Here is a 268,766-nt window from a genome sequence, read left to right on the forward strand (position 1 = left end):
GGCGAAAGGAAGTGTTAAAAACCCGCCGCTGGAAACTGCGCGGTGCTATCCAGTGGGTAGCTGCTTTCCTTCAACGGGCCATAAAAATCCCATTTGGAAATGCAATTGCCTCGCTCCCCTCCTGCATCACGCTGCTATTTCAAGGGGGCCTGTCTAGCACATTAAAACACAGGCGAATAGGACCAGAATCTGCTGAACCTTAAAACAATTATTATTTTTCGCAAGCCGCGCTCCTTCCAACACTAACATTATTCTAAGATGCAGGTAACATGTGACACGTTTTCTTTTTCTCTCCAAAGTACAACACCCTTCCCTTCTTCTATCCCTCCTTCCCAAATATCAATCATCAGCAAAGACAAGGCAAATGAACTTTTAATCAATAACAGCTACTGTTTCTTGTACCGGGACTGTTTATGATTTAAAAGGGGAAAAAAAATTAAATCAATCCTGATGTGAACATTTTCCCACTTGGAAAAACAGCCCAATCCTATATCAAAAGGTTGTGTTTTTTTATATGTTTTTAAAAGGTTTAAAAGCTAAATTAATTTTAAATTGTTTTTACATATCTTGCCTATAGACAGAACCACATCACATGACGAGGAAGGGTGGTCCACGGTTTATTAATGTTCCCAGTAAGTGCTTTAGCACCAGTCTGTCTGCTTTACGCACATTTAATACTGTTGCCATCTAAACATCAAGACTACCCTAACCGCAAGCGGCGTGGCGTGTCCGTCCCGGCGCTCGAGCTGGCAGTCTGTCCCCTTTCCGCCCAGCCCAGGTACAGAGCAGCACGCTTGTGGTATGTCTGCAGGCAGGCTCCCCTGTTCTAACGCCGGCGGGCAGTGTACAGGGAGGATCTGAGCCTCAGCCACGTTTTTTTGTCAAGAAAGGACCAAGAAAGGGCCTGGTCCCCCTTGCTGGGTGTGCCCCAGCTGGGACAGAGCTGAATAAATGTCCTAAACCAGCAAACGAAGAAGCAGGAGCTCGGACCTGGACCTGGACCAAGAGAAGTGGATTTCCAACACCTTGGTACCTAAAAAGAGGGGAAGGCTGCAAGCAAGGGCTCCTAACTTAATGTATTTTTCTCCCAAAGGCTTGAAGAACCAGGAGGCCGGGACTTCATTTTCACCTTCATACACCACGGCATTCGGAGTAGCTCCAATGGCAATGCTGGGCTCCAGCTCAGGTTTATATGACCTTGAGAAATGAACCCAGGTGGTACATGCAAAGGCACCCACCAAATTTTATACAGACCTCAGGTGGGTTCGTTCGGTTTGTCCTGCTGGCAAGTTCTTCTGACTTATTTGTGGATCAGCAGAAGCGGCTCCCTCCCTGCTGCCTCACCTTCCCCAGTACACACCAGTGCCTGACAGCTGTGGGGGTCCCATTGCTTCTCGCCTTAAAGTGTTGAGGTCTCGGATATCCCGTGGCCTTGTGCAGCTTGCTGTTTGTCCCCCGTCCGGTCCCACGAGTGACACACCACTGTGACTGCCCCCCCAGAGCTGCCAGGTCCGGGCGCAGCCTTGCAAGGCCAGCAGCCAGCAGATGCCACGTGCATGGCCTCGCTGGGGGCAGTGGCAGGCTTTGGCCTCTCGAGGGTGACTCGCAGGGGGAGGACGTTCCCCAGATGGCCAAGGGGAAGCGGCTCAGACACGCATTCCTCTGAGTCACTGGCCAGGGACGTCCCAGATGGAGAAGGCAGGACGTGGCCAGGCTGGCCCCAGGCAGGAGCGGTCCCAACGGTGTCAGGCTCACGTCCCTCCCTGCTGACTCCTCACCGGGGTGTCCAGCAGGATGCAGGGACGGATATCCCAGCAGGAAAAGTGGTTTCCATCTCCCTGCGAACACATTTCCCCCTGCCTTTACCAAGCATCTCCCCTCTGCCACCACCCTCACTCAGCGTGCCATCCCCACGCTCCCTTCTTCAAGCACCGGGGGACGGGGCATGTAAATTGTGACATTTCCCTTGCTACCATGGGATCAATGGCTGAACCAGAGCCTGGACTCTGTTTCCTCGTCTCCTTTTTCCATGAGGTTTCTGTCCCCCAGTGAACATCTCATGCTCTTCTGTCCACCATGGCTGTTGTATCACCATCCCCGTGACAAATGCAATCACCTTCCAGTCATGCAGCGAGGTGAGTGTTCACCTCGGACCTCTTTTCCCAGAGAAGAGGAAACATCAGGCGGCTTTTTAGGATCAGAACAGAAGAGAATAGAATAGATGTTTCTCCACTTACAATTTTGCCAGACTTTAACTGGGCTCCAATTTTCCATGCTGGGTTTCTGCCTCCGGCTGTGTTTTGTTTTGTATTTGTCAAAAATTTCCATGACTCCATTTCCACCAGCCCTTTGAACAAGGTTTTGGGGAGGTCTTGTCTCTTTTTTTTTTCATTTTTTTTTTTCTTTTGCCCATGTTAAAACATTATTACAACCACTTTACTGAGAAGCAGTGCTGCCTCCGGGCTTGGCAAGAAGCGTCCCTTGAGCGAGAAGACAGGCCTTTCTCCATCCTTGTGACAGCGCCCGAAGCCGGTCAGATCACGAGCCTCCGAAATAGCGGAGGCTGGCTGGAGTTTGGCACGCTGACAGGGGAAAAAGTCCATCTGCACTGAGTACCCTCCATCTTCTAACAGGCTTCAATCAACGGTTTCACAACACCACATCAGCCAAATGCGTAAACACAGGGTGCTGCTTAAATATAGCCCTCGCCTTGAGGAACAATCAGTGCTGAAAGAGAAGAGCATCTTACACAAATAAACAGAGGTCCCGCAGAGCTCGAGCGTTTGGACCAAGGTCAACGGAGGGAATTTGTGATAGGGCAAAATTATTGAACCTAAAACCGCGCGCAAGCTTTCAGATATGGATTTCGTCTGCTGGGAAGTACTAATTCAAGTGGACTGGACCCATCTGTGGCTTTGGGTTGAATTCAGCAGATCCTAAATCCAAGCAGTCGCAACAGGAGAACAGAGGAGGAGACAGGGAAGTGAGGAAGGCCAAACCAAAACGCTTCGTTTGGGGCAGATCGATTAACCTGAAACCCCTTTTTGTTCGCTTCGCTGGGAAGATGGATGGGTTCTGCTGACTTGGCAGGACCTTTTCATCTTCAGTGCTTTGGCTCCGCTGGTAGAACAAAAAATCTCTGTGGTTACTCAGGCGGCTGCAGCTGATGTGAGATCCAGGTAGCCTCAGCTCCTGCAGCAACTGCGGGGCCCCACCAGAGCCCCAGCCACATCTTGCACCCGAGGTCCATCAGCTTTCTACAGAGCACCAGTTAGAGTCACACGAGCCCCGACCAGTTTGGTTGCAGGAGCTGGTCTTGCCAGGACCTGGGATGAGAATTGCCAGATGAGGTGAAACAAAGAGGAAGAAAAAGGCAAAGGCAGCAACAGCAGACAAAACAACACCCCAAAACCTGGTTTGGGGCTCCAGGAAAATCAAATGGGAGGAAAAATACTTGCCTTGAGGGAAAGGGGTTGGGGGCTGAGCTCAACTTCACGGGGCTGGTGTTGGTCTGGACACCTAGCTGCTGCTGTACGCAGGAAATCCTGCTGAAGTTGGTTTTGACAGCCAGTGTGCAGGCAGAAATACATCTCTGCTCTGCTGGAGAGGTTGCGAGGTGACCAGAGAATAGGAAAAACCAATGGGTAAAGCAGCTGCAGCTGTACAGCATGCAGGAACGGGGTCACGTCTTGCCTTTGGAGCAGATTAAATTTAAGACCTGTCAACCTCAACAGTGTCTAGGTCGATTTTCTTCCTCTGCATTGATGGGGAACAAATTTGAAGCCCTGAGGTGTCATTCCTGCATGTCATGCTTTGAGTTGTTCCCTTCCTTTAGCCTGATAGACCTGTTCCCTTCCTGAGGATGATCATTTTTCAGCCAAACATGTGGCTGTTAGCATTCCTGAGTGATGGAGTACGCAGCTTGTAAGGGAAAGGGAATTTTCCATCGTATCCTGCTGACCCCATAGACCTGTATGTTCATGGCCATCCCACCAACCCACACAAATGAAACTGCTCTGGGTGAAGCCATTGCCTGTGGAGATGCTGCTGTGCTGGGCTGGTCACATTCTGCCTACCCACCTCTCCACGTGCGTTTGCTTCTCAGATGCATCCCAGCCACATGTGGAGTGGTGTTTCTATGAAGTCAAGTGGCTGAAAGCTCCTGGGCTAAAAGACATCGTGTAAAACCTGAGCTACTTCCTACTTGTACCTCCTCCAGGCTCTGCAGGGTCAGGAATTCCCTTTTTTTAATCCAGGGACTTGTGGGCAGTGCCCCACCAGCTTGTCAAGATACTGCAAGCTATTCCTACAATGAACAAGGAAAGAAGGTTCCTACGTGCTCAGCAGTTATCTACAGATTAAAATTTTCTAAAGGGGTTCTTCAATGTTTAAGGAAAAGATTTAGGACTCCATTGAGCACATTAGGTTGAAAACAGCATACCTAGGATGACTGGGTTCTCAGCTGCCATGAGCATTCATCCCAGCACTTCAGCATAGACTTCTGGGTGCAAGCATCTGACTGTAAATACCGCTGTTGTGGAAACTTGGCTGAAGGGAATAGACAGACTGTCACACACACTGAAACTGAGATGATCATTATCACGACTTGAAAGAATAAACGGGCATGATTGGGAACAGCTGCTTTTGAATTTATATGCATGTGGGGCAGCTCTGGGAAGGAAAACAGCACTTGCTATCACATGCACCTTGGAGCTGGCTGGAACATCCCATTTCTCACAAGCCCACAAGAGCTTATAGGAGCTGTGTTGTTCTGAGGACCTGAACTGGCTTGTTGTGGTGCCTGGTGGTCAGATCTTCAAGCTGTAGAAGACCCTGCATGCAGCTGGGTTAAAACATGCACTGCAGAGGGGAGCCCGCCTGGCCAAGGGACCCAAGCTGTGTCTAGATGAGGTTATCCCAGAATGCTTCCCAAATCTTAGATCTGGAGGCATGCTTTGGCTGCGTCCCAGCTCCGGGTTGGGTATGTACCAGCAACCCCAGAGCATCGGTTTGCACACAGAGGAAACCCAGATGGGAGTGCTGGCGCATCGTAGCAGCTCCCTGCTCTGCAGCCTCTGGAGACCAGGACACAAGGTCTGGCGTAGACAGAGCTCAAGTGACCTGTCCATGGAGAGGTTTGTCTCTCTCCTGATCACCCATTTTTCCAGCACAGGTCAATCCACCTTATGCAGCCCCCAGAAGGTCCTGTGAGGAACAACCCCACCAGACATAATCTTCGAGTTTACAGTCAACCCAGTAAAACCAATCCCAGCTGAACCACTTTTGTACTGGAACGATTATTTTCTTTCTTATTTTTTATAAAAATGCGGATGCAAGCCAAGCACCATGCAAAAACCTAAGCGCGTTATGCCACCTTGTCAGTTAGGGTTGCTATCCCATCACAAACAATAGAAAGGATCTATTTTCTGTAAACCGCAGCTGATTGACATTAATTAGGAGACACACTGTGTCTCTGTATGGACTGTGTTCCACAAGGACGTTTCTTAAGATCAGTCTTTCTGGATCCACGTCTTGCCAAACACGGCTTGTTTTCGTGGGTCCTCTTGTTTACTGCTGTATTAGTTTGGTGTTAGACTTTTTTTTCCAGTCGTCTGGAACTTCCCCAGAGTTCCCAGATTTGTTTAAAAATCAACACTAATGGTTCAGAGAGCTCTCGGGCCAATTTGTTTATCCTTTGATGCAAGTTATCTGATCCTGCAGAATGTCTAACTTTAATCACTGCTGTTTAACACACGGCTTCATCGCTGATAGAATATAAAGTATTTCATTATCTCCGTAAAGTATGAGTGTGTCATCCTACTTCTTTCCAAAGAGAAAATGAACGTTGAACAAATAACTTTGTCTGTTCTACAGGCAGGCTGAATATTTTCCCATTATTGTCTGGGATCTCATTGTAGGATTTGGCTTTTCTTTGTACATTTAAAAAAAATCTTATTATCATTAACCCTAGCAGCCACAGATTTTCCAATCCTGCCTTTAGGTCACTTTCCCAGGTGTCTGCGTATTCTCACTGATTTCCACTCACTGCTATCAGATTCCCCACTTTTTATTTACCATTAACATGCATGCACATCAGTGCCACATACATATGCCCATACTTATCTTAGCAGATGCATATGTTAAACCTCCAGTAATGCTGTTTCCACCTTCTCTCTTAGCTGGGACTTGTTTATGTAAGACAGTGCTGAGGCTCCCAGAATAGCAGTTCAGTTATCTTAGAGCATCTCACAAAATAGTCTTAAACACTTCCCAATTATCAGCCATTCAATTATTTTTTGTTTGTTTAAACAATTCCTTCCACTCCTAATTTTGATCCTGACTATTTTCAGCCCCAAGCAGTTGTTCTTTTTCCAGAACCAGGGCCTAGAGCTGGGTACCTCTGTGCTTTTAAAACTCTGGTCCCTCATCGCATATAAATAGCATTGGTCAGAGTTCTTCTGTGCTTGCACATGCTGTCATGCTCACTGGCACAGTGACAGCCTGGGGATAGGTTTTGGAGTCCCTGCCCATCACGAGACAGGAGAGCTGCAGACCTAAAAGGCAGAGGGAGCTGGGTTTGGGTGATCTGGGGGGGATGTATGCCTCCTCTGCTCCCAGGCTCAAGGAGAGGGGGAAAAGCCACTGGGGACCGAAGACAGCTTTCATCAATTGAGATGTTTTATTTTGTGTTGGCTTTTTTTTTTTTTCTTAAACATCCTTTGTTTTCTAACAATAAATCATATCCCGAGGCAAAAGGCTTTAAAAGGACTGGGCATGGAGTCTGCTTCCCTTCCCGGGCTGGTGAGGCGGGCCAGCAGCTGACAGCAGCCATCAATCTGCAGCTCTGCCATCGATCCATCTTTATCTGTCAGCACGGGACGACCCTGCGCTGGCCCAGCCTGCCATCCCCTCCGGACACCCAGCCCTATCCGTGCCCCGGCAGGCAGCGGTACCAAAGCTGTAATGCTACAGAAGGCAACCGCATCTTTTCCAAGCAGAAGGCGCTGGTAAATCCAACAGCCCACTTGTGGTTGCACCTTCTCATGAGATTTCAGAAATACCAAGTCACTTTTATTATTATTTTTCCTCCATCGGTGGCTATTTCTACCTCCCGTTGTTTACTGCCCAGGCTTCTAGGTTTGCTATTAACATTCGCGCTGCCAGGAGCCAGTAGTTTATGGTGGCGCCTACGTCTTCTGTTTACCTTCTTTAATATTGTTCCCCAAAGATGCTCCATTAAAGCCCTCTTAACTGCTCTACCTTGTTTGTTACCCGGAATATTGGTTGCTCTCCCAAGGAGATGGAGGTGGTCCAACTCATATGCTCCCTCTGAAAGCAGAGCTGATGCTCCACGAGTTGCAACACCTCTGCTTCACCTCCGCTTTACACCTTTTGCCACTTGGTGGTCTCTCTCCCCTGTCTGCTTTTGCTTCCAAGGCATGCGGGCCCTCGCAGCCGATCGTTTGAACTTTCCTCTCCTTCTGCTCCCTCCTGAGGTCCCTCAAGTTCTTGCTGATCTGAGAAGTATTTTATGAGGCAATTTCATTCATGCCAAATGTGTCATAACCGATGGATCCCTGCCTACAGCCAGCAGAGCCCCGTTCAGCCGTGCAGTGATGTGAGCTGTGCTGGAGCCAAGGAGACCGCACACAGGCCCGTCATCTTGCTGTCCCCTCTGCTGCGCCTTGCCAGGCTGAAGGTTTGCCTGTGGCCACGCACGTTGGCTCCGTTGGCCACCACTCGCTCTCCTTCTCCCCTTGAGAGAGGGCATCAGGCTCAAAATGGGCCATCGGAGACTGTTTAGGTGTTTTTGGTGCTAATTCAAGGTCAAAAGCCATGCTCCGGTGCCTCACACCTTTGCCACAGACACAGGCCCATGCCCTCTGCCCGCAGGTTTCCACACAGCATGGGGGACGTGGTTGTCCCTGGGTTGGGGTCTCTGCTGGGGGACAAGGCCTCAGCCCCCTGGGGCACACTCTACTCAAAAATGGCAGCCAGACACATTTCCTAGGATGTCATGGGTGACCAAAGAGGGGACTGTCCCCAGGCAGGGCCACAGCACATGGTCCCCAATGCTACCATGGTCTGCCCCATCCCATAGCCCGAGGAGGACGGGGCCACCACACGTCTCCACTCCCTGAGGTGGGGACGTCCCTCAGCAGGGCTGGCTTCCTATGGGGCCGGGGGTGATTTTGGTGTCATGAGAGCACCAGGCCAGGGCAGCCATTTCATGGAGGGGAGGCACGGGGATGGGAGGAGGTGGGGGTTTCTTGAGGAAAGGGAGAAACCTCCAGCCTGGAAACCCCTTTGTTCCTAATTGCACAGTTCTGCACAGGCAGCGGGGCAGGAAAGGGGGACGGCGCGCTGGGGTCTTGACACGGAGCCGCCTGCAGTTGTCCCGGCCCCTCTTAAAATGTCCTAGAGCGCTTGGCTTTGCCTCAGATTAAGTCCAGTTGCCCGGGCTGGCGTGTACCCGTACACAGGCTAAATGAGAACCACCCGTCCCACTGCCGTCCGCCCAGCCCTCCTCCTCCTCCTCCTCTCCCGCACAGGTTCATTAAGGCCTTCCCCAGTGAAAACAGGCTGCGTTTTGGGGGGACTGCCGAAGCGTTTGATATTTTCCACTCTGCGTGTCAAGGGCATTTACAGTCGGCGTCAGGCTGTTCCGTCAGTCTGAGGGAAGCACTTTGAAGTGTTTGTGGTAGAGGCCACATGTGCAGTCAAGATGTGCTCCCCAGCCTCTCGCTCCGTTTGCATTCCCAGCACCATGTGACAATGAACAACACGGCTTAACCCTTTCGTGCTGCTCGCAGCCTGCGTTTCACTTCTTGGCAGCATCCACCAGGGAGCAAGAAGAGGCAGCACAGCTTGGACAGGCACGGCATGGGGCACGGCCCCACTGAAGAAGGTGATCTGGTGGAGGTAAAAGGTCTCAAATCTTCTGGCAAATCTGATGCTAGTCCCCATACATGCCCGAAGGGCTGCCAGAGGTCCCACTCGGATGATGGAAGTAGCATTGCTTGTCACGAGCATCGCTGGAGCTGGCTTCCACCCTCTCCAGTCCTTGCAACAGGCCCCAAGTTTTACCCGAGAAGCCGCATGGAATGAGTCCCAGCGGCGGTGACACACCAGGAATGCCCACAATGACATTGCTGCCTGTCCTCCGGCATGACGGATGGCACACGATGAAATGTCAGCCGTCTCCTCCTGAGCAGTGCATGGGGCGAGCAACTGCAGCAAGTTCGCCGTGGGGGCTGTGGTGTGAGCCCAGCAGTGTTTTGAGGAGCTCTCCATGGGGCAGTGGTCAGGGATGACTCCAATTTGTTTGTGTAGGGCTCGCACAGTAGTTGTGTAGCTCTCTGCCATAGCTGCGGGCTTTACATTATTTTCACATGTCCAGAGAGCGCCCTGGAGAGGGGCTGCCTTTAAAACGAAGCAGGAGGACCAGCAAGCAAAGCAGAACAGCAGCGCCCAGGCCATATGCCTCTGCTCAGCTCCCTAAAAAGACTGCTGGGACAGAGTGAGGAAATTTGAGAAACGTGGCATCAAGCGATGCTTCCCTGGTGCCTGAGGGGCACCTTCACCCCTGGCTCTCCACAGCCCCCGGGCAGGAGGTGGGGGCTTCTCCAGAAGTGGACATTGGTCCTGGTGGGTGGATTGTCCATGTTCTGTCAAGCACCTGGCTGGTTATTAGGAATGGGATTTGGCTCGCACCTCTGGAAGTCCCACGAGATATAAACTCAACCTTCACCATCACGCAAGCCTGTCTGTGCCGGGGGCTGAGCTGCAACCCCCACGGGGTGGTTTTAATTCTGAGCAGATTCCCAGTTTGATCTGCGCAGCCTGGACCCACTGCAGTGATAAAAAGGACGTGGCAGGCAACAGCGGAGGAAAGAGAGCGGTGGGAAAGGCAGGGGCCTTTCTGTGCAAGCGCAGAGCTCAGCAGCTATGAGCTAAGGGGTCAGAGACGTGAGCTGCAGAGATGCAGGTCCCACCCTTTGCTGCTGCCTCGAGCACGGCAGTGGTTTTTGGGAGCCAGCACTCGATCCAACCCCAGCACTCGACTGCTCGCTCGCCCCTGCGTTCCCGGGGCAGTTGGCAGAGCCGTGGCTGCCGGGGCAGCACAGATCCGGCATGGGAAGGCTGCTCCAGCAGCTGCAGCGTTAACGCGTGGCACACAACAGCATCATCTTCCTTCTCCATTACTGCATTACAGAGGGTGGGGGCCTGGGGGAAGGGTGTCACTGTGCTGGCTCTCACTTGGCAGGGAAAAAAAGTCTTCTGGGCCGCAGCTTCCTAGAAAAGCTGAAGGCAAGGCATTATGCAGGGGAACTGACCTGTCCTCCTTCCATGAAAGCCCCCTCCGTGCAATCAGTTTGAGTCCTGGAAACTCCTGCCTCTTGCCAAAACAGGGCAGGTGGAAGGGGGCTGGATGGCCAGTTTTCAGGCCAGTTCCCAAGAAAACAACACCGATGTGCTAACCCTCTATGCCATGCTCCCTTATCAGTTTTGAAGTGGTTGGCAACTTTTGAAACCCATTTGGTCAAAATGGCAGACTTCTCAGAAGCAGTATGCTAATGACAATAAAATACATGTTCAGAGGAGACAGATCCAACCTGGGGGCCCAAGTGAAGGGAAGATGAATAAGTTCACTTTTATTAGACATCAGGAGGCAGACACAGGAAAGCTGGCTTCATTGATTTCACAGACCCTCTTGCTTTTATAGCTCTGTTTCAGAGCAAAGGGGAGGCCTAGTTTCAAAACCAAATTCAGTGGGTGAGGATTAGGTATGTTAGGCCAATCTCCTTCCACCCCACAACCTGCTTTCCTAAGATCTAAATGTGCCTCAGGCATCAGCTGTCCGTCACCCATCCCAAGATTCATCCCCGGTGGTGTGCTGTGCCAAGCCTCAATGCCAAGGACATGTGAGATAATTTTGGCTCGGGTCATGGCCGGGGAATGAAGGCAGCTTCCCTTTTTTGTGCTCATGACACATTGTACCCGTTTACAGCCCAAAAGGCGCGTACAGCTGCGGTCTGACCTTCTGGTCCCCGGCACAAGGTGTATTAGGGGCTACATTTCACCCTTGTATAAACCCTTTAATCAGAGGATAATAAAGTGCTTTGCAAAAGTTTGCTTATTAATCCTCACCACGGTCCTGGAAAGAAATAAGAGACACAGGGGAATCACCTCATTTGCTACGGAGACGGGGCACTTTCTGGGGTGAAATAGAGGCATTCAACAGATGAGAACAGCGCTGCTCAACATAACACACCGGCCAGAAAAGAAATGAAAGGAATTAAAATCGTGGTGAACGAGGGGAGATTTAGGCAGGCACAGTGTGATTAATCACACTGAAACTTGGCTAAGACAACGGGGAAAGGTGCCATGTGATTTTTATCAGGCTCTGTTAATGCTTCACTCATGCCCCAGTGTGACAGGTAACACAGCACCCCATGAGAAGGGGCTGGGGCAGCAGGATTGGGACACGGCTCGGGAGGGAAAGAGCTGGGCAAAAATTCCAAAAGCCCCAGGTGGGCTGGGGCTGTTGGACACGACCCCCTGCTGCGAACCAGCCTCGGGTGGGTGCCTGAGAACAGCACTTACAGCGACCCATTGGCCATGAAGTTCTTGCTCCCTGTGACTGTAGGGACTCAGCCCATAACCCAAGGACACCGTTGTTACCCACGGCTTATAAATCATGCACACTTCTACCCCTGCACCCAGGTGCTTTTTGTCGTTCCCACTGCTGAACTGCCATTGCTGCAAGCAAACAAAACGAAGGCACGCCTGGTTGTTTCCCTGCAGCTTTATCTTCTCATGCAGCCTCTGCGCCTTGGACTGCTTGTGTCTCTTCAAACATAACTTTCCTTGAAGCGTCTTCAGCTCAGCCATGCCCTCCAGTAAGCTGTACGCACAGATAATTTGCAGAAAATCAGAGGCAAGACACAGCCGAGTAATCTTCGTCACCAGTGAACCCCAAGGTAGTTTACAAACAACCCAGAAACTACTCTTCAAAATGGGATACTCTGAAAAGCAAACACTGCACAGTGCAAGATGTACACTGCCTGGTCCTCAAAACAGAAACGTCCCAGATGACAATGCTGGCAAAGAAAAAAAGGTCAGTTCGAGCTAGTTTTTGCTCCAAGATTTCACGAGACACAACCGTGCCAATCCTTCGATGCTAACAAGACTCATTTCAGAGCAGATTATCCAAGATCGAAGGATACTACCAGGGACTGGGCACACCGTGTAACTATGTGTTGTTTTGCAAAGGCTGACAAATCAGATGGCAGTGCTTCTCACAAACCTGCACGGCTCTATACGATGGCAGGAGGGAGAGGGTGAGATTATACAACTTGAATAAGGCAAAAGCCCACAGACTTTCTTTTTTGGGCACAGATAACTCCAGAAATTATCAGTGCCGGCTCTGCCAGCCCTGTGCCTCTGTCCAGGCCACATACCACTCTTTTGTATCCTCACTGCAGTGAAGGATTTTATCCCACTAGGGTTTATTATTCTTTTATAGACTGAAGGGCTTCAGCCTAATCTTTCAACAAACAAAAGGAATCTTTCAACATTTCAATGCTGTTGTAATTGGCTCCAAAAATAGCACCCTCAGAGCCACATTTCTTCATCTTCTCAAGTCCAAGGATTAACCTTTTTTCAGAAAAAAAAAATCCAAAGACCAACTTGTATATTTTTAACATAGTAATTCAAATAAACAAAAGACTACAATTTGAAAGTTAATCTATAGTAGCTTTTATTTTCTCCCATTTAACTTGTGTGCTTGTTTCTGTGGCCACTGGAGGGGAGGAGAGAGGGTTCACTATTGTTTCATGAGCCACCACTGGATGTTTTATGGACCACCGAAGGCCCATGGATCACAGCCTGCAAAACATTGCTATAGAGATAAAAAGGCTCGTTACAGGAGGCCCTTGCTCTCTGCTCCGCTTTATGGCTGGTGGTGCAGCAAACTGCCACATTTTGTCTTTAACTCCTTTAGGCTGCCCACTGAAGGGCACTGGTCGTCTCTCCAGGTGCTCTGTGTTGCTCGCTTCGTGCTGTCCTTGCAATACCTGTGCACTCAGATTATATCCCTGGATCCATGCCATGCTCCCGTGTACTCCAACCAGGTCAGCTCCAGGACAAAGTACCATTGCCCAAGGGATGCAGAATAATGCCGGCTTGTTCTGACTCTTAAAAAAAAGACAGTATGTAATCAACACCTCCACCCAACCATCCTTGGACAGGGTGACTTGTCTCTACTGCTCCTCAGTCACCTGAAGTGGAGCAAAACCTGCCTTGGTGCAGCCCTCTGTACAGCCCCCCCAGCTCTCTCCCAACCTTGCAAGCAGACACCTTGGCACCGCCAGCTGCCTTCGGACTCTGTTAGTGTTGGCTGGCTGGAACTGATAGTTTCCCTCTTCTTTCTCCTTGTTTCATTAACTGTCACGTTGGAGGTTTTGATCTTCCCTGGAGCCAAGCCCTGCCAAAAGATTTACTCTATTGCAGTGCTCCGTTTAACATAATTGCCAGAGAAAGCTGTGCAGTTGGTAACGACCAAGGTAAGGAAACACACTAGATGCACTCAGGATATAGCATTCACATATTGTACTTTCATAAAGGTATAGCAATGGAAACATTCCCTATTTTGATTGTCCCAAAGCCACAGGAAAAAGGGAATTAAGGGAATTGATATGTCTGGGACAGATGCCAGCTCTGATTTACTCACATTTTTACCCTGATCTGAAATTCCTTGGTTAGAGATGGAAAACTTCTACGGAATATGTGAACCAAATCAGGCCGTGTAAGTGCTGGGATCCAGCTAAGAGCTATCTCGGCTGGTACACTCTGAGAAACATGAAAACAAACAAACTGACAATCGACTGGCCAACAACAGCTCTATAAGAAACTTCTCTTCCTACAGAGGGTTTGGACATTCCAGCATCACCACGGCTAATACCCGCATTTGCAGTCTGCCTTCTGACCACAAAGTGCCTAAGGTACCAGAACACCAGTGAGTTAGGATGTAGGGGTTGGCTTGGCTCCTGGAAAGAGGATGTGCTTTATCATCAAATCCCAGCATGATTTGGGATGGAGAGGCACAGAGCGGTCAAGCCAGAGTGGTGAGCCCAAAACAGGGTTGCCTTTGGAAGCAGTATAAAAAGAAAATATCCTTGCTAACATAACCTCGCCTTCTAGTTTAACCACCACGTTCCCTCAGAGAGTGCAAACATGCCTGCACATATTTTAGGCAGAGCAACCCACTTAGGAAGACTTAGATGCAGCGTAAGTCCAATTAAAGCAAAATGGAATGAAAGTCCCAAATTGTTTCAATGTGTCAGAGTGAGGAGTTTGCAAACCCACTGGTTATTGCGAAGTTGTTCTGGGAAAAACAATTTCTGTACAGATTCCATACCACTTTGCTGAACTCCATGGGAGATTTGCCATCAGCTTCAGTGGGAGAAGGACCAACGCATATAAGTAAGATTTAATCATGCATTAATTAATTGTGCTTCAGGCTAAATGTACTTGCTCTTATGCTCCAAACCTGCAATGAATTTTCTACAGAAAGGTCTCTGTCCCTGCAGTGGTGTCCACGGAGCTCATACCAGCAAGGTGGAATTACAAGATCCCATGCCAGTGTGCAGAAACACAAGAACATCTGTCTATGTGAATCTTGCTGAGATTAACATGAGTTCAATCAGGAGCAGAGTTTGATGAAAATGCCTCATTAGATATCAAGCAGAAGTGTAGATCAAAGCTTTTCTTTAGCTCACTAATAAAATAAAATAAAACGGAAATAGCCCTGCAGAGGAAGGAGCTTGCTTGTTTGTGATGGCTCTGTTTTTTGGGAAGGTGAGTACAGAAACCACAACATTATTATTGCTAAAATAACCAAAACAAAACACAAAATTAGGCAAATCCTTAATGCAAGATAACATCCATAATTCTTTCTATTGTTTAAATTCCCAAACATCAGGCAGTGTGGTTGAAGTGTTCTGCCCACACCACCGACCTCCAACCTTTGTTGAAAACAAGGTAAAATAGTGAAGGCTCTTTCTTGATTTATGAAGTAAGGTTTCTTTTGTGTGCAATCCAATATTAACAGGACCCCAAAATTCAGGTAGGGTAAGCTTGATTTACACCAGATCAGATGCATCATCTATGGTTCCTCCAAGGCTGTGCTCTGCTCTCTAGCTCAGCTCTTTAAGGCTTTCTTACACAGAATTACTAAGGGGCAGATACTGGCATAGTTTTGTTATGGCTTAACCCCTGCAGGCAACTGACACCTTTAAACTCGCTAGAAAGCCATTTGCTCCCTATGTAATTAATGTCCTTCAGCTAGAAAGTTTGCTTTCAGTACAAAATAAGCTCTTTTTAATCACCTCTGTTAAGTCTTTCTACTTCATCTCATTTGGTTCCTATAGAAATCGTAAGTCTTCCAGAACTGCAAATTCTGTTTTCCAGCCAATGTTAGGAAAACTGATTTTTCCACTACCTTCTGAGATAATATTTGCATATAAATACTGTTCCGATCTCTGAAAATATAGCTGAAATTATTCTTATTCATTATACTGGAGACCTTCCATGTTTCCACAAGCAGCTGCTTCATTTTTTCTTCCTTTCCACGTAAGCAAAAAAAGACCTCCTCTTTGCTTCTTCGTTAATCCTCAGCTCCTTTTTACATGCAGCTCTTCAGCAGAACTCTTTGTTTTTCAAAAATCAAAGAGAAAATAATGAGATTCTGATTTGAAATCAGCACCTTCCTGGCCAAACCAGCACTCCTCACCCTTGACCCATTATGGTTGGTAAAGTTATAAAAGTTTGTAGCTAGTCTGGAGAACTAACTCTTCGCAAAGACTCTCTATTCAAAGCTGAACAATAAAAGTGTAAGGGCTCCAAAAGACATAAAGAAGGCTGTCAGGGATCTTCACCATGGTTTGGGAACCTCTGCATTAAGGAAGAGAGAAAGCGCATGGAGTTGCATGTCTTTTCTATGTGTGAAAAGCTCCAGTGAGCTGAACAAAAAGTGACGAAGTTCCTCAGCAGGGTGAACATCTCACACATTAAAAGCAGATAAAAGAGACCTACTGTGCAAGTCAGCCAGAACCAGCAAAGCTGCTTTTTGCTACATATTACACATTTCACCCCATTTCAGAAGGACACACTAACAGTATTGCTCATGCATTCACTGAACTTCCTAGGCCTGTTTCTGGCACTTTTTTCTACCTCCTTTCTCTGCTCTCCTCTCCACTTCTGGGGCTGTACCTCACTGCTGTGTACACACGTAGGATAGGACTTGGAGGTGCAAAACAAGACTGAAACATAGGAAGGGACCACACTACCCATTAGGCAGCACAACAGCAGGGCATGACTACAGATAGGTAACAGAACTATCAGCATTGTTGATGTGCAAGTCCTTATCTCTGTTTCAAAGTGTTGTGTAGAAACAACTTTCATTTGTACTTGGGAAGGGCACTCAGAAAGGGAGGTGCAGTTAGAGCAAGCTGTTTAGATGGGGCAGAAGGGGAAAAGAGGAATCTTCTTACTCTCCCCTATACAGATCACTTCTGAAAATCCCACTTGTTTTGAACACCATCCCAGGCAAGAATCAGACAGAACAGAGCACTAGATGAGAGCCACATGGTGAGATCAACTGGTAAAAACTTTTTTGTGTTTTTGCATCTCTGCTGCAGAGCACCCAAATACCAGAGATTCATGAGCATTTGCAAAGGATTTACGTTTTCAGCATATCATTCCTGAGATTAGCATAGAAACTTAACAACAACATAAACTTCAGCTGTCCCCTTGTTACCTCCTTGCACAACTTGTTTTCTTCAAGATCTTCTCAGTTGTTGACAAAGAGGCTCTCCTCATTTAGAAGAGCAGAAAACCATTGTTACTGTTCTCATCAGGCTGTGAGATACAAAGAATTCCTGAGATCATCCTCTCTATCCCTATATTGCAGCTATAGCACTAGCCAGGAGCCTGTGTCTTTTCATCTGCCTACGTAGCTATTTTTTTGAAATTTTCAGGCCTTGTGCAGCTGGAAGATGGCTAAAACAGTGCAAAGAAGGGCCATGGGGCTCTGGGTTTTGCAGCCTCAGCACCCATGGAAAGAAGACCTGATACAGATGCTGGCAATCCTGGGTGAACCTTCTTTCAGAGGAAATGGAGACGCGCTGGGAACCTCCCAAGAGAGCAAAAGAATGCTTCCAGACAGTCAGGTGGAGCAGCCTGCTGGCTCCATCAACCTGAGGGACTTGGCAGCCTCCGCTGCTCCAGCTGGCCAGGATCCTGGAGTCTGCAAAGCTGAAGGCAGAATTACTGAATTATTGGGAGAAAACAGATCACTGCATGCGCTTATAAGCAGTGATACCTACATACATATATACATATACACACATACATTTATACACATCATGGAGTCAGCAGCACCTAGTAGACTTGCAGGATATATGGACTTCTAGCAGGACTTAGACCCCTCTGTCTTATTCTGTAATGACTAAGCTAGTCTCTGTGTTGGGCATGTTAACTCCACAGAAGAGTTCTGACATCTTCCTGGAAAAGATTTAAAGATGTATTTTTATTGGGTTTTGTAGAAGAAACACTGACTAAATGCTCCTATCTGAAGCTTGCCCAGCAGCCTCGCATTCCCTGGGTTCCTCTAAGTCTGAATCCTCAAAGTCTTTCTGTAGCAGAGGCCAAATCCCACTTCCAGCCCCAGTCTGGGCGCCAGGCTTGCTTGCTAGGCTCTAGACTTCTTCAGCCCAGAGCAGAGTTCCTGCTTACGTCAGTAGTAGTTGGCCAAGAGAAAAAGAGAACAATACAGCCTTTATAGATTAACAATATTTCAATTTACTGTAATTTATGCGGTATATAACATGGTTCAGAGGAAGAATCTGTCCTCTGGGATCCTTGCTTTTTCTATCTTTTCTTTCTCTTCCATCTCTACCTTTCCCTTCCCTCATCTCCTTCCTTCCATTTCTATCTTTTTACCTCATTTTATCTCTCCTTTCTGCATCTCATCCCTTCCAACAGTTCCCACTGTTGCTCTGATGGCTCCACTCCCATACCTACTGCTACCTTATCTGCTAAAATCACCACCAACAGAACATCTAGAGGAAACGTATTCCAGAGTCCTGGAAGGTGATGCATGGAACAAGGAGAGCAGGACTTGAATGGCAGGAGGACTGGGATATGCAAGAGAAGTTACAGGCTGCAATGGCCTGGTGTACATGCATTGTTACAGGCAAGGGAGAGAGATCACTCCCAGCAGTAGCTGAAAGAATTCTCTGCAGCATTTCTGCCCAGAAAAAAATATATTTCAAAGTCAGAAGGAGAAAAATAAATAGAAAAATGTTTCATCTTTGGAGTGTTGGATATTTGATCTTATCTGGAAAGAACGTGCGTGTACATGGGTGCATACATCACTGTTGTTATTTTATGAAAGAGTGTTGTTATGAAACTTCCCTTCCCATTTTGCATAAATATCATTTTTCAGACATGTGGTCACTGGTTTAGGGAATATTTACTGCTACATGCCTCAGTTTTTGCAGACCCAACTTTTCTTGGTTTCATTCTCAGGACTATTCAGTATAACCAGAGCCTTTGCCACAGATGTCCCAGACACTGCTCTTAAAGAAATAATCCTGACCAAAATTGGTGCTTTGGCCTGTGTGAACTGCTAAACATCATCACAAAGCAGCAATTAGGCTGTAAGTTCCTTACAATCTTTGCCTCTTCAAACCTTATTAGTTAAGTCACATGGACGAGTGTAGCTATGGACACAAAAGCAGCACTGACAGGTTCTGACGTTTGTTCAAACTCATATCTGGTTCTCTTCCAAAAGCCAACCACCCAGCTGACATCTGATGTGCTGCCTGCCTTACCTGGATGCAAGCTCAAGGAAGGGGAAATCCCTTCTCCACCACAAGTACAGCCATTACCAACACTGAGAAGCTGCTTCTCCCACACCAGTACCTAGAAGCTACTGTGCAACCTAACAAAAATCCCTTGAGCTCATCACTCCTGGTCTAGCCAGCCCATATTTCCCTTCACCCTTTCCCAGCCACCCAGGACAAGAGTTATCCACCCGTCATTACACATAAGGACATGCTTCCAGGTCCCAGAGACAAGTACAAACGTACACTGACTTCCTAGTATTCAAGGTATTCTGCAGTTCATGGAAAATCCTCCATCAACCTTCAGGAGAGTTAGATGAGGTAATAATAGGCAAGATGAAACAGGGGGCTGGAATTGTCACGGCCCCAAGAGCACCAAAAAGCTGTGCAGCTTTTTCCCCCTCTTTGGCGTCTAGCTCTCAGTTGTAGAGACCAGCTCTGATACAGTACAACTGAGAGCTGGAATCAGACTGCTGTGAAAACGGTGTGAAAAAGCTATGAGAAGCCTCTGCAGGGCACTTTCCCCACTGCACTTGGGAGCTACCTTGAAACTCAGGCCCTTGCCTTTGGTCTTTACCTCAGCAATCACATCCAGGAGCTGGTACCCAAGCCCTCCTTTCTGCTGTGCGCTTACCAAACACTAGAATAGACAATTTAAGCAGCCACACTGGTCCCCCTCACAAGTGGGTGATGATCCTGTCGTTCAAGACATCTTCTCAGACTGAAATTGACCCCAGGCAGATCTGTTCATGACACAAGCCACCTTATGTCTTCTCCAGGACACGAGCAGGCTGAAGCTCAGACCTCTGCCTTTAAACAAACAAACAAACAAGGAATAAACCATCTTAAAATAAATTCATAGGGAACTATGACCCTCATTCTTCCTAAAATCACTGGGCTCTTTGTGCTAACATTATATTTTGACATTACCTTTCCTTATTTTAAAGTCTTCTGGTCAGCATAAAATGATACAAGAGCACAGAAAGCCATTCCGTTTTCAGGATAATGAGGATCAGAGATAGTGAAAGCTCTTCTGGATCATCTGTTTCAGAGCAGGTCTCTATCCCCCACTTTTCACTTGCTGGAAAGTTACCCGGCCATATGTTTGCAATTAAAGTCTCAGTTCCTCACAGGCTCATGGCAAATAGTTTGCTTCACCTGGGTCACATCTCTAAAGGGAATTCCCCCAGACAGGATTTGCAGGACATATTCGGTGGCAGCTCTGACATCGGTATTAGCCATAATGGAATCCATGTCAATTATGAGTTCATCCATTCGTTTTTCTATCCAGGCCTCCCACTCAAATTTCAGAGATCCCCTTCTAAAATGCAATTTGACCCATTTTGGAAGGGAGAGAGTTCCTTAGTCACTCCATTTGAGACCAATTAGGCTGTTTGATTTGGGATCCTTTATCCCATAGCGCTCTCAGCCTGTCTGTTCCAATAAATGTTGCAGAAAATCCTAGTGTCTGCAATCCCTGCAAGCTTCATGGACCCTATTTCATATCCAGTAACTGCACTCCCTTTACTCCTCTTTCACCATCCTGAGTCAATCACAGACTTTGGGGTTACTCTGTGTGTGCCAGCTCCATCTCCCTGAACTGCCCTTCAACTTCTTGCCCGGGAAAGCTAGCAGGATGAGGAGGCATGACTGACTTGTCATGCTTTTTCCTGGCTTAAGAGCTTGAAGTGAACTCTTTTGTGGCTAACACGCCCCGCAATGCATATGTGTTCTCAGAATTCACTTTTAATTGACTCCACTGATTTGCTTGAAATATCAATTAAATCATAATGATGTTCTCCACCTGACTGATGGAGAGAAACTTTTTGCTCAGGCAGATAATGACAGGACAATGGGGAATAGTCTTAAAATAAAAGAGGGGAGATTTAGATTAGATTTTAGGAGGAAACTCTTCACTCAGAAGGTGGTGAGGCACTGGCACAGGTTGCCCAGAGAAGCTGTGGATGCCCCATCCCTGGAGATGTTCAAGACCAGGTTGGATGGGGCTTTGGGCAACCTAGTCTGGTGGGTGGCATCCCTGCCCATGGCAGGAGGCTGGAACTAGATGGCCTTTAAGGTCCCTTCCAGCCCAAGTCATTCTATGATTCTTCTCCAACCATCTGATGGATAATCCAATCATCCCATGACTAATTCTCCCCAGTGGGGAGATTTTCAAAGCAAGGAGCAATCACAGATTTGCAGTGAGTATCAGAGTTCAAGGCCTTTGTTTTACGTTTCATTCACAGATGTTTCCAGCACCCCAGAGCCCTGTCGAACAAATCAATGGGTGTGGACTCAAGGCTGATAATGGAAACAAGGTCACAGGTTGTGACAGGACACCTACCTGCTTTAATTCCGCGGTCTTCAGAAGTTCCCCACATGTTCCAAACCAGAATAACTTGCAGTTTGTGAATTCAGAGTACTCCCACAGTACAGAAATAATCTAAACTTACTACAATACAAACCTTTGATTGAAGAACGAGCACATATTTAACTGTCATCACAAAGAAGACGGCTTTCCTCATTAGGGGCTCAGATGAATTGTTACGGTAAGACCAAACCTTGTTAGAGGAGAAGGGCTGGAATCGGTGCTTCCCCTTCCGAGCCTCCGTGAGTGACCCTGAACTTTGGGTGAGGGAGGTTGGTTTCAGAATGCAAACCTGAACCTGACTCTGAAGTTGGCAGCTTGCCCCCTCTTTCAGGCAGCAGACCTAAACTAGCTGAAGATCTGCAAGGCCTTGTGCTGCAGGGAGCTAAAAATCCAGATCTGGATTTTGCAGCCTGGGATCATCTCCGAGTCTCCCGGCTTGAGAACCGCAGTTCCATTTGCTTTACGTCACTCGCCTGTTTGCTTTGTAGAAAAAAATATATTAAAAAAAATATAAATCAGTAACAATCCAAAAGACAGCAATGCTGTCCCAGCAGCTTTCCTCCTCACAGAGCAAGGAAGAAGTCAATTAAGCCCAGCAGTACCCACATCCGTAGCCCTTTGGGCCTCACAGCATCTTTTCCCTCTTTTCTCTGTCTTTGTTTTGTTGGTTTTTGTTTGTTTGTTTCAATTTTTATCACTTTAGCTTGTGCAGCCTGAGAGGCAGGGGACCTTGGTGGTGTCCTTGGAGTGTTCACTCGGTTGGAGCACACCCAAGAGGTGGTTTTGAAGGCCCCTGAAAGCCTCCGAGACCCCATGCTGTGTGCATGTTTTGCAGAAGGGGGGTGGCTGCATCTGGCTCTGCACGATTTGCCCTTGGGGACAGGTTTGCCTGCCAGCCAGAATGGTGCTGGGAGTAAGGCACTGCCATCTTCATCCTCCTCCTCTGTCAGCCCTGCTCTGCTTTTTGGCCATGGAGAAAGTAGTTGTGCTGCTAGCCAGGCTCTGCCCCTCTTCCGGATATCTCCAGGCTCCCAGCGGTGCACAGAAGCAGTGTTCTTTAAGTTTCCTGAGCCTGCAGCGCTGCCGCCTTTGGTGGCCTTCCCTGCACATCTTGAACCCAGGCACTCTGCCACCACCCCATGGAAACCAGACCTCCAGGCCTCTCTGCCCTGTGCGCCCTCGTAATCAAAGCACACATCTCCACTCTGCAGCCTTACAGGAGCTCTAAGTTAGGGCTCATCTCTTCAGGGACACCTGACGGTCAGAGCCCGTGACACGAGGGCTCTGCAAAGTTTTTTAGCATTGTTACTTTTTACAGTAAGTTCTCATTAGGTTGCATAAACCTTATAGATAGATCCAAACAAAGCAATGCAGTGTTCAATGCATCCAAATCCTCCTTTCCATCACTATTCCTGCACAGCCTGTTGAGCTTGGGTCAAGTCCCATGGATAATCCAGGGTCCTCCTCCTGTGCAGGATTTCTCCATACCTGTGAATCTACCCTGCAAGCTCCTTCATTCTGCTTTTTCTCCATTTTTAACCTTGGTGGTTCTTCATTGAACCCCTGTTTCCTTGCTAAGGTCTTTTCCTTGTGTTTCTCTTCATTGTTGACCTTCTTCTTTCTCTTCAGCTCATGAACTTTTCCACGATTTTGAATTCCTTTGCTGTTCCAATGTGGGTAAAAACATTTTATATTGGAGATAAGGTAATTCATTGAAAATATAGTCAGTCATACTACATTGATACATGAACACCCATGTATTTCATTTGGACGCTTCTTTCCTGAAACATTCAAAAAATATAACCAAATACATTTCATATTGGAAAATATGAAATTTCAGAACACTCAAAAACTGTAGGAACAGAGCTTTCTGGCATTATAAAAATGTTTCATTTTGTGAAAGACTGGGTTTTCTTTTCTTTTCTCCAAAAAATATTCAAAACAGGTACTTTTTAATGTTTGCATGAAAAATACATCTTGTTTAAAAATTTTCCAATGAAAAATGTCCACTAGGTCCCAGAGCCAGGTTCATTCCATGGTCACAATCCCTACTGACAGTGGTGAGATTAGTTACGCTTGGTAAGAGATACAGTGAAGAACTAACAAACATCCTTGCTGTTCTGTGCTTGTCCTAGCTTCTCTCTGCTGCAGGCACCCCCATGTGCTCTGATCTCTTGGTAGGAGGGAACACAGCATTTGTTATTGGTTTAGCACCAACCATGGAGCTCCATTTCTTACACAGCCTCCCAGGACAATCCTGAGTTCTTATGTGCAAATGAAATATGGCTCTGTTCGTGCATGCTGACGGGCCCTCTCCATGGGCAGCTTGCAAGGAAACTCACCCGTGGCATTCTGGCACCATCCTGAGCCCATTACCTCTGCTCCTGCTGCTTCTGCTTCCTTTGGCATTTTCAGCGATATCGTGGAATGAGGAGTGAGCCCCAGAAGAGATGCATACCTATAAACATGGTACTTGTCCCGCTGCTGCTAATAACTACTGACACTTGGTTTTCCACACCTCCATATAGGTGAATTAAGCTTTGTTGTGCAGAGCTCAAAACCAATCACCAGGCTGAATGGAAACCAGATTCTGATGATATTTGGATCCAAGGCAGGAGCTGCGCTTTTGATATTGCAGCTTAAACCTGACTGCACAAACAATCTTGGCTCTCCTCCCGTTGTAGTTTTCTATGCTGCCAAGCCTCAGTATTAAAAAGTCAGGAGGCAGGCATGAAAAGGAAGAGAAGAAAGGAAAAGAGAGAAAAGAACAAGAAATGTGACACACTTTCACTCGTGTTCTAGGTTTCTTTAGGCTTTCGGATACAGTTGTCTTGTGCTAGAAATGTTTCCATAATCAGAAGGACTAGGAATATAACCTTGAAGAACAGAAAACATGAGAGGTTTGAAAAATTACACACCACCAATGACTACTGCCTCATCATAAGCCCCAAACCTGACAGTGAATCTACAGTTAGCAACATCAAGACCTGTAACACTTCCCCATCTCATCAGTGAAAAATGTTTCCTGTTCGCAAAGCAAACTTTTATCCCTGAGGTAAGAAGCACATTGTAATGCAAAGGTTGTGAAGTATTTGTCATCAACCTCCCTTTTAAATAGAAATCAGCACGTTGCAGCAAAGGCCATGACCACGTTGCTGAAAACCAAAGTGATTAATGACACTAGTACGTAATAATTAAAAAATACTCACTGAAGTGGATCGTGAGCCATTCTTGACTTGGGTAGAGTATTGGCCAGTTGGATTGGAAATCTCTGGGACATTCTTTAGGGACGTGGCAAAGCACAGGGGGGTCCTGGCCTTTGAACGAGACTCTATGACTGTCCTGTAATAACGAAACATCACAGAAATAATCACATCTCAGCAAGAGCTCCAGTTTTCTGGCCAGAAACGTTAAAAATCCTCAGCGCTGAGGGTCAAATTTCCACAGTCACCTTGCATCAGCTTGACTCTGCTCCCACTGCAAAATCAGTCACTGGCGGTAGGAAGAACAGCCTGTGCTTCTGAAAATCCCTCTCAGACTGCTATAAAATGTTTCTTCAATTCCTACATCAGCCTAAACATTTATTCTTCAGAAGTGGCTTTGTTCTCCATTCAAATTTTGCTTCCCAGCAATCTGAGACAGAGGAGCAAAGTAGCTTTTGCCCATCCAGCCAAAAGCTTGGTTCAGAGCAGATCCCTTACTCCACCACGAGGCCCAAGCAATGCCAGCTAACACCGTGCCCAAGCTCCTGTCTCACCAAGGCTGCTGGGGCAAGTCACTGGGAGTCCACTGCTTTATTTGGGGCTGGGATTTCATTCGTATTTAGGCTACCACTGAGTTCAAAGGTCACTCCTCTCAATGTCAGGACTATAGCCCTCCTAAAGAAGGCATTAGCTACACTAAGAAAACGCAGAAATCCCAGCCTTTGCGAAACTAGTGCAGGAATTTTCCCTTAGTAACAAACCCCTTAGCATCTTTTGTTTTGGAAAACATGAAAATGTTTCCATATAAATTTTTCCAAAATGCAGCCCTCAGGATTCTCACGTTGCCCCGACGCTGAGAAATCCCTCTGCTCACCCCAGAAAAAGAAAAAAAGGACGGCCCGTGGAGCGTCTGAAAGATGGCAGCATCCTCAAGCATCCCTAGCCTTGGGGTAGAAATCTAATCCTCGTTATCCCTGTTTTGATCCCAGGTTCCCAGGGCTTCATGCCAGGTTGTTGGGGGTCTGGCATCTCTGGGGGGGTTTGTAGGGATTCTGGAGCAATGCTCAGGGTGTCTGTGGGCTTCCCGTCCCACAGCAGGACTGAAGGCAGCACAGGGGCCCCAAGCCCTGCACAACGAGGCAGCCGGCTGGCAGGGGAGCAGGCTGCGCTCCCGCAGGCTCGTGTCTGGGGCTGGGCAGCAGCTCACCAAAACAGAACCACTTTGAGAAGGATTTCAGCAATGACGAAGGACGATTTCCTGACGATGAGGAAAGCTTTCCATTAGAAATGTCCCAGACAGTCCCGACCCGGAGGCAGCAAGGCGCTCCAGCGAGGTAGAAATGTCCCCAGTGCAGCCTAGCAGTGATGTGGTGAAAGCACAAGGCTCAGGAACTCGCCCCGAGCCTCTCCGCAGCGTGGGCAGGCTGGGACCCTTTCCAGGCAGCTTACCACCCACCCTGGCACTAGCTGTTGAGTTATCCCGGGCTCCCTCCATACCTCTCTGCAGAGATGCTCGCTCCCTCCTTACAGAGGGGCTGAGAAACCCTCCGGAGATGCCAGTCCCTGCGTTGACTTGGCCAGAAGGAGATGGCAAGCATCTCCCAACACCAAGTGTCTTAACCAGGGGCTGTGCATGGGTGGCAGGCTCGTGCCACGCCGAGCTTTGCTGGGCTTTGCAGACTGCAGGGTGCCCGGCCCATCCAGCCCCCGTTGTAACAGCTTTTTCCCCCTCGGGCTCTTTCACACCTCCCCGTTTGCCTGCACCTCAGCGTGTGCTCGCACATAAACAGCACGGAGGCGGTGGGTCCCCCACTTACCACCAGGGCCAGGCTCACAGCTTGAGCTCACAGATGGCCTCCACGTTCTCCCTCCTAACAACAAGGAGAGCACATGGGCAGCAGCCACCACACAGGGAAAGGAGCTTGCTTCCCAAAACCCATAACTGTCCAATAACAAAAAAAAAAAAAAAAAAGACAGGCCAGGAACCCCTCCAGGCATCTCGGGTGGCTTTTTAATGCAACATGCGGGCAGAATCTCTGTTCCAGGTTTTGCTTTGAGCTGATTTCTTAAGCACATACACATCCAAGCCTGGGCCTCCAGCCCCCTGGCTTGTGCAAGAGCTCTTTTGTATGTAAAGTCCTGATGTCCATGTCACAGATCTCGTCTGCACCACACAGCGGGCTCTGCACAACACCGAGCAGAAAGAAATGGCACAAAATCTCTTGATAGATCATCTGTGGAAGGCCTGAACTCCAGCCAAGACAGATAAAAATAAAATAAATTAAAATAGTTGTGTGTGTGTGTGTGTGTGTGTTTTATGAAGGGAACATTTATATTTTTAAACTAGGAGTAATTGTATTCTGTATCTGAAATGGCATCTGAAAGTGATTTAGTGGAACAATGTGGTTTCTGATTGGTGCTTGAACTAGTTCCAGAACATTTTTTATAATAAGCATCATAAAGATCCCAATTATCTGATCCTTTTCCCTAACATGGTCAGAGAGGATGTTTCCAAAGAAAGGGCTTTTGGGTTGTTTTTTATTATTATTATTTTTTTCGTTTGTGGCACTGATCCTGCAAACATTTACATACATGCTTAATCTTGTGAGTAGCCCCAGAGAAGTGAACCAAGGCAGCCCTCAGCAGCAAAGCTAATCGGAGAGTAAACTACTAATGTTCACATTTGCTAATCAGGACAATCCATAGACTTTCAGGGAAAGGTCTGCTTGTTATTCTGAGAGCTGTTCAGGATGCATTTACGATTCCATAAAGGAGGCCCCAGCATTACCAAAATAATTACTTACTCAAACAAGCCTGTAAAACTCAAGGACTGCCCCAAATAAAATGAGGCTTCCCCCCCTCCGGTTTAATAACATAAATCTAGTGAAATGCATCTTGCTGCCATAAAATCAGTTCTACATGCCTTAGAAGCCCTTGATTTACTAAGTGGGCAGGGAGGTCAGATCCTGCTAGGGACTCAGAGGGCTGAACACACGGAGAATGGTTTCAAACCTGAAAGTTTTGTCCACCCACGGAAACAGAAAGCAGCTCATATCTTACCCTGTAACTTCGCTCTCCAAAGAGAGACGCATAAAAGCAACAGGCAATGCTACAAATTAAAATGGAGCCATTTGGGTGATTACTCAGTGAAGAGAATAAATAGCAACCCTAAAACCCACTGCCTGTCCCAGGGGGGATTGGCCCTGCAGAACTGGCTTTAGAAGCAGCACCCGCCTTGCGCTGGGAGCCTGCAGGGGAGCTGGCTGCCGCATCCTGCCCCTTGCCTTTCCCAGGCAGCCCTCACCGGGCTGCAGGCACGGCTCCAACACGTGGGGCACGGCACATCTCCTGCCACCGGCACTGCAGAGCGAGGCCAGGCATGGCTCGGGGTGGCAGGAATTACCCAGGCTGCTAGGATTAGCATCAGGGCCTGCTACGGGACAGATGATTTCTGTCTCTGCCTTCTTAGAAACATCTCTTCCACTTCTCACCCCCTTTCCTTCCCGAACTAACTGGCTTTGGCTGGGTCCTTCCTGCCACATGCCACAACACAGGAACCACAGGTCATCCTGGACACCAGGTCTGTTTTCCTTTCAAGCATCACTTCAGTTTCCCTCTGTTTTGACCAACGGAGGCTTTAATGTGCTGCAGAGGATCGTGACTGGGCACCTGCAGAGGTTCTTGTGTTAAAAAAGGCTGTGTGTGAGATCCCCCTCGGGGTCCTCTTTTCATAGAACCTTTTCCCACTTTCTTCTCGTCTGGGAGAAAGAAACTGTCGTCTGTACAGCAAAGAGGAAATGTCCGAGAGGAGGGCAAGGGAAACTGCCCAGCAGTTGTCCTTGTTCAGACTAGCTACAGCTCTGGGAAGGTGTGAGGGATTAAGCAGCCTGCTTAGCCTCCCGCAGCGGGACAGCCAGAGCTCCAGCAGTGGGTTTGCATTTGTAGTCAAGAGGAATAGGGAAACAGCTTTACAAAATGCCAACTGTCTGTTTGTGGGTAATGAGCTGATCGAGACCATAAACCATTCCTCGCAACACTGTGCCACGCTCTCTGCAAACCCACACTGAAGCCTACTGTGGTAATGCAGTGCTTTGCCCCTATCCCAAACCAAACTTCCCTATAAGGTGTTGTCAGGCTGATCCTGGGAGGTTCTCGGCCCATGTAGCCCCCAGCACTATGCAGGAGCAATTAGCCTGAGTGTTTGGGTGGACCTGGAATTGTCACCTAACTACAGCAGCCACCTCACTATCAGGCTGCTCCTGGTCACTTGGATCATATTCTGATGATGTGTGAACACAGAGGTGGCCAAAAATAAATAATATAAGACGCCGCACTCCCCTGAGTGTTGAGGTTCTCATGCCAAGAAATATTCTCTCTTCTTGCTGCCTCTTTTTGTGGTGGTTTCCTGAGACTGAAAACGTTCCTCCACTGCAGAAGATGCGAAAAAATTCCTGCTGACCTCAGCATTGAGTTTCATCTTTTTGAAGCTTTGTTGCGCCTCTAAGATAATTTATGAGGTGTCAGGATTTTCCGACCACAAATGTCTTGGACGAAAACCGTTTTTACACTACAGATGCCATGAAAGAGAAGCAATTTCAGTCTGTTTTTTCTACAGCACTGTCTGTGTCCACAATGAAGCACGGGTTCAGAGCTCCCGGAGATTATTTGTGTAAGAGTTGTCCGGGCCAGCGCTCCGCTGAGACTCAGGCTGGGTCTGATTCCCCACCTTTGCCTCATTGCCCTGATCTTCTCTGTTGGGAGGGGAACTCCCATTTCCTGGTGCTGTGCCACGAAAACACGAGCTTGCCAAGTTATTCTCTGTATGTGTGTATGTGCGCGTGTGTGTTCAACAAGCCAGAAGTACCAGAAGTAAAAAGATCCATTAACAAACCACATTTTGCAACATCCATAAGGATCCCCAGATTTCTCGTCTGTGGATTTCTCTTCCCCGTGCTTTAGATTTTCGAGGGGAAAAAGAAACCAGCAAAAAAACCCCAAGAACCCAGCTTAGCCGTTTCTAATCCAGTATGCACCTCAGTCTCCATGAAAGTGTTCTTGGGACGAGAGCAGTATTTCCCTTGGCTGGGATGCCCAGCCTCCTGGCTCCTCCGGAGCTGCAGAGCTGTAGACATTCCGCTGAGTAGTTTGCAACCCTGCCTGCCAGGAAAACCCAATGTCTCCATGGAGAAATCTCAGCGGAGGAGTTTGATACTCAATCAGGGATGGAAAAGAAGGGAGTTTATGCCTCCTTGAGACCAATCCCTTCCCTAAAAATAATTTAAAAAGCAAGAGGAAAAAAAGAAAAAGCAAAGCGGCTGTATTCTTACAAGCATGGGCCCAGACAGCCCGGCAGTTTTGGTGGATGGTGTTTTGCCTTGTGTCAGGACTGGCCCAAGTCACAGAGGCTCAGTCCAAGTGACTGTTTAGGTCAGCAGGAGCCTGTTTAGGTCAGCGGGAGTCTATCAACTTTGGATCAGACCTAATGTTTGGATCCAGAGCTGAACTTCCAAAAGTCTGGGCACGCTTGTATCTTCTGGTAAGGGGGGCTTGGTTTGGCCCAGCTTTGAGATAGGAACCAGCTGCAAATGCAGGCCTCCAAACATGTTCTAGGAAAGAGGTTATAAAAGAGCCCCTTCTTGCTCAACACATTTATTCCCCGTGGGCCAGATTCCGACATCTTCATTAACACGGAGTAGAACCTTGCTCCAAGAGCAGTCACATTGATTTGAATGGGGCTATTCAGAGAGTCAGCAAGTACCTAATGTCAGCAAGGGTAGCACCATCTAAGGTCACATCTGTTTGCTTCATTGACACAAATTATTTTCTCTCCTTCCTGCTATTAGCACATACAGCTACAGAAAAAGCACATTGGGTTCCCTTCTTCCTGGCACTTCTTCAGCAAAATGCTGGTTGCAGACTCTTCCTTACTGGTAAAGAGGTAAGAAGCAAAAAGAGCAGGAGCTCAATTTGTAGCTCCGACAGCTAAAAAAATCCTTCTGTGATAAAAGGAAGCAAGGAAGCTGTGGTAAGGTCAAAGTTCCTTCCTGAGCATTGCTGTAATCTCTTTTTTTCTGCTTTCCCTCCCAGACTGAAAAATAGTGCCCACATGTGAAAGCACTACTGCCTACCTTGACCTTTTTGTAGCCATGTCTTCCTAGAGGTCATCCTCCTTTGAGCCATCATCACACTTAGTCACTGAAATACTGAATCTTCGCTGTTCTGGACCACATTGACAGAATCAGGTAAGGGACCACTCCTGTGGCTGCTGATAGGGGCAACAGGACTTCTGACACAGTGCCTGTGATGGGCAGGATGTGTCATACCCACAAATTTCCTATCTTGCACACTGACTTGTGAGAGATCTCCAAAAACTAGCTTCGAGCCTTGACTATTAGCTGAAAGAACCTGAATTTAGACAATCGGGAGTGCCTGATTCACATTACTTGGAAGTTGTGCTCTTAATTCACATTCACACAACCCCCAACACCTGCATGTCTAATTTTCTTCCTTCCAGGACATTGACCAGCTCTCGGCCCTACCTGTCACAGGAAAGACTAATTGCAAAACAGCAAAGCAAAACAAAATGCATTCCCTTTAGATTCTCACAACACTTTCTCCGTGACTGCATCAGAATAAGCTCCCTGTCACATAACTAAGGTTTGTCAGAGGTAGATTTTCTTTTCCTTCTCCTTTATCCAGGAAGATAAGGGTATTTGCACTGTGAGGTTTAGATTAATCATCGAAACTATTTGCCAAACACTTCCCAATAAAAAAGGATGCTTAACCAGAATGTCTGTAAGGACAGGCCAGTGCTAGTCTCTTTCCAGTTTTTAAGAATGCTGAATGTGTAGCTCCCCCAGGATAGGTGATTGCAGAATAAATGCACATGATTTTGCTAGTGCCAACAGTGATCTGGGACTTGACAGTTGCGTGCAGTGCTGCGGTAAGCCATTTTCTCCTTACTGAAAAGGAGGGAAAAGTCTCCCCGCTTATGACATTGTTGGCTTTCCCCACCACTTCCAGCAGTTAGCATGACTTTTAACTCATTTTGCATAAAACCCCTTCTTTTCTCCCATTCTTTCTTGGACTCAGTTCTATATGGTATTGTTAGATATTACTAACAGGTATCCAAGAGTCTGCTGCTTTTCCAGCAAGCCCTTCAGGATTTTATGTGGGTAGCAAATTCTCTGTTTCCCTGGTCTCTCACAGAAGTGTAATGAGAATAAGTGAAAGGCTGTTGTTTGTCAAGAAGGACCTTCTGGGCGAGGTTAGGAAGAGGATAACCTCTGCTCTTCTCGCTTACTCTAAATGGTCAGATGAGCAGAAAACAATTGCCAGTCCATGGAAGCACAGGGTCTGAAAGGGAACAGCTGAGTTCTGGAGAACTGCTGGCAGTAAAAATGGATTTATAGGTCATTTATATGGTGGGAGGGAACATAGTGGCAAGACATGGACGTTGGTGCAAGTGTTTGTATACATTTCATGTGCAGAAATGATTTTTATAGGAGCAAAATATCCTCGGGAGATGGTTCCTGCTTGAGACTTGAGATCTGTCCCCTCTTAAGAGGGATGCAGAGGGACGGGATTCTGCTGTTAAGACCTGGCCTGATGCTCCCACAGCCCAAAGGCTCCGCAACTCAAGTTCCACATGGGGCTGGAGACTAATATATGTAAACACAGGCAGTGCTGAAGCACTTTTTTGGACATGGAGAGCAGGTTAAGCTGTTTTGTAAGATACAGCTAATGAAAGACCATTGTTGCCCTGAGGAAAGAGGAGGGGAATTGCATTATTTATGCATTACAAACGCAGGCGTTAAGGCATAAACAAAGCAACTTGCACAAAAACAGACAAAGGAGGTTGCAGCAGTCAGCAGTTTCAACCCAGGTTTCCTCTGTCCCAAACTAGCACTTTAATCATCTTCCTTCTCTGTAAGGGAGAAACGAGTATCAGGGAACGGAGTGAGCCTCCACATTTTTCTAGCCCAAGACAGAACTGTGTCCATTGTTGGGACTAGCCCCCTAGGAGGAATTATTTCTATTCAATTTGTGTGTGTCACAGCCAGATAATGCACTGGGTGGTATTTCCCTCTCTTCCCCCAATCTTTCTCTTTTATGACCACATGACTTCACCCCCTCGTGTGAGTGACAGTACCCATTAGACTAGACTCTGATGCAAAACAGCTGTGTGGAGAGAAGGGGAGGAAGGGAGTGGGGAACAGCAATTTAGAAAACAATTAAGAACATCAATTCCAATTCATTTGCTTGGCCAGGATAAGTAATTTCTAAGAGGTAACTTGATCTGCAGCGGACCGAGATTAAAGGCGAACTCCATTATCTCTAGTTTACAGTCTGGAGGAATTTGTTTTAACTGGTTACCAAGGAGGCTTCATAAAAAAAAAGAAAAAAAGAAAGAAAAAAAAAAAGAAAAAAGAACCTTTGCCTAAAAATGTCCAAAAAACCATCCTGATTTCTTCTTTTAAAGAGCATGCATGAATTTATTAACTCTCTGAGAATGTGGTTCCATTGTGTTGCAGGAGGAATAGCTCAGTTCTTGAAAACAGAATCACTGCCTACAAGAGCTTAGAGATGTATTTTCCCAAAGTTAATTATGCCCGTTTTAAACTAGTGTTAAGATTTTGGTGTAAAGATGAAACATGAGACACTGGGTTCAGAAGCAAACTCAGCATTCTCTGGAGGAGGCAGTGGCGTCTGGAGGAAAATACAATGCATTGAGCACCAGGCAGTCCTCAGTCGTCTTCTGGCTCGGACACTGCCTAGCTGTCTGGCTGTGAAAAGCGATTCTCCTCTCGGCTTTAACACTGCTGAGTGAAACAATGGTAATGTACTTGGACACCTCTCAGAGGTGCTGTGAGACTCCATGAGTAAATACCCTAACGTCACTTTGAATGCTGAGAGTCTAAAGCCAGGCAGAGGGGCTATGACCCAGCAGACACCGAGCTTCCTCCTGTACTCATGCTAGTGCATGGAATGACACCAAAAACGAGTATGTGAGTCGGAGAGTCACTGATTTTCTACTGTGGAAGCCTCACGCTTTAGGACTTCCACCTTCCTCAGCTATCAGCACTTTACTTTGCCACAACCCTGTCTCCCAGTCTTTGCCTCAACTTCTGCAGGCCTTGACTCTTCACCCTTGTTTTACAAAATACAGTGTTGTCAAGTAGTAGGAGATGCCCTGCCGCTCCAGACCGTTAAAATGCTGCTCAGACCATTTATTACTCAGAAGGTCCAAGTACCTTTCCTGGGCATTTCTCCTGGGAACCCAGAAACAGCAGCCCACGTGCGTACAGGGACACAGAGGCCACGTGTGTCTCTGGATCTGATGTGAGGAGCTCAAGGGTGGGGTAAAAGCAGACATGGAAAAAAACATCCGTGAGCTGGCTCAGAATTCAGCGTTGGCCTTGGATCTGCATTTCTCTGGCTGGACCCAGACTTCTACCTCTCCTGCGGAACTTTGTTTGTCTTAGGGACAAACTGCATTGCTGCCATCATGAGTCGGCCAGCCTGCGCTTTATACAGCTGCGTCCCTGTTCTCTAGCTAAGACTCCAGGGTGATGTAATTGCCTCAGTGGAAATAGGAGCTGGAGAATGTGATGTGACGAATTTCCCTGGACCACCAAATAAATTAAAAAGTAGGCTCCCGGCCCAGAAAGGTTACCCTCCCAAATAAACATGTCCCAGCCTCCCTTCCTCACACACACTTACCTTCTTCCACACCAGGAAGCTGAGCTCCTCACAGGCTCCATTACAGATCCAGAATGAACAGGTTCTTCCAGCCAGTCAGCATCTCCCGTACAGTAATTGCTTTGGTATGGGCATCTGAGTACAAGACAGAACTGTATATACTAGAAATATTCTCTTTGCATAAACTTCTCAGTAGACTTACTTTTGTCTTGTTGCCAGGAAATGTATTTGGGGCCTCTTGCTAACTTCACATTTCTTTGATTAGAGGGGCACAGGCAGTTTGTTCCGATAGTTACAGGGGAAACAGCAGCCAGAGGACCTGAGAAACTGGAAAACCCTTTCTAAGCACAACAGCTCTGCAACTGCATGAGACCACCTTGCTCTGCCACCTTTTGTGACAACCACGCTTTCATAGGTTGGGAAGAAAGAAAGGGGGAGAAAAACCCATCTTGCAAACATGCTTTTTCACAAACTTACAGCCTGAGACCATTGAAACAACACAATGCAGCAAGCTCCAGGGTGAAAAACGGGCCAGTCCATAACCAACAGCAACAAGTGGTTGTAGGAATCAGCACACAGTCAAACCTGGTTGGTCGGGTGGGGCAGGAATTTAAGAAAGCAACAATATGGTCAGCCAAATTGGAGCATGGCCAGGAAACAAGAGTTAACACCTCTCCTCTGCCAAAGAACACCACTTGGCCTGTAACAACAGTGAATGGCCAGGGCCCTGGCTTCACAATCTGCCCCAAAAAACTGCAAGGTGGGACATGCAGATTCCGTGCCCAGTTCTGGTCAAGATTACTTTATGGCATGGGGCAAAGCACTTTGCCTCTCTCAGCCCCATCTTGTCTGTGTGCACAGCTCTCTGGGTTTCCGCCTCCCTCCTGAGGCTCAGCAGCAGTTTGTTAAATGCCTCTTTCTCCTAAGAGGCAAGGTGATCCAGAGAGTGCAAAGTACTTTATTTTTGTCCTGGAGAAGCCAGCTTCCTTCAAAGCTTCACTCATTAAGACAGCAGCCGTTGTAACTCAAGCCCCTTTGATGGAAGGAGTAAGTGGGGAAATTGCCAAAGGGAGGATTAGCTGATGGATGGCTTGAGCTGCAAGGGTGTCTCATATGGATTTGTGCTGGATTTTCACCTCAGCTGTCCTGGCTGGAACTTCTGTCCTCCCGTACTGAGACACTCTCCTTGCAGACCCTGCTCTGCCTCAGCAGCAGTGAGGCCCTGGCTGAGGACTGGTTGTTCTGTCATTCCCAGCTCCCTTGTGAACAGAAAGCAAATGTCATGCCAAAGAAAACCAATATCCAGCCTGTGAAAAACATACCTGTTGTACTTGCAGTGAAGTGGCTGCTTTGACCAAAAATACAATTGATTCAGGTGTGGTTCCCAACTTGGCTACTCAGTGATACAATGCTCTGGGCTGCTGCTTCCCCTTCTACAGTAAGGATTACCATGTGCTCCTTTCTGTACTGCAAATCCTTTGAGACCTAGGAATGAAAGTGCTGCAAACTGCTTTGTGCTTTTAGGCCTAATTTTGTGTAAAGGCATTTAGAAGGCACACTCCCAACACAAATTCCCAGACTACATGATAGGCAGCAAGTTTCTTGCTATCCCCCATTCAAAAGGATTAGCACAGTCCACGTTCTTCACCTATTACATCGTGTCCTTACTTATCTGTCTAGATCTTTGATTTCTGCCACTGTGATTCCATGGATTGAAGGTAACAGGAATGGCATCAGAGAATTTGTGTGCACTCATTGCTATGGGACAGAGAGGAAGGATGCAATCTGCAAAGCCAGGTTAGACCCACTTCTACATCCTCTAGTTATGTGAGAACTTTGATTTTGAAAGAACAATTTTCTAACCTTTCACAATTCAGTTAAGCCTTGACAGGTGTAAACTACAAATGCAAGATTATAATTTCCTAAAACGTCATTATCTGAAAGTCATTTGGGGGCACTGAGGATGAAAATACTCCAACCTGTCAAGTCTCCTGCTTTCTATGCCAAACATCTCTCTCCTCACCAGCCACCATCTTAGCAACTCACACATGCCCAACATAAGGTCACAGTTTCTTTCTAGCTCCTGATGCCAGGTGCTACATGCTGCACTGTCTGCTTGTGTGACAAGTAGGGCATGATGCTGGAAGGGAGTGAGGTACTCTATGACATTCTCTGCATGTTGCCAGCTGCCCTAGAGCTTCTTTGTCACAGGATTATAAACCCATCCATGGGTGAGTGTCCATTTGTCTGCCACACGACCCAGTGGAGGGGGGTATGTGTGATACTGCTTGTAATGTTACTGTGAAGAGGTTCCCTTGGGTTGTTTTCAGCAGAAATTTGAGTTGTTTGTTTTCCAGAAGAGAATCAGTTACAAAAATAACACCAAGCAGAAAGGCTTTTTGAGAGCGAGGGTTGTGTTTACCATGCTCATTTCGGGGAAAGTTATTTGGGAGGAGAGAGGAAGTAGTTAAATCCTTGTTTACGAAGCTGGAAACCAAAATTCCCTCAGTTTACATAAATAAGAGAGAAAATGGCTTAGTGGTATGAGCACATGGCTGCAACTAAGGAGAGTTGGGTTCTGTTCTCTGCTCTAATGCATAAAACTCTTTAGGTCCCCCTCCCCTCAACGTGAGATTCAGCTCGTTAACATTATTTTGTGTATGGCAAATCAGTAGTCAGCAGAGGCAGGAACTTCCTAATGCCAGATTTGTCCACCAGCATTGGAAGGTGCCTTGCAGAGGTACTGGCCTTGCTTCCCTGATTACTAGGCAGCTGTAAGAATCAGTTGGACTAAACAGCTAAGTAAAAAGAGATGAATGTAGCTCTGTTTTCTGGGGTTCCCGTACACACAACGAAGCTAACTAGTTATTCCCTATCTGACTGTGGTGGAAAGGACTAAGGTACTGCTTATTATAAAATGCTCTGATGATGAGATGCTGGAGGCCATATAATCCTGACTATAAAGAGACCTGTCTGCCTGAGAAGGCAACCAAGGAAAGGAGTCCACTGATTCCTAAATCTTTTTGTTCAATATGTGTACCTGTCTTGGATGTTGCATGGCTGGTTCAGATCACAGCAATGATGTGCTCAGACATCTTTTGTGAGATGGTATTTCTCTCCTTTGTGTGGGGAATGAAGTCTGCTGGGGGACACAGGACAAAACTGCCTGCACTGAAAGAGTCCAGAAGAAGAGAGAATTAATTACTAATCTCAATTACATTAGGGAAAAGGCAGGGTGTACTCTGCCCACTGCAATCATAATCACTGCATGTTGCAAAGTGAAGGTGGTATCAGACACCACTTTGGGGATCTGCAAGATAGAGAACAGAAAGACAGGGACTGAATCCTACCCGAGCAGTGAAAAAAAACACACGTAGTGGAGGGTGAGAAAGTGCTCGCTTGCTCAGGGCCCCTCTGCCTTGGCATCCAGAGAGGTAGGGAGGATATATAGCCTAACCCCAGGGCAGAGAGCAAGTCTGACAGCAGTGACTCTACAGACACCATCCAAACAGGAGCCTCTCCAATGGCCTATGCCTATGTTTTGCCTTTGGTAACAAATTAGGGCTGCCTCTCACCAAACCAAGGCAGCCCCAAAATGGTTCCTCTGGGAACATTAATGTTTTACTGAATCACTTAGACTCCCTTGATGATTGCTGCTTCAGAGTCTCAGTTGCCGAATCCCAGTGGGGATTTTGTTGATGGGGGTTTATTGACTTCTTGTTACATTGAAGTTGCTGCAGTGGCAAGAGTCACAGGTAACTCCTGGAGTCTGTTTATTTTATGGGTTGGAGTTTTAAGAGTTTAGCAATGGTAACCTGATTTTAGGAGAAGCCACTTGTTTATTTAGCAATGCACACGCATACTGATCCATAAATAAAACTAGTGTGTTATCTAGATGGGAAAATTTCAGACAACCTTCACTTTCGTTCTCAGTAGAAGCTTGTAAGATTATACTGCTGGGGCTGCAGATCTAAGTTGTGCATCTGTGGGAGAAAGCAGACTTGAATGTACTGGCGACTGGTCTCACAGTGGAGTCCATGGATTTACACTTGAGCTGGAATTCATCTGATGTCACTTAAACATCTCAGAGTGACTTGTCTGAACCTACAACAGCCCTGTAGGCTCCTTCTGAAATTGAAAATATGGAACAACCATTGCAGGAGTGAAGAAGCTTTCTGGGAGGAGCTGATCTCTCCCCAGTGACTCTAACAGGAAGTCTTGACAATTACCTTAACTTCAGAAAACTGTCTCTTAGATGACCCAAATGAGGTGAGATACATCTCACCCTCAGTGTAATACTGGGGATCCAGATTACACAGTGGTCGTCGTTCCTCTGCAGTTGATGACCCATTAAAAGCTGACAAGCCACATATATTTCAAGGACCACAGGTCACCTTGGCTGATACAAGCTCTGTATTCATGTATGCATATGCATCTTCCAAACAAAGATTTTAATGCTAGATCTGTGATTTTGACCTTCTGGAGTTGACAGTGCTGAATGTTTGTTATTCTGTTATTGGAAGAGTGTGGGAGGATTCCCACACTGCAGTATTGCCCCAGAAGCAGTGGCAGTGGGAATTGAAGCTGCTACCAGCAGTGTCAGGCTGCGTGTGCAGAGAAGGCTGTTCAGAAAGTGCTGGGTACCACTTTCCAGAGGCTTGGCACCATGTGTGCCATGTGTGTCATTATTTGGGAATCTCTGCTACAGATCTGGAAGAAGCCACCTGTGCATCAGGACTGTACATTCACATTGTCAGAGCTTAGGGAGAGGGGAAAAATCAGGCATAATGTACGTACAAATCAGTTTGAGTCATTGTAAAACTTAGTTTTGTGTAAAGCTTAGGTTCCTACAAGACAAATCTTCAGACTTACAGAAATCCAGAGACACCAACAGGTGTCTGTTAAGTGCGTTTGTAGGACTTCCTCAAATGTCTCAAAACCTTAGTCTCAGGAGCCTGAAAATACCAGAACAGATTAAAATGCCTTCAAATTCAACATTTTTGGAAGAGAGAGACAGGGAAGAGAGACTTCCCACCAATCTTCTGTCTTTATTTTTGCTGCGGTCATACACCAGGTTGTTCTACTAAAGCTCTGAAATGAACAGAAGCTGTGTATGTTCATGAGCACAATGTCCAGCCTGAGCCCTCTCTTTGCAGGACATATCAGGTTGGCCTAATAAGCAGGCTAACCACAACCACATTGTTTCAATCTGCTCCAAGCGCAAGCAGAATAAGTTTATGTCTGCCTGCAAAACACTCTGTAGATCCTGTAGTGGCCTGATTTGTGGAGGTGTTAATCACTCACAGCTCCCACTTAGATAAAGCTGTAATGCAGCCCAGATCACCCTTCTGTGCCTCAGTTTCCTCATCCAGAACACAATGATAGTACACACTTCAAGGTCTAGGGATGTGTATTGTTGTACAAATATTGTTATTTATGGTGATGATGAGAATGTGAGCTTTGTTTGGTACAAAGGTCTGGGAGTGCCTACTTGACATCAATTGAAAGGGAAGGGTATTAACCTGCATGTTTGAAATACAGCCTGTTGTTATTGCTCTCAGATAAACAGAATTACCTCCTCTTAAAATCAAAGGTAATCTGCTTTACTTCAATGAGATGTGGTGATGTCCACAGAGAACAAATCACTTTTGGCAAGTGGAGGAGGGATTTTCTTGGCAAGTTAGAAGAAGCATCAAAGGAATAGAGGAGGAGTGGGATGCAATGCAACTGGTTTTAATCACACGTAACAGTCAAGTTCCTCTGGACAGGCCTACTGTCTGATATGCCATCGTAAACACTCTGGGGAGCCTGGATTAAGAGAATGGAAAACAAACGAGAATGGCATAAAGGTATTCAGGGCACTCTGAGGCATAACTGACAAATCTTTTATCAATTGGTGTTATGCCAGCTGATTATGGCAATATGATATATTCCTCCCATTAATGCTGTGCCCCAGTGCCATGACTTTGATTTTTAATTGGATATCCAAGTCCATGCCCTTTTCTGGTTTCAACAGTCACAGCTCCTCAGATCACGCTGCGCTTCTGTTTACCATTCATAATGCAGATATTAAATTGGTTATAACAAGGATGTATTTTCATTCTGACTGTACAGCCAGTGGAGAGAAGGGATATTCTCTTATGTCAAGCCAGTTCAGCTCTGAGGTGGTCTGAACTGCTCTACAGATGCCAGTTTCTTCCTCCTGCCTGTCAATGAGCCTGAAGTGGCTACTCCTTAGGCCAGGCACACTGCAAGATGCCAGAACTCATGTGATACATCTAGAGAAAAACAGCTTGGGTAAATACTTCTTGACAGGACTGTTCCTCTTGAAATGACTTTCCTCTGGAAATTGTTGACTTGTTTCACTAACTTTGGGGGCAGGGAAAGTACAGATTTTATTAGAGTATTCTATAGGAAACTAATGTTTTACTTCAACTGTTATAATACTGTGTAATGTATTATTTAAGATATCATCTCACATAACATGTAAGTTTAGATTAGATTATATATACATCCAAACAAAAAAGTCAAACTAAAAATTTTGATATGATCATTTCAATATTTCTGAAACAAAATATTTTAGAACATCCATTCAGCATTATGCTTCGAAATGATGGCTCTCTATTCCAATTAGGAATGAAAAGACATTTGTAATGTCTGAGTCACCTTCTGAACATGAACGGCTTGAGCTTGACGGTTGCTGGAGCTGCACAGTTGGAATTGCTGTTCAGACTGCTGATATGATTGCTTCCATACATTTTGTTTGGGTTGCAGTAGCACTTAGGGGCTACCATCAGAGCCTGAGGATCTGTTTTGCAAGGAATCTCACATTTATACATTACAGATAACACTTGGCCTTCTGTCACACAGAAAATAAGCATTGGACCTGATATGGGAAAACCAGGCATTATCAAGAGCTTTGCTGGTGACATGGCAGAAGTAGGCTTTCGTGTGCTTTGGCTAACTGACTGCTTAAGTACTCGTTGCCTCAGACTAACATTGACTACCTAGGACTAATTGGGTAGTTCATTAATTACCTGTCAGTGGTGAACGATGGTTTGAGCTTTCGGGATGCTAAATGTTCTGTGAAACCTGCCCCAGCAGGGGTCTTGATATTGGATTAAATTCCTGGTAATGTTGAGATTGGGAACAAGTGCTTACATGAACACCAGACAAATGGGATTCAAGCTCCCACTGCAAACTGGTAAGCCAAAGACTTCTTTAAATGCATGATTTAAATAACCTGGAAGCTGAGGCAGAGCAACTGAGTTGATTATCCAGTCTTTGAACAACAAAGAAAAACTGATGCATAGATGGTTTCTAAGCAAGATCTTCTGTTTGAAATTAGTGATTTATTATTATTACTACATATTATGGTAAAGACCAGAGAGGCCAGAACTTTAAAGCCAAGAATGGCCTTTACCCAAATTCATGAACTTTTAAGGGTGGCCTGCAGTGGTTAACTTGGAGTTCTTGAATTAAAATGTACTTGGAAAAGGAGGAAACCAAAATATTATTGAATCTGCTGCAATCCCATGCATCTATGCCCCTGGAGAGCTTGTGTTTCTTTACTCTTGAGGTTCATTATGTCACCAGAAAAGCTTTAATATTTTACTGTGGAAGCAACATAGCCATGAAACATTAATTTTCAGGAATGTGGGAACCATGAAATATGTTTTTTTCTACTAAATTAAGATTTTACTTGTTTCCATTCTCACATAGTTAAGGGAACCAATTTTCATGAAATATTTGTGAATATATAGTCTGGAAATTCAAATAGGAAAGGTACAAAATATGGGAAGAACATTTTTACCTCAAAAAATCTATTTCACTGATACTGATACCAGACATTTATATTCTACCTTTCATCCTAAACCACTTTTCATCCTGCATCCACCTTGGAAGAGCATCTCTCATTACTGAACTGCACCCACTCTGGTGTGGAAGTGAACAGCTGACTTATTCGATACAATGAGATGTGATGTGGCAGCTGCTTAGATATTTATAAAATTGTTTACCTCCCTATTTCCACAATGCCGTTCTCTTGCCATTGTAGCAACCAACACCATTCAGATATGCATGGCACAGACATGATTGTATTAGGTGCTCCAGCAGCCTCCAAGTACTCTGCACCATGGCAGATGTCTCTGACAGGAAATAAAAATGGTGAAGAACAAATTAATTTGTAATCTGTATCTAGATCCTTTAAATATTTGTCTGTTAGTGCTAATCGGTGTTGCTAACTATAGGGCTGATGCCTCTTTCCTATAAAACAAGAGACTGGCTTTCCTTCAAATTTCTGCACATATTCACCCAATCACTGCACCAGCTTTTAGCAGTTTTGGTAGACTGAAAACATTGTAGTGGCTTAAAGGGAATTAGAAGCACTTAGTTTGGGGGACAATTCCAGAACAAAGTATTCACCTAGGGTTTTTAACATTATATGCTAAATTTATGCACATTACCAGTTGATTAGAATGGAAAAATTAGCCAAAACATTCCAGAAGCATCTGTGTCATGGGAACCATAGGTTTCTAGGTTATATGACACGCCAGAATATTCAACAAATCACCAGGGTTGTTTTCCTTAATGCTACAATTAGTAATGGCACATTAAGAGAACAATTACTGGATAAGATTTGACTGCAGGAAGCCCTATGCCATAAATTGGAAATTCTCAACATATGCAACCATATTGCTAGAGAAGATGAGCTATGCAATTAAAACAAAACTGGAGATTTGTTATCAAAGGATAGCAAACAGTACTAAAATCCAGCTGAGAGGTTCCCTGATCTTGTTATCTTCAGGCTTCTATGTGAGTTAATCTAACACAGATGACAATATTTCACAAAGACAATTGTGCATACAGTCATGTGGAGGATGCTTTATAGAACCCCTTTCCAGTAGAACATGCCGGTTTGTCGTAAAGCAACTCTTTAAAAAGTCTGGTAAGTTTTGCCAAAACTACATTCCAAGGGAATAAAACAAGAAAAAAATACTGACAGAGTCAGAACAGTCCATTCTAATATTAGGTTTCCTTTCTAAAATTTTGAACATGCCATATTTCATTTACTTTTTGCTGCGTTATAATAACAAACTTTTTAAATGCAAATTGTTTTAAAAGTTGAACTCAAAAGAAACATTTGATTTTGTCCAAATGAAAAATTTTAATCAGCTTGGAAAGGTCTGTAGTTGTGTGGTTTTCCTTTCCAGAGAATTTCAAAATTGTCTCTTCTTGTACTCATTCATATTGAAGAATTTCATATTCTGAAAATCTTTGCAAAATGAACTCTGTCCTCCCACAGCACTATCTGTGCCTATATGAAGGGGACAAGAAGCTCAATGTGTAATTTCTGTGAGCCCTAAGGAGATGGTATGTGTGTTAGTATTGTCAAATCCAGGCTTATACAGCTGCTGTTTGAATATAAATCATAGATGCTTTTGGGTTACACTAACACACTCTGCAGTTTCGTACAGTTGTTAATTAATACAATACTGTATTAGTTCTTCTTACAGTCTTACTATTAACACTCCATGAAATCCCATTAGCTCTGCATATGGTGCCAGACTTGTTCTGAATGTGGGAAAGAAAGAAATTTACAGTGGTATGAATAATAAAGAGATGCTTTCAAGTGGTTTCCACTGCGAACATTTTGAAAAAATATTTTCCAGAAAGTGGATTGTGGGACAATCTTTTCACAAAATTTCAATGCAAACATGCATATATGTCATCTACATTTTTCCCTGGAGTGTGAAAACCCTTATGCACCACTATTGTTCTATTGCAGAAACAGAAGGAAGATAAAGTAGTCATTAAAAAGGAAAGGAAAGAAAAATTACCAGGTTGTCTCATTGTCCTAACTGACTGAAAAGCAAAAAAAATAAAAAATAAAAATTTGCATAGCTGATGCCAATGAATGGGTAGAACTTCCCTTACATTTTAGATATAAATATTTTTAAAGTACAGATGATAGTGATGACAGTCAAAAGTTGGGTTAGGTTTTCCAGCAGTTGTTATTATGAATATCCTGCTTCTGACAGATCCTTCTTAACTTCCAAGAAAATTTAAGTGCCATAGTAAAAAACAGGCTTATTTCTTAACCCCTCATAGAGAGCACTCTAAAATGTATTAGCCACTACAGAAACATCAGACCTAATTATTTTCTATTAGTTGAGTTTTGTCATAGCGTTGACTCTTTAATGAAAGAGAAATCTCACAAGGAGCTGTTAGAAAGGCTTTTAAAAACAGAGGCTATGATGAAACAGGCAGGATTTAGAAGCAGACTATTCCCTGGAGAAGCTGGCTCAATTTTAATTCTCCCCTGATCCTGCCCTACAGTTACAGTAGTAGCAGTACATGGTTAGTAGGATCCCAGCAGATGCTTTTCTTCCCCTTTCTCCTCCCCAGTCCTGTAGTTCATTCATAGTCCAGTATCTGCCGTCACATTATGCAGTCAGGAATGGCCAGGGCTTTTCTGCATGGCCAGCATCCAGACAGGGACACACTGCTCAGGGAATCCCTCCTGCCTCTCCTCTCGTAGGATGGTGAGTCCACTCATTTCAATGAGGCTGTGGAGGATGTTGAGGTCTCGGATCACACTACTATCCAGACAATCCAGGATACAGCCCTCCCTGGCTACATTGTCCTTGAGAATGATAACACCATTATCCTTCAAGCCGTTCTGGCACCGGATGAGAAACTTCAGGAGATCTTTATCTGTCAGATAGCCTACAGATGAAAAGATGGAAAACAGATCACTATTAACCATTCCAGCAGACTCCCCCTGTGCACATCAGAATGGTGCCTAGATCTGATTCTTCATGTCCCAATTACTGATCTTTAGGAAAAGATCTAGATCTACCAGGTTTCATTGTGAAAACCTGGGCAAATCAATGAGATCAACAGTTACAAGCTCAAATCGGTATTTATGATCCATATTAGTAGTAGCAACAGATGTGGACAGAAGTCAGTGGCAATAGTGGAGAAAATACTGGGTGCTGAAGGGTTCTTTAATCTGGTGGTTAAAGTCATAATAAGAATCAGTGGCAGGAAGCTGGAGCCAAACAAATTCAAATTGGAAATAAGTGACAACTGTTTTAACAGTGTAAGTAATTACCAATTGGAAACTACCAACAGAAGTGGTGGATTTACCACCTCTTGAAGTCCTCAAATCAAGCGTGGTTGACTTTCTCAAGATATGTTTTAATTGAACACAAACTACTCGCTCAGTACAAGGGTAAAGCAATGAAATATAACAGCTTGTAATATAGAATAGGTCAAATTAGATAATCTAACAGTCCCTTCTGGCTTTTTGTGCTACAAATCTCTGTAACTTCATGTAACATTACGTGCCCATCAAAGAAGCTCTGGATTAAAGATCCAATGAGGAATGCAAGACCTAACAAACTGTCAAATAAACTCTTCATATTGCTCCATACTGTTGTGATTTCTGCATATACCATATGTGTTTAAAAACAGGAATTTTTTAATATGTTATTGAGATTGTGTTTTGCATTTCCGTTCTCAAAGATCACTTCTGTTGAGATCAGTAGAGTGGGGCTCAGAGAAGAGCAAAATGAGAACCTCACATGTGAAACCTATCTAAAATGAATTAACAAGGGCAGGTGGTCAGAAACTGAATTAAAAACTTGAAAAAGTTGATTGTATTTTCTAGTCAAAATATTTAGTTTTCTTCATGGTAGATCTAAACGTTTATAAATGGAAGTTGTCATTTCAAAACCACGTTTTGATATAGAATGTCATTTTTTTTAAACTACTTCACTCTCCCCAAAAAAAGAGAAAGAAAAAAGACACAAAGCCCAAAGCTGAATACCTTCAAAGCTGAAGGAAAATGGTAATTTCAGTACGAAATGTAAACTTACATTTGTATTTCTTCATAAAGTAACAGCCAGGGCTCATATAGTTATGTATATGTAAGACAAATCAAGATTGCATAGGCAAGATTCATTGAAGCATTTGGCCACCTAATTTGGAATTTAATGTTCTCTTAACTTAGCTTTTAGCCTAGCTTCCCTCCAAAATGAGGTCTTCATTGTGTTGCTATCTGCCAGTCTGTCCTGCCCCGCTACCCCAAAAAGTGTGGAGCTTGTTGGCATATTTCAGCCAAATTCAAGATAGTGGTGGAAGCTTGATTAATACTGAAGATCGCTATATAGTTAATTGCAATTTATGGCTGAAGGGAGGAAGGAGAATCAGCCCTCCATTTCTACAAAAGAAGAGGCATACGCTGCCTTTGTCAGCAGCCACCCAGCTGATCAGCACAGCCCCAACAAGTCTTCACTCATTCTGTCTCATGTTGACTGGGATTTGTTCAAGAGATGAGACAGGAGCTAGGTTTACTCTAATGGTTGATTGATTATTCAAAAAGAATAGAAATGCAAAGGAAAATTAAGTTGTTCTCAAGCAATTTGTTTGTATAGCAATAGAGGAAAGACCTGTTCTAAGACCAGTTTCACTACTGTTTAAGACTACATGTAGAGGACAAGTTAAGTGCTCCTGAATAAAACCATCTCCTGTGCTGATCTCTCTGCCTTTGTCTTTTGCCTAACAAGAAACTATTTCTGGGGTTTTGGTGAGGAGAAGTTGTTCAGGACTCCTATTGTGCTTTAGAATAACGAATCCTGCCAGCTGAAATTGCACAAGGGACACTTAGGTCCAACGATGAGGAGAAAACCTTTCTAGAAGGACTGCTAGGCACTGCAGCAGGTTTTCCAGAAAAATTAAGAACTCTTCAGCAGTAAAGGTTTTAAGGAACAGCTTGGGAAAAAACCTGCCAAAAATGGTATTTCTGACTGATTGGGACAGGAGAATAAAAAGTTGACTTTTCAGGTCACCTTCAATTCACTTCTGTAGTTGCATGGCTATTCCGTTTGCTTATGGGCTTACAACACTTTTCATTCAAGGATCTCTGCACACTTTACAAAAGTAATTAATTCCCATATCATTGCTGTAAGTAGGAGGGAAAAAAAAAAAAAAGAATCTTTTCTGGGGGGAGGTGAGGAGCATAGCCCACACTGTCTAACTGCCTCTTTGCTGCTATTAATGCTCCAGTGCATTCACTGGGGTGGCTGCAGGAGAAGTAGCAGGTATTTGTTAAATGGGGTGGTGGTGCTGGATGACACAGCTAACTGAACCTGTTGGATAAGCATCAGTGCATGTAAAAGATACCATCATATGGTTTATAGCTTTCGATGATTTCACCATGGTGTGGTTTTTTTTTAATTATTTTTTTATTTTTTCAGGTTATTTCCTGAAATAAACCCCAGGTCTCAATAAACAATCATCAGATTCAGAAATCCCTCCGAGAACACCAGCAGGAAGGAGAGATTTCCACTGGCAGAGGCTAAGAAAGGACCAAAGGGGATATCCCTGAAGGGCCACTTAGCCTAACGAGTTCTGTGTGTGAGGGGTATCATGCCAGTGTTTCCCACAAGATCTTTGCTGGAAACCATCCCACAGGATGCCAAAACATGATGCAGAAGTGGTAAAACCTGTGTGGAAAATGCCTTTCTGCAAAGAACCAAAGGAAACCATCGTTAAATGAAGGCCGTATCAATCTTGTAAGCACAGAAACCCAACAACCTGTCCTACCTTCAAATGCTTTCACTGCCCCACCCACAAAACAGGTGAGATCTCTCGAAAAGGCTCATGTTTCTTGTTAAATTGCACGGCAGAAGGTGAGAAATCATTAAGGGTATCTCCCTGGCAGTCTGCAGTACCCAATGGCCCATGAAAAACACATGGGCAAAAGGGTGTCCAAAATCTGCCAAGATTCAAGACACCAACAATGAGGTCTCACATGCTGTATATCCTCACAGCCAAGCTTGATCCTTACACATTGGTACTGCCACAGTGCTAGTCTTTCTCCCACCACATGCCAGATGTGGAGGTGTTGACAGACCACTTCTCACATATGAGGCCAACACTCTGTATCTGTCTGCAGCAGTAGTAGCTAAGAAGGAGGATTCCTGCTCAATATATAAGGCCTATCTATAAGGCCTACTCCGCAGCTGCACCTTAGCACGCAAGCTGCTCCCAGGTATTTGTACCTTCCTCCACTATCTGACATGAAAAAAGCAACTTGATCTGTACCCACTGTTCATGTGGCTAGGGAGAACTCTCAGAAGTCTCTTGTGAGATTTTAAAGGAAGCAGGACTGTTCCTGGGATGGCAGGGTACTGTGGCAAGCTTTAGGAGATACGGACTGCGAGGACTGCCTGACTCCACAGGAAGGCTACAGGAGTGCAGCAATTTCAGATGTATTTATTTATTTTCCTATTTGCTTGTCCTGGCTGCTATGGGACCAGGTACTGGAACTGACTGAGTGCAAAACTAGCCCTGTGCCTCCAGCACTGGTCAGTTCTGGCCTGGCGTTATCAAGGACTTGAGAACCTCCTTTTACAGCTGCACCACTCTTTTAACATTAATTTTAGCACAGGCTGTGTAGTTCTCTGAGATGCTGAGCTGGATGAATCATGCTGAACTAACCTGAAACCCACTGAATCCAGATGACATCATATCTTTGTGGGGCTGGAGTGAATTCCTGGAGGCTTTTGCAATAATACATCTCTACTCTGTCCTCCTTGCCCTGCAGGTAGTTCGGGACCTCAGCCAGGAAATTCTCCATCATATCCACCAGTTCCACGCTCTTGAAAACTGGTAGCAGGACATGCTTGCTGATCCGACCTATCCCAGAGCCGCAGTCCAGGGCGCGGTTGGTGCCAGCTTTCCCCACCCCCTGTGGAACACAAGAAAATCATTTGAAATCTGAAAACTGAAAGATCATAGCAACCGTGTTACCAGCTATGGCCTTTTGTCCTAGTGTCTTGTCTTCTTATTTGTTCAGGACTTTTGCAAGATTGATAAAAACCTGCATTAGTATCAATACACCTCTGGGTGGCTATGGGGCTGCTACATTTCCAGAGAATGTCTTGATGCATTTTTCCTCCATAATCATTTCCCCAGCTGAGAGCAAAGCCCAGAGACATACAGAACCTCAGACTGAGTGTCCACCCCAGTAGAAGGAGGAAGTGAAGACAGACCTCCCCTTGTGCTCACCTGGATTCCCTCCCTGCCCGACTCCTATGAGCCAACACTGTCTGCACCAGGTTCTCCTCCCCAGCATCCAACACCCCAGATCTCCAGCAGCCACTGCTCATTTGGAGCTGCAAAACATGAAGGCTGCATTTGATGGGACTTCTTCATTGCAGCTCTGCATTTAGTGCTGTACAGTAGGTTTTTGCTTGGTGTATGAAGAGACATAATCTTTCACAAGTTCCTAGCTTTCTCAGAAGATCCACTGGTCTCTGTAAAGTTTTTTGCAACGTCATTTGTCATGTATTTGTATGTCACAGCCAACTACATCACTAGGTAAGTCTCATTATATTCTGAGCCCAGTGAAGGCCTAATGAAAAAACCAAGAATATACCAAATACTGCATGCAAGAAGTAACTTCTGGAGCACAGAATGCCAAAGGTGTCCATTGACATCTCTGCAGATGCAGAGTGTCCTTGAGATCCAAGTGTGTTTTTCAAAATAAGTTTGATCTGACCAAAGATCATGGAGTTGTAGGTAATTTATCACAACACAAAAGTTTGGACTGGATCATATACAGAATTTCTTTCTTTTTTTTAGACAAAGAAACAAGCAAGATGATTGAGTAGCTTCTGCTTAAGTATTCCTTTTTTTCTTCCTAAATATCGTCTCTGGATAGAGATCAGACAAGAAAAATTGTTGCACAGAGAATATGTCTTTGAGAAAATAATGAGTCACTGTAAAAGGACCTTTATAATGAAAGCTGTATTTTACCCCTGAAGCTTCCATTCTAGCTATAAAAAGGCTCTTAAGAGCCTGCTGCTGTTCTGTAAAACAGAAATTTTAAGTCTGTACAGGCACCGACTGTGGGACTGGAACTCCCCTGGCCAAAGTTATCTGTTAAACAAATATATTAAAAACAAATGTAAACACCTTTTCCCTGTCTCTGGAACTGAGCATTGAAGCAAAAGCTATGGGCCAAAGTCCCTGCTGCACCTTTGCTGCTGTTATAGGAAATAAGCCCAGGAAGAGTCCAGCTCTTCCTGCTTATTTGGGAGACCCCCTCTGTAATGACCAAGCATAAATCACATAACTCACTGTTTTTCTGGCCTTGCTTCAGTGGGTAATTCAGTAGATTATTAAGGTCAAAGGACAGTACCGTCAATGACATGACTATGAATAGCCCAACTCAGCATCTGGTTCCACAGAGTAACTGTAGAAAGAGCACAAGGACCTCAATCTCACTGGTCTCTGGGGCTGCTGGTCCCAATTTGTATACCTAGGAAGATTAGGAAGATTAATCTCCCGATGTGTGCAGGAGTCCACAAGCCTTCCACCCTATCGGACTCTGGAGGATACCTGTTTGTAGTTAGCCAGAAAATGTGAGCTATTCTTCATTCCCAGGCTGGGCTTAGGAGCATGTGGCTTTTACTGAGGACCAGACTGAGCTGTAACAAGCAGTTCATGAAAGGAGAAGGAACTATGCATTAGATCTTCACAAGGTGGGTTTCTGTACTCTTTGCTGGCAGGTACATACAGGCTTACGCTGATGAGATTAAGTAAAATGCCTGAAGAGAGCTGGTGAGAAAACAGGGATCATTTACCAAAAAGCTAACAGAATTAGATAAAAAGCCATTCAACTTCTTTGACTTTGTATTTCAGAGAACCTACAGTCACAGTACCTTACTAAAAACAGGGAATTCATTTCCCATGATGTGTCACAGCAAGGACCTCTGATGTCACATCTCCATTTGCCATCAAGAAAAGGGAAAGGAAACACTCATGGGAGATGAAGCTTGACCCCATGCTTCACTGACAGGGAGCAAGAGCACCAGGCAGTCAGATGAGAAGCCCTGCAAAGCACCACAGCTCCATTTATAATGAAAATGTTGACATAATTCCATGTTCAGCTAATATATTTTCAGTTTGGGAGTGCTCAGATCTTTGACAGGGTATTAACATTTTCTTTGGAAGGCAAGCATTTTCCCAAAAGCCTAATTGAGTTGAAAACTGGACTTCTTATTTAAAATAATAGTGTATGTGAAAATTTTAAGCCAGAGCAGGCTTCAGATTGACTGCTTCTCTTTTTACTTGCTTCCCATTACTCAGAATCACTATCACTGAGGTCATGTACACACCCAGAAGTTCTGCTGTAAAGCTGAATAGGGCACTCACAAAGCTCCTTAGAAATAAAGAGTTGTGGCATATGTTCATGACGCTACTACTTCAGGTGTTGAAAGGGCAGGAAGGCAGTCTAGATATGTAGGGGAAACAAAAGAAATCAGAGTTCAAGAAATAGTTAAAAAACACAGTGGCTTTCTTTCTAAGTAAATAAAAAACCTTTTTCAATCAAATATCTTCCATCTCCCTGATCAAACAGAAGAAAAATCACTTTCCAGAAGCTTTTCATTCAGAAAGTCCCTCATAAGGCAGCTGAACTTAGGGCAAGACAGGGCAGCAAGGAACAAAGGGTTTGGGGGCAGAAGGGGAGCTATAAGAACAATATAATCCCCATCTGTACTGCCTCACACACCTAAGCTCTCAATTTTTCCTTTATTAATGGTTTATTTGTTTTCTTTGTTTCCTTTTTAAGAGATTACCTCTGGATTAGGGTCTGGAAAACACAGTGTCTGTGTGGACATCAAGGCTTGAACTGGTGTGAATACATTGCTGTAAATACGTGTTGGTATAGCTCTGCTGATAACCTTTCAAGTATGACTGTACCTAAGACAACCTATAGCTTGTCGGTATAGCACTGTTGGCTCAAGTTCTCGCTCAGATGTTGCTCTTGGTTTGAGTTCTGCCCACACACACATAAAACCTCTTAACTTGAGCACAGTGGCACTTTTAACTCAGTTTGACTTGCCTGGGCTGGAGACAGGTTAAAATATAAGTGAAGTCCTTAGTTTTCTGTTGCCTTGTTGTAATTCCTTCCATGTGCCCAGTCAAGATAAATTCTCCCATGGTAAAGAAATCTGTAGCTCAGTTTACAGTGGTGCTAAGAATCATGCTAAGAAATGCCATACATGAAGGTATGCAACATCAGTCATGGAAGAGAAATGTCACTGTGTGGCATTTCCACAGCAGCCAAACTAACTCAGGAAGGGTAATTTGAGTGGAACTGGGCAACCGTTTTTTAAGGAGCACTAGTTTTGCCAGAAAATAAAGTTTTGGAAGAATAAAACTCTCTGTGAAATTGATACTTCAAATCTAGAGAATAGTTCTAGCCAAAAAAACATGGGAAAGAATGTTGAAAATGTCAAGATACTTCTTTTTGACGACTTTCAAGGAAAAAAAATAACTTGTCAACTTTTCATTTCTAAACAGCATTTTTCATTTTGGAACTGACTTATATCTTGAAAACAAAGGGAAAAGTTTTTTCAGAGGGTAAAACAATCAAAAAATAAATGAAATACATTCTGTTGATCTGAAACTAATTTTCCTATTTTCTGTTTCTGTTAAATTTCTCTGTAAAAAAAAACAAAGCGTAGTTTATCTTAGGGTGAAGCAAATTGGTTTTTTTTCTACTTTGATTGCCTTATTGGAAAAAAAAATATTCATGGAGCCATAAACTTGGGAAGACATAGCTCAAATTAGCTGTAGAGTAAGGTCACTACTACAGAAAGCCAGTAAATATCTGTATCTGCTTGAGTAGGATTCAAATTGCAGTAGTAAGAAAGGAAAATAAACCATAAGTAAATAACCAATTGACTGTATCTCAACAGAGGACAGGCTTTAAGAAACTAAATCAGAACTAGCAAAACATGCAGATTCCTTTCTCTTCCTTTTTTTTTTTTTCTTGTTTGATCTTGGCCATTCAGAGTATCCTTTCTATCCCTGGCTAATAATAGGAGCAGGAACTCTGCTCTGGAGTATTTTGTACCTGTCATCACACCTGATGCATTGGGTATGAGTTCTCTTTGGCCTGCGAAACTCTGCTACAGACTGTACTTCTTTCCTTTTTGGGTCCTGGAGATGAGAAAGTTTTAACAGTGTGGTGCAAACTGTCTGTTCAGGAAACTGAATCTATATGATGTCTAGCAAGCATGAAATCTTTCCCTGAACACAGGCTTATGCATCACTTGAATTCCACAGATGTCCTTAAAACAAGACTTAAGTAACATGTAAGGGATATGCCTTGGGCTGGCTCTGGGCTCACAAGTTGCATTTCTTTTTTTTTTTTTTTTCCTGAAAATGCCATGTTACTATCAGGTTCATCTGCCTTTCTGAATTTACTTTACATTTTCTTATTTTGTAAAAAGCCTAATAGAGCGAGACCTTCAAATGTTGTTAAACCATTAATACAAAACACTGTCATTAGAAATAACGTATTTTTTCACTTAGGTAATCGCAGTTTGCAATTACCTGAAAACGCACTGCCCCCAAAGCCTCTGTCAGGTACAGTAAACTTTTTCATCAGCTGCCCTTCACTGCTATATAGGATGTTTATCTATTGTTAAACCACACTCATTTTCCATCCCACTTCATTTAAACTGTGCCCTTTTGAAACACAACATCTAATTAACTTATTGATTTTTTTTTCCACAATAGATCATTAAGGCTAAAGAAAAGGTCATCTGGCTATGCCAAGTTTGTACATTTGAGTAGAAAATGAAGGATCTGTGGTAGTGTTATATAGAACTAGTAATTTTGTGAGCAGGACAATTTAGGAAATTTGGTTCCCTGTAGGTTTGTGAGTTCTTTAGCATCTAATACTGTTGTTGAGCTAATTTAGCAGGCTTTTTATCCCCGGGAAGGGCAAGAGGCAGTCAGAAAACCATTGGACCACACTTTAAAAAAATGTACAGATTCCTAAAGATACATTTAGGCATCAGTGGGATTTTCTGAAACCCAAGTGCCAGTGATACTGCTATTGTACGTGCTTTTAAAATCCTACTTGGCATCTCTTTGCATCTCAGGTCAAACCAGACCTCTAAGATCTTTACAGACCTTTAGAGATCTGCCTACAAAGTCCACAGTGATACTACAATGGTCAAGAATAATATATTTTTCCTAACGGGTAGCTTGTTCTATATACTGCTAACACTGGGAGGGGAAGGAGGGTTGGTTTTTCTTGCAGCATTCACAGAAAAAAAAAAATCTATAAATAGGCAAAACAGAAACTTGGCATTTAGTCTCAGTTACTTTCCCAAACAGACTGCAGGAATTTGCACAGACGATCATGAAAAGTCCCAGTCCTACACTGAAAATTAATCTCCCACCCAAGCTATAGGAAGTCCTTGCACAATCCTCTTTGCAAGCTTCAGAGTGTGAGAAAGGGATGCAGAACAGGTAAATAATGACATACAGCCAGGCAAAATGTGTATTCACGATGATGCATGATCTGGCAGGATGCATGTAAATTATATGTTCCTAGCCCCCATCACAGTCAGTTACGACGTGCGCTTCATGCATATCAAATACGACATATGGTGCCATTTACAATAGCTGTGACTGGGCACACTGCATGTCATTTATGACACACACCACCACTGTCTCTCGCAGAAGATGGGATTAAATGACTCACCCCAACAAACTTCCTGAGAAATTCCCTGGAGGATTCAACGTCTATATTGGAGAGCTCAATGTAGTCTCCCATCATGCCCTCTTCTGTGGCTGGTACCTCCTGGTAGAAGTGTTTGGCCCTGGCGTAGAACTGCATCTCCCCATTGATAACTTGACTTGTTAAAGCGTAAAGTTTCACTGTAGGCAGATAAATCATTGTTTTATTGTTAATGACAGATATTTCTGGGTTAGTTTTATTGTTCTGGAGGCATGGTGGTGAAGAGCTATCAATCTAGTTGAGCCTCCATATCAGCAAACCTCTGTTTCAAAAGCAAAGGTAGAAGGAAGGGTGTTGGATTTAATCCTGCAAGGCTTTGAAAGGACACAGCACCTCTTGGGCATATTCAGTGCCTCCCAGGCTCAGACCTCGTTTGTCATTACACAGCACAATTTCCCATCAGTGAAAAATCATTTCAGTTTGAAGATGAACATTCATGCCAAAGAGAGAAATGGGGTTGGTTTTCTCCCAGAATTGCTGTGGGCAGAGTTTATTGCTGTACAGAATCCACACTTCTGCTGTCACAAACCTAACTGCTCCTTACGGCCTGCACATTTCCATATACGCTTTCTAGCCATTGACAGCTGTGCAGAGAGAGTATCACAAGAGTGCAGATGAATGAGACACTTGCTCTCGTTTATTTTTAGTGATACTGTACAGTCTGGGGCACTGCAAGTAAACTGAACCCAAGAGCAGATGGTACTCTCAGGCCTAGAAGACTATACAGGGAGGAAGATAACTTAGAAGAGAGAGTCCTAGATTTTCTTCTGTCATAGATCAAGGAGCAAAATAATAAAGCTCCTGTGTGCAGAGGCTTGGATATTTCTTTTCAGTGCTTGGCTATTTGCTGGTAATAAACAGCAACCATATATTTGAGGCTGTTTTATTAGAACCTGTGAGTTCTGTTGGGTAAAGGCTTATTTTCCCCCATTGTCTGAAGAACTGAGATCTATGTGCTGCATCTGTTTCTCTTCTATACTTGTTGTGTATTGCATATCAAATGTAGTTATGTTTCATGGCTCAAAAGTTGGGACGCAGGCAGGCCAGAAACAGTTTGGAAACCAGCAACTCTTGCTGTCCCCCCCACATACAGGTGCACGGGCATTTTCCTGCGTGTACGACAAGGAGCTGTTCCCAGCCAGGCCTTCCAACAAAATCACGACTACAAGCCTGGGGTGAAAGCCAAGCAATAAGGAGGGATGGAGTCACGCTGGGAACGTCTTCGTGAGCACCACTTTGCAGTGTGAACCCAGCCCTGCTGCAGATTACAGCGTGCTCAAGGAACTGGAAGCAAGCAAGCAGCAAACACGTTTCTGTTAAGGGCAGTGGGAAGGGAGACCTCCCTTTAGGCTGAGCAAACAGGACAAGGGAGCAGGACTTAGTTGCTGCTCAACATTTGCCTTCTGTGGGCTGAATCTTTAAAACTGCTGCTGTTAACGCTGGCAAGGCTCTGAACAGGCCATGCCTTGCTTGCCCCGCTGGGAGCAGGAACTATGCCCTCCACTCAGAGGATGAGAGTTAGGCCAGAGACCCCGAACATAAGCCTGGAATGTATTTATTGAGGGCAAGCAAGCTCAGCAGGGAATGATAAGTGTGTGCCTGCCCATCCTCAGCAGGAGAATGACATTTTGGAGGCAAATGAGGGGGGACAAAGGAAGTAGGACGGAGAATAATTACCACCAAGGACCACTCAGAACAGAATAGTGCTATTGGGTTACACACCAGCAGCATGCCCGGCATATCCTTCATCCAACAAAAGCAGCATTACCAGCCCCTCTTGTCATCACCTGCTTAAGTCAACTGCCGAACGGATACTATTAAAGCTTTAATCCATTACACATTTATGTTATGCCTGAGAAATTTATACCACAAGAAGCACTGAGCCCAGCAAGGGTCAAACCTGGGAGTTTTACACACTCCGCTGATTATATTCACATTCTCAGAAGAAACCATTTAGCTGCAGAAATTAATATGAAAGGGGCAGCAGCCAATCCCCAGCACAACTTGGCCAGGGTGGCTCCCAGAGCCTGGGAAATAAAGGCTCCATTGGTGGTAGGGATTCTTCCAGTAAATGATCTCCATCCTCCCCCGGGAGCAGCACCAGCTTGTTTTCTCTGGGTCTTTTTTTCTCCATTTCAGATGCCAGCCTGTCTGGTGAACAGAACTGAATCCCTGGATGCTGCTTTACAAGATCTTCCCTATGAGAGCCCAGTGATGATTTCTAGGGTTTGTTTAATGGAACTATCAAGGGACTGTGATTTATCCCGTTCCGCTAGACTGAAGGGAAATGCATTTACAGGCTGTCTGCACACTAGGACAGGGTGTTGCAGGCAGCTGGCAGCACGAATGACAAATATTCAGGGTCCTTCTACTCAATACATGAGCCTGACCCGAGGCAACACATGGAGACGATATGCTGCTCAGGATATCAGATCTGTAGTGTGCGCTCTCAGATTTCTCACTCAGAACCAGTGTCAGACTCGCAGAATGCCTGCCGGGACTCGCATGCATACACCAGCTGACTTCAGCTCCTCCCTGGCCAGCTGGGGCCCCAGAGCCCTGCCTTATGTGCTGGCATCTGAAACCACCTCTGGCCTGAACATCCACAGGGTTTTCTCTACCCAGCGAACTTTGCAAAGATCTTTTTGTGCAAGTGTCCCCTCTGAGGGCATGCAAGGACACCGGCTAAAAGGGTGGCACTGTACCCAAAGCCTCCTCCTGCAGGGCCACAGAATCTCGCTCCCGGCGTGTGCAATCTACACAGATGATTTCCACCTCTCGCTCCCTCGGTGTTTCTCCTCCCTCTCATGAATTTGCATCGCTGCCAACTCTCCCAACCCACAACCCAATTTTCCAGACACAACCAATCAACCTCACCTCTGATCTGCCTCGCAGCTGTGCCTGGCATGCAGGCTCGAGCAGCAGGAGCAGAGGGAGCAGGGGGTTTGCCAGCTTGCAGGAATCTACCGCAAAAGAGAAGTGTGAGGAGACACATGTCCTTGGTGGCAGTTAGTGTTGCAGCTCTGCTCCAGCACGCCTCCCCCTCATCACAGGACCTGTCTAGCCAGAGGCATCTTCCCATTCCGCGACCCACGTGGGACTATCTCCTGCATCAGGAAATGAAATACTTGTGAGGTCTGTTACTGACACACAGCCTGATTTCAATGTGCTCTGCAAAGCAGGGCACAGGCAGGACAGGATGATGGAGCCTGTAAGTCTCACACAGACTGGGGGGGGAGAGGCAGCTTTCACAAAGTTTGCAGTGTTAACTTAGGTGCCTTGTAATATTTCGTGTTAGGAATGTGTTTCTACTAAAGCGAGAAGAAACTTTTTATCATGGCATACAGCCTCTCAGCTGAACCTGCTGGCAAGACCCTCGAGCAGCGAAGGCTAAAATGAACCCACTGGAAAGGAGGCTGAGAGCAGAAACCGGCTCCCAAAGGTCACCCGCAGGCATGAGGTGTTAGCAATTTTCAGTTGCTGCAGACGTGGTCTGGATGCTGAGTGGTGACCTAGTTCTGAATGCCAGCCCCTGGACTAGACAGAGAACATCTACCTAAGCCCTTTTTCCCTGTCAAGTCCAAAAATGCTATCTCCATTTTTTTTGATGGATCAGCTCAAAATTTTGTTTCCCTTTTCTGCTCTCAAGCTCTAGAGAAATGGAACCCCATAATACACAGGATTGGGCACAATCCCAACCTGCAGTACGGGTTCTTGGTTGCAGGGTTTGCTCAGCTAAATTTCCCTGGCAGAAGTAAATGTTGCAAATAATTTTTTTGAAGTTTTTATTTGTGAACATTATTTTGTGGCTCCAACTGCTTTCTGCAAGATATTGAACTAATTCCAGTTTGGCTGGGTATTCCCTTTTAAATGCAACATCTGCCTTGTGCATCAGCTGAAAAATAGTTAGTTACTCTGGGTGCAGAGTAGAATTCACCTCTCTACTATGGTCCGAGAACCACTTAAACTCTGTTTTATAGAGGATGAACATCAGCCCACCCCCAAAGCAGATTTTACTTAGACACGTGCCTCACATACTGAAATATTTGGCTCTGTGGACTGATCATCTGAGTTTTCCACTGCAGATCTCACCCCACTGGCACCAAGTCCCACAGCCCACGTAAACACATGCACTATTTCCAAAATCTGAGTAGCTTCATTAAAGTCCACTGGGCTTAGGGGCATTCACACACATTTAAGTACGCTGTTGGATCAGGGCCTAAAGTTACTCATGTCTTTTATTTATAAATGTTACCCCAGCCTGTAAAAATGACATGTTTCTCTTAACAGGCTGTGATACCAGGTATGCTCAGCTCATAGGTAAACATGCCTAAGTGCTCCCCCACTGAACCTAGGGACAGAGGGGTGGGGGAGTGTGGAGTTTGCATGGCTTGAAGTAAACTTTGTACCTTGCCGCCTCTTGGTTGCAAGGAAAGTTTCAATGTGAGGCCTGATTTCAGTGTAATTATTCATGCGTAGGGTTAAGCACACGCATAAGTACCCTGCTAGGTCAGAGTCTTGGTGTTGTAGTAGTGGTTTAATTCTGTTTACACAGAGATATCTGGATCTAGCCCTGAAGTTCAGTTCATTTCTGGTCAGTTCCTCTCTGAACTGAACTGGAAAATGACATTCTGCAGAGATGTTCGGACCTGCCACATTCTTTCCTCTCCATCACAGAGAGCACAGGATCACAGGATAGTCTGGATTGGAAGGTTCCTAAAGAGGTCGCTAGTCCAAACTTCTGCTCAAAGCAGGGACAGAAATGAGGTTGGATGAGGTTCCTCTGGACTTTATTCAGCTCAGTCTTGAAAGCCTGCAGTGATGCAGAATTGTATGACCTCCCCGGGCAACCTTTTCCAAGGCCTGACTGTCCACACACAAAGATTTTTCCTTATAGCCAGTCTCAACTTCTCTAGTTTCAATTTACGCCCACTGTCTCTTGTCCTCCACCTCATACCACTGTGAAGAGCTTGGCTATTCAGGTCACTGATAAAGATGTTAAATAGGACAGTTCCCCATGAATTCCACTGACCTCGAGATTGAATATGACATATTGCCATGACTTTCTGAGCCCAACCACCCGACCATTTCTTACCCATCTGATTGTCCACCCATCCAGACCATGACATGCGTACTGTGGACTCACAGTACATTTTCCATGGGGTCCAACTGATTTGGGTATGCTGGCAATAAAGTGGAAAACTTTAGAGAAGCTCTAATAATGACTCAGAGCATGAAAAACCTGGCAGAGGGACTCTTCAGTCTGTCAGGTAAACATTTTGCAAAGTTTGTTGGCTAGGAATGGAAATTCAAATAAAATTCAGACCAAAAATGAAATATAGTTTTAAAAGAGTGAAGTAATTAGGCCTGGTAACAGCTTAATTATGTACTGATGAATTCTCAGTCATTTGCAGCTCTTAAACCAAGTTATTTTTGTCTTCATAAATATATACTGTAAGCCAGTCATAAGTTATAAGCATGATCCAGGAACTTTTATGTGAAATTCAAAGCTAGATGTTCATAACAGTACCTTCTAGTCATAAAATGATCTACCAGTACTTACACTAGCAGTTACATTGTAGGAAATCCTGCTCAGTTTCTAATATGTTGTGTTTATTTTCAAAACAAATGAAAGAATAACATTGTCATAGACTTCTTGAGATTACATCGACCTATAATTAACTTTCCTGCCTTTCCATCTTTCCTTCCTTTCCATCGTTCATAGCTACCTACCACCAGGGACAGGAGTATTTACCTTCCACATTTCATTTTAGATAGCTGAAGATACTGCTGTATGTGAAAAGCCACATCAAAATACTATGAAAACATGGAAATAATTCTTCTCTTTACAGACTCATGAATTCTAGCACCTTGAGCAGAGTTCTTACTGGGGTCTGTACAATCTTACAGACTTGGGTAATCTGCTTGCCTACATGGATCTTTCAATCAGGAAGGAACCCTCAAGAATTCACTCTGAAGCACAGTTTAGTAGGTCGGACAGACACAGCCCTTCCGTCTTAAATTACTACAGTTCTAACACTGAGAGGAAGCCAAATAATTCTGCTTAAAAAGTAACATGGTAACATAATAAAGCTTCAAGTCAAATCTACTTTTTAGGTATACTGTCCTGGGAAAATTCTGGTTCTTATTCAGGGTCAAAGTTTCATAAGAAATTAACATTCTTTTCCTGCATGTAAAAAAAAAATCTTGGCATCCTGTACTTTTCACTGAAATTAGGCTATAAACAAATGTTTTCGAAGCATATTCCTCCCAGGTAACTGGGCTAGACAGCCTGCTGCAGAGATCTGGATTACAGCCTCTTGATAAAAAAACTTAAAAAGCATTACCTTGCAAGCACTTGTCCAAAGCAATCCATATGACAAAGCTAAGGACACACCAAGAAACAACGCAACAGGTATCGGGCAACAGAAAGTACGGCCTGTCAGCTCTGCTACTCCGGGATTTGTCCTTCCAAGTCCCGAATAGGTCAATTCATGTTTTACTTAAATGGTGAGAAGAAAGGGTGCCACCACCCAGAAACTAAACTTTCCTTCACTCTTGTTTTTTTCCTTGCCCTTCTTTATGAATCTGTGGAGTATTCAGGTTAAACAACAGGGTACTGAATTAAAGGGAGAGAGAGAGTAACAAATAGTGTAGCTAGTACTACAGACTCCCTAGCAGGGCTTCTCAAGACTACTATTTTTGTCATTAGCATGTCTGCACCCTGCCATCTAACATGACACGTCCTTCCGGACGTGGTCACACACGCACACATGCTCCTGCCCACGTTACTCACCCAGGGGAAGCTTTTCCAGCAGATAAAGGTAACTCTGAAAGAAGTCATTCTGGATTGCCTTATGCAAGTCAAAGGACATGCTGTGGCGACAGAGTTCTTCATCTGTTTTGTGCCAGCGTGACTTGAAAGCCAAATGTGCTCCTTTATATGCCATGATGAAGACGTTTTTCGCAACGCAGACGGTTGTTGTGCCTGGTGCTTCCTGAAGGACCTGTCCTTCCAAAGAGACAGAGGCAGCGTCATTTAAACTGTGGCACTGTGCTGTCATTCTATATTGGGGTGTGTGTCTAGAGCAGTGCAGGGGGCGGAGGCGGGCGAGAGGGGATTGAGAAACGCTGGCTGTTGGCACTTCCTCAGAGTAATCTCTGGAGTGTCGCCCTCTGAAACAAGCAGGTGCTGGAAAGCGATAAAAAACTCAACCAGGAAATTGCTTAGCCAGGGTAAAAGTATATCTACTCCAAAAAAGAGTGGCTTTAATTCAGTTACGTTTTTCTTTCCCTAATCTATTCAGCCTTCACTTCAAAGCAACTGAGATACTATCCAGGGTCTCCCATCTCCCTCTTTAATCTCACAGGGCAATTTTGTTTCTCTGTCTCTCCCTCAGTATTTGTTTTTCAGTCTGGGGGTGCGGGGCAAGAGGAAGGCCAGAAGACCAGAACATGGGCATACCTTTATACAAATTGTGTGCCCTAGTAAATTGTGATAATTGCAAGCAATGAGAAAACAATAGGTTCAACTTCATGCTTTGCCGCTGCGTATGGCAAGACAAGCTCTTCTCTACACACTGTAGGGTCTGCCCGGGGTTATTTAAGCTGTTTAAATGGTACAGAGTATCTCATCTGCAGAGGCTGGCTGGAAGAAATTGCTGTCTGGGAGCAGCCAGGGAAGGGTAAGAGCTTTTGTTTTAGCTAACAAAATGCATGGAAGAACAAAAGGAGATAAACTGCCTATTAATAAACTTGGAAAAATACATTAGCTGGAGAAGAGGGGGAGGTTCAGGCTATTACAACAGCAAAATTCTGGAAGAGAGGGAGTAAGGTCAAAAGCTGAAATGCTTTTAGGATGGAGAATGGTAAGCTGCTTAGGGGAGCTGTGTGCTGTAAGTACATCACATCCCAGAGCAGGATCAGACCCTCAGCAAGCGACAAGGACAGAAACGTACTGCTTCAAAATCTTTTTCGTCACTCAGCAGCTCGGGCACTCGCTGTGGTACAGATTCACATCTGCTGAGCTGCAAAGGTACCTGGCAAGGTACCTCTGGGGGCTTTGTGCTGATGGCACTGACCTCCACACGTTGTGCCTGGGAGTCTGACCTGCCTGGTCAGCGCTGTGAACCGACTCCGTTGCCAGAAATGTGCAAGAAGGGAGGCAGAAACATGCAGCTGAGGATGGGGTGGGGAGAGTGGAATCATGGCAGGGGTTAGAACAGCTCTGGGGCCACTGCACCAAAGCCTGAGACCTCCATTGAACAGAGAGCTGCATTCTTCGCCCCTCCTTAGAAACTTCATCCATTCCTTGAAATAACTCAGACTCAATTTTTCTTCCGTGCTATAATCTAGCAGAGAAGCATAAGGCTCTCTCCAACTGTTTTTGATATATCTGGGCCCAGACACAATCCTGGTTTATCTCCTGGTTTTCTCACAAATCTGGCCCTTTCTCTTTGCTTATCTATTTCCAGCCACTTGCCAGTTAGTGCGCCAGGAACTGATGTCTCAAGACAGCATGTGAATGCTTCGGAAAGACGTTGCACAAGCTCACTTTGTCACCGACAAAAGACAACCCTAGGAACTCACGGCCCACCTGCTCCGCATTTGACATCATGCTTCACATTTGTCAAGGCTCTGGTTTTGGCAATGTCCATTGTGTAGCACAGTGACCTCTCTGCTTAGAGACAGAAAAGACTCCAAGCATGAAACCTAAGCCGTGGTGTCTCCTAGTGGAGTCGAGTGCTAGGACAGCACGGTTGAGCGTGCTGGGACCACAGCCTCAGGGCTCCTCATAGCTTTGATACTCACAGGGTCACTGAACGTGGTTCACTGGATTGCTTCTTTACACAGAGTGTTGGTTTTAACTGTTTTTGTCCCACTCAGAAAGAGTGAAGATCCATGGAAGGTTGCATAAACACTCATTATATTCATTCTATTTGCATGTAATCAAGACTAAATCCCTGTTCAAAATAGCTTTATAATCTAAGAATTACTAATGGAAGCACACCGAGTCCTCAGATGCTAGGGCAGCTGAGTAGGTGAATCACAACAGCACCAGGACTTTTAAAGCACTTTCAAAGCACTTCCTATTGCTGTCAAAGGTTAGACAGAAACAGATTATGCCCAGAAGTGGCCTATGAAAAAGGCCACAGAAGTTTTTTTTTTTTTCAAAAAGTGGATGCCGTATTTTCTGCCTATTTGTCTGCAGCAGCATCTCAATGTCTCCTGCTAAGAACTACTCACAACTCTGCTTGCTTCACACTGCCTCCTAACTCCTCGTTTTCAGCAGGATTGGTACTGATCTACCTAGAAGCTGCAAACAGTTCGTGCACTAATATATAGCCTATATCTCCATTAACAAGAACAGTGGGGATTGAGTATGGGTACAGTGGCACCCATACTACTTGTAGCGTCACTGCTGAAATGTGAGTTAGCCCACTTCCCAACTTCAACTTCCCTTCCCAAATGGCCATTTGACTCTTTCTGAAGTTTTCTGAGGCAGACAAGCCTACCTTTTTTTTGGTAGTTGAGACTCTCGAAGAGTCTGGACTTCTGGGTGAACTGAAGTCCTACACTAAAATAACAGTAGACACAGCCATAATGCATGACAGTCATTGCCTTAAACAGCTTCTCATCTAAAATAAGAATGTGTTTGTATTTAAGAGAGTAAACAAATAGTTCCTCCATCTGTCTTCTTCCTCCTCCCTGTGAGATCAGGCAGCCCAAGGACATCAGGTTTATCACAGACTAAAATGAAGGATCAGCTAGAGTGGCTCCTAGCTAGAGTTAAAATACCTGCGGCTGATCTCTGCCTGAGGGTAGCAGGTTTAAAGTAAGGTATCAGATGGCTTATGATGAGTCACTGCAAGATCCAAAGCAGATCTGCTTGTTGGAGCATCAGGGAGAGCTTGAACTTACTTTTATACTAGTAGGCAACTGCCTCTGCAGATCTGAGCTATGCTTGCTACTTCTGAAACATATCAGCTGCACAGAAGAGAAAAAGGGAAACATGTGCACTAGCTCCACATATCATGCAGGTCACAAAGGGTCAATTTGGCCTTTAAATTACTGTGTTCTGCTTACAAAACACCTGGTATGCAATGTGATTTCCACACGGACAGGCCATCAGGATTGCTGTAAGATGTCTCTTTATCTTAAAAAGGCATCTATATTAATTCTTCTCCCTTGTGCTCACGCCTGGCATACGATGTCAGCAATAAATGCGGTTAAAGCGAGTAATTTTTGTTTTATCTTTGACAACAAGTTTTTAAAAGTTCCTGAAAACCACAGGATCATGTTGATAGAAGAGGCAGAGGCAGAGAGCACACGTGCAGCTATGAGGGCAGTGAAGAACAGCTGCAGGTTGGACGGCAGGTGGTAACCTTTATAACCGACTTCGCTGCAGCCAGAAAAGCAACTGCCTGTATTGTTCTGACTGCAGCTCCAGCCGCTTATTCAGTGCAACAGTGGATGCCAGCGCCTGGGTGCCGAGCTGGGAAATAGCAATATGACAATGAATGAACTAATTGTCTGACTTGTTAAAGTCCAGAACTCTTAGTCACAATCCTCACCCACCTAAACTCCACTCATGGGTCCAATTAGACTCAGCGATCTTCAGACGTATTGCTGTGAAAATAATTAGTTTTTCAGTTGAGTGCAGAATTGAGAAAAAACAGCGTTTTGGGTAGATGAGAAACTGAAATATTTCTCGTCTCAGACGAATAAAAAAATTCTGTGTCAGGCCAAACAAAATGTTTTGTTTTATTTGCAGGGTTACTTCCCTTCTACTTCTTTGTTTATTTGTAATTAAATTTAGGTAAATGTGGTTTCAGTGTACCATTTACAAGTGCAAACAATAATGTTGTTGTCACCAGTAGACCAGTCAGTCTCGCAAAATCACTCTGTGGCAAAAGGACACAAGGAAATACAGAGCAAAACAGGTCCTTGGGCAAAGACCCAATCCCTGGGATAAGACTTCGGATCTCTCATGAGAAATCCTCTCTTTGAAGCACATTTCCAAAGCAGAGTTCACTGCCTGTAGGTCAGGATGACTCACGCCCTTCGGGGCATATCCTGCACAATTCCCGTGCCCTTTCGCGGGTACAGTCACAGCAGCAATCTGTTATCATTTATGCAATTGGAATTTAGCAATCTGGAATTCCATCTAAAGCAACAAAACGCAGCATGTGAGCCCTATGGGTAAAGACATTATAATTCATGTAAATGAAATTGGCCAGAGCTTTATCCCTATGGAGGGAATACACGGTTCTTGCCTTCAAATCCTTCTAGCTCTGGAGCCAACACTAAATTACGTTTTTAAGGGAGCGAGTGAAGCCAGTCTTAGGTAGGAGTGGGAGCCTGCCTCATGATGTCTCAAGCACAGCGACAGTCACAGTGGGGCCCTGATTTGGAGATCCATAAACAGTATGCTAACGCAAATAGCGATATTTGGGGAGGACTCCTGCATGCTTTGGCTGGGAGGATTTTATTTGGTTCTGGTTAGGGACTCTCAGTAGTGCTGGGGCTGGAGGGAAGGAAGGGCAGGGTTCCTGACGAAACTGCAGCGGGGGCTGCTCTGTTGTTCTTGATAAGAAGCATGACAGCTGTGCCCACAACATCTGGTTTTTATTGAACCCTAGTGAGAGTTCCTTGCTGAGTCTCTTCCACCCCATATGTGGTGGTTTAATTGATGGAGCCTGAGAAGGTTTTAGGTCCAGCGTGGAATGCCGCCTTTCACTGTGATATGTGACTCCAGATACAGTAAGGGCTGGGCTGCTTAGAGTCATCTTTTAAAAGCATTTCTTCTCAATATTGTATTTTGTATATATTGCCCTCTGTTGGCTCGAGTGCATGATAAAGCTCCTTCTCTAGGTGAAAGCTAACAAAAACCTCCTTCTGGGTGAGTGGCAGGGCTTGTGGGTTTGGAAAATGCAGGATCAAGTTAGCTGCAGCCCTGTGTGTGCGTGCGTGCACAGCTCACATCCCCCATGGCTCTGCGTTTAAGAATGCAGGCACAGCTCTTTAACCAAGGAGGAAGGAGGTCTGGAGACTGGCTGTCTCGGCCACTGTGGACTGCACATGAGAAGGGAGTTTTAAGGAGTGACCGGAGGGTATAGTGGTTTGGTAAGCCAGGATAAAAAGGATGTTGCACGCTCAGGAAACAGTACAAAAATCAACAGAGACAAGCCTGTGGGAGAACTGGGCAAGTGGGAGATAAGCTAGACAATTTCTATCAGCGCTGGCACATAACTGCCAGAAACACTTCAGTGAAAGGTCTCTCAGAGAGGCTTTATTTTCAATTCCTAAGCAAAAGAAAGATGGCAAACCACACCATCAAAGCTCCTCCTGCACACAGCACTGCCAGAAAAACATGCCTCTCCCACTTCCTTCTCAGTTGGATCCTTCCGACCTAAGGCTTAACACTGACCCATCTGCTCAGACCAAAAAGCATCTCGCCTGGTTAGCTTGTCTCAAATGCCAAATGGCCGCAATGTCTAGGGAAGCAGTCTAAATCCACTACCTGATAAATGTGCTTCGGCTGATCAAGCTGCTTCCTCACAGCCAGACTGCATTTTTGTGAACCCCTAAAAAACCCAGGCATGAAAGCTCCTATCCTGGGCATACCAAAACACACACTAGTGATGTGATGGGACATGACGGTGGTGATGCCAGGAGGGGACAGCCCTTCTCTGGAGTGTGAACATAATAAAAATACAGAAACTCCAACCTGAGGAAGTAAAGGGTGCAATTGATAACAACAGATCTGTAGAAAGAAGTGATGTGGGCAGGCCATGGGTTAGGCAGGTCATTTAACCTTCTGCAATTTGCCAGAGAGGGAGCAGGCTTATCAGAGAGGCTGAGGTATAAAGATCCAGGCTTTCAGATCTGGAGTTTTGTGGATCCCTCCCTGCTGTTGTCTAGGAGTGCAAATGTCAGATTGGCATTCCCCTGATCTGGTAGGGCAGCACACTTCATAGCACCAGTGGAGAACATCCTTCTTGTTAGGACAGTTAAAGCTAGACTGGAAAATGTGTTGTTCTGTGAGCTGTAGAGCCACACGATGCTTCTGTCTTACTGCTTCTACCTGAAATAACCTCCATGCCTCCCCTCATTTGCCACCTATTGTGAAAGACGGATCATGGACAAGAGACTGCCTGTGCTGCGGCCAGCATGGAGCTGCTCTGAGACAGCCTGGCCAGCCCATTCATCTGTGTTGTCTGGCTGGCTAGTGTGCAGAGTGACTGACCCCTCGCTGCTGCCAAACAGCTGAACTCCGCTTCGCTCTCCCTCAGCGGAGTTTCTGTCATGGGGTCTCTCTCATCTACCTGGCAGCTGGATTGCACGGACCTCAAGAAATTTAATTAAATTTCAGACGCTGTGCACATCTTTCAATGGTGACTGCACTTGGCCAAAATGTCAAGTATTAGCCGGAGGAAGAAGAGACCCGATGAATGCAGGGATAGGTAACACAGGATAAAACTCATTTCCTGAGGAAGCCAAAGGAAAACAAGCTGAAAGGGAAAAAGAAAAGTTGATTGTAGGAAATGAGTCTGACAAGTGACCTTGAAAGGCGTCTTCCACCTCTAGCTCCTGAGAAGGTATGGTTTGGCAGAAGCCACAGGGTGCAGTTCCAGGGAACTGGAAATTAGAGGGCAGCAGGAGCTGTAAGCAGCATTTTTACTGGATCAGTAGAAGCATCACGAGTACACTAGCCCCTGCGTTTCAGATAGAATGTATCTGTGACATTGCTGGCTGGGTTAACCTTCATCCTTAACTCGTCTTTGAGTTGCATGGAATTTCACAATAGTAGGAACTATGCAGTTAAATCCTGAGCATGCCTTGGAACATTAAACGCAGTTTCTGAAGACTAAGTGGTACTTATCAAGGGGAAAAAAACTAGATTAAGCCCTACTCCTGGGCAGCATAAACTCTAAGGAACATGGATTGCAGGGACTATAAATACAGCTCTTACCAAGAGGAGTGGCGGCAAAAGACACCTTCATTCAGAATTGAAAGTAGAAACACAAATGATGAAGACTGGAAACTATTTGCTTTGCACGAACACTTTCTGTCTGAGCTTGTAGACTAGAAACATTCAAAAGCCAAACGGGTGTGTGTTGTCCCTTGGAACTGAAAAATAATCAAGACATGAAAAGTTCGAGATGGTTAATGCTTCCTCCAGAGGATGGGGATTAGAAGTCTGGGCAAGTAGCAGAGGAGGAAAAAAAGAATAAAATAAAAGAAGAAACTCTTAAGTGACCTGACAAGGGAAACTTAAATCTTATTTTTAAAGGGTTAGGTTGTACTAAAGCTTGAAAAATTAAATCCACAGCTGTCTCCAGAGTACTATATCTCACTAAGAAAGCTTCAAGTAAGTTTATCATGTATCCAACACCTAGACATTGGACCTCAGGGACCACTAGGATAATATTTCCTCTGGATTAGCAAGAAAGCTAGAAAGTGACATATGTATGAGACTAAGTTTAAGGGGTTTTCTTATTATAAAATGATAAATGAAGAACGAGCTTACTGGGAAGGAAAGCTCTTACAGTTTGTAAATCTAACACATCCCTACTTTTTCTTTAAAAAATGCACTGTTATCTCCTAAATTAATTTTACTTGGTGACATCAGTAATTTGATGTTTCTAAATCTATCATCTTCCCAGTGAGGATCAACAAGTTCTTTATGAGCAATAGTTTTAATCTTGTAATCCCCTTTATGAGGAATGCTTTTAATTTCAGAGATCATGAGCACTGGCATCGAGACAATATAATATATATGAAAAAATTCAAGAAAGAAACTATAGGAAACACAGGATGGATCTGGCACAATTACAGTGCTTTCCTTCTTCTGGGATTCTTCAGTATTAGCCAATAAAGGCCAGGATATGTTGGAATGCTAGTAATTAACTCACCTCGCTGTGCCTTGCCATGACAACTGATATGCCCCTGGGTTCCAGGGAAATCTTGTGAATCATATCAGATGCAATACTTAGCCTGAGCTGGGTGAACTAAGGACAAGCTTATTATGCTAACTTTGAAATCTGAAATCCAACAGCAAATTGAGTTTTGTACAAAAATGAAACTCAGACACCTATACAAAAGCCAATGTTGGAGTTTCATTAGATAAAGATCTTTTTATTTATTTTGCACTTTCTGTGTTTGTCTAAAGCCTGCTGGTGTTAAAAACAGACCACAGGTCCACAAAGCAAAATGACTACAGTCTGTGGATGGGCTACAGTAATCTGGCATTACCCCAGATCATCAGCATCAGTGACAATTGTGTTTTCCAGCACTACTGAAAATCCTCCGAGTTACACACCTACGTGCTACTCTTTGCCCATACAGACGCACATGCAGGAGGTGTAATGAAGAAAAGGCATACGTAGCAAAATTAAACAGTGAAAGCTAAACAAGGGGAATTACCTAAACAGCTCACAGATGGTAAGTAAATTACTTGAAAGCTGAAGGATTGTTTTTTCAACACACAGCTCAACAGCACTGTAAAACTTCCATTATTGTAACCCAGAAGCTCATGAGAAATAGTCATTACCAGAGCTCAACTCCTGGGCTCTCATATTTTCTTACCCATGGCTGTCTGGAGCAGGGCCTGATCCCCCTTCCTTCAGTGCTTTCCAGTCTCCTGGAAACTGCAGCTGTGATGCTGAAGCCCTGACCCTGTGTTCCCTTCCTCCTCTCCTGCCTTCTGTTGCTCCTCATATGCCTTGTTTTTAACACAATCACCACCCTCTTCTGACACAAGCAGTCTCTTCCAGGCTCCCCATACACTCTACTGCTCTTCCCTCACTAGGTTTCACAGTCTGCTGCTTCTGTGCTCAGCTGACAAGGACAGCACCTGGAACAAAAAAATGCTCCAGAGCTCAAGTTGCTGGCAAATAATATCCACTATTGTCACAGACATTTTGGGAAGCTCCACAGGAAAAAGATTTCAGGTCACTCTGCCTACTGACATCATTCTGCCCAGAGCTGATGGCATAGATAAGAGTACAAGGTGGGATGTAGGCAGCAAGCAAATACAGACTTAAGGCTCTCCTAAGTCTGAGGGAGATGCAGCCCCATGATGAGCCTTCACTCCTTGCCATCATCTCCCAGCTGACTGTCACGTAAGTTACATTTGTTTTTACAAGTGGCTTTGTTGCGTACATTTTTCCAGTTTCCACTCCAGCCTCGCTGCCATAAATGCTTCTGGGAAGAGCAAGTAGGGTGAAGGGGCAACTGCACTAAAAGAGAGAGAAGTACAGCATCGATGTGGGCTCCTGGTGAGTCTAAAACTGACCCGTCATCGTCCTCCCCAGTAGACTACTTCATCTGTTATCATCAACCACTATACAGATCAAACAAGTTAGTGTAAGAAAAGAAGCCTGGAAGGAATTTACTGTATACTCATCATCCACGTTTTCTTTTCTACATTTGAAACCAGAAGGGACTTTCATGACCATCTAGTTGGCCCTTCGGTATTAATACACATCCAGTGATACCTGCATCAAGACCAGCATACCAGTACCAAGCAGCAGGAATACTTCATGCCCTTAACAACATGAAGTCATCTTTCTTATCTATTCTTACCTTCAGCTGAAGCATTGGAAATTGAAGATAATGGAAAAGATTTTACCTGTAAAGTGCTTTGCAAAATCTTTGCTTTTTTCTAAGAAAACAGACATTGTCTGAGACATTTTTAGTATACAGTTTCTCTTTTGAATATGTTTGAATGAGTAACTTCTTTCAAGTCAAATGACACTTAAGCAACACCACTTCAGCTAAAGTACCTATTCCTTGCTCTTCCTTTGCCTTTTTTTTTTTTGAAAGGCATTTTTTTGTGCAAAGAATTTGATGATCACATGCGGAATCCTTTCCTTTTGGAGGGGAGGGATGAGGAAGAGGGGGAATTCCTGATTTATGATCAAACATAGGCTTGTTCAAGTGTAAAGGAGACCCCTTCTTGCAAACACTTAAGCTGGCACTTAACTTTATTACTGTGGCAAAATTAAGCATGTGCTTGAGTGGTTGCAGAGTCAGAACCATAAAATGTCATGGCCTTTATAGCTCTGAGTCTGCTTTCTGCCTGCTGCATCTAATAAACGTTAAGAGGTGAAATTCTGTCCCCATTGGGGTCAATGGTAAAATTCTCCTTGATTTTATTGGAACCATGATTTTGCATAAGAAATCTGCACCACTGTCACCAAGGTCCCCAAGATGGTATCAGCAGAGAGAGGCAATCTGCTCATTACTATGTGGTCTATTTTATATTTTATCTTTTTGTGTTTTCCTCAGTCTAATTAAAATGAACCCAAACTGAAAGCACATCACTGGCTCTTTGGATAGGGCTACTGCATTTCAAGGATTTAAGAAAACAAGCATAAATGAGATACACGATTTCTAGTGTACCATTTAGAGAATATACTGAAAATACACAACTCACTGTTCTGTTTTGTGTGCCTCGCAGAAAGATTCCCTCTTAAAGGGTTGATCCACTAAGGGAAAAAAAGGTAATGTAGCATCATTGTGGTACATTTTATATATATCAACAATTCTTAGGTCAGCCTTACTTAGGACCTGAGTAAACTGGTATTTTTTCCATAAGTAGCAACCCTCACATTTCAAGTCAGGCACTGAAAGTCTACGTAGATGGTTGCTATTCCACATCATCAGCTGTGGCTGAACTTAGGTACTGCATTCCTGCCTTGCAGGCTTGCGGAGGTGTGCACACAGAGTTTATAACACTCCTGCTGCTGAGGAGCATTGAGGCACAAGATGGCTGAGGTCAGTTTACGACCAGCTGGATATACTTGCTCAGCCAAGTGAGCAAGAGTGCAAGGCCACCAAATGAAGTCGCTTTCACGGAAGTGAGCAATTCTGATTTGAATAAACTAAGGGAGAAAACAGCATACCCTTTGACCTGTAGTGTCTAGTTAAAAGAAAGCTCTGCTTCTCTATGAAGAGATCTGTTTCTTTTCACATGTTTAAAATTTTCTTTTTACATCTAAAACAATGAAAATCTACAGCTAATTTCCCCCACTGGCTAAGTTAGCCGCAAATTGATGCACTTACTTAGGTCAGTGTCAAATTAGATATTGTAAAAAATACAAATCAAGCTCTCCAGAGACCCTTGTTCTCATTTCAGTCAAGTCTCACTTTCAAGGATAACAAGAGCACCTAGTATTTACCAGCATGATCATGTACTTTATTGAAAATGCCCTTCTCTTGTGTAGATGGTCCTGTCACTGCTGATCAAAAAGCCACTTGAGAATCATCTTGATCTATGTCCCAAGATCCATTCAATCAAGAAGAGTTAAGCCAGACTTTCTCTTTGCATATCAAATTTTACTTTGCCTCATCTCATTTCTTCCTTTTAATATAAACTTTAAGCCCAAGGCTCATTACCTTCATGCCTCAATCACTTACTATGTGACAGCACATCAGATCAACATCATCTCTATCCCCCACTGAGTTACATAGCCTAATCACTTAAAATATTTACTCTGAAAGTCATCCTTTCAGATTGCTGTACTTTATTTCTGCTTATAAAAGGTATTACAGAAGTTTACACATAGTTCATTTTTACAAGGCCTAGGAAAATGTCCTGTATTCACCATTTTCCCCTTGAAACCCGTGTACATTCTTTTACCTAAGAGGATGATACAGTCTTTCAGGGAGAGAGTACAAACCTCAGGGTAGGTTTCTTAATTTCTCAAGAGAAAAACTAATCTATTATATTTTAATAATTTTTCTATACAAAAGCAATGTTGGTTCTTTTTCATGATGATGTTGAGAAGTGCTTGGACTGTGCACTTAGTTATATGGTCTGAATTTTTGGGTAGACCCATGTGGAGCCAGGAGTTAGACTCGATGATCCTTATGGGTCCCTTCCAACTCGAGATATTCTATGATTCTATGAAATAACTGGACAGGATTCAATGAAACTTTAAAGCAATTAGAACCCAAGGCATTCTCTGTATGCGGCCTTGTTATAACAAAGGCCCATATAAAGCTCATTGAAGACAATGGAAACATCTTTGTTAACTTCAAAATCAGCCTTAGTATCAATCTGGCTTAGCACCATGATGAATTTATTTAAACTAAGAGAACAAGTAGGAAAAAACAAAACAAACCTACCATGAGACAGGACAGGTGTTGTTCCTACAGCAGGTGTTGCTTCTATGTCACAGTGTATGTTCTGTATATCTGGTTACATCTGGCCGCATCTTGAGAAAAATAAAAAAATCTCAGTTACACTTTCCACAGAGTCCCATCCAGGGTGGCCTGGGGCACTTCCAGGGATGGGGCATTCACAGCTTCTCCGGGCAACCTGTTCTAGTGCCTCACCACCCTCTGAGTGATTATTTGTGTGTACAAGCATACATATTTATGTAATTATGTATATGGTGGTATGGAGCAATGGAGTAACATCGCAATAGCAGCGGCATCACCCTGCAAGGGCATGCTTTCTGCTTGACTCCCTCACTGTTTGAGGATCTGCGCTCTAACAAAGTGGCTGGAAAGCTGTGCAGAGGAAAAGGATCTGGGGGTGTTGGTCAATGCTCACCTGAACATGAGCCGGCAGTGTGCCCAGGTGGCCAGGAAGGCCACCGGCGTCCTGGCTTGTGTCAGGAACAGTGTAGCCAGCAGGACCAGGGAATTGGTAGTTCCCTTGTACTCAGCTCTGGTGAGGCCGCACCTCGAATGCTGTGTTCAGTTTTGGGCCCCTCACTACGAGAAGCACATCAAGGCCCTGGAGTGTGTCCAGAGGAGGGCTATGAAGCTGGTGAAGGGCCTGGAACACAAGTCCTGTGAGGGGTGGCTGAGGGAACTGGGGGTGTTCGGTCTGGAGGGGGCTCAGGGAGACCTCATTGCTCTCTACAACTCCCTGAAAGGAAGGTGTGGGGAGCTGGGGATCCACCTCTTCTCGCAGATAACTAGCGATAGGACTAGAGGGAATGGCCTCAAGTTGCGCCAGGAGAGCTTCAGGTTGGAAATCAGGAGAAGTTTCTTCTCAGAAGAGAACAGTCAGGCATTGGGACGGGTTGCCCAGGGAGGTGGTGGATTCACTGTCCTTGTGTGTGTTTAAGGAAAGGTTGGATATGGTGCTTAGGGACATGGTTTAGTGGGGGATAGTGGTGGTAAGGTGATGGTTAACCAGCTGATCTTGAAGGTCTTTTCCAACCTTAATGATTCCGTAATTCTATGATTCTCACCCCACCAGGCCACTGGCACCGCACTTCTCCTCAAGGCGCCATCTTGTCAGCCCCTCGAGGGGACTAACCCTGAGGCAGCAAGCGGGCAGCTAACAGCTGGGAGCACCCCGAGCGGGGTGGAAGGAACCAGGCACACATTGCCACTGCACCCTGAGGGGACAGAGGGGGACACACGGACCATCCCCGAGCAACGCAGGGAGCCAGCACCCATCTCCCGCCCTCAGGGGGGCTCCGCGCCCGCCCCACAGGCGCAGCCGGGGCCCCGCCGCCCGCATGCGCGTTCGGCCGCCCCGGGCTGAGGCGGCGGCGCCTGCGCGCTGAGGGGCGGCGGGGCGGGGCTGGCGCTCACCCTGGTAACAGCACCGCTGAGGGGCCGCGCCCGGCCCCGGCCTCCCCCCCGCCGCCATGCAGGGCGAGGACGCCCGGTACCTCAAGAGGTAACCGGGACGGGGACGGGGACACCGGCACCGGGGGGTGGAGGCTGAGGGGAGCGGGGTGCGGCGGGGAGGGGGCGGCTGAGGCGCGGCCGGAGGGCTGAGGCGCTGCGGGTTGGGCTCTGGGGGTTGACCTGGTGTCCCCTGAGGTGGGATGGAGGTCGTGGGGTGGGGAGGCGCGAGAAGGGGCTGAGGCGTGGGGTTTTGGTGAGGGGTGAAGCTGTGGAGGTTGAAATTGGGTTTTGGCGGGGGGGGTGGGAGCTAGGAAAAGGGTCGGGGGCTGCTGTGGGTGAGAATGAGGGAAGGGGCGTTGTGTGTGGGGAGGGGAGCGGTTTGGGAGGGGAGGTTTTTGGGATTGAGGAGGTTTGGGAGGTGGTTGGAGGTTGTGGGGTGGGGAGGAAGACGGGCAGGAGGCTTTGGGGTGATGGGGGTGGGTGAATATTTTGGGAAGGGGAGCTGGGGGCTTTGGGGCAAGCTGAGGGGTGATGCCTGGTAGGCAGGGGCTTGGTGGCGGCTGGCTGGGGGGGAGTGAAGGTTGGGAGCTGGGTTTGGGATGGGCGGCATGCTGGTGGCAACTGGCAGGAGGAAGGCTGTATTTTGGAGAGATGCCCTGCTTCAGGATGACCGTGGTGGCACTGTGGTGTGTGTTTGGGTTGAAGCAAGCACAGAGATGAGCGGATGCTATTAGGAGATGAGCGGGGAGGTTTGTAGGGGCTGGGATGGGGCAGGTGATTATGGTGGGGAATGGTGGATGCAGGCTGGGGGGAGATGTTGGGCAGCAAGGGCACATTCAGGTTGCAACAGGGAGCTAAACTGGTTTGGAGGGGATGTTAGAGCACGGCATGGTAGATTGAGGTAATACTAATATCAGGTAATAAGGGGGAAAACAAGTGTTTTGGGATGGTAAACTGAGGGTGGGAAGATGATTGTTGTGAGAAGTGAGCTGTGGTACAAGTCCATGTAGAAGCAGATTGGGAGGAAAGGATGGGGTGACAAGGTGAGGGATAAAAGGGTGAGATGGGGGATTGTTGGAGGGGGTGCGAGCGGGTGGCATTGGTTGTGGGGTAGGTTCTGTCTGGAGGAGGGGAAGTGGAGTGTGAGTTGAGGCTTGAAGAGGGCAAAGTGACAGAACGGGAAGAGACAGTAAGGAATAGCTAGGGATGGGTCATGGATGGGGAGGAAGGCTCGATGGGGGCAGCATGGCTAAGAAAGGAGAGTGTTTCCACCCACTCTGAGGGGTCCCGATGATCTGATGATCCTGAGGGGTCACCATGGCATATACAGCGGGTGATCTGCACTTGATGTTAGGGATGTGATGGATGAATGGTGCCTTCGTCTATTTGGCAGTGAGGCTAGTCAGCCGACAAATTAGGCGTCCGATTAGGCAAACGTTAGATCTCTATCAGTTGTTTCAGAGCAAAAGCACTAGCTAGCAACCCCACAAGGTGTCAGGCCACGAAAGCCTCTTTTAGACTTGATGTGTGAACAGTGTCACTTTCTCTCACCATGTGGGTGATTTTACCCATCACACCTTGAATTCTGTGGAGTTCCTGAAATCTTCCCTTTCCTTCCCATGGTATTCAGTAGCATTTGTAGAAGTTGCTGTTAGGCTGTCTGGGTTTTGCTTTTTTCCCCAGTATGCCACGTATTAAGATCTTTAATCGAAAATGGTGGAAAAAACTCCTGATATTTTTTGATGAGCATTAGATGATGTTACATGACATTCTGGCATATAAATGTGATAACAGGTAAAATTCCAAGGGCTGCCTGTACGGAAATAGCTGCAGTGTCACAACAGTACCCATTTCTAGCCTTGCATATTCTGTTTGTGCCATCTTATGTGACCTTGCACGAATCTTCTTTATGTAATTATCACTGCGACAAGCATCGTTATTTTTCTTTTTAGAGAGCAACCCAAAAAACAGCTGAAGTGCTGTTTAAGATGACTAGGCTCGTGTGCAAGTCTGGAGTTTCTCTGGTCTCTGTTTCCCTTTGTCGTCCTCCATGAGCAGCCCCCCTTCCACCATCAGACTCGCTAGGATTTGTTATTGGATTTTCAGCCTTATCCACGTGCGCGATTTGTGCCACTTTTAATTAGGATAGCTTGGTTTTGCTTTTTCCCCCTGAAGGAATTAGTCGATAAAGGGCATTCACACACCGGCTTTGGCTGTGTGAGCTCAGCTGGCACAGCTTTTGTCTGTAGCAAAGGCCTTCCTCTTTTAAACCTTTAATAGAGTGGGATTCTTGTTGACAAAGCAGGCAGTGAAGGGGGAGGACAGGCAGATGTGTGCAGGAGTTCCCCAGTGCATTGCTGCTTCCACCAGCTGCGAGGATGTCTGTATGTTTAAATGTTTTATGAAATTACTGGATGCTTACAAACTGAAGATGGATAGAAAAATCGGTAAAGTAGATGTTTGTTGATTGGGGGAGTTCTTTAAATCAGGATTTTTTTTAATTTTTTTTTTGGATGGTGCTGGCAGTCTGAATGCAGTGATCTCCAAACAGAACACAGATTTAGTGGCAGCGTGGTGCACTTCAGCGTAGGTCTCCAGGCAGTTCACAAGATAAGGTTTTTCAGAGGGGGGAGGTTAGATGTGAATTGATTTGTGAATCACTTAGCCAGGAAGTAGCTCAGACAGCGAGGGTGGTTATCAGGACGAGAGGACAGAAAATCTCTGCAGCTGTAAGTTCACCAGCTTACCCATCTGTCCCTCGTAAGAGGAAAAAATACAGGAAATGCTAAAACTGTTTAAGCAGTCTTAGGCCGAGGTTCTGCTGTTGCTAAGCTCATCAGTGGTTTACTGCTGCCAAAAGGAGGTCTCAAGGCTTCCTTTTTATCCCTGCTCATAGCTAGGAAGTGTTATTCCCTTTCTACAGAGCACTTCAGTAGAGTAAAAGTGGAAAAACTCCCTCTGCCCCAAACATAACGAGTTTTCTGTTGGATTGCTGCAAGTGGCTGTGGAAGGGTTTGATGATCACTCATGCTGAACCAAGGTGTCTGCCAGGAGCAGGGAAACGATGGGAAGATCAAATCCTTTTCAGTGATGAGTTGTTAGTTCAGCTTAGTTCTTGTAAAACTATACCCAACTCCTTCAGGCCTGTCTTCCACCGATCCCTTTCTTTTATCTAAAAATGATGAAGGACTTAATAGGGGTTTGACTGTCAAGAGGAGTGTTTTGTGGCTAGGATCTCCTGGTAGGTGTAAATATGGGGGAAATATTTTTGGCTGTGAGGAGAGAAAGCTGCTTTCTTTTGAAATAGATTTCCCATAAGCTGTCTGCCTTGCAAGGCTGGACCTCTTGAGGCTTTTGTATGAAAACAGAGAACAGACTGACATGAAGCATCCGCTTCAGAGTACAGTTAAAGGAAAAAAAAAAAGTCTCGTCAAAAATGTTAAGTGATAATTGTAGTTTTGCTATGGTCTCATCAAGGAGGATGTTGCTCTTTAGCAGCGAGCTATATTTGTTTGCCCTGTAGTTTTAAGTCTTTAAGGCTTGTAGTTGAACTAGGCTCTCTGTTTCCCAGTCCTTTCCGTGGTTTGTGGGGTTATTTGGGCAGCTGTTAATCTTAAGAAAAAGGTATTTTTTGCAGTTGCATCTCTGCAGAAGGGAAAACAGACACCATAGCAGCTGAGTGGATGGAGGCATGCATTCCAAACATTTTGTACAGAGAGTGGTTACACCAAAGGCTGCATCCAGATTTACTAACTTTTCTAAGCCTCTGTGAGGCTTACGAGGTTTCCTTTGATCATCGACCCTGTGCCACAGCTGGCTGACACCTCTCTTATGATGATACTTGTGAAGACAGCCACCTGTAAATCTCTTTACTGACATGATCTGATGTAAAAACAAAACCCAAACACGTTAGGATTTTTTGTTTTACCTGCAGTGTTTTAGCAGCTTGGTTTGTGGTGTAGTTGTACGTACTCTAGTGGCAGTACCAAGGGGGAAAGGCAAGTGTCGGGTTAAAGACAGACATGTAACTGTTTTTTCCGGGTGAGGTTCTGCCATCAGTTGAAAACATGGCCAAACGTAGCCCTTGTAGCTGTGTGACCAGAGTTGCTGGCACAAAGAAGCAAGCAGGACAGGCGCTTTTGGCAGTGACAAACCCAGCTGGCTTTTCCCAACTGCCTGTAGCTGTAGTAAAGCAGCTACCCGTGCTTGATTTATACCTATTGATGCCAGCTGCTGATCTGGTAATTGCCTAAACCTGGCAACAAGCACAGCGAGGTGAAGATGTCTATGCTTCGGGAGAGAATAGTGAATTTGGAATTAAAAATCAATTACAAATAAGTAGAACTGTCAAGATTTAGCTATGCCTACCAAGACAGTCTTTGGGCAAAAATTCTCCTTCGTAAGCGGCAGTACTTGTCCCACTAGGTCGATGCCATTAGCGGAAGATTTTGAAATACTGGTGAGGGAATCAGCTGGGTAATTCACCTTCCCTGTGAAGTACATCTTTTTCCTTATCGTGGTTCCTTAAGAGAGCTGTGAGACTTAATTAAAGATTAATCCTCTTTCTTCCGTGTTTGACTTCCATGACTAAGAATGGCCAATGATTTGGGTGTTTCTGTACATACTAGAGGCAGTGCTTGAGAACTATGGTACAGCTGTCTGAAATGAAGAAATGTGGTACAGAAGGAGAGCAATGCTTGCGTTAAGGATATGAATAGAACTGGAAATGGGTCGTTGTTAGTGATCTATATTCCGGCATGTTTTTTGAGGCTTTCAATTGATCAGTAATTCATTTTTTTTTCCTCTTTGTGGCAGGAAGGTAAAAGGAGGCAACATAGATGTGCATCCATCTGAGAAAGCCCTCATTGTTCACTATGAAGTGGAAGCAACGATTCTGGGAGAGATGGGAGACCCCATGCTGGGGGAGCGCAAAGAATGCCAGAAAATGTAAGGTCATAAGTTCTGATAACTTATCTGGTTTTACAAGCCATAAATTCAGTAACTCAGAGTATCACCAGCCTGTAAGAAATAATAGGTTTTAATCTTTGTACAACTTAGCACTAGATTAACAGAGGGTTTAGAAGGCGTGAAGTAATGTGCCTAGGAGAGCTGACATCTAAAACATGTTGTAAACTGGTTTTTATCTGTGTACTTTAAGGTGTTTTGTAAATAAAAGTGATTATTCCCGTTCTACATGCTGGAAACATGAGGCACAGAAAAGTGAAATGTTTGGCTCCTACTCAAGTGATGGCTAACGTTGGAGCATGCAGTACTGTTGAACCTTCTGGCAGCCTTATACTCTAGCTGTTAGCCTGCATATCTCCTGTTCTTTCAGTCCATCTACTGCTACTGATTTTGCTGTGGCATCTACATTTTAGATTTGGTGTTTTTCTTCTGAGTGTTAAAATATTCCCTATTGAAAAAATCCAGAGAACTATTGTAATATTTATTTCTAAGCTGCAAGTGTTGCTGTTTGTCAGCTGATGGACATTTGTGCTCTGTCAAATCTGGTTGACAGTTACCTACCCTTTAGGACTGTAGAGAACCGCTGCTTTCACGTTACCCGTGTAAGCCACGGCACAGACATTGGGGATATCTGGATTATTTCTGCCTCAACAAATTCCTGATTGTGTAAGCTTAAATCAAAGGACTCAGGACACAAATATCTTAAAACTGAGAAGAGACCTGTCTGACTCTGTTGCAGCATTCGGCTAAAGAGTCTTAATGCAAACACAGACATTGCTTCCCTGGCTCGAAAGGTGGTTGAAGAATGCAAGCTCATTCACCCCTCCAAGCTTGCAGAAGTAGAACAGCTGTTGTACTATTTACAGAATCGCAGAGATGCCTCAGCTGGAAAAGGTAAATAACTCAAGAACAAAGTAGCTTGGGACTGGGTTGCTTCAATATGGAAAACAGCAGCGTGAGGCTTTCCTTAGCTGACATCTTGATGTACAAGCTCTCCAGAGATGAGAATGGGGAAGATTTCTAGTTATACCACGCTTGGAAACAATGACAGTCGTGGAGTGAGGTCTGTGTGTGGGAAACTGTCATGTTACCAACCAAAATATCTTTTTTGGTTAAGCTTAGTATTGGTATTTATTGCTGGCTGCCCTGTGCTTTAGCAAGACTTGAGAGGTACAAATTCCACTGTTCGGTGCAGCCTCTTCATGTTGCATCTGCCCTTGCAATGACATCAAAGACCGTTAGGAGGATCTTCCTAAAAAGATCTCAGTCATCACCTGGTGCAAGGCAGGGATAGTGTTCCTTGGCAGAATTCACACTGTCTGTAAAGGTGGGGTGAGGAGTTTTACAGCCTGACGAGCTTTGGTACAGTGTAGCAGCTTGGGGTAATACTCGTGTCTGAACTTCTTAAGTTCCTGGTGAACAAGTTACTGAGTACAATAATTCTCTGCTCTGATGCCGAGGCATCTTGATGGTCATCCTGAGTGTCTTAAGTTTAAGATAAACGTTCTGCTCAAGGGATGATTTCATGCTTAGCATCTGATTGTGCGTTATCTCAGCCATGGGTGGCAAGGTTTCTTGCAGTCATGAAATGGTAAGCTCTGTTCTCAAGTAGAATTTGAGAACTTTCAAATACATGGAATGAGTTGAAAACAAAGATTAATGTTACTTACATGCTTTGTGATTGCTTCAGGTGTTTTGCCCTCTTTTATTCTATGTATGCTTGTCATGGTGTATCACAGGGCAGCTTTGCCACAGTGTGCAAGCAGAATCAAAGCTGTTAAGGTATCTCAGTATGGAAGTGAGTTCAGTTGCTCTGAACTTGCAGTAGGGCTTATTGCCCTCTCTCTGCCCAGCTAACTGGGCTGTAACTGGTCCTTTAGGCTGAGGAGTCGAAGGCATATGAGGATTTATCTCGTTCTCTGCGGGCTGGTTAGTTTCAGAAACCTGGCATACCCAGCAGTGTTGGTCTGACAGGTCGGCTGGACGCAAGAGAACTTTGACCTTGATTTTACCAGAATGTAGACCGTAGAAATAGTATATTTTGGTCTGTGAATATGTCTAAGTTAACTGCAACTGTGTCTTTTCATTGTAGAAAAGAAAGAGAAATCCAGTAAGCCAAAAGATCCGCCCCCATTTGAAGGCATGGAGGTAAATATTGGTGTTAGATGAGAAATGAAGAAAACACTTACTAACAAAATAAGTGGTTATATAAGTGGGGAGGAGAAAAGTTTAATGCTGGTTTTTTTTTTTCGTTTTTTAAACAAAGAACTTGGTTTAGAAATATTGCACAATGGAATAAAAATCGTCTCCATAAAGGGTAAAATATTTGACTTGCCTACTTCCCCCTCCAACTATAGCACGCAGCAGGACAGCAAGTGAGGTCTGGAACATAGGACAGGATGCAGGGAGTCATGTCTGAGCATCCTTTGTTTTTTTGTAATTAAATCTTCTCAGATTTCCTGGTGTTCATTGGCAGTGATTCTGGATCTGTTTTTTTTTTCTCGTTTTATTTTTTCCAAACATCTTAACTCAAAGCTGTGTGCTCTTTTGTCTTGTGACCGAAACACATTGTGATCAATCGTGTTGAATTGATATCTCTTTATCTGCAAAACCGTTGCTTATGACTGCTTTCAGATTGATGAAGTTGCCAATATCAATGACATGGATGAGTACATTGAGTTACTGTATGAGGACATTCCTGACAAGGTGCGCGGCTCTGCCCTCATCTTGCAGCTTGCTAGGAATCCTGATAATCTGGAAGAACTGCTTATCAACGGTAACAAGGGATTTAAACTTTTCTTAATGCTGTGCTGTTTTTGTGGAGCTTTCTTGAGGGAAAAGCAGTTCACCTTTCATTTAAGATTTTCTGTAGTTCGCTATATACTGTAGTTATGCTTTATGCTTGTCCTCAGTAATATGCTAGACTGATTTTAATTTCATAATAAAAACTGGCCGTCAAACTTCAGTTAGATCTCTGTACAAATGGATGCATTTTAGGTTGTTCTTAGGTGGCTCTAGACCAGAAATCCTCCAAGTCTCAATAGGTGTCATCTGTTTTTTCTGATCCTACTTTTTTTAATCCTAAGTTGGCACTGGTGCTGGAAACAACAAAAAAAAGTACCCTGAAGATCAGACTGTAGATGAAATGTTTTGAAAATGAGATCTGCAGTCTGACATAATTATAGCTGTTGAGTTTCCAAAAGAATTAATAAACTGAATGTGGATGCATCACCCACTTATTTCACTGTTTAGCATACTCCTCTTGTTTAAGATGGATCCATTTTAAAATCGTATTAGAATTTATAAGACATTGACATTAGTGTCATTATGTCTGCATATGTATTCCACACTGAAGTAGCTCTCAAAATGTGCCTGGTAGAACACCTAATGTGTGTTTGTAAATACATGTGTACCTGTGCATACACACATTTCCTGTTGCCTCCTTTCCACAGAGGTATGAAAAAAAGCCCTTGTAATGTGAAAAAGAAAGTCAAGCAAACAAAAAACAAACACAACCCAAAACAGACTTCCAAAGGGAGGGTGTCTTGTTAATATAGTCCTTTTTTTTCCTTGCATCCTTTATATATTTTATTGATCCTTCTGCCTCCTCGTTCCTCAAGTTTGTGATGACTTCAGCATGTGCTTTACCCGTTCTGCAATGTCTGCAAGTAAGATTATTCCAAGAATTGGAATGGGAGTACATAAACAGAAAGTAATGGATGAAAAAATTGTAGTCATAGATTTAGGTGGAATTTAAGGGGAATTTGGAAGTGAATGTGTTGATGTTGTCAATAGGGGCCACAGTGTAATATGTAACATGGGTGGCAGAGGCGATGGCATCTTAGGGTCAGTAGCAGGTTTAAGATGACTAATGTTTGGTTGCAGTATCCTTGCGTGTCACCTCCTCTTAGGGTTTGTATCTGGATGGCTGCTCAGGGTACTCTTTATGTTAGTACCACCTGCAAACAGAATTTTTGAACAGTGTTACACATTAAAGTGAGATAGATCTGAAAATCATCCATTAAAAATGATAGATGTAGAATAAAGTGTATTCAAATTCTGTCTTACGAGATAAAAGGAGGGAGGTGAAATGCTAATGCTCATCCCAATCTCGTTTTCCTTCAGAAACTGCCCTGGGTGCACTGGCTAGAGTGCTGAGGGAAGACTGGAAACAAAGCGTGGAACTTGCTACCAATATAATTTATATTTTCTTCTGTTTTTCAAGGTAAGTTCAGGGCCCTGTGTGTAGGAACATCAGGAACTTTTCTGTGCTTGGTGGCTTTTCATTTGTTCTTTGCACTGCATTACAACACCTCACTGAAACAGGGTAAAATTTTTTTGAGTTTGGAACACACGTTTTAAATGACAGAACTGAGGCACAGAAAGAATCTCCTTGGCAAGGCAGTGTGTGGTAGAGCTGGGAAGAAAGTAGTAAGAATTTTGACCTATAGGTAAGAGGCTGCGTTGCTATCTTGTATTTTCTTCAGCATTCCTACAGGGAAGAAGCAGCATTCAAAACTGAAGTGAGTGTTTGTTCTTAATGAGATATGCCAGCATTTCAGCATACCCTGACTAGAAAATAATTCAAATGGAATTTGCATTGTGACTTGATTTTAGATCTCAATTATATTTTTTGAGAGTAGAGGGTCCTCTGAAGTGCTTCAGATATAGAAAAAAGGGCTGACTGGAAAACATTCTCCTGTATGCGTGAAATTTGTTTTTATTTTGACTTGGAACAACACTTGGAGATGTTGGAGTTTTCATCCCATTAGAAGGAAGAAAAAGTTTCCATTTGGGTCCATAATATTAAATCAAAAAGGCAAAACATTTATTTCTGTATTTCCTTTTAAATTCATGTTATTAAGCATTATCACTATAAGAACTATATTTCCTCTTGAAAATTGTTTTGCTTTGACAACTCTATTGTGAAAACGCTTGCTTGCACTTCTGAAAACTTGAAAAAATATTCATGTTTTGGGGAGTTGTTTGTTTTGAAATAATTTTCCTATAAAAGCATGCTATAAGAGGGCAGAGAAGTAAATACCTGCTTGTTTTTTTATGATAATTAGGTGATGGTGTTGGGACTTTGCCACCCTAGATGCCAAAACAGTTTTGAGGTTGTTTGCATATATTTTTTACTCAGAGGTGTTTTTTCTTCAATGTAGTTTTTCTCAGTTTCATGGAATAATCACACACTACAAAATCGGAGCTCTGTGTATGAATATCATAGACCATGAGCTGAAGAGACATGAGCTTTGGCAGGAAGAACTTGCTAAAAAGAAGAAAGCTGATATCCTTTTGGTATGCTGGGGCAGCTTGAGGGCTTTTGACTTCTCTTGATGGCTGTTGTCGAGTTACACAAGATCAGCATAGAGCAACTTCAGTGGAAGCAGTGGAAATATAATTGTTGGTACAAAAAAATCAGACGTGGGAAGTTTGAATCTGTTGAAGAGATTATTTGAAGGCTATGAGAACAACACAAGAAAAACGATTTATTGTTTTGTGTAGTGTATTGTATAGTGTACTATTGTATAAGCAGTATGTCTTAGAAACTTTTTTTTTGACTATTAAGATGTAATACATCCAAGACTTGGGGAGTATAGGGGGGTGAATCAGTGTTGATTAGAGGTGTAGCAAGGTGTGGCTGAGGTGGTGTCTTTCCACTGGCTGAATAACGCATCTGAGGACAATGGTCATCCAGGCTATGTAACTTCTATCTGAACTCCTTAACTTCTGTAATTTACTTGATGAAGATCCTGAAAACCAAACCCTGAAAAAGGACTATGAGAAAACTTATAAGAAATACCAAGGGCTGGTTGTCAAGCAGGAACAGCTACTCAGAGGTATGGAATCCAAATAGCAAAGTATTTCTTTATTGGTTAGTGTGGGTAGAGGGTTTTATTCAGATGATTGTTATAACCATGACAACTTAAACATACTGAATGTGTATATGAATGTGGAATATCTTGCCAAGGAATAGGGAGAAGACGAGTACTTAATTAGATTGACAGTATGCTAACAATTCTCCATGTGATCTGTCAGTCTTAGAGAAAACAGCAAAAGCGATCAGCTTAACTTTTCTTTGCTAGTGATGTTGGGGGTGGTGGTGGTGGTTTTTTGATTGTTTTGGTCTGTTTGAGTTATTTATTTTTAAGTTGGCCTTCATCTGACTCAGGTTGAATACCTTCTACCCTGTCTCAGTTTTTGTATTCAAATATACTTAATGTCAGACTGATATGGTCTGAGTGGCAGAGCTTTCCTGGGAAAACTTTCTAATGGCTCCCATTGGAATTGAAAGAAAAAAAAAGCTTCTAGTGATCATAGTCTACGATTTTATTTTTTTACAAAACCACTGTTAGAACTAATTTTTTTAATGCTTTCTAAACAGGAATAAAAAGCGTTCATGATCAATTTTGTTTAAAATGCATTGGGAAGTGAGTGGAATGCTTCTGAAAGTCTTGTCTTAAGCACTTAATGTGTATGTGGAGACCCACTTAGTTCGATTGTCTTTGACCTGTTGGTATGATTTATGTTGGACTCTGTTAGTTGCACTTTACCTGCTCCTGAATCTCGCGGAGGATACTCGCACTGAGCTGAAGATGCGAAACAAGAACATTGTCCATATGTTAGTGAAAGCACTGGACCGTGATAATTTTGAGCTGCTTATCCTGGTTGTATCTTTCTTGAAGAAACTCAGCATTTTTATGGAGAACAAAAACGATATGGTAAGGCTTGTAGTACTCCAGTGCAGTGTTCGAAAACTGTATGCAGTCTCTGAAAACATTGTGTGGGTGGAAGGAAGAGGGAGATACGTCTTTTGCCACCCTGATTCTGTAGCCCTGATTATCTTCTCTCCTTATGAGAAAATTAGTAAAAAGAAATACAACATGCTGCAAAAATTTCTGAAGGGCTGTTATCCCAGACAGACTGAAGCTAACTCAAAATATGATATATGGAGTTCCAAATTTTTAACTTAGCACCCCAAAATTTTATCATATGCATGCTTCTAGAGATGTCCATGATCCTTTCCCTAAACTTGACTTTTCTGACAACATATTGTTTCTGCTATGTGTTGTCTTGGAAAAACAGTGAACCTTTTGTGGTTTGCTAGACTAGTCTACTACGTTCCTAAGTTATCTTTGTCTTCTAAGAAGGAAGGTGCCTTTAACTTTTGTAGATGAAATCTCAAACTTCTGAAACTGTAGACTTTTTTCTTCCTGAAAAAACGTCCTTAAGTTCTAGCCAAGTATTTGATTTACTGAATTCCCAGTGGATTTTAGTAGATACGCACCTTCATTTCTATGCCTTTATGACAGTTATTTAAATAAAAATGATAGATTTTCCTTATCCAAGAGGTAATCTGAGATTAATGTTATATTTAGGAGATTAAAAGATTTATGTAATAGAAAATTAATTGCAACTTTGTAACTGGAACTATCACACACGTGCATATGCATTGAACACGGTAGACAACATGTATCCCACCTATTTATATGGGAATATCCTGTTTCTTAACAAAAATAAGATGCAAAGTATCTGTGTTGGAGGAATATAGACTATTTATCAGGTGTTTGGTCTTAGATTTCTTTTATAGCTGTGTAGTGCCCTGAAGGACTTTATTAGGAAAATAAGGATAAGCTCTACAGCCTACTTATTTGTTGGCATGCTTTACACATTCCATCCGATTCCATGGAAAGACAAATGAAACAAAATTGTTGAGTTTACTTTATTGCATAGTGTTTGAAATGTTTTGAAAAGGCTTTTAAAAAGGTTTGTATGCTACAAGTCGGCTGTCTGTTTGATAAAAGATGCATGCTTTTTTTTCCTCCAAAGCATTATTAAGGAAGGTACCTATGAAGGAGATGTTCTAATACGTTTATTAGGCTATAACACACAAATATTGAAGGCAAAAATGAGCTAAGACTAGCTGTGCAATGTCTGTTTCTAAGTAAAACTAAATAATCTGCTTATTTATAGCACATTCTTTCCTTTGGTATTCAAGTGCTGTATTAAATTCAAAGCAGTGAAGTAGGAGTTCTTGGTATCTGATTGTTTTTGATCAAAGGTATCCAGTTGTTTGATTATTGTCCTATGCCACGTGAGGAGAACTGTAGTTTCTTTTTTTAGAATTAATTCTCTGTGTATTTGTAACTGGAGGGCCAGTTACATCCATATATAAGTTTGAAGAATACTAAATAATTTTATGTTGCTCCTTCTCGCCAAAGAAGGTTCTGGGAGACAAAGAATGCTTTTAAAAGATTTTTATCAAATAAAAGCAGAGAAATGATGTTTAAAAGATGATAAAAAGCTTTCTGAAGTCTTGCCAGTCAATGCTCAGATGTCTTTTCTGGCTGGTAATGTGAACATGATCTCAGGATCTGATACCACTTCTCAGTTCCTGGATTCCACTTTTTAATTTGGAAGTGATACATGTTTCAAGATGACTTTCATACTTCTATTAAATTAACATACAGGAAGGCTCATGTCTTTTCTGAGAGCACATGCAAAGCTCTGGCTAGGGGTTCATTTCAAATTCATAAGGAAAGGTCTCAAGCTCCTTTTGGATGCCAATTCTGGCTTTTTTGGTGGGGTATCTTTTACTTTAATATCAGTTGCTCCAGGGTTGCTCCCACTTAAATTGGTTCACCACTCTCCATGTATGCCTGCCTTCCACCCCTATCTAGTCTTGCAAGTGATTTCTTCAGATGACATTCTTACAGTATTCTAATCATGGAGAATATTTCCAAGGCATCTGAACCGTTTGGCTGATTTTTTTTTGAATCAACATGACACAGCAAACCAATCTAGAATACTTCAAGCACGAAGATGTATGTGAAGCTGCTTGAGATGAAAATGTATTGATGGTTACTGTTGCGGGTACAAATTGCATGTCCACGTGTGCATGGTTGCATGTGAATCTGTAGCACACTGAGAGGGCTTTTACCTTGAAGACAAAGCTAAGTTTGGATGGATTATGGGTTTTTCTTTTTCTTGATATACAGGTAGAAATGGATATTGTTGAAAAACTTGTGAAAATGGTACCTTGTGAACATGAAGACCTGTTGAACATCACTCTTCGGCTCTTACTAAATCTCTCGTTTGACACAGGCCTGAGAAATAAAATGGTGCAAGTTGGTCTGCTCCCCAAACTCACTGCGCTCCTAGGTATGTTTTGTTCCAACACAGACATTTCAGCAGGGATAGCAAAGCTGTTTGCATCATGATGTAGTGTGCCTAAAAATTGCTGGGTCGCTTCTCTCTTTGCCAAGGAACTCTCACCACACCCAACTTTTTATCATTCAAATCATCTTTCCAGATGCAGGTTTAGATGGAAGTCTAAAATAATGCAGTTGCCAGTAGATTTATTCCTAGGTTCTCTTAAGCTCTTGAATGAGTCTTCTGGTCTTTAAAAATAGCTTTGATTGCTAACTGAGAATCATTTGAGCTGACACATGGATGATGCTTGTAATATTAGAGGAACACCTAGGAAAAATAGCCAACCACTTCAGGGAGCTTAGCTGATGAAGCTACCAGCTACCTCTGGTTTTTATGAAGCTGGTTATATGTTCTGCCTCACGTTACCATAGTGGTCTAAATAAAAAGATTAGAAGCTTCCAGGCATTGTCAGCCTCAACTCTAGACAGTACTGATTTTTAGACTTCCAGCTTGACGGTCTAATTTATGTTACGATCACGTGCATACTTCTGATGCAAGCAAAACTTTTTGTTGCCTATAGGGGAAATCTATGGAGACAATAAGGTGGCCAGAAAAAGCAGAGGATTATCTGATCACTGTTGTGTATTGGAGCTCTCGAGACGGAGCTTTTATTACTCCCTGTATGTTCTTTGGCTGATGCTATCTAGAAGCTGCTCTGGTAGATTTACAAAAAGGTTTAGTATGATTTGGCTGTAAGGATTGCTGAGTGCTCATTTTTAAGTGGGAGTTGAGGATCTTGTATTGTGGAGCCCTAAATGCATAAAACACTGCAAGACATCGTTTAAGTTTTCTGTGATATGTTGGGTTTGGGATATATTCAGTCCAACACAGCTGGTGTATCCAGATGTAATGGAACAAGTGGAATGCAACAGTGAAACTGAGCTTTCTCTTCTACCTTTGTGTAGTCTCTAGGGATTATTTGCTTTCTCAATTTTACAATCAGCCTCAGCACGGCCTTATTGCTGTTTAGTATGCAAGTTAATACCATGAAAACTTACACTGATTTGGAAACCCTAATCCTGTCAGTGATTAATGTAGTGGCTATCTGATATATTCTGAAGTTCCTTAGATCTTTCTATTCCTTCTGCCTCACAATCATGCTTTTACTTAATATCCTCCCCTGGGCTGAGCTAGGAAGAAGAAAAATGGCATTTGGAATCCCTCTGTACTTTTTTTCCTTATCCTGGCGACAGTGACAGTTCTCAGAAAAGTAGACTGAGAAGTGGAAGCTGGTCAGAAAATATATTCTCTCATTTGAGAGGGGTCTTGCTAGGTAGTCTGGTTCGGCTTGGATGATGGCTTCTGGGTACCAGTCACCCCAGGCAATGGCATAACTCATATCACCGAAGTCCCTGCTCCCAAGAATCCCCCATTTGATACTAGAGTCAGACTAAACTCAGCAGTTAGATATCTGCTCTCTAGTGTCTGATTCTAATGTGGAGAGGAGAATTTATCTTCAAATGCCATTCACTTGGACTTGAGCATAGGCCTCTTCAGAAGATCTGGCTGCGAAAATCAGAGTCTGTTCCTGAAGTGGCTGTTAAGGTGATCTATGGCAAGTTTTGCTAGCACAGACAGTGAAGCTTCTGGAAGTACTTGACTCCGTGGACAGTCCTTCTTCCCTTGAGTTGGAAGATTTCAACCCATTTTTTTGTGGTTGGAGGCAAGTGCAGTCTGACCTATCTCCCCCCCGTAGAATCATTTGATACTTATTTTGTGGTGTGCTAATTAGAAAATGTAGGTGGAAATATTGTCAATTACTTTGTTTTTTAAGTCAGCTCTGTGATTCGCGAGACCTGTCTTGATATGGTGATTCATATAATTCTCCAACTCATCACTTTGTGTATCCTGGCTCAAGGAAGGCTGTAACCTTAATAATAAAATAATCGTGTGCTAGGTGCCCCTTTTATGCAGGTTACTTGGGCATTAAACACACATTATTCAAGTCAGTACCCTTCAGCTTACATTTGCAGGTCACCTTAAAGTGCTAACACATCTCAGCAGCTGTTGACAAGTTACCATACAGATCCTAATGCCAAGAGGTCAAGTTTGTTGACTCAGCCTACTGAAATTTAACATTTGTGCATGCTGTGCCTTTCAGTCTTTAGCTCTGGGTTTGAGATGAGTATAAATTAAGTGTAGTAGGTGTTTCAGGGGAGAGCTGAGATTGCAAGGAAGGAAAGGACAGGATTTGTCAAGCAGAAGTTTAGGACGGAGCACTGAGATGACTTTCTTTGACAGTCTGCGGTCCTGGAGGATGTGCAGCTTTGCCAAGCGACTTGTGGTGGCTTGGGAGCAGGAGGGCTACAAACGTAGTTTGAGTCTGAAAGTGGAAGAGGTGGAATGGCTTCAACTGAGCTAGCAAAGGAATGGACCAAGTATGGCATGGATATATCAGAGAAGGACCATCATCTTTGCCCCTCTTTCCAGCATGTTGAGGCTGCTGTTGAAAGCACAGACATGAGAAATTCTGCTTAGTTTTGTTTCCATTTTAATTAGCCTTTTCTTTTTAATAGTGCCAGTGCCTGCTTCCCCATTTAGCTTTGCCAGTCAACACTACTTGCTAGTTTTCGCGGCTTCTCTTCACAAGTCTGAAGTATTGTATGTGACAAAACTCCTCTTGTTCCCTCCAGGCACCCAAGTTAATCAACTACAGCTGATCTTTGTTATGCTCAATCTCAAAGAACTGGGTGCAGTTGAGGGAAATCTGGCTTCAGACTTGCTGATCAGAAGCTGGAGCAGAGCTGTGGAGGCCTGTGGGATATAGCCTGTTGTATTCAGGTTTTTCCATACACGAGCTACTTGAAGAGGTATGGAAAGAGATTTTGTTAATTGTGTGACTTCACTTCTTTAATAAAATCTTGTACTTGGTGGTCACCAGGGTCTTGCTGAGAACTTTGTGATGATGGCCTTGCTTAAGTACTTAAAAATCGTTTTTAGTGATCTTTCTTTTTTATACATTTACCATGTGATTGTTTTATGTGCCAGAAGTGTAATTTCAGTGGACTAAGGTGAGAATTTGGGTAAATTCAACAAGTGGTTAAACTACTTGCTTTCCCGAGATGTGAAATTTCCCGAGATGTGAAAAACCCAGATTCAGTGCCTCTAATCATCACCTTGGAAAGAGAAACCAAAGCTGTACACAACAGAATATTGTGTGGAAGCTTGCTTTGCTCTTGCACTGCTCTCATTTTGCTCCGCATGGCATAATTCATGCGGAGCGTATGAGTGACTTGCTCCAAGTACAGTAGAGTTTGATGGCTAGTCTATTTGCTTGTGGAAAGTATTGTCATTGAAAGGGTGAAGTGTAGAGCTGAACTTTTAAAGAAAGGATCTGAATTTGTTTTCTTAATCCCTGTGAGCATTCTTCCAGTGTTGGACAAAAGGGAAATGTTACCGTTTTTCATAATCCTAGCCTTGTGTGATTGGTTTCTAAAGTAAATGCCCTGGCAGCAAACAGGAGAAAAACATTGTCTACAAGGAAGAATAAAATAACTTCTTGTCTGGACCAAATCCACTTTGTTTTTCAGTTAACGGGCCAAACCAAATGCAAAATTTTTAGTACGGCTCTTAAATACATGCACAGCTTGTGATTCACATTCTTCTAATGAGGCTGCTCTTTTGTGTTGTGTCTGAGTGGTTTCTTAGCGTTTGTGAAGTGAGACAAATAGTTCTCCATTCTCCATGAGAACAGCAGGCAGCTTGTACAACAGAACCAGTTGAGTGCTGCTGTTTGTGTGATGGCAGGCTGCAATCTCTTCTTGGTGGACTCCTGTTCAGAAGAAGCTCCTGGCAGTAGGTGTGGCAAGCACTACTGGGGTTTGTGTGTCCTCCTGTGTGAGGTGTTCCTCTCCAAATGATAGAAATGCTAGGGAATGGTGTGGAAGCTCTTACAGTGGGAGCTGTGCTGCTGCTCAGGAGGTAAAATGAGCAGGGAAGATTTCCTTGAAAGAGTAGCTCTGGCTGCATGCAGGGAGCAAAAATTTTACGTGCATTTGTCCCTTTGAGCTGCTGGACAGTTCTTAGGGGTACTGAATGCTTATTGTCTTGAAATGCCGCTCTGTTTTCATTCACTTCACTTCCCAGCGCAAGCCGTGTTTAAAAAATGAAAACCCAATATGCTTGGAAGTCAGACTAAAGGATCTCATCATGGTTGCTCAGAATTATAAGCTGTTTTTGAAAATTAAGATCTGATGGAACACAGAGATTGGTGAGCTGAAAAATGGGTGGGTTGCAAAACACTGCCAGTTACAGATCCATCTCAGATGGGACATGGAGTGTAGAAGGGTTATTCATGGGGTTGTGTTACACAGTGCCAAGGTGTTCCCTCTCAAAAAGATTTCAGATTGTGAACATCTCGGGTTATGTTTTCCAGTACAGATTACCATAACTGAAAGAAAATTGCCTTTGTGGATTTCTCTTTAGCCAAGAAGTGTTTGTTATACATTGCTCTGAAATACAGTGTGATCAGTCCTAAGTAGCAATAGTAGAGTTTTGCTGGTCACAGCATGTACTGGGCCTGGATATTTTTATTAATGTGAGGGTCCTGACCTGATGCTCTTCAAGTCTTGAAACACCAAGAAATTATGTCAGCATAGTGGAAGTAATAGCCACCTGATCTTAGGTAGAAATCTAAGGGTTGTGCAACAGTTTGCAAACTCCAAAGTAGGTCAGACTTTCCCTGTGTGTGAGTTCTTTATTTGAGCTGAAGGTAGCCAGAGCAGGGTGTGACTTTGTCAGTCTGAGATTTACTGAAGAGTGTTTTCACTGGATTCACTGACAAATTTTTTAAGAGTTTTATTTTCTGATTTTCTGGAAACTGCTGAAATTCCTCTGATATTTTTCTGTTCTTTATGAGTTAAGTTTAATGAGCAATCAAAGAATTACCAAATGGTTGTATGTTGGTTTCTTAACAATCAGGTCTTGATAATGGTATGCAGCCAAGGCGTGTTGTATGTTGACTGCTGTTTAAAAACCCAAGAAGTAGTTTGCTTTCTAATTAACGGAGTTCTGTGGTTTTTTTAATGTTTGATTCCTTTTATGAAAGTTTCTTTTAAGAAGGCTTAAAGTAGATGTGTTCTCTTTATGAGTTCACTTGGCCTTTTTGTAATGAACTTATTATGGAGCTTCACACATCTGTTGGAAAATGGAGCTTCTTATAGGCTACTGCAGTGTTTTTTCTGATTTTAATAGGCCTCGTTTATCCTGTAAAGAAACATACATTTTCTTACCTGATCAAGTGAGCAAACAATAGGGGTCAGATGTGGCAAAGACCCTAACAAAAAGCACATGTCCAGCCATCAGGGTGAGGTAAAGTCATATCGGGATTGCTTGAAGTTATTAATGGCAGTAAAATTTATGCTTCCTCCTGTTTTCCCAATTAAATTGAGAAACCTTTTTTTTTTCTAAGGTGGCTCTGTAGCAGCTGGTTCCAATCCTTGTTGTGTGAATATTGCCTGGGGTGTCTCCATTCCTTTATAGTGGAGGCTGGCTGTAGCACATTAAGTAACAGTTCAGCTACAGGGACCAGTCTGTTGGAAAGCAGTAATTATTTAGGGATTTATTTTAATGGTTGCTTTTTTTATCATTTGTGGTAAGTATGGCCATCATTTTTAAAACAAACAAACTAACAAAACAAACAAAAACAACAGAAAAACCCTCTTTAGCATTCAACTTCTAATTTCCTATTAGATGTCCAAATAAAAGTAGCATGTCTAACTGGCTTAAGGAGAGTGGGTGATTTAGATGGGCAACTTTAGTATTACTAAAGAAGAACTAGCTTCAGACATGGAGGAATATAAAATGAAGTAGAGATTCTTCAGTATCAGTACTGTGTTTGAAGCAGAAATAGAATCCCAACTAACTCTATTTTTATGCTAAAAGCTTTCCCTATATCCCTACTTGACACTACTGGCAGATTGTAGTGATTTATCAGGAAGGAATAACTGAAATTTATACCGTTTCTGTATTTGCTTGCAAGTTTTTAAGAACTATTGTCTAAGACTTTTGACTATTTTAGTACTGTTGAGTTAGAAACAAAGTATATTGCAATTTTATAGCTCTTACAGGTGGAACATTGCTAATCTTAATACTAAGCCTTAATACTTCAGGTGAGTGGAAGAAGAAACAAACTTCATGGGAGGTGACTGAAAAATAGAAATGCTTATGGCAGGAGCAAGGGCAGGAGTGGAGAGATGGCAGCAGTCTAAAGATGAGGAGGCTGAGTTTTTGGAAATTTGCAAATCTAATGAATGCAAAGGAGATCCCCTGAGCCTGTATTTCTACTGTGGAGCTTACAATATGTGACTGCTTAATTAAGTGAATTATTTTAGTTGTTTCTTTGCGTAATTTCAAGAGCAAGTTAATAGTTCTCACTAGAAAGTAACCTAGTCTTCTACATGAACTGTTTACATCTGAAAGCTTTAGAGGGCACAACTTGGATGCCTAAAGCATGACAGAACAGAACCAACCAACTCTAGTTTCCTGGAGAATCTCCCTAAGGTTTGGACGCTTCTACTCTTAGAATCAAAAATCATTTAGGTTGGAGAAGACCCTTAAGATCATCAAGGCCAACCATCTACCTAGCACTACCAAGTCCACCGCTAAACCATGTCTGTAAGCACCACATCCACACGTTTCTTAAATAACCCCAGGAATGGGGACTCGACCACTTCCCCGGGCAGCCTGTTCCAATGCCTAGCCAATGTTTCCATAAAGATGTTCTTTCTGATATCCAATTTAAACCTCAAGCAAGGTAAGTTTCAATAAAGGATAATCTAAATTTAGCAGCATATAGTGTACTACTCAGTGGCTGTGCTTTTTCTCCTTATCTAAGTAGCAATGCTATGGGTGAGGAGCTTACTGGGTATTTTTCAGTCTGTTTTGTGGAGAGTTCAAAGCAAAGAAATTGAGTCTAGTGCTCCAGATGTGCAGCTTCATTTTTGTCTGTAGCTGTAACATTAAATAACTCAACCAAAATTAGTCGTTTATTAGTTCATTGGCTTAGAAATTACTGTTATAGTTCCTTGTTTCCTAGAAAAAAAGTGTATCCATATTTCAGATGTGGCATGTGCTTAGCTCTTTGGGGAGGGATGGGGGAAGGGAGGACACAGAAATCTGGATTTTAAGGTAGGCTTATGGTAGGAAACCAGTTTCAAACACAAAGGTGGCACAAGAAGGGTTATTAGTTGGTAATTAATATCATAGCATTATTTACATAGCCTAGTCTTTTTGAGTATGAGCAGACTTGCAATTTCTTTCAGGTTCTCTTGATAAAACAAACTGATATATCCAATATGATTTATATTTACATATGTAAATCAAACCAATGTGTGTCTAAACCACACGTGGAGCAACTTAGCACAACTGTTGCAGAGTTGGTTGCAAGGAATTGTACCGGACAGAAAAATTGAGTTACCTTTTTATCACTTCCCCCCAAATCACTTTCCTCCCCAAGATCCCTATTAATTATGATCCATATGAATGAATGAACTCTTAACTTCAATGTAAATAAAGTTTTGACAGCAGTGTGAGACAGTGTATGGATAAGATGTTCAGTTTGTTACATTTCCATCCGCCTACATTTATTATTTGCCTACTGTTGTAACAGCTTTGACTTAAGACTATCAGAATTTGAAGCTGAAACAAAGATTCACTCTGCCATTTTAAGAGGTAATTCTTTTAGGTTCTGGTTTTGATTTAGTGTAGTTAATGTTTTGCACGTGAGTTGGACAGGGTATATTTCATATCTGAAGTGGAGACATTGATGATTCCATTAGAAATGATGGCTACTTGAATTACTGATACTCTTACATTTGAATAATTTAATCCATAATTTATATCCTCATTGTTACTTTAGCATTTGAAAGCTGAATGCTGCTGCTGAAACTCAAATTGGCATTTCAGTTTTACAGCTTCAGGGTTTCTCTTTTGTTATTGTGGAGCGAACAGAGGATCTCTTCATTTTAAGCTCACAAACTCAACTGTAATGTTAGGACCAGATCTTGTTATCAAGAAATCATTTTTTCTTTAGCTTCTGCTACTGGTACCATTCGATCTTTAACCTCAGTAAGAATGAAACATAGGATTCAGGCGCTGGTCCACAGAACTGGCACATGGCTTCTTAATAATGTTCAAAGGCTAAAAATCTGAAGCCATTTTGAACTCAGAACCCATCGTGTATTTATTTCCCTCTCTAATTTGCAGAAAACTAGTTGTGAAAACAGCCCGAGGGACCTGATATTTTTCCATCCCAGCTGCTCCAGCTGAACTACAGCTGCAAAAAAAATCTAAGTATTGTTTCTATAAACTGTTGAGTGTATTTTATAACACAATAATTCCCACAAAATCAGTAACTGCAGTTAATGACCGGTTTGTTAAGGCATTAACTGCACTCAGCTGGGAATGACCAATTTCTCTGGAATGGCTGTATAAGAACTAAGGATAATTCAGTAACACTTTCAAATAATTATTTGGTTAATTAATGGTAAATTCTTTTGGAAATCCTATCAAAGTACTTGTGACCCCCACATTTAATATCCAATGAGTTCATTATGATTCATGTTTTATTGCCATAAATACCAGAAGAATCCATAATGACTAGGCCATTATTTTCCAGGGCTGCCCTTACTGCTTTAGGCCATTTGGCTATTCCACCTTCAGTCATAAAATGCTTGATGCTCAAAACTACTAGCGTTTGTAGGCCACAACTTTCTGGCACCCCACCAAAACTTTGGTGATTTTTATGAACGCATTTGGCAAAGACCTTTTTTCTTTTCTTTCTCTTGCTTTTTCTGGTTAGGGGAATAATCGATGCCTACTGTACCAACCCATAAGGAAGTCTTTCTTGCAGTGTCTGCATTTTCATGTGTGGCCTTCAGCCATGGTTACAAATAGCAAAAAAGGTGTCACTTCTGTGCTTTGGAAAGTTGTTCTTTGGCCAGGTACTAGGCAGGGTTTGAAATTTTTGCAGCCGTGTATCTAAGTAATGACTGACCTATGGCTTTATTCATCATCATTCAGATGAGAGTAAAACAAAAAGGTGATTTTGGTACTGGCAGGTTCAAGTCATAGTCAGTAGCTGGCAGTTTATATTTTTGGGAATCAAGTCCCAATGTAACAGGATGGCATTTGGCTTATTGGTGGATTTTTTCAGACAGACTGTCACTTCCTACCTTTTTACACCATCTTTAGCCTGCAAGATGATGCTTAGTGTTCATAGCATTGTAGCTGTTGAATCTGTTCTCTTCCTAATTTTAGACAAAGTAGTTATGCACAGTTTCCAGTCAACTTTCCGATAGGCTCTATGCTTCCTAATTAAGCATGATATTAACAATTTGCTTTAAATCATTGTGACTGTTCTGAAGAACAAGCCCCTCTTGATTTTCCTGAAGCGTTTGAGTCTTTGGATCATGAGTTGCCACAGTTTTACATAAGAACTGATAGAAGTGGGAGGTTTCTGTTTTTTTTCCACTAAAGTGCTTCCACAGGGAAATTTACGACAGAAACTTCTGGAAATCAGCCTGAAATTCTGTCCTTTCTGTGAAATTAAAAGGGAAACAAAACTTAAAGAAAATGCCTATACCATTAAATCCTTAAGAGCTGGTTTAGCTGCACACTGTTTTCTTTAAAGTTTAGTTCTATAGTTTATTTTCATCTCCAAGTTAGTAGAATTAATTTTTTTTCCTGTTTATTCACTTGAAAAGGACTTTATTGCTGTGCCTGTGAGCATCCCAAACCCCCTCCCTGTTCCCTGAGTTGCCGGGAGGACAAGGGAATTTGGGATGATGGGTCAGTTAACTGCGGAGCAAGAAAATTTAAATTTGGCTCTTCTTTTTGAAACTATAGCTGTCTTTTCCTTCTGTGTGTCATGAAATCTGCCATATGGAACATGCTTTCGGAGACTGGTTTAAGCGTTGGTGACTGACTTCATTCAGACAAAATAAACTGATTTGAGTTTTAGGTATTTTTCCCACTTCAGGTTGAGTGCCTAGGTCTTTTTGATTGTTTTTGGCAATCTAGAAACAGAAGCAATGCTGTCACTGTCTGATAGCTACGATATTCTTTGGGCATCTGAAATGATACTGTAACACACTGGACCTATGAAAAAAGGGGAAAGAAAGAAGAGTGCATATTGTCTTTCCCCAAAAACAGAAGGCTTTGGCTGCTACTGTGGCTGTCTTATTTTCAAATAAGCTAGTAGTATTAACAAATACCAGGAAATAAACTATGGTTGCTACAGAATGTAAGGATTTATCTTAACTGATGCTTTATCTTAGCACAAATGAAATTTGCAAAAGTAAGGAGGGGGGAAAAAAAACATGAAGGGTAGAGGTTAAGCAAGTATAAAGTAGCATCATTCTCGTTGGCTGCCTGCCAGTTCATACCCACTGAAGATCTGGCCCAACTTCCCTCTAGTCTGTTTTCCGTGTTACTGGGGAGCCAACTTTCCTCCCTTATTCTGGTTTACCTTTTACTTCACGTAGTGTTTCCTGCACTACCCAGTGAAGTGTAATTGTAATTTGAGTCTTAAATTTGAGTCTTGATGTTTGAGTCTTAAATGGAGGCATGGAAAGAAGTGTTAAGAGCAGTGTAAACAGCTTTTCCCTAGCCCCATGAAATTTGAGGGCATAATTTACTCTTTAAATTTTTATATTTGCTTAGGAGAAGCCTTTAGCTGTACGCATAGTAAAGCGTTTTTCTTTTTCCCCATGCAATTGTTGGATTTACAATGTCACTACAAGTTGATAGGTAGGTAAGATGACCAGTCACCTGAGAAGCACAAAAGACAGTAAACACTTCATATTGTTTGCTTAAAACAGAATTCATATGCTTTAGCATATGCTTTAGTATGGTCTTTGCTTTTATTTTAATAATAGCCTGATCAGCTTTCAAAGTTGGTCGTTATCCTTTCCCTAGCTGATAAATTTGTGGAAGGTTGAGATAAAAGTTGTGGGGTTTTTTTGTTACCTCTCCCTATCCCCTCAGTAGGTGATACGCCAGAAAGATCCAAAAGGTCAGCTATGTTTTTAGGAAAAGAATACTTCAGGAAAGAATACTTCACTGTGGTATAGCAACTGCCAGAAGGGTTTCATGGTTTTTTCTGGTAATTCAATTTTGAAAAAAGACACAAAATGTGCATTCTCAGGATAAAGGCATCGTATCCTTGCTGCTTAAAGGAAATTCCAGTTCCCAATGATGTATGCAGATGAAAAATTTAACTGGGTTTGTTGCTGTTTGAGATCTTGATGCTTTGCCAAAGCATGAGAGAGAAGGTCCAACTTAAGTGTAAGTGGGAGGTAAGATATTTCTGAGCTGTATGAGACCTGTGAATTAATTCTGAGTTGGTGACCTTATTACATACTGGCCTAACTAATATAAACATTCAGTTGTATGTGTTATCCCATATATAGCCAGTATCCTCCTAATGCGGGGCTAGAGAAGAGCTCAAGACGGTGCTCAGTCCAAATTTCAGCAGAGAGTCAGGACCAGGCGTATCTATGTTTTTCTTAGCAAGCATTTATGCATTTGTCTAAGCTGTTTTTATAGTCTTCCTGTTAAATACTTCATAGCCTACTCATGTAAGTTGCTTTTTTTTCTTTAGAATCTTTGGTAAGCATTAATGTGCAAATAAAATATACTATTTTCTTTGAAATGTATGAAACACAAGGCACCCACAGTTTAGGATAATAAAACAATCAGTGTGTGATTTATGTGAAAGGCACTGGTTTCCTTCTACAACACTTTTTAGAGCAGTAGTTCTTATTTATCTCTGTGACATTGATGCGTTCTTTGGTATTTCACTTTGAGACAAGCTTATCATTTCAACAGGAATATCCACAGCTAAATCAGCATTACATTTGGTATTTAATTTCCTAGCTGGGATGTGATGAAGGCTTTCTCTGGATGGTCCATCATTAATAAGTGTTCCTTTCAGAAAATATATTTCTTGCAAAGTGGTACTAAGGAGATGTTTTGAGGTGCTGGGAAGAGGAGAAGTAGTTGGCATTGCCTTTGTTCCCTCTCTGTGCAAAGATGTTGTTCACTTGGACGTGCCAGACAAGACCTTCTCATAAATGTTGCATTTTTGTTTTAGATTTTCCCTCCCTTAATTAGGGTTTTCCTGCTTTTCATTCCTCCCCTTAAATGTTTATAGTACTTAAAATGCAAATCTTGTTAATATGGATTTTTTTTTCCTTCTAGCAAATGAAAACTACAAACAAGTAGCCATGTGCATTCTGTATCACATAAGCATGGACGATCGCTTTAAATCGATGTTTGCCTACACAGACTGTATCCCGCAGGTATGTGCTTTATGTCTGATGAGGTGTCAAGATGCATCTTTCTATGTGCGCATCTTTTCCTCACTTATAGCAGAGCTCGCACTGACACCCACAGGTGAGAATGGGAACAGGCGTGATGCTGCTGAGTCAGTAGTGAGCCACCTACTCTTCAGGCAGTCTGACTGTTCTTGCTGTGTTTTGATGGTCCCAAGAAAAAGGTCGGGTGACAGATATTCTTTGTCAGTACTGCTGAGCCTTGATCTACGTCGAATTGGTGAAAAATACAGGGGACCTGATAAATTTCTGTGGAAGATTGGGAATACTTGAAAGAGATGAAAACTTGTGCGTAGTAAATCCTTAGGGAACCTCATGGAAAGTATTTCCTTTACTGTTTTAGAAGCTATTCTTTTCTGATCCCATTGGGTATCAAAATTTCAGTGTCTCATGTGTTACAGGATATGAACTGGAAACCAGCCAAGCAGTGTTGCATTGCTGCATGACAATTCCTTTTCCAAGTGCAGGCGTGTACAACAGTTGGAGACATGAGGGCTATAGAGGGCTCTTCACAGATCCTTCAGACTACACTTTTTCATAACTTTGTCTCCAGCCATATTCTCTGACCCATGCACAGACACTGTTTCATGCTTTTAGGGAGGTATTTTATGTGTACTTTCTTGATTTTAGGTTGTAGCATGTTTTTTAACAAACGTCGAATACTCTCTAACCAATCTCTCGGTCCTGATGAGGCTTGGAGTCGAGAAAGCCTGCGTTGCGTAAATGTAGAAAGCTCTCTGGTAGCTCTTTCAGAATTGCACCACGGTATCTTCTTTCCTGCCAAACATGTTTTTAACATCAAATACATCTAGAATGGGAAGTTGCCATGGAAAAAATTCAGAATGTTTCTGGTCATTATTTCATGACAAAAATTGCGATGTTTTTCCAAATACAGGAGGGTTTTGGAGAAAAGGGAGGGGAGAACTGGTGGGAATAATTAGTGTATGTTACCAAACGTTCTTGCAAACATCCTACTGGCCACGTTTTCTGTCACAGAAGTAACTTTGCTAAGACATTTGCATGATACAAGGGACCTGCTTTGTTCTCAACAGTCACCTGCCAAACAAATTCACTGTGTTTCAGGGCTCACTTATGATGTGCTTTTAGGGAATTTTGGCTTGCATCTTAGGTCCCCAGTGTCAAACATAAGGAGGTGTGGATCTTCAGTGAAATCATACACTGAGCTTTAGTAAACATCATTGTTCTGATGGGCAGTGGCTGCTCAAAGTAGTGTTTGTAGGGCTTTATCCAGAGCCTACTGGAACAGGAAACAAATCCACTGCCTTAATTGGACTTTGGATAAAACTGCAAAATTTGAAAAATACCTATGGCTATTGATTCTTTAGTGGCTGATGTAAGTTTATACAGATGATATCTGCAGGCTGTTCAAAAAAGACAAGCTGGATAAACAGATTTTATTCATGAACATTGAAAATTAGGACAATTATTAAGGAAGACAGAGGAAACAGAAAATATGGGGAAGTAGATATTGCATCAAGAGAAGAAAACGACCTTTTAAAAGGACTCCCTGCCATCTGATTCTACCCTGGAAAACTGAATTCTCTCTTCAATAATAGTGCGTGCCCTTCAGTGGCTTTGTCTCCTTTTGAGGAAAGGTGTACATCTAAACTGGCAAATGCTCGATAACGAATTTTTAGCTGTTGTAGAAAATCCATCCCCTGTTGTCATTTTGAACATGTGAGGTGCTTGAGGAGGGCTTTCGCATGCTGTCCCAGGTAAACATCCTTCTTGTGGATTGTAGGAGTTAGTGGGTGCTATTCTAGTAACAGTTAAAAGTGAGTATTAACAGTTCATTCTTGTTTAGACCTCAGCAATGCGTGTTTTGTTTAAATAGGTGCAAATGCCATCCAGATGCTTATAAAAGCATTTATTGGTAATAACCTGGCCAATCAAAGGGCATGGTTAGGCAGTGATGTCATGGTGATATTTAATATTTTACCGCAGAGCAGTGTGCAAGGTTCTCTGCAGCTACCCACATGTTTTCCACCACAGTTGTCCTGTTTGGCCCCTCTTTGATCTATAAGCTTCTTTTCAGCTTAATGCTGGTAAACGTCCTCTCTTGACAGCACCCTTTGCTCCTGTCCGCCATTATCTGCTGAAGTTCAGAAACCAGAGCATCACTTCAAACAGCAGAGTTAGGGAGTAGCCGGTCAGAAGAGATTCCTGAGGCATGCAGTTCTGGCATAATCATTCAAAGATGTTTGAGCTGGGCTCGGGGAGGGGGTTGGACAGAGGTGTATGTGAGCAGAGAACTGTGGGGGTTGGCCTCTGGTCACTGGTAAATAAGTGAAGGCAGGTGCCAGAGAGTCTAGACACAGTGATTTCAGTCCTGGTCTGTGGTATCTGATACTCAATATGGGACTTGTCTGATTGAACACTACTGCCTCTTCATTGCACATGCTGCAGTCTTTTTACTGCCTTCCTGTTAAATCAGTAAAAGATGACAATGGACATAGTAAAAGCAGAACAAATTTAATTTTAATATTTCCTATTTGGCAGCAATTACTCTTCCTTTTGAAGTGGCACAAGAAGCAATCAAATTAAATGAAGACATAATGGGAAACATGGAGCTCGTACGAAACTATTATTTTAAAATTTGAACAGCTTTAATTGAAACTGGATATATTTTTCCTTTTTATAGAGAAGTAGCTCAGTAATTAACAGTGTAATCCCTTGTTAAACATCTAACTTCCACAGATTTTGTATTGTGTAAGTAATGAGAATGTTTCCCTTCAAATTGTTTGAAGGGCTTTAAAAATCTATTTTTAAAGGTTTTGTAACAGAAGAGTTGCAGGGGGTGATTTCTGAATGCTCATGTTCTACGTGTTAAGTAGCAACTTTCTTCTCTGGTTAATTCGGTCTTATGTGATTGTCAGGCTTACGGATTTAATAAACTAGAGGTTTTATAAGTTCTTTAAACAGCACAAGGAAATCTGATTCTACCTTCTTAAGAAAGAGAGGAAGAAATCAGTGATGGTGTTTAAATCAGTACGTGGAAGTCTCGGGGAAAAAAAGATTAACTGTTGTAACCGAAATATGTATGGCTTTACTTGGGGTCTGTTTGGAATGTGACAGCTTGCTATCTGGTGATACGTAAACATACTGAATTGCTGCATAAAAATACTTGGGAGTGAAATTCCTGCGATCCTATTGTTCCTGTTTTTATTTTTTTCTCTAAATAGGTTGTTTACCCACTTTCTCTAGTGTTTAATGCGTTACAAACTGTCTTGCCACCAGGGGGCAAGCACGCAAATACTTAATGATTAGTTGCGTTTTTCTTCCTGCGCCCCTATTTGAGAAAAGCTGAGCTAAATATATTTTATTTTGTCTCACTTATCTTTAGGTTCAGTTGTTTCTACTTCTAGTAATCTCAGTCTTGTCATCACACTGCTATGCATTGTAAACTTGACGTGTCTTATGAACTGAGCAGGTTTTTAGGAGCAAGCAGGGTGATATCCTACAGCCCCTCAGTAGGGAAGCAGTGCAACTTGCCTGCTCTGCGGTTGGAAACAAAGAAAGGAGACGGATGTAGAGTCATGTTCATATATTCAATATGCCATTTCAAAAAATGCTCATATTGAACAAAACAATTCTAGATAGCCTGAGATGTAACGGACAATACAGGCTCCAGGTGTATAAAATGATGACAATCTATAGGTTATTTGGCTGAGGAATCATCTGGGAATTCGCAGTCAGAACAGTACTATAGGCAATTGTCTATTTATGTTAACCTAGGTCGTTTCTTCCTGTTACCAAAAAAACCCACAGGATTACTGGTGAGAAGTCTTCGATATATGGCAATGTTCTGCTATAGGAATTAAAGGTGCAGAGGTACAGCGTGTTGTTTCAGATGCAACACGTTTTACCTATAAACAGAGTAATTTGAAAGCAAAATAGAAGTAGAATTATTCTGCGATTAAGTATCTGTTTAGAGTCATAATTTTATTGAACAATCAGGTATTATTCTCAATTTATGTGGAACTAACTTCTCTGTATTAAATCTACCTAACCTTTGAAAACAAATTTATCCATTCACAAGTTTAAATAACACTGAAAATTAAAAAAAAAGGACAAACAAAAAACCCTCAGTGGAAGCAATAAAATGTAACTAATCCAAGTTATTTTAAGGTGATGAGTGACTGCCATTTTTGGCACTCTGTATGTGCATTGTTATCCCCAAATAATGGAACCATACGTCTTGTGCCCTTGACTTTTATAACTTCACTGTGCCTGTAGAAATGCTGAATATTTAAAAATAAATAAATACTGTACTTGACATCATAATACTGTTCTTCTAAAGCTTTGGATAGATTAATGGCTTAAATGTGCTTGTGTTTCTTGGCAGTTAATGAAGATGCTCTTTGAGTGTCCTGATGAGCGAGTTGACCTGGAACTTATTTCTTTCTGTATTAATCTTGCTGCTAACAAAAGAAATGTGCAACTTATCTGTGAAGGTAAACATACTCAGATTTTACTGGTTTTTGTGCGTATATATGTGTATAAAACAAATATATAGCTGTTTATAAATTCATATATATTTTCTAAAAAATGAAACTGTTTCGGGTAAGATTGCGAACAAATGACTACCTCCTCCCCAAAATTGGTCTTGGTGGCAGGAGTGAAACCAAGTAGCCACATATGCCTATGTCTCATGCATGCATGAAGTTCTCTAAAATATACTGATGACATTACTCTAGGAGAATATGGATGTATGAAGAGATCAAGGTTTCGTTCATCCTGATGCCTAAAATCCACCTCCAGCTAATCAGTGTTTAATCTGCCACTACCATCTTTCCATTATTTTTTTAATTGAGCTTCTCTGACGTTCTGGTATTTTGTTATGTGGCATAGATAGATGTCTGCATTTTGTTCAGTAGCTCTCTATCTTGCTCATTAGGTTTCATTATTTTCATTCTAGCAGCTTTAAGTGGCATATTATTATTTAGTAGCTCTAATTTTAGTTTGTGCTCAAAATTTTCACTGTGGACTTACTGTGAATAATTTATTAGACTTTAAAAGGGAAAATTGAACCAATGGATTTTGAGGTTAGTAATCCAACTTCAGAGTTCTCTGCGTAGCTCTGTAGAAGGGGAAATCCAATTTTTTTATTAAAGGAAAAAAAATCAAGTTGTAGCAGTTACTAGATGGGCAAGGTGATCTTCTGGAAACATAATTTTAACAATGCAACTTGCCCTGTGCAATCACGTACTGCAGATCTGCGTGTCTATATGTGCATTCCCACACACCGTTCTACGTGACTGGTAAATAATCTTGCAAAACCATAATAACACATTTTATTCTAGGGTGGAAAGAGAGGTCTCTGAGCTAGTACCAACGGTTGTGCTGCATCTCCACTGACAGTAGAATAATAGTTCAGATCTAGAACCTTGGTTTGAATAAGTGACTAGAAATACCTGAAGCATTTATTTATTTATCTGACTTTTTAGCAGTGTCCCATCAGTACACACAGTTGTTTTAGAGAGGCTGTAGAACTTACACAGAGCAGTTTTTCCTTTTCTTAAACTTGGAAGAAGTAGTAGTTCTTGTCTAGTTTCTTCACTTTTTCTTTTTTAAACATTTGGGGTTTTGCTCTTCTTCTGCTTCAATAGCCACTACATTTCTCATTTTTATTTGGAGGACTTCCTAAGTGTTTTTCTTTTCAGGAAATGGTTTGAAAATGCTAATGAAACGGGCTTTGAAATTTAAGGACCCACTGTTAATGAAGATGATCAGGAATATTTCACAACATGATGGGCCAACTAAAAACCTGTTTATTGTAAGTATTATCTGTTCCATAATGTGATCTCTGATTCTTCCTATTGGAAAAGTCTGGCTTTGGAGAGCTGCTGTATTATGGCTTTGCAGATGCCCAATTTGATTTTTCTTGGCTGTTATGGGCTGATTAGTATTTGTTTTGTTTTAGGAGGGTATCTCAGTTGATAGATCAGGATTTGTTTTTTTTTTTACTACAGGGAAAACGCATCCTAAGCTCTATCCAATAAAACCCTGTTCCAAAAGGAACAAAAAGCAAAACAACTGCTGGGGTGCATGTCGTAACATTTAATGGTTGTTCTAAATATCTGGTTTTAGAGTTAGAAGGCAAAATAAGTTTTTTTTTTCACTAGGCTAAGTGGTTTATATGATTGGATATTCGAACAATTTTGAGTTCTTATTATTCAGTTAATCATGTAAAGCTGCCTTTTCAAAAAAAAAAAGGGGGGGCATCATTGTTATTGTGGAAATTAAGTGTTAAAATAAGAATTCAATATCAAATTGTCTTAAAGCTGTATGGAATTAAGTGAAATGTATGACTCTTCTCTGTTTGAAAACCTTGTAGTCATTTCTTTAAAATCTTTGGGGAAGATGGCATTGTTGTCACTAACAAAGTATGGTGTTCACATTCTTCATTCCTTTATTTTCTAATAGTTTTCTCAAACTTTGTTAGTGTGTGCAGTAGTAGCTTCTTTTGGAACACCTGAACAAATGATTCACATCTCCTGAAAGTGAAAGGACTGAGAGGAAGAACGCTGACATGCTTGGATTGTGATTTTCAACTGAAAGTGAATCTTTTATTAGCCCTTGCTTCAAGAGAAGAGTCTCCTTTAGCTTTCTTTGGCGAACTAGTTTTGATTTGACCAAGTGGTGGGTCCTTCAGAACCCCAGGTTGTTTGCCTCTAATATGTTATCTGTCTGCTGTGTTTTCGTTAGGATTATGTTGGTGATTTAGCAGCTCAAATATCAAATGATGAAGAGGAAGAATTTGTGATTGAATGCCTGGGAACACTTGCAAATTTGACCTTACCAGATCTGGACTGGGAGCTTGTGCTGAAAGAGTACAAACTCGTTCCATACCTCAAGGATAAACTAAAACCAGGTCTGTACAAAGGTTGATTAGTCTTTCGAAGTAGAGTCTCTCAAAGAGTACTTACAGAGTGCTCTTTCAGAGCAGAGCGTATTTACCTCTAACTTGTGGTTGTTTGGGGAAGTATAATGCTGAAAAACAGAATTGTATATACAAACAAAAATACAACTGCCAGAAGACTAAGGGTTTCTAAGAGGTAATGCTTTCTGCCTTTTGTCTTCCAGGTTCTGCAGAGGATGACCTTGTTTTGGAAGTAGTGATAATGATTGGAACGGTTTCTATGGATGATTCTTGTGCTGCTCTACTGGCCAAGTCTGGAATCATTCCTGCGCTCATTGAGCTTCTAAATGGTATTTTGTCTTGTCCTTCACAGATGTTTAGTTGCCAGAGCTGTGCTGTAACCAAATGCTCCATTCATTTTCTCTTGCAAGACAGGGCTAAGTGTTTTGTATATAAAAAGAGGAGCAATTGCTCCATTATTGTTAAAGAGATGTTTACCTAGAGGTTTTGGATTTGTTTTTTTAGTACCTCCACAGCTCTTGCTGCAATCTGTAACCTTTCTATTTGACTGGAACAGGGAAAGAGGCATGCAGTTTGTACTGTCAGGTGATGAAGTCTCATGTACCGCTGAACTGTCTAGCTGACGTGTAAGAGCTGGGCTTTATCTATGCATCAAGAGCTTCTAGTTGTGAGATCTTAAATTATGGTTTGTTTTTTTTTTCCCTTGCAGCTCAGCAGGAAGATGATGAGTTTGTCTGCCAGATCATCTATGTCTTTTATCAGATGGTCTTCCACCAAGCCACCAGAGATGTCATTATCAAGGAAACACGTATCTTTTTAATGGCCAAACATCTAGAATCACAGCAGCTAACTTACTGATGTTTGGCCCATAAAGCTCTTGTCTCAGAGGTCTTGGTAAATGGTTTATTTCAGCTGAAGGAAAAATCCACATAGCCTAGGCACGTGGAAGGACTGCAGGATGAATAGTACAGATTAAAATTTGGTTTGCTTTGAAACAGGGCAGAGGTGTCATTGAACTTTGTTTCTTATCCAACCTGAATTATTCTGTGGCTTGTTTTGCTAATCACAGTCCATAGAAAAACTAACTTAGAACATAGATAAACTTTCTCTGCACTCGTATATGTTGCATAGTCTGAAGTACATTAAAGTATTTCAGTAGCATTCTTTCTTATATCACTCTGGATACCATAAATAATGCCTGCTCTGCATTTTTCATCCACTGTACCATTCTTCAAATTTTATGTTTAGCATAAGTTTCCTAGCTTCTCCCTGCTATCTAGACTTTGATTTCTGTTCCTGGCTTTCCTCGTTCTCCTTTTTTCACCTGACTATTGTGACTAAATCTGTTCTTTGGTTTCCTCATGTCATGGATCTGTTAAACTTTTGATATGGTACTTGTAACTCCTATTCAGTCATTACTACTTATTCTTTCAATCACTTTTAATGTTGAGTTTATTCAGGTGAACTGAAAGCTGTGGAAGGAGGCACTGTCTGTCTTTGTGGTTCTTATATGAATGTTAAGTTTTATTGAAACGTGAAGAGTAGGTTGATTGGGACCCTTGTGGGGACAAGCAGATTCATGGTTACTTTGCAAACAATGTAAGGACTACCTATTAATGTCTTTTCTTCTGTTGGGCTCTGTGGAATATCTGAAAAGCTCGTTGGGGTGTTCTTTGTCTCCTGTTTGGAGTCCCGAGTGCCTGGTTTTTAAAGAAGAAAATGGTGTTCATATCTGTAATGGTAAAGCACCAGCATTCAAGTAATGCTTTTCTCATTCAGATTAAACAAATCTAGTAATAGTTTTATCACTTGCACCTGACTTCGTTTTTTTTAAGACAAGTACACTGGAATATTTTTTTAGAGAGGGGAACACCCGAAAGATTACAAAAGTAACATTCTCAAAAGATTAAACTATTCCACAGAAGTGGACTAACGTATGTTAGTCAAAAAGGCACAGGTGTATGGGTTTTCCCTAGCAGGTCAGAATATATTTCCTTTGTAAGAGGTAAGTAATTTTTCTTCACAACTTTTGAAGAATATTTGGGTATCTTAAAATGTGATTAAAAAAAAAAGTGGTGGGAAGGCTGCTGAACTTCAAATGTGATAGAAAATTCCTTGCTACAGTTCATAATGAAATTTGCAGTTGGACGAAGGCAGGGCTGTGCAAAAGACGTAGCCTTTATCCTTAACAGTTTCTTTCCAGAAGCTCCAGCATATCTTATAGACCTGATGCATGATAAAAATGCTGAGATACGCAAAGTTTGTGACAACACTCTGGATATTATAGCGGTAGGTCTGATTTTTCTCATCTACCCTTCAAGAACCTCTTTACACGACATAATTCTGAAATAATAACTGGATACCAATGACTTGTACTTGCAAATTAAAAATATTTTTCATGTGCAGCTTCCTAATCACATAGGTAAAAGATGAATTTTCACAGATCAGTAGCAATTATCCTTCTAGGCTGTTACCAAACTTCCAAAAACAGAATATATACTTTGATAATTCATACTTAACTATGTGAAAAAATAATTATGAAAAATCATACTTAAGTGTATGAAGTACTTACAGTTAACTATTCACTACAAACACTTCTAACAAATGCTTTTTTACTTAAAGAAAATTAAAATTAATCGCAGTGCAGAAGTATGCCAACCTTTCATTGTCTTAGTTTTCCAGACAAATGGCTCTTGTTACCCAGCAGCTTTTATTCAGTTTTTCTACAGTACTTGGTGCCAGTATTTTTTTATTTTTTTTTTTCAAAAAGAAAATGTGGGAGGTGATCCTAATGCTGACTTTTCTGTTGGGAGAACAGGCAGTATAATATTGGAGTTTTTAATACTGTCTTCAACTATTGGATAGATTTCCTTTTAGCTACGTGACTTAGTTTGTCTAACTATCCACTGATCAGAATAAACCTTCAGGACAGTTGTTTTGTATTGAACTTAACCTTGGGAAAAAAAATACTGAATTTTGAAGCGCTATTGCTTTATGAGCTTTTATACCATATATAGTCTACTTCTAGGGATCTTTGGCTCTAGAAGCTTTAATATTTCCTGTGGTGTTTTTCACTAAAGGAAAAACATTGTAATACAGATTCCATGTAAAAGTTGTTTCACTGCTAAAATTCCTTCTAGCCTGTTTAATTGGATTGACTTATTGACAGAAATAATCCATCTTTTAGAAATGTTTTAGGACTATATGGACTGTACATCTTTTGTAGCCATCATGAAATTAAATCTTATAAACGAAGAGTTTAAGTATGAGTCAATAATAATAAAATATTTGACTACTGTAATGCTTTTCCTATCAGCCACCTAGTTTCTTCTTCAATGGGATCATGCATACTGCAGCTTGTTCTCTGAAAGGTTTTATATAAAGACCTAAATTCTGGTCTGCACAGTACTATAATGTCTTTTATATTTTTCTGTTCATTAGTAATGCCTCCTAATTTAATGTTCTTCTAAAGTAAAAAAGCAAAATGACACTTTCTGTGCTGGAGTTCTTGTTATCCATCTCTGCTTTGCTTCACAGAGGTATGGAATGACAATCATGCCCCACTAGTGAGTGGCAGAGCTGCCACTGACATTCATTAAGGGCAAGATTTCGCCTAAGATGAATTTGTATTTAATACTTATTTCTGTTGGGTTTTGTGTTCAGCTTATCAAGATCACTCACTTCCAGAGACATCTCCAGTTGAAACAAAGTCTTTATCCACTGGGTGAGGCTGGACACTGGCAAGTGTTTCCAACACTTCTTATTTTCCCTTGGAGCCAGTGCAGTTCGTAGGTGTCTGAGGGGCTGTTAAATTCATAAAGGGAAGCTTTGCAATCCGGGACTTAATTTTTCAGTAGATTCTAGTTAGTAGTGTTATCCTATTACGCTAGGAGTTAGTAGAGCGTATTAGGTTAGTAGTTATGTTACTAGATCCTGTTATATGAGTAGTGTTATTCAGCTATGTTTATTTTATAGAATCCAGAAGAATAAGTACATTGCTTCATATTCAACATTAACTTCTGAGTAAAATCTGCTTGGCTTCTTCTTTGTCCTTCCTTCCTGAGAAGGGGTAACCTTTCTGCTGCGCATTTAAAAAAAAAAAAAAAAAAAAAAAAGTGCTATGACAGTAGATGGAGAGAAAATCTATGAACTTGTGAGAAGCGCTGGACAGGGCTTCCAGGGCCTTGAGAAAAGAATAAGGTGAGGAAATGATCTGGTACTGCTGATATTGGGAGTAGGAGAGATGCTATCAGGCGCATACTAGGAGTATTTCATACATTGGTAAACTATTTTGGAGCACTGCCACACAATTATGTTCTTTGGCATGTTAGAGGTACTTTTCTGTGAAGGTCTTTGCAGCTTTATCATCTAGCTGTTGGATTAGAAGTTGCATAAAGCATAACTAACACCATGCCTGTGCAGGGAACAGAAAGTACAACACACCCTCTTCTCTGGAAGATAGAAAGCAGTCAAGTTGTGGTTCTCTCTTGGTATGTTACAGGCTGGTTTTACACCATCTTCCAGCACAAAAAAAAAATCACAGGCAATGAAGGCGACGTATCCCAGATGGTGATTGGAGAATATATGAAACAGTAAGTTATCAAAACCTGAGGGTTTTGATAGGTGTTCTACCATTTAGCTCAGGCGATAGGGTAAAGTAGCCTGTAAACACAGATGCTCAGTTGTATGGCAGTTTTACGTTGCCAGTGTTTTCTGATGTGTCTGAACAGACATCTCTAGCATTGTTGAAATTTCTTATCAGTGCTAAATCCACAACAATAAAAACTGAAGTTTGCAGTCTTGTTGTTCTGTACATGCTGACAGAGTTAGCTCCTCTGATGATGGAAATCAGAAAGAAAATGATGGAGAAGAGAGATTTTAAAGTAATTTCTTCTCGGGGAAGACAAATGCTTCTTTCACTCATCAATAAGCTCTATATAGTGTGATTGAAATAACACTGAAGAAAATCAGATGCCTTATAAGCCTTAGGGGAGATACGCTTTCTGTAGTAAAGTAATTGTCACAGAAATTATGGAAATGTTACACTGGTGATGATTTGTTTAATATAGCTTGGCTGGACTCTGCCATTGATGAACTGAAACAGATGTGTTGCTTTAGCATAGTGTGTTCTGGGGAGTCTTGGCTTCGCATTGGTCATGCAAGATACTGCTTTTGTCTGTGTTGATAATTTAGGAGAGCTTCAGTTTTGTTTCATGTGCTGAGTCTTAACACCAAGCAGCTAGTTTAGTGTATTTGTACACCTAAAGCTGGACAGGTCCCATGGCTCAGCTGAAAGCCTGGAATCAACACTTGGTTTAGGATTCTCAGGCAAATGAAGTTCCGTTTTCCTTTGGTTCAGTAGCCTGGCCATCTGCTCTTGATGCTTGTGAAAGAAACGTCAGCTTAGGAAGGTTTTATTCTGTTCACTTCAGACAGTATTATCAAGAGCTGAGGGAATTATTAGTGTCTCATCGTTCTCATCCTCTGTTCCTAGCTCTCCCTCATTGCTGTTAAATGTTTTTTCTCTCGTTTTTTTTTCCAAAGGATAACCAGATCTATTAGACTTTGGTCTAATGACGCTTTTCACTCCCCAATTTTTCCCCATTTTCCTATTGTTGTCTTTTTTTTTTTTTACAGCTTTTAATCCAGGTCCACTGCACCATCTTGTTTCCCATATGATCTATAGTGGACCATCGTGCTTTTTTCAGAAACAAAAATGATAGCTACAGCACTGTCCACGTGATTTAGGAAGGACCTCATGCTTAAGGTGTATTTTCTAGCCCTTATTGTTTTCGCCAAGTATTTGTAATGAAAGCCAAATAACCTTTTTCATACGGAAGGCTGTGTTGATGAATGGCTTGCATCTTTCTGTATTAGCCAAGTGCCCAACACAAATCCTCCATGCTGGGAATGCTGGAAGTTCACGTAAGAATTAGGAATGTGCTGTGAACCCTCAGTGCTCTGAGGGATTTGGGGCCAGGTGTGCAAGATGTTGACCAGCTCTCAAAATCAAGGAAGAGCAGACCACAGGGATTTGGTGTGGGCTTTATGTCAGTGTGCTCTGAAAATAGATAACCTTTGACTCCACTTGGTGTCCTCCATCCATGAAGAGTGCTATACTCACTCCAGGAAAAGAGGTTCTACCTTTGTTGAGACTCCCTACGTCTGTGGTGTCTTGTTCCCCTGTTACCTTCTAACAACCCTGAATGCAGAAAACAGCTAGGGTGTGGGGCTGTAGGCTGAACTGTTGACGTGTGTTTTCACTGATCAGCTCCTGTGTTGTGAAATATGAAATCAGTCCACTTTGGTGCTGGTACCTTTTTGTGGCAAAGGGTGTGCATCCAGCAGGAAAGGCTCTGCCTGGACTAGAAGAACAGCCACACTACAAGGGGCATTGGATAGGGCAGGTGGGCGCTGATTCTGTCTTCACATGAACCTATTCTGGACGGGTTACCATTTAGCATTGGTGCTTGCTCTTTGGAGTAGAAAAACTAGGAAGGTCAGCCAAACCAGTGGTCTCTGTTACTTCCATAACAACTGGCCAATGAGAGACCTTAAATTTTTCTAAGGAAAAAAATATCTCTTCAACTATTGACAATATAGGGGCCCTGTGGAAAGTGTGCTTTTTGCGTAGGCACCTTAATTTAGGGGACATGAATATTTGTTCTTTTTTCTACCTTGCTATTAATGTCATGTCATAGGTTTCTACTAGTTTCCCATCAGAATATATTTAGTGATGAGCCCGTTTGCAGAGAAGTGACTGAGTTTTGTGGGTGTAAGTGGCGGAAGGATTTTTTTTTTGACCTGTGAATGAATTGTCCTCTGGTGCTACTTACCCCAAGGTAGGTGTCATAGACACCTGCAGAAGGTGATCCATAACATCTGTTTCTATCCGTGGTTTATAGAGGCACATAGTTCAAATTACACGCCTAACTTTTGGCTAGCTAGACAAGATAAATCTTTCTTTAAGTAAAAAATGTTTAATTTAACCTTTCATGTAAACTGTGTATTTTAGGGATGGTTAAATAATGAAGAATATAACATATCACTTTACCAGCTATGGCCTTAAACATAATGAGCATTCAACTTACTGTATAGCAGTTTTAGTTTAGTATGAGGAATCGCATCAAATGAACCCTATTACAGACCCAATTAAAGGGCAACCACATTAAAGTGAAAAGGAAAAATCTGTTTTTCATCAGCTGTGAGAGAACACAAAGCAGATCTGTGTAGCTCTATGTTATCCTATAGTGTGTTAATCAGATACAAGGTGTGACGGAAGCCAGTGACAAAGGGGACCCCTGATAGGGAACAGACACGCTCTGATAATAGGCCAGTTAACGCTTCATAATGTTTCAATGGTTCAGTAGTAAACAAAGTTGGAAGTAGAACTTCAAAAAGGATGGCACATTCCTCGCAGAGTCGAACCATACATCTTCTATGACACTTTAGGATTTATGGAAACCGAATGTTAAAAACAGTGATGTCAGGGAGCTCCAAAGAGAATAAAATCAATGTTCAGGATTCCTCCTTTTATGTTACTGGCCATGCTGTATTTGAGGAGGGGGGTGGTTGTGGAGTGGAGAATAGGCACATTCCATCCACTGCTTTTCCCGTGGACTAACATTTAAAAATGCTGGAGGGCACAAACCTGTGTTTGTGTCTCTGTGATATTTAGTTTCCTGGTTTCATTTTTGCAGGAATTCCTTAGTTTAAAGAAGGTGAATTTCATATTTAAAAAAAAAAAAAAAAGCTTTTTATAGCTGTATATATGGTTATCGGAAAACTCACTGTTTTAGGGAATCATTTTGCCCTACATTTCTTTAATTTGGTTTCTTTAATTTGGTTTCTTTGTGCCTTTTGGCTGTAGTCCTGCATTTACAGCTTTTCTTCCATTCTGATGTTATTCCATTAATCACTTGCCCAGTGGTGTTTCTGCACATTTCTATGGAAAATCTACAGACATACCCTTGATCTCGCAGTACTTAAATGAACTTTTCTGTGCTGAGGTTATGTAAATTGTTCTAGATTACTGCAAATCATCCTTCTCTAGGATTGCTGCCAGAATGAAACTCTTGACATAACTGATCGTTGATCTGATTCTGGTGTGGTCACATCTTTGTTTTTATTGCTCATTCATAGTGAAATGCAAGTTAAAAACTTAATAAAATAGACAAACAGTTTGATAACTTGTGATTTATAGGTAGTGTGAAACTATATTCAGTCTCGTAACTAGTAATTTGCCAGTCAGTTGCTTTTTCTGTCTTCCGAGAACTTAGATAAATAATTGAGGTGAAATACCTGAGCGTTTGGAGCCTCTTAATATCAAATGGGAAACATCAAATACGTAGAAGTTCTCTGCTCTCTTGTTGCTGTCTAAAGAAGAACAAGCAAGGAAAAAATAGTTAGGGTCTGAGAAATGCTAACTAATTTTTGAAGGATTGAAGAATAATAAGTTCATGTCTGTTTGTGGCAAATGTCCAGCCAGTTCAGACAGTGATGTTGAGCAAGTGGGATTCATTTGAGATTGTAACTTCGGGAAGGTTGACATGTTTTCAAAGTGCACTTATGATAAATATGAATGAGGGATTTAGCTACTGGCTTTTTCTTCTTTTGGGAACTTTTAAAAGTAAACAAGGTAATGTGAAAGGAATTCAGCTTTCCCACAGATTTGTCTAATTTGCTGTTTGTTAAGTTTGTTTATTTCCCCCACTGCTTTGCAATCATGATTTCTGGGAATAGTTTTCTTAAGGCTCCAGTCTGATCTCTGGCAGTTACAAGGTGTTTCTTTAAAGCCTGTGAGCAATTCATGACTGCTGAGGGTTGATAGCCCACACTTTAGCTCTGGCAGATGCAGCAAAGTAGATGTTTCCAAGATGCTAGTCAGATATCATCATTGAAACTCCTGCCCTTTCATTTTTTTGGGGGTTATTTTATAAATCTAAATGATGGGCCTGCCTTTCCAAGGGGACTGTTTTGTACTGTAACTTCTAGCCTTTCCTTTCAATTTGAGGGAGTTCTTTTTTTCTTGAGGAGTTTTTTCCTAACAGTATAAGGTGTAGGGTTGGCTTGTTAGTCTTCCTCCCTAAGGGTGCTGCATTACTATATGGTTGACAGGAACTTGGAGTTTTGCTAGAGGCCAGCAGGGACTGGGAACCTTTATAGATCCTGCAGATGATGCTTGCTCTGTGCACAGAAGATGTGCAAGACACTAGGTGTCGAACAGAACCGCTTGTGTGCCAGAATGGTGCAGAAGGGAGTTAGAAGCGTCTCGTAATTGCTGCTGGTCAGGGGTGGAATCTGAGAAATTCACAATAATGCCCCAGACTGATCAGAGCCCCACACTTGCAGGTGCTTGCGTGGATCTCCCATCAAAAAGGAGTTTACATTCTGCTTTAAGCCAAGAGAAACAACCTTGCCATTCCTCCGAGTAAAACAGTTTAAAAACCCGCTGCCATAGAATAACGGTTTGTGGTTGTGCAATGCTACGTGATTCCCCATGAAATCTTGGAGGCTCCAGATAGACTCGTTGGCAATGCCAGAGAATCCTCTGCCAGAATGACTGAACCAGCTGGTTTTTGCATTATCAAACAGTCAGAAACGTGGAAAAGGCAAAGGATAGGGAACGTTACCTATGTCAGGTTAACAGCGGTGAAGACAAGGTAGCTTCACTATTAAGTTCAAAGCTCAAGTTTAGCCACAGGGGTTTCGGAGTTTTAACCTGAGCTACTACACCAACTTATTCTGTCTTCACTGTTGGTTTTTGACCTCGAGTTGTAGACAGATCAGCTTTTGCATGTCTAGCTGGAGCAGTTTAAGAAATTACCACTTCAGCAGCCAAGACATTGTCACTAATTGTGTGAACACTCTTCCTCCCCTTCTGGGCTTAAGTAAAGTAGATTTTAAAAACCTTAAACTTCTCCAGCTAGATCTCCAAGGAAAGTCTGTCTAGATCATTTCTTAACTCTCAAGATGGTTAACATATGATTTTCAGTTTTGTTTCCTTCCTAGTTAGGTTAGAAGACAGTGAAGTAGATACACTGGGACTTGGTTCATAGGGATATTTCTTCCCACAAATAGGAACCACTTTTTGGTTATGAATGTTGCTCTTGGTCACGGTCCTTTGATTAAAAAAGTAATAGCCATTGTGCATTATTTGTCGATCTTTCCAAATTGATAACATCTGCAATTTTCATATGTTCATGAGTTCCTATAGTTAGCTGTGCCCTACTTTTCCAGTCATATTGAAAATCTGAGTACTATGAGGTCTGTGATGGCTCAGTAGTAATCAACAGCCCATACAGTCTGGTCTGCTTAGAGGAGCCTTCTAAACAGCTGATTGCATAGTGACCATTGGCTATGTCATTTCCTTCTGGTACGCCTTTATACTCAATATCATGTTATTAGAGTGCAGTCGGGCTGTAATCCAGACTGAAATTTCATGCCTGCCTTTTCTTTCCGCAGTGGCCTGTACTTATATCCTGTTTCCCTCAGCACTCTGGAGAAGTTCTTCTCCAGCTTTAGCTTTGTCTTTGGTTCCCATAACCTCTTAATGAATGTTGTGTGCTATTTTTGTGGGTGTTCAATATTAGAAATAGTAAGCTATTACGAAATTTGACAAGAAGTTGGAAATTAAATCCTGTTTTACTGGAGCTCTTCAAATAAAATAAAGACCTACTGGTTTTATCACAGCCTTTTTTGTTGTGTTTTCTAGTAACTAATTGTCATAGTGAATGCTTGTCTCAGGAGATCATACTGTGTATTTGGTCAGTGTTAGTATTTAGTTACTGAAGTCCCCCTAAAAATTGGCAGTAATTGGCTCTTCTTGATCCTCCAAGTGAGGAGGCCGCGGTGATGGAACTCCTTTGCTTATAGCAGGAGGTTTTTCTGAACAGTGTAAAGTTAAAAACCATAAAGGGAATATTGTACTGGTGTTGCATGTACAAAAACAGAATAATGCATAGAGTTTACAAAAACATTACCCTTTTTTTGCTCAAAGTATTCTGTAGGCTTAATAGAGGATTTAAGTCACTGAGCACTGAAACTTGGATCTTCTGCTGATGTTAAGTTCTTGTTAAACCAAACAGGTCTTTGTCTATACTTCATCCTAAAATCTTGTGTGATGATTTTGTTAAACAGGAATATGATGAGGAATGGGCTAAAAAAATCCAGAGTGAGAAATTTCGATGGCACAACTCTCAGTGGCTGGAGATGGTGGAGAGTCGGCAGATGGATGACAGTGAGCAGTATCTGTACGGGGACGATCGTATTGAGCCCTACATCCATGAAGGGGATATTCTGGAAAGACCTGACCTCTACTACAATGCAGGTAAGGCAGCATGCATTAATATTCAGCACGGGGATTGCTACTCCATTTGTATTTGTTGCCACTGTGTGTCAGCAGCATTGATGAATACTAGTCAGGGGTGTGTTTGCCCTTGTTAGGATGTTAATGAAGGACTGAGTACTGTATATCCATGAATTTACAAAGTGTGACAGGTCTTTAGAAATGCGAACAGATCTACCTTAGCTAATCAGAGTAATCAGAACATGATTACAGAACTAAATAAAGGTGGTCCAGCCTTGTTCCTTCACAGCTGCCTCTTCTGTCCGTAGCTTGTTTGCTTAGCCAAACACAAACCCATTCTTATCCCCGTTAAATTCACAGAGCAGTACAGCTATGGGATTTGATGCTGAATTTTGCTCTGTCTTGTGTGTTACTTCTGTAGCAGATTTGTTTTTGCAGAACTTAATGCAAGACTTGACTTGAGCCACATTAAATGTGTATGTTCCTTAGCAGTGGCAATCATGCTGTGAATCATTGTTTGTATAATATTGCTGTTGTATATCTAGGGAAGCATGTGAATTTCTATTGTTTTCAAGATCATCGTATGAAAAAGCCTTATTACTTGATAATCTGAAGAAGTTGATTAGAAACTTAAGAACATACCTCCTCTTAATTTTATTGGAGATTAACCCTTGTAGATTTTATAAAGGGAAAAAAAATTCTCATAATTTTGTTTACTCTTATTAATAGTGCATAGTGGCATGGTTCTAGGGGTTTTCTTGTGAAATCTGCTTGCTTGCTCTCTCCTTCTGTAAAGATTTGTAGTTAGTAAGAACATTAAACGTTGCTATACCGGATTAAGACACTGATGTATCTAATCTAGTATTCTCTCTTGCCACCCGTTTCAGAGAGAGGTTCAAAAAGCCCTGCAGGAGATACTCATGAAATAATGTGCGCACTGGATAAGTCTTCATAACCTTTAATAACTAGGAGTTGGCTTATGCTCTCAAACTTGTGGGTTTTATATCCTTTTTAAACCCCTGGATGACTCTGTGTGCGTGTGTTTCTTTTAATTGCTGGGATTGAGTCTTTTTCTATTCTTTTTCCATGTAAGTGTCCAGTCCTTTGCTACGAAGCATGAGTCACAAAACTCTGACTCTGGGCGAATTTGCAGGGATAGTAATAAGAAAAACAAAACCACTGAAACCTGTAAGCTTGCTTTGTAGTTGCTGTGAGAAAAGAAATGTGCAAGACCTCAGCAGAATTTCAAAATTCATTCTCAAAGTATAACAGAACTTAAGGATTCTTACTCATTTCGTGGTTACATATGTCAGCCATAGCAACTTGCCCTTTCAGTGGTATGTTTTTTCCCTTTTGAATCCTGCAGCACTTTTTTTTCTGCACTGGTCCTTCAAGGTTAGCAGTGTAAGCTGTGTGTAGTACAGTATCAGGGTCTCTGATTACATCGTCTATTTCAGGCTTCCTGCATTAAAGACATGACAGCATGCCTGTTGCAGTCCTCCTTTTATAAGTCTTAAACCTTTGCTTATTTCACGGGACCACTTCTTTTCCCAACAACATGAGCTAGAGATGGAGTGTCACCAGTAATACTGAATTTCCTGGTTTTTAACCATTCATGTTATTGGCTTAATGTTATTTCAACAAAGATTTTTGTGTTGGAATTGATATTTGACTAGGAAGGAGAGGCAGATTTCCAATTACATGTTCTGCAGATGTTTGAAAAGTGATTTTGTTTTCAAATGTATAAGAGTAACTAATTGTATTTAAGATACAGATTCAATTCTCAAGTTCCTTCCAGCAAGCGCCAGTCATGGTGTGCTTCGGGACTCTGCTAGATTTATAGATTTGAGATATGACTGGGGGGGCGCATAGTATTCCTTTTTAAAGGCTATGGATTATTGTACCAACTGGAGTAGGCATTTGGGTTTCTGAACAGCATGGCATTACTTGGTCACAAATAACAAAAATAAAGATCTTTTTGCAGTCAGAAATTAAATGTTTGTGTTTTGGTGCAGTGGTTTTAGAAACAGCCTGCACTGCTGGCTCATGCATGGTACAAATCCCCACCTGAGCTATAACAATTCTCGAGTCTCCTGCTGGCAAGATGAGTTCCTGTTGCAAAGGTATACCAATATCTCTTACAAAGAGATCTAAACCTGCACCAAAAACTTGATAGAATTTCTGAAGTTACCTTCAGCTCAGTGTCGTCTTTGCTTTGAAAGTACAAAACCGTAATTTATGTTGAAATGTACATAACAACAGATGTCCTTTTAACTGTAATTGTATTATATGCAGCTGATGATATCCATGTGCTTTCATTTTCATATAAATTCCTGTGAGCCGTAACTGAGTGCTATGGTTTGAATGTTAGCACTCCTGATTGAAGACACTTTAAGCAGCAGCAGCTCCGGCCTCAGAGTGAAAATGTAATGCCGCCTTCATTGGTAGAAAGATAGTGAGATGTTATTTTTAAGTGTCTCTGCTTTCAAAGAAGTTTTAAGCCAACCTGTTTAAAATACAAAGTCCCTTAGTTTTATTGGTTTTCATCTCAAATGTAGGTGCAGAAATGCTAATGTCTCTTGCTTCTTTTTTTTTTTTGAACAATACAAGAATAGGAAAACTTCACAGAAGTGTTAAGAACTATTTCAACTTTCCTCCCTGCTATTTGGTCATCTTACATCCGTGTGCACTCACGTCTATCTGAACACACTGAAAAGCAGTAATACGGATCTGTGCCAGCATGTTTGCTTGTCAAGTAGTACTCTTTCACATACTGTATACACATGCATGCAATTAGAATATAGCCATGTTACAGCTGTCTTTATGCTGCTAAAAAGTAGTCTGATCATGGCTAGCATTTTTCATTTGCAATCTGTTGCATTGTATTCAGTCACTTTCCCATGAGGCATTATCTTCTAAACGAATCTCTGTAGCACCTCATCAAATGTCTGTTAGAAATCTAGATGTGTCAATTCTATTCCTTTTATCATTTGTCACTATATTATCTTCAAAAAACCATCAGGTAAATTCATAAAGCACATGGAGATTTGTTTGAATGCCTGAGTCGTCATCTTTAAGCCCTTGTGTCTGTAAGTAACTTTCCACTGCTTCCTGCACAGGCAGTTTTAGTAGATTTGAAACCACAGAGGTTAAGCTAAGTGGCCTGTGATTCCCTGGATCTTATCTCTCTTTCTTCAAAGTGGAATGGCATTTGTAACTTCCTAGTCATTAGGAATCTCTCTATCCTCTGTAAAACCATTAAAGTACCCGTTAGAATGTACCTGTTTCTGTCCTGTTTTTATTGGGATGCTTTCTGCACTGCAAGTCTGGGGTCGTTTTCATACAGTAACGGAGATGAAGTGAGATAGGGTCTATTTAAATAGTGTTTACCTAATTAGAGCCTCATATTAATTATTGGGTTTTAACTGTGCCCTTATTATTAACAAGAAATGAGTTTGGGGAATAGGATCAGGAAAGAGTTAAGCTGAGCTCTCACTCAGCTGGGGTCAGTTCACTGACTTCACTTCAACTTCACTTCAAAGACACTCTGGATTTACACTGATGTAACAGAGGGAAGATGTTAGCCCTTGATTTCCTTCTCTTTATAAAGCAAGCAGAGACTATGAAGCCTTTAAAGAATACTACTGGCTTTACAGATGTTTGCCTCTTCAAATGCTGGTGCTTTAATATAAATGAAGCAAAAGAAAGCAGTAATCTGTCTTCTTGTGAGTTTGTTGTGTGAAAAGACCACCCTTTTAGGGAATAGCAAGAAGACATTGAAATAGGGAACATGAAATTGTTTCCAAGATGCTTTCCTATTTCTTTTCCTTAACCAGTTTTAAGAGATAGTGTTAAGAGGCAGTCTCTTGAAAAATCAAGACCTTTGTTGCTTTTCTACTTTTATGCTGCTGGCCTAGATCCATGTTTGACCCTTGTCATTACTTTTTCCTCTGTGTTCCCTTTCATGATGTGGCAGACAATATGGTTCTTGATCTAGTATCTCCAGGCCTTAAGATGAAGAGGTAAGAAATTTTCTTAGGTGTAGCTTATCTCAGGGCAGTAGACTAGATGGAATCCCAGTGAAAGTTCTGTTGTAGCTGAAGTTGCTCCTTTTCAGTATTATTGTTGCTTGATATTCCTCCCAGAAATAATCCAAGTTGCTAATGAATTTGAGAAAAAACAGCACAAATGAGTGCCCGCCTGCCCCGAAATCATGCCCTTCTTTTACAGTCTCTGTATCTTTCTTGTTTTTACAGATGGCCTAATAGCCCCTGATGGAGCAGTGAGTCCAGATTTCTTCAGTGATTATCATCTTCAAAACGGAGACCTTGTTGGGCAGCATCCCTTCTCCGGCAGGTAAATTGCTGTTTGTGAAGCAATTCCATACAACCATGGAATCATAGAATATTCTGAGTTAGAGACCATGCTACAGTCAGTCTGTACCATCTATACCAACCAATGTTGTCTAAAATATTGGTTTCCTTCCTAAGTAATAACATTTTTGCAACACTTACAACTTTAGTCACCATTTGTAGGTATGACCAATTCACAGTATGCATAGCTGGAGCAAAAAAGTTTCTTACTTTGGCTTCTTGTAGTTTTTAAGGGGTAGTGGAAGGTTACTTGTTTGTTTATTGTACTCATGATGCACCAGAAAGCTGAATTAACATTCAGGCAATATAGCAAGGGTGTAATAGTGGCAGCATATATAATAAAAAATTGACTAAAATTCTCAGATCTGGGAGAAAAAAAAAAACAGGACTAAGATGTGTTACCTTGAGAAGGGAAAAAAGTGTTTATACTCAGAGGATCAAGTTCAGATCACTGTGCAACCCTTTGTGTGGAGCTTGTGTTTGGGAAGGGGATACTGGCATGAAGTCTAAGAAGAGTCGCTTGCCAGGTAATGTTTTGGCTAAACTTCTAGTAAGAGCGACATTGTTAACTTACTTATGAAAACTATGATTAATATTTTAGCAAAAGGATTAGAGATGGACTGGTATGTACCACATCATCTGATCTCTTCCACATGTGCAGCCTTCATCTCAGGGCATGCTGGCGATCGAGAAACTGAGGGAAGTACGAGCCATCTGCTGCTCTTGGAGTTGTTCTGTGTGGCTCACAGTCTTCAACATTAACATAGACACACAACCCAGGAGATGACAGGTTTCTGTATTAACCAGAAACTGTATGGCTATGTAGTCCCAACAGTCTTTATGGCCCTGTGGAAGAAGAGGAAAAAGAAAAAAGATGAAGAGGGAAGTTTGTAGCCTCCTTTCTTTCCAATAAACTAAGATAGCCCTAGTCACAATCTTCTTGGCTTTCCAGAAAGTTTTCAGCTGGAAAAAATCTTGAGTGTCCATGGGTAAAAGTTAAAGTAGATCGCTTGGTCTCATATTTCAAGCCTGTATCAGGGAGCTACGTTAATAAGCTGTGTTTTGATCTGATTGTCTTCCAAGTAAAATATGTAGCAAAATGCACCTGGTGTATCCTTAATTAAAATAAACATTCGTAGGATTTCCTTGTGATGTCTCCAGGCATTTTGGAGGCCCACCTTAAAAAAGAGGACAGACAAACTGCAATTTGTCTAACTACAAACTTTGTAATTGCCCTTTGTTGATAGCCTCTGTAAATATTCAGATTTCTCGTTACGATTCTGTTTTCTCGGTAGGCTTTTTTTTGTATGACTGCTTCATGGATTTATCTGCAGTCCAGACACAGTCTAATTGGAAACAGTATGGACTGCTGCAAATGTTCTGTCCTATTTGTAACATAGGAGGACTGAATTGTTTGATAGAATAGATACTGGCAGTCGGATGGCGAATCCTACTTTTCAGATGTGTGTCATTATCGTTTTGAACTTCTTGGCGCCAGAAGCCAGGATTTCCTGATGCTTAGAGCTAATGTAAAATGCATTATTGCTCCAGGCATGAGGCATGGAATTGCCAGTCCCATGAGTTTGAAGAGTCAGACCCTCCCTTTTCCCAAATTTCAATTGGTGTTGGAAGGTAAAACCATACGTGCTAGGGACCCTAATTAAAAATAATAGCAGCAAGTCAAGGCTCTTTTTATGTGTTATATAGAGTACATTTCATCCATACCAAAACATAATTCGAGGGTATTTTTATGCTTACAGTTTAAAGCTAACAAGAACCTTATGTCAAGGATTTATTTTTAACCAGTTCCAGCTTTTAATAAATCAAGATTTTTGTTATAAAAATGGTTCATTTTATTAATATTTGGATATGTTTTCAGAAACTTTTCAAAAGAAAGCTGTTATGATTTGCATAGACAACTAACAAGTCAGTTAATACTAAGATCTTTTTTGTGAGTTTGAGGAGGGATGACTTTAAAATGAGTAGATGCATGTTTTTCAGTCTTTTCATTTGTTACGCTTTTTATTATGCATTTAGTTGTTGTGTCTGTCTTCTGGTCTTGGCCTTTTATATTAGGCTTTATTATTCTGTAATAGAAATGGTTGTTTGCTAAGCAGTGCAGTGAGTTGGGAACGGAGTGAGTCTTTTCCATTATTTAAGACCACCCTGTGAAATTTGAGGTAGGTGACAACCATGAGCAGGTTTCTTTCTACTCAACTTTGAATAATCCTTTCTTCTCCTTTCTGCAGTCCTAGGAGGAAAAGTTAGGCTATGTCAGCTGTTTAATTTCTCTGAGGTTATTTCCTATCCTTGCAGCATGCTCAGACTAAATCGGGACTTCCCCTTACCTTCAGGAGAGCCTGCATAGATGTACTTACAGGTCAGCCAGTAAGACTGACCTTTTTAGTGCCTGAATCTCATTGAGAAGCTGAGCTGGTATTGAACTAGTGCTGATGTCCCCACTGTGTTTATAAAGGGAGGCATTACTAAGATTTTAGTGTGTCTGATCACCAACCTCATTTTTTGGAGCCAAAGAAAGGGGTCTAGGAGACTTTTCCATGACTGTAACCAAGCTCAAGTTGCCTGAAAGGCTTTCACCATGAGCAGTGTTTAATAACACCTGTAGAAGGGAACGCAGCCCACACCAGCTGCCTTATATCAGACTTAGACCAGTTATATTGCATGGAGCAGATAGTGAAAACCATGTGCCGCCTTGGTTGTAGGATGTTAGTTCTAGCAGTGGTCCAGGGATTGCCTTTTCTGTTCCACTGAGTTACATTCAAGAAAATTGAGGGGGATTGGAGCAGCAGATATATCCAGGTGTGTAATCAATGAAATTATTGACTTCCCTGTAACCCAGCAGGGCTACCACTGCAATCTGCTGTGGAGTCCCTGTCCTAGGAGTCACAAGACACACGTGTTGGACCAGACATGCTGCACAGTCTTATGTGAGTAGGAAAGTCTTTTTTTGAAGTCGAGAGTGAAGTAGGAGTTTTTGTTTTTTTTAAAATATTTGTATGTACCTGGACTCACTAAGCTAGAACACGGTTTTATTTCCATTGTTTTTTTCAACAGGGAAGCATGAAATAATTCTGTTAGCAGTAAGAACACATACAGATTTGTCAAACTAGGTGGAATATCATAAGGGTTGGATTTTTCAAAGGCATGTCCTTCCCTTTATAGGGTTCCTTAGAATGCCCTTTAAAACAGACAGTACTAACTACTGTCAGAGAATGCTGCCCTAGATGATGAACTCCTACAGTACAGAACAACGTTGAAGAGAATTGTAAGAGTATCTAGCCCTGAATTTAGTATGTAAATTTGCTTGCGTGCTTTTCTGGCCATTTCACGATGGCAAGCAGGGATAATGGATGTTTCCAGTATTTGTCAGCATAAAGGAGAAGCAGCACATCAGCAAAAACCTGGAAAGCTGGCATTTTATAATATTGCCACCCTCATTTTAGGTACCCAAGACATTGTTAGAAATAAAGTTGTTTTGTTTCTGGTCATATAGCTTGTGGGGTTTCACAGCTTTAGATTAAAGCTGTTATTTCTGAGCTATATTTTTAATAGAGTTGTGCTGTTGTGTAAGATGTCTGTAGAATTATTTCAGAATATAACACATGTAGAAATACTGATAAAATACATAAATAGCCTCTCTTGTTTTTCTTAAAACCTTGGAGCAGATCATAAGGTATGTTTTCCATTCTGTGCAAAATAAATGGCTGAGAAGGTTGTTTTGACAGCTTGTATCCAGGTTGTTTCATTGGCTAGGAAAAGACTTTTGTGATTAGATTACCAGCTTTGAATTGTCATACTGTCTTTCAGAAGCAGATGGGCATTAGGCAGAGATTTGAATTTTTCATCTGTTATTAAAAATCTGTATTCAGTGCTCCTGGTTCTGATAACTCTTAATATAGAGTGAAAGTTTTACGAGTGTAGCAAACAAAAAATCCCTCACCTTTTGGCTAAAGTGATGACAGCTTAGTGTCTGAGCTGCAAGGGAGAAAAACCAGCTGAAAGACATCTTCAAGAATCTATGGTCATTTATCAAATTTTAATCACCTTCTAGAGATTATTTTCTTAAGACACAGGCATCATAGTGATGGCTAAATATCTTATAATGGAGATTTCCACAGTATTTTTTCTTTCCCTTTTGGGAAGAAACTTTTTAACCTTTCCCAGCTATAACTAGATAATGGTAGAAACTTTTACATGTGAAAGGCAATTTGTTGTAAATAGCTTCATCAGAGTTCCCAAATTCTGTCTTGTCTGTAGCTTTAGAAAGATTAATAGGAGTGCTGGAGGTAGCCCAAACTTTTTTCTTTCAGAGGAAGCTTTCTCCAGTGCAGAATCTTTTAACCCGATTATAAAATGGAGCAGAGCTGCCATTGCACGGTCTTCGTTTTCACAGAGACAAGGTGTTTCTGTGTGCAGTTCCCAGCGTGTGTACTCACATGTCCTCTCCACAGAGATTTGATGGAAGTTTCTTCCCAGGAAACAGTGAGGTTTGGCATGTCAAACAATTGTTTTTTATGGGGTGACTGTCTCACTCCTTGATGGAACATCTTTTCTCTTGCCTGGTTTCATGACCTAAATCTGTAGCTCTTTCTCCTCTTTTTACCATGGTAGGACATTGTGATATTTTGTGAGTTCAGGATGTGGAGCCAGGACCCTGCAGGCTGCTCTGTGCTGCCTTTAAGCTGTGTCTGTTGGGAAGTATGGGCATACATAAGCTAGGTTTTGTGTCTTGGGTTGGCAGAAACTGGTCTTGTGGGCTTCAGTGACTGAATGGCCGTAGGTGCTAGTGGAGCACAGAGAAGATTGTTACTGTAGCTTAAGTCATCTCTAGCCAAACTACCCACTTGTAATGTTTGCATGTGCTGAAAGCCCATATTGAATGGCAAGTGTAGTCATATCCCTGGGCTTTTTTTGCTTGGGTACCCTGATGAAAATCAGACGTGAACTTTATTGAGGGAAGGACCTAGAGCTGTAGCCTTCCGTTCCTATTAACTTCTGCAGTGTGATGCAAGCTCTCAGTCATGTGTCACAGCTGAGTAGCTCCTGTTCGGGTCGGGTGCAGGAACTGCATCATGTGCTGGCAAATAAACACTCTGAATGTTTATCAAAATGTTTTTAATTGGTTGTATCTGTAATTTGTTTCCTACATCAGCACTTACAGCTATCTTCCATATAGATCCTCATCTTCACAAAGCAGTCCGATGTTGTTCTTCTCAAGCACTGAGGTTAGGATTTCATTTCTTTTCCTTGTTTAGTTTCTAAACCCTATGAGATGTTTCTGATATAAAGAACTTCTTCCTAAGGAAAAGACTGGAGGAGTGGAGGGACCCTGCTGTGGGAGTATTTCTCATCCATTGTATCTTTCTTTTGAAACACCAGTTTTCAGAAAGGTTTGTTTAGAAGTTTGAGCTATCCCTTCCCAGCCTTTCAGCAGTTAATTGCCATCTTGCAGGTTATCTCTGAAGGTGAAAAACTGGTGCATGAGTTGACAGTAAAAGTGAGCTGCTTCATGCAACCCTTTACAGCCATCAGTGGCAGAAGAAGCTTTGTTTCACAGGTCTTAGAAATAAAAATTAAGATTTAAAAAAAAAAAGTTCTGATGTGGAGTCTGTGCTAGAGGAGAAATGACAGTAGTCACATTTCTTCAACATCTGAGTAGAGGTAGTGATGTTTTCCTGTCTTAGAGGTGTGATCAGAGATGGGCATATAGTAAGTATAAAATCTTTTAATTGACGGAAATAAAAGCTGGTATAATGTAAATTATTATTGCAATATGGTTCTACTTCAAAACACTTTACCATAGTGATATCACTTGGTTTTGTGCATTGCTTTTTCTTTTCCATACTTAAAATTTATTTTAAAAGGGGGGAAAAGAAAAGGTAAAATGGTTTTTCCTCTGCAGTACAGAGTTGTACTCAGCTTCTACCATTTCTCAGCTTCTACCATTTGGACACTATTTAATTTGCATTTCCTAAGAGAATTGAATTAGGTTTTACTGGTAAATTGGGCCTATAACCTTGTAGGCAAGTTTTTATTAGTTTATCACACATCAGTATTAGCAAATTGTAAATCCCACTGAAATGAATTTGAAAAGGCCTTAAAGAGAGGCCCAGAACCAATGAAGTTTCTGGAGACAAATAAGGTTTTTTTTGTTGGTTTTCTTTATCCCACAAAAATGTTGTTAGTGGTAGCAGTCATATCTTTTTTATCATAGTCTGTTGTTCTAACTGCCTGCACGTTTAGTTTTTAAGAAGTTAAACTCAGCTTGGCCAGGAGGTTTTCACTAAATTTCTGATGCTGCTTGATAAGGCTTGACATAATAAAGCACACATCTTAGGTGGACAGTGCAGCATTTAGTGGCTATTCATGTGCAAAAGGCAGGTAAGCTTAGCCATTTCTTTTTGTTCATCAAACAGTGTCTGTTCAGGTCCTACATATGTGTGGAATGAACATCTTGCATCTAAAAGATAGTAGTAAGGAAGCAGGACCTGCTGTCTTTTGGAGCTTCTGATTACAGTCTAGGACAGGTAAATGGAAAGACTTAGCTTGATTTCTGCAGGTCTTGGATCATGGCCTGAATGTCAAAATCCACTGTATGTACGTATTTGTTTCCCTTTGGCACGTAAATGTGAGAGCAGTGCTTTCAGAATGTGAACACTTTATCACTAAGCTTTTGAATGCAAGTTTCAATTTTTTGGTGTCCAGTTTATAATAATTTGTTTCTGTACCATTAAACTATAGTTACCTCATTCCTTTCCCTGGTGTGGCCATAGTGGTCATATTCCCTCCTAGCTGTCATTTTACTACTTTTTTCGTACCGTTGTTTCAAAGCCATTTTTATAGAAGTTAAGTACTGCAACCTGATCGTGTTGTAATCCAGTATAGGTCTGACCAATATGTATTGAATCAAATTATGCTCTTATGCGGTGGACAGTTATTGTAGCAATTTTGAAGACCGGGGTTTGATTCTTCAAGGGAAAAAGACTTTTTTCCTGACCCATGTGCATCAGATTTTCCCAGAGCTTGGAGGTCTGCGCATACTGCACCGAAATAAGGACAATGGTCTTCATAAACAGTATCCTTCATACAGCAACTTCTTAATGTGCATGGTTGCTTATGTATCATTGCTCTCATCTTAGATTACATGAGGAGAAGCTTCCTAACGGCTCTTTGTGTCCCCCAACACGCAGCTGGTATCCACAGCACAACGCATGGTCCCTACCCCAAAGAGCAAGGATAGTTGAGGTGGGCAGGGAACCAAAGGCGAGAAGTTTTGTCTCTGCCAGGTGCCAGAGCCTTCAGCAGAGCAGTGCTCTCCTGGCTGCTCTCTGTGCCCTGTTGACCAGACCACACCACCTCGCCAAGGTGTGTGGTCCCTGATCATGGAGGATCATGTTGCACTCGTTTAATTTACTGTAAGAGCTGTTTAATTGCTCTGAACAATCACACTAGTATGCTAATAGATGAAATAGCTTGCTTGGGAATATTTTGAAGGTGTAAGTTTTTTTGGCAAGGTGCAGATGTCATTTGGGAGAGTTAGCATTGAGGTTTTAATGCACTTCAGCTTTTTTGGAATATAGGATACTAGGGCCTCTTTCACTTGCACTCGTCTTTCACATTTTTGGGCTGCTTTTGATTTTATTATATTCCACCTGCAGTTGGCCTCATTTAACCGACATGGTCTAGGTGGCTATTAAGAATTTGAAAAGAATGCCAAAATGCTGCAGCAGTTAGCTCAAGTCCTTTGGAATGTCCTACCAAAAAATCCCCCAAACCTGGGTCTGTCTCTTTTGAAATGTAACATTAATTAATTCCCACGTTCTGTCTGCTGCTCTTAGTCCCTCCAGATGTGCTACTAGGAATAGACTGGCTCCCTGGTTACAAGCCATCTGGGCTCTGTAAACTGATTTGCACTTATATTAAACAATAAGTGAACAGAACGCGGAAGAGTTATTAAAGCAAATGTACATTGCTTATAAATCTCAAAGTAAAATATTAAAACGTAGTAAATGGGAATGGAATGTGCAAATGAAGACCTGCCTGTTTTTAATGAGTTTAGCTGTGACCTTCTCGATTTCAACCGAAAGAAAAGAATTTTATTTTTCTCTTTAAAATGAAAAAAAAAGAAAAAAACTATAAAACTGCTTACAGAAGTATCTGAGACAAAAACAAGGAAATATAATGTTCTAAACTTGACTGGTCCAAACCACTCAAGCTGCTGTGACAGCTCATAAAACTGAGAGTAGTTTTTAACTGGACTCTGTTTTACATTGCCAGAGTGAATTTTCCTTGCAGGAAGTAGCCAGAAGGTTTATTTAGTTTCCAGACTGCTGCTTTGATCTTTCCATTCTGTCACTTCTCAGGTTACATAGCCCTTTTTCACTGCAGTAAATCTGCAACAGTTAATGAGAATAAAATTTCCTCCTTCTCACTGATCGCATGCTGTTAAATGCCAAACCACAGCCAGCAGCATATTTGCAGAATTCAGCTGCACTGTACAAAAACAGCACAATCAGTTTAATCTTGTTGTTTTTGTAATTCATTTTATTGAGCTTTCCTTTTTCAAGTGACCTATTTTATCAAGGCAAGTGGTTGCAAGGCCAGACCTGGAAGAAAGATTTAAAACTGTAATAAAGTGAAGGGTATTTTGTATGCTACGTATAAGCATGCTCACAGGATTCAAAATTAAACATACAATGAGTAGTTCTCAAGTCCCATATATCAGTGGGATATTTCTGATCGTTATTATCTGAAATGAACATGTGCTGCAAACAAGTATCTAGTATTAAAAAACAATTGAACATATCAAATTAATTTCTTTTGCCAAATAGTTGAAATTGCGTTGATTATAAAATTTGACACGGAATCTGTCTTTATCAGCCTCAGTCATGCATGTATGATGACAACTACCCCTCTCTCCCTCTGGAAAACTAAAAAAAATTATTTTTAACCATGAGACTTAAGGAAAAAAAAAAGTATACAAGTTTAGAGAGTTTATTTGCCTTCTGGGTTTTGAGCTTTTTAAGTTTTGTTGTTTTTTCCAAGACTCCCTGCCCAACTTTTAGCCTAGAAACATTTTATTTTCCTTCCATTTAATTAAAGTTGAAATTTTTGCATAATAATGTTACTGAAAGATGTAGATCTCCAAGAAAATATTCAACATCTGTATTTGTATCTGGCATGTTCCCTAGTGTATCTAATGGTAGAGCAAAGGAAAGTGGTAAGAGGCGCTTAGATTTACTTCCTTCTTGATTTACACTAAAACGATCACTGGTCTGGGATGGATTTTGACAAGACTTCACTAGGGCCCTGCGTTGATAAATAAACGGGTTGAAATCTGGATAATCCTCTATGGTGGCAAAAATATTTAATGTTTGTTTATCGGTAATAATGCTCCCATTGCGTTTGCTGTGTGTGCTCTAGTGAACACTGCAAATCCCCTAGTAATGTTAACTTTCAGAAGAGACTTTGAAAGCTTTTATTGGCTGCAGCTGTAAACCAAGGCAGAGCAGAGTTTTTTGACTCTTCCCTCCTTCCCTGCAGCATCTGGATTATCCTCCCTGTCGAGTTGCCTGGTTCTTGGTGCTGAGCCTGGAGGCAGCACGACTATCAGCCAGTAACCTGTTGGCACGGCTCTGGGTATTTGTGCACAAGGGGAAACTTTTTTCCCCATTTGTACTGAAGCACAGAGCTGAGTGGCAGTGCTTGGACTTGAGGAGCTTGTATAAATATTTAAAGGAACAATTGTTCAGCTAGGAGTGCTTCAGTCCAAGGCACTGAAAACTTGCATTTCTGCTTCGACTGCTTATCTGGGAGTGCATTTTCATAGTGACCCTGATCTGTAACCTAGCACAAGAAGCAAGAAACACTTCCCGTCTGGAAACAGGAAGGCTGGGCAGAAGCCTGTGGAAGATGTGGATCAGATCCTGAGCTGATACAGTCAGTGACAAGTCACCTCTGCGGGGTTGCCTCTTCAGGATCTTATACTGCTCTGGCTGTTGGCTGAAGCTGCTGTACAAAGCATAATACTGACATCACCAGAGCTCAGTAAAAGAGATGTTTGAAACAGCCCCAAGCCAAACTTATTACTAGGTTAAGGTGAAGGCAATGTGCTCTTCAATTTATGGTGTTGACACAAATACTTTAGTCTGCCCAAGAAGAGGGGGAGGAAAAGACATCTTCCTTGATTATTTTTTTTTATTGCCTGCCTTTCAGGGCCTTTTTTTATGTTGCAGTTTTTAATTAATTTTTTAGAAATGGATGTATCTAATCAGCAGGTTTGGCCAGTTGTTGAGCCAAGAGCATAGGGGATGTTTCTGTCAGGCTTATAATGGAAAGTCAGAACTCTTGGTTTCCATTCCAGCTCTGACTGTGCACTTGACCTTTTAACAAATCCTGTGCAGAATGGCTGAGAAATTCCCCTACCGTGTGGTGGAGCTGTGAGTCGGGCGAGGGAATGCTAGTGAAGTTATTCTGATGCCTTTCAAAGAAACAGGAGAGTTGCATGAAACAACCGAGTTGCTAGTTTGCCTGCTGGCTGTAATCTGGATTGGTTGCTTTCCTAGCAGTTGAGAAAGTCTTTTTTTTCTTTTTGAGGGGTGTTGTAGATGAAGGCTTCTGATTCTTTTCTGTTGGTCTAATCTGAGTCTTCTAATTACTGTAATTGATCATTTGGTGTCTTCAGTGTTTGGTTTTGTTTTCTGTGAATACTGTATCTGGGAAACTGAGGTCATGGAGAAAAAGAGCAACTTGCCTGGGATCACACAGCAGGTAACTGACAGAGCAAGAAACTGAGCCCGAGTCCCAGGCTGCTTTCACAGAGCTGAGATGGCAAGCTCCGTGGCTTTCAAGCAAGGTTCTGACTGAATTTGGCTGAGCAAGGTCATTTGTTTTCAACTCAGTGCTTTCTTACCCTTCAGTTGGGAAATATGTTTTTTAAATGCTGCCTTCCCACCAGTGAGTTTTGGCATGCTTGTTGCTTGATGCGTAGCTGGAGCCTGACACAGAAGATGCAGTGCTCTCATATCCACAATTGTCAGATCTGCATTTGTTTATAATTAAATGGCAGAAACAGCGGTATTGTGCTGAGATACAACTGGGCACCCAGTCCAGAAACAACTGGAAACTTTAAGTCATTAAGTGCACTGAAGAAAGCTGGATCACATGGAAGGGGAGACATGATCATATCCATAAAAGCTGTATCATCGTGCATAAGGGAGCTAAAATAACATCGCCTGGGTTCGTTCTGACATTTCTTATCTTTTGAGCAAATACAGTATTACTCTTAAAAGTAGATTAATATTAAATGCTAACGTAGAGGCAGGCTTGGTGCAGTATGCACCATGCAGTATGCAAAGGCAGAGTCCCTGACCCAAAGCTCCCCTCCCACTTGAGCCTGAGGGATAGAAAGTATGGGGAAAAAAGCTTCCCAGATAGGGGAGAAAGTGGGGCTGTAAGAGACAGAATTTAAGAGGCCTGTGGTTTATAGTTTAACGTCATTACCAGTAGTGGGAGAATCTATGGTTACAGAACATTTATATAAAGAAATGTGTTGAGTTTTTTAAGGCTTCTCAGTTGTATGCTGTTTCTCTCTAACCAATGGTTTGCCTTCTTACTCTGAAGGACAGGAAAAATTATGGCTAGCAATGCAAAACTAAAGTAGCAGCTGGCACAGAGAAGTAAACAGGATCATCTTCTCAGTTGCTAGACTCTAAGCAAAGGCAAAAGCTGTATGCCATTTTCTGATGACTTCCACTGTTTCATGATGTTTATTATGAAAATAATTTATGAAGAGTTAGTTGGTGGCAGGTATCAGTAGAAAGGCCAGAGAGCCCTTGGTTTCCCAGACTTTGAGCCTTTGTTAAAGTTGGGTTAGCTGTACCTGCAGAGGATTAGCTTCCACCACCTTAAATATTTGTTACCTGAAATAACTTAAGAAATTAGAGGTTTCTGTTTTGCTGTAGAATTCAAAAATGTTTCTTACCTCCTTTGGCTGGGTGCACGCCACCCTGAATCCTAACGGTGCGATGGGACAAGGCCTGGATGTCCTCCTGCCTTTCCCTGACCCGGTCTGTGCACACAGGAAAGCTGTGGAGAGAGGGAGCTGCACCGTTTGCAACAGGTCTCCTGATCTGCCTGGGAGGACTACAGCCTCTGCTGCATCCCGTACGTGATTATACTGCCCTGCACCACAAATGTCTCAGGCCTACAGTCTGGCACCTTTCATCAACTCTTGAGGGGGAAAAAAGCCTCAGAGAGGAAAGGAAAACCTACAGACTTTGCTCTTGTTGGCGAGCGTTACAATCTATAACCTGCATCTCAGCTATGCCGGTTATAATGCTGTGCTTGTCTTGAGACTAGAGACTGATGTGCCATTCCTGTGGCTTTGGTACCTCCTGAGGGGGAAAATACAGCCTGGAGCATTCCTGTCTGTTATATATAGGAACTTGATACAGCATTAGAGCTGATGGGTTTATGGCATGAGCGTTTATATGGGAATACAGGATGGTAACTGTGCCATAAGTTACCAACAGTGCTGTCGCACGCTAGTAGGCTCACAAAGGGAAATGTGAGGACTTCAGGGATGCACTGCACCTTTCTCTTACTCAGCAGGGGTTTTGTGAAGCCAGAAGTGTGATCAGTGGGAGCAAGAAAAGGTGCCGTGTGTGTAAACGCGGGCTGCATATTTAGGCCTGCAAATAAACCCCCCTCAGCTCTTCATTTAAACACATGGAGAACGGTGTGATTCCTTCCTGAGGAGTTGGTAGGGCTGCTGAGAGCTGTGTAAGTTGTGTTTGCTTGGTCTTATCAAGGTCAGAGTACCCAGTGAATTATAAACTTATGTATTTTACAGTAAAATATGCTTTTATTGTAAAATAAAACTATAAAACTTGTATCCTTATTGAGTGGTGGATAGCCTGTCAGATGTGAGCCTTGCTGATGCAGAATAAGGAGAGAGGTCTGCTTCAGAGCAGGTTTAGGATGAGAAAAGATGCAGCTGAAAATGTAGCTCTGGGGGAAGCTGTATGTGCTTCACGTAAGGTTTGTCTTGGATTTCATTTTCAGTGGCTGTTGATTTCAGGGTGTAACCTAACCATGAAACTAACCATGAAACTGAAAAGGATGAGATGTAGGACCTAAAGTGTAAGTTCCTAAACTGTTATTGCACCCTTGAACATCAAGGCTCTGTTTCTGAGCCAACTTTACCTGCTGAGGCAGCCACCACCTTTTCTTTATGGTATGATTTTTTTGCTGTACTGCTCCGTGCCTCCTTCCCAAGCAGTTTTTCTTTCTGGGATTGCTCCAAGATCTGTGCATCCTACCTGTGGGTTTCCACTTGGACTCCAAGGGCTTGGCTTCAAGCAAGAATTTCCCGAGTGACCCGGGATTTGCCTTTCTGAGGCCGTGCTTCTGCCAGAGGAATTAGTCCCCATTTCAGAGCAGCTTGTCAACGCTAGCACTGCTAACAGTGTGAATGCTAGCGTGGACAGGCTTAGGTGTCGATCGCATCACGAAAACTCACAGAAAACAGCTTTGCTCTGTGGTCAGCCTGCACCCAGGTGCTGTCACAGTGCAGACCAGCCTCAGGAGCCCCCCTGCCTGCACCATGAGCTCACAAGCAGCACAGAAACCTGCGTGGGGACCCCAGCAGTGGGCTGCTGGCAGAGCGTGCCCCATCTGAGGCAGCCAAGTCTTCCAGACGTGCCACAAAGCCTGTCTGAGGCTCTGCGTTCAGGAGGGAGTTAAGGAAAGTATTTTGTGGACACAGTGGGATGCTGGCTGGCATTTCCTGTGATCGGTTGGACTTTGTTTTAAATGATGTCAGGGCACCTAGGATCTGAGACGGGCACATTAATTTGGATGTTATGAATCCGAGTGAAGTATCAATAAGCAGAGCTGTTAAGAAATCTCTCCGTACTCATGCCCATCAGGAACGCTTTCCTCTCCAGCATGTGTTCTTCAGCTCCCCAGCAGTACAAGCAAATTGGAAAGTTCAGCTGTCATTTGGGGAAGGTCATAGATCACACTAGCAGCCCGAGTAATCCAAGAGGTTTTAAGTATCATAGCATTTAGTTTAAAGTGAAATTTGCTCTGACAGGGGCTGGCAGACCAATAGGAAAAAGAAATATTTGTGCTTGGAGAAGTGCATGTGTAGAGACCGCGAGTATAACTGATGGCTGGAAGTGATTTCAGTCTAAAAAAAACAAATCATTAAGAGAGTGCATAGGGGTAAAATACACAGTTCATATTTTAAAGGGTCTCAAAATGAACCAGCAACTGAGGTTAGCATTACATAGTAATTAGCTGCGCTGTTCACTGTTTAACTCCATGAGCTCCAGGCGTGGTGGTAAACGTGCACAAGAAAGCAGTTGTGCTTTGACTGCATGGTTAGCAAGCTCCGATCTGTGCACACGCGTGCGATTTTGTGAGGCAAAGCTGCCTTAAATAACTTGCAGGGTAGGGCAGCTGTGCAGTTTGTTTATCTGAGAGGCGGTTGTGATACTACATGATCTGTACCCATTATACAACAAGGATTGCATGCGTTTCTGTTAGGTGTCCAGCTGAACCAGGCTGCCTAAAGGTAGGAAAATAACAATTTGGGGATGCGTACAGTTGCCTTGATGGCCTAACTGTGCCCCTCACTTTCTGGGAGGACAGGCTGATGCTCTGTTGAGCACAGTTTCCATGTAGATGCTGTATAAATAAAACCGACAACATGCTTTACCTAGGAGCAAATTTTGAAGTTGATTGCTGGTATAAATCTAAGAGCACATGGCACAGATCACCATCTTAGGCCAATCATTAGCCCAGGAGTGTTTACAGCTGAAATCTACCATCTTTCCTGGCTGTACCCTTTTTGCTGTTCTTGGCAGGAGTGGCAAGGATTCAGCAGGACTCAGTTTTTAAACCCGTCTCCACCTCTGTAGGTTATGCTTGCAGAGTCATTGCACTTGGCTTGCCAGCCTCATGAGTAAGCCAGACTTCAGTCTGCAGATGCGTGTTTGCTGTTTTGTTGCCCTACCCCTGTTACCTCTTGAGGTTCAATAGCCTTTCCTTCCACCGAGAGGACAAGCTTTGTGCTGTTTGCCAGCCCAAACAATCAAACAAGCAAATCTGGGTAAGTTTCAAGATCAGTAACATGTAAAAATGAAGCCAACTTTTTTTTTGAAGCAGGGGCAAGCCTTCATTTACTGATGAGAAATATGTAGATAGGGAAGAGCGGTGATTTGATCAAGGTGTTTTAATGTGATTTTCTATTCCTTTCTTTTTTTCTTTTTAAACTGTCCAAAGCAGTTATCAGCTGATCCATCTCCTCCAGTTTTCTTCAGGACACTAACATATGTCTAAACCATTTGGAAATAACTGATACTCCTCAAAGTTTAAACTCTAGGGATCTTTACCTAATTACTTACACATTTATAAAAAAAATATAAAAATGATTTGCTGAGAATGTAATTGAAACCATATTTTCCCTGCTCACTTTATCAATTTAAATATATTTAAAAGTGTTTGAATAAGTATTTCTGAACTGGAAATAGCTGGGAGAGCTCTGCCTGCAGCGATAGAGACCCATTGCCACCTCGTGGCTCAGCATCGTTATTACGCCTCACCCGAAGGAAAAAAGGGTTTGGGTTTGGTAGCAGAGTGAACAAGAGCTGGGAGAGGCCAAAAGGAGTTCTTGAAGCTCTGCAGTTCAGGAAGCTGTGTCTGACAGCGGTCTGTCTGCATGCTGCAGAGCAGTGGTGGAAGCAGGGACCGTCCTCTGACCGAAGTGCGTACAGGCAGAGGTAGAGCTGGAGTGCAGGGTTTGGTGTTTCTGGAGACAAGAGTTAAATGCAGAGAAAGTAACAAGACTTCTCAAAATGCCATTTCTTAGGAGTCTTTGCAAGCTTCAAGCCTGCTAAGAAAAAGCTGTTGTTTGCCAGGAACAAACAAGGGACCTGGAGAATTTGCCTCAGGTGTTACCAGCTCATTTCGTAATGGGCTTGGAAAAGAGTAATAGGACTTTGGAGTAGGTACGGGAAGGAATTGGTGGCCAGAGGCAGGTGTGGAGCCAGAGGCACGTGCTCACTTAGCTTTGCATCACTACAGGGGGCAGTACTCCTGCTCTGCTTCCTTTGCCGTGCTGAAGGGACTGATCAGATTTTAGGGTCAGACTGATGGCTCTGTGTACAAGTTGTGAGACAGAGGCATTGCCAACCCAAATACAGACAGGCAGACGTGAAAGCAGCACTTTCAGGGCACTGCATTCCTCCAGAAACATTCAGGTGGATGTTCAAGTTCAGGCTTGTGGGTTGTGTTCCCTCCCTCTCAGGGGACAAACCTCAGCCTCAGACCTTCCACCTTCACGTGATTATCAGAATATCCCACAAGTCAACCGGTTTCCGGAGAAACCAGGCACAGAGTCCTTTCCTAGGCCCTTGTGGCAGCACAAACCGAGGAAAATATCTTTGTGAGGACAAAGTGCTGGACATGGTCCCCCAGCGCTTCAGCTGAGCCCTTTCAATCCAACCGATTCAGTAGTGCCAGCTTTTTGGTAAGCCAGGGCCTGGGGCCCACCCATTGTACGTCTTCTGGATGGGTCATTCTTTCCCAGGCCTTGACTGTTGCATAACCCATGTTCCATATGTCTAATTGGCAGTAATGAGGTTCAGCTTTTCCCCACTCCAAAAGCACTTTGGTTCTTTGTGTTTTGACAGTCTTCAGAAGGGAAGTTCAACTCCTTTCAATGCATCTTCAGGCAGACAATAAATCAGAATCCTTTTCTATTTGTCCTGCTGATGTGGAAGTTAAAAAGTGACATAGCTAAGAATAGGCAGTCATCCAGTATCTTAGGCAATGCTCATTTTTCCTCTACCTCCTGCATGAGAGTTATTGTTGAGCGTGAAATATGTGCCACTTTTCCCTGCACAGTTCTTGTGCTGTGGGACTTTTTAGGTGTAAAAGATGCTCTTCTGTGTGAAAAATGACTTATTGTGTCTCATCAGAACATAGCCATTTACTATATGATGAATTCTTTCTGCCATTTGCTTGTCAGTCTTGCAGCCCATCAGAAACATTGTCCTTTGCTGAACTATGTCGCTATGCCAGATATTCTCACTTTCTCATTTCTAGCTGGTGTTTGCCCAGGGGCTTCAGAAATTGGCTGTCTCTTTGCAAGAAAAATAGGTTATTTGGATGTGCTGTGCAGGCGCGGGGTTACCAGTGGGCTTTGGAAGAGGCATACTCAAAGCCTTCCCACAAATACATGTAACCTTCAATGTACAGACAGAGAAACTGAGTCACGGAAGCAAAGTGCTTTGCCAGTAAATCCATAGAAGGATAGAAGAGTTGTGTGTCTCCTGGGATTTTCATTTGAGCTGAAAGTCAAAAGCAGTTCACAAGAGGCTGGTTAATTCCACAATGCCAGCTCGCCATTTCTCTGCTTTCAGAAAATAAAAATAATAAAAAGCTTAAAGCGTTAGTGCAATGACTTGCTAGGCCTGCCTTTCCTGGACAGGAGTAGTGTTGATTTTTCTGCAGCATATCATTTTTTTGCCAAGGGAAGAGAAGATGGAGCAGTACTGGCTAGAATGGGGAAGATGGCTTGCTAAACTGCCTCCTAAAACCTACCTCCATGGCGAGCAGAGTTGGAGCAACCAGCACTAGTACGCCTTCTCTACTGTACAAAAACCTGTAATTTCTTTCCCTTCTTTTTATAGCATCGGAGTTGATGGATTTGGTCAGACACCAGGGGTTCCTGGCCGCCCAGCGACTGCGTATGGATACCGCCCGGACGAACCGTACTACTACAGCTACGGGGCACGATAAAACGGCGCCCGCGCGTTCCAGGACGCTGCTCCCTGCCCTGGCCGGCGGTAGATCTGTCGGCGGTAATGCATGACTGTACCACGACGGGTCCATCCCTATGTATCCTTTGGCGTCTGTAGCTCCGGATGAACCTAGCCTTTCTGGGTCCAGTGTCGTAGTGACTGTTTTACTCCTCAGTTGCTCTTTATCATTTTTGTACAGTATTTGCTCTGTGACTTGAAAGCAAGCATTGAAAGCTACTGGACTGGAAAGTGTCACGTTATGTATATTAAGCTACTAATTTAATTTCTATTAAATATAAAAACCTGTGTGGTCAGTGTTGAATGTGGTGAATGCGTTTCTAACCAACGTTTCATTTGTTTTACAAGGCATTTAAGAAGAATGCTTCATGTGAAGCGTGTTTAATGTGGACTGTTTCCCTCTAACACTTCAGTAACAGGAACACTGTTAAGCCCCAGCATCTCCTGGCACTGTCTTCACAAGTAGTTACTGAAGTCCAGTCTTGGGCCTGACACCTTTTAATAATGGAAAGATGGCACAGATTCACTCCCCTTGGGCTTCAAGCATTTACAGCCTAGCTGAAAACACTTAAAATAAGAAACTGTAACACAAGAATACCTTTACCATGAGTGTTCCTGTAGGCTGAGAGAAGACAGCCACCAACATACTGGGGACTAGAGAGAGGAATAAAACCACTGTGGCTTGGTTCAGAATCAAGGTGCAAAGTCCTTCCCCCAACTTTCCCATCCTAAAATACGAATGTAGCCATCCTGTCCTGGTTGTTCACAGGGGTTTAAGTGGGGTCTAAACCCAGGTGCTGGACTGAGCAGCAGAGACATTTTGAGACACCTTCATGTTGGCTTAATGCAATCACAGCATTGCAAGTGTAAGTCCATGTTTGAAACGTGCTATGTGAAAGCAGAGTTGAGGCTAAGGTCTTGCACCCCTACCCGTAACAACACACAAAAGCATATGGCCCTCTCTGGCCACTACTATCAAGACAGCAGTTCAAATAGTTTACTTCGAAAGTGAAAAGCTACCTCTAACTTGTGATTATTTTTAAATTGATGTGCAGAATTGTTCCTCTCTTCTCTCTCATGGCTGGCTTAAATTGAAAATATACTTGGATGATGGGCTGATGCTACTAAAACAATAGGCAGTGATCCCTTTCGAGTGGTGGCGATGAAGGAAGGATTGGGGGTGTTTAGGAAGTTTGTATTTGCCTTATACATTTAAAGTATCTGAAATCAAAATGTTTTTTAAACCTTGCTTTATCTTTTAAAGGTGTGTAGGTACATTTATATGCACTGTTGCTTGCTAGGTCTTATACTGCGTGACTGAAAATGATTCTAAAATTAGCCATGGTATTTCTTACTAGTTTTCAGTGTCCTCCCTGTGCTGGCTTCACATTAATGGCTTCACTTACTGGAGGTAGGTGGAAGAACAGCCTTGCCAAGATTAACATTTTTTAATAATTTTTCTATACTTTTTTTTTTAACTAATTCATGTGCAATTGCTTAGAAAATTTAAGTCCTTGCTAGAAATGCTGCAGAAAACATGAATTAAACTGGTGGGTTTCCAGTGTCATACCCGTCTAGATTTTTTCCGTTGGTCTGAACCCACTTGTTATCTGCCCAGCAGTTGTGCCGCATTTAGTGAGAACCTCTCAGATATTTTATAGCTATAGCTGTGAGAGGAATCACCCAAACTGCATATTCAAATGCAAGCATTTTTTTCTTTTCCAGAAAATTAGCATGAAGTTATTTAAAGAAATTGCCCTTTTCATGGAATGTGTTTTGGGGAGGAGAACAAAAAAGTGGGTCCTTAGAGCATACTCAAACTATCAATGAAACTGAAGGAGCCTTTAATTGGAAGCTTCAGGTTAACAAGGAGCTACAGTTGAGCTTCAGCAAATGGGTGGATATCTGTAATTGTAATACAGCTGTGACCATGCTGAGAATAAATGGCAGTGGAAAAATCTCTGGCTGCATTTTTAGTATTCAGTGCTAGGAGTTTATGAGAAAAGAATAAAAGATCAAGTACTTGTAGCTTTGCCTGGCAGCAGCTAAGAGAAGAACATCATTTATCTGCAAGCAGAGCTTGGTAAAAATTACTCAGCACTTAGTAGCCTGAGGACAGAGCCTGCTAGCCAAGATGAAAACCAGCTGTGCCACTATACTCTCTAAGGCAGGAGAGAGGCTGATTTTCTCTTTAATTACAGTTCCTGAGCCAGAAAGGGGGAAAAAAAGATATGAGCACATACACTTTTCAATCTATATCACATTTCCTGTGGGTGTCAGAGGGAGACTGGAGAGTCTGACCTGTAGAGTAACTTTTTAATTATCTGTATTTATGGATTCAGTCCCTGAGTACTGTATCCTGCATAAAATGGCACACGGAGGGATCTGTTTTCTTTTAGCAACTTCTACTTTTGCACTTTCCTCCTTTTCCTTCTTTCCCCAATTTTACATTGCTCCTCTTTTCTTCCTCCTACAGCAGCAATCCCTAACCATCACAGGAATATCCTTCCCTGTCTGCTGTTAATTAATTAATGAGTTTGGTTATGCAGGAGCCTTAGATATAATTAGGCTGTAAAGTTAATAGTACAGTGAAATAAGCATAGGCTGAGAAGTTCATATATTTGTTAGCTATCACTCAAGCTTTCTACAGCTGTACGCTACACTTTCAGTGAGTTTTTTTTACTTAATGCAGCATCCTAAGATCTTGTTTTAAATTCTTGTTTATGCCACACTAGCACGTAGAAGGTTACTAGAACATAAGGTGGCGAAAGGCAGAAGTGAGCAAATATCCTTGGCCTAGACAGCTTAGGAAGGACCTGATTCAAAGTCTTCTAAACACTGGTGTGTGCATAGAGTTGTCTGCTAACAGTTTAGCATGTATTTCATTCTGAAATAAGACTGCCATGATTCTGTTGAATTTAATCCGTTTTGGATTAAACTAAACAGGAACGAGATGTATCTTCTGGAATAAGCGGGACAAGCTCTGTTTAGATACAACAGATTTCAAGCCCCTCTGGCAGGTTCTTTAATGGAAATCCTGTAATGCACTGCTGGTAAAACTGACCTCTCCACTCTTCATGGGAAAAAGCAGCATGCTCAGAACTGCCCCAACCTTTGTTTCTTCCATGACTGTCCTCAAAAAAAAATTAAAATAACAATGAAGCTGACTTATTAGTGCAGCTTCTTTTGCAGCTGACAGCCCTTAAAGTTGTCATGACCTGCTCATTTTTCCTTTGAGATTCAGGAGAGAGCACTGAGGCAATGGGAGGCACTGGAGCTGCCTGCCTGCACAGGCTGGGGAGGACAGCGCTGCTCTGCATGTAGCTCACAGCTAGAAGCTGACGTTCTCAACCAGTCAGTCTAGAAATGTGCTTGAATGAGAACACGGACTTTTCTCGCGTTGGTACGTAGCCTGTTGCTTTGGGCTGTTTTTTGTTTTTTGGGGTCTCCATCCCCCAGAAAGAAAACCCCACTTCTGTCTATTAAGCAGTTGAGTACTTTAGAAATGCTCTTAGTAGCAGAAAGGTGCTGTAACATAGCTGCAACTAATGTGACTATGCAGCAGGAGGACATCCTTGGAAAAGGTATCAGCTGTGGTTCAGGCAGGTGCAGGGAATGCCACCCACCCCAGCCCCGTTTCTTCCCTCTGCCTTTTCCAAAGGCTTTGTGGCCTGGAAGAGGAAGAGCTGTGGAGTATTTCTGCAGTGCAGATAGCAACTGAAGCAGAGTCTGCTGGACAACGCTCCCCAACTGTTCTTTAACATCTTAGTTGCTCTCTTCCATAGATGTGTTTTCCTTTGTCCTTTTTTCCTTTTCTACAGTAAGTAGCTCTGTCTCTACACTGTGCCGATCTTTTCTCACCAAAATTAGTTAAGTAACTAGTTAGAAACCTAATCAGGTACTTGCTGATAGCTCTGTGATCCCTCTAGTTCCCTGTCTGCTCTTGAGAGTCCTGAATTACTCTGGAGGAGCCTACGCGGGCTGCTCTTATGAAAGGCAAATTGCAAATTTTGAAGGGCAGAAACCCAGCTCTGGTGTTTGTGTAGTACCTAGCACTGTAGGACCCTGGTGAGGGGTGAGCTCCTCCACAGCACTTCAGTTTGAATGAAACAGTGGAGCCGTATGGGAACAGCAGATAAAGGGAAGAAATGCTTCTCCAGAGGATCACAGGCAGTCGAGCAAAGTAAATATGCTATAAATGATAGAGCAGTCAGCATGCTTTTTCCTGAGAGCCTCCTGAGTCACCTCACTGCCTGAAGCCTGCAGCCAGAGCTGTGAGTGGAAGTCATTGCTTATTAAGTATATTTGGTCTTTACCTGCAGTTGCTCAGGTTTTCTACCTTTCCCCCATCACGTGTGCATGCACAGGGGATATCTAAATCTGTGCATAAGTCCTTGTGTGGCTTCTCTGGGGTGAGGAGTGTCCACCCTTTTGCACTTGAGGCCAGGGTCTTTTAGCATAAGTATTTGGGATCTGTCCAAGATCTGTCCAAGTAGGGAAGCTGCATTTCTGAGCTTCATTTTAATTTCTGTTCCTGTCTGCTTTATTGTCACCCCGTGGTGTGTCACGTACTGTGCCTCACATACTACTACACAGGGTAAGGACCTATTGTACTCTCCTGCACCCCTCTCCTGCACCCTCCTCCTTCCTCCATCTGCTTTATTTAAAAAGACCCAGTTCTTCCAGCTACCCCTAAAGCCATCTGCCCCAGAGGGGACTCTGAGCACTCTGCCCCACTGCTAGACCTCCCCATGCACCGCAGTGCAAGGCGGCCTTCCTCTCTGCTCACCGAACAGCTCAACCGGAGTTTGGGTGTAGATCTGAGGGAATCCCTTTTTCTGTCCAGATGTCAAAGGGGCCCTGGCATTGAGTTACCGGCCAGCAGACCAGTATCTCTAGGAGTACTGTTCATGTTCTGGGCAGTTTCTGGCTCTTCCAGAAAGGGGTTGGGGGGAGCTCATTGCTAAAGAATAGGCTCTACAAAGTTCATGGCAGCTTTGACAGCACAAAATTTAATGCATGCTAAATTGGTGGAGTTCAGTTATAAAGAAAGCCAAGGAGTTAGCACAGCTTAGACCACCTTTGTTAAGCACCCTGCAATAGCCATTAAATCTTTGTCTAGACAAGGCCACAGGTATGGGGTGTGCTGCTGGGCTCTGCTCGCTCGAAACATTAGGTTCAAAATGACTGAGCAAACCACATCCTAATGCCCTGGCGCTGCATGAAACTGGAATAACATTGGCAATATGAAAATAGTGTGTGAAAAGCTCAGACCTCCCACTGCACTATAGTAATTCCTTTCAACGTTTATTCGGCTGTCCAAAATACTCACATGAAATCTCTCCCCGGAGTCACTTTATTCTGCAGCACAGAGAGCAATTAGTTTTAATGGCATTAAATAGATCTCCTTATGATGCACGAGTTACACCACCAAAGCAAGGGTGGGGGGGAGAGCTGTCAGAGAGAGACCACCTGCCTCGCCTCCGCAGCTCTCACCCTGTCACCCACCCGCTATTTGGGCTGCTCCAGGAGCTGTTGCTGGGCTCCCCAGGGTGCTGGTGTGGGGCTGAGCACGGTGACCCCGCAAGGGGAGCTGGAAGGAAACTAGCTCACGGGCTGCAGCTGGGGCCGTGCACTAGGATGGAGACACCTATTCCCCGAGCACCTGGGGCCTGTAAATCACACACATGGCTCATTTCTGCACAGCGCAGTGTCTGTCCCGGTCGGGAGGCACGGGGCAGAGGAAAGCCAGGGGAGGACGGGCCCGGAGCCCTCGGGGCTGATCACAGCGCACCTTGCATGCGGAGTTTGTGTTGTGTTGGCTGCCGGTCAAACCTCAACCCTGCCGTTTTCTGGCTTCCCCAGGTTAAAGCGAGCTGAACCAAGCCAAAAGCCCCGGCGGTGGCTGTGGTGTACCGGTGAGTGCCTCTCCTAAAGGGACGTTCAGTGTGAGGGACTGCTGCGTCCTGCAGGCAGAACCACCCCAGCTGTGGGACTTGGTGGGCGCACGGCTGGGTTGGAACCCCCTGTGGTGGCTGCAGGGCTGGGATGAAGCACGGGGACGGGACGAGCCCCCCGTGCTGAGGGAAGGACGGGCTCGCAGCGAAGGAGCCGACCCCGTCCCCCCGAGGCCGCCCAGCCGCCGGGCGCGGAGACGGCTCCGCCCGCAACCAAAATGGCGGCCGCGCCCTCGCTGAAGATGGCGGCCGCTCCTCCTCCTCCTCCTCCCGCTGCCCGCCCCCGTGCTGCCGGAAGCGGGCTCGGCGGCGGCGCCGTGAGGGCGGCAGCGGGCGGCGGGGCGCGGCGGCACCTCCCGGCCCGGCCGCTGCCTGCAGGTGCGGGGGCACGGGGGGGGCCCGGGGCTCGGAGCCCTGGGCGGGATGGGATGGAGGCGGCGCGGGGGTCCCGTGGGAGCTGTGGAGGGGGCGCGGGGTGCGGTGGGGGTGAGCTGGGGAGGCCGGGCTGCCCCGCAGGGCTCGGTTGCGGGGGGCGATGCTCGCCCCGAGCCCGTGGTGGTTGGGGCGGGGGCAGCCGGGCTGCGAGCAAAGCCTGCCGTGGTAGCGCTTCCGAGCCCGAGTTTGGGAGCGGGTGTGAGAGAGCGGGGTGAAGGCGAGGCACGGGGTCACCCCCTGCTTTGGGCTGTCCTGCACGAACCCGAGCGGTAACGGGGGCAGAGGTGGCACAGAGCTGTGTGAACGCGCCGTGCCCAGCAGCGGCAGGTCTCGCACCGCACAGGTGAGCGGCACTAGGCCTCGGGCAGCCACAGCAAAGCTCTGCCTGGAGAGGAGGCCTCTGAGCTGAGAGCACATCCCACCGACTTCAGGGCACTGTGAACCCTTCCCGTGCCGGGGAGCTGACAGGACGGTCCTTTTAGACACATCTGTAAATGCCGTGCCGTGTTTCCTTTTCACCTGCTGGCTCGGAGGCTGCAGTTCAGAGTTGTGTTGTGGCTTTCCCAAAGGTTACGCGAAAGGAACAGCAGTGACAAGGGGCACGTCCATCCCTGACGCTAGCGGGGGCAGAACGATAGGGAGCTGTGTGTTCTGTAGATAACTCAGTGTTAGATTTTAGGTGGCTCAGAACACACAAGCTCAATTTACAAATAAAAGTCAGGCTGTAGCAGCCATTGTACGCCCACCTGGTACAATCTGGAGGGTTAAGTTGTGTTCCATCAGTTAAAGCTGTAATACTTTCTGGTTCCCGTATGTAACGCGTTCACACGGCTCGTTCCTCCCAGCGAGAAGCACGTCTGAAGCTGCAGCTGCCTGCTTGTTACAGGACGTTAGCTGTCAGACAAAGATGGTTAAATGATGTGTGAGCAGGGACTTGTGTAAAATCAGTCTCCCGCCTAGAGAGCACTCTCTTGTCACTGTGGGAGGAAGTAACACCCTCGGTCTATCAAGAAAGTCCTGTTCTATTTCTTGCTAGTGCTCTTTTTGACTAGTGCCTTGTAGAGTTGGTGTATTTTATATTTAATGAAACAGTAGATCCTAGCATGTTTAAATATAGGACACTTCTTTTTTCTTTGGTTGTGGGAATTATTAAGATAACCAATTCTTGACCAAAACAGTGAAAATAAACTGGGAAACCATAAAAGAAAAACTTTTCAAAATACACCCAGCCCTGGTAAGGTTGGAGCTCCTGGGAAGGCTGAACACGAGGCTGGGGCAGAAGCTCTGCTGGAACGGCTCTGATAGCGAGCTGACAGACTCCTGCGTTGTTGCCCTCCTGGAGCCCCGGGTCATGGCTGGAAACAACCACCACAAAGCGATTCCGTAGTTGCAAAAAATATGCTCGGGGCGAGCGATGTTTTTCCCACTTCTCCTGAAATCGGGGTTTGCGCTCATTATTGAAGATCGTTTGCCAGCTTGTGTGCGCAGAGCGGTTGTCAGGATCTCAGCTGTGGCCTTTGATCACCAGCCTGGTTGCGGAGCACGTGCTCTGTCAGTGTTTTCTAAAAGAGCCTCTGCAATCAGCGTGTTTGTTTTACCAGCTCTGCATGCAAGGAAGCAGCACAGAAATCTGTCGGCCTCTTCCTCACAGAGGCAGCGGGACGGAGGAAGGGCTGGTGGGCAGACGGAGCATTGCAGATGGAAGGAAGGTAGTCAGGGGAAAGCTTGCTGCAGGTTAGGGCCTGGCAGGAGAGCTCCGAGGGCTGAGCCCCGTCCTTTTCGGGTTGTGTTTCTGCAGCCACTGGGCCACCGCGTTGCTGCCTGCAGCGGGGTGTAGTACCGCTTCCATGGGTAGAGCGCTTCCTGCCTGTTGATCTGAACCTGCTTGTGGACACTTTGATGATGGGGATTGTATTTTTGTCCTTAACCCGAAGGAGGGGATGCTGATGAGATGAGGTTCTTCATGGCTGTCTCATGCTTTGCAGAAAATGCTCTGAAAGTGAACTGGATAGTGCCTGCCAGAGCTCAGTCCGCCTGAAAAAACCTGCCTTCACCCACGGGCCTGTTTGTCATCAAGAGGGAAACTCTCCAACAGCCTAACGCTGCGAGTGATGGGCTCGGAGAGCAGCGCTTTAAAGAGCTACGCACTGGAAGAGCCGCCGTTCACGCTGCCAACCGGACACACGATTTATCCAGCTGTGCTACAAGATGGCAAACTGGCTTCCGTCTTCGTGTACAAGCAGGAGAACGAAGATACAGTTCATAAAGCTGCCAAGGTACTGGAGCAAGCGTGCTGGCACAGACTTGAGGGAGTCGTTCCTCCGTGTTCTGGGAGGGGTGGGATCGGTCACTGAGGGTCGGAGCCTTGTGGGTAAGGGAAGGAGAAGCGCTCAGATCTGCCCCTGGCTGAGCTAAGTCAGAGTCTTTCTAAGCCAGACCCTACTTAAAGTACCACGTTTATTCTTTTGTGCAAGACTTTGTTTCTAGATGTATTATAAAATATCCTGCATTGAGCGTGCTGGGGGCTTGGTGAGGAGCGGCGGTGGGCTGTCTCAACACAAGCAGAAAATGTGGCTAAAGCTGTATGGCCGATCTCTGCAGCTTGGATGAGGTCTAATGGATGTCTTTGTTTCTGGAAGCACCTGAAAACCTTGCGCCACCCTTGCCTTCTGCGCTTCCTTTCTTGTACTGTGGAAGCCAATGGGATCCACTTGGTTACCGAACGCGTGAAGCCTTTGGACATGGTCCTGGAGACGCTCTCTTCTGCAGAAATCTGTGCAGGGATCTACGACGTGTTGCTGGCACTCATTTTCCTCCATGACAGGGTAAGTACCAGCAGCAGCAGCTGTCAGGCTTTGGTGGGAGCCAGGTGGCATGTGCCAGGGGAATGTCATCACTGGGCTTGCCTGGGTGACCGGCTCATTCCTGGTTCCTCACAAAAAGACAGACCCACACCATGTGGTTTTTTTAGGCTGAAACTGCTGAAGTCATTGCCTGTTTTTTAGAAAGAAGGGTAATTGAAAATGGTGTGGTTCTAGGAAGTAAAGCTCATGAGTCGAGACCTGCCTGCAGTGCTTCATACTTAACAAATTGGATTGCTCGTTTTTTGCATTTACTTAGATCTGTTGCCACGGGTCAGCAATTGGTGTCATTGCTCCTCCTGGACAAACACAGTGTGTTTGTCCGGGACTGAATCTTAATTCCAGCTCCGAGTGTAGCTTTCGAACTTTGTGTTCACAGTTGGAGGTTTTCTCTGGACTTACAGTTGCATTGCAGGGGCTGTGACAAGTAGAGTTTTGTCTGCTCTGAAACCCCAGCCGTTCTGTATGATATCTGCTAGTCACCTGCAAAATCCCAAAGGGTTTGTAGAATCGTGTGCTTTTTGGCAGCTTTTCCTCAGTTCCTCGCGGCTCCTAATTAGCACTGATTAAGATTTTATGTCTCCTGTTATCCTCTTCTTATGTTTCAGGGAAACCTAACGCATAACAATGTCTGTTTATCATCTGTGTTTGTAAGCGAGGATGGGCACTGGAAACTGGGAGGAATGGAAACAGTCTGCAACTTCAACGAAGCCACCCCAGAGGTAAGAGCCCAGCAAGGTGCAACCCTCCAGTGCCGGGGAGAGGGCTCCCGGCCTGCCGACGCTGGCCTCCTAGTGATGAGAAGGCTCACTTCCAACTCTCACCTGAGCATTTGCTCTAGGGACGCTTACTATAAACAACAGCATCTACAGAAACTGAAACTAATTCCCCATTAGGCAGAAAACAGCTACTTTTCTAAGGGAGGCAGCTGGCTGGAGGGTAGATTAAGACTGGAGAGAGGGAGAAATCTTTGCTCCTCTGGACTGATTAAAAACCAAAAACCAAAACTTTAGTGTGTAGCAGGAAGATCCTATGTTGAAATAAATCGATACAAAAATAATTTAAACGACCCTAGCTTTTGCTGCTGGCATCTTCATTGCTTGCTGCTGGTCTTGGCAGAAAAAGCAGTTTGATTTCTGCTGCGTGCCGTGCAGAGTCATTGCTGCAGCCTGGCTCTGTACAGCAAGACTAGATTGCCTTTTCTCCCAGAGGGTCCACGAATCCTTCACAAACCGTGTTGAGTGTCCCAGGCGTGTATCACCTTTCAGAAGGGATTGTGCATGGTGGTGCACAGCAATGCAGAGCGCAGCAGTAAAATCCACCTGGCAAAGGACATTAAATCCTTTCCTTGCCCAGATGGATCATGCAGGGATGACAGGACTAAGACCTAATGGGACGAGTTGGCTGTGATGCCCTGGAGTTGCTTTCTGCCAGCTTGGTGCTTCACACCTGCTGCTTCGTGCTTCCCTCCGTCAGAGCGAAGTGTGGTCTGCCCTGGGCGCCAGCTGAAGGGCAGGGGATGGCCTCTGGCCACGGGTTCAGTCCTGGCCCGCAGTGGGGGCTTGCTCCTGCTGCGTGGCCCAGCCGAGCCATGGAGGCAGCTCACGTCTCCCTTTTCCCCTTGCAGTTCCTCTGTCGCGTCAAGTCGGTCCGAGACCAGTCGTGCATCCCATGCGAGGAGATGGTAGGTACCGCGACTTCCCGGCGGAGCTTGGAGCTGGTGCCACATGGCAGCGCCGTGTTCAGAAAATTGTTTTCATTCACACGTTTTGTTTCCTTGCGTCTGAATGGGAGGAAGTGGCTGTTGGATAATATCTGGGGTTTATTCTGTTCCTTTTTTCCTTCCCCTTCCCTCCTGTCCTTGTTCTGGGTATGGTGTTGGGTACAGAGAACTGAAATTGTGAATGAGGAGTGGTGAAATAGCAGGCTCTTGTAATATTTTTTTTCAGTCAGTTTGTGTTGCAGCTTTAATGCTTTTAAATTGCTAATGCTTTGCGAAAATAAGAGTAGTTGCTGAGATTGCCAAGTTCGCTGTGGTCTCACAATTGTGAAGCTCTCACACAGCTTCTTTTTCCACTTGAAGTCATCTTATATCTATTAAACATCCTACAGGTTGCTTATCCTAAAGGAGCTCTCTCTGATTAACACCTGTTTCCATAGAAATGCTGAAAGTTGTTGACTTGTAATTGCCGTGTGTATTCATGGGGGAATTGTTGCATCGTGATGCGGTTGCTCCTTTGGGTTGTAAATTCCCTGATGTGTGCTTTTTGTTGTTGTTTGTTTTTTGTGTGTTTTTTTCACTTTTTTTTATTATTTTGTCATAATGCTCTACTTGTAGGGTACTTAGTGGAGCTTTGTTGATATAAAAAGAACTGGAGAGTATATATGGCGGAGGGCATAGAGATCTGTGGCAACTACCAAGTATTTCATAAACTCCTGCTTTGCTCATCTTGGTTTTTCTTTTTTTTTTCAGTCTGCAGATTTCAAAATTCTGCCCAGCAGCTACGGGCATGCAAGGGACGCCTACGCTTTTGGAACAATGGTTGAAAGTCTCCTGACGGTCCTAAATGATCAGGGTGAGAATGACACGTTTGTTTGCTACGTACAGACCCGTGTGGCTTTTTCCTTGCACGTGTCACCAAAGACATTTGCTTGTTGGAGCTGACATGCACCACAGGTTTAGTGTCCATCACTGTTCTTCCTGTTCACTAGGTTAAAATCCAGACCTCAGCCTCTCCTGTTTTCCCATCTCGCTACATTTGAATGTGGTCAGGTGTGGCTGGAGCACATGCGAAAGCCCCTGCAACATGAGCACTCCCAAGTCTGCTCTGCAGCAGAGATTTGCATGGTTCTGCCCCAGCAGCCACTGGATCAAGGGTTAGGGACGCAGACACACAGCCCGTGGATGTTGTGTGCCACAGCTGAGTGGGGGCTGCTGCCTACTAGCAGAGAAAGAGCGGAAAGCTTCTCAGGGGACAGTAACACTCCTTGATGCCCTGATAGCAACACAACTTAGGGAGAGGTGGAAATGCTGTTTTCTCTTCCTTTGGGAGCAAATATGAGCAGTTTTGCTATCAAATAGAGCTTCTAAAACGAAGTTTTCAGGAGGGTCGGAGGACTCCTGAACATAGTTTGCCCAGTGGTGAGAGAGAAATCTAATTGTAGGTGCTCTGGCTTTCAGTTTCAGCAGATATTCTCTCCAGCTTTCAGCAAACCTTGCACTGTACACTGCTGAATCCAGATCCAAAGTGTCGTCCGCCACTGTCCAGCCTGTTGTCTCACGAGTTCTTCAGGTAAGGAAAGAAATACCTCGCCTCTCTTGGTACGTCTTGATAGTGCTTATTGCTGTGTTGCAAGTGCGCAACACCTGCATTTTGTGACGGTGTGTTATGTATCTGATGGGAAGCGTAGATTGGATTGCTGCCTCTTACAGGGCTCTTTGACAGAGACTCCTTAAATTACGAAGGCGTTATCAGCCTTCCAGATGAGGCACTGAGTCAGCACCGGTGACAGAAGTGTGTCCCCGTGCCACATGCAGCCAGTTGGATTGCCCCAAGCTCAGGGGAGGTAGTGGGAAGATAAAATCATTAGAGGTACAACTTGAGCAAAGCACGCTCTGAGATAATCCACGCAGCTGTCTGCTGTCACCTAAGTGCTGTCTGGGTGGTGGCGTTAGCGTGAGGTGGCACTTCCTTCTGCTTCTTGCCCTGGGAGGGTGCTCAGAGGCAGCTGGTGCCCTGTGAATTTGCTGACTTCAAAGCGTGGCGCTGTGCAGGTGCAACTGTTGGGTAACTGGTCAGACTGCCACGCCGACATTCTTGGTCCGCCAGCTTTTGAGTTGTATTCCCCTTTCTGCTTCTGTCTGCTAAAAGGACAGGGATCTGCAAGCTCTTAGTGGTGAGTGGTTTAAGCATCAGTGAGGATCATGCCTGACAGCCTACTTTTTTTGTTCTTAGGAATGATTTTCTGGAAGTTGTGAACTTTCTGAAGACCTTAACAGTAAAATCTGAGGAGGAAAAAACTGAATTTTTCAAGTAAGTGAAGGAACTGTAAACTGGAAGTTTCTTATCTGAGAAATGCTTCTGTCAGATTAGGGTGTCAGGGGGAACTGGGAGGGCTAGTGGCCAGGGAGGTACTTCCTTGGGTGCCGGATTTTGATTGCTTTGGCAGAATATTGTTTGCTCTGTAATATGATTTGTGTTTTCTTCCACCCCCTTTAGCAGCACTATCCGTAGTGCTGCGCTGTGGCTAAGCAGGAATCATTTGAGAAGCACGTTCATCTGCTGTAGTGTTGTGGTAGGGGAGGCAGCATGGTATAACAATTTTTTCTGCACAATCTGGAGATCAGCCTGTCCTCTGTCTCCTCGCTGGAGCTGTCCCAGGGTCCTGCTGCGTTACACAAAGGCTATCTGCTTACCCAGTTTCAGAGTATAAAATATCAGAGAACTTCTTTCAATGTGGTAGAAGAAAATAATTTTTCCCTCATCACACCATTCTTGGAAGTAGCTTTATTTTGGATGTGACTTTGTAAAAAAGTGAAATCTAGCACCAGATGCCTTGAGGCTGAAAATTGCTTTCAGTTAGGCAGATCTTGTAAACTGTTAATGACAGTTTTCAAGACATGTTGGGGGAATTAATCCTTGGTCCCAGCCTTGTCTGGGTAAAGCTGTTGTCTGTAATGGATGTTTAAGCTGCAGAAGTGCAGCATCTGCAGAAAAAAACCTATCGTCACAGTCCCCAAGAGTTCTTCTCTAGGAGAAGTTTCCATGTAGTCATGGCATTATCTAGGCCTGAAAAGGGGAGAGGTTGAGTTTTTCTTTCTTCTTCTATTTTGCATTGTTCTGTACTTCTACTTATAATACCAGTTTGATTTTACTAGTTTGAGACTAACTGAGAAAAGAAGAGAAAGGAGATCTTAGCAGGAGCATGCAGAACCGTTGCCACCATCTCTGTAGCAGCAGTGTTTGCTGAAGGAGGGAACAAACACTTTGTTAAAAGATACGGCAGTATTGCCCCCTAACAGGTGTAGGTGCTTTCACAGCAGGGGGAATATTGTTCTTGGTCTCTCCAAACCTAGAGAAAAACGGCTACTGATATTTTAAAATGAAAATTCTACAAGGAAGAGCAGTTGCACAATATCACTCGTGACTTAAACCCAAACCGTGCTCTGCTGGCCACCTCTAGGATGCAGTAGATGGATGTGGTTTTAAAGTGGGGTTCCCTTTTTGCAAGGGAAACTTCCCTTATGTGGTAGGCAAGATTGCCTGTACTCAAGCAGTAGAAAAATTATTGTAACGCACCGAGTTGTGGGGTGAGAGAACAACTCTCTTCTGCAGTTTTAACGCTGTAGTGCCTCACGTGAGCTGTCAGCACTGAGATTTGGGCGCTGTGACACAGCAGAGGGGACAGCTGCTCAGTGTGGAGAAGCCTTCATGTGCCAGCTGCATTTGCAGCTGTGCTCCTGGATGCGTTTTTGACAGGCTATGTGATCTGGGCATGGAGTTTTACAGGATGTGTCTCTGGATTTTTCCTTACTTGCTCATGGTTTATCTTATTGCCTGAAAGCCTCATTCAGGAGCAGAGCCGTGTCCTCCTAGGTTAGTGTACGCGCACGGTGAGAAGCTGTGATGGGACTTTGTCTCTAAGGAGACAAGGCAGACCCAAAAAAGAAGGGTAGACGATATTAAGAGAAACAGTTGTAAATGCATGGGAGGCTGCCTTGATACTAATTGCTCTCTCCTGGAACACAGATTCCTGCTGGACAGGGTGGCTGGCTTGTCAGAGGAGCTGATAGCATCACGACTGGTGCCTCTTCTACTCAACCAGCTTGTGTTTGCAGAACCTGTAGCTGTCAAGAGTTTTCTTCCTCATCTGCTGGGTCCAAAGAAAGGTGACCTTTAAATATTTTCTTCAGAAATATCACCAACAAGTTTGGAATTAATTCAGAGTGGTCACTCCATTGAATCAAGGAAATAGCATTGTTTGTTTAAGCAGAACAAATACTGTAAAGTAAAGAACTGGAGAGGAGAAGAGAGTTATGTGGGCTTCCCCATTTCAAGTACTTTCTGTTGCTCTGCTGATGGTGGGAGAGACTTAGAAATTGCCTGGGCTCTTTCCTGTGTTTAAATCTCACACCACATGCCCACCCCAGGCTCTCTCAGTGTCTCACTGAACATCCCTCTTCTCCCTTTCCCCCTACCCCTCCTTGCCCTTTTTATTTCTGTCACTGCAGTCGTTCTCCTTTGAGGGTGCTCAGGCCCTTCTGCCCTCTCTAAGGGGGAGCGTTCAGGATGCCTTGCTAGATCCCCAGCTGCCTCCGTCCCTGCTGCTTGCTTCCCCTCTCTTAGAGTTTTTCCTAGATAACTACGGGTCTGTGAGCCAAGCAGTGCATCTCGTGACCGTCTGACATGACGTATTTGGAGCCGTTGCTGTAAGGCAGTGGATAATGGCATGGCTGCCTCTCCTCCCTCCCATCTCCTCTGACATCCTCGGCAGCAGGCAGAGTCAGACCTGGCAGTGGGGTGACACCGTAGGTCTCAGCTGTGACAGTCTCTCACTGAATAGCTTTTGGGAAGCTGCCTCTGGTTTGCAAAGCAGCCTTTTCCCATCTCCACCTCTCTTCCCCAGAGCAAACTGGAGAAAGCCAGACCAGCTGCCTCCTGTCGCCAGCCTTGTTCCAGACTCACGTGATTCCTGTGCTGCTGAAGCTATTTGAGGTTCACGAGGAGCACGTTCGAATGGTGTTGCTGTCTCACATTCATGCCTATGCAGAACTATTCTCTCGGGAAGAGTTGAAAAACATCATATTGCCACAGGTTAAAGACAGTAAAATAATACATGGCATATATCCAAGAATATGTTTTTTTCTACTGTTAGGGTTGACTCTTAGCTCACAACTAAGCACTCATAGTGCTGGCAAAAAACAGTTTTCAACCTCCCTTTTATGCAAGCCCTGGCCCTTACACCCCACCCTGATCTGGAATACCATCTTTGTTAAACCTGGTGCCCTCTGTCACATACCCCTTGTGCTGCTACCTGTCGGCCTTGACTGGCAGCCTCACAACAAGAGACTGCATTCCTGTTTCACACTGTTCCACAACTGTCAAGAGTGGAGGAGTGATGAGACTAAGCTCACCAAGGACTAGGATGGGCTACCCTCTTTAGCTTGTAACACAAAGTGGAAGGCTGATTTTCTGGTATGGAGTAATGTCTAGAATCTACTAAGAGCTGTGGGAGATTTTAGCAATGAGATGTGCTGCAAATGTAATGTATAGAGAAAAAAGTGAAAAAGCAGAATTTTCTGTTCTTGGTGTAGGTATTGCTGGGCCTTCGAGACACTAGTGACTCTATCGTGGCAATAACACTGCACAGCTTAGCAGTTCTCGTCTCCCTCCTTGGACCTGAAGTAGTTGTAGGTGGTGAAAGAACGAAGATTTTCAAAAGCTCTGCACCGAGTTTCATGAAAACTGCTGATATCTCCCCAGAAGGTAAATGATACGGTCTTGAGTGCTCTCATGATTCTTGCACATTGTGTCCAAGCAGCTTAAGCAGAATTTTTTTATTGATTACTCTTTCGTTTGAAGAAAAGTTAATTTGCAGCTAAACTTTAATTCTAAATTAGGTGCTGAATGTTTGCAGATGCAGAATTGGTAACATAAAACGTTATCTGAAAGTAGTTTAAATACAGGAAATACATGGAAAAAAATCTTCATTTAAGAAGCTCTGTGTGCAAAAGAGATTATATTAAGTTGTGTTTATCTTTGGTAGAAGAACTACACTGCCCTTCTGTAGGACTTATGTACTTACAGCCAGGTAGTTATTTAATATTCCCTCATGTCCTTCATGTTTTTTAAAAAGAGTAAATCTCATCCTCTTCCCCCCGATTTCTATTTGTAGATTGGAAAAGGAATACGAACTTCCCTATTTTCTCAGCTCTCTGGAGGCTTTTCAGCTAATCCAAATGAAGAAAGTAGTCCCTACGCCTGCTAGATAACTTGGAGCCAAGTGTACTAAGGGAAAGCTTTTCTGGATATAGGAATGCTTGTAACTGGAGGGAACGATCAGCAATTGCTCGACTTTAGACACAAAGTATAGATACCAAGCGAAATGCATGATAGTGATCAGTCTAAGCGTGTTTTCGTCCTGATTATGTGTGTACTGACAACTACCACCCTTCATTAAAATCTGTGGATGGTTCATTGCATTAGTTTTCTTTATTTTAGTAGAATGTAGTAAATGAAAACCTTCAGCTTGCATGTTAAGAACTGCTTTATCTTTCAGAGTATATTTAAAATTAAACCTGATTTAACTACTGATGGAGGAGGGAAAAGCAAAACAAAACAAAAAAATAACTCTGTCCTCAACAGGGAGTGAAAACCTACAAAAAGCAGTACTAGATGCTGAATACGTGAGGCTTAATGAGATGTTTGCTCAAGCCCCTAAAAGGCTGCACCCTCTGTCGAGGGGTCGTGTTGTGTGTACCAGGCACAGTCCCTTGCAGTGCCGCAGGCCCCGTGTCCCTGGCTGTGCTGGTGACCCCTCGCCTGGGCAGACACAGCTGGCTGGGACCGCAGGCTGTCACGGGGAGGCAGAGGCAGCAGCAGCAGCAGCTCAAGCCACGTCGTTTCAACCCTGACTGGGCTGCAGGGGTGGGAGCAGGGACGCAGCTGAGCCAGTGCTGGTGAATCACTGCTGTCGGTGACAATATGCTGCAGCTCCCCAGAATGAGCTGGAAGAAGACGCTTGCCAAGCTGTCATGCCCAGGGGAACAAACCTGCCTTGTGCAGCTTCCAAGTGCGCTTCAGAGTACCTAGGGTATGATACAAGAGAGGCCATCATACAGCCTTTGGGGTAGAGGGTAAGCTGCTTTGCTCGTGTCCAAGCATAAATCAGACTTTGTGTGGTGGCAGGGCTTTGCCTATGCTTCAGCTTGTTGTGACTGTCACTGCTGTGCTTTTGTAAGAGAGGCAGATCATGAGATCCGCGTTGCCATGTGTCCATGGATCCAGCCAGGTGGCAGACAGCATTTTCAAGCATCTGTGCAGATCATAATGTTTGTTCACTGTGTGTTTCTTGAAACAACATACCAGCAAACACTGACCGCTTACAGTTGCCTAAAGTTTGTTCTGGCAAGAGCTGCAGGCGGTAGGAACAGAGGAGTATTACATACAGATCAGGGGTGCAGCTGTTGCATTGCAATGCCAGTCTTCATTTGGCATTGCTTGTCTCTAGTAAATAAGATTCTAATGCTGCAGGCAGTTTCAACCAAGGCAGAACACATCTTACAGACTTGGTGGCCTTTCTTTTCTTCTGTCTCTGCAGACTCGCCCAGTCATGTCGGAAGCAATCGGAGAAATCAAACCACTCGGCCCTTGAAGAACAATTCTAGCTTGCTCCCCATCTCTGGAAATGCACCTGTCAAGAAGCATTCTGTGCAACAAGACAATCCACTGGCTTTAAAGACAGGTAGAACTTTGTCCTAGCACTTCCTGCTTAGAAATCAAATGCCCTACAAATGAGGGTTGCTTGAAAAATGTTAATTTTCCCCACGTGCTGATCTGAAAGAGATTCAGTGAACCATGGGAGGTAACAGCGAAGAAATGCAAGCATGACCACCGATTCCTAGGGAATAGTATTTGGGAGTCTTTGTGTGTTTACTTATCAACACCTTGCTAGCTGGCCAGCCTTGAATGTGTTTCTTTACCATGAGTTCCCTGCTGTGCTTTTTCACCCCTCCACAGCTTGGCAGATACCCTGCTGCAGACTGTTGCCTCTGTGATCATTTGTAGGCCAGCTCATTCTGTGACCTCAGAAGCTGGCTCAGTTTACTTTCACGACCTTTTTTCAGGCTTCTAATGGCCTTTTCTCAATCACCTAATGCCTCTCAACTGTCAGCTTTTATTGCCCCGGTGCTCTGAGATTGATACCCCTCCTTTGCAAACAGGAAGATGGCTGTACTTTCTAAATTGAGAAGAGCTTAGTTCTGAAACATCTTTCCAATCACCACCACTTTCTGAGCTGTCAGCTGGCTTATCTCCACGCCAGGTGCTACTGGTGATGTCAGCTTGGTCTCCACCTTTGCTCTTCTGAAATGAGTATGTAACACCTTTATCTTCCACAGGTGAGCAAGGCCCTCAGCTGCCCTTGAATGGGGTTCCTGGAGGAATTAATGTGCTAGGGAGCAGCAGGAGCTCTTTGACTACCTCCGAAAAGCCAGCAGAGGAGTGGCCGGACTGGAGTGAGACAGAGGAGATGGACACTGAGAAAACTGTGAACATCCAAATTCAGCCCCGAGAGCCGCAGGGCAGGGCTGGACCTTATTTTGCTGAATGTGATGTGGATGAGAAGCCTTGGGATGACTTTGAGCCCAGCAGCCCTCGTACTGAACTGTCCTCAGGGAACTGCCTCACTGTGACACGAGCTGATGCAGCTGAAATGCAGAGGCCTCCACCAGGTACCCATCAGCTGAGCAAAGAATTCAAAAGCCTCAAAGTGAGCCCCCCCACGAAGTCCTGCCCTGGGAATAGCTGGAATAGCGACCACCAGGAACAACTGGGAAAAACTGTACTGCCAAAAACGACCTTTCAGGAAAGGTTGAAGTCTTCACTGGAGCCTGGCCTAGGAGAAGAATTCACCATTAAAGTGAAGAGGAAACCAGTGCAGGACCCTGAGCTGGACTGGTTTGCTGACATGACACCAGACATTAAACCTTCTTCAGCGGTCTTGATTTTACCTGAAGCGAGGACAGAAGCAGTTGTTCCCAGTCACTCTGGTGCAGTATCCAGCAGAGAAGGTGCCTCCCAGAATGTGCTGTTTTCCTCCAAATTTGCAGCAGCTGACATTATTGAGGTAAGAGGCTATAGGCAGTGGGGTTAAATGAATGCATGTTTGAGAGGATCCTAGAGCACATACACAGTACAACATACTGTTGTAACAGCAGCGGGCTCCGTAATCAGAGGGCGGATAGCCTGAGAAGTGCCATGGCTGCATGATGCATCTTATCGGGCACCAGGTCATTCCATGAGCTACTACTACAGCAGCAAAGCAGCTATGTTGAATTCTACCTCCTGTTTTTAGTTTGTGCTGCTGTATCCTGCACGCTAGGACCCTGAAGTACTTTAGGGAGAGTCTTGTTGGTCAGATGGGAGGCAAAACAAGGCTGGATAGTGTCTGCTGAACAGACATGCCCCTAAGCCCAAAGAGAAAAGGGCTTTCAATCACAGAGGATGCTCAGGACTTTGTTGTTCCTGGCTCTTCTAGCAAAACCTACTACTGGGGGTGTAAGCAAAGGACCAGGAAACAAGAACCTCTGGATTACGCAATGAAGCATTTTGGATGCCTTGTTCTCAGGAAGGAATAGCTGAGACATTTTTCCGTTTCAGAGAACCATGAGGGTTATAAGTAACTCCATCTGCCCCCATCTCTGAGACTCCAGAGGCTGCTTCTGTTTGCTGGGGGGAGGGGGAGCACTCCCACCTGAACATCTAAGTCCATTAGGGACCAGGTGTTGATTGCAAGTTGTTTTGCTAATTCAGCCTCATGAGAACTACCACAGGGGTAGCAGGTAACATGGGGAGAGGAGCCTTGAATCTCAACTAAGGTTGTTTACAACATTTGAATATGGCACACTTGATTTTTAAATGCACTGGTGTGATATCAACCTCATTTTTCTGCTTAGCATAGTGCAGTTGGTGCTGTTGGAGTAGCAGAAGAGCTGTCAGGGGGCTGGTGAGACCAAGGAGCGTTAGGCAGGATGGCAGCAGTTTCCTAAGGGGAGGGGAAGGAAGTCTTCTCTATTAGTGCTTACTTTTGTAATGGAAAATGGATGTGATAGAAACAATTCTTGCTTTAATTTGGGGAAGGAATGGTAAGAAACTCCCTGATAGCTTGCTCTGTCTTTGGTTTTGGGTTTTATGAGGGGCTTTCTATTATTACAGCTTTCTGTGTAAGCCCAGGTGCTCGAGGAGGCTGCCTTTCTCTTTTGAGGCATTCTGGATGTCTTGCTCTGCCCCCACAAGCCACACAGGGTACTGCCTGGCTCTCGTGGCTGCGTTAGGTACAGCAGTACTGTACATGCACCTTAATGCTGGTAATTTTACGTGATTCTAGGCTGAAGCTGCAGGCTGGGGTGAAGAAGAGGAGTTGAACTGGGAAGATGATTCTAACTGGTAATGGGACTGAAAGAGACAAAGGCAATTTATGGTGTGTTGGATTCTGTAAGAGAAGTCGCTGCTTCCACACTCTAATGGATAAGTACCTCAGCGCTGCTTTTGGGAGAAGGCAGGCACTTGCTGCAGCAGCCAGCAGGATCCCAGGGGGCCTGACCCCTTGCACTGGATGCTCCTTTCCAGTCTGTGCCAAAAACTGCAGGGGTGAGGCCTGCACTCAAGCAATATGCCCAGCTGTGGTGCGTGCCACTGCTACTGGAAAGAGGGACAGCACGACAGGTGTGTTGGTGCTGGTGGACTACTGGAGGCCGAGTGACGTAAGTGATTGTTCCAGAACTCATCCCTGCTCTGAAAAACTGATGACAATAAACAAAAGTTACCCTGAGTTACTTGGTTAACGTGCCTTTTTTTTTTTTCCAGAATGGAAGCCCTTAGAACTGGCTTCTAACATTTTAGCTGTAAGATGATTTTAAGATGAATGTACAATTTACTCAGTATATTTATTTGTTTATACAGTTCTGTCAGTAGATTGCACGAAAGGTGCTAGGAACTGTGCAGTGAAGGACTTAAGCACCATAATCATTCTGCTCTGAACTGTAACCAATAAAGACTATTTTTAAAAGATGACCCTAGTCTGGAGTGGAACCAGTGGTGAGGTATGTTCAGAGAACAGTATAGAGCCTTAAATTGTTATTCTTAAGTGTATTTTAAAAAATAATATAAAAACACCTAGTGCCTTATCACCTGTACGTGACAGGAACAACTGCACCTGTTACTTTTACAACACATTCAAACACCTCAGCATTCAAAATACAATTTCATTTCAATGTTTATCATCATACAGGAATTTGAAAGAGTAAGCTATACAGTGGCAATATACAAAGTGACACCTCAGCTGCACAATCGTGTCCATTAAAACATATCACTCCTCCAGCCAGTTATTATAAATAAAAGATGGGCCTCAGTTCCTTTGGGCATACTAACCGAGACTCAGCAGTACAGCAGAGCATCCATCGCCCTGTGTTGTAGTTTGTTCCTCTCCAGCAGTCATGGTACAAAGGCAGTTTTCCTCAGAACAGGGAGTGGAGCTATGGCAGCACCCCTGAAGCCCGCCGAGCACCTTACCGTATACTGTCTCTGAGGCCGGCCATAGCTGTGTGTAGAGCCTCCAGTTTCAATGCAAGCCACGCCGGGGGTGACCCTTTCTGGAGCAGCAGCTTCACAGCCTCTACCGCCCCCTCTATGGTGCCTATGGCTGACTTATACTGCTCCTCAGAGGGGGGGTGACATGCTCTTTTTGCCAGGGGCTGTGGAGTTAAGTAAACAGACATCATTTATAATCCCCTATATGAGCGATCAGTCTCCATCCAAATGGAAGTACTCTTAAACAGGGAAAAGCTGTAAGAGACACCCTTGTCTTGTGCGAGTTCTTCCTGGCTGACAGTAGAACAGAGCATTCAGCTGTAACATTAACGGCCAGGCGTGCACACAGACTTTTTTCCAAGAAAATGGAGGGCAACAAAGGCTGTCTTGAACCTCTTCAGATACTTCCCAGAAATGGCACAAATTTACAATAGAGCCCAGATAATTTGAAGTACACATACCTCTCCTGTTGACTCCAGTTCTTTAGCCATTTTCATAAAATGTGCACTGCAGGTAATCCTTTCTTGTTTCAGGCGTTCTATTCGTGCTTCTGTTGTCTCTTCAGCTTGCCTTACCTAGGGAGAGAGCCACAGGGGAGGTAACTAAAGCAAGAAGGCATTACCAGCCTTCAGAGGTTCTACGTATACCAGAGCAACAGGGGGGAAGAAATCTTAATGTGCAGCTGAAATTGAACCTAGTTTCTGTCATTCTTCTGTGCAAGTTATCTGCTGCAACATCAGTGTAGCATCACTCACTAGCTATTAATTCTTTCGCTAATTATCTACTTTTCAAGTAGTACTCATCCAGATAGTGCTCCCTTAGGTTTCCAGGCAGAGAACATCCACCTCTTTCTAGTTGTCTGTGTTCTGCAGGAACAGCTGTCTGCTCTGCAAGACTGTTTTCTGATGTGCAAAAAGGACTGGGATGTTTCACATTCATACATGTTCACTGAGCTTACAGAAACAAATGCAAGAAGAGGGAGGGAAATCACACAAATGGAATGAAGAAATTGCTGACTTTTTCATAGATACTTTCACTGCCCGCAACAATAACTGCAATTTAATCATTTTCTTTGTTCAAGGAGGGAAAAGCAAAGCATTTTAAATCAAAGTTGAAAAGTCCTGAAGAGCACTGTGCATAGAAGCAACATGTGTCAATACTGTTGACTTAAGAGAATAGAAAAATTCAACCAGATCCCAGTTAACAGATCAATTTAATAATTTATTTAAAATTTGGCTATTTAATCTGCATGTAGATGATGGTACAGACATAAGCCAAATCCTACATGAGTATGGCAGTGAAGACAAGCTCATAAATCCTGTTATGGATGTGTACAGCACCAACTAAGAAAGCAGTAAAATGGTTCGACAACATACCTTAGCCATAAAATTAACAACTTTGTTCTTAATTTCTTCTGAATTAAGGCACTGAGGAACAACATCTTCATGGATTGTCTCCTGTAAAAATGTTGGGTAACAGCAGTTGAGTATGTTCATGTTAACAAAGGAATATACAAAGAAAGAAATGTTTCTCTGGGAAGAATTCTGTGGTGACAGCATTTTAAACATCCTTCCTCACTGCAACCAATGCTTAATTTTCCTTTACTTCCAGCTCCTGAAATCACATGTAACTACATTAGCCCTCATTACTTTTATTCATGTGCAGTAACATCCAAATTGTTCAGTCGAGAGCAATGAAAATTTAAGAGAGAAGAATTTCTGTATGATGAAAGGTAACTGAGCTGAATACACACACCCAAAGTTCTGCTGTGCTTACCTCTGCAAAGTGTCTGAATGCCTCCAGCGCATGCTGATGAATAAGCCACGTCTGGTCAGCCAGCAGAGAAGCAAACAGACAGGACAACTGGGGGATGACTTGCCTCTGGAAAAGAACAAATATCTGTCAATTACAAAGAGTTAGTTGTGCATATCTTACCATTGTGATTTATTACTAAAGAATTGCTCTAAGGTCAAGGGACAGCTTTGTGAAATTAAGAGTGCTACTGCCATATCTGACAGAAAAGCACCGTAAGGGAGATGACATGTTCTGTTCTTTCTTCTTGGAGGTTCAAACATCTGTCTTTTCTAACTGGTGAGAAGCGATGAGCAAATGAGTAAACCTAGCCTCTTACGTGCACTCAGTGTGCGTCAAGGAAAGATAAGTCTCCTAGATGATTATGTCATGGTGCTTTTGTATGTATTTAACTCAGTCCTTTAAATAGTTAGAGCATCTCTTCATCAAAAGACTAAAGAAGGCCACAGTTACCATTACCTGTGCTTCTTGGGGTATGAACACCTTCCCCACAGAAGAGAGAAAATCCAACATTGCTAGACGAACATGATCTGGGGGATCCAACTGGAAAAGGGAAGACTGCAGCGCGAACACCTGCAGGAAACAAACCCCAGCAAAACTCCATCAAACAGCGCACACGAAAACTACTCTGATCATTAAATCTGAGGATGCTGATTTCAGAAAGCAGGACTGAAAACAAAAGGAAATGTGCTGCAGCTTGAATAACTCTGGCTAGGATAAAGCTGCAGTGTGCATCTCAGAAAGAAATATGTTCTATGGCACATCCATACATCCCAGTTATATTACAGAGTAATTGGTTAATACCATTTTTGAGAATCCTAAGTGCCACATACTTGGTTTAAAGACCAGGAAAGCAATCAAGGAAGAAAAATAGTTAGGAATCTCCATGTTTTAAGGCCAGACAATGAAATCACTCATTTGAGATTTCAGTAAATCACAAAGAACTTGGCTTTTCATGAAGTAAGTTATTCGTAAGGTTGTGATGTTGGTTTTTGTTTTTACCTGAGTGATTAATTGAGCATCTAATGCCTGGATGAAAAATTCCAAAAGACGAAGTAATAAACACAGTGTTTGCTGGAGACACGGCTCATCTGAGACCTTGAACAGATCACAAGATATTAGTAATAGCTTAGTTACTAATTTAGTTAACGTATTTTAGTTTATGGAATAACTACTTAAGGAATTTGAAGTTGCAGTAGCATTCCAAAATTCTTAGCCTAATTTCACACACATAAAACAATACATCGTAAGCAGCAGAAGAAAAGATCAAAGCAGAGATACAAATATCTTTAGGTGGTTATATTTCACAAGGCCTTTTCCTTAGATTTTTATTAAGGATCTTTCTTATTCCATTTCTCCTTTTTCCACTCACCAGTATAAGCAAAAAGAGCCTGGCTTGGTCTTCTTTGCACTCTCCCTTCAGGTATTTGTGGACATTGATAAGGCCCTCACAAAACCTGCGTAGGCTGAGCAGTCCCAGCTCTCTCAGCCTCTCCTCAGAGGAGAGATGCTCCAGTCCCTTGATCACCTTTGTGGCACTTTGTTGGACTCTCTCTAGGAGCTCCACATCCCTCTTGTACTGGGGAGCCCAGAACTTGACACGGTGCTCCAGGTGTGGCCTCACCAGGGCTGAGTGGAGGGGGATTGCCTCCCTTGACCTGATGTGCAACTCTCCTTCTAACGCAGCCCAGGATATCATTAGGATTCACTGCCTCAAGGGCACACTTGGCTCTTCTTAATCCCTTCTCTCAAGCTTTCCTTTTTATCTGAGTAATAACCATGACAAATCCTTTTTTCTTTACTCCAGCTGCAGACATGAACGGTTAGGTATATAGTCACAAGCTGGAGGGGTCACCTACCTCCTTGTTCTCAAATACGAGAGGAAGGTTACTAGCTCTGTGGGTTTCCATGTGCTAAGCAGTATCACCATGTTTGTTAATCACATTCTAACTAACATTTTAAATAGGCCAAATACGTAACCGGTATGAATCAGAATGAGGTATTTCAGACTTCTCGTTAAGCAAATCTGAATCTGACACTGCATAACAGATGGAGCAGGAAGGAGCCATATATGTACCATTCAGGAAAATTCAAAGTCCATTTCCCAGAGAACAAGCCTGTCCAATAAACCAGCTGACAGCACATGGGCAGCACAGTTATACTCTCCTTTACAGAAATGGCCTAATCCAAGTAAAACAAAACATGATGAAACAGCAGCACCAGCTTCCCAAAGACATGATGCTTTCACCATCACAACAGCAAATCCTCTCACCTGCTTAGCCCGAAGAAAAGTCCAGAACTGACCAAGCACTCCCAAGATAGATGCCTGAAGTTCTGCCTCCAGAGTGTCACCAGCAAAACTGCAGGCAGCCAGCAAGACAGAAATGGCAATATTCTAGAAGGAAAAAACATTGTGTAAGACCAAAAAGAACCTACATGTAAAACAAACCCAAACCCCAGGCTTGTAATTAAGCATCTAAAATGATACAAGATGGCAAGAAGCCTAATGTGCTGTGTCAGCTGTACAGTACAGCTAATCCACCAGGCCACTGGCCAATAAAGCTTCTAAAGTGAGGAAACCATCCGTTCCTTCTGTGGGAGTTCATATGGTGCTGTAGCTGTTAGCTGCATTGCCAGGCGAAAGCTGGCAGCTGGTACTTCGTGTGGAAATCTCTGGTTTCTCTCGCTCCTCTCCTTTGCCAGGGAGACCAGTGAGCATCTTTCAGATTTGATGCCACGTAAAAACAGCCAGGACTTTAAAACTTAAAAGTAATTGTATGGCATAGTATAAATTGGAAATTGTAAAGAAAAATACATCTGCCCACCCAGAGAGCAAACAGCAACTAGAGTAACCAGTAAATCACAAGACCTCCGCTATCACCCTCAGAGCAGAGGGTCCTGAGGTGCTGCGTACTATAAGAAAACATTAAAATAAGAGCTCTTGATTATGCATTTGCCGATTAATAATGGAAGAAAGTGGTGCAACAGACAGAGAAACAAAACTGAGGACAGCCACAGCATCCTCACAGTTTGGAAATCCAGAGGTCATGCATTTTCACAAAGAGAAGCCAATCTCCTTTACCACAGGTTGGAGCTCTCCCACAGCATGCCTGCTATTCAGCCATTGCCTGCATTGTGCGAGTCCTGCCACACACAGCTGATGGGCCACTCGTTTCCCAAGGTCAGGATTCAGGGCCTTGAGGGATACATGCTGCCACACAGCCAAGTTTTCCACTTCTTCTGGAAGAAACTTATGAGCAAATTCCACCTGCAGATAAGAGTATAAAATAAATTCGTTCATAAAATAATAAGAAGTAAAGAGACTAGAAGAGAATTTGATAGCTCGTCAAAAAGCTGAGAAACCAACAAACAAAAATGCACTACTTACTTGCTTTAGAATACCACCAGCTCCCTGTCACATATAGGACATAGAGCAGTTAAGCAATTTATTCTTTCAGCTACTTGAAGCAATAGCCTTAGACAGTAGAAGAAAGCTTAAGGATCATAAATATGTATCACTTTGCTAAAGCAAACCCATATTTACAGACTAACTTAGAGAACTTGACAATTAAACCCTTTCTTATTCCTGAAGAGCGATATACCAGTGGATTTTCCTGCAGCAGTCAAGTCTCCTTATTAATAATGAATCAGTTCTGCCAACATCTATGTATCAGAAATAGGCTGATCATCTGTGATGATGAATCTTAAGAGTTTGCAGAAGCAGGCTGTTTTTCTTCCTACCCTGAGACAACCTGGCAACAAAATTTGAGCCTACTTGTCTTTTTCAGAGATGCTGCAGGGAAAGAACATATAAACAGCCACTATTGTCTCCCTGTGCAGCAGATGCTCTCTGTCCACACATGAGTGTATAACAAAGAAGTTAGAAGCGTATTATCAAATAATGAAATTACTTTGTCTAGAACTGTTTTTACCCTGATGATTTCCTTGGTATTAGTTATGTATTCCAGCATGATTCTTTGTTGTAATCTCTATTAAACAAACACAAGGGACAAGTAAGAGTTTATGCCCTCATAAACACCAGGCGCAGGTTCAATACAGGGCATACAGTTTAAGTAACTCTGGGAGATACACTCTTTTCATACTTAGTCAAAAAAGGACATCACTGCCACCCAATAAGACCACTATTAGAGAAGTGCTCTTCAAAACAACAAAGGCACATACACATCTGCACAAATCAGGATCCACTATGACAAAGTAATAGCAAGTGCAATATCAAGTAAAGCAAGTGAGCACTCAACATCCTGCCATTTCTGAAGGGCAGAAGATATTTTAAACACAGGCCACTGATTCAAAGCTCTTCTGTTAAAGTTAGAATATGCTGGCACTGTACTTGCCTGATGATCTGGAGCCATCAAGAACAGCATACGCCTCAACAGAACACCCAGAGCAGAGACCTGATAACACTCGTTGGGCCAAGACTTTATCTGAATTAGGATAACAGGAAATGCATCTAATTAAATTAAGAAAAAAAAAATCACCACTCAGCAAATGAATTCTTTACACAATGTTCTGAGAGTTCCTATGTGAGATCAGAGCAGTAGCACTAAATAAAACAGTGAAGGACATGTCAGAAATACTGGGTATAAAGATTTCTATTTGCACAGTACTGCTTTTGCTCATTGTTAGCCCAATATAAGGAATTAATGAAATCTCAATTATGGATTTGGAAAAAAAACATTAAACTCTTGTCTTTGGTCCCTTAGAAAGTTTGCAGTAGAATTAGGGTTAAAACTGTTGCTGAATTCCAAACATCACTTTAGTTCTTACCAATTGAGCGATCACAACACAGTGGTGAGTGCACAGCTCAGCTGTTCCATACCTAGAACGTGAAAAAGAGAGAGAAGTTAGTGAGTCTGTGTTTCCTAGTCTTCTACAGATTAAACAGTATAATTCTTGTCTCAGAGATAGCCATTTCCCCTAAAATATTTAAACTTGATGGACACCGATACAATTTACTTGAGAGAACTGCTCCAAAAAAACCCAATACGCAATAGAAAAATTATGTTCCCCTTGTATGAATGTAAAAATGGCTACGCCATTTCTGCTCCTAATTTGCAAAATACGCTCTACATTTGAAAATAATCCAATTCTAGGACAATTTTGTCTTAAAAAGGGAATTACATGCAACAACAGAACTAACTGGATCTGTGGAAATCCTGCTTGACTTCAAATGAAGACATCTTACCGGGCAAGGAAGCACCACGAGTCTATTGCTAGCAGAGATGTGATCATACTAGAACCCAGCACAGCATCCAGCAGAGCATACTCCTGAGGAAAACATATTATTTAAGTTCAAGCAGAAACAGACTGGAGGCCTACTATTGCTTTTACTCCATTAATTGGCATGAAACGTAATAAGATTTTCAGCTTTCCCAATTTGAAGTGTTCTAATAACTGATTTTCATCCTCTGTATTCAGCTACAGTACTAACCAAACAGCTACATCCTTAGTTTTGCATACTTTGAACATACACGTACATTCATTACAATGAGCTGAAGATCCCTCACTTCTCAAAATATTTCTCCATGCACATCTCTTCATTGCGAGGCAACTCTTAATGAATATATATAAAGCAACGGATCACCAATTTTTTTGCCAACTTTATTGGCACCTTACTAAAAAAATAAATCAAACCTTTCCTCTTTTAGGAACACAAATTTTATCTGAAAGCAGCATGCAGGAAAAAGAAACTAAATTAGGGCTATAACGTTTATGACAGCTCTTAACTTTTTAAAGCTTTACATTTATGCATAGACAAAAGAACCTCTAGATAATAAAATGTGAAAAACTTTTAAAATACTACATAACAGTAATCAAATCCCAGAATACTCCTCCGAAGTAGAAAATTTTTCTTACTACCATTTTATGGCGTGTTCTTAGCGGAAATCATAACAAGATAGTCTACTCGAATATTAAATACCACTTTCTTATTACTTCACAGTATAGATCAACAAAACCAGGTATACTTAATACAAGTTAAATACTGCGTAAAAGAAAGCACTGAACTTTTAATAACAACTTCATGCCCCCCTGCAAAGAGAACAAAAGTTTCTAACACAATTAAATTTCCCAAAAACTTGTAAGAAGCTTGATTTTCCTCATTGCCTCACAAATGATGTTTTCTGGATACCTGAACTCCTGCATCATGGCTGCTGTCTGAAGAATAACTCAAAGCACTTTGTAACTAATCATCTCTTCAGAGCTAGATCATTAGCAAGAGCTCATTCTTTTTCAAGTATTATCTATGCATCAGAACAGCTGAAGAAATGATAAGCAAAAATCAATCTTACCAGCTGAGGAAAGTGTGATGGGAGTGTGGAAGCAATGTAGGAGCACAGGTGAATGCAGACATAGTGATACAGGGTGATGGGAACTGCTGGCTGTCCTGTGCCAATCACCTCTGGCAAACAAACAGGGAGAGAAAGCTCGGCAGAACATTGCTGGAAACTGAGGAAAAGAGCTGAGAAAAAAGACAGGCTGGGGATAGGGTTGAGGGGTAAGAAAGGAAGGAGAAAAAAAAAAAAAAAGAAAACAGTTGGGTTACAGATAGGCAAGTCCAAAATCCTGCAAACATCATCTCTACTACAGAATCTGTGTTTCTGACTAGAAGCTGCGGCAGTAACTTCAATGCTTTATTTGTATGTAGATGTATATTTCTGACTACCTTCCTCGCTTACAAATTCAAGTCACTATTAGAGAGTTCAGGCATAAAAATGCAAGTATCGACAAATTACATGTTTACCTCTTTCTTTGACCTGGACTTAGCCTAATACTATCCCTTTCCCAAAATAACAAAGGCATCTCTGGCTCTGTGTCCTTCACCCCTGAAGCAGAACATCAGATGATGTTTTTCCCAGCATAAGGATGTAAATTGATAGTCTGTCAAACTTTGCTGTTGGGTTGTGAGGGAAATCTGAGCAAGTAAGCCCCTTTGTTCACCCACACTGACTGATCGCTCTGGTGAAGAATTACAGTGAGAACTTTTTTAGTACCGTTTTCCTGTGTTCCAGAGGGTTTGCACTTCTTCAGGCTGAGAAGACAGCTTGTCCATGATGGCAATCAGAAGGAGACACTGGGGCAGCTGCTGCTCAGGAGGAAGACCTGTAGAGTTTTATTTTGAAGTGTGATGCTAGTCACCCTTGGAAATACATATGCTGTGTAAACTAGCTTTTAAGCAATTGACAAATGATGAAGAACTGATGATGCAAACAAGTTCCCAGTAAAACAATCCAAAATCTCTTACATACTCAGATGGAAAAAAAGGGAACATTTCAACATGAACATTATGTTTGAAATGAAAAATGAATGCAATATCCTGCATCTGGTAGAAGCTACAATATTGCAGTTCTGAAGTGTTGCTGCAACATGCTGCAAAGGAGTTATAGTCCAGATGCCTCATCCTTCCAGTCTGCCTGAAAGCACTGGGTGCCTCAGACACCGAATACACAAAGTTTTCTTCCAAGTGTTGCGATAATCACAAGGCCAGAGTGCACATATGAGAGAGAAGTAAGCCCAGACTGCACTGACAAAAGGAGCAACTGCTGCTCACATCGTAAATCCCACACGGTAGCACAGCTGTCTCAGAATTATGACATGTTGGGCAGGGCACAATTTTTAATGGTGGTTATGATCATCCTCCATTTTGAAGACATATTATTTTCCACTGAAAATACATAATTTAGGAAAAATAACTGTCTTCCTCCATCAACAGCACAGCAGAACGCGTTTACCTTACTTTAAAAGGTTGTGATACAGATATAGATTGAAATTATGCAAAGCAGCAAAATTAATAGGATTTCTGTTAACCAAGTTAATATTGCAGTTATTGTGAGTGCTTTGTAAAACACGCATTCAACAGCAACATCAACTGCTACACAAATTCACCTGAACGAGCATGCAGCTGCCTATACCATAGTACTTACAAAAGAAAAAGAGGCAAGCAACCCAGTACAGAATGTGGTCCAGAAAGACAAAATATCAAGCCAGATCCCTCAGAGATGGTTGCATAGTATTGAAACAGTGGTAATTGTATTTTAAACCCACCTAAATTGTCACTTAACACTTGCTCCATAAAGGGGCTAAAGGGAAGAAGCTGGTTGATGAGAGGGTCTAGAGCCACAAGAAAAACACGGGATATTTCATCTCGATGAACCTCTGAGATCACTGGAGCATAGAGACTGGGAGGAAATTTGCTGAGGGAGATGGAAAGAAACATATTCTCAGTACAATTACTTTTCAAAACAGCTACAAAAAGGCAAACTCATGATCTCCCTGTTATTGTTAAACAAAAGACAGAAAAGACTCCTCATTTTTTATTATCTACTATAGCCTGAAAGTTACAACTTTGTATTCAGCCTTTAAAGTAAGCTTCAAAACCCTACATTGTATTAAACATTGAAAGAAAAACCTACAAGCTCACAGAACAGGCATGTAAGATATGTAATATTAAGAAGAAATATACTGAATCACCAAAAAAGACAAGCAATGACAAGCCAAGAAGACACTTGTAGAAAAATTGATAGTCATAAATATGACAGTACTAATTTAAACAGACAACACTAATAAAAGGGTACCACTTAATTTCTTTGAAAAGAAAAAAAGAGAAAGCTGAGCAGTAAAAGAAAGTGATATAAGAATAAAGTAAAAGAGATCATGAAATGAAAACCTACTTTTGTAGCTTATAAAGAGACTGTAAAAATGGTAACTTCCTACTTCAAAAGTCTGAATGAAAAGAGTGAATGAAAGTTTACAGCCTTCCACTTGAGAATGTGATCCACAAGGTAAGTAAAGTCAGAAGAGGGAACTCTTTTTTTTTAAAAACAAACAAACAAACAAACAAAAAAACCCACAACCACCCACCACCTGATCTTGGATCTTGCAGCAAAACATTCAGTAAACTCACACACACATCTCACTACAGAATCTGGTTTCAATTCCAAAGGAATAACTGAAATCAGACCTCTCTTTCACTTTGCCCTGTTCTTCCCCACTACTGCAGCACACAGAACAAGTCCTTTGCAAGAAAAATGATAAGCCGTTTGCAGATTATAGAAGGGAATACTTATGAGCATCATATTACTAAAGCTTTTGTTTCCGGGAGAACCAGAGTCCTGTTAGGAGATTTCATGAGACTGCAAGCACAGCAGCAAAGCTGTGACAAAAAAAAATAATCTTAGATACTGTTTCAAATTCCCCTCAGGACGAATATTGCCATACTTTGACTTCAAGTAGAAAGGATCTGTCCAAGTGTTGCTACTGACACCTGCATTTACTCTATTTTTTTTTTCACTAGAATTTGAGACAAAAAAAGAGCGCAGGGCCATTTAGTTATATATGAAAGAGAAATTAATTAGGATTGCTAGGAAATGGTAATTCTCTATTGTCTTGACTTTGCATGAGTTGACTAACATCATCACACTACTGTTTTAAAGTACACTGCTGGGCCACTGTTTTAACTCTGCCTAACAGCTTCATGGCAGGGTGACTGAAGAACAACTTCTACCTTCAGGAATTCTGACTTTAGGAAAAACAGTTTTCAAATAATCTTTCCTAAGCAGACCCAGTGTCCAAGCCAATCAATGCGCACATTCTAACAAAACTTAATGAGAAATGCTGACATAAGTAATTGCAACCAAGTTAGTGGTTTGGCGGTATTTGAAACTCACAGCATTGATGAAAAACAAATTTAAGGTAACTTAGTACCATACAAAAAAGCACAATTTATACAAAAATCTTTTTAGATTTCTGTGCGTGAAAAAGAAAGCAACAGTTCTAGAACAAGAACTCACCTCAAAATACTCTAACTTTAAAAATGATAATTCATCTCCATACCTGGAAATGTTATTAAGATGCTATCAGTAGTTAGTTATTGGTACTTCACTTACCTGTATATCTGAAGAAACAGCTGATGCAACTGAGAGCATAAATCCGAGAAGAAAGAAAGAAATTCCTGCAAAAGACATTAATTTTGAAAGGTACTTTTAATGTAAAATACATGATTATGTTTTTTTCCGGTTCTACTACTTTCATGTGTGAAATACTACACACGAAAAAACTGGTTAAGTTGCAACAATCCACAGCACAAAGCAAGTGCAAAACAAACAATAAACGAAGTATTCCTAGGATTAATTACTACACATATATATTTTTTTCTGAAACGTTATGTTTCTAGACTTAGTTAAAAAATAATAAGAACAGTTGTAGTAGCCATAGAGAGCTGTAAAAATCTGAAATGCTCTACATGCTATAAAGCTGTCTTATCCTGTCATTATGCTGTTCATTTTGTGACAAAAAAAAATACCAAAGTCTTGCTTTGACACTATGGGTCAAAGCAGGTGCAGAGCACACCACCACTGCTATTCATAGAGAGCAAAATTCTTCCACGTGCATTCTAAAAATGGGTAGATTTATGGCATCCCTTCTAATAACCGGGAGATTAAATCACAGCAATGAAGTGGTTTGGCCAGGGAGAGAGCAGGAAGTTAGTGTCAGAGCCAGTACCAGTACAGTTTCATTTCTTACTATGAATGCCACATCCAAACTATTTGACTGTGCTGCCTGTTCAAGTATGTTGTCCCATGGCAAAAGGTTATAAGTGCTACTCAGGAAAACATTTAGGTGAAAATACAAATGAAAAGGGAGCTACTCATGTCTTTAAGTCTATTTGAGAATTCTATTAGTCTCAGAATAACAAAGAACTTCAGAAAGTTGAGCCACGACTGTGATCATTAGGGAAAAATGAGCAACAATTCTGAAACCTTAGCAACGAGATTCACCTTCTTAATTCTTCCAGCTAAAGTTGCTACTGCATTGACTCAAGGCTGCAAGTAAAGACCAGGCATTTCCTACCAACTCCTCAGTGACACTGCTTGTAACAGATTTTTTTTTTCTTTCTGTTAAATCACATCAATAATCCTGCTTAGGCTTGTGAGTGTATTCAGGTGGAAACTACAAGAAGGTTACGTATGAATGTTGGTTATACCACTCATATAGTATAGTTGTAAATTGGTAAGATATTATGGAGTACATAATTATTCTGTTTGCAGACCAGAGGTTTATATTCGATACTAATGTAGAATTCAAGGAATAAAACCTACCTTGGTGTAGTGTACAAGGGAATTAGCAAAGAATCTGCAGAGTTTGACAGTCTTCTGAAACAGCCTGAGGTCAGTGCCCTCCTGTCCAAAAAAGCAGTTCTAAAATTTAATATACAGAGTAACATGCTACAGATGAAACTTAAACTGCTAACAGTGCTCAAAAACTATTTCAAACTCGATTCTCTACAAATTCTGCAGCAATGGGGGAAAAACTTTAGAAATCTTCAGTGTGCCTCAATATTTTTATACCAATATTGAACTGAAATGTTATCCTTTGATTGACCTTGGGATATCATCAGTTTAGAAAACAAACAAAATTCCCAGAGTATGGTGTAAACTTGTTTTCAGTGCCTCACTAAAACATCCCCAATGTAAACAAAGTCAATGGGCCTGATTTTCTGGTGGTTTCAAAAGAACAAGGGATTCTGCCTAGCACATTAAAAAACATCAAAAAAAATCCAAGCAAAGTGAATTTATCTTCCTCAAGTTCAACAGCAGCTTTAGAACCTTTCTAATTTACCTGTATGTCTGACATCTTCATTTCCTCAGCCAGTTGCAGGCAGGATTGAAAAGAAAGAAGAGTATCCTTGCACAGGCCACTGAGGATGTCACTGTGTTTCAGGTGGCACTGCAGCAGAGAATGATGCTTCAGGCTTTGCCTACAAGGCAGGAATATAATCAGATACTTAATTGTCAGATGTGATCATGCATTAAGTTAATATAAATCCAAATATCTCATTTTTCTATTTAGGCTTTCATACCTCACTAATCAGTGCAATACCCATGTACAAGGAAACCAGAAATGTAGAGGGAACAGCCCTCTTTGTAGCCATGACAGAAGCGCAAAGGGGAGGTAGGATGAAAGCACAAGACAGCACAACTCAAGCCAAAAACATGTACAAAACTGCAGGTCAGACCTCTAAAGATTATTTATTCAAACAGTGCTGTTTCAAATGCTCTTCTGTATTGCAGTGTAAAAAGTCATTACGTTTACTACTTTACTATTACTTTTTCATGCACAACTCCTAACTGTTTTCACTGGCAGCGCAGTGCTTACTAGCTAAATTTCCAAAGGAACTGAATTCTCTAATTTCAATTTCAGCTGAAACTCTGAACATGAAACTAGTGTAACTCTGGTTATATAAAACCACAGTCCAGTCACATTACAATAAGATGCAAAGAGTTTAAAGACATACTTGATTATGAACTTCCACGCATTGGCATGAAGTGCATGGTCCATATTGGAGATGACAGAGCAGATCTCTAGCACGGTGTGGATTACTGTGAAGGAAATAATAATAGCAACAACTGAGTTAAAGCAGATTCCTAAGTTCACAGCTATGCTTCTCTCCTAGCAAAACAACAGCAATCACAAACACTAGAGAATACCACCACGCTGACACTGAATCAGGAATAGCTCAGTGCTTAGATGCCTCCCCTTTCCTACAAACCTATGCAACATCCCCCATCTCACAGAGTTTCAGGAGAAAAAATGAGTATGCTTCAAGCTGCAAAATGCTGCCTTCTGAAGTGCTGCTGGTCAGAACAGCAGGAACTGAGCATGATCAGTTTTAAAGATTTAAACATACTTCCTACAGAAAAGAAAAAAAAAAAGCTGTTTTTTGAACAAAAGTCAAAAAGCTTTAGAACCACATATACCTGACACCATATCTGTGATGTTATCTTCAGCAGAAGCAGAGCCCACAGAAATCTGATCAAATAGTTCCATCAGCTGTTTCTGAAGAGAGTAAGTTTCCTTGAACATCGCTTGTAGAAGATCAGAAATCAAGTGTAGATGCTCACAGTACACTGATTCGCTGTCCTGTAGGAAACGGGGAAGAAGAGGTTAAAAAAAACACACACAGGAATCACAATCTGAGCAAGGCATATATGTACCTACTTTAACTCAATATTGAACCTGATCTATAGTTTCTGATACGGACTCTTATTTGCTAAATATAAAATGCTAGTCACCTGCAGTCTAATCAACAGCTAACGAAGTCTGTCTGGCTCTGGTGAGTATCGTTGGCTTTGGATTAGGCTTTGATGCATGAACCTATGATCATATTTCTGAACAAAGCTGTACAACATTAGCAACAAAGGAAGTAGACTATTTCAAATATTTCTCAATACTTTCAAATTAGCATTGTTAAATAAAAGGTATGGCAAATGAGTTCAAGCCCTGACATGGAAAACCGCTGTAAATCTTTCATTAAGAAAGAAAAGTTGAAAAGTGAAAATGAAGGCTGACCAAAAGCTATTGTCCTCACGATAACCTTCTTTTATTTTCACTGTTTAAGGGGCACTTACTTGTTGTATCTGAAACCAATATACATTGCTCATTGTACCTAACATAAGGGTCCTAATCTCAACATTCAATCCACTTTGGAACTTGCATAGAAATAAGTAGCCGTTTTGGTCACCATTTGTAGCTCCGAAACCTACTGCAGTTATCAGAAGCGCACAGATGTCACAGCCTAAATTCAAAAGCAAAATGTTCAACTGACACTGATGCGAAATTTGAGAATAGCATAGCCCATGTCTAGCACTGCCAGGTCAGAAATTCTGGGCAGACAGCTAAAAAACCATCTTTGTACTTGTACACTAAGTACATTCTGTAAATGATTAGATAGCAATAAAAAAAATCTACAACAATATTATTTTGAATTAGGAACTTCTCATAAAGGGAACATTTCCTAAAAACTAACCAGAAGGGGAATTTTTCTAACAGAGACCTACCTTGCAGTGTGTAAACGTGTTCTTTATTACATAAAGAACAGAGGATGGAAGGGTGCGGATATTCTCCAGAGGCACACACTCTTGCAGCGTGCAGACATACCGTACGCAACTGGTCAGAGTTTCCAACAGTTGCACTATAGTCTTAGATCAAGAACAAACAACAGCAATCAATGTTTTTCAATCCCACAGTAATTTCAGAAGCACCTTTTTTTTTTTTGTGGAATTGCTCCTAGGTTCTTACAACATTTAAAGTTCACAGCTATTTGCATAAATAAGTTGTTTATTAAAGATGAATTCCATAGCTTTTTTCTGATATTATACCCTCTTTGAAAGCCTCGTATTTCTTTTCACTACTGTTCTCAACTTACAAAAAATTTTAAACTCCAAATTAAGTGACTGCATAAATAGTTGCCAGATTTACTGTTTAAATACGGAGAATTAAATTCCATTTACATTAGATACTAAGCAGAATTTGAGATTTTCTTTAAATTCTGATTAGATCACATGCTAAATGTAGTCAAATAATTCACAAAATTTTAACTGAACTTCAACTGCAAAGGAAGTTCAGATTACATTTTTACGAGTTGGCTAGTAGTATAAGTATGCTAAAATATGTTAATTTCTTAGGTAAAATCAAAGCATAATAGACTTGCCTGTAACAGATTCCTTACAGTACTGCATAACTCTGTATTCTGGCTGGTTAATCCTTTGGCCTCACTGGATAATTCATACATCAAGTTATCATACAGCTGTAGAGTCTGTCAGAAAAAAAAGCAAAGCTGGAAATTTATATATTGAAAGGTGTAACTATTTGTGTGCATATGTTTATATCTGCTTGCTTGCTTAGACTGCAGTCATAGTCTACTGAGATAACTCAAGGAGTAAATAATGCTTTCTAGCATTTAAATCATAAAACTTGATATACCAAGATGTGAAAACCATCTATTCTTCTCAAATTACAGCCAGAAGTTAAGTTAGCTGCTATTTTCTAAAAATCTGTTACCAAAATAAACTTCCTAGCTAATTAACTTAACAGATACCTCATTCTAACAGAGATTTTTTTCTTAATTAAAACCACACCATTTTGAGATAAAAGGTTATTTTCTTTTTGTCTCAGAAAGTGTTTTTTGTTGAGAACAATCATTAACATTTCGAATAAAGAAATAACGTTTTAAGACCTACAAATAACAATTTCTGCTTTGGTCTAGGTCCATGTATATTTTACGAGAGATCCTGCTGAGACTGCAAAGACAGAACAGCTTCTAGGCACGTGCAGGGTACTACATAAACTGGTATGGCACAGTAATCCCTGTTCAGGATATGCATGTTATGAGCCATTTTTCTTGTAATCTCTAAAATCTGCTAGAAGACATGCAAGAAAGGAAATGGAAATCAACTGGGCATTTTTACAGGCTTGTTAAAGTATACAAGCTGAGGCCTGAAACTCAGCAATTCACTACTGCTTTAAGTCCACTAAGATGTATGCGCTGGAGAGTTTAATATTACAGCCCAAAATTCTCTATTATTTAATCAAAAAAGAGACCTTCTGTTAGTCATTGCCTAAAAGTTTATTCACCATATTACTCACAAATATCACAAAAATTATTCATGATATATGGTTGTTGGGTTCTTCAACTTATTTGTCCCGAGAGCCTGCCCCAAGTGAAAACAACCTTAGTCATTTATAAAAAGCCTACCTTCTCAAAAATAAATAAAAAACAATTCTGTCACTAAATATAGAAAGCAGAACATCATACGTTTGATCCTCTCCCTACTGTAAAGAATAGTAAAAATCATATAAATAATCCAACAACGTAAAACTGTTAAATTTTTAAGGGGTAAAATGTTTATTTCAAGCTGTGCTTGCAAAGCAATGATTCTATAATGAGACCTCAAAAGAATCAAGGCACTCTAAGCAGGTTTTTAGCACTGCACTGACTGAAATTTTCGTATTTCATTGAAGGTGTCATACCTTAGGCAATACTTTTGAGAAAAAAGTTTGTTCCAAATCTGCAAGGCTGATATGAGGCAAAAACATTTCAGTCATGATCCTCAGAACACCTGCAAAGCAAAATATTTCTAAAATGTTACTGAAAACCATTTGATTATCAGAAGTATGTAGCTACCAAGCACATGGAAGAAAGAACTGAGTGAAGTGGAAACTGGTCAGATACTTGATTTTGAAACAAGTAACATCACATTTGCAACATATGCATTTTCTGAATCATCAAGTAACAATAAAAGCTCCAACGTGCATAAACCCATTAATAACTGCATCACACCTGACTACACTTAGTTGAAGGTGGGGCACAACTGTTTGCCCAAAGTCTGGGCAATTTTCCATGTTCTTAAGTGCAAACAGTTACACATCTGAAGTGCTGGCTGGCACTAACACACAGCTGAGCAGTGAATGTTAGCGAGAGTCCTAACCAGGTGTATATCAGCATTTTCTTGATCACTCTCAGGTATTACAAGAGTTCAACCACCTGTCAGATAACGGCCAAAAATACAATAAAATACAAGACAAAAAGCACTCCTTCTTTCAGCAGTCTACAAATCAGAAGTAGCAGAAAGGAAAAAGCAGCCTTACGTGTATAGCTTATAGGTTTTTCTAAAACATGCAATTCCTGTAACATTCAATGTCCAGCAGGATTGCTAAAGGCTGTGAAAGTAGGACACCAGTGATAGCGTAATTATTTTTAACTAGTGCAGACCTTATATTTGCAATACAATAAGCCTTAGGAAGAAGCAGCACCTCTTGGCCACTACTTACGAACGTGCTCAGTCCAGTCTTCAGACTCTTGATACATACAGTAAAAACGTTAAAGAAAGTCAAGTTCATTCTGCCATAAAGATGTAATTTCTCACACTATGTGCTGTGTGGGCTTTAACCACCTCATGAAATTAACGGGGATGCTCCACAGCTGCTACGGGTGGGTGCTCAGTACCCACATTCCAGCAGCACTGTGCCAGAGAGTAAGATTTGGGGGTTGTGATTTGTGGGCTATGTTTTTTGTTTGTTTGACTTTTTTTTATGGGGGCAACAGGGGTGTTATTGAAAGGGCTAGAAGAACCACACGGTATTTTCTACTGCAGTTTTTTATTTTACTTTATTATTTCGGTGAAGGGCAGCGCTTGCGTTCAGTGAAACCCAGCACACCCGGCTTTTCTCTCCTGTTTCACCCCTTGTAAAGCTTGCAGCGCTTTTCCCTCTCACAAGTCGCTTTGCTCGACCCGTGCAGGCTGCCCATCCCGCCCCCCCGCCATTTTAGGGTCACTCCCCCGACGGCGGAGACCCCCGCACAACCCACTCCCCACAACAACCCAGCAGCCGAACCGCCTCCCGGGGGAAGGATATGAGGAGCCGGGGCAGGACGGCGGGCAGCTCCCGGCGGCAGAGCTCCCAATCCCAGCCGCCCAGCTCCTGCAGGAGCAGCTCGGGGTCGGTTCGCGACATGGCGGCCGCTCCCTTCACCTCAGCGCCGGCGGCTGGAAGCGGCGCGAGCCGCGGCTTTTCCCGCCGCTATCCCAGCAGCCCCCGCGCGGGACCGGGGCGGCTGCGTGCGCGTAGCCCTTTTGTGCCCCGGCCACGCGCATGCGCATTGCGACGCGGAAGGAGGCAGCGCAGCCATGTGGGGCAGGGGGAGAGCGGGCAGCGGGGTACGGGCACCCCCTGCCAGTAACGGCTGCTGAGCTTTATCTTCTTATTTATTTTTTATCATTTTATTTTTATTATTTATTTTTATTACTTCATTTATTTTTAATTTTTATTATTTCTTTTTTTATTCTTCAGTATTTTATTTTTTATTAGTTTATTCTTTACTATTTTATTTTTTACTCTTTTATTCTTTATTATTTATTTTTCATTATTTTATTCTTTATTATTTTCGGTTTTTAAACAGGACCCCGCTCTCATTTTTCAATAGGATGCTATCAGTATTTTCTTTCAACACGCTATTCAACCCTTCCTGTTACCATCTCGCCATTTAACGATGCCTAAAACTGTTTTTCACTCCTTTTGCAGAAATAATTAAGCCGATCCCTTGGCAAACCAGCCAGTGTTCAGCCTACAGAGCGCGCTTTCCCACCGCGGTGACTGCATGGAAGCGTACAAAAGAAAAATCGTCCCGTCTCTCCTGGGGGAGTGTTCCTGCCTGTGACTTTTTGGGCTGTTCTTGCTGAAAATGGCATTTCGGTTTAATTTTGCTATTGAGGAAAATGAAAGCACTGAGCCAGGCGCTCACGGTGAGGCGGACTCGCAGCTGGACCCTCCAAAACATGAGCAAACCGCCCACGCAGCAGCAGCCTGCAGCCCGCGGCCGGGCACCGCAAAGCACGCAGGTAAGGGACGGTCAGAGAACAAGTTGTGCTCCCCAGCAGCCAGGGAGCACCACGTTCCCGAAGATGTCAGCAAAGTACTGGAAAATAAAGTCTTGGAAACCGTGTCAGACCTGCGTTACGTAAACGTGGCCGTGGTGGAAATGACGTGTCGGGATGGCACGCACGGGGAAGACATCGTGTCGAAAAGCGTCTCTGCTCACTCTGATCTCATCCCAGGGGTCTACGAGGGGGGGCTGAAAATCTGGGAGTGCACCTTCGATCTCCTGGAGTACCTGTCTGAGGCTGGCCTGCAGTTTGCCAACAAGGCAGTGCTGGATCTTGGGTGTGGGGCTGGACTGCTGGGAATAGCTGCGTTACGGGGAAGAGCTGGAAAAGTCCACTTCCAGGATTACAACAGCACGGTGATCGACGAAATAACCTTGCCTAATGTGGTGGCTAACTGTGTAAATGATGGCAATGGGACTGGTGGGGGAGATGATAGAAAAATTGTTAAGCCCCCTTCAAAGAGGCCCAGGAAAGCAGAGTGCTTACCTGACGCGCTCAGCAAATGCAGATTTTTTTCTGGAGAGTGGTCAGAAGTCAGCCGGCTCCTGCTCAGCAGCTGCGAACCCTGTTCAAAATACGATGTCATTCTCACATCCGAGACCATCTATAACCCTGACTACTACGGTGCTTTGCACGATACACTGTCTCAGCTGTTGGACAGAAACGGCCGCGTGTACTTGGCAAGCAAAGCGCATTACTTTGGGGTCGGTGGCGGCATCTACCTCTTTGAGAAATTCATTGAGGAGAGGAAGGTGTTCAGAATCAGCATGGTTAAAGTCATTGATAAAGGGCTGAAGCGGTTTATCATGGAAATGGCCTTTAAAGATTCCAGTTAAAATTAATTCAACCACTGGTGATTCAAAAATTTCTTAGTAAAGAACTACTTTAATCCTCCTATCTTTGCTTTTTTTCTGCTATTGAGTTACTCTGAATTGACAGGGTGATGCTGCTCTTTTCTAGCTTTTGAACTGTTTGACAAATTTTAGTGTTTGCCTGGAAGCGAAGACTCCTCTGATTGTGGTTTTGCAGAGAAAAATGTAGTATCTTCAAGTAGCATCTGTTTATACCACTTTTGCTATTTATATTTATTTTAAAATTAAGCAAGTCACTGTCCTCAGTCTCCCATTCTTTGGCAGTGCCAACACTAAGTTACAGGGACAGCCACTGAGCACAGCCTGAAGGTGACCATTTAGCATCCTAACACAGTGCAAAAAGTGGTTCTTAAGGGTCAGGCTCCCGACTCAGACATGATTTAACTGCAGTGACAAATTTCAGATTGAACTGCATAACTGTACTCTGCTGTTTTGCCACCAGAGGGGGATGTGATTGTATTTATCACCTGTATTCCATTCTGGTAACAATCTCGCAAATCTTTATAGTTTTTCCATATATAATGCACACATTACTTTTATTCAAACCTTTGAAAAAGCATACCAGAGGATATTTTCTACTGTGGTTTGCGAATTTTCGTATTCATATTTTGACGCATTCCTAAGAAATTTCAGCAAGGAATTGGAAAAAGGCATCCTCTTTGCAGAAATGAAAAATAATTTGTTTTAGAAATTGAGTTGGAAGAAGACTCTACATAAGATGTTCTTTAAAATGAACAACTAATAAACCTACAAACAGTCTAGGATACTGGAGGATGACAGAACTGAATTTTAGGTTGCAATTAGGAAAGGAGACTAACTAGAGTGCTATACTGGTTTTGGTAAGATCTTTCCAGATACTGACCATACAACATGACCCATTTTCCAAACTTGCTAAACACTTTCATACCTCTTCAGTCTTTTAGGCAGTTTGGCAGGGCAGCAGGCTTTTAGAAAAGCCTGTATGCAAGTCACTCCCCTGTGTCCTAGGCTGATGATACTGATGGTGAGACAAGACTGCACGTTGCTGAAGAAATTACCTAGTCAAAAAAATGCAAACAAACCCAAAGAAATACAAAATCTGGTCCCAAGTGTTTGGTGTCACCAACAACTCACACACAAAAAAGCAACCATGGTATGTTTTGCTTCAACTAAACCAGACAGCAGGCTGTTAGAGAACTCTACCAGGTACAGCAGTGGTACTGCTTGTCAGCGTACGCTGCTTTACTGCAGCAAAAACGCATGGGCGCCCTTGCAGAAATATAAACTCCGAGACAAGCCAACCACTGCAGTAAACTGGATAGAAGGATACTCAATAAATGCAGGGGAGAAAAGGCAATAAATAATCCGAGAAGGTGGAGAAAGACTTACTACAGCAGTGACTTAAATCACTTGGTATTGCGTAAAGTAAGTTCCCGTCACTGCAGCCCGTGAAAGCCAATGGCAAGATTCCTATTTTGACCGTGTTGCTATTAAGATAACCATAGAGGATTTCCTATACTTTACAGAAGAGCCTTAACAACTACTGTTGTTTCAAAAACAATTGTTAGCAGACTACTTTAAAGGGATACTTAGGAAATTACTGAAGTGCTCTTTCACAGGAGAGAGGAAAAAAGCAGTCAGTTGTACTCTGCAAGCAGTCAGCTGTGATTGCGCTTTGGAATTTTTCTGCATCAGGTCTGAAACCGACCGATGACAGACAAGTACCGACTACAGACTGAGAAACAAAAGGAAGTTTTAGCTTTGGCAGATCAATGAAGTACTGTTAACAGTTCTTTGTCAAAACTGGGAAGTTGGAAACATCGCTACCACTTGCTATTTTCCATACCTCAGCCTTAAAACAAATCACTGCTTACACAGCGACTTTATAGCTTGTTCTACACCTGCTAGGTCTAGAGCTGTTTCCAAGAAGGGTACCTGAAGCCATAAGAAATCTTGACCCCTGTAACAATGAATATGATAAAGAACAAGAATCTCATGTATTTTTTGAATAAAGAAGGCACTTTGAATTGCCTGCTATAATGCTTCATCTGGAAAATATTACATGATCAATCTCACCCTCAGTTTTAATAATATTCCTTTGCTCAGCATCCTTATTTTATTTTTGGCTTGCTCAAGCAGCTCAGTTTTCATACAAATACAGAATCAGATTTTTTAGGACTTTCAAGTGAAGACTGCTAGAGCCACAATCACAACGACTGCACACCTGCAAACCAGGAATCCCAACAGTGGAATTAAGTTCCCATTTCTAAAATTACAGAAGAGAATCAATATAGGATATTTTTCTCAGGTGAAATCAGCAAAATTAGCATTGGGATTTCCATAAGTTCAGGTGAGTTCTATTCTGTTCTTAGAAGTCCGCAGATATACTCAGAGAAGAAGCAGAATTAAACAGTTTTGTGGGCTCAGTGTTCTGTTGATGTTTTAACATCAATAATAAAGCTGTTCTTAGATTAGGGAAGCCAGTAAGGCTTTCTCCCCTTGCCAAATCATCACCACCCTTGTGACCAGTTTCCTGCTTTTTTCATGATCTGGAATAAAAAAATCTTTAACTTACTTGTAATACTTGTACATCTACTTAATCACTAGGGTAATTAGCATTTCCCCAAGTTAAATTACAGTAGAAGATAACAGAATTTAGAAGACCCTCAAAAGTCTCTTTCTGATAACACAAACCATTACATCAGGCTCAGTTTCTTGGATGAGGAAACAAAGCGTTCAACTGGCAACTCAATTTTCAGCTCTTCCCAAGTCACCCCTTTTCTCCCCCGGCTCCATCCCCTCGCTTTTTGAGAGAGTCATTACAATAAGAAATCCGGTCTAAATTATGTCCTTCTCGTAAGTATTGTGGAGAGAAGCATTAAAATCTGTCATAAAATGTTTCAGGAAACTAAATGAAAAAGCGTGTTTACTTTAACAGGCGCTGTCCTTAACTGATGACTTCCTCTTGAAGACTATTTGCTAATTTTGGGAAATGACAGGATTAAAAAAATAAATCAGTTTTGTATGCTGGCAAAAGTTAAATGGCATCCGTTCCAGTTACTTTGCTAAATGTTAGGGGAAAAAAAGCCCTGAGGAAAATACAAGTGGGAAGTGCTCAATTTGCAAATTATTGACTTGCATGCTATTCTTGGTAACTAGGTACAGGGGCGTGTAATCATTTTCTGAAATCAAAATCTTGGTATGAAACACCCAATGCTATCATAGCAATTGAAGTGGCGCAGACAGAAGAGCAATGCACAAAAGCATAAAGACAAGCGCAAAGAGCAGATAAATACAGCGGCATACAGAGGCACAGGAGGAGAAAGTCCAGTCTGTGCATAGGGAAAGCAGAGACCACCCAAGAGACCTGAAGCACCAGGTTCATATCTTGCTTCTGGGTGATTATTGGGATGGAAATACCTGGATTTTTTCTAATGAGGAGTGGGACAAAAGGTTTGAGGATGAGAACAGGAGATTCCCCTCTGCCCAGCCTCTGGTGATCAGTAAGTTGAAAAGGCCATCAGGTGCCCTTCAGCATACACTGGATGCTGTAGTAGCTAACTTAACTCCTCATGTGCCCAGGTGAAAGAAATGTTAAGCAAGGAATCAGTTGCTGCTGTCGATCCAGCTATTCAAAATTCCGTGATCCAACCAGAGGCAGTTGCAAATACGCTGAACTCATGGTGAGTTATATTCCTAGAAGAGGCAGCCACCCCTGATGTATATATACATGACTCACAGTGTACAAGGACCTGAGATTAACTCTGAGACCTTAAAAGGAACCACACTTCAGTGCATAACAGCACCAGTGATTAAAAATCAAAACAGATGTACAGGAGAGTGATGGAGGGATAAGTAAAATAATTCTGTTACTGCTTTATTACCGTGATAGAAACTAGACTAACACCTCTCCCATTTCATTCTGGTTTGAGTTCTGCACATTGAAAAGAAAAAGCCACTGGAGACTACAGATACTGTCAGATAAGTGTAAGAAGGGTCACAGCAAAGGGGAGAACCAGGATTTGTATACAGAGATCTCCTGATGACTGCAAGTCAACAGTGTGAGCAAGAGTAAAGGTACTGCTTTGAAAACCCACAAGAGCATTCAACATAAGATCGACAGGAAACAAAGTGAAAATTGCAGCAAGGATCTTCACAAATGAAGGGCAAAAGCTTGCTACAACAGGAGAAAAAAGGTGCCTGTAAATTAATTCTGACCCTGCCTAGGTATACTGGTTCTGGCTGGGTTGGTAATTATGGTCCTAGAAAAGGAAAAAGTCATTATGCTCACGAGGAGTAAAAGAAGTACAGAAGAATCAGAATGAGAAGTACTGTCAAAATTTGACATTGCTTGCCACCAGCCACAGGATCATTACTTGTGTGGAACAAATACCAACTTTTCAAATCCATGGATTAAATGGAAGATTTACATTATTGCCCCCCCTTCAATTTTTATAAGTGTGGATAAGAAAGTTGAACAGCCAGAAGAAAAATTGAAAAAAAAAAAATGAAAACACCGCAGACAAAAGGATCAGAGAACAGGTTTGGTCCTGGGGCATTAAAGGTGATGGCAAAATCCTGATATACCCTGCAATGCATCAGTGAGATAAAACTAGATGAAAAATTGGAGGTAAGATGATGTGGGAGTGTTTAATTAGGTGGCAAGTCAAAAGCAGCATGAAAAAAAAGCTGAGAACTGCAAAATTTGCACAAAAGAACGACCTGAAAAGTAAGAGATACCTGGGGATTACTAACAGTACTATAAATTACAGCAGAGACCAGTTACTCCAGATTTATAACATGCATACAGACATGTAGTTTTATTGAAGTACAACTCAAAAAGTTACCAGTTTTGAACTGCATGTCACATTCGTAAGTAGTCAATTTATTTCTTGTCATCTGACCATGTAATTTCATAATCTGTATACACTTTTTTCAGTATCTCTACAGTCACTGAATGATCTGCTTTTCCATAGCCCTGCAAGAAAGAACAAGAGTTTATTAGACAAGTACAGAAATCAACTCCACAGGACCATTGAGTTCTTGTCAACACAAATTATCCAGTTATGTGGTTTGACACTGCAAGTAGCTCAAATACAAATTAGACATAAACACAGGTTCTAAAAGTTGCTCTTGCACTATCAGATTTTATTTTTCTATTGTCATCTCCAATTCCCCCCACCCCAATTTGTAGAAAACAAACGAGTCAATCTCCAGTAACAGAAGCTGCATTTTTTTTTTACGCCATGATTTCTCCAGCAGAAAGATTGCTTTAAAATGCTCCCAACCCCTCAACCATAATATTTACTGAATGTTCTTTTTAAATCAGAGTATATTGACCTGTTTCAATGTATGAGCATACAAGCATCTGATTTGGCTCAGCTGAAGGAAAACAGAACATGAAGCCATATGTGTGAACATCTGAGTACTATTTTAGCCACCAAAGAAATCACACTTTTCACGTTTTATGTATTTGTAATCTTTCCTTAGTTGGTAATAGCATAATTTTAATTGTGCTTTTTTTGCCACTGAAACTGCAAACTAAGGCAAAGTCAAATGACCCATCTCATTTTTAAGCCTCATTTAAATCACTGATCAGTTTTAGTCCTGCATTGAAATTTAAGAGATGTGGTAGAAAGTGCCTTTCCCTCATCTTGAATGACTGAAGTTATCTATAATTCTGAAATAAATCCAGATTAATAGTTTTTCCCCCTGTCAAAAAGACTTCACTGCGCAACAGTGTAGTCTGCTGATAAAAAGTGTTATTTACAAGTTACTGTCATTTTCCAGTAATATTTAGTAGGAAACATTTAACTCAGAAGACTGAAAATAGTTCATGATTGCATTATCATACAAAATATACTTATTCATCACTGACTCTGCCTCAGAAGAAACAACTTAAGTAAACCACTGTTTAAACTGCACAGGATGAAACTGATGCGTTATAAAACACAGACTGTTCAAAAATACCAGAAAATACAACTATATCAAAAATACTGCAGGTTTATACTTTCAGCTTTACATCACAGATCTACAGATCGCTCTTGCTTTGGTAACCACTTTGAAGACACCACTCAGCTTTGCAAATAACAGGACATCATCTACTTCAAAAGAAGTTTCTCTGATTTTCATAAAACACTAAGATAGTACTGTTTTTAGAGTCTGACAGCAAATCTCCAAGTGAAGAAAAGCATCAAAATAATTAATATACTAACCTATAGCCTACTATTGAGGTCTGCTGAATCTCCATGTCTCTACCACACAGAAGCCCTCATGGTAGTAAAATTATTTCACCTGGGGCTCATCTGTAAGCTTCAAGGTACCAAAAGCAGAGAAACAAGGTACTTTCCATAGACTTCAGGTTACAAAAGCAAGATTTGACTGCTGCTTCTAACACTAAATTGGCAGCTTATTTAGTAATGCAGGTGTTAAGTCTCATCCAAAATGCAATTATAAAGGGCATCCACAATCAAGAGACTTCAACAGAGTATTACCCATTGCCTTCCCGCAGCACAAAAAAAAAAAAAAAACTCCTTAAGATTTGTAACATATGATTCCAGGTGGCAGGAGTCATCTTGGAAAAAAGACAGCAGCAATATTTAAAAACACTTAACACATTCAAGGCCCAGCTTTGATTGCTCATCAGGTTAAGGTTAGCACATGTGAAGTAGCCATCACTTTCCATAAAAATTTCGACTAACTTAATAGAACCATTTTGTATTTGTCTACATTAAAAGCCTATAATCTTTACTTGCAGTTATTACCACTTAATAAGTCTTTTCACAAAGAAATTTAACTTGCACAGAACAGCAACAGAAATGTCCTGCTTTCCAGCCAGCCAACTCTACAGCTGGATCAGGACCCTACAGCTGCAAACATTCCCACTCTGGCTGTACGCCTAACGCATTCTGAGTCAAGAAATGCTAACTTCCACTTTTAGCCTTGATTATAATCATCATTCAGTATTATCTCTTCTCTTTGTTTTGGTCTCCTGCCCTTAAAAATAGTGTTTTTCTAACCTACCCCACAAGTAAGCCAGGCAAGTTTCCCAGTTAATGTTTACACTCCGATTCAAAGTGCTGAAAGCCACCATGCGATAAAACAAAAATCCCAGAACAAAAAGATTTGATGGAATACAGGAGAGGCACTTACTGTAGAGAGCCCAAATACCCTAATTTTCTTGTCTTTGCTATTATGATCAATTTTCCCTCCTCCAAGGCACTTGCATTCGTATCCCAGCTTCTCCATTTCAGGATTCACTTTTTCAAATATGTGATCTGCACAAGGAGAACAGTTAGAGCCATTACAAGGTGTGCTGTGCATCAAGCACTCTAGAACTCTTATTTTCAGCTATTTTCAACTATTTTTCCTCCCATTTCCTTCGTTCACCGGTGAGGCAAAGGGCAGTTTCTCTAGATAAGCACAGACTGCACTAATGTTTATATCACTTGGTGAGCTCGTCGTGCTCAGCTAACGGTTTACGGGGCTTGGAAATGGCAGCAGAGACCCGGGATCATCCCCCCACATTTCGCATTTGCCTCCTGAAGGGCTGAGGGAAGGGCTCTCCTTCGCCTGGAAGCCCGCGGCCGCGCTGAGGGAGGCGGCCGGGCGCTGAGGCGGGCGGCGCGGCCCCGCCATGAGTCGCGTCCCCCCCGCGGCCCGTCACCCACTGTGGAACTCGGCCGCCTTGGTGCCCCGCACGATGTGGCGCTGCCCCTCGCCGCCCGGCCGCTGCAGCCGCACCAAGATGTACTTGAAGGTGCCCTCCGGGTCGATCTCCACATCCTGCACCGCCGCCATGGCGGATCCCGCAGAACCGGAGCACCGAGCGCGCCCCACATAGGGTCGCCCCCAGGCGGCGGCTGCCGTGCGCCGTATGGCAGCGCGGCCGCCCTGCACCAGCAGTTTGTGAGGAAAAATTCTTTCAGTTCGCCCTCGGAAGGCCGAGGGCTGCACGTTTCAACGATTCACTTTTTTAGCTGCCGTTTTTTGCCCCGTGAGGGGTAAGGAGTCTGTGCCGGGGCTGGCTTCTCTGAAGGAGGGCTCAGAGGTCCCCGCACAAGGAAGCGCTTCTTCTTGCGGGCAGTGCTATGTAGCATAACGCCCACACGGACAGACAGTATTGCACTGTGGTTAAAAATAGCCTACTAAAAGCTGGCACCCTAAAGGGTTTTAAAGCTCTCCTTCCAGTCAGGCAGTGGGACGCTGCCATTTTCCTTGTACCTGCCAGAGCTTTGTTCACCCTCTGCAGAAAAACAGAGGTAAAAAGAAGAAAACTAAAAGCTTCTGTAGGCTGCTGTTTACACATTAGATAAAAGACAAGCCTACCTCCTGTACACCTCATTTTAACGTGTGCCACTTGAGTTAAGTAAGCACACAGATTCACTGTAAAGTCACAAGTATCTGGAATAAATTAGATCTATCTGATACCAAACCAAAAGGGCGTATGGTTCTTCCTACCCCCCCCCAGCCCCCCATCAATGGAGCAAAATTTAAAATGTTTTATGAGCAGATAGGTCTAACCTTTGCTATGTTTAGTTAGATAGAAGGAAGTTTAAAAACTTTGTATTACTTAGCCAGCTTAAACTGTAAGAAAATACAGACTTGTATCTCAAAGTGAGGGCGAGAGGACCGAGGCCTGGAGGATGTGTTAGAAGAAGACGAGGTGAAGAACTCACACTGTGCATGTGGCTTTGGAGATGTAACCAACTAAGCTCAATACGTGTGCTTAAGTTGAAGAAGCAACAAGATAAGAAAGCAAAATGGCCTGAGCTTGCACAAGAACTGGGTTCAACCAGCAAACACAGTGAGGAAGACCATCAATGAGCACAAGAAGACCCCAGAGGATCACCAGTAGAAACAAATGTGCATGTGTGAGGGACATTTGCATGTTTTAATGACTTTTGGGAAATAATATGAATACATTGTTTATTCCTTGGAAATCTAATGAATATGTATATTTCGTTTGCATATAATCCTTGTATTTGAGCGACTCAGCACGTACACTAGGTGCAGTGATCCCCTGTGCACCTCGCACTGCAATAGAAGAATGCCTGCTTTCTAAAACTCCATATTGAGTGTTTGAGAGTTTCTTCGACCAGCTTGTACGGTGTCAGTTTTGGCAACCCAGGTGGGACACAGCTCTTAAGCCTCAATGGTTCCTGGGATCGTGGAGCCTCAGCCAGCACTGAGGGATTCTTGGAGAGGACACTGATCCTCAGACCAAAGAGCCCCTGAGCGAAGACAGCTGTTTTGTAAGTACAAAGGCATTCTTTTGGAAAATTTGGGTATCTGCCCATAAGACACAGCGAAAGCTACACAGGTTTGGGTTTAGGACAGGGACTGGCGTTAGAGTCCCCATTTGGTTTGAGAAAAAGAGGTTAGAGTCCCCAACTTGGCTAACTGTTTTGATTTGGTCTCTGAATTTTGGCTGCAGGTGGCAGATGCTAGAGATTCGGGAAAATCATTTGACGCAGCTTGGGTAATTTAACAGAAAAAGGAAGGGAATGCTAGATTGATTGCTGTGCTAGAAGAAACTTATGATCCTTGAAGAGGACCTGGAGGTAGATTTAGAGGGGGTTATCAAGGAAGAGGATATGGTAAAGGACTGCTGAGGCCCCCGATAGGAGAAACTCAGTGTGTCTATTGTAGGAAGGAGGGACGCTGGAGATGAGTGTCCATTACTACATGGGCCCAAGGGATGAAATATTCCTATAGCAGCCGTAGAGGCTAGAGAGTGAAGGGGACCAGAGGAAACTTCCCCAGCAGAACCTCTGGTTTAAATTAAGCTGGAGGAAGATGAAACTGATACAGATTGTTTAGCTGATACAGGGGCCACTTACTTGGTTTTAAATACAAACAAACATGAATTAGGATAATGATACTGTAAGAATTATTGGTGTGACAGGAAAGTTGGAAACAAAGCCCTTCTTCAAACCCTTAAAATTTTTAATTGGAAAACAATGGGTAACATCGGTTTTTGTATCTGTCAGGTGCATCAAAATCATTAATAGGTCAAGACTTATTGGAAACATTAGAGGCTGAAATAAAGTTATAAAATGGTGAGGTAGAGGTATTAATGCCTGAATCTAAATTTGTCTAAGCTTCAATATTGTTATTACAGGAGACTGAACAAGGGGAAGGAGAAATCCCAGTTGAATTTGAGGACACAGTGATTCCCATTGCTTTGGCAGGAGAAATACCAGGAAGATCAAAGAGGGCTGAACCCATAAGGATAGATCTTAAGCCAGGATCAGCACCAGTAAGATTGCAGCAATATCACTTAAAATTAGAAGCTAAACTTGGGTTAGTACCTATTATATGGACATTTTTAGAATATGGTGCATTGAGAGAGTGTGAATTTAAGTATAATGCTCCAATTTTACCTGTTAAGAAAGTTGATGGGAAATCTTACAGGTTAGTCCAGGATCTGAGAGGAGTGATTCAAGTTGTTCAAGATATTCACCCTGGGGCAACAAATCCATATACGTTATTAACTGCTCTCACTGAAGAACAGGCATGGTTTATAGTTTTAGATTTAAAATATGCCTTTCTCTGCATCCCGCTTGATTCTGAGCACCAGGAGTTGCTTGCCTTCAAATGGGAGAACCCCAAGGTGGGAAGGAAAACTCAGTGTACTTGGCAGTATTACCACAAGGATTTAAAAATAGTCCGACAATCTTTGGAGATCAGCTAGCAAAAAAAAATATTAGAATTATGGAGACAACAAAAAGGGAATAAGACTACAATATGTTGATGATATACTGCTAGTTGGCAACTCTCGGGAAGAATGTCTGGAACTGACAATGAAATTTCCTTGGACTCAGTGGGTATCCAATGTGGAAGGAGAAGGCTAAAATTGCACAAGAATTGTACAATATTTAGGGTTTTGAAATCTTAAAGGGACAGTGAAATACTGAAAGGAAGGAAGCTATATGCCAACTCCCAGAGACTCAAAATGTTTATGAATTAAGAGCTTTCCTGGGAATGGTGGGATGGTGCCACATGTGGATTCCTGATTACAGACTGATGGTGAAACCTTCACATGAATTCTTGAAATTACCAAGGGGCTCCCTTCAGTGGGCCAATGAAAGGCAGAGTCAGCTTAAAAGAGCCTTGATGAAAGCCCCAGTTTTAGGGCTGTCTAGTTTAGAAAAGCCTTTTGAACTATTCACCCATGAAAGGCAGGCTGTAGCCCTCGGTGTCCTGCCCCAGCACTTGGGGGAATATAAGCAAGCAGCAGCATGCTTTTCCAAGAAATTGGATCCAGTAACTCAGCAATAGCCTGGATGCTTGAGAGCAGTGGCTGCTACAGTATTGTTAATACAAGAGGCCTGGAAGCTCACCATGGGGAAGAACATAAGTGTTTATAATCCAGACATAACTGCAGTAGTGGATCAGAAGGGTGGACACATCTGGACTGATTCAAAGTATTCCTTCAAAGTAATCCATGTACATGGAGCCATTTGGAAAGATAAAGGACTGTCTGCACAAGGAACAGAAATAAAGCATAAGGTGTTCCTAAGCCGTTAATTGGTGTTCCCCTTCCTTCTGGAATTAACTGGACAAGCCCATGCCTCTGGCAAAACACAACTTTACTAGAAGATTTGATCTCCAATAGAATTGGGTGTCACTACATTAAAAAAATGCATTAGACAGAACATCCCCTCCATGTATACAGAGTGAAGGCAATACTTCAGTAGGAACATACCCAAACCGTAATGAAAGTATCAGTTTAAATTTCGCTCAAGGATTTCAAAAGAAGTGTTATATTGGCCTTCCAGCTCCAAATGGATTATGATTAATGCTATTGCTGATCACCCTATGTAAGAAATATAGACTTGTACCTCAAAGTGAGGGCAAGAGAACCCAGGCCTAGAGGATGTGTCAGAAGATGAGGTGAGGAACTCATGCTGTACATACGGCTTTGGAAGCATAACCAGCTAAGCTCAGTACACATGCCTAAACTGAAACAAGATAAGAATGAGATGGCCTGAGCATGCAGAAGAATTGGGTTCGACTTGCAAACACTATGAGGAAGATTATTGATGACCACCAGTAGAAACAAATGTGCATGTGTGAGGGACATTTGCATGTTTTAGTGACTTTTGGGAAATAATATGAATACATTGATCATTCCTTGGAAATCTAATGAATATGTATATTTTGTTTGCATATAACCTTTGTAGTTGAGCAATTCAGCCTGCACATGAGGTACAGTAATCCCTTGTGTGCCTGGCACCACAAGAGAAGAATACCTGGTTTCTAAAACCCTAAATTGAGTGTTTGAGAGTTTCTTTGACCAGCTTGTACATTATCATTGTCAACCTACTGGTAGTTAAGTTTATATTTGCTATAGGAAAAAGAATTGTTTCCTTACAGTACTGATATATGGGCATGGTCTCATATGAAGTTCTTACTCTGAACAGCAGTACTATGTACATTTTCAAGTCTACAAGTTTTTAAAAAGTTTCAGACTACTTCTATAAGCAAGTTTCAGCATAGATACATCTTTGAAGTAACATATGAATATATAAAGCTAATAAGTCATTATTAACATGAATTTCTGAATGTATAGTAGCTTAACAATGTGAAAGCAACATATTACAGAAGCCTGAAGCATAATATAAAAAAAGCAAAATAGAGGAAGAATACCACCTAAGCATAACACTACTTAATATGATAAACGCAATTTTTATACTTGAAGTTATCTTATAACTTGTTTGGTTCCTAATCAGGGAAGATTATTTACTTACCTATTTTGTTAGCTACATTAAGTCTTAATAAAAACTCTTAATATTTTGCTATTTCAAATACTACCTTTAGTTACCTTTTTTGGTACAGACTACCATCAATACTGTGCACAAAAACAAAGCCCTGATAAGATATGCTGCCAACTATACCTTACAGAGCATAGAGGTGAGGGAGAGCTATAAATAGGAACCCAGTCCTACCATCTCAGCTGTTCTGCAGGTGCCAAGTCAGGCAGGGAAAGTGATAAAAGCTGCGGCTGGGTGAGGTGCCCTTTAGCATCAGGAGATTGAGAGAGTGTTGTAGAGCTGATGTGGTGGCTGCGTAAACTTGTTTTGTTCTGATTAGTCCAATCCACTAGCAAGGCCTCTGTTAGGCTATGGTAGTAGCAGCTTTTTTAGGCTCGTTTCGGACAATCTGGAAGCTTTGTTCTTGTTTTGGTAGCTTCTGTACATATAAGTTGTTTTTTAATTATTTTGTCTACTATTCTAGCGTTGTATTTGATATTCCAATTTTTCTTTTTGTTGAAGTTAGCGCTTAGAAGGCTTTGCAGAGATTGCTTGTTTGAATGAACCTCACCTTTCTATTTTTAGATGGAATAGGATATTTAATTCCCTTGAGCATAGAAGCCTGTTGTACAGTCTTGGCTGTGGAAAGCTCGATTGCCCCATTTCAGCTGTGATACATGAAAGAAGCTAGCAACAAACAATGGTAAAGTTGATGAGCAAGGGCAAGGATGGCAATGGAAATACTTACACCATGCTTCTAACAGGCTAAGCTCTCTTAACAAAGAGAATGGGCATCTGGCCTTGACCTGACGTGAGTTTGAGTAGTAACAGGCAAAACTGAACTTTGTTATGTGCTTGTTAATGTTTTTATCTCTGAAAGCACCCTCCTTGTCCAAAAGTAGTTTCCTATGCCCTGCTGGGGTACACGAGCTTCCTGCTGGCTTCTAGGCCAATGACAAAAACCCCCTCTTGTTGGCAGTAATTTTTAGTGCGTCACTTTGTGGGCCTCAGGAGTAAACAGAGGATGGCATGGGGCAACAGGGGTCTCAAACCAGAGACAGCCTGACTCCTGCAGAGAGGGACTTTCCTTTCGTAGTGGGTGTGCTCATAACTAATTGTGGCAGAGAGTTCGGCACTGCTTTCTGAAAAGTGAAGACTTACTTTCTGAAAAGCGAAGACTTTGTTCTTTCTTATTTGGCCAAGTGACATGTGTCTTTACTCTCTTGTCCTAAAACCATTGTTCTGAGGGAAAAAAAAAATCTCAAACTAGATTACAGTAAACCAGTGTGGCAATAATTAAGGTAGCGCAATGGGTATTTTTTGTGCTTAGCTATAGCCAGACCATAAGGGCAAATGTTGCCAACGCTCTTTCTCTTCTGGGTAACATGCTGAGCTTGTTTTCCTTTATGGTTCGCAGGCCTTGGATTGGACCCAAATGACTGTAAAGTGAGGCTGTTCCTGTGTATGTCTTTCCTGTTGTCTCCAAACCCCAGTAAAATTCACCTCTTCACATGTTGGTTCGATTTGGGCCAATATTGCAGTGTATGTTGCGGTAGTTGATGGGGTCTTAGTGTGACAGCACATGTGGTTAGGCTGTCATCTGACTGAATCTGGGATATCCAAGCCAATTTACTGGTTCAGCTAGTACATCTGAACTTGGTTAAGGTTTGTTATATATTCCAGCACATGCAGAGACAGGGAAGAATAAAAAATACTGTGTTTCATGTGATACAGTGTAAAAGCTGAACAGGTAGAGAACAGGGACACTGGTAACGTTCCTGCTGAGGGACTGGGTTCCTGCATATTGAGTGAAATATTTCATGATGGAAACTAATGGCAGGGAACAAACACAGTCTTGTCACACTTAATGGCACTCCTACTGGGCTTTGTGGTGGCACAAAGGCTGTGATGTTTGTATCTTTCTGTACTAACTCTCTAGAATCATCTTTCTTCCCCAGCTGCCCCCAGGGAAAATTGCTTTGTTCAGGAAACATGGATGGTTACTGAGCACTCTTTCTGAATCTTTTGTCCAGAGCTTAACATTTTCTTCCACCGTTGGAGTGGACAAGCAGTCTTCAAGTAACCTTGGAGGAGTTTATCACTTGTGGGTGCAGTGCCCTCAACTTTCCTCTGGTGTGTTCACCAGCTTAACACATCCAATACAGCTACATTATCTCAAGTCTTTATATTCTTTAGCTAGATTGTTATGTGTGTGTTAAATGGTAGTTTGAAAAACAGATCTGAGTTCTCAATATTTTTTTAAGGAATCCATTTATGTGCTCGTATCAAACCTAACAGCAGAAGAATGTGCTAGAGACCTGCTCAAAAAAGCAAACAACACCAACAAAAAAAGTGTCTTAAATATGCTTTGAAGAAAGTGCAGGAAAAAATGTTGGGTTTAAATGAACGCAACTAGCGTACATACGGGCTTATGAGATTTTCTTATCTGTAGTCAAAGATGATTTGTCTTTGAGTTGAACTTTTGAGAAACTGTTATTAAAAATTGACAAGTGTTTCTCGCTTTATCAATGTGGATTGATGTGAGGGATGGGGAAGAGAAGATGTGGCTGTACTGCAGTTGTATGTGGAGATGTCTAAGCCATGGAACTAGTTCAGGTAGCAGAAGCCACCTGGCTGCAGAAACATGGAGTTCAGATGGTGCTGGTTTATCCTGCCAAAAAAAAAAAAGGATCCATTTATTGTGTAGTTCTCAAACCTGTTATTTCTAGCTTGCTTTCAGTAGCACCCGGACTATCCTAGTTAACTTGCACATCTTAAAAGGAAGACAGTGAATTACATTTTAATATCAAATGTAGCATTTCATTCAAATAGGCAAAAACAAAACAAAACAAAAAACTAAACAAACACAGCCCTGTTAACCAGGAGTATTTTAATGACAAAATAGTCTCATTTATTTTGCTCTTTAGCCTCTGAACAGCAACTGACTAGAAAAGAAGCGTTAGTGTTATACAAATGTGTTAAGCATACATTGTGTTGCAGTGAAACCAAGGAGCTTATCGTGGGATTCTCTTGAGCCATTAGGCAAATCCAGGTTACCAGAATCAGGAAAAGGGAAGCAATCAGTTTGAACTCCAGCTTTATAAATTTTTCCTTTTATTGAGGTCTTTGACAGTAGGGCACAAGATATAAGGATATGTTTGGCCTGTTGTTGTATTACAGGAAAATATTAAGAAAAGAATTTTGAAGTAGGTGATTTCCATTGCATGTAACTCTCACACAAGAGAGAAAATAAAACGAGGGTTAAGTTTCAGCAGTACTTGCAAATGCTTTATCGTGGAGTGAGAGCATGCACTTGCATGGAGCAGAAGAATGCCTAATAGTGATACAAATGAAATACTGTTGCACACTGTGTGCATTGTGGACATCTTAGGACCACAGGTCTGCTTTGGTGCTTGGCCCAATTGTTTTAAGAGGCTTTAAATGAAATTTTTTCTTCAACGTCTGTTAGTTAACAGCTCCCCAGATCGGCACCAAAAGCCAGAACAAATGGAGGATAATGACATTCTCTCTTTGTATTAACATCTTCTGGATCTGTGTATGTGTAGTCAGTTCAGGAGCCAGAGTATTGGTCTGTACACTGAAGAATCCAAAGCCACCTTCAGGATGCAGGAGTATATGGGCTGTCTGCTGGATCCTTCCTACTTTACTTTCATGGATAATGCTCTTGTTACAATCCCTTTCAGAAATGGAACAACATCTGTACCAAAACCTTTGTGTTCTTTGTTCTGCTCACAGGAGGCTGTTCTATAGCCTCATTGCTCTGCTGGCTAGAAATTCCCTCCTAAATTCCAGTCTACGTTTACTTGCAGATGGTTTGTATCCACTTGGGTTTTGTACCAGCTTTATCTGTTTGTATCCAGAAGACTCCTGATCACCTTCTTTGCTTACCTGACAATTGTAAAGAGTCCCTCACATTCTTTCTGAGCTTTCCTAGCTGCTGTTTCCCTGGTCTTACACACAGTCTTCTGCTTGGCACCTGGGAAGATAATTCTTTAGAAGGGACCTGATGCAACATTTCTACTGTTTGGACAGTCTAGTGTCCTACCAGGAGGTGTTCACCTAGCTCTCCTTCCGAATGCCCTTAAGTATCACCTGCCTGTCATAGGGTTGTTAGTTTTCTCCGTTTTGAACAGTCATAAACAGTACCTGACAGTCATAAACAGCACATGACTGCCTGTAGAATTCACTTGCTCTGTGATAACAGTCTGCTGCATTTGTGTTTTGGGGTTTTCTGTTTTTCAGTTGTCCCTCCCTGCTCTTAGTGCCCATGCCCTGCAGCATGTGTTGGGGGCACGATGGAAGCACAGTGTGCAGATGATGGTCCTAGAATCCCAGCTGTTAATTTGTGGCCTGTAGAGATGAACAGTGTGAATGAGCTGTTTAATTGATCCAAGTTAATTTCTATGGGACCTATAACAACCTGACTATAAAAGCATTTCAGCTGCAGCTCATTTTCTTCAAGGTAAACTCATACTTGGATTTATGGAGCAGAGAGAAGAGAATATTTTGAATGGTGGATTTAGTGCTGGAGGTGCCCGAGAGGGAAACTATGGCCCTCCTTAGTCACGGTGTTACCTAGATCAGAGGTAAAAACTAGAATGAAGAAGAGAAGATGAATGGGAATGTAATTGCATGACGTCTTGCAGGATTCTGGGTATAGATTGATTGGAAAGAAAATAGGTTATTTCTTGTGGTGACTTACTAATGTTCATGTCTGTGGGCTGGTTTACCTATAGCAATAATTCTCCTTTGAGAGGAGGGCCATTGGCATACAGAGTAAGAAAGAATAGCTGTTTTCCCAAATCCTGGCATTCAATGAGTGCCAAGCTCAGGAAGTAGTTTTGTACACATGGGAGTGGATTCTGGTTACTTGTTCTAAGTGTAGGAAATGCCTTCAAAAGTGCATGTAAACTGTTTATTTCAGGGGAGGACAATTAAATCCTGTCTTAGAAGACAGATACAAGCCTATAGCATTGGCTTGAGTTTATTTAGTATAATTACTAGGTAATTCTGCAACCTGAATAAGAGATGAAATTATTAGAATACTGTAAATTTTGTTCTGGATTCCTTTCCCATTGCTTCAAGCATCTAAGCAAGTATATTTGCTCTCATTTTTGTTAATGGAGGCAGAATGGAGCTTCTTTGACTTTACTTTTAGATATACCTCAGTCTTTGAGTCTGTAGAGTATAGAGCAACTGCTCTCTTAACTTATTTTTAGGTAGGCATGAACCTGAACCGTTCAATCTGTTTTGATGGTAGAGTAACTTCTTTTCTGTAGTTTATGCAGTTGGTCTAACATGGATTTTGTCACTTAGAAGAAGCAAAAATAAACTGAACTCTTAACCACTTCAGGTAATGTTGCTTTCAGGTCCAGTATTGTTTCAGAGGTGATAAATAGTGATCCCTTCGCTTCCTGCTGATCCAACGCGTATTATGAAAGCAATCTTTTCTGATTATAAAGAACCAGACTCTATCAATTGCAATCATATGTGATTATAAAGGATGAGTAAATGCCTATTGATCAGGGAAAGAAAGAAAAAAAGAAATAATGTGCACCAAGGGTTGGGGAGTGGGGAGCTGTCCTTGTTTTATTTGAGAAAAATGTTTTTTTTTTTGTTGTTGTTTTTTTTTTACTTCAGACTTGGATATTAAAGGCTCTGCTGAGAGTGTGGGAGTGTGAAATGGACCTGGGCAGTAAAATGAATATTTACGTGTGGATCATATAGTTATTCTTCCTTCCACATGCATGGAGGGTGGCGAGGCTCCGAGCCACTGCCATGGAATCCAGTAGTAGAGCTCTAGAAATAATCAGGTTTGGCGTGGTGTCAGCTCCATATACAACTGCAGGCAATCAAGCTCTAGAAGTTAAGCCTAGCCCCACTTTGATCTTAATTCAAGGTGTGAGGAGGCGCTGCCACTCACCAAACTGTTTCCTCTGTTCCTTTGTGTGTTTTCATGTTCAATGCGCTGAATCACACCTTGCCAGTGCAAGTGATCCCTGGACTCAAGTTAGATTACTGAATGTGAATTTTGGCCTATTTAGAGGAAATTGAGCATATGAGTCACATCGGAGAGTTCCTGAAATGAGAAGTGGAGATAAGATTTTCCGTCTCCTGGGGTTTTGCTCCAGACAGAGTGGAGACTGTCTTAGGAAGCCTGAGAAATTCCAGCTTCTTTTGTAGCAGTTGTATTACCTGCCTTATTCACACTTAATGAGACAGAGGCTGAGGGATGAGTATGTCTTTGGAAATTATCTTTTCCCATCAAGACCTCAGGGAAAACTTGTGCATTATATCTTTTGTCTCTGAATTTTTAAAGAATTAGTGTTTCAAGCTCCTTTCCAAACAGGAAACACCTTCAGTACTGGCCCCAGAACTCCTTTTGCCTTCAAGGCTGGCTACAGCTCTTATTCTTCCTCTTCTACAGAATGTTGCTGTGGGTAAAATTGGAGTTTTTTCTGTGACTTCAAAATTTCAGGTTTTACAGCTCTTTACCACAGGAGAAATATCTGCTTTACAAATTATTTTGACATAAATACTTATCAGATTTTTTCATATTTGAATGACAAATTCAAATATGCCTACTTTAGAGAGATGGAACTGGGTTACTCACAGAGGTATTTAATTGTTTTTGTCTGACATAAAAGCTTCACTAATTCTTTTAAAAAGAGATGGTGACTTAGAAATGTGTAAATGCAGGTGTAATCTTTTAATATAGGTGAAGAGCTGTTCTTTAAACAAAACATGGGAAACATCTGTCTCTTTCTATATGTATATACACACATGTATGCACTCAGGTTATCTAACAACTTACCATATCCCGTATTTGTCTTATTTTTGTTATTCTAGCAAGTTCAATTAAGGATTTTAATAATTTAAAATTTCTAGTTGCCTTCCATTTCCATAAGCTACTGATAAGGATACAAAATTTTCTCAAACCAAGACTTAAATCTCCAAAGGAAAGCTAGTCTCTACAAAGAACTGTTCTAGCACTGTGTGGCCTTAGCATTTAGAAAAATTTCCTTTAAAATTTTATCACCGCAAATCAATCCAACCACTACTTGTTATATACCAAGTGGACATAAAGAAACGTTCATTGCATTCCTCCTAAGCGCTCTAAAACACCTTCTAGGTAGTAGATCATGTAGACGTTTCATCTATCGTTCTTTTTTTGGTTTTTTGGCTGGAGGTGTTATAATGGTTAACTCTCTTCAGTTTTTACAGGTAGGCCATATTTTCTGAACATGCATTCCTGAAACTGCAATGCATTCAGATTAGATCACTTGCAATACGCTCGCAATTCAAGCGAGCAAGCATGTACATGTATTGTCAGGGAAGCAAGCAAAATAAGGATGTCTGTAAGAAATAAAATCAGTAAATTAATTAAAAAACTTTTTTGTTTGAATATAGTGCAGGGTATCAGGAGTGTATGAGATGGTCATCAATTCTCTTCTAAAAAAGAATAAATAAAACTTTGCTCGTGTCATAAATGTATCAGCTGTCTTGCTCAGGATTTGATTGTATATTAAGTGCCCGTACCTTCTTAAAACTGCAGTTTGTAAGGTCAGGTGCAATACAATAGTTAAGATTTGGCAATGGCAGATTGGATGGAGTAATTGCAATATTTGTCTTAAAACATTCTTGTTGTTACATACCAGAACAGCATTTCCTGTTTTTAAAAATGACAACAAATTGTTAAGTTTGTTTTATGTTGTTTGTGAGCTGTTGTAACAGCTAGTTCTTTTTCTACAATGTTCCTGTCTAGCCAGTGATTTCCGAGTTTGCTGCTATTTTTTTTGTTTTTTTGAAAATAGTGTTTTGTTTTTTTTCTATTGAGTTTCCTCATTTTATTCAGATCATGTTTCTAATTTATCAAATCATCCTGAAGTCTACATTGGTCCTTTGGAACCCTTGCAATTCCTCAGATCTTGGTGTCTGCAAAATTTGAGTATTTCAGAAGATATTTTGCAATCCAGTGCATGTTAGGTCAAGTTAAGTTCAGCATAAGCCCTTGCACAGCTCGTTTGTACAGCCCTGAGACTGACAGTGATCTTTGAAAAACTGCCCTTCAAGTAGTGGTTAAATGCCTTGCATGCTCATTTTATGATAATTTCAGCTAGCCCTATTTCACTTGCTTGTAGGAACGTCTCCTGGGACAGTATTAAGTGTTTTGATTACAGCAATATATAGCACACTGCTTGTTTTTGTTTTGTAGCCTTGAACTACAAACAAAACTAGATAGTTGTCAAGAAAATTGATATGATTGTTTTATTATTGGCAGATCTTAGTATACTTATTTTTCAGTTGTTTTCTTTAATATTTCTCCAGTGAAGTTCTAGTATCTTTCTGGGGGGTTGTGTGGAGAACCTGGCTTGTAATTAACTTCTAGGTATAGAGAGGCAATATTTGCTTTTCACCAGCCATCTGACACCTTTCCACATGCTCTAAGGTAATTACTGAGGGTTTGGAGAAAACTTCGTTGGATCCTTGAACACTAATTTGATTGCACACAACAAATGTAGAGTCTTCACTCCAGTCTTGCCATACTCTGATCTGTTCTCTTTTCCCAGTGCACAACACTATTGTAGTGAGTATCTGTTAACCTTTCTCTGTACAGAAAGAAATGACATTTGACGTGTCCTCTGTCAGTGGCTCTCTCTTTAAATAGCAGACCTGAACGGCTTTACTCACTCTTATTCCTAATATGTGTATATAGCCTTTCCTTGCATTTTTGTCCCATAGTGGGTTATCAGCTAAGCTTTCCTAGTAGAAAATCAGTTGTCATTAGATAATCCTTGATAGATGCTTCTATCTGTAACAGAAAAGAGATGATCTGGAGTATTCCCCTTCACTTTGAAGAAGCTAGGCTTTCACTTGTGGAAATGAAGGTCTGGTATGTATAAGAACAAGAAGTGTTGAGCATTTTTTAGGACAGGCTGGGAGCAGACAACTACAACCAGCCCCAGTGCAGTACAAGAAATGAAGTTCTTTGTTGTGTTCTCAAATTGATTGCCAAAGGAAGAAAAAATGCAAGTGTGAAATAATGATGAAAAGAAAATAAATCTGGAACATGGAAACCAGTTAAAAGGCAGGCTGGATGGCATTTCTAGCTTGAATACCTGCAGTTTAAACTAGACAACTGTGTCAGAGTTACATTTTTCCTGAAATATCTGTGTAACTTAGGATTCAGTATGATCTTTAGCTCACAGGAATCCCAGTCTTCCCGAACAACAATGGAGCTGAATTTTTTAAGTACCTTTAACTTTAATGAGACTTAAACCTCTGAGTTGTGTGTCTTTAAATACTTTTCATGCTTTTTATTTCTGAAAAATTTGTTTGTATTCGTCTTCCATTACATTAAAAGAAGATTAAAAATATAATCAGTGGATGGCAGAATTCCCTGGGAAAAACCAAAAAGAGCCCCAAGTCAGTGATGCACAGTGAAATGCTGCCAACAAAAAGAGGCAGTCTTTTTTTAGGCTGGAGTTTTTACAGACGTATTGCTTTTAGGCTTGTGGTTTTTTTTTTTATCTTTATCTGCTGCAGACATGCAGTCCCAGACAGTCCTTGTGAAGGAAGACTATTGTAAACTGTGAAACCCTCTCTTCCTTCCCCCGGAGATTCCACTGGTAAAGCGATTCTGATACAGTTTCTTCAACTCAAATTCAGAGCCTCTGCCATGAGAAGGATGAGCATTTACCAGTAGGAAGCTTGTAACACAGTTTGAAAAAGTGAATCTCCAGGAAGAGGTGAATTATTTTTCCCTCTTCTGGCTCTGGAGGGGATAGGAACTTCTCTGGAATTGTCTATAATTCTTCTGTGTCTACATCTATAACACCTGATTAATATTTTAGGAGAAGAAAATAGCTGTTCTATCAAAACTTATTATCATTAGTATAATAGTATTAGGATAACACAAACCCCATGGAATTTTGCCCTGCTGTGTGATATACTGTACAGATGCATTAAAAGTACCAGTCTGTTAGAGTTTACAGTCTGAAGAACACTGACAGACAGGTTGGCAGACAAGAAGTGTTTTCATTCCCAATTTCCAGATGAGCAGCTGAGGCTAAAGAAATCAGTTCTGACCTGATGCTAACTGTAAGTCTCTGGAAGTCTGGTTGTTATAAGAAATTGGCCCAGGCCTGAGGTCACAGAATGTGGCTGTAGAATAGCCAGGAGTTAACCTCAACTTTTCAGAGTTTCTTGATGGCATGTCTGATTCTAGCTTTGCTAGTTCACATCTGCCTCTCCCTGCAAATATTCAGTATGCTCTTTTTAATTCTCACTCTGATAATCGGTAGCTGATTTTGACAGGCTTTCAAGGACTTCATTGCAATTTCTAGGAAACTCGTATTTTGATACGAAGTGGTGCTGTTTTAGAGTATACTGCTTACTCTGTTCTCTTTCCTTTGCCTTCTCTTAATAGGCAGAGATTTATGAAGCTATGGGTGTTTACAAATGTTTCACTTTTTCAACAAAAGGAAAAGCCAGTTCTTGAAATTACTTTATGCCTTTACCTGATCTACCTGTTCTGCTGTAATATTTACCATCACCAACTCCAGGTGGAATAGAGTGCTGGTAGATGTCAGCTGGTATTGAAAGGCATATCTTCACATAACTCACTTAGAAATAGGTTGATATATTTCCATTCTTAGGGCACTTGTTATGCTGAATTTAAAGAGAATGTGCTATGCCTTGTCCTAGTTTTGAGGAAAAGATCTGCTGAAGTAGGTGTGCTTCTTATAGATACCCTACATGCCTACCCTAGAAGATAGCCTATAGATACATGCATCCAATCTAATAGATAATGGAGACCATTTTGTGTCCTATGGTCTGACAGTGTGATGTGCAGGGGATCTGTCATATCCCTCACCATCCCTAAGGGCATGGGTTAATAAAAGGGAATAATGCTTTTGGAAGACCAAATGACAGTCCTCCTTCCCTCATACGTGCTGAGGAACTGATCTACAGTGTGAAGCTGAGCAGTTGTGAACCCGAATAACGAAGTGCACATTCAAGCCAATCAGTTGCTGCTAGGATGCTAGTGTGGTGAAGTGCAGTACGGTATGTGCCAGGGTGATGCTGATGGTGCACATGTTGAGCTAGTGAAATAATACCTCCATAGTACTAATAGGGAAATTGACATCACCTGACATCTTAAATTGGGGTCCAGGAGCCACTCACTTCATTCTGGAAATACAGGCTGAGCCTCCAAAATATGTATTTCAACCTGTACTTTATAAACTGTAACCATTTTACAGATAGGAAGTAGGTGATGCCCTGTGTCATCCTATTGTTGATGGTGCTTGTTGAGACTTTTCAGCATTGAGCCTCGCTAAACCTTACCCCTATGGGTGAATCTTTGTGCCTGGAGCACTGATTTGGCAACTGGGCCATCTGCTGGAGTACAAGCGGACCTCCTGTAACAAAGAGGGGTCAGAAAGATTCTTAGGTGAGGACAGTCGAGAGTAGTGTTGTATGTAGTGTGGGAAGTCACTGACCTTGTCACCTTTGTGGCATATATGTGAAGGCGTGCAGGAGGATGGTGGAGTGGTGCAGCTGGAAGGCTACTGTATGAGGACTTAGTGATCCTTGTGCTTGCTGCCTTCTCAGGTGCACTCTGCGTCACCTGTGACTGCTTACCAACCAGCTATGGCAGTGTCTGTGACTACTCAGGCGTGTGCCTCATGCCATGGATGCTGTGTGACTGCATTACGCAGTGGTGTAATTCATCAGTGTATCCACAATCAATGTGCATGAATTCAGTATATGACTAGCGTATTGTCTTGTCCTCCTGAAATATGGCATGCACCTGGTCAGGAATTGTAGCTCTGTTGAGATGAGGATATCGGAGCACGTTGTCCAAGGTCAAAGCGAAGCCTGCATTCTGAGCTTCACCGTTATCAGCAACTGAATTTATATTGCAAACAAGACCTTGTATGACCACTAGTAAATCTGGAGCTGGTGAACTTCACCACGGATGGGAACTTTGCACAGCGTGCTGTGATCCACAAGGAAGGGCTTGCCCAGTGCTGCAATTTTCATCTTTTACTCAAACTAGTTAACCAGCTTTTGATGTCAGTGCCTTTTTTACTGAGATGCCCAAAGAGCTGGTACCACTTGGGTGCAAAACTTTCTAGGAGAAAAGTTGGAATCTGCTTACTCATGCAGCAAACTCTTCTTGTTCTTTCCTGATATCCTGGAATTGTGTGCTTCTGTCAGTAAAACTGTAATCCAGCACTTGGCAGCTTGTCAGCACGGCAAGTTTTTCTGGGAGGGTTGATTGGCAAGGGGAAACATCAAGCTTAATTTGTAAGGATGTGATCCTGGGGTTTTCCAAGAATTTTTTTTCTATGCGGGATTTCCCGTACCATGAAGGACAGGCTGGCTGAGAGAATAAAAGGCAGGAGTAAAGGCAAGGGGTACAGAGTCTGGACGCTTTGAGTTGAATCTTCAAGTCCATATTCAGGAGTTTAGCTAACTAATATTCAGCAGTCCCTGCTAAATATTAGAGGACTTCTATAGCACCTGACCAATACAACTACACCTGTGAGTATATATGGAGTGTTTTATTATATTTCATTGCTCAGCTAGAGGAAGACTGGATAGGTAGAATTCTGTTAGTTTTTAAAAAGCTATTTAAAAACTATCTTGATGTTAAGAACTGTTTTAGATGATTAATCTCCCAAGAACTGCTGTCTTATTTAATTCTTGAGAATGATTGTTTAAATGCAGAAAAGATTAAGTGGATGATATTTTATACTGAATTGTAAAAAAGCAGTGTATGTTCTGTACAAATGTGTTCCTTTGATCTTTCATAGCCATCTGCATAAAAGACAAAACTCAGAAACATGACTTGCTTGTGGTTCCTCTCTCTCCTTGCTTATGGTAAGTGTATATGTCTGCAGAAAACTAGATGGGTGGTAATGTCAGTGTGCTTGGGTTTAAGCTCAGAATTAAGCAGATTTTTTTTGAATGTGACCTAATTAGCTTGAGGCTAGATTCCCGTAGAAAGCAGTAGCTACAATGGCACGTTACCCTGCTTACCTGTCAGAGATGTAATTGGCTCCTATGATTTACTACGAAGTCTGCAGAGCTTTGTGTAAACAGACGTAGTTTCACAGGCTGAAGTAAGTTGCTATGCTTGATGGTGACATACCTGATTTGAAGCTTGCTGATTAATCATTTATAAAATAATTGCTGCTAACTTTGTGCAGTTTCAGATATTGACAAATGTGCAATATTTGTAGAGCTTTATGGATCCTATCCTAGAGAAGGAGGGGAAAAAGTCTGATAGCAACTTTTTGCCATCTTTTTGTTCCAGGGCTTACAATACTGGAGGGGGTGAATGGTTGGACATACAATTATTCAGATACAAACATGACCTATGATAAAGCAGAGCAGTGGTGCAAAACGTTTCACACTAACTTGGTTACCATTCAGAATAAGAGCGAAAACGACTATCTCAATGAAATCTTACCCTTCAATCCGGGATACTACTGGATTGGAATCAGAAAAATTAATGGTAAATGGACCTGGGTAGGAACAAACGAAACACTGGGAAAAGATGATGGAAACTGGGCTGCCGGTGAGCCAAATGACACAGGAAACAATGAGAACTGTGTTGAAATCTACATCAAAAGAGGGAAGGATGATGGCAAATGGAATGATCAGAATTGTGGCAAAGAGAAGGTCGCCTTGTGCTATAGAGGTATGGTATCAGAAAGTCCTTTTCAGTGAGCTCCTGTGGAGATGAGATAGCGGGGTGGGTTGTTTAACCTGGCCTTACATACTAACTACCTGACCCTGTAAACACCAGTACATTTATCATTACAGAGCTGAGGTTGACCTTATTCTAAGAGCTGGATTGATCTCACCTACCTTCTAGCTCCCAGAATATCATACATCTTTTCTAAGGGAGTTATTTGACCCTCTCCATTATCAGTGGAGAGAAACAGGCTCTTCCAGAAGATGACTGATCCTACTCTGAAGTAGGTGACTGAGCTAGATGAGAATTGTCCTTTTGGAGGCATCTGTCTCTCTCTGCTAACTACAGAACACTGGTTTAGATTTGTGTAGAGATGGCTATTTTTTTTGATAGGTCAAAAAATAAATCTAAGTGAAATATCTGCCAAATCAGAGCTGTGGTGAGTTAATGAAGAATGTCTCTGAGGATTTCTGCATACCCCATAGTATATTGTTCCTTTTGCATTTTAATTATTGCTAATAACTGAGAACAAGTGGTCATGGAGTTTCCAGCCGGTGGAATTCTTTCCTTGTGAGCTAGTTTGTCAAAGCTATTGATTTCTGAAATGATTCTGTGAAATGACGGGATAGCCTTATGTAGCAAAATTCCCTGACTTTCTTTTGCTGTACAAAGTGCTCGTTTAGTTCCAGAAAGATAAATGAAGCACCAACCAAGTTTCAGTAGTGGCCATTGCTGATTCTATTTGATTGACTTTTTTTTTGCAGCTTCTTGCAACGAGTCTACCTGCAGTGGCAATGGGAAATGCAACGAGACTATTAACAATTACACCTGCGATTGTAAAGATGGATTCTATGGGAGGAATTGTGAACTTGGTAAGATTACTTCATCCTCCTTTCCAGCTGGGGAGATGGTCATGCTAGCTAGTGCTCAGTTTGTCTGGCTTGATTTGCCTCATTAGCCAAAGAGACTGACTCTGTACCTTGTGCTTCTTTGAAGTTAAGACTTGTGATGAGGTACCGAAACTTGATCATGGGAATCTTGAGTGCAACCATTCATTGAAGAGCTCTGGCTATAACTTGTCATGCACAGTTCGGTGTGAAAAAGGCTATGAGCTGACTAAATTGAAACCAGTATACTGTAATTTTTATGGGGACTGGTCTGCCCCTCTTCTATCATGAAAAGGTGACCTTATAACACAATGATAGATGGGATTTCCACATTATACATAGCTCTGTGGATACATATACATAGCTCATAGTGGATACAAACTGAGATTCTGGTCCATTACTTTAATTCTCTGGTGAAGATGCTATTGTATTGCAGCACACAGGTCTCCCTCATCCTGAAGAGATAAAATGGCCAATGTCCCAGTCCTGGTTTAGACTATGATGTAGGGAAAACCTTTTCTGCCTTTAAGTGGAGAACAGGGAATGGAGATGATCTTGTCTGACTGTTCACATCAGGCCAAGTACTCCTGAATAGCTATTTTTGAGGTGTTCAGCATACAATAAGCTATTGTTAGAAGAAGTAAAAGCCTCGTACATCACCAAGCAGCAGTCAAACTGGGAAAACTTTTGATAGTAACTAGCTGCTGTCATGAGCTGCAGATGAATTTACAGCCTTGCCTATAAAACAGACAGTCTTCCATTTTGAGATCTTTCCACTCCTATCTACTTTCTGAAATGGCAGGATAGTAAGTCTCCTTTCTAAAGCCGCTTCTATGCAGCGGATATGTTGCTAAGCTTCAGGAAAGTAAAAACACTTCACTTTGTTCCAGACTAATGTCTGCTGCCTTTTATGCTTTCAGCTGTGACCTGCCCTGCCTTAACACCCATTGCTCATGGCTCTGTGAACTGCTCCGATCCCTCTGTGAATGTCACCTGGGGTACCAACTGCACATTCACTTGTGAGGAAGGATTTGTCCTGAAAGGACCAGCCACACTGCAGTGCGGACCTTCTGGGAACTGGACTGAGGAGCAGCCATCCTGTGAAGGTACCTTTCCTTATCCCTGCCCACCCGAGCACTTGGGGCTATCAGCATGAGCATGCTGAATTCCTTAGACATCTGTGCTGTTAAGAATTAAAAGTTAAAGAATTTAAACTTATAAAAAAGAATTTAACTTTTAAAAAAAGTTAAAAAAAAGTTTTTTAAAAAAAAGTTTTAAAAAACTTTTTAAAAAAGAATTTAACTTTTAAAAAAGTTAAAGAAAAGTTAAAGAATAAAGAAAAGTTAAGAATTACTGGGTTGGAAAATATTTCCTTGTCAATGTGAAACACACTGAAATCCTATTCCCTGAGTGAGGGCCCAGGTTAAATTCAGTCTCTCTCCAGCCCTGGTTGGGTGTGCAAGGTAGTATCATGGCCTCAGTAGAGGTTAGAGGTAATAGAGTTCTTATGCTTTCAGCTGTGACCTGCCCTTCCTTAACACCCATTGCTCATGGCTCTGTGAACTGCTCCGATCCCTCTGTGAATGTCACCTGGGGTACCAACTGCACGTTCACTTGTGAGGAAGGATTTGTTCTGAAAGGACCAGCCAGACTGCAGTGCGGATCTTCTGGGAACTGGACTGAGGAGCAGCCATCCTGTGAAGGTACCTTTCCTTATCCCTGCCCACCTGAGCACTTGGGGCTATCAGCATGAGCATGCTGAATTCCTTAGACATCTGTGCTGACTGCTCTTGTGATCCGTATGTTACAGCTGTGAGGTGTGAGGCTGTAACCTGGCTAGAAGGTTTCATGACCTGTGACCATGTCCCTTGAGATCTTATCTGTCACTCCTGTTGTGATTTCCACTGCCAGGAGGGCTATATTCTGGAGGGCCCCTCCAGCACTGAGTGCCTGGCAGGAGGACAGTGGTCAGAGCCATTTCCAAAATGCAAAGTTAAGAATTACAAGGTTGGAAAATATTTCCTTGTCAATGTGAAACACACTGAAATCCTATTCCCTGAGGGCTCAGGTTAAATTCAGTCTCTCTACAGCCCTGGTTGGGTGTGCAAGGTAGTATCATGGCTTCAGTAGAGGTTAGAGGTAATAGAGTTCTTATGCTTTCAGTTGTGACCTGCCCTTCCTTAACACCCATTGCTCATGGCTCTGTGAACTGCTCCGATCCCTCTGTGAATGTCACCTGGGGTACCAACTGCACGTTCACTTGTGAGGAAGGATTTGTCCTGAAAGGACCAGCCAGACTGCAGTGCGGATCTTCTGGGAACTGGACTGAGGAGCAGCCATCCTGTGAAGGTACCTTTCCTTATCCCTGCCCACCCGAGCACTTGGGGCTATCAGCATGAGCATGTTGAATTCCTTAGACATCTGTGCTGTTAAGAATTAAAAGTTAAAGAATTTAAACTTTTAAAAAAGAATTTAACTTTTAAAAAAGTTAAAGAAAAGTTAAAGAATAAAGAAAAGTTAAGAATTACTGGGTTGGAAAATATTTCCTTGTCAATGTGAAACACACTGAAATCCTGTTCCCTGAGTGAGGGTCCAGGTTAAATTCAGTCACTCTCCAGCCCTGGTTGGGTGTGCAAGGTAGTATCATGGCCTCAGTAGAGGTTAGAGGTAATAGAGTTCTTATGCTTTCAGCTGTGACCTGCCCTTCCTTAACACCCATTGCTCATGGCTCTGTGAACTGCTCCGATCCCTCTGTGAATGTCACCTGGGGTACCAACTGCACGTTCACTTGTGAGGAAGGATTTGTCCTGAAAGGACCAGCCACACTGCAGTGCGGATCTTCTGGGAACTGGACTGAGGAGCAGCCATCCTGTGAAGGTACCTTTCCTTATCCCTGCCCACCTGAGCACTTGGGGCTATCAGCATGAGCATGCTGAATTCCTTAGATATCTGTGCTGACTGCTCTTGTGATCCGTATGTTACAGCTGTGAGGTGTGAGGCTGTAACCTGGCTAGAAGGTTTCATGACCTGTGACCATGTCCCTTGAGATCTTATCTGTCACTCCTGTTGTGATTTCCACTGCCAGGAGGGCTATATTCTGGAGGGCCCCTCCAGCACTGAGTGCCTGGCAGGAGGACAGTGGTCAGAGCCATTTCCAAAATGCAAAGTTAAGAATTACAAGGTTGGAAAATATTTCCTTGTCAATGTGAAACACACTGAAATCCTATCCCCTGAGTGAGGGCCCAGGTTAAATTCAGTCACTCTCCAGCCCTGGTTGGGTGTGCAAGGTAGTATCATGGCCTCAGTAGAGGTTAGAGGTAATAGAGTTCTTATGCTTTCAGTTGTGACCTGCCCTGCCTTAACACCCATTGCTCATGGCTCTGTGAACTGCTCCGATCCCTCTGTGAATGTCACCTGGGGTACCAACTGCACGTTCACTTGTGAGGAAGGATTTGTCCTGAAAGGACCAGCCAGACTGCAGTGCGGATCTTCTGGGAACTGGACTGAGGAGCAGCCATCCTGTGAAGGTACCTTTCCTTATCCCTGCCCACCCGAGCACTTGGGGCTATCAGCATGAGCATGCTGAATTCCTTAGACATCTGTGCTGTTAAGAATTAAAAGTTAAAGAATTTAAACTTTTAAAAAAGAATTTAACTTTTAAAAAAAGTTAAAAAAAACTTTTTTTAAAAAAAAGTTTAAAAAAACTTTTTAAAAAAGAATTTAACTTTTAAAAAAGTTAAGAAAAGTTAAAGAATAAAGAAAAGTTAAGAATTACTGGGTTGGAAAATATTTCCTTGTCAATGTGCAACACACTGAAATCCTATTCCCTGAGGGCCCAGGTTAAATTCAGTCACTCTCCAGCCCTGGTTGGGTGTGCAAGGTAGTATCATGGCCTCAGTAGAGGTTAGAGGTAATAGAGTTCTTATGCTTTCAGCTGTGACCTGCCCTGCCTTAAAAATGTCTGTTTTTGCCTCTGTGAACTGCTTCCACCCTAAATTCAAATTACTTTGAAAGTAGCGTACTTTACTAGTGCAAAGAGTAGGGCCAAAGACAGGAAAGGCACTTTAGGACTCTTAACCATTTCTTCCTGTATTTCAGTTGTACAATGTGAAGCACTGACGCGTCCTGAGAAAGGCTCTATGGTTTGCTCGCCTGATACTAGGAACTTCACTTACAACACATCCTGCCACTTCAATTGTTCAGAAGGATGGAAGCTCCATGGTTCTCATGTTCTTAAATGCAGTAGCTCAGGAAACTGGAGTGCCAGTCCACCCACATGTGAAGGTACTTTATCTATGAATAAGCACAGAAAAGTGTTACTAGGTTTCTAGTCAAGAGAAGGAGATATGTAAGGGTAGAGAAGATAACAGCAACTGGTGAGTTAGAACTTCTAGTGCACAAAGAAAAAAGCCTAATGAAATCTCGGAATATGTTCCTTGAAAATAAAGGAGAAAATTCCTTGAAGGTCTTGTTGGGAAATCTTGATTTCTTAAAAATAACAGAAGCCTTAACCTGACTTTGGGATTTTTTTTGTTCTTTAATAAAATATTTCTAATCTTGAGCTGTTTGCATATAAATAAGGAGCTTTTCTAGAAAAGTATAACTTTGTAGGGATTTTGCATTCTTCAGTCTGCTTCTCAGTGGAAGAAGTATAGATTTGTAAAGTTGGTGTGATAAGTCTTCAGCCGAGCAGTTCACCCAAGAAACTCACAGAGCTTTTCTGTGAAAGGCTGTAATTTTACAGGGCAAAAGTCTCAGCCTTGCCTTCCCATCCAAGGCAGTAAGAGCTGTCTCTGTTCTCAGTAGGCACATGCTTGGCCCACATGAAATGTCTTTGCTTAACATGCTAAGAGCTCAACTCCCCTTTATTTGGGCATAGTTTAGGGTCTTGAATAATTTCATTGGTTTCAGTGGAACTCTTCGAAGAGGAAGAAACCACAGCAGGAATCAATATAAACCAGAGTGTGGAAAAAAAAATAAAAGCATAAATTTTAGCTTGTGGCTGGAGGTTAGACAGACCCTGGGATAGTTAGCCTATTGCCTTGCCGTTGCTTTGGCAACAGGTGGGATAATTTTTGGTATGTAGCATTTCATCTTATGCACAGGATGTCCCCTATCTCAGCAAGAGATAGAACAAGCAAGTGACAAGCAGCAGTTTTGGTTTCTTCCGAAGAGCACAAGGAAAGGGAAGAAACAGGGTTTCAAAGACTTCACATGCATCCTGGTCTCACTGAAACTTTTTTTCTTTCAGCTTCTGGACAAGCCAAACAAGTCAACTATGTCTCTGCGGGTTTAATAGCCACAAGTGCCTCTGTGTTGACTGCAGCATCATTCTTCCTTTGGCTAGCAAGACGTTTAAGAAAAAAAGGTAAGAGATTGGACTGTTTTATTTACCTTCCTGATTTGTGTGTGTGTGGTACCTCCAGATTCAAAAAGCTTTTTGAAAAAGTAAAAGCTCATTTAAACAAATTACAAAATTATTTTCAGAAAGCCTGCATATGTGCTACATTTGGCTTTACGATGAGCATTTAAACATCCAAAAGTTTAAAAAAATAATAATTTAAGAAAATAATTAGAGGGGAGGGGAAAGCAACAGCTATTCATCAGTAATTACTGCCAGGGAAAGTGAGTGGGATTTTGAGACGGGGCTAATAACACAGTAATAACTGCCTATGAGATTTGTTGTTAGATCGATGTTTCTTTATCAAATATTCAGAAAAGTTTTTAATTAAAATAAAGTTTGCATGAGAGGGCTTTCATCTTGAAATGATAATATTTTTTTCTTCTTGCAGCAAAGAAATTCACTCCTTCCAGGTAAGTTGTGTCTCAAAAATCAGCATGAAAAGCATTGGAATCACTTTTCTAAAATCCATTTGATATATAACAGTTATCACTAAAGTACTTTTCATTTCTGTTTTATAGCAGCTGCCAGAGCCTTACTATTGAAGGCAGTTTCCAGCATGCTGGCAAGATGGTTTAACTCCAGGTGTTTCAGGTAAGCATGCAAGAGAGCTACACTTCCCAGTTCTCTTCCTTTTAATCACAGAAGTCATCAGAACTGTTAATTGCTATACATTTGCAGAAATAGCAATATGCATTTGGGGTACCTAATATGCATCTTGGTATTGCATAAAAGTTCCTAAGGAGGCTGGTCAATTTATTTGGAAATGGCTATTCAGCTCCTAAAGGATGATTGTGCTGAGTTGCCTGTCTAGCTGTATATAGCATTAGGAACACTTTTGTGCATTTTTGCTGCCTGCTGCATACAAAATTCCTCTGACATGAGAGAGAATACAAATCTATGCCAATTTTCTAATTTATAGCGGAATTTTGTTCTCTCTGCAGGAATTGAAGCCATCTTTACTTATGTCTCAGGTTTTCAGGAAATGAAACTGCATGCAGATCAGCAGCTGTCCAGATGTTTTTACCCCTTGCTGACAAGATGATTCACCTTGTGTATTGCTCAAATTTTGAACTCAAGCTGTCTGGTATTTTCATTGAAGACAAACAAGCAGAGGGCAAAATTCTGGCCTTCTGGCAAAATACTGTCTGCATTCAGTCATGTAGTTATCATAACTGGGAGCTTGCCATCTCTTGTCCAGATGGTGAGCAAATAGTAAGCTGCTGCCTAAAGAGGAGGCTGGTTTCTCCTCTGTTCTACTCAAAGGTACCTCGGTGAGGTGAAGACATGCATTATTTCACATCACTTCCTACACTGCTGGAGATGCCTTCTCTGGAGACATATGGGTTATACTTGCAGAAACAAAATAATTGGGATTAAGAAACATTCATTGAATTGCTTTGAAGCCATTGATCTGGTTTATTGTTGAAATCAGTTTATTTTAAGATGATGTCCCAGACATAAATGGACAGTTATTTGGGTTTCTGCTGCATGTCCCAGAACAGAAAGCTTGTGGACTTTTTTGCTAATAGCACTAGGAATGTTGGTGCTTGTAATAGGTACTTCAGTTTCTGAATGCAGCAAGTAGATCTGAAATGATCTCATCCCCATGGGATTACTGTAATACAGGTGTGTATATATAAATATTTAATTTCTTGAGTGATTTTTACTGTGGGTATTTCTGTGCTGTTAACAGCAAATGTTTAAAGCACCTGTTCCTGAGTAGGTCTCTGATCACTGATCTGGGCACAGGCCATTTTAAAATGTCAGATATGTTTGTAAGATTACACGCCTGCATATAATTTGCAAATAAAATGGAAGTCTCAGATTTGTATGTGTATATATATATAGCAAGTATGATTTATAAAGCTCTTAAAGGACTTTAAATGAGTCTTAAGTTATGTTTAAGTTATCATAAATTAAACATCTGCTTGACTTGGAATTTGATATGTATTGTTCTATTTGTAACATTATTTAATAAAATGTTTTAAATGTAATGCTCCTTTTCTGAAAACATCCATCTTTTAAATGTGCACTGTGGCTATGTGGTTTCAGGAGCAGAATATGAGGGTATGGGGGAAGGACTGGTTAAAAAGGAAGTCTGGGGAGCTTGCTTATTCAGCTTTCCATGTTTTCATAGCAGTCAAGGAAAGAGTAGCCGGCAGATGGCACTGACTACCTGGGAGCCAGCACAGTCATAGCTAGACCCCAAACCAGCATTCCCGGTCCTGAAAGGAAGGAGGAAGGCTCAGTGATGCATCCCATAAAGCAGGTGCTTGGACCAGCAGTGAGCTTGGAGAGAAAGATGCTCAGGAGGGAGAGGAGAGCAGAAGGAAAAGCAAGTAGGTGACCTTGATGCATAGTTAACAGCACAAACCCATGCAGGACTTTCCCAGGCCTTTCTGCTGGGACGTTAGTGGGGGCTGGCAGAACATGGGCTAGCTGGTGAACATACAGCTCTGGGGATTTGGGGTGACTATCCAGGGGCCTCCACTCCCACCCTGGCTTGGGCTATAACCAGGCTGCCCTAGGCTAGTGATGGCCAGGTGCTGCTGATGGCCAGGCACTGCTGTAGCTGCTCTTTCCTGGCCCTTGAGACAGCCAAGGGAGCTGTGCTGTAGCATTCTGTAGCAGCTGCCAAGAGCCAGCCCCTGAGGCAACATGAGGTGCGTTCCTGCCCTAGGCAAGACTCGAGAGAAGCCATCAGGCCAGTGAGCAAGGGAGATGGTCAGGAGTTGCTGCACCACAAGGGATAGTGCCTGTTGCTGTTTATCCCAAACAGATTAACACAGTGGCTGCCCGTGCTTCCCCCGGCCTTGGCGGCAAGGTGGGGCCCAACCGTGTGAGCAGATGTAGAGCAGTAATCCTTCAGGTTCCCTGAGGGGACGTAGAGATTAGCCCGAAACGCCCTGCTCTGAATCCCTGCAGGAGCTGTTTTGAGAGCTAAACCACCACATGGGTCCCCCAGCCTGTCCTTGTTGTTGTCCTCTACATGCACAGTCTTGTAGCATCCTCTGGAGACAGCTGCTCAGGCCAGCACAGCTCCTACCCTGCTGCAGTCAGGACAGCCCCGCTTTTCTCCCAGGAGGTGACCAGAGCTGGTGCTTCTAGCAGGTTTTCTTTACCTCACCTGGAATCTTATAGGACCTTTCCTACCAGAAAAGAGACTAGACAATTATCCCACTCCAAATGTTCATCCCATGTGACTTCTGGAGGCAGCAAGAGTGAGACCCTGTTTGGGCAGGATTAGTCCTGCATTCTCCCCTTCTCACAGCAGGTATCACCAAGGACAGATCCCCCCCCCCCCCCCCCCAAAGAAGGTCCCCTTCCTTCCAGTGGCATGCAGGCTACATCTATCCTCAAAATTAACATTATTCCAGGGTGTAGTTAAAACCCCCATCTGTACTTGTCCAGGTCCCTTGGTTCTTGGTCCCCTTCTGGCATGGTTTATTCCTGCCTCAGGATATGAATTGCCAGCTCTGATGACATGGCGTGTCCAGGCCTCTAGGGTTTTCAGGAAGTCATTTTTGTAATGAGCATGTCTCTATCGCTGTGACTGTCAACTCAGCTCTTCTATTGTTTGCTGTTTGTCTAGATCCTGCCCTGGCAAGAGTGGCCATGGGAATGTTTGCTGCCAGACGGTCACTTCGTAACTCTGTTGTATTGCTCCTATCAACAGCGTGCTGCCATGCGACCACCAAAAGTCCACAGTCTTTGCTGGAGGGACTTTCCTTACTTCCTGTTGTTCTATTTCCCGCAAATTCCTCAGTGCTTCCTGGGCCCATGGCATTGTTCAGAACAGGATCCTTGCTTTGCCTGGCATCTTGTTTTGGAACAGATACCTGCTTGTGCTGTAAGTTATGGAAACTGTGAAGGTGACATTAACTGGGAGGCATGTGTGTGTGCTTTCACGGCTCTGCATGTTTGCTGCTTAGAGAGGGGATGGTTTTTGTGGTACCACTTAACACTTCCCTGATGAGCTGAGCTACCCAGGCCGCTTTAGATTTTTGCATCTGCAGCCCAACGGAAGGGGACTTAGAAACAAACTTTTACTTAAAGCGTCAAAGACAGGTAGTGTTTGGTTTGGGGTAGGTGTCTCTTTGGTGGCATGGACAGTCTAAACCCTGCCCATATAGGGGTTTGCCTTGTATTTTCACAAACGGTTAGCCATCAAACAAGCAGTCATTTACCAGGACCTGGCTGAAGTTGCCTTCCAGAGCTCTGGTTTTTAAAGGCTGGACTAGACCCAGCATTTGGCCACTGGTTCTTAGCTCTCAAAGGTAGGTCTCTTCTACAGGCTCTGGAGACTGCGAGTCTTTGCAGCTTCTTGCGTGTTTTGCAGAGGACTGGCAGCAGGGACTTTGAAGCAGTAGCTTCTGCAGGAGTTGGAGTCACGAACAAATCACTAACCTGTTCAGCTCCTGCTCTGGGAGCTGTCAGAGGATATTAGGGCCAGGAGGCCAGACTGCGATATTCAACGTCTGTGCAACGCAACATACTCAGGCCTTTGTGAGTCTGTTTTCTGTCTCGCTCCTGTTTGGATTCCTCTGGTTCTTGCAGGGGACTGGCTGCTGCTTCTTGGCTTGAGCACGCTGCTAATGTAGGGCTGGTGGTGGGTACATGGTGAGGGGTGTTCAACCCATGGGTCTGGAGGAGTATGTTGCTACAGTGAGTGCTAGAGCTGTCAGAGACACACGAAAACATACGACATGCTCCCTGGGAGCCATATTTCCCATCAAAGGAGAAGTACAGCGTAGGTTTGCCGATATGATTACCAACCGCCTGTTGGTATTGGGCAGAAAAAGCCCAGTAGAGGGCAGAACAGCAAGCGCTGCAGTCCAGCCTGCAACATTTGCAGTCATACCATGGGGCTCTGCAGCTTGGTTTACAGCCCCTCCCATGCAGGCATCTAGGGTGAAATGAGCACATTGCAGGTTAGCTTCAGCCAGTGGAGTCAAAATGGGTGGGTTGTTACTGCTACTCACCTGGTGCTATTAAATCTTGCCTAGGAGGGAGGCAGACTTGGCCAGCACAATTCAGCCATGGCTCCAGTGGTGAGAGAAATCCACAGCCCAGAAAGTGCTTCCACAGCTGATGATGGCCAATGTTTTTTTCCAGCTCAGGAAAACTGCTGCCAAGAACAGGTCGGTGTGCAAAAAAAGCACAGACACCTCCTCAGCAAGGCAACAGATGCCCCCGGGCAGCTGCCAGCAGGTTTTCTACCTGCCTTCCCACTTCAGGGAAGGACATTCCCTGAAAAGCCCAACAGTTGCTTTGACTTTCAGCCTGGGCCAAGTGGGACCTTCATCAACTTCTCGCCTCACCAGCTGCCATGAAAGCAGCGATGGCAGGTGTGAAATTGCAGGTGACTTGCTTGCTTCTGGCACTCTAGTGCTGTCATTTTGGGCTTTTGACAGCTTTTGAGTGGGCAGGAGGAGGGAGTTGTGCTAAATCCATGCCTTTTGGAGCAGGCCTGGGTCATGGAGCACTTGGGTAGAAGGAAAAGGGTTAAACAGAAGACAGGAAACACTTTGTTCAGGGCTTATTCTACAGAGCAATTTCTGGGAAAGGAGGGGCTGCAATCAGGCAGGATGTTTTTTCTTTGGGATCTTGGGAAATCAAGCCCAGCCTGGCCTAAACCAAGAGGGAAATACAGCGCAGCCAATGCTGCATGGAGCTGTGATGTCCCCACTTCATCTTATCGCGCGTCAGTGCAAACAATCCAGATAACATAAAAATCAGACGTGATGAAATGCTAGGTTCACATGAATAACAAAATGCGCCATGGGGAAGCGATATGATTTTAGCAAAAAGGCAATGGGAGTGATCCTAGAAACCCTAAGACAGACGGATAGGGTTCTACCCCATCCTCAAGATGTTCCTTGTCACAACTCGTGCCGGGGGCTCTGGGATGGTCAGGGAGGAGAGCAGGGAATGCTGTCTGCATCGCAGAGCTGTTCCCAGGCTGGAGTCTGATCTAGATCACCCTCAAAGGCAGCAGAGAGAAGCCCTGCAGGTTAGTTAGGAACTGCTGGGTCAGCATCAGAGAACAGAGGAGATTTTTGCTACTTCACAGCTATTCACTTTTGGCAAGGCAAAACTATTTCAAACAACCAGATGTAGCAGAGGATACTGTTTCCTTCCTAATCCACGGACCACTTGCCACACCATTTGACAGAGGCTGAATTATTAAGCCTACAGAGTGCCTGCAAGTTTGGCGGGGACAGGGCCTGAGGTAGAGTTGAGAGACCTTCACCGTGTGCCTTTGGAGGAAACAGTGGCAGTTTGCATTGCGTAGTAATTGGCAAAGCCACAGTGCATTTTGCACGCGCTACTCAGACATCCTCTTCATGCAGAGTTTGCTCAGGCTGGTGGTTTATTTGCACTAGAGCCAGGCCAGCTGTTCATCTGGACACATTTGTCACTCTGCTCTTTTGAACTGGGGCAGGTAGATATCACTGCTGAGGTCGGTACAGATCGGCCTGGTTAGTTTTCTGTTCCTTCTCTTAGCTCTTTCTTCAGGAATATTCAGTGCTGTTTCATTTGCCCTGCCAGAATAGAGGGTTTAGGTTTTGTGCAGAGTGGTGTAAAATCCCAGCTGACACACCAGAAGGTTAAAAGATCCGTCTTTTCAAACATTGATTTTAAAATCCAGATTTTAAAAACCTACTGGACATAAGAAGTTTCTTGTGAAGGAACTGTAATTACTTACAAACAAGCATCTGGCTCATTGAATGCACATTAAGTGCCGAGAACAAGTCAGACAGATTACTATTTTCTCCAGACTGCAGGCAGCATTTGTTCAGTTTGGCTGCATCAGATTCATAGGCGGTGCTTCAGGCACTGACAAAAGTGTTTCAGATGCTGCCAGAGGAAGCTAATAACACACACGCGTTCCTGCGTGCACACGCACACCAGGCTGGTCATTGCTTCTGTTTTGTCACTTTTACTTCCTGTTTCCTTGCAGATTTTGGTTCTTGGCCCATTAAATGGTGAATGACTCTTCACAACATCCTTCCTTGTCTGCTCTGTGGGAGCAAGTCTGTGCTGTCTGGCAGGTGATGGAAATTGGCGACAGGGTCTCTGGGGACTTTTCAAGCACTTTATTCATGTTCCAGCATGAGCTGGGGATGGTTGCAAATGGCAAACAGATTCTCTGCTTTCACGTCAACGTTGAAGCGTAGCTCTGGAAGGTGATTGTGCTTCAGAGAAGTGCACTGGGCAGGGATGGACCCTCTGTCTTTGAGGGGTTTGGGGAGCGTGGACTCCCCTGGACTTTGCAATGAGCAAAGCTAGCTCTGAAGGGCAGCTTTTTCCCCGAGCTTGCACCTGGGGAAAAAACTTGTCAGAGGATCCTGGGAAATAGGATTTGAGGGGCCCCAAGAAGTTGCCTACTCCAAACCCCTGTCCCGGGCTGAGAGGGATGGCGCTGCAGGTGGAGGTTGGTGCTCTGCACTGCAAGCCTGTGCAAAAAGCAGGGGCTTTCTGAGAGGGATCTGGGGGGCTGCAGGGATGCTCCAAGGAGTCCCTGGGGTTGGGTCTGCAGGTCCTGGCGAGCTGGAGTAGTTTGGTGTCTGAATCTGTGGCTATTTCAGAAATCCCACGCTGGGGCTATTAGCTACTCTAATACTGGCTTGGAGGGATGAGCAGTAGGTTTAATTTCCTGGCATAACTGGTGGCTAAGTCTGAACAATTTATGCCTCCACCTTGTGCCAGTGATCTGGGTTGGCCGTCCTTCTGTTCCTGTGTCTGGTGCAGGAAAATCCAAGCCTTCAGGGTGTTTGGATGCTGTAGGAACAGGTGCAACAGGGGACCCAAAGAACAACAGATCAGAAAACATATGGGACAGCCCCAGCTCTTCATTAACCTAATTGCTATAGCTTCCACGAAGGTCTGCATTGTTCCTAGCATGTTGTTTCCGGTGCAAGTAAGCGCCAGGCTCTGAGATAGAGTGCAGGCACAGTCCTGTTATCAGCAGCCCCTTCCTCCCTAGAAGGGGCCCAGCAACCAGACCACCTCCATAAAACCTAGCCGCTGGGCCCGGGCTGTGGGTGCTCATGCCCAGATGTGCTGCCCTCCTCTCCAGAGAGAGCAGGGGGGGTGAGGAGAGGGTTTTGAAAGCTCTGATCTTTGAGCTGTGTGCCTGTCCTCCATCCCAGGATGTTACTTGCTGACTGCTGCTGCAGGGGCAGTGAGTTGTTCCAGCTGCAGGTGGTTGGCTGATAAGTGTATCAAGCCAGCTCACCTGCACTTTTGATGGCATGGTAAAACCTCTAGGTATTTGTAGAAAGAAATTGCATTGTGACTGGTGAAAAGGGAACACTCCAAATGCTCTTTGGCTAAAAAGCACAACTGGGCTGTAGTGCTTTCCTTGGGATTTCGGATCAACCAAAGGAGAGTCAACAATCTTCGCTAACCTTGTTCAGTGCTCAGGCAACAGCAAGCTTTTTCACTTCAAAGACTTGCTCTTCCTCACTGAAAGTATTTGGGGAACAAAATCACTCCCAGTTTAAAGATTTGTCTTTTCATGAAATTGAATTGCAAATAAAGATGTTGTCCTAAAAACGCTACAATAACCTCAAAGCTGCCTGAGGTTCGAACATGTCTTCTAATAAAAATCCTTGTGTTGTGCTGCAAACTGAAATTTGAAATGAGTTGTCCAAATGTCTGGTATAGAGGAGCCCAGCCAACCAGCCAGCCCGCTTTTGTAAGGGAGCAGCTATTCCCACCTACGTTTCACTCCAGCAGAGCCTGGATCCTCTGAAGCTCAGGGACTTGAAGCACAACAGAAGGGGCTGCCTTGAGAGGTGCGGAGATGCTAGCAAGCAAGGAGGGAGAGTGCAGTATCCGATGCGGGCACATCTTGTCTGGCCAGCCAAGCCAAATGTTTATCACCTTTGGATTCGCCATGCTGCCCAAAAAGCAAAACAGACATGTAGTAGTGTTGGCAATCTCTGTAGGAACCTCCTGTCTGCCAGATTCCCTCTCCCTGCCCTCCCAGCAGGTGCCAGCTGGGTTTCTGCTTCCTTTCATCCTATGATCATCTTTCATCAAAGCAAGCACAGTCAGGGGACGCAGAGCCCAAAGGCTTACTAAAATTAGGTCTGATCTTTGGTCCTGTTTGTAAGTTGTTTCTAGGCCCGGTGGCACCTGACGGGCAAAGTGGCTAAAATCAGGGTTTGCAAGTCCTAAGTGCACCTGTGTTTGTATTATTGTTTGCAAAGTCCCTTGGAGCTGCTGCGTGCCTGTTAGAACAAAACAGCAGTGCACAGGCAGATCAGAGAGCCCCCGTGAAACTGATTTCAACATAGACAAGCAGCCTACGCTATCAAAGTAGCTGACAAAGGAGGATCACGGGAGAAGCGCCGAGGCTGTGATTTTGACACAATCAAACCACGTTCGTGCAGTGCCCGTGACTCAGTGCTGGAGTCACGCAGGTTCATTGTGGAGATCTCTGGATTTTCTGCAAAAACAACTAATGAACAAGACGTTAAGTCCCAATTAAGTTAATGGGGCTTAAACAAATCTTTCAAGTTGGATGTAGCGTTTTGTGCTGTAGTGGATCTGGATCTTGCTAACGCTTCCCTTCCCCCCTCTTCCCATCAAAGCTACTTAAAAAACAGTGGTTAAAAAGGAACAATTAAGAACAGCGGTTCAAAGCACAAAGTGTGACCAGAATAGGTGTTGGGAGTGGTGGTATGGAATATCTTCAAAGAGGTGATGAATAACAAAAGAGGCAAGGAGGGAGAGCAAAAAGCGTGCTTTGTGCCTTTTTAATTTTTTTTTTTTTTAATTAGGCTTGTGTATTTTTGAACAAAGAGGAAGTGTTGAAGTCAGGTCTGTGGTTTGTCTGTGATTACCTAACACACTGCCTAGGAAATCGGTGCCAGTTGGCATTGCCGTCCCCACACCTTGATACACTAACCCTGTCTGTCCCCAGGCTAGAGCACCCATTGGTGCCGGATCTGAAATAACAAATCATCCCAGCTCCTGTCTGCTCTCTGGGCACCAATTTTGGTCTAGCTCAGGTCTTCATGAAACACTTGGGTGGTTGGCAGTGCTCCACCAGACCTGTGCTCAACCTGCAGGCTACAAAACGGGCTTCTAAAGAGCATGGAGCCAAGGAGAAGTTGGTCCTATTACACTGCAGCATGGCTTCGCCATGGTGCACCTCTGGTGCAGAGCTCTCTGTGTTTTCCCTTCTATGTGGTGTCCCTATATGCTGCAGCGTGTGAGGAGGAAGGGCTGTATGGGTTATATTGTGCCCTGGGACAGGGATGGAGCTCTTGTCCAGGATCCTTTGGGAGCAGGAAGGATGCAAGTTGAAAACAAAAGAAAGGAGGTGATTTTCCACTCTTCATTTACTTGCCCTCCCAGCGCCTCCTTCCACACCCTAGGGAGACGCAGGGGAAACCCTGGTGTCAGCTCTGGCTTGGGGCAAGGGCTGGCTTTTGAAACAGGCTGGTCCCAGATTGTTAGGAGCTGTATAAGTTAAACCCAACATCTTCAACTTCACCTGAAAACAAATTTGCAATCAGGCCTAACGAACATGCTCCCAGGAAGCTTTGCACGGCATGCTTTTATTGTGACTCCATCTGTAAAGGTCTACAGCCTCTTGCTTGACAAAAACAAACAAACAAACAACAGCATTTTTTTTCCTCCTAACAAGGTTTCCTTAGAAATGGATCCACTGCTGAATCCCGAGTCTGCCTGGCATATTCTGGGGGACATCTGGCGTAAATTCTTCATTATTAGATTACATTAGTTGCAGCAATAATCATTCACATGGGATTATTACATCCAAGCTTGTCTCATTGCCTTTATCCTTTCACACATTGTCTTTCCTGGTTCCCCTTCAAAGGGCTGTTGTGAGTCTGTGTTGGAGCAAGAAATTAACTCGTTAGTAATTTATGCATCATTTCCTCCAGCCACATGTATTTAGGGCAAGATCAATAAAATATAATAAGGAAGCGGGTGGGTATTGCCACTGCGGGGCTGAAATAATTCCTTTGGTATCACTGTAAATCCTTCCCTCACATATGAAAACCTGCAGTCCTGTCCATCATTAGCTTATTTTGCTGGGCTGTATCATCAGGACATTGATTCAGCTCCTTTGTGTGCTCGCAGGCAGAGTTCACGTCCCTGCTACTCCTGCTCACAGCCACACAAAGTGCTCTGCGTGGAGGTTTCTGATTTTGAGGGAGCAGTGTTTCATAGCAGCCTTTCTTCTGGCTCCTGTCGCATATTAAAGCCGTGTCACCTAACACCGCAGCCTGATTTCTGGGGTGGCTCCGCTCTCTGGCATCTGCTGCTGTATGTTTGGTCTGAGGAAGGGGGAGGGAACATGAGAGGGATCCGGGCGCAGCAGCTCAGGGCAGGGAAGTCTTGCAGTCTGTGGGCACTGGGGCAGCAAACCGGAGTGCATCTGCAAGGTCAGTGGTAGGGCTGAGAGGACCTGGAGCCCTGCACTACTGCTCTGGGTGCTGGACGGTCCTTCCCAGGTAAAAGAAAGGGGAGTTTGGCTCCATCTCACCCATGGCAGTTTAAGGATGGAAGAGGGGAAATGCCTGTTGTGAGAAGAGACAGCAGACAGCTTTCGGGGTTTCTCTGGTTCCTAGAGAGGCCCAGAGCTGATGCCACAGGGTGCCTCGTCTTTCCATGTCTCTTTTCTCACGTCCTGGCTCCAATCTGGACATCTCTACAGGGTTTCACGTCCATGAGAACATGAATTTGGGGAATTTGCTGCCTTTTCAGCTTAGGAGTTCCCTGAATATGCAAGCAAAGTCAAACCAGCACTTTGACATCCCTGCTAGCTCTGTCTGCCTGGACTCCCTGGGGCTGTTTCTCCTGTGGGAGATGTCCCAGTGGTTGGCACTGATGTGGAAGAGGCTTTGTGGTCCACCTTGGCTTTAGCAATGCTCTGTTTGATGATCTGAGGGGATGACAGCAATGCAGGGCCTCTGGTTTCTGAAAGCCTCTGGAAGGAGAAGTCTCAAGATCACTTTGCACTCTGGGACCTGCGTGCTTTGTTGCTGTAAATATGGAGAAATCCAGGAGAGGGAGGGGTTTACAAACCCCTCACAGCTCTGACTCATCCCCCAGAGGAATATTCTCGGTGCGGTGTGCTGGGCCGGGCAGCACACGGCGTACGGGATGGGGCAGCACAGTCGGTGCAATCCTGCCCTCCGCAACCCCGGCGATGTTGACACAGCCTGGAGGGGAGCACAGAGGAGATGAGTTCCCGAGATTATCAGTGCAGACAGGGGAGAGGAATGTTGTTTGCTTGTAGCTCCTCTCCATCTGCTCGTAGCTCCTCTCCATCAGGACTAGCAAAATCGAAACGTGGAGGGAAGATGCAGGCAGACGCCCACGCAGGGTTTGAGAGTGTAACAGAGATAAGCAGGCACAGAGACAGAGCCAGGGGCTCAAACTTCAGCACAAGAAAAACTGGTTGCAGCACAGGCTGGTTGTCTTCTGAAAGCCTTCTGGAGACAAGGGTCTGTCCAGGTCACCTGTACACAGCCAAGGACATGGCGCAGGAATGCATGTAGGACATTTCTCCCCTGTCACCTGCCCCCACAGTCCTCAGACAGCTTCTCTGAGGCAAAAGCCAGCTATGCCTGGTCTCCAATGGAGTCCGGCAGCGAGGTGGCTAGCACTACGACCTTCCTAACTGCAAAGTTTTTTATCACGTAGAGTGGGGATGTTTGCAGATGGGAGAAAAAAGGGCACCTGGCAGAGAGAAAAGAAGAGAGGAGGAGGAAAGCAGAACCGAGATGGGCGACTTATGGAGCTGTGATAAGAGTTCAAAGGACAGCAGTTATTGCAGTCTGAAGTCAGACAGGCTGGGTACAACCCAAGGCTGCTCATGATGGGATGACAGTTGTTTGCTTGGTTTTCTTCCATCAGAAGCCAGGTTTAGAAAAGGAATTGCTTCCAGGAGGCAAATTCTCAGCAGAGCTGCTTTGGACCATCTCCTTTGTGTCGCGCAGCCTTTCGCAGCCAGCCCTCCCCCCGGCATTGCAACACCTCCTGTTGTCCAAAGGGACAGGAGCCCAAGAGCAAACACAGGAAACCCCAGCCCTGGTCAAGGTCTGGGAGGTAAATTTGTAACTTAGGACAGATCGTGAGGATGCTGCTGTGTCATGCACAAACACTCCTTTCTTTCTGATCCTCTCCTTCTCCAACAGCCCAGCGCGGATGGGAGAGCTGATCCCAAACCTCCCTTCATGGTTGAGTCCACTGAAGAGCCAGGACGCAGGTTGGAAATGCAGCCGGGCACGCAGGCTCCTTATTCCCTGGAGACGGGCTCCTTCCCTCACTTCTGTAAGTCCTTGCTTTGTCCTCGTGCGAATAGGTCGTGCTGAGCTGCAATGCGGGATGCCAGCTGGGCTGAGCCTCAATGGGAATTTAATTCAGGTGCGGGTTTTGGAAAGAAACCGCTCTGCTGCTCTCTCCTGTTCCTTCAGCAATAGTTTCTTCTTGAGCTTGACGAGGAGAGGTACAGTTCTGATAGCAGGTGTAGGGGACTCGTCTTTGCGAGGCGCAGCCACGTGGATCTGCAGGAAAGTCAGTCGCAAGGATGGTGGGAGGGCTGGAGGTCAGGGCTTTCAAAGAAAGGCTGAGCAGCTACTGCTGCTCAGTGAGGAGAGGAGAGAGGAGCAGCAGAAGTCTTCAACACCAGGGGCAAGTTATAAAATGATGAACTTCTGTTGTAGAAGGGAAGAAACAGGTTAGGCACTGGGAAGAACTGTTTAACGGAGTGGAGGAGATATGAAGGGACAGCTGGGCTGGGGAGGAGGTGGCAGCTCCATCACTGACCGCCCCGTGTCCTGATTTGGGGAGGGAGATGGGTGAGAGGAGCTTACCAGGTCCCTTCCAGACCTGTTTTCTGTGAGTCTGTGCTTTCCTCCTGAAGTGGAGGGCATTCAGGGTGTGGAAAGGGACACTGCACGTAGGGTTGAGGCCTGCAACGGCTCATATTAAAGGAGTTGCGGGGATCAGCTCATAAAGGTTAATAAAGGATGGGTGGAAGTTAAGCGTAAAGTTAGTCATGAATTTTCTTTGAGAATAAGTCTTTTAACAAAGGGCTGTTTCTCCAAAAACTGAAAGTCTCCTTGGATAAATATTTTGTCAAATGTATTTAATATGTGTGTGCATATATACATACACATTTCCATATATGTGTGTGTGTATGGAGAGAGAGAGAATTGATGTTGAGAATTCCACTAGAAATTGTCAAAATAATCTTGTTCATTTCAGATTTGTTTGAACCTAGTTTGTGTTTCGAACTGACCCAATGTATTTCACTACCTCCACTGCTTGTGAGCTCTTTACGGTATATGTACAACCATACCCTGAGCACGGGGAATATATTGAGTTGCCTTTATATATTTCCAAGTCGCATAAGATTTAAAACAGCAACGTCTCTCGCTTCTTGCTTAGTAAATATATGTCATGTATCCGTATCGATATGGAATTTAATTAGCATCAGATGATACATTGTTCGGATGATTCCTGTCTATCGGGTAAGCCAGTGGCACAACGCTGGAATCGATTTTCCTGGCCGTTAATAACAGCTGCAGCAGCAGGTGGATGCACTGTTTCGCCCGGGAATTATGGGGTGCTGCAAATAACCCCGATGTGGTGCAGCAGATAGGTGGGGGGTGCTGCTGGTGCTGCCACCCGTGTGCTCGGGCGTGCAGTGAGTGCCCCAGCCGAGGGCAGCCCGGTGCCAAGGCATCATCAGCCACTCTCTTTGCACTACGGGGCTGAATCCTGGGAATCCAAACCCAAAGCTGGCCTGGGTGGGGATTGCCCCCAAAAGTCCAGGCAGAGCACAGCTGCCCTAGGTTTATCAGCTGCCTGCATGCCCCGCTGTCACCTACCTTTGCTAATGTCTGCCCTGAAGATTTTAGCACCATTGTCTGCAAGGTGAGCCAGGAAAGAAACCAGATGTGTTCCTTCTGTCGAGCTTCCTGCCCTGCCTGGGACAGGGCTTGGCACCCTGTGACCTGCATGGCCTGAATCCATCAGTTTTGCAAGATTCCCTGCCTTTTTACGGGGGTGATTCACTGTATACTTGAGAAACTGCAAGTATATTCCTGGGTGCTGACGGCTCCGTTTCTTACAGAACCCTGGACAAATAGGTGTGCGTGTAAGTGAAGGACAGGGAGCGGTGTCCAAGGCTCAGAGACCTAAAGAGCTGATTTGTATCATGAGAGCCAGAAAGCCCTCAATCCCACTGGCCTGCTCTCATCCCTTGGGATGAAGGAAGCCTGCCTGGTGCTCGGCCCCAGTCCCAGTCTCAGGCTTTATCCCCAGCCCCTGTTGTCAGAAAACGAGCCACGAAGGATTCGTCACTGGCTACAGCCAACAGAGCCCAGAGTTGAAGTCTTGCGTGCGCTGCCAAAAACAGCTTGCAGGTACTCACAGGTTGGCCCCTTCCACTCTGCATCTGTCAATAAAGCGCGTGTCCTTCCCCCCCTGACTTTTCCCAGCTGACCTTTTGAAGCACGGCTGCGGGTTCTGCCCCCTCTCCCCTTTGACAGCTCTGAAAATTCACCCTGAACTTTGCGGTGATGACTGGTTTATGGCAGGGACCAGCAGCCTTCCCTGGGTGCAGGGCTGGCCTGCCTTTCTCTTCCTTAAAGTTGAACTCACGCATGCCTGAAAACACTTCAGGGAGATGCTGCCTGTTCAGAGGACAAAAGGGTCCTCTTCAGCTGGTGAAGCTTGGAGCTGGCTTTTGCATGAGGAAGAAACTTCTGCGTTGAAGTTTGGGAGCCAGGAGATCACTGCTGACTGAAATAAAAGGAGCAAATGCTGCTGCTGCTACTTTCCTGTAGTTCTGGTGACCTTCTGGAAAGAAAACTTATTGCTTGACCTGTTCCTTGCAGCAGAGAGGGAACAGTAAAAGTCCTTTAATTCACTGATGAGGAGCAGGTTTCTCCTAGGCTGGACCTAGAGTGATGTAGTAGGGACTCCTGCAGTAACAAGGGGGCATTTCTGTGAGAGTTTCTTGCAGGTATTTTGAGCCTTGATCTACTCCAGCTGGCAGCTCAGGGTGGGCCTCCCAAGGGCTTTTTTACCCAGAGAAGAAGATGAGAAGGTGGTTTGGGGGTAGAGTTTCCTTCTGCTGTAGTGTCTCTGCTTGGTTTCTCTCCTTGCTCCCACTGCAGCGGCTAGCTGGGGCGATTCAGAAGCTGAGCTGGAAGTCCTCACTGTGTGCCCTGTGCGATGCCTGGCTCTGCTCTTCTTGAGAGTCTTTTGCTTGTGCTGAGCAGCATCTTTCAAGTAGGTTCCCTTGGGAAAGGGGCAAGATGGGGTAGTAGGGTGGTACCTTGTGGCCCATCCACATGTGTGACAGCAAGGGTAGAGAGGAAATTTCTGGGAAACAGCAATATTACAAAAAAATGAGAGCAAAACTGGAAATGCTAGGATGGAGAGGCACTGTCTGGCATAGTGGCATGTCGCTGGGCCCTGCTTTCTCCAGAAGCATTGATGGATCCTGAAGGAGACATTTTGGGACCAGGTATGTCTGTTACCTGAGAGCAGCGTCAGAAGTGATGGCCACTGGGCAGGGAGGCCAGGCTGCTCCATACCCAGCTGGAGGAGGTTCTGCACCTTTGGGACTTTTACAAGGGTTTTTTTTCCTGTGCTTACTGGTGTAGTTTGTATCGCTGTGGCCGTACATACGTATTTATGACGTAAAACCTCTGTTTTCTGTGCTTTGAGGAGGAGAAACGTTGCATTGCAAATCTTGTGGAGGAAGCTGTGCTCAGAGACCGAGTGAGACTTGGGGGTGGATCCTCCTCCCATTGGCACCAACCCTGCTGGGCTTGAGGGCACCGAGTCGGAGTGCACGAGGGAGCTGGGGCTCCTTTTGCAAACAAATAAGAGCACGCAGTCCCTCAGCACCCTGAGGAGTGCGTGGTGCGTGTGTCGCGAGCACAGAGCAGACAAAAGTTGCTGGGGGATCTGTCTGCTTTGAGGTGCTGCATCACCCTGGGGTACTCAGCTGAAAGGAAAGGGTCTGAGCGAATGTCTCCTGCTGGCCCTTGGTGTGGGAAGCAGCAAGGTTATAGGAGGATAGAGCCGTGTGTTGGGAGGAAGGCTGCTCTGCAGGGGCAGCGAACGGGTTAAAGCGCAGCAATTCCGCCCAATCAGTCCGCCTTGCCCGTAATAAGCAATTAACAGAGTGTAATTGTGCAAATCCATATGTGGCAGCAATTACCAGGGAGATTAATGGATTCCTTCCTTTCTGAGCGGACCCCACCGCAGCTTGCCAGCGTCCTCCCGCCACCCAAAAGGACTTGGCGAGGGGGCGAGCGGGAGCTGCTGGGTGCTGGGCACTCCGTGATGAACCCGGCCTCCCTTACAGGCTGCCTGGCTCGGACCTGGCTTCCCGAGGACAGTTCGTGCACGGCCCGCCGTGTCCCTGCCCTCCCCATTGTCCATTCATTCCCCGCTCCCCTCTCCCCTGTTTAGTCCTAATTGCTGCAGAATATCACGTTTGTTTCTCCTCTTTTTTTGGTAGCTTTGTTGTTTTAGCTGCCGTGGGTAAGCCAGCACGCTGCTAAAAGCATACAAGAAGCGAGGAGGGATGGCAGCCAGGGAAGTGGAGTGCTTGGCACTAGGGCTTGGGGCAGATTTGCAAGCCAAAGTGCTTGGGTTGTGTTTGGAGAGGGGCATTTCATGGGCACGCTGAGCCTGCCACATCCCTTGGGATGAGTTTCCTTAGGGGCATGTGGCAACAGAAGCAAAGAGCGACCCTGCGGTGGGCAAATCCTTCCCTTCCAAGTGCTTTTGGAGGAGTGAAAAGGGGTGGAAGAGTACTGATCCCTGCTGGGGGAGAAGGGAGTGAACTGGGGAACTGTCCTGGGCTCGTCCACAGCTGCACCTTGGGTACTCGGGATGCAAAATCCCCTGTCCCACTTGGCAGCCTCACAGCCAGCCTTGCCTCTGCGCCACGCACGTGGGTCTGAGCCGTGCCGCTCCATGGAGAGCTCAGCCCTGTGCCAAGCCGTGATCCCTGCCCTGACAGCTCGAGCAGGAGCTGGGCAGCGTGATCCCGTGGGGAGCCTGACGTGCCGGCCGTCTCCGCACGCACGGGGCCGCGGGTGCCCTGGGGCGGCTGCGCTTGCTCAGCCGGGGATGGGGATGGGGAGCCAGGTGCCCTTTGGAGCCTGGGACAGCATGGAGAGATCGCATCGCATCTCATGTCAAGCAAAGGTCTCGTCTCCTTGCTGCCGTCCTCGTCAGGCCAAAATGTGATGCTGGGGATTGAAGCTAGGCCTGTGATTTTATTTATTTGTTGCCCTGTTGCCTCAGTCGTAGGCTCCAGGGCTGGCTGTCCCCGGGGTGGATATGCACGGATGTCCCCACAGGGCATGGGCTGGCTCCTGCCTGGCTCACGGCTCATCGGCATCCATGGGGATGGGCATAAAGGACATTTTTCTTCGTGTTACAAAGGACAGGAACACGGCTGTGCATGGTGCTTGGCAGAGACACAAGTGAAGCTGCCCTCTGAGGAGGGTTGCTGGTGATGGAGGAGGTTTTGGGAAATGCTTGCCCAGAGGTGATGGGGATGTATGGAAAGGTGCAGCTTCCTCCAGGAGCAGGAGAGGCAGAGAGCCGTGACAGAGGAGCTGCTTTCAGCTCCGCCTGGGCTCCTGGGAGGCAGGCCGTGCCATTCAGGGGGTCTTCATCCCGAAGGAGGCACGGGGGCAGCTCTTGGCTCTTGCAAATGGGAGGTTTGTTTGCCAGAGAGCTGTGTCCGACAGCGTTAGCTGAGGCCTTCAGCTCTTTTAGCTCTTCCATTTCACCTGACCAATGGTTCGTCGATGCTCATCCTCCCTTGCTGCTGTGTCATCCTAGGTTAGAGGTTACATGTGCAAGAGCATGGCAGGTATGTGCATCTTCATGGTCCCAAAAGCAGGACAGACCCAGAAGAAGCTTGTGTCTTGGCAGAGCAGCCTTGGAAAGCTTCCCACCTGGCATACCTGCCCTGCAGGGCTCAGAGGGATACTTGAGGCACTGAGGGATGTCTTGCACAATTTCTGGGATGCTTGAAGTGTTGGGTCTTGGCTGCCCTGGATTTAGGCTCTGGGGTTGCGAGATTTAGTGGATAGAAATGATATAAAAGCCTTGCTGGTGGAATGAGCCTGGGGAGGCTGTGAGGGCAGCCTGGCTGTCAAAACTTCCCTGTGGAAACAGCCCTTGGCCTGTGCTGACTCCCAAACTGCTCTTGGGAATGATCCGATGGAAAGTGCCAGGGCCTGTGATTACAAGCAGCAGGACAGACCCTGGGACCATGCCCTGGAGCTGGTGAATTTGCTGGTACAGATGTAGCCTCTGGGGCTGTGCTGCTGGAAACAGTTACATCAAAGAACACAAAATGAAAAAAAAAAAAAAACTGTGGAAAGTTTGAGGCCTCTGGATTTTGCAACTGGGATGTGTTTGGCTTACAGAGACAGGACTGTGTTGGAGAAGCTGCTCAGGCATCTTCAGGGCTTGCTTTATTATGCAGTGTGTGGATTTCTTCAGTCGGTGCACAGAATTGCATCGCTCTGCCTGCATTATCCCAGCCCCTTTCCTTTCTCCTGCTGCACAGAGCTGCTCCTTCTGCTCAGAGGCTCGAGCGGCTGGGGCTGAAACATGTGGCTGCGGGCAGGCTCTTGCTGCTTCTTCCTCTCCCTTTCTACTGGGAAGAGGTTGGGGGCAGAGAGCAGATGCTTGACAGTGCCAGCAAATGTCACTGCACAGCCCTGCCAATTCTTCATGCGTTTGCTCCTCGCTGCTGCGCTGTCTTGGCTCTCTGCGTGGCGTGCTCTGCGCTTGCCTTGATCCAGGGCTGTTGCTTTTTGTGAGGCACAGGGAATTTTGTCACGCTCACAAGGCTTTAAATAGCGTTGGATTTTCTATTTGAGGGCGATCATGTGGCTTTCTGGAGGAGAATTTGTTTGAAAGTTGATGGAGGCTGTTGATAAGGAAAGGGACGCTCGCTGCCGCTGGCTCCTTATCTGCCCCTTGGCTATGCAGGTGGGTGAAGGGTTTCAAGCAGTTTCTGTGGGGAAACGCTGAGGGGAACAGGTCTCGTGGGAGAAGGTTTAGGCTGAATTTCGTGTTGCGCTTGTCTCCCTTTGGCTGCCACAGAGAGGTGGGTCCCAGGGGAAGGGCGGCCACAGACGAGGGATGTGCTCATCTGTCGGAACAAGGCAACGATGGCTCAGTCACCTGAATGCCAAACAGAGCAGGCTGGCTGTCTCAAACCTACGCTGGCTGGGCGAAGATGTGGTCTTCATTTGTTTTCCTGGTGGCCCAGAGGCGTTACAGGTCTGAGCCGAGGGATCAGCTAGTGCTAGTAGTGCTAGGCCAGGGCTGCTGAATCAGGGTACTTGCAGCCATGCAAACTTGCTCCAAGACTTGCCTGAAACTCCATGGAGCTCAGGAGAGCCATCCCCAGGAAGACCACGTCACTACAGAAACGGGTGAGGTCTTTGTGCGTTAGAGGAGACAGCAGAGCACTAAGAAACCGCCCCTCCTTCTTCCATGCAGACACATTGGTGTATGGGTGGTGCTTAATTTCCTTCCCCTGACCCAAGGGACAGTCTGAGGTCTGCTGGAAAGGGGTTAAGGTGCCTGTGGCATCTGGAGAAGTGCTGCAGAGGTGGGATCCAGGTGAGCACCTTGGCTCCTGAGGAGCAGCAAACATCTAATAGAAGGGAGAGCAGCCCTGCCATTCCTCTGTGTCTTACAGACAGGGCCTCACTGGCTGGAGAGAGGACAACCCCAAAGGCAGCTGGCTGAGAAGAGCTGACGGAAGCTGTGATTCAGTAGATGTGGCTTTAGGGCCCCTGGTTCAGATGAAAAGCTCTGCAGCCACGTGACGCCAAGTGCTAATTTGGTGTAAATGCCTTCTTCCTTCTTCAGATCTATTTAAATGATAGCAATGGGGCAGCTTGATAAGGCAGGCTTTATCCTGCACCAGATACAATCTGCTCTCTGGCTGCCAGGGTATTGTAGGCATGAAAACACCAGGGAGGCAGCCAGGATTTGGTACAAGCCCTTGTCGTGGCATTGAGGATACACCGGGCAGCCAGCTGCCTGCACCATGGCCAGACCCAGTGAGAGCGAGCTTAATGCCGTGGCCTTGCTTACTTGGAGAGAACATGGGTTAGAAAGCCTGCGGCGTGTGTTGGTCTCCCTCCCATGCCCCTCTGTATCATGCCACGGAGAGGGAGGTGTCCTACAGTATGTGTCAACCTCAGGGCTTTCACGTCCATGGTGCTGCGGCTGGTGCTTGCTGCTGTGCCCCAGCCTTGAAGGGGTGGGTGCCAGCCCCTGATGTGAAGCTGCTCCTCTTGCATGCCTCCAATCCTTCCTCCCTTGAGAAGGGAGCAACTCAGAGCAGAAATAACCCCCGTTACCTTGAACTCCGAGATCCACGTTTGCCTGGCTGGTATAAATAGAGCACGCGAGGCAGCCAGATGTGATGGAGATTGACAGGTTGTCTCTGGAGTTTTGCACTTGCTGAAGCAGGAGGAAATGCAAAAGCACGAACGTGGGGATGCACGGAGCAAGAGCAGCAAGCACAGCCTCCGGCTGCATGGGGCATGGGTGACGTCCACCCCCAGGGACGCAGGTGGTCTCACAAAATGCAGGTCTCGCAGCAAAAGAGAGTGAAGAATTGAGCAGGATCCAGGAAAAAAAGAAAGGCTTTTTGAAAGTTTTCCTGGAGTTCTGCAGAGATAGGTGGGAAGACAGTTTTATTTAGGTAGTTTGCTTCTGGGTAGTCAGAGAAGCCCTAAAATCGTGGGGATTTTTATTTGAGGGATTTTGTTTTTATGTTGCTGTCCTTACAAGCACTAATGCAGGATTAACCCAGTCAAGGATCCATCTTCTATCGAAAAATTTCCTCCGAGGAATGGTTGCTGAGGGAAAGCAGCAGCATTGCAGGCAAGTGCATGGGCTGTGTATTCTAAAACTCCTCTGAAAACCTGGGGGCTGCTCTCAGACGATGAGGGAATGTCGTCCTTCATTTTGCTTTGAAGGAGGCCAACCTGGCTGTTCTCAACCGTGCAGAAATGCCAGCTTCACATTCATGTGTACGGCAGGGTTGGAGTGGGGCTTGTATTTGCATTACAGCTTGGAGTTACTCTGGCAGTCTGATAAAGTTTGCTTGCAGGGGGATATCAGGGAGGCATCAAGTGAATCTCGTCTTACTGTGTGCTTTGAAAGCGCCTTGCTGAGCACCAAATGATTTATCAGAGTGCAGCTGAGTTTGTTTCCAGCCCAAGTCTTCTCTGTAACTGAGGGCTCTTGGTCAGAGGCCTGCCTGAGATCTGGCTGACTTTGGCGCTTGCCAGCAGAAATCCTGGCTCTGTCCTGTCCTCATCCACCCTGCGGTCCTGGTTCCATAGCCCAGCTCTTTGCCCTGTATGACTAACAAGTAAAGGAGGATGCTTTCCTTGAGATGCAGAGGACGTGTAACTCTTCCACTTGCAGTATCGTTGCACCTTTCTGTCTCTATGTGCTTCTTTCTGGCAAAGCCCAAAACATGGAGGGACCTGCCTGGAAGGAGGCAGAGGAGCCACAAGCTCCCAGGCCCTGAGCTAGCAGCCTGCAGACCCAGCGTCACCCCTCAACGCCATCCGTGCCCAAACCTCTTAATTTGGCACACCAAATCTCCCTGCTAACAGCCACGCTCATTCCCCCACGAACCCTGACCCCAAAGCAATGGATGCTTTTGACAGAAAAGGTCCACATGGCTATTTCTTTGGATCCACCTTCCCGGGAATATTTTACTGCATGCTTTTCCATGACGCTGCTGCTGCTGACCTTTCTGCTCCGGCAAGGGGGAGTCGCTGGGAAGCACATAGGCAGTGATTCTTCGCTCTTACAAAGGCTGGGATTGTTGGCAGCTTGACGCCCCAGAAAGTGTCTAATTGACTTGACTCTCTCTCGCTGGGCTCCAAATGGATTTTCTGCCTCAGGATATCTCGGCGTTATAGTGGACCTGTTGTTTTTGCTCCTCGCGTGATATTAAAAAGTGCATTGTTGGAGCAGAAAGCCTGAGTCAGAACGGATGTGCGGAGAGAGCTGCCTGTCGCCCCATGAGTGAGTGCCAGGACAGAGAAGCAGAGCGGGACAGGGTCACTGCCACCCACCACCAGGGGCCAAAAAGCTTCTTGGAGCATCCTGGAGAATGAGCTTGGCTTGGTGGTTTAGATGAGTGTTAGCATTAAAAGATCTCCTTATTCTTTTTAGCTGATTTTGGTGTGTTTGCTCACTCCACTGCAGGCTTGGTCCTGGATGCTCTCTGGTACCATGCCTGGAAGCATCTTGTCCGCATCTGTGTCCAAAAGCGCTCGCGCTGCACCGGTGCCTGCCGGGGGGAGGTAATTCCTGGGAGGAGTGGGCAGCTGGGCCCCGCAACCAGCAAAGCTGCTGGAGGCGCTTAAGCTGGTGTAAGAGGATTCAGTGACACCACTGATTAGCGTCGAGGGCCTCATTATGGTGCTGATAATTGAAGGACTCCCGAGGTTTAAACAGACTGGGAATTATCTGCCCTCGGAGCCTGCTCTTGGCTGCAGGGGACAGTGCTTTCTGCAAGGTAGGCAGTGCCCTCTGAGCGGGGGACAGTGACCTGTGCCCTCCGGACCCTGCTGGTCCTGGCCATGGGCAGGGGACCTGGTGGCACCCATGGGGCTCGGGGGGAGATGGGGAAGGCGTGGGGAGGAGGAGAGGGCCGGCTGCGTTGCTGCAGGTGTGTTGGTGGTGCTGCGCTTGGACTGTGCTGCTGCTGGTAATTGCATTAGCCTGGTGGGGCTCTGGGGCTAATTTCATTAGCTTGGTGTCTGTGGTTAGTGCTTCATGAGAGATAGTGGTGGGGAAGGGCAGGGCTGGGTGGGGAAGGGCTGGTGCAGCAGCTCCCTTCCTCTCCGTCTGTGAGGAATGGCCAAACTGACCTCACTCTGTCTCGTGCCAATGCCAACCAGTACAGCAGACACTGAGACTGGCTCCGGCAATCAATCTGCCTGGAGAAACCCAGCCTCGAGTCCCTGCTCTGTCACCAAATTATTATTTGAGGACATCACTTGGCATCTGTGTGTCTTCCCTCGGAGGTGAGCTGGGAGAGGAAGGGGCATTTTGGCTCATGGGGCACCCAGCCTGGTACCCCTGATGCACCCCAGTGGCCATCCGAGGGGAGCCCCACCTCGGCCACCTGCACCCCATGGGTCTCTGCGGCTCGAAGCAGTGTGACGGGAGGGAGATGCACGTGCAGCTGCGGGGTTAGGACGGCTGCAGCCTTGTTGTTTGCATATGCTGTTGCCCCATACATGACCACAGACTGCCTTTAAACAGAGATGGGATGGGAGACTGGGATTCTTGGTCATGTTTGGGGTTTTCGTGGTTCAATCCCATGTGTGCAGGGAATGGGGATCATATTTAATCTCTGCTTTCCTGGTTCCGGGGCAGGGTGGGATAAGATGACTCAACTTTGGGCCTTCACATGTTCAGGGCCTGGCTCCAGAGTCCAGTATCTCAAAAGGCTGGGTGGAGCAGTGCCGAAAAACCTTTTGGATGCTATTCCCACGTGCTGCCAAAACATCGGCTGTGGTACGGTGGCCTTGGGGAGCTGACGGGGACCCGGGGAAGGCAGGACCCCAAGGCAACATTAGCATCTCAGGTGGCTTGAACCAGCACCGCTTCGTCGGGAGTCCTGCTCCGACTGATGTCCTGGATGGCAGTCAGCAGCACCGAGTCCCATCTGGGTGCAGCGTGGCAGTGGTTTTCCTTTGTAAGACGACAGTGGTGGTCACGGTGTTGTCATTTACAAAATAAGAGGGGAGAAATGGTAAGCCTTCGAGAACATGAAGCAGCATCTTGCAGAAGCTGAGGGGCTGCCTCTGTATGGTCCCGCAGCACTTCTTAAGGGAACCTGGGCTGGTTTCTGGAGCCTGTCAGACTGATTTGTGTACAGGGACTGGAGCCTCTCCCTGCCCCAAAACCCTGAAATGAATTTCCCAGTGCTTACTTCCCTTGAGGAAAGGGCCTGGAGGGGTTCCCTTGGAGTTGCTCAGCATGCATGTGTTCTGCAGCACTAAGCACTGGCTAACCCAGATCTGCTAAAAATCAATAAAGTAATCCACTTACTGCTTGGGACTGCCAGCCTTTTTAAGGAGCTCAGGGCTGTTTTGTCTTTTCTCTCCCATTTCTTATAAGCTGGAAGAAAGGGGGAAAAAAAAAAAAAAAGGATGGGATGCTGGCAGAGTCGGGCTAAAATCAGGCTTTTTGCTCTGGGCAGATCAATAAAAATAATTCCCTACTAAAACGTCATTAGCACGGAATTAAGGCTGCTGAGATCCTGCGTGGTGGGTGAGGATTAATACCACCGCTAAAACTCAGCGTGATGGGCGCTTAAAACACAAAGCGGCTTCGCTGCTCACACCTCCCCGTCCCAGCGCTGCCAGCCACGCTGCCGGCTCTGCTCCGGCTCTGCCCTGTGCCCGCTCGTGGGGGCAAAAAGCACCGCTTCTTCCCAAGCAATTGTTTGCTGGTTTGTTGGTGTTTGTTTTTTTTTGATTGAAAAATGTTTTTCAGACTTGTCACGGAGGGGAAAATGCTTTCCCTGCTGAGAAATCCAATTTTCAATCCAGAGATTGAAACAAGGCACCTTGCAGCTGGCTCTGCGGGGCCGTGGGGCATCCTGCCCTGCTGCCTCTCGCCTCCTGGCCTCTCACAGAGCCCCAGTGCCACGCTAAAAGACCGTGCTGAAGTCACAACCAGCGTTATCCCCAAACAGCCCGCCTTGCCTACAGGTTAGAAATCCCCGTGGCTGCCAGTTGGGTTAGTGCAGGGTGGAGGGGACCTGGGAGGACGTGAGCTGGGCCAAGCAGGCAGCAGGGCAGGACATAGCCCCTGGGGGGCTGTCAGAGCCCCCAGCCCTGTGGGCGGTGAGCGAGGCATGCAGGGATGCCTCTCCCCTCTGAAGTGCCCGCCTTGTCTGCGCAATAAAGCGAGTGGAATGTGAAAGGTGGCCTGATGGAAACCAGGGGAGCCATCTCTTCTGTTTGTATTCCCCCCACAAGACTGCAGTTACTTTTTTTTTTTTTTTTGTATCAGTAAAACCTACTCTGAATACTGATCTCGTGTCGTACTCTGAGAAAACTGCATGCATGCGCCTGGGACGCGGCTGACGGGCGATGCAGAGTACTGACACTGCTGCCTGCAAGCCTCCTTGCTCCTGGCACCAGTCCGGCTGCTCAGTTGTTCTGCTGCGTGGAGATGCCCAGGTGAAGGCCAAGTCCTGGAGCTGCCGCGATGTACCTGCTGCCTGTAGGGAGCTGTTTGTGATATGATGTCCTCCTGATGTTGTGTGTTACCAGGTAATGGGAGGAGGCCGAATCACCTTTATAAATAATTTTAAAAATATTAATACAAGGAATAAAAACATTTCCTTGCTTAAACTATGGTTAGAGAGGAAGGAGTTTAGTGAAGTCTGAGAGAGAAGGAAGAAAGGGAGCTAACTAGGGTGACCTTTCCTTCACCCTCCACGCCAGGTGTGAGGGTGATGCTTGGCCTCCATCACCAGCCTCCTGTCCCTGTTCTCCACCACGTGCTGGTGGCGGTGGCAGGGCTGTGATCCTCTTCCTCCTCCTCCAGCACAGCTCTGCACATCAGGCAGCGCAGACCTGGGCCTCTGCTTGCTTCACAACCTCGGGCGAAATTCCTCCCTCTTCCATTCCTTCGAGGTGACTTCATCTGAGGTCACCTGGCTCAGAAGCACGGGGCCATGCCGTTGCCTCCATCCCTGCTGCCTCCCCCCAGAACTGCAGCCGCAGGGCAGGGGGCTTCCCGGGCAGGGAGCTGGGATGCCCCCCCTGCAGAGCACCGGTCGCTAGAGGCAGTGCCAAAGAACTTCGTGTGGCTTTGCCCTGCTCTGGCAACTGCCTGTTTGTTTCCCCTTATTTCTGCTTATTTTCTGCAGTACTTGATTGTCCGGGTGGGTGGGCAACAAGTGAGCATTAGGGATGGATGGGGGCTGTCTGTGCAGCCTACCCACTTATGCTGCTGTGGCTGTGAACTCTTTGCTGGCTGTTTGTGGTGTGGTTTGAGCCCCCTGGGCCCCGTCCTGTGTCCCCCCCCTCCTCATCCCGTGCAGCTTCAGCAACCTGCTGTAAGCCAGCTCCTTGCAAGTGGGCTCCCCATCTCCTCCGAGCGGTTCCCCACCAGCCCAGCTCGCATCCTTGCACCCCGTCCTGGCTCCAGGAGGGGCGCGGGGACCCTGCACCTAACTTGGGTGCCAGAAAGCAAGCCCCTGGGTGCCTGATGCTGTGAGCGATGCCCCTGCCCTGCGTGGTGCAGCAAGGAGGCTGATATTTGCACGTGATGCTTGCCACAGTGCATACTGGGTTTGGGGTTTGGGTTTTTGCCCCTTCCAGCTCCACCCAGTGTTTCCTAGGGGTGACCACGACCGTACAGCGCGATGCCAGGAGTGCAGGTAAAGCAGAGCCTGGGCAGGAGCACGATGCTCCACGTCCTGCACAGCCCCCAAAGCGCTTGGATAGCTGTGTGGGGGCTCCTGTTCTCAGCACAGCAGCCCCTCCAGCGGGGGCTGTCCCTTCGTGTGCCTGGAAAACACCTCCACATGGCTGGGGCTAGCATAACTAATAACCTGCATCGAGTCTTGACTGGTGGAAAAGCAAACAGCCGCCTCCTTCTCCACGATGCTCCTCCCCTAAACAACTTAACCTCCCCTCCGCCTCCCAATTTTTGATCTATACCGGAGCCTGCATGCATCCATCGGTGTCTTAGCCGGGCGATTATGCTACCGGGACGCTCTGCAGTGAATTCACAGGGAGCCGAGACAGCCGAAGACGGGAGCCAGCCCTGAGCCGCCGGGAACAAGAGCACATCTCATCCCAGCCAGCAGCTGCTGCCGGCGTGAAGCGAGGATGAGGCCGCGGGAGGAGGCAGCTGCCCTGGTGCCCCCCGAGAGCCCCCGCTCCCGCAGAGCCATGTCCCGACCCCGGTGGGCTGCGCCGCGCTCCGGGCAGCTTTGAAGTGAGAGGAGGTGGTTGTGTTTAGAAAGGCAAGAGATGAACTGAAGATTCAACATGTACGGGAATTATCCTCACTTCATTAAGTTTCCCGTGGGCTTTGGCAGTGAGTATTCTCCTTGCGTTTGTAGTCGGTGGGTTAGGTGGAGAAACTGATCCTGCAGTAGGAGTACGGGGGGAAAAGGGAATTTAAAAATGTGTTTAACCTAGCTCACGTGCGGTGGTAACCTCTGGTGCCTGTGTGCTTGTGACTGAAGTTGTCCTGCGATTCACTTCAGCACGGCCAAAGCAAGCTGCCTGAAATCAGGCAGGCTTGAATCAAAGCCGGGCTCTGCTCTGAAGTTTGGTGTTCGAGAGATGTGTGTGAGTTGGATCTATTCTTTCAAAGAGTAGGAGCAAAGCAAAGAAGTGTCTTTCCAATTGCGTTTTTATTCATTAAGTTATTGGAGGAAAAAAAAAATGCTTTTAGACATAAAGCAGCCCGCATCGTGGCACTGCCCCCTGGGACACAGATCCCCCCCGTAACCACCAGGAGCTGCCTCGGGTTTGCCAAACGAGGCTGCGAGCAGGGAGACGGGGCTGTGCGGGGGGCTGCGCCCGCTTGCAGGGCTAGGGGCTGCACCGGTCCCCTGCACGCCAGCCAGCCCCCGTGCAGAAACCAGAACTGCTCTCGGGAAACAGGCTCTGCAGTTCCTAGGGCTCACTTGTTGTCTTTATCCGAAGGTATTAAGCTATTTCCCCTGCCCTAATGTGGGGGAAGCGGAGGGAGAATGGGCTGAGGAGCTGTTGGGTGCTGCTGGGTGGGATTTCTTTGCTGGAGATGAGCTTTGTGCAGACGTTGGATTGCACATGGATGTTCCCACCGCGTATAATTTTCCCTCTTGCAATGGATGCTCACTTCTAGTAATTCTCCAGCTCCATAAAAGCCATAGGTATTGCATCGTCACCCCTGAGTTTCACAAGCGCTTGACTTTCCAAAGTAAGTCCTTAGCCAGTTTCTGCAGAAAACAGACTTCTTGTTGGAAGAATCTACTGCTCACTGGTGTTCTTAAGGAACAAGACAAGCAAAGCCAAGCTCTCTCCTATTGCTGCAATAAGGGGGAAACAATGGAAGTGTTATTTGTGCTTAATTCCTTGAGTATTACGAATGTACAAGGAGACATTCAGACTGATCTTCGCAGGAACCAGGCACGGATCCCTGTAGAGGCAGGGGTCACAGCGCTCAGCGGAGCATTCGGGAGGCTTCTGGGAAAGGGAGCTGGTAGCAAGAAGAGGTATTTCTGCTCCGCCAGTGAAGACTAGGGCACCAATCCAACATCTGGCCGACAGTTCAGTATATTGGGACTTTAACTTTCAGTTAGAAGTGCATTTAAGTGGTATTTTAACCTGCTTCTAGCTCGGTTTAGAAAACCAGAGGAGTTTTCTGCTGGTGAATCACTGGCAAGAGGTGGGAAAGCATTGGCTGAGTTTTGTTGGGGCTGCTTTAAACCATGTCTCTTGCCCGCCCTGTGCTCCGTGGATGTGATAGAGACCTGGGGTCCCTGCTCACATCCACACTCCCCTCAAAGCCGGAGGGTTCCCGTGCCCCCGTTGCAGCTCTGGCTTCCTAAAACTGTATTTGCTTCCTTCTTTTTTTTTGCATTTAAGTGACTGCTATGTATGCTTTAACTTTGTCTACGTTGAACTTAGAGATAAAATATGCATTTTTGATGGTGCGTATAACCGTCACTATGATCCTAAGTGTCTGAACAACACCAGGTTTGTGTCAGGGAACAGACACGCACAGATTGCCCAGAAGCACATGGTTTGTGCTGAGAAAAGGACTCGGGACTGTGCAATGCTACCGAGGAGTGCAGAGAGCAGCAGAGCCAGCGCTCAGGTTAGTCACCCTCACACATCCAAAGCAGGGGATGTGCACTAAGGCGGATGGATTTGCCTTCACAGCCTGGGCTGTAGGAACATGGAAAGGGTTTCAACCCATGGTCTTGTTCCCCAGAAGGATGCATTTCATCCGACGCCTCGCTCCCAGGGCGAGGAAAGATGCTGCGCTGGCCATCCCCTCTCCGAGCACTCTGGCACAGTTGGTTGGGGACAAGAACTAACTTGGCTCCTCCACAAAGTCTCTTTTATGAGTACTCATGTAACTTGGCCTGCGGCCACACCACCTCCGGCTGCGATCTTGTCAGCTCTCCCAGGCGAAGCGGGGTTAGGCCGGGTCGGCTGGGGGCTTGGGAGAGCTGCAGAGGAAAACCCAGGCTGTGCCTGCATCAGGGCTGCTGCCCGGCCGCCTGGCACCTTTTTGCCCGTGGTGTCTGTGCCACAGGCTGCTTCTCCTCTGGGTGCTCCAGCTTGCCGTGGCCAGACCTGTGAGCGTGCTCTTGTGAAGGTGGCAGAGAGGTCTTTGACCCGACAGATAGAAGTGTGAGAAAATCCAGTGATGGGGCAAACTCCTGCAGCCAGTGAAGTAGAGATTTTGTTTTAAAAGTGGGAGAGGCTCACTTTCACCTGCCTTCACAGGGCCAAAGACTCTGCAGCCCATGGGGTGCTTTCTGATGGGGACCTGTAGCTTCTCCGGGAGCTCAAAGACCACTGTGTGTATGTTTTGTCCCTGGATCTGTGCGTATGTTTTGTCCCTGGTGGATGCTGTGCTGGAGATCCAAGTGAGAAATCTGATCAGATAATCACAAAAAATCCTTCAGGCCTCAAATTCAATGACTTTTTTTTTTTGGGAATGGGAAACTTTTATATAACTCTCGTGCATTACTGTTGTCACCAGGGGGAAGTGATACCGGTAGGGGTAGGTGGTGGTGAATTTGGCATGTGGTCTTTATTTTAACTACCTGACAAGCAGTTGCTAAGGGATTCTTTGATTGGTAAGATCACCATTGCCATAGAGATACCTTGTCCAATTTCAATCAAATCAGCCCAAGATCTCAAACCAGCATCCGATGCAGAATTTGGACCAAGCCAGGTGAAAGTCTCACGTGCTTCCAGCCCACTACTCCTTGTGGATCAGGTTTTGGGTGGCCTTGGCTTGCGGAGGCAGCACAGGAGCCGTGTAGCTCTGCACTGCCTAAGAGGAGAGGTGACAGCTGTTTCCCACTGCCAGAGGGAAACCTTCTCTTGCTTGCTCATCTCCAGCCCTGTGCAGGTCCCCGTTGCGGAAGCCCCTGCTCACCTCCAAAAATGTTTGCTCCTCTCTGATGTCAGCTGTCAGGGGAAGGCTGCATTATTTATCCACTCGCAGAGTTGAGTGGGCAGGTGGAAGCACAAAGGTTACTGGACCTTAAAAGCAAGGCAAAACCAGTAACCTTTCTGTAGGATATTAACGTGCGGATCTACTGCCCGTGGAAACCTGCTTGGACAGTTAAAAATATCACCAGAAAGGGGATGGTTTCTTGGGTTAGCTTACATGCATTGAAAAAATATGCAATCATAGCAGCAAAACTTTTATTTTAATTAACTCGTAGTCCTTGCTACACAACTGCGTCCAATTTCAGGAGCGTTCCTCGCAGGTATTTCCCCACAAAGGCTGTCTACAAGGATGAGCTGCCTGCCAGGCTGCACCTCCCACTCCTCTGCTGAAGCCATTCCCTGCACGCCTCTGCCCGGCGCTCGGATCTGCAGAGGAGGAGGTACCTGCAAAGTTCTGCTAGTCGTCATGTCAGGCAGCACAGCTCACACCTTAATCCTTCATGCCAATGAAATGAACCCTTTCTGTGCATACCTGAGACCCCAGAAGTACAGGCGTGTTCATTATTTGAAGAGTTTGCTTCAGCTCTTGGTTCTCTGATGCCTGCCAAACAAGCAAAAACAACTGTAAAGGCTGGAAGTGGGATCATCTAGAGATGATCATCTAGGCTTGGATGTTTCAAGTCTGTGTTCTCTTTCCACTTTTTCTCTAATGTAATTGGTGAGATTGGTGTCTCCTGCCATTATTTGGGTGAAAACCAGGACATCTTTATGGGTTGCAGGCTGGGCACTTCTCTTCCTACTGCCTCTACTGAAGTACCTGTGGTCACTCGTGCTCTTGCAGCTTGTCTTCCCTTTCAGGCACGGTCCAGTTTTTCCCCTGGGAAGTGCTCATGGCACAGGGATGTCCAAGGTGGCATCATGGAGCCAGTGCTGGTCCTGGGCCAGCTCAGCTGTGTTAGCCCAGCCCTGGCTGCTCAGCAGCGGTGGGGGAGACCTGGGGCTTTGTGCTCCGCAGCTGCCAGGCACCAGCACCTGTGCTCTGATGGAGATGGCGGTCCTGTACTCTCAATTTCGTGAGGCTGGTCGTGCACGATTCCCATCCTGGGCTGGGATTTTGCTGTGGTGGAGATAAAACCCAGACTGAAGTGGAGAATCAGAGCTTTGTCGTGTGCCTGCTTGCTTTCAGTGGCCATTAGGTGAACGCAATGCTCTTGCTCAAGGGCAGCGTTATTAAAATGCAGAGAGCTGCGTAGTTCCTGGGGTCTCCTCTCGTTTCTTTCTAATGCCAGCAGAGTCGTCAATAATTTCATACGATCTTACCCCACTTGCTGCAGCAATAGGGTGCACATTGTGTCCATATGCCCAACCCCTGGCTCCTCTCTACACCTGTGCTGTGCTCGCAGAGGCAGCTGGAAGCAGCAGAGCACGCAGGAACTCGCTCCCTTGTATTTTTAAACTTGGTTTCCTACAAAGAGAAGACTGGTGTGTGTGTGGGGGGCATACAAGAGAGCTCGTGATGGGTTGATCGAGGCACTGGGTCCTCTGGACACTGGCACCGGGCTGCACCAGCCTGGCTGGGAGCAGAGCCCTCTCCTCCCCTCGGCTCCGCAGGGCCCTGCCGCAGCCGGCCGAGTCCCCGGCCCCGCTTGTCACCTTGCATTACCTGACGGACGGGCTGCAGGCCTGTGTAAATGTCACCTGTGCCCAGCGCCGCCAGAGAGGCGGAGGCGGCCCTGGCTGGCTCTTGGGGCTGGCTCCTGGCTCCACGGTTCCCCTGCGCCATCCCAGGGCCACGTCCCTGCTGCGGAGCAGCTCGGATGCTTCTGTTCATCCCCCAGCGATGGAAGAAAATATCTTGAGGAAAGTCCCTGCGAGACGTTCAGGTCACTGTCTGTTGGAAGATGCGTGACGCAAATGATATTTTCCCGCAGGACATCTCATTTAATCTTTCCAAGCCGTTTTCTGCCTGAATCAACAAGACTTGCAGTCTCTGCTCTGTCCGAGCTAGTCTGGCTCCTTTGGATTGAAACAGCTTTGAGGGTGCTCACCTCAGGGAGTAAGTAACCCCACTTTCAAGGATGCTTTGGCATGCCCTGTCCCGCACACATGGTGCAGAGCCTTGCAGTCGCACCCCATGTCCCTCCCAGGCTCTCATTCCCAGGCTGGAGTGCTCTGAGAGTTTTCCTGGTGAAGGAGGGCGCACACGGGAGCAGTTTGGCTCCCCTGGGGACTGCCTTGATGCCCTTATCCTGGGGAGGGACTGGAAGTTGAAGAAAATCCTGGATCACCATGTCTTTCTGAAGCTCGGAGCCTTTCTAATAGGGAAACTTAGTAGTGGCAGTGTTTCTGTTAGGTCTGGTGTAAGTGTACACAGGTAAAATATCTCACCTGGGGGGCTTTTCTTATTGGCTTACATCTTCTGCACTGTACTTCAAAAGATGCCCTTTTCTGTGTTACGGAAAAGGATGAAGAAACATCCCTCTTCTCCTTAGCTGTTCTGCTGTGACAGACTTCTGCCCAAACGCCCTTCGGTGGCTTATTCTCCCAAGCTGAAGAATCCTAAAAGGTAATGCTGTTATCTCATTGTTTAAAGTGACATAAAAATTTATTTATTTATAAGCCTGATGCTGGGGAGGACTGCACGCTCTGGAACCAGACTACTTGGAGGCAATGAGAAATACGTGCCCATTTCTCCGAAGCTGTTGCTGGCACAGGTCAGGATGCTCCTCTCAAGTCCCAAGGAACAACCGAGGTGCCTCAGAGTCAGGTGCTAGGTGAGGTGGAGGACAAGTGAGCAGCACATCTTCTGCCCCCTGCCAAAGGCTCTCCTGGCAGCTGTCTCTAGGTGAAAGGCTTTGTTACATGGAAGCCACTCCAAGGCAGGAGTTTTGCTGTTGACTAACAACCCAGGCTGCACGTGCTGCTGTCCCCACAGTGGTCGCAGGGGGACTTGGGGCATGTCCTCCAGCGGCAGGGTTGAACCCTGCGCCCTGGGGCTGCCTCCAGACCTCCGTGCTGCCTCTGGGGCTCTGCTGTTGTGCTGTCTTCCTCTTGCCGCACGTTGCTTTCCCACTGGGAGGATCGATCCAAAAAGCCAAAGCAAGAATTGACAAAGACCTTTTCTCCCCCTCCCTCTGCGGAATTAAGTCTGAAGTGGGTTGATAACAGCGGATCGAGTCCTCCTTGACTCTGACAAATGTCTTTAATGTTATTCAGCAAGCTGACCTTTTCCCGTCTTTATTGTGCATCTTCCTTTTGAATCAGATTTGATTGTTACTTCAGGTAAAATAACAAACGCTGTCACGTAAATAACTTTGCAATAATATTGGGGGGGAGGAACCACCAAACCTCTGCCTTACTTGCAAACGCAACGAGAGGGAGCATCCCCCGTGCCAGCCATGGAAAACCAGCTGTGTGACCTTCCCACACAACATCTCTGCCTTGCTGCTCCGGGGAACGGTCTCCTGTGTTGAAAAGCCAACAGAGAAACAATGGTTCATTGAAATGTTAATGACAGCTAATGCTAACCGGGGTTGCTAAATTCTAGGGAAGGGGAAAAAAAAGGTCATACATAAATCCTTAAAGTGCAACTAGATACATAACCCATCGAGGCCGGTAGGCGTTTGATGCCCAGACACTCTCTCGAAGCTGTGAGATTGGTCCTGTTGAACACAGAGTTTAGCCCCTGGCGGAGAAGCTCAGCCTCAGAGCCTGCCCTGAAGTGCCAGCGATGAAGGCTGTGTGGTTTTTCTATGCCCCCTCTTCCTCAGCAGGGTTCAGGGGCAGATTGCTCTTGCAGGGCTACTGCGTGACTCAGTTTGGCCATGTGCTCGCTGTCCCTCTTTTCTTGTGGCTGTGAGGCTGTCTGTCCAGGGCTGTCTGTGTGGTCACAGCCTCTGTCTGCTCCCTCTTGTACCAATAAGTGAGGACAAACAATGGATAAAAAGTTTTCTGGGTGCCTTGCCCCATCATCTGCACTGCTAGCTTGTCATGGGCAAAACTGTTGAGCTGGAGCTTGGCATTTTATGGGTTGTATGGTTAATGGATCCCAAAGCCTGATGCCAGCAACTCAAAGAGGAGCAGGAGGAAGGTGTGAAATAGCATGGTGGGGAGCTACGTGGGAGGGGGGTGAGGTGCTGAGCCATGGGGAAAGGAAGAGGAGCCTGCAGGGCGTGACACTGCCAGCCATCACGGGAAGCAAGGGAGCATCCCAGGGAGCATTTGGGGTTTCCAGCCTGGTTGGTGGGGATATCATGGCTTTAGCTGCATGCTTTCTCCAGAGCTGGCTTCCCAACAGACATGGGACCTCAGGGAATAGAAAACCAGCCCGAGGCAGGCAGCAGCGGTGCCTTGTTCCAAGTCAGCTGAGGCACTGAAGCAGCGAAGGGAGATTTGATTATTAAATATTATCTTCATAATATGTTTTGTTGCTGTATATAACCCTATTTCCTGTACCATAAGCAATGTTTTGCTCTTTCCCTTTATACAATAAGGCACGTTTGCTGGCCGGTGTTGAGCCTCGGCCAGCATCTAAGCTGATGTGGTGGAGTCAGGGCAGCGGATCTCTGCACAGCCAGGCTCATCCATCGTGTCCCTCATCTCTGCCTCTCCTGCAGATTCCCCTGTTCACGCCAGCTCCACATCCGTGAGCCCAGCGTCGAGCCTCTCCGCAGGCAGTGCGGTGGACGGGCACCACAACTACCTCGAGGCTCCCACGAATGCCTCCCGGGCGCTGCCGTCCCCCATGAACGCCATCGGGTCTCCAGTGGGCGCGCTGGGCTCGCCGTACAGGGTCATCGCGTCCTCCATCGGCTCGCATCCCGTCGCTCTGTCCTCAGCCCCGGGCATGAATTTCGTGGCACACGCCGGCCCACAGGTAGGCAGAGGTGCTCGCTGCCTTTGCACCAGTTCGGGGTGCTCAGAGACTGGCGTGGGTGGGCTGGTGGGGAGTCCTTGGTGTGCTTTGGCCACTTATGGAGATTGGATGTAAAGAACAAAAAGCACGTGAGTCTTCCTGCATAAATCCCCCTGGCACAGACACAGAAGATTCCTGTCTACATTTCCAAATACCCTGCACAGTGAGGGGAGAGAGCTAATCCCAATTTCTGATCCCCACCGCTGCATCTATTGCCACATGAATAATTATTATGAGTGGAAATACACATACATGTATTGTAAATGGAAATAGTCATTCCCATTCCTCCTGCAAAAGGGCATCTGCTTCGTATCACTCCATGGGAAGGAGCTAGACTTTCTAGAGAGACAAATATTGATGCTAAATGCCAGCCACGTACTCTGGGCTGCATGTAAACTTTGCCTGAAGAAAAACAAAGCACACCTGTCCTTACTGTCTGAGCTCATTCAGATGCTGAGGTTTCCCCTCCAGACAAGGGGGGGATCCCCGTGGCTGGGGTCGGTGTCCGCCAGAGCCAGGGGACACCCTTATGGGGTGCCTGGGCAGGGCAGGGGCAGGAACAAGCTGCCGAGAGCCCACCACCACCTCGGTCAGGTGGCAGCGTGGGATTTTGCTCATGTGCTGAAATGCTCTGGCAATACTTGTGCCCGTGGCACCCTGAGCAGGTACTTGGTGGTGCTGGAGCTGGTGGCAATGCTGGCTGTACAGAGACCCTTTCCTTTGGGGCAGGGGATGCTCCAGGAGGCAGTTTCCCCAATCCAGGCACCGCGCCAAGCTACCAGCTCCGAGGAGTGTTTCACTTGTGTTGCCTCTAATGCAAGGAGACAGATGGGCCTTGGGGATTCGGCAGGGAGGTTGCTAATGGATTTGGGTTCAAGCAGTTGTCCCAAATATCATACATGATTGCACTTAACCTGCAGGAGTCAAGCTCCAAAGACACTGATGGCTAAAACTGCCTCACTTCTCCCCCGACGTGCACCCTCTTATTGTCTGGAAGTGCAGCCAGAGTGAAAGCAAAGGTGATACCTGAGCTCTGAGTAATATTTTAAACCACAAAAAGTTCCTCCTGCCTCAGCATCTTGGCAAGAAGTTTGCAGAGTTTTTTTTTAAAAAATATGGCTGGTTACTTGGAGGGGAGGAAAGGTTTGTATAATCCTTTCCTTGCTCCAAGTTTGGGCTTTGGAGCATTTGGATTTACAGCTGCCCATTGTCTGGGTTGGGTCTCTGCTGGGGACAGCAAACCTTTGTTACCCAGGGCAATATTTTTCTGTAGAGTCCTATTTTTCAGTGGGAGAAAACAAGCTGGCTCCTAACATGATAATTTTTGCTTGGTAACTTTTATTTTCAATGTCATCAGACCTCTGAAGCTTTGAAATTGAAGGGCCAGCAGTGAGAGAAGATGAGGACAGACCTCTTATTTTTATTTAGCTAATGACAGGTCCAAAAATCTCAACGGGACCAACTCTCCTTGTTCTAAGCTGAAATTCCCTGTAGAGGTTATCGTACTTTTTCATGGGAAATGGACAGTTTCTTGGAACAAATGGAGAACCTGCAAGAAGTGGTATAAAACCAGGTGGTTTAGTTACTCTGAAGACTCACTAGAGGTGTAGCTCGACTTTCATCCCAAGCCCTGTTTTCTCTCCCTGCTTCTGCACTCTTGCTAGGAAGCAGAAATTTAGCTGACAAATTGTGGTGACTGTTAAAAACAAGCTCAGTGATGAAGAAACCATCCCTCAGAGCATGGTGATGGGAAAGATGATCTGCCGATGGTTTTGGAGAGTTGTTGCTCTGCCCGGGCAGCTTTTGACAAGACGTGCTCAATGGCCCTTAATCCTCGCTGCCCTGCCAACAACAGCTCTAAAGCAAATAGCAATAAAAGGAAGCCCTGGGCAACATCGGGCTTTGGTCTCTGATCGATGTCAGTTTGTAACCTTTAACTTGCAGCAGCCACGAGTAGCTCCAAGGGATCCGAGCTGGGAGCTCTGGGCCCTTCGCCTGTGTCTCGCTGCAGCACGTTTTAGATGCTTAGCTTGCTCCTTTTTTTGATCTGGCAACCCCAAATGTGCTCTGATTGCCGGCCTGTTACTGAGTTTGGGAACCTGAGTCCCAGAGAGCATCTGTGATTGCTGTGTTTTCACGTGTTTATGCAGATTTGCACGTCACGAGGCAGGGAAGCTACCCCCATTTAGCACACATTATTGTTATTAACATCGTTACAGCCTCCCCAGCCATGCAGGCTGAATTGCAACAAATCACCTGGCTGCAGATCTCTTCCTTACTAAGCAGTTGGTGCTGGAGGCCCCAGGCAGCTGGTGACCAGCATCCCCTAATGAAGCAGGCAGGATCCTGCCAGCACTGTCGCTTGGAGGCTGTAACTGAGCAGCTGAGGGTTGCTGTTTGCCCTTTTCCAGCTCGGCTTAGTGCTGTCTTTTGGTTACAGCATCAGGGCGGTGTGGGAGGTGATCTCTGCTACCCAGCTTCTGCTTAAATCCCTCCAGCTGGATTCACTGGAGGATGTCAGTCTGCCCAAGGCAACCTCCTGGGGCTGGGGATGAGCTTTGGGATGAGCCCAGCCTGGGCAGGGAGGGAAGGCTCAATTTGGGGATGGTTTCACTAGGATATGGAGCTCAGCCCTCTCAATGTGTTGTCTTCTGCTTCTGCAGCTCAACGTCCTCAACAACGTCAGCAGCTCGGAGGATGTCAAGCCCCTGCCAGGTCTCACAGGGATGGGGAACATGAATTATCCATCTACAAGCCCAGGTTCCTTAGCCAAACACATCTGTGCCATCTGTGGGGACAGGTCCTCAGGTAGGAGGTTTTATTCCTCATGGAAGGCTTTGTGCAACAAAAACTCCCCTGATGCTCTGGAGCGGGGCTTGTGCAGGGGTGCGTGCTACAGCCTCTTGCTGAGGCCGTGCTGGTGTTGCAGGATTTGTAGCTGGTCTGGCTTACCTAAGGGCAGGCTGCCTGCTTTTGTGCTGTGCACAAAAGAGAGCAACCCCAAAAAACAGGCTCTTCTCTGTGTATCATCTCATTTCACACCTTGTGCCTGTTTATGAAAGGTAAAACACAAAATCACCGTGTTCTTGTTTACCTGTGCCTTGTGTTATCTGGGCTGCGGCTGTGCCTGGCTTTTCCCTCCTGCCCCAGATTCCTGCAGCCTGGTGAACTCCACCATGTCCATGTACCCCGTTTGCTACCTATAGATTTTCTGCACTTGAACCTTAGCTAAGACGTGGCTCTGCGTTCCTCCCTTGGGGAGTAGGTGGATGTGGTCTCTCCTTACCACAGGAAAGTGATAAGTCATTATTCCTGCTAAGAGCTGCTAAAGCCAAGCCAGACCTGCCAAGGTCGCACCCTGCAGCCTCTTCACTCATGTTTTGGGGTTGGTTTGAGTTCCTCCACGCCGCAGGGAAGGAGGGATGCCTGCCTGCTCACAGCCTGTCCTCGCCTCCCCAGGGAAGCACTACGGGGTGTACAGCTGTGAGGGCTGCAAGGGCTTCTTCAAGAGGACGATCCGGAAGGACCTGATCTACACCTGCCGGGACAACAAAGACTGCCTCATAGACAAGCGCCAGCGCAATCGCTGCCAGTACTGCCGCTATCAGAAGTGCCTCGCCATGGGGATGAAGAGGGAAGGTAAAAATCCTCCTTACACACGTACTTTGTGCCTTAGGGCCAGTCTGGCATGCAGCACTGCTGGCGGCATGATGGGACAATGTGGTCCCATGGCGTGCTGCCCTGGGTTCTGCGTGGCAGAGCAAGAAGCACCATTTTTACTGCATACTGCAGGAGGATGTAGGGCAGCAGCGCTGGTGTTCATGCAGCCTTAGGGCTCGCTGTAATGTAGGGAAGGGGCTTTCAAGAGTTGCGGACTCACAGAGCTGGACCTTGGTGTCCCACAGTGCTTATGCAGGTCACCTCTCACAGGACATCTTGTCCTTCACATTCATGGGGGGTGATTTTTTTCCCCTTCCTTCCTCAGGCTATTGACTGTAAGGTCAGGTAGTGCCCCCCAGTGTGGCTTTTAAGCTGCTTTATTTTCCAAGGCAAAAAACCCTGCCATCTCCAGGGTTGGATGCCAGCAGGGGCACCCTTTAGCTGTCCCTTTTGGAGGCCACGCTGTCCCCATGACAGCACACAAAACACTCCAGTGCAGGGCAAAGCCTGGGCAGGCAGCTGTGATGCTGGGTACAGGCTGAACCTCAGCCTGTTCCCCATAGCGTGGTCACTGCCGTGCTGCCCTGAGCACTTAGGGCAGCAGGGGACTGTGAAATGCCAGTCTGGAATCAAAAACCTAATCTCAGGCACAGCTCTCCCTTCCTGCTAGGTGCAAAGTGGCTCAGAGGACCATGAGGTCAATGCAGCTCCCTTTCACAGAGCATGAAAATGGAAACCCCAGGCTGCTGGTGGACGTGGGCAGTGGGAGAACAAACCCGTACCGGGCTGCAGTTGTGGCTGTTTGGCTGCAGTAATCACGGGGGCTTTCTGGGGGCTGCAGGAACTGGGGGCAGGTTGCAGCTGGAGCAAGGGGTCCTGGGTGAGTTCAGAGGCCAGGCGACGGGGCTGGTGTTTCCCAAGCATGCTTTTTCTTCCAGTGAGATTTTGAGGACTTTAGCCTAAGGAGGATAAATGTTTTTTCCTAACACTCATGCGTCCCACACTGCCCACCCTTCTTCCAGCAGTGGTTACCTAACTGAGAAAACAGGAATCGAGTTCTCAGGCAGCCCTAGGGCTTGCTGTGGGCTTGCAGAGCTGGTCCCTTCCTCAGTGTCCCCTGCTGCAGGTCCCCTCTCCTGGATTAAAATGGATAAAAGTCCCTTTTATCTCTTAGTCTCACGGTAAGTGGTTTCCCTACTCCTCTGGCTACTGATTGCCCGATGCACAGCTAAGGCTGGGGAAGTCCTTAAGGTGCTGAATCTCTGTATGAGGGCCCAGCTTTGCATCCAGCTTCTCCCCCACTGAACTTCTATCACTTCAGGTGTATAAATACGTTCAGCTCATCATGGGTTATCTGAGACCGGCCCAGCTGCCTACTTGTCCTTTAGAGGCTGTGCTGCCTGGTTGGTGCTGTGCAGTCTTGTGCAGGAGTGGTGCCAGTGGGGCTGCTCTTCTGGGACACTTCTTCCCAGCGATAAGCTAAACTGTTGGTCACTTGATTTTTTTTTTTCCTTTTTAAAGCAAGGTTTCCATGTTTCCCTTTGGGATTCCTCAAACAAAAATGTGAACCCAGGATGTTGTACTGAGCATGAGGCTTGGCGTGCCGTGTATGCACATCCTGTGCTGACCTGTCCTTCATACACCCAGCAGCCCTGAGGGTTAACAGCTGAGATCCGTAGAGAATTTCAGTGGTTCTGTTTCTCCTATTGGCAGATATTTTGGAAAACGTAGATGGTAGAAGAGAAGGAGAGATCCAAGTTTGCAGCAGGAGGAATTCCTGCTCAGCCCCATGCCCCCTTGTGCAGCTGGAGGCCTCAGCTTGGGTCAGGACTTGGGCATGCAACAAACCTCAGCAGCTGGGTGCTGGGGGCCCTCCTGCCTCCTCCAGAGACGGCTGAGTCCAGGCTGCCACCTGGAGGCATGAACTCCTCTTTTCTCTCTGATGGAGCTTGGAAGTCACTCACTGCCTTTTGCCAAGTTTGGAGGCTACTGGCTTGCAGCAACCCCAAAGTTATTGGGGGGTGAGGGGGGCACCCTGAAGTATCTATTTTCTGTTCTCCCCCTAGCTCCCCCTATTAGAAGGGTTCCTCAACCTTCTTTCCAGAGGAAAAGGAACCCAAAGCGAGCAGGTAAGTGTTGTCTGGGTGTAAAGAGATGCTTTTCTGTCCTCCAGCTGTGCAGGAGGAGAGGCAGAGGAGCAGGGAGCGGAGCGAAAACGAAGCTGAGTCCACAAGCAGCGGCAGTGAGGACATGCCCGTGGAGAGGATCCTGGAAGCGGAGCTGGCAGTCGAACCCAAGACGGAGGCGTACAGCGACGTCAACACAGAGAGCTCAGTAAGGGGCTCCGTGCGGTTTCAGTAAAGTCACTCACATCTTGAGATGAGAGCATTCGAGGTGTGATTTGGAAGGACAAACCCGATGCTAGCATTTTGCAAGATGCTTTTTTTTTGCAACATCTAAAAACCACTGATTTTTTAAAGCTACTCTGAATGGCTGCTATAAAACAGTCTGTATGTTTTGCAAGATTTTTTTCCAGTTCCCTCTGTGGTTTCAAGGAGTAGATAGGGCAACAGCTGGATGCCAGAGAGCTGGTGCCAAGCGCTGTCCTCCGTGCCTGCACAGCCCCGGGCACAGATTGTCTGCCCCAGCAACCAAGGCTGAGGTGGAGCTGGACACAGTGGGTTCACTGCTTTGGTTTCACTGGGTTTGGGTAAAACTGCTGTTCGTGCCTGTTCAGATGGCTTTGAGATGTGCCCTGGGGAGCAGGACTCCAGCCTGCCGTACAGAACTTGCCTTGTGAAGAACAGAGAAAAAACAGAAATGTCTAGCAACCTGCTAATTTGGCTGATAAAAGATGATAATAATGAAAAAAAAAAATCTCCTCTATTCCAAAAGCACACAGCTGAAATTGTGATTTGATCGTTTTACTTGCGGTTTACTTTGAGCATTGCTAACTGGATTTGGTGCTGCGTGCCGTGCTGCTGATGACTATCAGTGATTTTACATTGATCAATTCTCCCGTCTTCCTCTGCTCCTTCCCATGGACGCCGCCGCCCCGTCAGACGAACGACCCCGTCACCAACATCTGCCACGCCGCTGACAAGCAGCTCTTCACGCTCGTGGAGTGGGCCAAGCGCATCCCCCACTTCTCTGACCTGACGCTGGAAGACCAAGTCATCCTCCTCCGGGCAGGTAATGTCCCCGAGGCGTGGCCTCTGGGGCTTTTCCTGTTATCCCCATCCTTCCTCTGGACTCTGAGAGTCCATGAGGAATGGGAGACCCTGAGCTCACAGGGTGAGCAGGGCCAGGATGGGTGTTCGGCAAAAACTAGATGGAGCACTGGGAACCTGATGGTGGAGCCAGTGGGCAGAGACCAGCTCCCCACTCCATGTGGGACTGATGCTTTGCTGGCACCTGCCCTCTTGTGCCCCACACACCTCCCTGTCCCTCCTCTCCCAGGCTGGAACGAGCTGCTCATCGCCTCTTTCTCCCACCGCTCCGTGTCGGTGCAGGATGGCATCCTCCTGGCCACGGGCTTGCACGTGCACCGTAGCAGCGCTCACAGTGCTGGTGTGGGCTCCATCTTCGACAGGTATGTGGCCAGTTTGTCACCCCCAGCAGCTCTGTGTCTCCCATCTGAAAGGGAAGCACGTTCTTCTAGCGAGAGCTAGAGCAAACCCATGGAGACTTGGGGCAGAATTAGGTAGAATGAGGAGGAGATGCTCAACTGGCTTAAAAAACAAACAAAACAAACAAAAAAAAAAAAAGAAAGGGTTGAAAACACCTTGGGAAGGGATTTGCAGCTGCAGAATCATCTCCTCGTTTGGGTGTGTGTTTCTGCAGGGGGAGGAATGCCTCTCTGTCCTCCCCTTCCAGCTTGAGGCTTTTGCCGTAACTGGATCTAGAGCTAATACTGATCAGCAAGAGCTTTAACCAGCAGAGCCTTAAGCTGCAGCTTGCAGAATTTGCTCATGTAACAGCCGCGGGGATTGTCTGTGCCATGTCTGCTCGCAGCCTGGCAGGGTGCTGTGTTACTACTCTTACACAACTGGCCACGTTTCGCAGAGTGAAATGTGGAGAAACACCCATGTGGTTTTCCTCAAGCAAACACAAATTGTTCTTTAAAATCCAAAGAGTGCAGAGGCCAGGTGCTGAGCACAGCAAGAGCAGGGGTGAATTTGATGCTTGGGTCCCCAGGTGCTGCTGATGCGTATGTAAAAGAGCAGTGCGGCATTGCTGTCCCTCACTGCTGCCTCCCCCTGCAGAGAAGAATTGGGGGAATTCCCAGTGCCCATCCCAGAAACTCTTCAGTCCCTAGCTTTGCTGTCCAAACCCTCTGATGATCTGCCCACCCGTGTCCCCCAAATGCAGGGTTTTGACAGAGCTGGTGTCCAAAATGAAGGACATGCAGATGGATAAGTCAGAGCTGGGCTGCCTGCGAGCCATTGTCCTGTTTAATCCAGGTAAGCTGTGGGGCTGCCATGCGGTGTCATCACCCTGCATGCCGAGGGCTGCCAGCCAGTGACTTACCCTCTGTGCTGGGCCAGGGGAGGGAAATTCCCTATGAAAAGACAAGGCTCCAGGCTTCTGCAGGTCACGAGCAGGAGAGCTGTGGCACTGAGCATCAGAACTGTGCCCAGCTCTGCCCCAGTCTCTGGGTGCTTGCCTAAAGAGAGCCTGAATCCTCTCCACCCATGCACCTGGTCACTGCTGGCAGCAGAAAGGTCTCTGCAGTGACTTCCCCTCCATCAGAGCTCTCTCTTGTCCAGATGCCAAGGGCTTGTCCAGCCCCTCAGAAGTGGAGTCGCTGCGGGAGAAGGTCTACGCCACGCTGGAAGCCTACACAAAGCAGAAGTACCCCGAGCAGCCAGGGCGGTGAGTGTCCCCAGTAGGGCAGCGGCCCTCCAGCCTGGGGCCGGGTCCAGCAGAGGGCACGTGGAAGGTCATAAACGCCACTCGATGGGTCCTGTGGGGCATGGGGACGTTCCTTTTGAACCTGGGGACTCCCAAGTTTGCACAAACGTAGGAGCGTCCCCAGAACTCTTCCCACTTCCCTTAGTCCAGGAACGCTTGGATTGCGCTGAGAGCATCCTGCAGAAAGCAGCGTGCGGCTCTGCCGCCAGCTGCTTCCCTGCTCACCCCAGTACCCACCCTGGAGAGGGGAGGCTGGGGCAGGGGAGAGGCTGAGGCCCCCGATGCTGAGCTGGAGCCTTGGGGACGCCTGGGAGAAGCCCTTCTCCTGCTTCTCGATCCGATCCCACCCTCTGCTGGCCGCGCCACCGAAGCGCCGGTGGCTGGATCCGGCCCCTGCGCCCCGGGCGAGCGCTGCGCCCGTGGCACCTCCTGTGGTGCTGAGCTCTGGCCGGGGTCCTGCGATCGGGAAGGGAAGGGGGGAGCAGCCTCCCGCTGCACCCCAAAACAGGAGGCAGAGGCACTGTCGGAGAAATGGGGGAGAGGATTTTTGAAGGCTGTTTCAGGACATGTTTTAATGGCACGGTGGAGATATAAGTCACTGGTTCAAGCTCTGTCTGGGGGGAGAATCCAGATTTTTTGTTCGTTTTGCTTTTCCTTTGGAACTTACAAATGCAACATTATTTTGGGGAAGATGAATATTCCCTCTACACATATGGAGAAAAATTCTTATGTCTTTACTTGGAAGCACAAGGGAAGGAAAAACAGAGCTCCCCTTTTCCTTTGCACCCTGCTCAGCCATGGTAATCTGCCCGGGGGTGTCTAACTGTGACTCCACAAGGCATTTTTGGGAGGACTCAGGCTCTGCTCTCCCAGGCCCCTGGCACAGGCTCAGAAACAAGCAGGAGCGTGCACTCAGCACCTTCCTCATGCCTCTGACCGCTCCCCTCCTTCCAGGTTTGCCAAACTCCTCCTGCGCCTGCCAGCGCTGCGGTCCATCGGGCTGAAGTGCCTGGAGCACCTCTTCTTCTTCAAGCTGATCGGCGACACCCCCATTGACACCTTCCTCATGGAGATGCTGGAGACACCCCTGCAGGTCACTTGAGAAGGGTCTGCCCCCCCGTGTCCCCGCACAGCCTCCCACCCCTCTGCTCCGGGTCCGTGCGAGCTCGAGAGATGTCCTCCACCCTCCGCTCCTCCTCGGTGGGATTGTCGTGTCTTTGTACAGCTGTAAATCACCCCCTGTAACCCTCCCCGGAGTGGTCACCGATCCTCCACCCAGCTAACCACGCACCTGGCCCCCTGTACAGATAATTGCGTTAAATTATTTTTTCACTCTCAATAAAAGCCAACAGAACAAATAAAATAATATATGAGAGGCACTGATGGGAGCCTGCAGAGCAGTGTCCTCCTTTGCTGTGGTCACGGGTCTGGGCTTGGATGGGGCTGAAGGGGACCCTGTGGAGGCTCTTGGGCAGTCCAAATCAGGGCAGAAACCTCACTTGGGATATCGCTGCTCCTGCCGATGGATCTCTTGGTGGAAGACTTTTCCCAGATATTGTTGTTCCTTGCTCGTGCTAAGGGAAGACCTGGAGCAATTTGCTGCTTTCAATCAAAAAAATTCATTTTGGCGTCTTAAACAGAGCTCTTGGACTTTTTTGAACTCTTAAAAAAATGTAAAGTTATTTGGAAAGCAACTCTTCTAATGTGTTTTTTCTTTGCTAAGCTGCTCCACACCCTTGCACAGCCTGGATGGGAAGGCACCTCTTGTCCCAGCCCTGGTGATGGTGCTGGTCGGTGTCCCCTGTGCGATGCTGCCCGTGCCCAACACGGGGCAGGGCTGTGTTTGTGGCGCTGGTTGCTCAGGGACCTTATGCTTGGGGTGGGGAGGAGGTGAAAAAAAAAATCCAAAAGGCTAAAAAATCCTATTTTGGCAGCTCTTACAGGAGCACCAGGCTGGCTTGTGCACCACAGTGTTTATGATAGCTTTAGCGTAGTTCTTATTTTTCTGAGATTTCATGGATCCTCTTAGGGTTTTTCCCCCCTTCTTTTAGCACTAAAACCATGCTGTTCAACACCAAGTCTGCGACCGAGTGCATCTGTGAGTGAAACTTGCAGAGAGGGAAAGCTCAAGGCGCTCACAAAACCTGCCTCAAAGCTCCACCTGGCTTTTCCCCAGCTCAAACGGCACTGCTGGAGCTCCCGGTACAATGCAGCTAACCAGAGTCAAACGAGTTAAAGACACGAATTTGTTCGATACACGGAGCTTATCCTGGTGGGAAAATGTCCTCCCAGGAACCCAGCGAAACCGCCTGTATTATTATTCATAAAACAGGTGTAGTGTTAAGTGATCTGCCCCTTCTGACCCTCTCAGCAGACAGTGCGCTGAGCTGCAGCCGTGCTTCGTCTGTCCGCGTGACAGATTGCAACGCTGCCGCTCGGCGGCTCGGGGAAGTTCAGGGGAGAGGAGGAGTGACAACAGGAAAGAAAGAAGGATAAAAATGAAACGGTTTGTTAAAACTCCCACACAGGGACATGATTCATTCTCCGGCGTTTCACTGTGGAAAGGAGGAAGAGGATTGAAGGAGCAGGAGAAAGAAACAAAACCGAAAAGAACTCTAATACTATTTTTTTCTCCAGTGATACTGAAAAACAAAAAACAAACAAAAACAATTTCAAATGAGATGAAAAGCATTGACCAGGGGGAATTTTTTAATTGTAAAGGTAATCTTTCATTAAATGGGAAGTGTTTAAAGAAAGAAAATGTCCCGCGCCAGAGTTTCAGAGCTTGCACGCAGACTTTGCTGGTTTGCATCCAGGAGGTTGGTTGGCATTAGCAGGCTTAGCGTGAGACGGGCTGCAGAAGTGATGGCACCTCCTGAAGGCTGACCATGTGTTTGATGTGTTTTGTTGAAATACACAGGAAAAGACAGGTTCCTTATGCATATAGCAGACCTCTTGCCAAGATGGTGTCTGTGTGCTGTCCTTGAGCCATGCAGCGATAACTCAGAAGGTGTTTGTTTTGGAGTGAGCTGCTGAGCCAGCCGGAGAAGACAAGCTGGAGAGGACGGGGTGCTGCCATGCCAGTAGTGCTGGCCCTTTCAATCCCTGTCCCTGGAGATGGGGCATTGAAGCTTAATTTGGCCAAAACACCTGATAAGGGTTTAACGTAGCCAGCAGGATGCCTCTTGCTGGCTTAGCTTGAGGGAGTGATAAGGGCTTCAGGCTCCTTGATCCTCCCCATCAGCAGAGCAGCTCAACATGTGGGTAACAGCAAAATAAACTGGAGAGCAGAGAGAGATTCAGAGCTTTCTAAGTCCCATAAGCATTTCACCTTGACTGTCTTCGTGCTGGTCTCAATCCACTGTCTGGGAACAAATCCAGACCACTGCCTGCAAAGTGAATTTTTGAGGTTGGAAGTTATGGGAGAAAATAAGCAAGACTGGGGCAGAAAGTCTCAGCGTGACCATTCGTGGCTCCTGAACAGCCCTGCTCTTGGCAGTCTACCTCAAAGCCCTGGAGAGGTGGTCTCTTGGCTTTGGGTCGCAAGGTCTCCAGGTTACATTTCAAGCAGGGCTTGTCATCTTTCTTCAGATCACTTTTGTTTTGTTTTGTTTGAAATTTTGGTGTATTTGATCACCTGCTTGCCACTTCTCCCCTCCCAGAGCTGTTAGGGCCATGAGACCATGAGATACTCAGCACGGCTTCTGTAAATAAGAGGCCTCTTGCTCCTCTGGAAGTGTCAATACCACACAGCCCTCCTGTGCAGAGGAAAGAAGTTGCTGAGCAGCAGACCTGAGGTCTGAAGGGACTTCTTCAGCTTGGTCTTAACCCTGGGACTTCTCGTTTACGTAATGGGCCTCCATGCAGAGATGTCTAGCTGCTGCCCAGAGCACTTTTCCTACCCTAACAAGCACCGGGGCTGGTCACTGCACACACCCCAAGGAGCAAACCCACAACAGGTCGTAATAATTCACTGGTGTGGTTTTCCTCCAGGACGAATTGCTGCAGAAGAACATCAGTGTGGCATGGCTGGAGCTTACCAGTTCTGTAGCCCAGAAAATAAATAAATAAATAAATAAATAAATAAATAAATAAATAAATAAAAATGTAAAACATTAAAAACCTTTGTCATGGATAAGTCAGAGCAAACCTCCATCCTTGCACATACATTCAGCCCCAGCTTGTGTGGTGCTATAGCTGCATGCTGAAGAACTCCAAAATCAAGAGACACCAAAGGTTAAATCCCTTCAAATGTGGGCACGGTGCCTTCGAAGTGCAGGCACATCAGCCGCTTCCCAGGCATAACAAGTCAGGGTGTGACAGCATCCTGCCACCTACCCTTCCTCCTGGCACTGGACTCCTACCTCATCCGAATTTTGTTCTTTCCAAATTCCAGTTGCTGGCTCCTGCCACCACTTTGAAGCACCCAGCTCTTGGGTGCTCCATGAAAACCCTCACAGTCTCAGCTTAAGCTCTGACATTTTTTTCCTTTCCTGAATGAACCAGACCCTGTAATGATGGGTGCAAGCAGAGCGACGTATCCTCTTTCCCACCGTGCATCACATCTCATGAGCTGTCTGAGTTAGCAGCATCCCCACACCGTGGATGAGCTCCGTTTTAGCACGAGCCAAATATTTCAAAGCATTTTTCAATTCTGTTTTGCTGGCTCTGTGGTGCTCCATGGAGGGGAACTTGGAAAAAAATAGTGGGTTTAGCCGTTTATAATGATGAGCTTGGAACAGGTAAAAAAGAAAAAACACAAACAAAAAACACACTTAAACCCCATTGCTTTCACTAAGCTGGGTCTGTTTCTCACCCAGTAATGAAGCCTGTGTGTTTTCCTGCCCTGTTTGGGTTCTGTAGTAGCTGCTTCGTTTGCTACTGAAATTCAGCATAAACCTGGAAATAGCAGTTCTGAACTGGGAACAAAAACAAACAGTTCCCAAGCCACAAAGGTCCGAGCTGGTGTGCATTGAGTTCAGCTCTGGGTTCCCTGCTGCGTTTAGAGGGCCAAGGGCACATCCTATCGACGACTTGAGGCACCGGTGTGCCTGACCTCAGGCACCACCCTCTTCTTCTTCGGTCTCCTGTGTGCCTGCTTCTGGGTCCAGACCTCTCTGCTCCTGCGCCTGCTTTGCTGGGCAGAGTTAAGGGGATGCTGGAGCAGGGATCTGGGACCGTGTCTGTGAATGGGGCCACCTGTGCCCTGCTGCCCCCAAAGCTCCTCAGCACAAAACACGAGGGTTGGGAAGGTCCAGGGGGGAGATTGCCAGGGGAGATGCTCAGCCCCCCTGCGAGCACTGCAGGCTTGACACTTTGGCAGGCAGCCGCTGTTTGGTGCTGGTTTTCCTTCCCCACCCAGCTTCTGTGGCACCTGGCTGCCTGCAGGCCCTAGAGCTACAGGGGAA

General features: G+C 44.2%; 9 protein-coding genes and 1 long non-coding RNA gene across 38 annotated transcripts; 6 read left to right on the forward strand and 4 right to left on the reverse strand.

Moving 5' to 3' along the window:
* Nucleotides 1-12,738: 12,738 nt before the first annotated feature.
* On the reverse strand, nt 12,739-35,503 carry LOC310903813 (uncharacterized protein). Of its 8 annotated transcripts, XR_014587830.1 has the most exons (6): nt 35,324-35,503; nt 34,209-34,322; nt 24,492-24,624; nt 19,546-19,721; nt 13,736-17,319; nt 12,739-13,199 (listed from the first exon to the last, which is right to left on the reverse strand). XR_014587830.1 is itself a non-coding variant. In XM_083847758.1 (5 exons), exons 1-5 carry the CDS (start codon nt 35,434-35,436, stop codon nt 13,088-13,090), a joined length of 591 nt encoding a protein of 196 aa, XP_083703884.1. In that variant the 5' UTR covers nt 35,437-35,503; the 3' UTR covers nt 12,739-13,087. The 8 variants fall into 8 exon arrangements, 1 of the variants encoding a protein (XP_083703884.1); XR_014587831.1 differs by having other exon boundaries at nt 12,739-17,319; XR_014587835.1 differs by lacking the exons at nt 24,492-24,624; nt 34,209-34,322; nt 35,324-35,503 and adding an exon at nt 19,842-24,485 and having other exon boundaries at nt 12,739-13,489; nt 13,736-13,854; nt 17,133-17,319.
* A 1,823-nt stretch (nt 35,504-37,326) lies between these two features.
* On the reverse strand, nt 37,327-75,298 carry NTMT2 (N-terminal Xaa-Pro-Lys N-methyltransferase 2). 7 transcript variants are annotated; one of them, XR_014587829.1, is made up of 6 exons: nt 61,601-62,153; nt 54,769-54,944; nt 48,696-48,945; nt 42,206-42,334; nt 39,060-39,142; nt 37,327-37,358 (listed from the first exon to the last, which is right to left on the reverse strand). XR_014587829.1 is itself a non-coding variant. In XM_083847753.1 (6 exons), the coding sequence occupies exons 2-6, from the start codon at nt 73,942-73,944 to the stop codon at nt 44,641-44,643; spliced, it is 915 nt and encodes a 304-aa protein (XP_083703879.1). In that variant the 5' UTR covers nt 73,945-74,030; nt 74,372-75,298; the 3' UTR covers nt 43,724-44,640. The 7 variants fall into 7 exon arrangements, 6 of the variants coding, with proteins under 6 accessions (XP_083703883.1, XP_083703882.1, XP_083703879.1 ...); XM_083847753.1 differs by lacking the exons at nt 37,327-37,358; nt 39,060-39,142; nt 42,206-42,334 and adding exons at nt 43,724-44,915; nt 73,942-74,030; nt 74,372-75,298 and having other exon boundaries at nt 61,601-61,811; XM_083847757.1 differs by lacking the exon at nt 37,327-37,358 and having other exon boundaries at nt 37,389-39,142.
* A 2-nt stretch (nt 75,299-75,300) lies between these two features.
* KIFAP3 (kinesin associated protein 3) lies at nt 75,301-142,654 on the forward strand. Of its 2 annotated transcripts, XM_083847747.1 has the most exons (21): nt 75,301-75,457; nt 80,224-80,355; nt 81,113-81,267; nt 82,466-82,521; nt 83,008-83,149; nt 83,994-84,041; nt 84,499-84,598; nt 85,539-85,663; nt 86,118-86,216; nt 86,920-87,098; nt 89,376-89,538; nt 101,791-101,891; nt 106,291-106,399; nt 107,609-107,721; nt 108,654-108,819; nt 109,032-109,157; nt 109,538-109,636; nt 111,032-111,117; nt 119,968-120,157; nt 124,393-124,492; nt 142,233-142,654. In XM_083847747.1, the coding sequence occupies exons 1-21, from the start codon at nt 75,426-75,428 to the stop codon at nt 142,339-142,341; spliced, it is 2,430 nt and encodes an 809-aa protein (XP_083703873.1). In that variant the 5' UTR covers nt 75,301-75,425; the 3' UTR covers nt 142,342-142,654. The 2 variants fall into 2 exon arrangements, with proteins under 2 accessions (XP_083703873.1, XP_083703874.1); XM_083847748.1 differs by lacking the exon at nt 83,994-84,041 and having other exon boundaries at nt 75,320-75,457.
* A 5,233-nt stretch (nt 142,655-147,887) lies between these two features.
* SCYL3 (SCY1 like pseudokinase 3) lies at nt 147,888-164,403 on the forward strand. 2 transcript variants are annotated; one of them, XM_083847750.1, is made up of 14 exons: nt 147,888-148,279; nt 150,739-151,029; nt 151,393-151,578; nt 152,223-152,336; nt 153,242-153,298; nt 154,088-154,190; nt 154,796-154,907; nt 155,571-155,648; nt 157,365-157,504; nt 158,242-158,429; nt 158,930-159,101; nt 160,936-161,079; nt 161,735-162,462; nt 163,723-164,403. In XM_083847750.1, the coding sequence occupies exons 2-14, from the start codon at nt 150,865-150,867 to the stop codon at nt 163,783-163,785; spliced, it is 2,250 nt and encodes a 749-aa protein (XP_083703876.1). In that variant the 5' UTR covers nt 147,888-148,279; nt 150,739-150,864; the 3' UTR covers nt 163,786-164,403. The 2 variants fall into 2 exon arrangements, with proteins under 2 accessions (XP_083703876.1, XP_083703875.1); XM_083847749.1 differs by lacking the exon at nt 147,888-148,279 and adding an exon at nt 148,537-148,696.
* Nucleotides 164,404-164,468: 65 nt separating this feature from the next.
* On the reverse strand, nt 164,469-184,134 carry FIRRM (FIGNL1 interacting regulator of recombination and mitosis). Of its 4 annotated transcripts, XM_083847741.1 has the most exons (24): nt 183,951-184,087; nt 183,366-183,405; nt 182,565-182,653; nt 181,246-181,350; nt 180,593-180,733; nt 179,513-179,675; nt 179,050-179,134; nt 178,374-178,512; nt 177,854-177,934; nt 176,642-176,706; nt 174,801-174,949; nt 173,750-173,858; nt 173,048-173,234; nt 171,943-172,025; nt 171,525-171,576; nt 171,092-171,181; nt 169,819-170,004; nt 169,009-169,131; nt 167,739-167,834; nt 167,196-167,309; nt 166,701-166,805; nt 166,301-166,381; nt 165,386-165,499; nt 164,469-165,088 (listed from the first exon to the last, which is right to left on the reverse strand). In XM_083847741.1, the coding sequence occupies exons 1-24, from the start codon at nt 184,047-184,049 to the stop codon at nt 164,903-164,905; spliced, it is 2,682 nt and encodes an 893-aa protein (XP_083703867.1). In that variant the 5' UTR covers nt 184,050-184,087; the 3' UTR covers nt 164,469-164,902. The 4 variants fall into 4 exon arrangements, with proteins under 4 accessions (XP_083703867.1, XP_083703869.1, XP_083703868.1 ...); XM_083847743.1 differs by lacking the exon at nt 183,366-183,405 and having other exon boundaries at nt 184,068-184,134; XM_083847742.1 differs by lacking the exon at nt 183,951-184,087 and having other exon boundaries at nt 183,307-183,405.
* A 642-nt stretch (nt 184,135-184,776) lies between these two features.
* Nucleotides 184,777-188,401, forward strand: METTL18 (methyltransferase 18, RPL3 N3(tau)-histidine; the record flags this gene model as incomplete). The annotated part of the gene is made up of 1 exon (XM_083847751.1): nt 184,777-188,401. The coding sequence occupies one exon, from the start codon at nt 184,777-184,779 to the stop codon at nt 185,812-185,814; it is 1,038 nt and encodes a 345-aa protein (XP_083703877.1). The 3' UTR covers nt 185,815-188,401.
* A 2,220-nt stretch (nt 188,402-190,621) lies between these two features.
* LOC310903815 (14 kDa phosphohistidine phosphatase-like) lies at nt 190,622-193,921 on the reverse strand. The gene is made up of 3 exons (XM_083847762.1): nt 193,500-193,921; nt 192,982-193,106; nt 190,622-190,807 (listed from the first exon to the last, which is right to left on the reverse strand). Exons 1-3 carry the CDS (start codon nt 193,627-193,629, stop codon nt 190,715-190,717), a joined length of 348 nt encoding a protein of 115 aa, XP_083703888.1. The 5' UTR covers nt 193,630-193,921; the 3' UTR covers nt 190,622-190,714.
* A 4,533-nt stretch (nt 193,922-198,454) lies between these two features.
* Nucleotides 198,455-202,333, forward strand: LOC310903227. The gene is made up of 3 exons (XR_014587356.1): nt 198,455-199,398; nt 200,005-200,049; nt 200,621-202,333. It is a non-coding gene; the product is annotated as an uncharacterized lncRNA (long non-coding RNA).
* A 7,587-nt stretch (nt 202,334-209,920) lies between these two features.
* LOC310903223 (E-selectin-like) lies at nt 209,921-220,604 on the forward strand. 5 transcript variants are annotated; one of them, XM_083845984.1, is made up of 15 exons: nt 209,921-210,063; nt 210,225-211,160; nt 211,433-211,499; nt 211,936-212,322; nt 213,084-213,191; nt 214,127-214,312; nt 214,724-214,909; nt 215,370-215,555; nt 215,898-216,083; nt 216,548-216,733; nt 217,305-217,490; nt 218,458-218,574; nt 218,999-219,020; nt 219,129-219,201; nt 219,552-220,604. In XM_083845984.1, the coding sequence occupies exons 3-14, from the start codon at nt 211,463-211,465 to the stop codon at nt 219,184-219,186; spliced, it is 1,845 nt and encodes a 614-aa protein (XP_083702110.1). In that variant the 5' UTR covers nt 209,921-210,063; nt 210,225-211,160; nt 211,433-211,462; the 3' UTR covers nt 219,187-219,201; nt 219,552-220,604. The 5 variants fall into 5 exon arrangements, with proteins under 5 accessions (XP_083702110.1, XP_083702111.1, XP_083702113.1 ...); XM_083845985.1 differs by having other exon boundaries at nt 209,932-211,160; XM_083845986.1 differs by lacking the exon at nt 209,921-210,063 and having other exon boundaries at nt 210,255-211,160; nt 219,582-220,604.
* A 225-nt stretch (nt 220,605-220,829) lies between these two features.
* On the forward strand, nt 220,830-264,721 carry RXRG (retinoid X receptor gamma). 7 transcript variants are annotated; one of them, XM_083845990.1, is made up of 11 exons: nt 220,830-220,949; nt 231,798-231,933; nt 254,486-254,745; nt 257,448-257,592; nt 258,244-258,423; nt 260,618-260,778; nt 261,507-261,636; nt 261,904-262,036; nt 262,816-262,907; nt 263,214-263,319; nt 264,313-264,721. In XM_083845990.1, the coding sequence occupies exons 2-11, from the start codon at nt 231,837-231,839 to the stop codon at nt 264,458-264,460; spliced, it is 1,452 nt and encodes a 483-aa protein (XP_083702116.1). In that variant the 5' UTR covers nt 220,830-220,949; nt 231,798-231,836; the 3' UTR covers nt 264,461-264,721. The 7 variants fall into 7 exon arrangements, with proteins under 7 accessions (XP_083702116.1, XP_083702115.1, XP_083702119.1 ...); XM_083845989.1 differs by lacking the exon at nt 220,830-220,949 and adding an exon at nt 231,425-231,708; XM_083845993.1 differs by lacking the exons at nt 220,830-220,949; nt 231,798-231,933 and adding an exon at nt 234,735-234,903.
* The last annotated feature ends 4,045 nt before the right edge of the window (nt 264,722-268,766 follow it).

The sequence above is a fragment of the Anser anser genome, assembly GCF_964211835.1.
Source record: "Anser anser genome assembly, chromosome: 8".
NCBI lineage: Eukaryota > Metazoa > Chordata > Aves > Anseriformes > Anatidae > Anser > Anser anser.

What these genes read in the sequence shown, in the direction of transcription:
- LOC310903813 (XM_083847758.1), bottom strand. Translation starts at nt 35,436, where the DNA reads ATGACAGAACAACCAGTCCTCAGCCAGGGCCTCACTGCTGCTGAGGCA. An exon ending in TTCCAGCCAGGACAGCTGAG is followed by an intron (nt 34,323 to 35,323) that starts GTGAAAATCCAG and finishes TCTTGTACTCAG; the next exon opens with ATGCCCATACCAAAGCAATT. An exon ending in TTTCAGATCAGGGTAAAAAT is followed by an intron (nt 13,200 to 13,735) that starts GTGAGTAAATCA and finishes CTTTTTTTTAAG; the next exon opens with AGTCAGAACAAGCCGGCATT.
- NTMT2 (XM_083847752.1), bottom strand. Translation starts at nt 61,868, where the DNA reads ATGACAGCACAGTGCCACAGTTTAAATGACGCTGCCTCTGTCTCTTTG. An exon ending in GCTGGAAAAGCTTCCCCTGG is followed by an intron (nt 54,945 to 61,600) that starts GTGAGTAACGTG and finishes ATCTGCCTACAG; the next exon opens with TGAAACTTTACGCTTTAACA. An exon ending in TTCTCAGGAAGTTTGTTGGG is followed by an intron (nt 48,946 to 54,768) that starts GTGAGTCATTTA and finishes TGTGTTCCACAG; the next exon opens with GGGGTGGGGAAAGCTGGCAC.
- KIFAP3 (XM_083847747.1), top strand. Translation starts at nt 75,426, where the DNA reads ATGCAGGGCGAGGACGCCCGGTACCTCAAGAG. An exon ending in TGCTAAAAAGAAGAAAGCTG is followed by an intron (nt 85,664 to 86,117) that starts ATATCCTTTTGG and finishes TCTGTAATTTAC; the next exon opens with TTGATGAAGATCCTGAAAAC. An exon ending in TGGAGAACAAAAACGATATG is followed by an intron (nt 87,099 to 89,375) that starts GTAAGGCTTGTA and finishes CTTGATATACAG; the next exon opens with GTAGAAATGGATATTGTTGA.
- SCYL3 (XM_083847750.1), top strand. Translation starts at nt 150,865, where the DNA reads ATGGGCTCGGAGAGCAGCGCTTTAAAGAGCTACGCACTGGAAGAGCCG. An exon ending in TGCTGATATCTCCCCAGAAG is followed by an intron (nt 159,102 to 160,935) that starts GTAAATGATACG and finishes CTGTCTCTGCAG; the next exon opens with ACTCGCCCAGTCATGTCGGA. An exon ending in TCCACTGGCTTTAAAGACAG is followed by an intron (nt 161,080 to 161,734) that starts GTAGAACTTTGT and finishes TATCTTCCACAG; the next exon opens with GTGAGCAAGGCCCTCAGCTG.
- FIRRM (XM_083847741.1), bottom strand. Translation starts at nt 184,049, where the DNA reads ATGTCGCGAACCGACCCCGAGCTGCTCCTGCAGGAGCTGGGCGGCTGG. An exon ending in AGTGTTAAGTGACAATTTAG is followed by an intron (nt 173,859 to 174,800) that starts GTGGGTTTAAAA and finishes AAAACTCTACAG; the next exon opens with GTCTTCCTCCTGAGCAGCAG. An exon ending in CATTCAGACACTTTGCAGAG is followed by an intron (nt 166,382 to 166,700) that starts GTAAGCACAGCA and finishes ACATTTTTACAG; the next exon opens with GAGACAATCCATGAAGATGT.
- LOC310903815 (XM_083847762.1), bottom strand. Translation starts at nt 193,629, where the DNA reads ATGGCGGCGGTGCAGGATGTGGAGATCGACCCGGAGGGCACCTTCAAG. An exon ending in CAAGGCGGCCGAGTTCCACA is followed by an intron (nt 193,107 to 193,499) that starts GTGGGTGACGGG and finishes CTCCTTGTGCAG; the next exon opens with ATCACATATTTGAAAAAGTG. An exon ending in GGGTATTTGGGCTCTCTACA is followed by an intron (nt 190,808 to 192,981) that starts GTAAGTGCCTCT and finishes TCTTTCTTGCAG; the next exon opens with GGCTATGGAAAAGCAGATCA.
- LOC310903223 (XM_083845984.1), top strand. Translation starts at nt 211,463, where the DNA reads ATGACTTGCTTGTGGTTCCTCTCTCTCCTTGCTTATG. An exon ending in TGGGAGGAATTGTGAACTTG is followed by an intron (nt 213,192 to 214,126) that starts GTAAGATTACTT and finishes TTATGCTTTCAG; the next exon opens with CTGTGACCTGCCCTGCCTTA. An exon ending in CAGTCCACCCACATGTGAAG is followed by an intron (nt 217,491 to 218,457) that starts GTACTTTATCTA and finishes TTTTTCTTTCAG; the next exon opens with CTTCTGGACAAGCCAAACAA.
- RXRG (XM_083845989.1), top strand. Translation starts at nt 231,484, where the DNA reads ATGACAGTTGTTTGCTTGGTTTTCTTCCATCAGAAGCCAGGTTTAGAA. An exon ending in CTGTGGGGACAGGTCCTCAG is followed by an intron (nt 257,593 to 258,243) that starts GTAGGAGGTTTT and finishes TCGCCTCCCCAG; the next exon opens with GGAAGCACTACGGGGTGTAC. An exon ending in CATTGTCCTGTTTAATCCAG is followed by an intron (nt 262,908 to 263,213) that starts GTAAGCTGTGGG and finishes TCTCTTGTCCAG; the next exon opens with ATGCCAAGGGCTTGTCCAGC.